This window comes from Vidua chalybeata, chromosome 22 (genome assembly GCF_026979565.1).
Source record: "Vidua chalybeata isolate OUT-0048 chromosome 22, bVidCha1 merged haplotype, whole genome shotgun sequence".
In the NCBI taxonomy this organism is placed as follows: domain Eukaryota; kingdom Metazoa; phylum Chordata; class Aves; order Passeriformes; family Viduidae; genus Vidua; species Vidua chalybeata.
In genome coordinates, this window is record NC_071551.1 from 2,597,681 (window position 1) to 2,878,470 (window position 280,790).

General features: G+C 46.3%; 12 protein-coding genes across 21 annotated transcripts; 7 read left to right on the top strand and 5 right to left on the bottom strand.

Annotated features, from left to right (window-relative positions):
* The first annotated feature begins 10,991 nt into the window (after positions 1-10,991).
* SLC2A1 (solute carrier family 2 member 1) lies at positions 10,992-23,846 on the top strand. Of its 2 annotated transcripts, XM_053963060.1 has the most exons (11): positions 10,992-11,073; positions 15,702-15,794; positions 19,019-19,179; positions 19,303-19,543; positions 19,873-20,035; positions 20,115-20,302; positions 20,394-20,498; positions 20,602-20,703; positions 20,932-21,135; positions 22,128-22,319; positions 23,042-23,846. In XM_053963060.1, exons 1-11 carry the CDS (start codon positions 11,056-11,058, stop codon positions 23,042-23,044), a joined length of 1,470 nt encoding a protein of 489 aa, XP_053819035.1. In that variant the 5' UTR covers positions 10,992-11,055; the 3' UTR covers positions 23,045-23,846. The 2 variants fall into 2 exon arrangements, with proteins under 2 accessions (XP_053819035.1, XP_053819034.1); XM_053963059.1 differs by having other exon boundaries at positions 22,128-23,846.
* A 2,064-nt stretch (positions 23,847-25,910) lies between these two features.
* On the bottom strand, positions 25,911-40,759 carry ZMYND12 (zinc finger MYND-type containing 12). The gene is made up of 8 exons (XM_053962843.1): positions 40,600-40,759; positions 39,431-39,572; positions 34,289-34,460; positions 32,756-32,925; positions 30,162-30,284; positions 29,231-29,351; positions 27,576-27,721; positions 25,911-26,196 (listed from the first exon to the last, which is right to left on the bottom strand). Exons 1-8 carry the CDS (start codon positions 40,680-40,682, stop codon positions 26,077-26,079), a joined length of 1,077 nt encoding a protein of 358 aa, XP_053818818.1. The 5' UTR covers positions 40,683-40,759; the 3' UTR covers positions 25,911-26,076.
* A 16-nt stretch (positions 40,760-40,775) lies between these two features.
* PPCS (phosphopantothenoylcysteine synthetase) lies at positions 40,776-44,229 on the top strand. Of its 2 annotated transcripts, none has more exons than XM_053962844.1 (3): positions 40,776-41,384; positions 41,991-42,094; positions 43,593-44,229. In XM_053962844.1, the coding sequence occupies exons 1-3, from the start codon at positions 40,850-40,852 to the stop codon at positions 43,914-43,916; spliced, it is 963 nt and encodes a 320-aa protein (XP_053818819.1). In that variant the 5' UTR covers positions 40,776-40,849; the 3' UTR covers positions 43,917-44,229. The 2 variants fall into 2 exon arrangements, with proteins under 2 accessions (XP_053818819.1, XP_053818821.1); XM_053962846.1 differs by having other exon boundaries at positions 40,868-40,945.
* Positions 44,230-46,976: 2,747 nt separating this feature from the next.
* CCDC30 (coiled-coil domain containing 30) lies at positions 46,977-82,043 on the top strand. Of its 2 annotated transcripts, none has more exons than XM_053962838.1 (24): positions 46,977-47,051; positions 47,259-47,426; positions 48,242-48,362; positions 54,754-54,929; positions 57,033-57,186; positions 59,882-59,997; positions 61,830-61,922; positions 62,618-62,706; positions 63,522-63,714; positions 67,417-67,515; positions 68,137-68,277; positions 69,691-69,828; positions 70,639-70,796; positions 72,107-72,347; positions 73,721-73,894; positions 74,511-74,720; positions 75,275-75,432; positions 75,877-76,015; positions 76,510-76,631; positions 78,088-78,229; positions 79,620-79,756; positions 80,042-80,153; positions 80,902-80,969; positions 81,558-82,043. In XM_053962838.1, exons 1-24 carry the CDS (start codon positions 47,028-47,030, stop codon positions 81,754-81,756), a joined length of 3,372 nt encoding a protein of 1,123 aa, XP_053818813.1. In that variant the 5' UTR covers positions 46,977-47,027; the 3' UTR covers positions 81,757-82,043. The 2 variants fall into 2 exon arrangements, with proteins under 2 accessions (XP_053818813.1, XP_053818814.1); XM_053962839.1 differs by having other exon boundaries at positions 47,024-47,073.
* Positions 82,044-83,444: 1,401 nt separating this feature from the next.
* LOC128799088 (uncharacterized) lies at positions 83,445-93,380 on the bottom strand. The gene is made up of 8 exons (XM_053963193.1): positions 93,372-93,380; positions 92,298-92,406; positions 92,005-92,135; positions 91,814-91,921; positions 90,604-90,847; positions 84,676-84,751; positions 83,997-84,133; positions 83,445-83,704 (listed from the first exon to the last, which is right to left on the bottom strand). Exons 1-8 carry the CDS (start codon positions 93,378-93,380, stop codon positions 83,604-83,606), a joined length of 915 nt encoding a protein of 304 aa, XP_053819168.1. The 3' UTR covers positions 83,445-83,603.
* LOC128798900 (coiled-coil domain-containing protein 81-like) lies at positions 85,604-90,439 on the top strand. The gene is made up of 11 exons (XM_053962840.1): positions 85,604-85,787; positions 85,960-86,021; positions 86,503-86,659; positions 87,048-87,304; positions 87,658-87,743; positions 88,267-88,370; positions 88,625-88,742; positions 88,972-89,080; positions 89,404-89,582; positions 89,859-89,977; positions 90,318-90,439. Exons 1-11 carry the CDS (start codon positions 85,676-85,678, stop codon positions 90,422-90,424), a joined length of 1,410 nt encoding a protein of 469 aa, XP_053818815.1. The 5' UTR covers positions 85,604-85,675; the 3' UTR covers positions 90,425-90,439.
* On the top strand, positions 92,225-99,978 carry LOC128799069 (guanylin-like). Of its 2 annotated transcripts, XM_053963175.1 has the most exons (4): positions 94,803-94,869; positions 95,156-95,207; positions 98,020-98,209; positions 99,069-99,978. In XM_053963175.1, exons 1-4 carry the CDS (start codon positions 94,862-94,864, stop codon positions 99,131-99,133), a joined length of 315 nt encoding a protein of 104 aa, XP_053819150.1. In that variant the 5' UTR covers positions 94,803-94,861; the 3' UTR covers positions 99,134-99,978. The 2 variants fall into 2 exon arrangements, with proteins under 2 accessions (XP_053819148.1, XP_053819150.1); XM_053963173.1 differs by lacking the exon at positions 95,156-95,207 and having other exon boundaries at positions 92,225-94,869.
* Positions 99,979-112,984: 13,006 nt separating this feature from the next.
* On the bottom strand, positions 112,985-120,100 carry SRM (spermidine synthase). The gene is made up of 8 exons (XM_053963058.1): positions 119,863-120,100; positions 119,605-119,725; positions 119,281-119,373; positions 117,672-117,825; positions 116,956-117,039; positions 116,506-116,651; positions 115,520-115,642; positions 112,985-114,941 (listed from the first exon to the last, which is right to left on the bottom strand). Exons 1-8 carry the CDS (start codon positions 120,006-120,008, stop codon positions 114,924-114,926), a joined length of 885 nt encoding a protein of 294 aa, XP_053819033.1. The 5' UTR covers positions 120,009-120,100; the 3' UTR covers positions 112,985-114,923.
* Positions 120,101-122,353: 2,253 nt separating this feature from the next.
* EXOSC10 (exosome component 10) lies at positions 122,354-136,634 on the bottom strand. Its single transcript, XM_053962941.1, has 25 exons — positions 136,468-136,634; positions 135,521-135,657; positions 134,969-135,092; positions 134,388-134,492; positions 133,835-134,000; positions 132,993-133,104; positions 132,642-132,717; positions 132,394-132,504; positions 131,829-131,972; positions 131,320-131,510; positions 130,461-130,617; positions 129,719-129,867; positions 129,388-129,438; positions 128,545-128,656; positions 127,858-127,908; positions 127,219-127,297; positions 126,930-127,051; positions 126,534-126,629; positions 125,851-125,925; positions 125,334-125,421; positions 125,133-125,206; positions 124,392-124,572; positions 123,860-123,921; positions 123,103-123,176; positions 122,354-122,544 (listed from the first exon to the last, which is right to left on the bottom strand). Exons 1-25 carry the CDS (start codon positions 136,594-136,596, stop codon positions 122,514-122,516), a joined length of 2,697 nt encoding a protein of 898 aa, XP_053818916.1. The 5' UTR covers positions 136,597-136,634; the 3' UTR covers positions 122,354-122,513.
* Positions 136,635-137,722: 1,088 nt separating this feature from the next.
* Positions 137,723-200,744, bottom strand: MTOR (mechanistic target of rapamycin kinase). 3 transcript variants are annotated; one of them, XM_053962660.1, is made up of 59 exons: positions 200,679-200,744; positions 199,428-199,591; positions 198,936-199,044; positions 197,407-197,639; positions 196,851-197,051; positions 195,999-196,133; positions 195,296-195,571; positions 194,862-194,970; positions 193,872-194,058; positions 193,560-193,688; positions 192,494-192,738; positions 192,099-192,314; positions 191,260-191,465; positions 190,631-190,753; positions 190,228-190,317; positions 190,048-190,140; positions 189,433-189,567; positions 188,970-189,099; positions 188,526-188,776; positions 187,634-187,675; positions 186,442-186,528; positions 185,706-185,873; positions 184,772-184,884; positions 184,252-184,414; positions 183,913-184,005; positions 183,085-183,231; positions 182,171-182,313; positions 181,408-181,570; positions 181,151-181,296; positions 165,550-165,625; positions 163,587-163,726; positions 161,107-161,207; positions 160,157-160,272; positions 158,718-158,795; positions 158,211-158,318; positions 156,084-156,209; positions 155,309-155,440; positions 152,114-152,229; positions 150,728-150,845; positions 149,764-149,970; positions 149,193-149,293; positions 148,766-148,862; positions 148,047-148,145; positions 147,367-147,489; positions 146,577-146,759; positions 145,838-145,972; positions 145,381-145,555; positions 145,021-145,156; positions 144,210-144,357; positions 143,418-143,540; positions 142,900-142,982; positions 141,879-141,951; positions 141,246-141,320; positions 140,613-140,748; positions 140,249-140,314; positions 140,026-140,106; positions 139,666-139,746; positions 139,136-139,241; positions 137,723-138,643 (listed from the first exon to the last, which is right to left on the bottom strand). In XM_053962660.1, the coding sequence occupies exons 2-59, from the start codon at positions 199,545-199,547 to the stop codon at positions 138,628-138,630; spliced, it is 7,608 nt and encodes a 2,535-aa protein (XP_053818635.1). In that variant the 5' UTR covers positions 199,548-199,591; positions 200,679-200,744; the 3' UTR covers positions 137,723-138,627. The 3 variants fall into 3 exon arrangements, with proteins under 3 accessions (XP_053818635.1, XP_053818636.1, XP_053818637.1); XM_053962661.1 differs by lacking the exon at positions 200,679-200,744 and adding an exon at positions 200,271-200,431; XM_053962662.1 differs by lacking the exons at positions 187,634-187,675; positions 200,679-200,744 and adding an exon at positions 200,271-200,431.
* Positions 173,949-180,357, top strand: ANGPTL7 (angiopoietin like 7). Of its 2 annotated transcripts, none has more exons than XM_053962663.1 (5): positions 173,949-174,685; positions 176,286-176,389; positions 176,709-176,903; positions 177,670-177,868; positions 178,836-180,357. In XM_053962663.1, the coding sequence occupies exons 1-5, from the start codon at positions 174,307-174,309 to the stop codon at positions 179,003-179,005; spliced, it is 1,047 nt and encodes a 348-aa protein (XP_053818638.1). In that variant the 5' UTR covers positions 173,949-174,306; the 3' UTR covers positions 179,006-180,357. The 2 variants fall into 2 exon arrangements, with proteins under 2 accessions (XP_053818638.1, XP_053818640.1); XM_053962665.1 differs by having other exon boundaries at positions 176,289-176,389.
* A 945-nt stretch (positions 200,745-201,689) lies between the features above and the next one.
* Positions 201,690-207,284, top strand: UBIAD1 (UbiA prenyltransferase domain containing 1). 3 transcript variants are annotated; one of them, XM_053962991.1, is made up of 3 exons: positions 201,690-201,898; positions 202,066-202,618; positions 203,554-207,284. In XM_053962991.1, the coding sequence occupies exons 2-3, from the start codon at positions 202,102-202,104 to the stop codon at positions 204,039-204,041; spliced, it is 1,005 nt and encodes a 334-aa protein (XP_053818966.1). In that variant the 5' UTR covers positions 201,690-201,898; positions 202,066-202,101; the 3' UTR covers positions 204,042-207,284. The 3 variants fall into 3 exon arrangements, with proteins under 3 accessions (XP_053818966.1, XP_053818967.1, XP_053818968.1); XM_053962992.1 differs by having other exon boundaries at positions 201,712-201,799; XM_053962993.1 differs by lacking the exon at positions 201,690-201,898 and adding an exon at positions 201,919-201,960.
* The last annotated feature ends 73,506 nt before the right edge of the window (positions 207,285-280,790 follow it).

Genomic DNA, 280,790 nt, shown 5'->3' on the forward strand with positions numbered 1-280,790 from the left:
GATGTTCTTCATCCCATGAATGTCCTTCATCCCCCCATGGACGTTCTTCACCCCATGGACGTCCTTCACCCCATGTGTGTCCTTCACCCCATGGGTGTCCTTCACCCTGCAATCTCCTTTGCCCCCCCTGGCCCCCATTCCCACTGGGAAATGGTGCCTATCCATGGCATGATCTTCCCTGGACTCAGACTTCCCTTGGATCCAGAGCAACACTTCCTAGGCCAGCCTCGACTCCTGCAACACGTGGCAACAAGCCCTGACCTGACCTCACCCCCCAAATTTTGGGGCTCTGGTGGCCAAGCAGGGCAGGTCCCAGCAGCTCTGGGCTGGAGATGTTTTGGGAGGGTGTTGCCAGGATTTGACCTTGGATGTAGGAAGGGAGAGTTTTTTTGGCTGACCCACATTTTTGGGAGGTCCATGGGAAATGGGGGTGAAGCCCTAAAAGGCTGATCCCCCTCAATGCACCAGGAGATGTGGAAAAGAGGGAAAAATCCATCTGAAATGCCAGGCTGGGGAACACAGAGTGAAATTCAAAAACCACAGGAATTTCAGAGACTGAAAAGTGCGGAAGGGATCAAAGTGGCTGCGTGGGAATGGGCAAGCCCCAACAAGATCCGGGGTGACCTCGCTTTGACATTCCCAAAAATTTGGATCCATCCCGCTGTCATTGCTCATCATCCCGGTGTGCATTGCTGAACCCCCTCACTCCCAAAATTGTGGCTTGGAGCACCCAAGGAACCCCGATGGGGGATGTTTCAGACATTATGGGATGTTCTGGGCATCCCCCAATCCCACTGGGCTGGTTGCAGCCGGGCCGGTTCCCCAGCGTGCTGGGACGTGCTGGGAAGCACTTTTCCAGCATTTTCCTATCTCCTTCTTATGCAAAGAATTCGGTGCTCGAAAGCAGCGCTGGGGGCTTTGCCCCGGCTCCAGCCCACCCTTCCCACAGGATGCTGCACAGCTGGGGGCTGGATTTTGGGGTTGCATGGGAAATGCACAGGAATAACACGGGATTTCGTGAGATGGCTGCGTGCAATTTCATCATTTTGCATGGGATTGCATGGATTACATGGGAATTGTATGGGATAATTGCAGGGGATGGCTGCAAGTTATTTAATGGGATCCCTTGTGGTGACTGTATGGGATCGCGTGGGATTCCATGGGATTGCATGGGGTGATTGAATGGGATTCCTTGGGATGACTGAATGGGATTATTGACGGGATTGCAGGGCATTTCATCAGGTGAATCCATGCATGGGATTGCATTAGATTCCACTGGGATTGCATGGAATTCTGTGGGATTGCACAGGATTGCGTGGGAAGGGAGGCTTGGGAACACGGCAGGAGACGCTTACACGGGTGCGTGGTGGGATCAGGGGGCAGGGGGATCGTGGGGATTTTTGAAGGAGTTCTGAATGAGTTAGAAATGGGACTTTTGAGTTGTTTTTGATGATGTGGTTTATTTTCTCATTTTTTTCCGTAGGTAGGAAGGGTGAGTTTGGTTTACGTTGTTACAGTATGGTTTAGAAGGTTACAAGACTTTTAGTTACAAGACTTTTAAGGAGTTATTGACTAATAAAACACTGTTAATAATGATATTTATGTTTTTGACTTAATCTTTAAATATTTTGTTTTATGGACTTACATTATAGTGTAAGTTTTCTTAGTTAATTATGTTATGACATATAAACTTACAGTACTGTATTTTAATCTCTCTGTTTACTTTTGTGGCTACTTTACTTTTTTTCCTATATTTTAAACTCTAAAACTTTAAACTGTCTTTTATTCAGCTTAACATATCTCTGCTTTGAACTATAAACCTACATTTTCCTATTTAGCACTTCAGTTTGGAAATATTTTCTAAGGTTTCAGATTAAATCTTGTGTTTAATTCTAAGTTTTGGTTTATAGGTTTAAAGTTCTGAGAGTTCTTTGCATTTTGGATTCTAACAGGGGATATTTGGGATAGAGCTGGCCACTCTTGGCCACCCTTTGGCACATCCTCAGGGCTTTTACCTCCTCCCATCCCATTTGCATCCCTGGGAACAGGGAAGGAAAATCCACCTGGAGCCAGTTTGGCCACCAGTGAATTCCAGACCCATTTGAGCCTCAAATTTGGGTTTAAAATCCTTAAACCTGTTGAACGCCAGGATATGGCACAAAAAGTCTCTTGGTGTCTCCCTTGGCCAAATCCAGCCAGGAAAAACCCCAGCTGTGGGAATTTCATGGCAAACAGCATTGATCCCTCCTTTTCCACAGCCAGACCCTCCCCACCATCCCCCTTTTCTGGGGGGTCTGAGCCCCCCACTCTGTTGTCTCCACTTCCATCTAATGAGTGGAGCCTTTCCCTTTTCCTAATTAAATCCTGCTCATTAACCCACGGGATTTAATTGCTCCCGACGAGGGGCAGCAGGAGCTGCATTTCCAATTTCCTTCCCTTAATTCTTTTAATTGGGAGAAGCAGGGGGATGGTGACCCAGCACCGCCAGAAAATCCACCCAGGGCAGAGTTTTTGGGAATATTTTCCATCACTTTCATCTAATGGCTTTGTATCACCCCCAAAAACAGGGAGAATATCTCCAAATCCACAAGGAAAGGGTTGTAAGAGCTGTGCTGTCACTCCCATTGATGCTGACAGCAACAACAGTGACAGCAACAACGAAACCAGTAATAATAATAATAATAATAATAATAATAATGATGTTGATCTAACCTTTTACTCCAGATTATTTATAAGATATTTTTAGGGAGGTTTGGAGATTTTTTGGAAGCAAGACATCGCCGTGGCTTTTCTTCTTCTCCCACTTGGAAGGGAGTTTGTCGTCTGCCTCCTGGGTTTTTTTGGGAGTTGCTGAATCATGAGTTTGGGGAATGGGGTCATGGAGAGGGCGGGTGAGGCTGTGGAAGGTGGAGGGGTGTTGGGAGAACCTCACAGAAATCGAGTTGCATTGCCTTGGGTGGGTGCTATTCCCAAAAAATCCGACTGCATCATCCTGGAACGCTGATAAACCCCCCCCCCCACCACCACCACTGAATTGAGCTGTATTGTCCTGGGACGGTGATGATCCCCAAAATATCCAATTGCAACATCCAGGGAGGATAATGATCCCCACAAAAGTGAATCATACTGTCCTGAGAATCCACTAGGTCCCCCAAAAATCAATTTTCACCATCGTGGGAGGGTGATAACCCCCCCAGAAGTCCCAATGGGTTGTCCTGGCTGGGCTATATCCCTGCAAAAATCGAAGTTCATCCCCCTGGGAGGTTAATGCTGCCTGCCCTGCACCCCCCAGATAAATCTGCATAGTCCTGGAATGATGATAACCCCCCAAAATTCGAATTTCATTATCCTGGATGGGTGGTGATCCCAAAATGGAACTGCATTATCCTGGGAGGATAATGATCCCCCCCAATCAAATTCTATAAGCCTGTCTGGGTGTTATCCCTCCAGATTTTCAAATTGTATTGTCCTGGGTGGGTTATGACCCACTCAGAGTTCAAATTGTCTGGTGCTGGGAGAGTGACACTCCCCAAAAATTCATATTGCCCACACAAATTTAAATTACATCACATTGGGAGGGCAATATTCCTCAAAAAAAACCCAAAGTTGTTTCATTCTGGGAGGATGGGAAGCCCCACAAAAATCAAATCTAGTCATCCTGGGAGAGTGATATCCCCCCAAAAAAAAAAAAAAAAAAGGAATTTAATTTTCCTGGAATTACAATATCCCCCAAATAAAACCGCACCATCCTAGAAGGACAATGATCCCAAAAAGTTGAGCTGCAGCATCCTGGAGGACGGAGCCCCCGGCCCCACCCCCGGGGCTGCTCCCTGCCCGGGAAAATGGGGATCAGGGGAATTTTTAGCTCCTGGATTTGCTGAGCCGCGTTCGCTGTCTCCGACATGTCCCTGCAGCCGAGGGCTGATGACACACAAATACCTGACTCATTATTATTCAGGCAGTTAATTAGGTAATGGGGATTAATCCTCCTTCCTGCGGGGCGGGAATTGCCCATGGAGCCTGCTCCGACCCATTCCCAGCGCTCAAACCTGGGCACTTCTCAGTCAGCAGGGATGGGGAGGCAAAGCCCATCTTGTCTGGAGCCCCAGGGACTTTTAATGGAAGAAATTAGGATTTTGGGGCTTTTCTTTCCCTTCCTAATGTTTCCCAGCTTGGGATGCCAAAGCCACCCGCACCCACATGCTATTGGTGGGCCCAGGGGGTAAAATGTACCTAGTGCAGGAAGAGGAAAATCGTTGTTAAATTAATTAATTGAAAATGGAGCATCCCAAAACATGGGGTCTCCTTCTCCATCCACAGTGGGATGTGTGGAACACCTCAGCTGTGCCCTCGGGCAGCACCTGGCTCACAGCCCGACAAACCCAACATTTATGCACCCTCTGACTCCAAATCCCCTAAAATCCATCCCCAAATTCCGCCTCCAGCCCTTCTCCAGGCTCCCCATGAACGATCGGGCATTCCAGGGATGCCGAGGCGCGGAAGGAGGATCCCTCCGTGGCGGCAGCTCCAGGGTTGTCAGAATGCTTAACGTTTGGCAAATCGGGCTGTTTTGAGTGAAAAAAATCAGGATTTAGGGGTTTTCCAAGGCTGGCAGGGAATATGGGATGGGAAGACCAAAATCTGCCTGTAAAGAAATTCATCACTCTGGCAGCAAACGCTGGATTTCTCTCTGGGATGCTCTGACTGGGTGCTGTAAAATCCCCCCTGCACCTGGAGAATTCCTAAATCTGAGCAGGTATGGGTGGATTCCCGCCGGGATGGTGGTGCCGGAGCGGGCAGATGCTCCTGTGGGGTACCGGGGGTGCTGGCACACCCCACCCCCCTTGCAGGATTCCCACAGCCCCGAGCGTTCCGACCTCGGGCCAGGGCTGGGACCTTGGGAATGTGCCGGGAGTGGCAGAAACAGGGGAAAACGGCCTAATTCCGCCTTTTTTTTTTTTTTTTTTTTTGCTAATCCACTAATTTTCCCCGCCGTGTTCCACCTTTTTTCTTTCCTTCCAACCTATTTTCACCGTGTTACACCCATTTTCTCCCTATTACACCTTTTTTTTCCCTCCTTATTCTACCTTTATTCTCTCTGATCCAAACTTTTTTCTCAGTCCCACCCTTTTTTAAACACTGTTCCACCATTTTTTGTCTCTAATCTTCCCATTTTTCTCCCGATTCCACCCTTTTTTCACTCTATTCCACCCATTTTCTCCCTTTTCCACTTTTTTCTCCCTATTCCACTTATTTTCTTCATTCCACGCTTATTTTCCTTCCACTCTAACCTTTTTTTGTGTTCCAGTTCTTCTCCCTTTTCCACATTTTTTTGTCCCTGTCCCCTTTTTTTTCTCACAATTCCATCCTTTTCCTCCCTTTTCTTCTGTGTTTTCTCCTTTTTCCACCAATTTTATCTTTGTTTCCCCCTTTTTCTTGTAATCTGTCTATTTTTTCCTCCCCATTCCACCTTTTTTTTCTCCCTGTCACCTTTCACCTTTTTTTTTCACCCTTTTCCTCCCCAGGTGGAGAAAATCCCAGTGACTGCATCCCAAAACCTCAGCAACTCTCCCAAAGAAGCTCCCCCATGGCATCCTGTACATCACGGCAATGGGATGAAATAAAATCGAATAATTAATCCAAAATGAAAAAAAAAAAAAAAGGAACATCCCTGTAAATGAAGCCACAGGAGTGGCCATTATCCACTTATTATCATTAATGATTAATTATTGCCATTAAGAGCCTTTGACTTCAGAAATAGCTCCCCAAGGGGAAAATCATAGGCAAATCAGAATGAATTAATCATAATATCATGGAGGGGGGGGGGAATCCCCTTTTTCTGCTGTTTTGGTTGTTTTAGGGGTTCTTTGGGAAATCCAAGGCAGTTTTATGGAAAGGGAAAAGTGGGATTAAAAAAAAAAACAAACAAATAAACCCCACATATCTCCCTTTTTCTTTCCTCTTGGAGAAGGACTAGGAATCCTCATGCATGAACGTGTGAAGCCGAAGGGAACGTGGATTTTTCCCTCCTCTCCTCTCATGGGTTTCAGCTCTGGCACAACGCTCTTCGTGCCGGCCGTGACTCACACGGTTATTTTTAGCCCCGACCTCTTTTCTCCCCATGTTTTCATCCACGTTGTGGTGCCCTAAAAATGGAAAATAAGGGATGAAATGGAAAACCAGCCTTTGGAAGAGCCAGAACTGGGGGGTAACTTGCCCCTTTTCATGGATAAACCAGAAATTCCCTTTGTTTTCACACCTTTACTGTGTTTGTTGAGTGAAAAGCCAACAAAACCAGGTCAGTTTAGGACAACAAAGTCGCTGCCTGGGCTGGAAAACTTTTTATTAATTGATTGGAATACATTAAATTATAATAATTGGTTTTATTTGGATCAGCGTTCCTGCTTTTTCAGACACGGAACTTTTCTCCATTCCACTCTAACCCTAGGACTGGAGGGTTTAATGCACTTTCATCCCAGCTTTACTAATCCTGGGGTTTAACTAATGCAGGTTTAAGGATAAAAAGTGAAATCCAAGGAGCTTCAGCTGTTAAGTCCAAACACTAAGGATATTCAGGAGCTGTGTCGCATCCCCAGAGCTGGACCAGGATGCTCCAGGAGCATCCCCCAGATAAGGAGCCAAAAATCTTATGGGAGCAGCTCAAAATCCCAATGGAAAAGCCAAGCCAGGGCATTTAAAATAAGGCTGAAATAAATCCCTTTGGAAGTTGTGTCGATGTTACCCAACCCAACTTTATGACAAATCCTATTTCCGGACGGACTTTATCCTCAGTTTGATCACCTGGGCTGAGGCTTTCCAGGTGACCCAAGCCCGGCTCAACCCATCCCTTCAAAGAGCCTCGTGCCAGGAGAAGCACCTAATTCCTGGAATGCTGGCAGGATCACCAGGATGTGGTGCTGGGCAGATGTTGGCAGCTGCTCCAGCTGTTGGGGGCTGGGGTTGTTGTACCAGAATTATGCACTCCTGCATATTTTTTTTTCTGTAATTTTTTGGGATTTGGAGGAATTGGGATGGTGGAGGTCTGGAAATCCCTTTTTTTTTGAGATTTTTGGCTGGGCTTTAAAAGGATAAACCCCATTTTTTTGGCTCAAGGAAATAGTTTAAAGTTTCTTGAGGCTCAAACATGCTGGAGGACACTGGGAATATTGAGATAAATTCCCCCCTGGAGCAGATTAACTCCATCCCAAGGATGTTCATTGCTGGGGGACAAATTCTTTGGTTTCCCGTATCCTAAGGGATAATCCAGGACTTTCGGCTTATGGCATCAAGTCCCAGCAAAACCAAATTCTCTCCCATGATCCATCCTGCGAGGGCAGCTTTATTTCCCCAAAAAACATCCCTGGAAAGGTGATTCCAGCCTGAACTTCTCCTGAAAAAATGGGAGCTGTGTCCAAATCCCCTCCCCAAATCCCGTGTGTCACCAGGATTTGCGCGTCCCTGATGCTCCGGAGCGTGGCCCTGGCTCGGGATGGGAGAGGCCGTGGGATAAGGACTCGATGTGAGGAGGGGATGGCAGGGATGGGAGCCGGGATTTCCTCCTCTGCTGGGAGTGGGAGTTCATGGGGCACGGCCCCGGGGTGGGCGTGGGGGCTGTGCTGGGGGCGCCAAAGCCAAAATCTCTGGTGGGGAAGGAGGCGAGGATGGAGAGCTGAGCCCATCCCTTTGCTCCTGTTCTCCACACAGCCCGGATCCATGGAAAAGCTGATCCCGTCCTCCACGACCCCTTGTCCTCAACAGAACCCCGGTCCCTTGGGAAGGCTGATCCCATCCCTTTGTCCCTGTCCCGGCACCGCATCCCATCCCTGTGGGTCTCCAGCAGCATTCCAGGCCCACGGAGCGGCGGATCCCACCCTCGTGACCTGTCCTGGGCACAGGTGGACCCCCCGAGCCCACCCTTGTGCCCTTGATCCCCAGCAAAACCCCGATCCTTGGAACGGCTGAGCCCTCCGGCCTCCCTCCCGCCCTCCCCCCGCTGTTATTTTAACCCTTTTCCCGGGAGCAAATCCCCCTAAATCCCCTCCAGCCCCTCGGCCCCGCCGGGATTATCCCGCTCCGGCCCTTTCCCTCCATCAGCATTCCCGCGGCGCCGGGAGGGTCCCGCCGGCAGCGCCGAGTCGGCAAAACCCCAGCGGAGCCTCGGGATGGGCACAAAGGGACAAAGGGGGCTGGGCTGGGTCCCGCGGGGATCCGCTGGAATTCACAGGTGAGGAATTGCCTGCAATGGCCAAAGCTGGGGCAAAAGCCGGCAGCTTTAGGAAAGAAAATTCATATTTATGTTGGTTTTTCTGGTTTTTTTTTTTAAGCGCGATTTCCGGTTTTGCTTTTCTGGTGCTCTTGGGATTTACTCTTTTGGTGTCTTTTCTTTGCATTTTTCCCCAGGCATTTTTTTTTTTTTTTTTATTCTTTTTTGGTAGATTTCTGTTCTTTATTTTTCCTTTTTTTTTCTTTCTTTTTTTTTTTTTTTTTTTAAGGTTTTTTCTCCATTTTCTTCAATTTTTCTGTACTTTTGGTGCATTTTTTTTCATTTTGGGGACTTTTTTTTTTTCATCTTTTTGGTCGCTTTCCCCAGCATTTTTGCAATACTTTTCTTTTGTTTACAGGAACAACAAGGCGAATTGCATTTTCCACCCACTTTTTAGGATTTTAGTGGTTTTTAAAAGATTGTTTAATACAAATTTGAGGGGGAAATGGGAGTTTTGGGTGGAGGTGGCAGAGCCGGCCACATGCGGGTGCGCACTCACTCGTGCACGCGTGTACAGCCACGCATCCCTTGCACGCTCGTGTGCACACAGACACGCCCATTGCACACTCAGCAGGTGTGCAAACCCTGCACCGCGCACAGAGCCCCTTGCACACTCACACACGTGGGCAGGAGCCGCGCCCTGCACACTCACACGTGCACACACACGGCACACACACGGCACACACACGGCACACACACGGCACTCGCACGCTGTGCACACACAGCGACACAAAAACATCGGCACAGTCACACACGCAGGGCTGTGCACGCTCACACTCACACTCACAGAGCTGTGCACGCTCACACTCACACTCACAGAGCTGTGCACGCTCACACTCGCACCCTGCACTCACACTCACAGAGCTGTGCACGCTCACACTCACACTCACAGAGCTGTGCATGCTCACACTCACACCCTGCACTCACACTCACAGAGCTGTGCACGCTCACACTCACACCCTGCACTCACACTCACAGAGCTGTGCACGCTCACACTCACACTCACAGAGCTGTGCACGCTCACACTCACACCCTGCACTCACACTCACAGAGCTGTGCACGCTCACACTCACACTCTGCACTCACACTCACAGAGCTGTGCACGCTCACACTCACACCCTGCACTCACACTCACAGAGCTGTGCACGCTCACACTCACACCCTGCACTCACACTCACACACACAGAGCTGTGCACGCTCACACTCACACCCTGCACTCACACTCACAGAGCTGTGCACGCTCACACTCACACTCACAGAGCTGTGCACGCTCACACTCACACCCTGCACTCACACTCACACTCACAGAGCTGTGCACGCTCACACTCACACCCTGCACTCACACTCACAGAGCTGTGCACGCTCACACTCACACCCTGCACTCACACTCACAGAGCTCTGCACGCTCACACTCACACTCACAGAGCTGTGCACGCTCACACTCACACCCTGCACTCACACTCACACAGCTGTGCACGCTCACACTCACACCCTGCACTCACACTCACACATACCCCCTGCACAAACTCACACTCACACACACACAGCCGTGCACACTCACACACACCTGCACTGACACACACCCTGCAGTCACACTCACACACCCTGCACTGATGCTCACATACACCTGCACTCACACACACCTGCACTGACACTCACCTGCACTCACACTCACCTGCACTCACACTCACACTCACCTGCACTCACACTCACCTGCACTGACACTCACCTGCACTCACACACACCTGCACTCACACTCACCTGCACTCACATTCTCACACTCACCTGCACTCACACTCACCTGCACTCACACTCACCTGCACTCACACTCACCTGCACTCACATTCTCACACTCACCTGCACTCACACTCACCTGCACTCACACTCACCTGCACTCACATTCTCACACTCACCTGCACTCACACTCACCTGCACTCACACTCACCTGCACTCACACTCACCTGCACTCACACTCTCACGGTGACACCCACCCCCCATACCCCCCATAAGTGCAGCTGCACGTGGGCCTGTGCTTGCACACACACTCACACGTGTGTGCACGGTGACACACACACACTGACACACACACACACACACACACACGTGTGTGCACGGTGACACACACACACTCTTACACACACAGACACAGACAGACAGACACAGACACATGGACACTCTCACACAGACACACGGACACACGGACACGGACAGACACACGGACACTCTCTCTCACACGGACACATGGACATTCTCTCACACGGACAGACACACGGACTCTCTCTCTCACACGGACACACGGACAGACACACGGACACAGACACACGGACACTGTCACACGGACAGACACACGGACAGACACACGGACACTCTCACACGGACAGACACACGGACAGACACACGGACACTCTCTCTCACACGGACACACGGACAGACACACGGACAGACACACGGATACACGGACAGACACACGGACACTCACTCACACTCACACTCACACTCACACTCACACTCACTCTCTCTCTCTCTCTCTCCCCCCCTCCCCCGCCGCCCACGTGCAGCCCCGCACGCGCCGCCGCCCCCCGCGCGCCCCTTCCCACGCCGCCCCATTCGCGGCCCCCTCGGCCCCGCCCCCTCCCGGCGCGGCCCCGCCCCCCGCGCCGCCCGCCGCCCAATGGGCGCGCGCGGCCTCGCGCCGCCCCCGCCCGCCCCTTTAAGCGCCGCTCCGGCCCCGCGCCCCGCGCAGCGCCCCGGCCCCGCCGCCCTCACGGCCCCGCCGCCCGCACGGCCCCGCCATGGACACCGGCAGCAAGGTGAGCCCGCGGCCCCCGGCCCCGCGATACACAACCGCGGGCCGCCCCCACACACACACACACACACACACACACACGCGCGGCGGCTGCTGCTGCTGCTGCCGCCGCCGCCGGCCGCGATCACCGTTTCGCTTTATTTTGCGCCCGAAGCCCGAGCGGAGCCCTCCCCGGAGAGCGGCCGATGCCGGCTCTGCCGCTCGCAGCGCGCCCGGCGGCCGCTTTTGGGCTCCTGAAAGGCGGAGCCGCGATGGACCGACCCGGTGCTGTCCCTTTTGACCCCGTTTGGGTGGCCCTGGAGCCCAGCAAGGGCCGAGGCGGCTTTTGGGGGGTGCGAGGTCGGGGGAGCCCCCCCGGATCTCCGCAGTGTTTGGGTTCGGTCCGGCACATCCCGCCTGGAGCTTCTGACCCAATTCCTACCGATTTATGGCAGACTGTGAGCTATTGAATGCTCCGAGCTCTCCCGGCCGCTCGGCAGCAGCCGGGATCCCCCAGCACCCTCCCCATCCCAAATTAATTAATTTAGATTTAATCTGGGGGGTAAAAGCCCGGAACGATCCTGGTGGTTAATTCTAACAGGTCACTGACATCAACCCCCATTTGCTTCATCCCAGCCACCAAAATATTCCCGTCCCTCCAGATAACTCCCATCTGGAAAAGGTTGGGATAAATACAACTGGTTTTGGATTTTTTTTTTTTTTTTTTGCGGGGGGGGGGGGGGAATGTGTTAGGAAATTGGCTGCGTGGCGGCACGAAGTGTAATTAACCCCAAAATCGTGATTTTATCCGAATTAAAGATGCGACGAGAACGATCCCTCTTGGTATTTTCCCCCCTGGAAAACTCTCCTCTCACCTCCTCCCCATTTTGAGCACGAAATGCACATTTTTCTGGAATGTAGGGATCTATATCTATACCCCCTGTCTCTTTTGCGATTCCCCCGGGGGCCGCAGCGCCTGTTTTCCAGGATGAGTGGTGGGATTGGGGGTGGGAGCGGGAACGTGCCGGCCGGCAGCGCGGTGATGGGGGCAGGAATTAAACGCAAATTTGGTCTCGTACCCAAGAAATCCGACGCACTTAACTCCCGGCTTCCCGAATGGAGCCGGAGTCGCGTTCCCGCTGCTTTTCCAGCTCTGTAACCCGCCCGCCTTGGATGGATTTGGGTTAGAAATGATTAATTTTTGTGAAGGTAATTAATTGTAAGGTTGATTTGCTGAGTGCTGATGGGTGACGCTTCCATCCAGAGTGTGTTTTGCATGGAAAAAAAAAAGGTATTTTTCATGGAATCAGCTGGCGGTTGGGAGGTGGGGGACAAACTCCCCTTCCCAACCCCCTTTAGATTTAATAATTAATATTATTAACCCAGGACGTGTGTCTGTGCGTGGGGGGACGTTGCACATTCCCTGTGTTTTTCCCAGCTCATTCCATGCAAAAACGCCTCCCGTGCTGGTCGCAGTTGCAAAACTCGCCGGGATTGTGTCGTCGTCCCTGGATGACCTTTGAGTAGGGAAGCAAAATAAACAAAAAACCAAATTCCGCCACTCCGGTGCTCCTTCTCTTCTCTCGCCCAGCCCAGATCCCACCCGGTCCCCACAGCGTGACCCCCAGACGCTCTGCCTTTAAATCCCCTCCTGTGGGTTTGCAGTGGACCTTTCCTGGTTTTCGGTGGGGGTGTGAGCTTTTCCCGGGTTGGGAGGTAGCTGCAGCCGTGTTATCCATGTGCCCTTGCTCCCGGGATTGTGCAAATGAGTGTGCAAGGGGCCGCACCGACTGCCCACAGCCCCTCTTCCATCCCCGGATGGGGCCACCCGGGAGCAGCCGCTGGGCTGCTCCTTAAACCCTCATGGGTCATTTTAGTGGTGTCTTTGTCATGTGGATTTTCCCCAGATTCCCTCCCGAGACCCACTTCGTAACTATCATTTGGATTTTTAAGGAATTACTAAATTTTCTTGCTCCACGGGACAGACAGCATCCCAAAATCCTCCACGATGGAGTGAAAAAAAACCCCGGGATGTCCTCCTGGGACCTTTGGTTTTTTTTTCATGTTATTGCTAATTTGCTTTTAGAGAAATTATTAATACACTGGATCCATGAAACAATCAGCGTCCCAAAAGTGCCCAAATCCTCCTGCACTGGAGTAAAAGAAGTTGAAATTCCCTCCTGGGACACTCTTTAAAATATTATTTAGAAGGAATGATGAATTCCTTGTTTTTCATGAGGCAGCAACATCCCAAAATCCTCTGTGCTGGAGTGAAAAAAGTTGGAATTCCTTGCTGGGCCACTCTTTCAATATCTTTATATTAATATTTTAATATTATTGTTTTGCTTTTAAAGGGATTATTCATTCCCTTGATCCATGAAGTCCTTCCAGGCTGGAGCATAAAAAATAAAGGGTTAAATATAAAGTTGTAGAGCCGAAGGCAGCGGGTTTGGGGGGCCCCTGTCGCGCCCCCTGGATCCTCCTCAGAGCGTCCTGGCTTCCGTGTTGGAGCTGGGGAGGAAGCAGGAAGCAGCTAAAAAGAAAACAAATAGTATAAATTTATTTAAAACCTGTCTTTCCTATAACATAGAGGAATTTATTAGGGATAAAACCAGGAGTTTGGGGTCTAGCCAGGCTTAAATAAGTTTATTTTATGGAAATAAGAGGGAATTTGTCCCAAAATTCCTGATAAAGATGCTTTTTCCTGCAAGGAGTTAAAAAATCTCACAGCCCCACGTGGGATTTGGCAGGAGCTGCCTGGGCAAAGCTGCCCTTAAAAATCGACTTTTCCCTTTATTTAATTATTTCCCCCCCCCCATTAAACTTGCCTTTAATGGCGAAGTTGAAGTTCAAGCCGAAAGGCTCCCGGATCGGAGCCGGGGCAGCGTGTTTGGACTGGGAAGGGAGCGAGGAGCTGACTCACCCTGACCCTGCTAATGACGAGGAGCCTCCAAAAAGCAAACTCCCTGCCAGTTTTACCGTTTCATATCTTCAAACTGCTGGAATTTAATGAAAATACAAGGGGTTTTTCTGCTGGAATTTAATTTTTTTTTTTTTGTAGCTATGAAATGTTCCCTTCTTCCAAATGTTAAAATAGAAAAATGAGTTTTCTTTTTTTTTTCTTTTTTTTTTTTATTTTTTTTTTTTATTTTTTTTGGTAGTGGCTGGTGTGGGTGCATCAAGCTGTTGTTACCTCTCACCTTCCTGGAGCAAAGTTCATCTGGCTGCCGCATCCCCATCCCTGGGGGCATGACTCACCTGTGCCTGCCCTACCTAGGGGAGCGCCTGGCAGTTCCTGGGGTGCCCTTTAGCCAGGAAAAGGCAAAATCGGGACACAAACATGTCAGGGTGATCCCCCAAAACCAAAGGAAATTCACTCCATCCCCCAAACCTCCCAGTTCCCTCCAAACTCACTTAAATCCCCCAAATCCCTCATTTTAAAATAAGGTTTCCCCAAGCAACAGGTGCTTTTAGCATTCCCATCCCAGGTTTTTGGGGGATGGATAAGGTCCCAGTTAGAATTGTGGGATTTTTGGGGCTTTTTCTGTGTTTTCTTTTTTTGGGACACCACCAACTTCCCAGCCTGTTTGTGCCCTCCCAAACACAGAGGAGGTGTTTTCTCCTCGGGGTGGATTTACTCTGAAGCACCAACCAAATCCAAGTGCCAAAACCTCCCTGATTAGTTGTGGTGGGGCCAAGCCTAATTAATGAGCTTCATTAACGGGCCTGGCTTCATTCCCTCTGCTTTTCCCCTGGGAACTTTCACGCGGAGGGAGGTGGTGGCCGGAGTGGCAAGGTCAGGGAGCAGCGTTAAATCCATTATTTATTAAAAGAAAGAGGAGAATGGTTCTTAAACATAAAACATATCCTTTTTGTGGGGGGAGTTGGAGTCACCTCCCCTCATTTAGACGGGATCTGAGGCATTGATGCCTTGGGAATATTAATCCAAGACACCCTGGGAGCATCCTTGGGGTGACATGTTGGTGCTTAGGGAGAAACCCCTCCCACCCCCCTCAAATTAAGGAGTTTATAAATTTCACGTGGCTCATCCCAAAGCTGATTAAGCGGGAATGTCGGATCCTGGTTCTAGTGCCGGGAAAATCTCCTGCCTGGGATAATTGGGCCGCTAACGAAGGTGGCCCAAGCGCTGGCCTGCCCTGACCCTGCTCCCAAACAAGGCTCTGATTGTTGCTCTGGCTCAGGCGGGAGGAAGAGGAGGCCTGGGAAGGCTTTGCCAGCTAACCAGGGTTTTGCTCAGCGACTCTTAATGAGGCTCTGATGGCTTCCCAGAGCATCCTCGGCCTCCAGCACGGGGGCTCCTCCGTGCCCGGGAGTGGCTGGTGCTGGCCCGGAGCCTGATGGTCACGTAGAGCCTCTGAGGGGACCCTTGGAGCCCTGATAAAACCCCTGGCCCCCTCCAGGGCTGAAATTCCTGGAATCCCCCAAACCATGGGGTTTTTTTAACCCCCAAAATGACATTTTTGTCATTATTTTTCCCCCTTGGCACCAAAACCAGTGGGTTTTCTCTTTTATTCTGAATATTTGTACTCGCCGCCTTCCCAGTGTCCCGTGCAGCACCCTGGTGTCGCTGTGGTGGGAGAGACGGGGCCGTGGGGATCACAGATTGAACCCCTTTTCCCTGTTTTCTGGCAGATGACGGCTCGCCTGATGCTGGCTGTGGGAGGAGCGGTGCTGGGCTCCCTCCAGTTCGGATACAACACCGGCGTCATCAACGCCCCGCAGAAGGTGAGTGCTCCCAGAACCCTCCGCAGGGAAATTCCAGCCCCTCTGTCGCAAAATTCCACCCCCCTCACCCCGTGTCCGAAAACAAACCAGCCTCTGCTGCCAGCCTGGCTAAAATAGTACATCCCACTAGGCAGCTTAGGGCCGTAATGGGATTTGAGAGGGAGTTATTTAGCTCCAGCCTTCCCAGGAGAATTTGTTTCCTCCTTGCTTGGCGCTTTTGTTGGGAAAAATCCCAGCAGTGCCTGCAGGATGCTCTCTGGGTGTGGCCGGTGGAACTTTTCACCTCGGCTCTTAGTGAAGGTCTGGGAGTTAATTAAAGTTTGAGTCATCCCGAGTGGCTGCTCTGACCAAGAGCTCTGGGTTTTGCATCCCTGGCACGATGTCTTGGGAGGAGGGAGAGTCGGCTGGGAAGAGCTCTAAGTGGGATGGAGTGCAGGAGGTGTTGGGTCCTCCCCTCATGTACTGCCAGGACCCTCCTGCTGCTGGTAGATACCGGTGGTCCATGGAAAACATGACTTTTCCCAGATTTGGTGGCTGTTTGAGGTGTTAAGCACTTGGAAAATAAGCTCAGAATTCCAGTGTGGTGCTTGCAGTGTTCCCTGGGCACAGCTCTTGTGCTGGGATAAGGTGTGGAGGGACAGCTTGAGCTCTGTGGGAGCAAAGCTGTCCTCAAGTGTCATCACCCCAAAGAATGCAACCCACTGAGGCAGGATCCAGCTGCCAGAGTTTAATCCCGTCCCAGTGAGTGCTTCTGGAATGTCACCACGAGCATTGAGAAAACTCCTCGTGGGATAGAAGACCCTGTGGAAAAACTCCCCAGGCCCCCTCAGTACGGGTAGAGGAAAAAAGCCAGGGATTTGTTCAAGGTGTTGCATTACATAGTATTGAATCCTACGTTCAGTTCCTGGGGCTCAAGGCTGCAGCTCCCCCCCAGAGCCTGCAGGATGCTGCTGAAGGCCTCCTGAAATATCCCAATGCCTCCTTGCCTTCACGTGCACTGGTCCCACATGGGGGATGGCCCTGAGCACACTGCCTGGGAGATGGAGCAGTGTTGGAGCTGCTGGAGCTGGGAATCCCTGGGATTGCACTGAGGAACTGCTCCCTGGCATCTGCCCTCGCTTTCCCGAGCTCTGGCACCGTGGCAAGAGGGAATGCTGTGATCACTACCTTGGTCAGAGCCACATCCCAGGAGGAGCTTTGGTTCCCTGGACTGAAGGATTTCTCTCCATCCTCTCCCAGCTGGCTGCTCTGGGTGACATGGATGGTCAGGGATTAGCCGTGCGCTTCCCGTGGGACTCGCTCCGGTGCCTGCAGCCCCCAGCAAATCCAGACACTCATGATGGGTGTTGCCACAGTTTTCCTCATGATTTTGGGGATGAATCCCTTGGGCTCAGGCCAGGAGGAGTCACATGGTGCAGGACAAGTTACCAGTGTTGAGGGGAAGGATTTGGGATGCTCCGTGTGGGAGCATGAGGGGAGGTGGGATGATGAGGGTTTTCCTGGGCAGCAGGATGTGCTGGACACAGGGGGTCATCCCAGCTTTAAGGATCTGGACACATAAAGTGTGGTGTTGGGATAGGGACATGTGACTGTGCAAGATGGAATGCGCTGGACTTGGAGTGGGGGTGCATTGGGATAAACTGGGGCACGGTTGGGATGCAGGATGGGCATGCATGGAGGTGCAGGACTGGGACAGGAATGCCTCAGGATGCATTGAGGCACAGGATGGGGATGCAGTGGGATAAACTGGAGTGAAGGGTCGGGATGAGAAGGCCCAGAGATGCAGAGTTGGGATGGGGATGCATTGGGCACAGGTTTGGGATGCACTGGTATTGAGATTCAGGGAGCTGCAGGGTGGGGATGCATCACAACACTCAGCTGAAAAGGGGGAGAAAAGCCCCAGTTTTGGGGAAAACAATTTTTTTTTCTTTGCCTTTCTCCCTTTAAACCCATTTTTTCACTTCTTCCTCTCCCAAAAAACCATTGTGTTCTCCAAAGCATCTTCCCTTTTTTTCAGGAGGAAGGGGCAGGAGGGGCTGTAATTTTCAGGTAACCCCTGGGCCTACTGAGAGCCTGAGCCAGCCCAGACTTCTCCAATAATCCAAACATTATTTTGGAATTATTTTGGGAATACTGGTAAAAGGGGGAAAAGCATCCAAACCCCTGGGTGAAAGAGAAGGGAACAAAATCACTTAAATATGAAACTTCTAATGGTTTACATGCTTTGGAAGAGGAACGACTTGGCAAAATAATGATATTATTGGGACCTGTACCCAGCCCAATGTATATTTCTTGTGCTGTCTCTGCCAGGGCTCCTGTTTGGGCTTGGATTGATGGGAAAAGTGGAAAGTGAAGCACAGTGGTGTAAATAGTGAACTGGGAGAGAAGCCATTCAGAGCAGCAAAATCTTGGAGTCACCTGAGGCCCAGCAAAGCAGGGAATCTCTGGAATTTCTGCTCCTTCCAGCTGGGCTTGGTGGGGTGTTATGGAGCCCTTTGCTGTGGTGGTCTGGGGATGGGTGTCCCTTAAATCCTGGTATTACGAAGGATTTGGGTTGGAAGGAACCTTAAGGGGGTCATTTAAGCCACTTTCCCAGCCATGGGCAGGAACAGGAACTTGGTGAAGCTACCAGTGATGGGCTAGCTTTAAAAATACCTCAAAAGTATACAAAAAGTATATATTTTGTATATAAAAAGATGCAAAATTTGTATAAAACCACCTAAAATTCACAAACCAGGCTGTCCTTGGTGTTTCAAACCGAGGCCTGTGCTGGGTGTTGGCATCATGGTCCTGCAGAACCACGGCAGAGATCTCGTGTTATGGAATTCATGGGGGAAAAACGTGGAAATGCAACTCCACGAGTACCCAAGGGGATGGGAGCTGCCCTGTGTTCCTCCCCTTCCTCTGCAGGGCCAGTGCATCTCTGGCTCCTGCCCTGCCCTGGGGAGCAGCGTGACCTCCCCATGCCTGCCCAGCGAGTTTGGCGCCTCTCCCGCCGTCTCTCTCTGGGCAGGGCGAGCCCAGAACCCGTCCGGCTGCATTTCCCCCACGTATCCCAGCAGGTTCCCTCCCTTGGGCTGGAGCCGAGCCCTGGCCAGCAGCTCCGGCTCCGGTGACGCATTGTCTTGTGAGCCGCGGTGGCCGCGGAGACTCGTCCCTCCGGTGGCACGGCTGGAGCGGGGGCGGGCTTGACGCGGGGTTGGGTTTCTCTCCTTGTTCTCCAGGTGATTGAGGACTTCTACAACCGCACGTGGCTGTACCGATACGAGGAGCCCATCAGCCCCGCCACCCTCACCACGCTCTGGTCCCTCTCCGTTGCCATCTTCTCTGTCGGGGGCATGATCGGCTCCTTCTCTGTGGGGCTCTTTGTCAATCGCTTTGGAAGGTGAGCTCCGAGCCTGGTGGGGAGATTGTGCTGCCTCACCCCGCCCTGGCGTTCCAGGACTGCTAAGGGCTGACCTTGGTGTTCTCCTGGTGCTCCTCACCTCTCTCCTCCATCCCTCTCCAGACGCAATTCCATGCTGATGTCCAACATCCTTGCCTTCGTGTCAGCTGTCCTCATGGGCTTCTCCAAGATGGCTTTCTCCTTTGAGATGCTCATCCTCGGCCGCTTCATCATCGGCCTCTACTCTGGCCTCACCACGGGTTTTGTGCCCATGTACGTGGGTGAGGTGTCCCCTACTGCCCTGCGGGGAGCCTTGGGGACCTTCCACCAGCTTGGCATCGTCCTGGGCATCCTCATTGCACAGGTGAGCACTGGAGAATTTTTGGAAGGGTTCCCCCTTTCTTTGATCCTGACACTCCTTGGGATGCAAGGTGCTGTGGATCTGAAAACCTGTCACGTGGAGCTGGGGTGGGAGGGGTGAAGCTGGAGCTCAGTGGGAGTAGCGATGCTGTGGGATCTGAAGGTTTGGGATGGGTAGCATTGTGATATTAACATCTCTTGGCCGCCTGGAAGTAGCACAGCAGTCCCTCCAATGGCTGTTCCAGCTTGGAGCACACCATGAGTTGCAGAGTTGTGTCTAACCAGGACTTTTCCAGCTGGGAATGGTGGCTCAATCCCTCTACTCCTCCTCAGGTGTTTGGTTTGGACTTGATCATGGGAAACGACTCTCTCTGGCCGCTGCTGCTGGGCTTCATCTTCGTTCCTGCCCTGCTGCAGTGCATCATCCTGCCCTTCGCCCCTGAGAGCCCCCGGTTCCTGCTCATCAACCGCAACGAGGAGAACAAAGCCAAGAGTGGTGAGTGACCCCTCTGCAGGGCCCACCCTGGCACTCTGGAGGGTCCTCGACATCTCCTGACCCCACCTCTCCCTCTCAGTCCTCAAGAAGCTGCGAGGCACGACAGACGTGAGCAGTGACCTGCAGGAGATGAAGGAGGAGAGCCGGCAGATGATGAGGGAGAAGAAGGTCACCATCATGGAGCTGTTCCGCTCGCCCATGTACCGCCAGCCCATCCTCATCGCCATCGTCCTGCAGCTCTCCCAGCAGCTCTCAGGGATCAACGCGGTCAGTCTGGGTGGGGTCTGAATGCCAGGGGTCAGCTCGGTTCACCTACAGCTCCAGGGCCTGACTTGGGGCACCTCCCTGCCCTTTGCAGGTCTTCTACTACTCCACCAGCATCTTTGAGAAGTCGGGGGTGGAGCAGCCTGTCTATGCCACCATTGGCTCTGGCGTGGTGAACACAGCTTTCACGGTGGTCTCGGTGAGTTTTGGCTCCCCTAGAGTGGGGGGTGGGAAGGGAAAGTGGGAGAAGGGGCCTTTCCTGCAGGCTGGGGAGGTGCTGATGGATCATGTCCATCCCACAGCTCTTCGTGGTGGAGAGAGCCGGACGCAGGACCCTGCACCTCATTGGGCTGGCAGGGATGGCCGGATGTGCCATTCTCATGACCATCGCCCTCACGCTGCTGGTGAGTGCTGGGGAGGCTGGGAGGAGGAGGAGGAGGGATGGTTGGGGAGGAGGAAGGACTTATTCCTCCTTGAAGCGATGGCTGAGCACTCAGTCCCCATTGTCACATCTCTCCTGAGCTCCTAGAATTCCAGTTTCCAGCTCATGGCTCCTGTGCCAGCACCAGCTGAGGTGTCCAGGTGCCATGTCCCCTTCATGGCACCAACCTTCTCCCTCTCCCTTGGCCTAGGACCAAATGCCCTGGATGTCCTACCTCAGCATTGTGGCCATCTTTGGGTTTGTGGCCTTCTTTGAGATCGGCCCAGGCCCCATCCCGTGGTTCATCGTGGCGGAGCTGTTCAGCCAAGGCCCCCGTCCCGCTGCTTTCGCCGTGGCTGGGCTCTCCAACTGGACCTCCAACTTCATTGTGGGAATGGGCTTCCAGTACATTGCGGTAATAATGGCTGGGGTACTGGGGGCGTGGGGGATGTGGCTGGGGACACGGGGATCTGGGAGTCCCAGAGGAACCCCAGCAATCCAGGGGAATCTCAGTCCCAGCCTGTCAGACTGTGTTGGTTCAGGGTGGATCCAGATCCCAGTTCTGGATCGGGGATGGAAACAGTGTCCAGCTACATCCTGATGCTGGATCCCTGTGCGGGATCCCATTGCTGGATCCTCCTGCCAAATCCCGGATCTGGCTGCTGGTTCCTGGTGCTGGATCTCAGGTGTGGAGCCCTGGTGTCAGATCTTGGTGCCAAATCCTGCTGCTGGATCCAGTGTTGAATTCCAGGGCCACGTTCTTGAGCCCTAAAACCTAGGCTGAGGTGGTTTGGTTGGGTTAAGATCCCTTGGGAAGAAGGACTTGGGGCTGGAGGAGGATCTCGACTCAGTGTTTCTTATGCAACTCGAGATGTTCCTTGAAAGGAGGACCTGGGTTTTGCATGGTCATGGCAAATGTGGGCAGGGTGGTACCAGCTGGTCCTTCAACTATGGCCCATCACTCTATGTCCAGAGATGGGAACAGAGCTGGGGAAGGGTTTGGAGCAGCAGGAGCTGCTGGGGAGGCTCAGCCTGGAGAAAAGGAGGCTCTGGGGGGACCTTCTGGCTCTGCACAGCTCCTGACAGGAGGAGGCAGCTGCGGGGGGTTGGGCTCTGCTCCCAGGGAACAGGGACAGGAAGAGAGGACCCAGCCCCAAGCTGTGCCAGGGGAGGTTAAGATTGAATATTGAGAAAATTTCTTCATGGAAAGGGTGGTCAGGGAGGTGAAATCACCATCCCTGGAAGTGCTCAAAAACATGTGGATGTGGCACCTGGGGGCATGGGTTAGGGGTGGACCTGGCAGTGCCGTGTTGGTGGTTGGGCTCAGTCTTGGAGGGCTCCTCAACAACTCCATGATCCTGTGACCTCCATCCATGTGCTCACCTCCCCTTTTCCCTTCAATCCCAGCAACTCTGTGGCTCCTACGTCTTCATCATCTTCACGGTGCTGCTCGTGCTCTTCTTCATCTTCACCTACTTCAAGGTGCCGGAGACCAAAGGCCGGACCTTTGACGAGATTGCCTCAGGCTTCCGGCAGAGCGGGGGTGGCCAGAGCGACAAGACCCCGGACGAGTTCCACAGCCTGGGCGCTGACTCGCAGGTGTAACCTGGACCCCCGGCGCCACCGCCCCCCGGACACGGGGGGACTTTTTAAAACACTTTGTACAGACCCCAGGCAGGAGGGAGTGGTGGGGGGGGTCTGGCTCCATCACCCCTTCTCCAGCCTCCCCCAGTGGTTTACTGGGGACAGACTGACCTATTTTATTATTATTATTATTATTTTTTTTTCTGCTAGGAACGAGTTTTATTTTATTTAATTTTTTAGTTGGTTTCGCGTCCAAGATTTCAAAGCCAATAGGTGTTTTAAAACCCAGCCACGCAGCCCCCACCAGCAGGAGGGCAATTCCCTGTTTTTTTTATTGATGACGCGATAGTTATTTAACGGAAAATCACGTAGAGGAAGTTTTTAAAAAGCTGGAAACTTATTATTTTTTAACATTCTAATCGTAGAGGGAAAAAAAAAAAAATCACATAAATTGACTAAATCTAATATTTTTAAAAAAAAAAAACCTGCCAAGAAAATGAGTCATTTTTTTAAAGTCTCCTTGATTTCAAGCCCTGCGGTGGGTTCGTGGACGGGGACCTCCCGCCCGGGGCAGCGCGGAGGACGGAGCCGTCCGGATGGATCGGTTGGAAAGGTCAATCCGTTGTCGCAGGCTCCTCTCCTTTCGCCTGAATTCCAGCTAGGAGGGGAAAACGGGAGAGGGGGGGATGTGTTCTTGTTGAATTTTGGGATTAATCTCGGCAATATTTGCCCGACAGTGAAGCGCCAGCGGCAGCCGCACACGACAACATCCCCCTCCATCACCACCCCCATCCCAGGACTCACCAAAATCCAGCACCGCATGGATACAGCTGTTTCCTGCTCTGTGTATAGACTGGAAGATATTTATATTATATATATTTTTGTTCAATGGTTGTTAATAGTAGACATTTAAGTTATAGCGTTTCTGATTTGACAAGCCAAGTACTGTAAATATTCTTGGAGTATATTCACACTGTATAATGCATACAAAAGGTACAGAAAAAGGTTATAGTTTCTATAGCAACTAAGAAAAAAAGCTTGTACATGGTTAGGATGACTTTTGTATAGTTCTGCACTGTAGTTGTATCTATTGCACTGAATTTCAGGCTGTAGTATATTAAAAAAAATACACATGAAAAAATACTGTCCTTTTCAAACAAAACTGAAAACACACACAAAAAAAAAGCATTTCCCTGAGTGCAGCTGGTGTGGGAGCTCCTGGCACATTCCCAAAGCCACAGGGAGGGTTGTTTTTTTGTGTTGTTTTTTTGTTTGTTGTTTTTTTAAAATAGTATCTTTTTTTAAAATGTATTTGTTTGGTTTGGAAGTGATGACACTTGACCACACATGAAAGAAAATAAAGGGGGTGGGGGGTGGGATAAAATAAATCTCTTTAAAAATGCCCATTCTCAGTTGGTTGTGGCACAGCCTCACCAAGCTGTGGGGGTGTGTGTGTGTGGTTTTTAAGCAAATCCCTGCAGTGAAGTGCCAAGGGGAAGGTGTGTGGTGTGAACAATAAAGGAGAATGTGAGCAGCCACCCAGCCCCAGTGTCCTGTGCCTTTATTTCTCCGAGCCAAACTTTCCCTGCCCTGCCAGGGGGTGGGGGGGGTGTCTGGGAGTGCGTGTCCCTGCAAGGCTTTTCCACCACAGGAACGACTCACCTGGTTGCAAAATACCTGCTCTGGGTGTACAACCAGATTTTAATTGCCTGGAGCAGCCTGGGCTGGGATCACGGGGGGGACCTGGCTGGAGCTGTCGTGCCCTGTGGATCCCAAACCTGCTCCTCTTACCCAGGACAGAGCCTTGGTCATGCTGTGAGCACCTGAGCAAGGGAAGGGAGGGAGGAGGTTGCTGCTGCTCCATGGATTTGGCTTTTTTCCCCTCCAGCTGAGAAGGGGCGAGAGCTGCAAGCCCGAACACTTTCAGGCAAAGAAATGCTGATCTTGGTCACTTCAGGCTTTTTTTCTATTTATTGAAGCAGCTTTTTGCCCTGCAGGGTATGGCTGTTGTAGGAATCACTCTTGTAGTGTCTTTAAGAGCTCCCCCAGAATGTTCTTTCTATGCCCAGGGCTCCTCTCCTCACTCTGCTGTTTCGTTCCTGGCTCCAGGAGATGCTCAGCCCTGCACAACCTTCATTTCCAGGCTGGGTTTGTTGTCGAACGTTCGGAGCAGCCGCACGGCCCTGCAGGCTCAGCCTGGGAGCACTGGAAGGATTACAGCCATGACCAAGCTCCAAATCCCTGGTGACCCAAATCCTTGTGCCCTGGGGCACTGTGCCAGCAGGCACAGCTCCCCAGCATCCCCCACCCCATGGCGGTGATCATTCCAGCCCCTTCCAGCACCCCCCACCCCTTGGAGATGATCGTTCCGGCCCCTTCCAGCATCTCCCACCCCATGGAGGTGGTTATTCCACACCTGATGAGGTGGAGAGACCACCAGCATCTCCCACAAGAGTGTTGGGAGGTCTCTAGCCCTTCCCCAGGCCTGTGCCGTGCACCCCGAGCAGCCTTATCCCACCCTCTGGAATGGAACGTGGCTGAACCTGCGGTTTTCCCTTCCCCAGCAGCAGCAATCCCTGCTAATTGCTCAGGCCCCAGCTTGACGAAGCGTTTACAAAGCGCACTTGACTCCAGCCCAACTCGGCAAGGCAATTAAACACCCTCATAAATCCTCCTGCAGTAAATGAGCCTTAATCGGAGCTCGGGGCTCAGCCCGGCACAGGCCGAGATTCCCTTCTCCCCTTTCCCAGCCCTGATGGATCACGAACACGGCGGCTGCACCGCGCTTCCCACCCTCCCCACGGCCTCTGGAGCCTTCTGGCGTCTGGCCCTGCTCTGGTGTCCCTGTCCCTTCCCCCAGCTGGTCACTCTCTTCCGAGGGGTCTCGCTGTTCCCTGGGGCAGGAGCCGGCTGGGAATGGGCCTCGGGGCTGGTGGCAGATCCAAGGGGATGTCAGCCCTCTGCCAGGAGGAAACTACATCTCCTTTAGGTTAGAATCCCCTTTTCATTCTTTCTCTCAAGACTGCTTAAGAGTCCCTCATGCCTCCCGTGGTCCCTCCTGGATGGAAGTTCTTCCCGTGAAACTTCTACCCGTGGAACTGGAACAAAGGAGTCTCTCAGTGCCCAGAGCTATGAGAAGCTCTGCAGAAAGAAAATTCTGAGCAGCTGCCATAGTGGAAGGTGTCCCCGCCCATGGCAAGGGGTGAAGTGGGATGAGCTCTAAACCAGGCTGGTTTTCCAAAGCAGGCTGGGATTTTCTGGAAATTGGAGATGGAGGGGCTCTGCAGGGAGCTGCAATGCCTTGTCAAGCCCAACCAGCTCCCCAGGCACAGGTGTCCACCACCCTAGCCCTTCCCTGTGTCCCTCTCCTATCCCTCCATGGGATCTCCCTCACCAAAATGGCAAAGCAAAGCCAGGAAACCAATAAGAAACACACCTGAGCTCGTCTTGGCTCCTGGATAACCACCATGAGACTGTGAGAGGCTGTTTGCTTATTCCCAGCCTGGCCAATAAATGATTTATTCAGTGTGTTCGTGGTGCTTTTGTTTCTAACCCTGGTGCTGTTACTCTCTCAGAGGTTACAGAAGTGGAGCAGCACATGAAGACTAACTCAGACCAAAATGTTTATTTTCCAAACAGTTTGGGACAGCCACGGACGCAGCTGGAAAGAGCCAGCAACAGGAAGGACCAAGGACTTGTGATGCTTGTGGTGTCCTGGAACCTAGATAAGAGAGAACCTGGCCAAACAAACTGGGTCTGGCAGAGCCAGTTTTTATGTGGTGTGGGAAAACTGGGCATTAATCAGCTCCAGCAGGTGACTGATGGTTTCTAGAGAGTCTTGCTGGGGCAGCTGCTTGGCCAGGTCGAAGGCTTTCATCCCCACCTCCCGGGCCTGGAATGGGACAGAAGAAACACCCAGGAATTGTCAGGAATCTGGTTTTTCTCATGGGATAGCTGAATACCTGCTGAGGCTCAGTGCAGGAGCAGCCTGGAGCAGATCCAGGCTCTCTTTCCGAGGTGACCTGTACAAGCTGCTTTACAGGAGAGCCTAAAGCTGCCAGCAGATCCCATATTTAGGATCCAGTGGTGCAGACAGGAGATTACTGACCCCAGCCCCCCGTGCTGGACATCACCTGTCTAACACAGGAGGTTCTCCTTTGGGAGAGGGAGAGGAGGTTCTCCTTTGGGAGAGAACAATCCTTTGGGTTCTCCTCTGAACAATCCCAAAGCCATGTCGGGGAATAAAACCAGCTGTACTGACTCTGAACTAAATCCTTCATTTCTCTTGATAAGGAACTCAAGAATTTCCCATGGTAGCTTTTCCAGGGATTAGACACTCTCAAAATTATAAAGCTGTATCTTTTTTTTTTCCAACAAATTCAAATTTGTTTGTGTCTCCCAAACACTCCCAACTTGTGGCTTTCTATAATACAATGAAGACACCATTAATATTTCAATACAGAATTTTTCACTACCTGTATTTTTATTCCTCAAAACCCAGGCTGAAGAAACTCAGGGTTTTGAGCTCTGATCCCAAACAGAAGGGGCTGATTTCCAGATGGTATCTGCTCAGCACTTCCTGAAAATCAGTTCTTGGTAAAGCACAGAAGTTACTAGTCACCTGAATTTTTAAGCCATAAAGACGCAGGAATGCAGATTCCAAACTGGAATTACAGACCCCAGTAGACTGAACCTTGAACTCAGGGGAGTCTGGCTCAAGGATAGGTCTGTGAGCCCCAGATCTTGCTCTGTGTAACCCCTGAGCTCAGGTCTAAAGGCAGCTACACTGCCAAGATAGTCCAGATAAAGGAAGAACCCAGAAAATGTGGATAACTGCAGGGTCTGCTGGCCCAGCAGAGACCAAAACACATCCCCCAGGATTGTCAGCCTTTACAGAGTGCAAGTCACAGAATCATGGAATAGTTTGGCTTGCAAGGGACTTTAAAGCTGATCTCATATCCCATGGCAGGGACATCTTCTACAAGACCAGGTTGCTCCAAGCCCCATCCAACCCAGCCTTGGACACTTCCAGGGATGGGGCAGCCACAGCTCCTCTGGGCACCCTGTGCCAGGGCCTCACCACCCTCACAGGGAAGGATTTCCTCCCACTATGCCACCTAAGCCCTTGGCCTGAGCAGTATGAGGCACTTTGTTCTTGGTCACCAGCGCTGTGGGCTCAGGAGAGGTGCTGGGGAACAAGAGGACCAGGAGATAGGAATGATCCCCAGAGCAGCTGGCCAATTCTCCTGAACCCTTTCAGACACAACCTACCTTGGCTAAATCCATGCCCAGGTAGTGGATCATGGCCAGGGCATGCAGGACTCGGGCTGTTTCCCCAGGGTGCTGCAGAGGTCCCTGCTCGCGGACCTTCAGCACCTCGCACAGCACCCGCGTTCCTTCCTCACGCCGGGCTTCGGCTGCACGGAGAAAGAAATGATCCTGATGGATGGATTTGTGCAAGAGAACAGATTCAAAACTGCCCAGCTGCCTCTTCTAGACAGCAAAGCATTTCTACTACAAACATCAACATGGTCTGAGGGTGGGGAGGCCCTGGCACAGGCTGCCCAGAGCAGCTGTGGCTGCCCCATCCCTGGAAGTGTCCAAGGGATGGGGCTTGGAGCAACCTGGGATAGTGGAAGGTGTCCCTGCCCGTGGCAGGGTGTGAAATTGAGTGAACTTAAAGGTCCTGCCCATCCAAACCAGTCTGGGTGTCTATGGTCCCAGCTTCATGCAAATTCCATGCCCATGAACAGGACTCCTTTAATCCAGTCTGTGCTTGTGTTGATCAGTCTTCAGAGAGGATGTGGAGTCACAAGAGCTGCAGGAAAAGAACTATTTTTCTACTCCTCTCACACCAAAGATGGTCTCCTGTAGCCCTGCCTTAGTGTTCTTCCTACTCTGGGAACTCCTGGTGGAGGCAGTGCCAGGAAATGGGATTTACAGAAATGTTTCTCTTAAAATCACAGAATCCCAGACTGCTTTGGTTTGGAAGGGATCTTAAAGACCATCTCATTCCAAACCCTGGCCATGGGCAGGGACACCTTCCACTAGACCAGGTTGCTCCAAGCCCTGTCCAACCTGGCCTTGAACATTTCAGGGAGAGAAATTTTTATTCCCTTTCCTGACAATGTCCTTGTTAGCACAGATGGTAGAAAGGAGCCGAGAACCAGGGTCCAGTCTGGTTGCAGGGAAGCCTGAGGTAGTACCAGGAGCACACTGATGCTTTCTGCACCTTTATGTGCCAGTGAGAGACTCCCCAGCCTTTCTCCCAAGAGTGCTCTCCTGATTAATACATCCAATTATCTGTCCAGGCTACTCCATCATGTCCTGCTGCTCCAGGAGGGAGCTGTACCCTCACCTAAGTGAGCTGAGATGTGACATCCATTATTAAAGGGAGACGAAGGAGCTGCAGAGAAATGTGAATGCTCAAGTATCAAATTGCACCAGGGGAGGTTTACCTGGAATATTAGAAAGAAATTTTTCATGGAAATGCATGTAAAGCATTGGAACAGGCTGCCTAGGGAGATGGTGGAGTCACCATGCCTGAAAGTGTTCAGAAAGCACATGGATATGGGTTAGTGGTGAACAGGACAGTGCTGGAGGAATGGCTGGACTTGATGATTTTAAAGGTCCTTTCTAACCCAAATGATTCCATGAGTCCATGAATCAGATTTTGCTTTGCTCCAGTCAGTGCCAAGGGAGCTGTGAAACGGAGAATGCAACCAGCAAAGGCAAAGCTGGGTTTCCATGGAACACCCTCATTCCTGAAGCAGCCTGTGGCAATCTGCCGAGCAGTGACATCAAGAGCACTTGGCATTGCCATTAAATTCAGCCTCTGGAAACACCATGCCAGCATAACCTGTAGGGTGCAGGGACTCTTTAACCCCCCCACTTCCCAAAGGTTTTGGAGCAATAGCAGCTCTTACTCATCCCATCCTCGATGCCTTCCTCCTCCTCGGAGAACGGCGATGCTTCTGCCTGGGCCTGGAGCGCTTGCTGGTGCCTGTGAAGGGAGCTCAGCAGCCAGTCATGCCAGAGGCTGCTCACCTGGCAGGAAGCATGGGAATTATTTCACTCCTGTGAATCCCTGGTATTCAGTTGTTCTCCGAACAATGTCCCTGCACGGCCCGTCCCCTCCGCGTGCCTGCGGGTCACTGAGCTGGGCTGGACGTTCCCAGAGGGATTGCACCGCTCCTTTCCCACACAGCCCCAGCTGGAATCGCCCACTTCTCCAGCTGATCAGGGATTTTCACCTAACTTGAGCAAATCTAACCAAAATGTTCACCAAAAGCTAGTAGAGTTGAAGTTTGGGACGGGAATGGGGGTGGATATTGCAGCTCCCAGCACCTTATTTCCACAAAAATTGACTTAAACAAATAAAAGTTCATTTTCTTCAGTTATTAAATCAATTAGATAACTATTACTTTCCTTGCTTGATCAATCAGTTTTGAAAATCTTTTATCAGTGTGACTTTTTACTGATTCCTAGTGTAAATTTTAGGTGGCTTGTTTGTATGCCACTCTTCCCTGGATTTAGGAACTCCTCAGAGACCCTCTGTACTGGTGGGACTCTAACCCCTGGCACAGGAAATTTTAGCAAAGCTGGTTTTTAACAAGGTTTGTCTGCTCAAACTGAAGACAGTTTATTAAGAATTTTAAACTGATTACAGGATTAATATCTCATGGTTTTAACTCAGATATTTATTTATGTACAAAAAGGGTTTCTGGGACAGATCCTAAAAGGCAACACTGACACTTGATATGGTCATCATCCCATTGAAAGGAAACGGAAAAAACCTTGGAAAGAGCACCAAAAAAAGTGAGAAAAACTCAGAGGATGATTTTTGGTTCTACCAACCTCAGTACAGAGTGAGTTTGCTGCCTCCATTTTATTCTGGTGAAAGAAAATATTGGCCATGTGGAAGTACCCTCCAGAGACCTCAACAGAATTTAGTCCAAACTCAGCAGTCGCCAGGTAAACCTAAAATCAATATTAAATAAAAAATAAGCCCCAAAGGGTTCATGTTCATGTCAAACCTGGGAAGTGTTTCACTGTGGATTAATATTGCAAATGCTGGGTTTTTTTAAAATTATGTAAATTATGCCTGACAGTGATTGGGAAATGTGATTGGAAAACTTAAAAGCTGTTTTTTGGGAGTTATGTAACGGAATAACGCGCTAAAAACTCTGTTTGGAGGTTATCCATAGGAATGAGACACTAACAAGCTGTTTTTTGGGGATTACCCATAAGAATGAGGTATTAAGCTGTATTTTAGGGATTTTGTAAAGGAATAAGGTTTAAAACCTCTATATTTTGTAGTTATCATGGGAATGAGGTACTAAGGAATTGTATTTTGGGGGTTATCCATAGGAATATACCTAGTTCACAGAGTTTATCCATAGGAACATACTAAAAAGCTGCATTTTGGGGTTGATCCATGGGAATGCAACACCCTAAATCCCCCCTGGCTGGGGCAGAGGCACCTGCTTGGTTCATTCACTGAAGGTTTCCCACCTCTCCCCCTCTCCCTGTGCCACCCATCCATCCCACCTCTCCCAAACCCCATCCTGCTGCTTTCCCAAAGCCCATCCTGCTGCTTTCCCAAAGCCCATCCTGCTGCTTTCCCAGCCCCCAGACTGTTATTTGTAAAGCCTGTTTATTGTAAAATGCAGGCAAACACAGTGGGAAGAAATGATGATGTCTAACTCTAGTTCAGAAGGCTGAGTGATTTCTTTATTATAACTATGCTATAATACATAAATATACTATATATAGGAAGATACTAAAATTACATACTTTTTCTACTTACTGTATCTAACTACTCACAACTTGTGACCTTTTCTGGAGAGTCTAGACAAAGGTGGATTTGATTTGCCACCAGGCTCAAACAATCCTCACCAGAATCTAATCAAGCAATCACCCCAGGTAAACAATTCTCTAAACACTTTCCACATAGGAAAAACAAGAAGCAGAAACAGAAATTGTTTTCTCTTTCTTTCCCTCTGTGCACCTCTATGAAAAATCCTGAGAGAGAGAGAACTGTGCTGCCACACCTGTTCTTCCCCCAGAGCCCTGGAGGAGCAGTGAAGGCAGTGTAGCATTCCAGCTATTCTGAGCTGGTGTGTGACTCTCAGCAGACCCCAGACATGCAGCCAAGGTCCAGGCAGGTCCTGAGCTTGCTAAGAGTTAAAGACTTCTTACCTGGTGCCCTTTCAGGCACCACATTTAGGGAATCTTAAAAAGAAAAAAAAAAAAAAAGGCAGGGGGGAGGGATTTTGGAAATCTCCAAAGACTTTTGGGAGATTCTTTTGTGGGATTCTCAAATGCCCAAAGGGCTTCTAGACTAAGCAGAGACATGGTTGTGTGTTATAATAGAAAGGGTCTAACTCTTCTCCCTTTATGTCATCATTTACACCCACACAAAGCCACTATCAAATTCCACAGGAGTGGGTATACATCACTCAGCACTGGATAAATTTAGTCTACATGGGACAGAAATAGGATGTGGAGAAGTTCATCTGGCTTTGGAGGATCAAATGACAGGCAAAGCATCCACAGGAACACAGGTGGCAATGACCACTTCCAATGTAACAAACTATTTTCATGGCTGAAGAGGTGGAATTGGAGAAAAATCATTGAACCAGATACTGAAATAGGGAAATAAGGCATTAATTAAATAATGGGTGACAGAGCTGGGAAAGTATTGAGGGAAATAACAGCCAAAATGTAAATTATCTGTGGAATAAAGGCAAATCCATCAGCTCGGGGCAGGAATGTCTGGGCATCTCTGCACTGAAATGAAGCTGATGGAGAAATTTATAGGGAGAAGCCATAAAGACAAGGAATGTGAGGAACATATGAGGAGTGTCTGAGGGAGGCTCAGCCTGGAGAAAAGGAGGCTCAGGGAGGACCCTCTGGCTCTGCACAGCTCCTATAGGAGGGAACAGCCAGGGGGGTCAGGCTCTGCTCCAGGGAACAGGGACAGGAGCAGAGGGAACGGCCTCAGGCTGGGCCAGGGAAGGTTTAGATTGGCTATTGGGAAAAATCCTTCATGGGAAGGGTGCTCAAGTATTGGAACAGACTGCACAGGACAGTGGTGGAATCACCATCCCTGGAGGTGTTCAAAAACATGTGGATGTGGCACTTGGGGACATGGGTTAGTGGTGGACCTGGCAGTGCTGGGGGAATGGTTTGACATGATGATCATGGAGGGCTTTTCCAACTGCAGTGATTCCACAATTCTGTCACTTTACAGGAATAGGGATAACTGGCAAAACACATCTTTAGCTCACTCATGGATCCACATGTGTCTCAGATCTATCCAGTTTGGGTGTCTGTGATGTGAACCCTCTCAAGATCCCAAATCTGCCTGTTGGCATTTCCATATTGATCTGGGAGGAGAGAAAGATTAAAGTGAAATGTTCCTTGTTCCTGTATTCCAAGGGACTTACGTCATTGGCCAGGTGATACAAAGCCTGGTCCAGGTTTCCTTCAGCAACAGAGAAAAGCCCCAGCCCACGGTGTAACTTAGACTGAAGAGCAGCACTGCAGTCTGGGGTTTGGAGGACGATCCACTGGGCTTGGGAGAGATATTTGGCTGCCTGTCGGAGACGGCCAGCACCTGGAACATGTAGGGATAATCAGGGAAATCAGGAGAATAGGGAGCATTTTTTATTCTGGAAAGTCAGAGAATACTACTGGCTGTCCCTTTGGGGTAGCTTGATATGGAGATGCATCTTGGGGATGCCCCGCTTCTTTCCCAAGTGCTTCTGAGTTACCCAGGTGTCTAAAGACTCATTTGCAGACAGGTGAATGTGTAGAGAGCTCCAAAAGGAGCCAGAAACCACAGAATTCCACACTTATTTGGATTGGAGGGGACCTTCAAGCTCGTCTAGTTCCAGCCCCTGCCACGGGCAGGGACACCTTCCACTATCCCAGGTTGCTCCAAGCCCCATCTAACCGAGCCTTGGACACTTCCAGGGATGGGACAGCCACAGCTGCTCTGGGGAAACTGTGCCAGGGCCTCCCCACCCTCACAGGGAAGGATTTCTTCCCAATATCCCATCTGACCCTGCCCTCTGGCAGTGAGTGGGAAGCTGTTCTCCCTTGTCCTGGCACTCCAGACCCTTGTCCCAGTTCCCTCTCCAGCTCTCTTGGAGTCCCTTTAGGCACTGAAAGGGGCTCTGAGCTCTCCCTGGAGCCTTCTCTTCTCCAGGTGAACACTCCCAGCTCTCCCAGCCCTCCCAGCCTGGCTCCAAGGCAGAGGATACATTGCACACAATCTCTCTGGAGCATGTGGCCTAAATAGGCTCACACCAGGCAGGCACTGATGACTCTCACCTTATCACACTGGAATTACTCACAGTATTTTTTCTCCCTGCTCTCACCACACCATTTACGACAACCCCCGAGCCAGCTCCGTTGTGCCAGCAGGGCATTGTGTGCACTCCTGGAATGGCAGTGATTTACAGGGTTCTCTCTTGCATGGAGAGCAGCTCCCATGCCCTCATTTGCCATGTTTTCCAAAGCACACAATGAGAAAAAGCTCTGCTCAGGCAGAGCAAGATTTGTGAATGAACCGGGAGTTCTTTGGGTGCAATGGCCTCTGAAATGTTTGCTGGTTCCCTGAGATAAGAGCACAACTAACCACCCTCTGGAATTTAATGCTTTGGAGAGTCATCCAAGGGCATGGAGGTAAAGAATAGACTTTCATACAGCTTCTCCTGTGGGAATTGGTGTAAAGGAAGAAAACATTTCATTTGATTTCATTGATCTCCTGAGTGCTGAGAGATTAGTTTCCCCGGAGCCACAGAAAAGGGGTGTGAGGGGGGTGTGTGCGTGTGGGACGGCTCGAATCTCTGCAATGCCCTTGAGGCAGAGCAGGGCCCAGAACTGCTCCTTTCCAGATAAATGGCAAAAGGAAACCAGAAACCTGAGCCGGGAGGCCTTGCCCTTGCCAGCATTCCCATGTTGACAATGCTCACCCGTGGAGGCCTCAGCCAGGAGCAGATAAATGGGCACGAGCTGCGCGGAGCCAGAGCCGAACACGCGGGAGCTGAAGCGCAGCGCCTGCAGTGCTGCAGGAATTGCTTCCAGGGGCTTCCCTGCCCACACAAACCCCTGGGCTGTGCTCAACGCCACGGCAATGAGAGATTCCTGCAGGGAAACAGAGCAGGGGCAGAGTGAGAAAAGAAATCACAGAACCCCACTCTCCAATTTGGGTTGGAGAGACCTTAAAGCCCATCTCATCACATCCCCTGCCGAGGGACACATTTCACTAGACCAGGTGGTTACAGATGCACAGGCTCTCTTCAAAATTGGGTTTTCAAACTATAAAGCAGCAATTGTAATGTAGTTTGTGGCTGTAATTAATAGACAGACATTAAAGCTGTCATATTAGAACGTATTAGAGTCTGGCTCCATTCCTGCTTTGAGTAGGAACAGCTTTGGACGTCCTCACAGGTCATGTGGTGTCTTCCCGGACGAAGAATCCTTTACGCCTCCTGACAAGGTCTCATAAGGCTGCAGCAGAAAAAGCTGTGAAGCACAGAAAATGATCATCACAAGACCAGAAAGGAGACTAGAGCCAGGGGCTCCGGTGTGACTCAGAGCCAGCCAAGCCTCGTGGTGCCAGCATGGCACAGCTCCAACTGCTGGAGACACGGCCAGGGAGCGAGGAGAGAGCTCCTCACAGGGAACTGCAGCTTCATCCCACCCTCTCCTAGCTGCTCCTGGACTGGGATTTTGTGTGCAGACTCTGAAAACTGGTGAAAATCAGAATGTATTACACTCAGCAAATCCATCCCCAGCCAGGGTTGGTGGTGCAGCAGCTTCTGCAGTGTTTGGGTTTGTCAGAATCCATAATTTATCCTGTATTCATCTCTTTTGCTGTTCCTACCAGTCCACACCATTTGGCCTCTCCAATGTTAGCAGCAGCTGATGTAATCCCCAGCTCCACAAACACATCTCCATCCCAATTCCTGCTCCCTGCCAGGAGCTCTGCATACTGTGCCCTTACAGGGATGGCAAGGAAAAAGCACCAGGATCCTTGTAGAATGACAGGATTCCAGAAAGGTTTGGGTTGGGAGGGGGCCTTAAAGCTCATCTTTTGCACCCTGTCATGGAAAGGGACACGTTCCACTAGACCAGGTTGCTCAGAGCCCCATCCAGCCAGCTACTAACACTTCTCCAGCAGCTTTTCCTAGCAGTGGTGCAGCAGGAAAGCTGCCTGGGAATCAGTGGTGCTGCTGGAGAGTGCAGCAGTGCTACTCTGGTTTTCTCAGTGAGACACTGAGGAAACACCAGTTCACCCCTTTACCACCCTCTGCCTCCAGCTGGGGCTGAGCTGGAGTAACCTCAGAGACAGTAATCTTAGAGCTCCTGGAGGCCAGGCTTTGGCATTTTGCTGAGCTTGAGCTGCCTGGAGTGAGGCAGGGTTGTGCCATGGGTGAAGGAGCTACTGTGGGACAGAGAGCTCCAGGACAGCCTGCAAGTGTTTCCTGGAGATGTTGGCTGAGGTAAAGAGACACCTTTTTGGATAAATGAGATCACCAAAGAACACAGCCTGGAGCAACAGCCCCTGCTCCAGTGAGGAGAGCCAAGAGCCAGAAAACACAGCGCCCATTCCTGAGCTGAGGATATGGAGAGGGGAAAGGCAGGTTTTCCAGAGAAGCTGTAGCATCCCTGGAAGTGTCCAAGGCCAGGTTGGATGGGGCTTGGAGCAGCCTGGGACAGTGGAAGGTGTCCCTGCCCTTGGCAAGGGGTGGAATGAAATGGACTTTGAGGTCTCTTCCATGCCAAACCAGTTTGGGATTCTGTGAAACACAAACTGTGTCCAGGGAGCAGGTGGTGCCCAGGAGAAAACCAGCACATGCTTGGGGCAGCAGCAGGAAAAGCTGGTATTTCTCAGGCTGCTTTTTCTGTCTGTGCCAGTCTGGTGCAAGCAGTGTGTGGGCTTTGCCCAGATTGGCATCTGGGAGGTGCTGGAGATTGGGATCATTCTTTTTTTACTCCTTGTCAATGGTATCATCGCTGCTTCCCATGGCCTGAAACATCTGCAGCGAGGACAAAGCTGGGGGTTGGACTCTGGCACAGCTTCCAGGAGCAGAAGGAAGGGCAGGAGGCAAGAGGAGCCCTGGAGCAGTGAATATTTCCAACCACAGTTCCAAGCCTTGGAGGATGGTTCCCTTTGGCCCTGAAGAGCCCTGGGGGAATGGTTCCCTTTGGCCCTGCCCTGGTTTCCCCCTTGCCCCTGGCCCTGTCACTTTGGGCTCTCTCCATGTGTGTTGCAATTTGAGGTTTCTCTGAAGATGCCCCCCACACAGATTTTGGCGTGTCAGGGGGCTGAGGACCCCAGCTCTGCTCCAGGTGAGAGCAGGGGTTGGGAACACGCTCAGGGCTCAGTGCCACATCCTTTATTCACTCTCAGGCACCAAAATCTATGGTGTGTCTGAAGAAATGAGGATTTCAGGAAGAGGGAAGGCTCCAGTGAGCTGGAGCTGAACCTGCAGCCAGAGCAGTGCTGGGGCTGGCTGGGCTGGATCTTTTCCCATGCCCAGGGGCTGTGGGGAGCTGACATCACGCAGGCAGGTGAGGCTCTTCTCCAAACAGAAACCTGGAGTTCTGTCGGTTTGGAGGTGCTGTCTGCAGGCACCCCCCTGGCTATGTTGACAGAAGCAGATTTCTATCAACAAAGCTTTGGAGCACAGACAAGGAATGAAACTCATAAAACCTCCTGGCTCCCAGCTCCCTGCTCCTTGAGCCACAGGGCATTTGGATGTGCCCAGGTTTCCCTGTGTCCTGACTGATGCTGGAGCTCTGTGTTTTCTAAACAAACACAGGGCAGGAGTGGGTGAAGTACAGCAGAAATGTTCAAAAAGCAGCAAACCCAAGGCAGGCTTTGGGCAGGGTTTTTCTCTAGTTATCATGAGACTGCAGAGCTTTTCCCTCGACTCCAAAGGCCTTTTTTGCATAGAATCCCAGGTTGGTTTGGGTTGAAGGAAGCCTAAGGCTCATCTCATTCTGCCCCCTGCCATAGGCAGGGACACTTCCCATTATCCCAGGCTGCCAAGCTCTGTCCAACCTGGCCTCAGACACTTCCAGGGATCCAGGGGCAGCCACAGCTGCACTGGGCAACCAGTCCAGGGCCTCCCCACCCTCACAGGGAAGAACCTTTTAAGAACTTTTGTTGGATCTGGAATAAGAGTGTGATGCAGCCAAGGCACTAAATAACCTCCCCCTCTCCCAACACCTCTGAGCCAGCCCAGGCCCAACTTGGCTGTTCCAAATCCTGCTGGACATAAAGGAACTTTCCCTCTTGCTGGGAAAGCCAGCAGGTAACTGAGGGATTTCCAGTGTCTCCCTCCTTTCTTTGGAGAGAAGGAAAGCAAAGTGTCCCAGCACAGACCATTCTCAAAATCTATTTTATTTAAACAGGCTGGAGACAAAGGTCAAAGAACAGATGATGTTAAGGGTTGTTAAGGAGCTTATAAAAATCTCCACTTCAGAAAAGCCCAGAGTCTTCTCTCCCTGCCTTGCCCACGGAGCCATTCCCAGCCCAGGCTCCAGCTCCATACTGCTGTTTGCTAACCCAGTGTGAACCCCAATAAAGAGTGACTTTCTCTCCACCAGCCCCATCTTCCTGCTGTCTAATTCCTTCACCTAATTAAACCAGCAGATTAACTTCCAGCTAATGAAGGAGCACTTCCCTCAGCTGGCAGCCACATGGCCTGTTGGAATGTATGGGGATAATTTTAGCTGCAATAAAGACAGTGATGTAATCAGTGTCAACATCAGTGTTCAATAGCAGGGGAGTTTCTTGGAACAGCTTCAAGCACTTCTGGATGCAAAATCCTGCCACACCCCCATGACACCCATTTTAACCTTCCTTGCAGGTTTTATAAAGAACAACTTGAACAGAACCTGGAATTAAGGAAGTTTTGCATTTTCCCTCTGGGACACAGTGGCCTGACACACCTTCTGTGGACTTTGCTCAACAGTCTCACCTGGGATTTTCAGCCAGACAGAAGTTTCCAAACCAGCCTGTGATGTCACTGCCCAGTTCCTGTAAAACCAAAAGGAATCTGCTGCCTAAAGCTGGTCACGAGCTCTCACCAAGCAGGACTTTTGCCTTTGGACTTCATCTTTCTGGAAGCTCTCAAGGAAGGTGACAGCAATGAGCTGGTCCCCAAAGCCCCAGAGCTGGGCCAGAAACACCTTAGAAATAATAATTCATGTAGAATTCTAAAGGTTAGGGATGTTCTCCTCAGTGGCACCATTGGATTGTTCCAAACCCACTGAGTGCTGCCCTATTATTCTGTGTCTGGGGGTTCTTAGAGAGGGAAAATTTATTTCCATAGGGAGAGTTTTCAGGAGCAGAGGCACTTGGGTGGGTTATTTTAGCAACAATGTAGAACAGCAGCTCCTGCCACTCCATAAACAGAAGGAGTTGCAAACCACTGAGGCTGGAAAAGGCTGCATGTCCCTGAGGCCTGATGGAGAAAAAAGGCTGCACTTAGTGGGAAAGGGAGTTCCAAGGTGGCTAGGAAAAGAAAGGGGGGGGGCTTGGTTTCTTTGCCCCTTTGCTCTGGGAAAGGGGATACCCTCCCCTCAAAGAGCCTGGAAGAAGCAAATCTCAGCTGGATCCCAGACTAGCCAAGGTGATGGACCAGCCCACTGGCAAGGTGGGAAATCCAGACTGCTGCTGCCTGAGGAAGCTCAGGATGTGAAGTAAACACTGTGGAAAAGGCTGGAGGCTCAGGAATGACAGAGAGGATGCTCCTACTCCCCTTATTTTTGAGGTTTTGTTTAAAAAAAAAACAACCCCCAAACCTCTGCAACCAAGTCCCAGATCAACCAAGGAGGTGCCACCCTCTTCCTTGGGAGCACCCAGAGGGAGGAATTCTAAAGGGGTGGATCCTGTGAAGGCAAAAGCTTTGCTTGGTTTTAGGCAAGAAACTCCTTTCTGTTTTATAGGGATTGGGCAGTGACAGCCAAGGCTGCTTTGGAGACTCCTGTGTGCTTGAAAATTCCAGGTGAGCCCATGTGTCCCACCATGGGTAGGGAGAGAAGCTGGAATTCCTTCCCTGGAAGCACTTTGGAGTTGTGCTTGCTCCTCCTGCACCCACCTGCCTCCTCAGCAGCTGCTCCTTGCCACGTTTCCTGTCTTTTTCGGAATGGAAGCAGGGCTGGGGCCCAAGGACTGGGATGAGCAGGTGGCAGATGTGGCTGTGGATGCTGATCCAGTCGGTTCTCTGGTGGGAGACATCACTGGCAAAAGGGGGGGAGAAAGATACTGGTATTTGCTGGGATATTATGGAAGGGAAGCTTATTCCCTGCTGTCTTGCAGGACTTTCTCCACAACAATTACCCAGAGCCCATGGGCTGCCTACAGGGTACCCAGTAAATGATATTTCCAAATGTCTCCATTTCACAGCACCGTCCTGCCACATCCCCACAGTTCTCTGTGCTAAAATCCTTATTTAAATCACTCCCTGAACTCCTGTACAGCTAACTTTGAACAAATCCCTGGATTCCAACACCGGAAAAACAAAAACCAGTTCAAACAAACCAACCCATCCCAGGTCACTGTGGGAACGGGGAATGTTCTGGAACTCAGTGACTGCTCTGAGGGCGTGTGAGGGATCTTTGTGTGACACTCCAGAGCTCTGCTCCCTGCCTGATGCAGGAGCTGCTGGAAGGCAGCAGGAGCATCCCAGGTGAGTGTGCCTGCTCCAGTTCCTGCTGCCCTGCTGGCTGAGCTCCAGCCTGGGCCCTCTCCAGGCTCCCAGGCTCCATGCTGGGTCTGGCCCCTGCCTCCTGAGCCCATCCCTGCCTGCTGAGCTTTGTCCCAGGTCTCATCCCTGTGTGCTGGGCTTTGTGAGGCTCGTCTGTGTGTACTGAGCCCCGTGCAGGGATAATCCTGCCTCTTGCTCGTGTCCCAGACCACACCTCAGGCTTTGTCCCTGTCTCTCTGTCCTTGTTCTGGGCCTGTTCCTGCCTCCTACGTTTCATCCTGGGCCGTCTCCACGTGTCCTAAGCCTCGTCCTGTGGCTGGTTCCTGCTTCCCGGGCCTCTCCCTGGGCCTTCTTCCCATGCCCTGTGCCTCATCCCAGGCCTCGTGTCCCGAGCCTTTTCGTGGGGCAAGCCCTGCCTCTCGCCCTGTCCCAGGTCTGTTCCTGGGCCTCATCCTGAGCACCGAGCCTTATCCTAAGCTTTTTGCCTGCGCCTCGAGCCTCGCGCTGGAGCTGATCGCTGCCTCCCGCCCTGTCCCTGTCCCTGAGCCGGGATCTCTCACCAGTAGTAGGTGAGGCGGCAGCCGGGGCAGCGCAGCGGGGCCGCTCGGGCCCCGCACAGTTCGCAACGCGGAGGCCCCGCCATGGCCGGCCCGGAACCCCCGCCGCGTCCCCGGTTGCCGGGGTGACACTTCCGCTGAGGCGGGAGGCGTCACTTCCGACAGGCGCGGCCGGCGTTCTGTTGCCGAGGCAACACTTCCGCTACGGGGAAGGTGACGCACGTGACTTCCGGCGGGCCGCGCCGTCCCGGTCATGGCGGCGGCGGCGGCGGCGGCGGCGGCGAAGGAGGAGAAGGACAAGGACAAGGACGAGGACAACGACGTGGATGCGGCGGCGACCGAGGGCCGGGTGCGGGCTTGGGCGGCGGCGCAGGCGGCCCGCGGGCGGCGCGTGGCGCTGGTGACGTCGGGCGGGACGCAGGTGCCGCTGGAGGCGCGCGCCGTGCGCTTCCTGGAGAACTTCAGCAGCGGCCGGCGCGGGGCCGCCTCGGCCGAGCGGCTCGTGCGGGCGGGCTACGGCGTGTGCTTCCTGCACCGCGCCCGCTCCGCCTTCCCCTGGGCCCGCGCCCTGCCGCCGCACGGGCCCGCGCTGCTCGACGCGCTCCGCCTCACCCCGGGGCCGCCGCCTGGCGTGGCCGCCGCCCCCGCCGCGCTGCCCGCGCTGCTGCCCGCGCTCCGCGAGTACCAACGCGCCACCGAGGCGGGCGCGCTGCTCGCCATCGAGTTCACCGGGCTCGTGGAGTACCTGGCGCTGCTGCGCGCCGCCGCCCGAGCCCTGGCGCCCCTCGGTAGGCGGCGAGCCCCGGCGTGAGGGGACGGCGGGAGCCGGGGGGACGCAGGAACGGGGGACGGGGTGGCCACCGGTTCGGAGGGCGCAAGGCGAGAGAGGATGAAGCCCCCCCGGGGGTGTCTCCAGTGTGAGGGAGCAGGATGGTCCGGTGCCAAGGTTGAGGATGAGGAGGGGTGAGGCTCTCATGGGGGTCTCCAGTGTGAGGGGACGGGCGGACCGGGGACGAGGGGGGGTGATGGTTATGCGAGAAAGGTCGAGGGGTTCTCGGCATGGGGTAGATGGTAGAAGCCCCTCACGGTGGCCTCAGGGCTCAGGTATGAGGTGATCCCGGCACCTGTGGGGCTCTGGCGTGAGGGGACAGGGGGGCCCCCTTGCTTGGAGGGCTCCTGCACCCCGGCGTGAGGGTCTGGGCTGTCCCCGGAGGCTGTTGGGGCTTGGGAGGAGGGGACAAGACAGACCCCAGGGTGGGCTCAGTGCTGCCCTGCTCAGGATTGTGCTGGGGGGATCCCTGGGCTCCCCGGTCTGGTGTGGGTGGCAGCTCAGCTGGCTCTGGGGTGACAGGGACAGGCCGTGGCAGTGGGGGACAGCAGTCGTGTTCCCACAGGCTCCAGTGTCATGTTCTACCTGGCGGCCGCCGTGTCGGATTTCTACATCCCGGTCTCCGAGATGCCGGAGCACAAGATCCAGTCCTCGGAGGGGCCCTTGCAGGTGAGGCCCCCCTGGGCATGGCCCCCTCTGCCACCCCCTCCTTGCTTCCAGGGTCCTTCTCCCGAGAGCTGGCTGTGGATAAAACCTGGGAAAGCTGCAAAGCAGCAGCAGCAGTGTGTGTTGTCAGAGGGAACGGGAGGGTGAGATCCCACAGGGACAGAACCCTGTGGAAATCCTGAAGTTGCATTGTTTTATTATCTTGCACTGAGGGGCCCAGATAAGAGGGCAGGGCAGGATCAGCCCTGCTCTCCTTTGATCCGGGTTTATTTTTAGGTGGGATGAAGGGGTGAGGGGTCCCATGGGTTATCTGCAGGGAGGTCAGCGCTGCTCTGTCTGATTGGAGCAGCTTCAACACGGCTGCAGTTGTGGTGTGGCACATGAAGAGGGCCCCCTGAGGTTCCTCCTGCTTTTCTGGCTTTGTCCTTTAAAGCTGCCCCTGCTTCCATGGAGATGAGGAGAGGGTGGGTCTCAGAGAGCTGAAGTGCTCCAAGAATAGCTGCTGGAGTACTTGAGTTGTTGCCTTTTGTCTGGAGAGAGGCTTTGGAGAAGGGCCTGGAGTGCTACGACTAGGGGGGGATGGTTTCAAACTGCCAGAATGGATTTAGATTGGATATTGGGAAGAAATTCTTCCCTGGGAGGGTGGTGAGGCCCTGGCACAGGTTGCCCAGAGCAGCTGTGGCTGCCCCATCCGTGGGAGTGTCCAGGACCAGCTTGGATGGGGCTTGGAGCAGCCTGGGGTGGTGGAAGGTGTCCCTGCCCATGGCAGGGGCTGGAATGAGTTGGGATTTAAGGTCCCCCCCAGCCCCAAACCATTCCATGCCTCTGGGATCAATCTTGCTTGTACAAATGACAGAACAACACTGCAGCACTGAGGTCCCTCTCAGCAATGGGAGCAGGTGGCTGTGGAATTCTTTATATAACAAATACCAAATCTATTTAATTAATTACTTTCTAAGAGGTTGCTGGAAGTCATTCTTTAATGTTAGCACTGGAAAGATGAGACCTGGCCTGATTCCCAGTGGTGGATCCAGAGGCTGGGAAGCTGGAGAACAGTCTCCTACTGTTTTTCTCCATGCTTTAGCACTTCTATGCCTCATGCTTGTTAAGGAGTTGATAGAAGGAAAGGTGAAGATGGGATGAGCTACCCAAACTCTGGAGAGGTGAAAACTCAGATTCATGCAGTTACAATGCTGTTTTTAATCTGCTCTCCTCATGTTTATATCCCCCCAGTGTGGTTAAGCTCTGGGAATGCAGAGTTCCTGTGGCCTGGCCTCAGAACCCCCTGACTGTGAGCACAACGTGGATCATTTAATTTAAATTTAGTGTCATTTGAACCTTGTTTGGTGAGAGCTGCTCAAACACTGCCTTGAAAAACTTCCTGGTGCAAATGGAATATGAAACAAAGCTAGATTTTCCCTCTTTCCCATCCCATCTCCTATTAAAACTCCCTGTAATGTTTTTATTGATTTTTTTTTCTTTTTATCTTTCCCCACTGCAGATCACAATGAAGATGGTGCCAAAAATGCTGTCACCCCTGGTCAGAGAGTGGGCCCCTGAGGCCTTTGTGATTTCCTTCAAACTGGAGACAGATCCCCAGATCCTCCTGGATAAATCTCGGCAGGCTCTGGAGAAATACCGGCACCAGGTGGTGGTGGCCAACGTGCTGGAATCCCGGAGAACCTCCGTCATCATCGTCACCAGGGACTCGCAGACTCCCTTATCCCTGTCCGACGAGGAAATCGCACGAGGCGTGGAAATAGAGGAGAAGATTGTGAGTTACCTCCAGGGCCAGCACACGGCCTTTATAGAGAGAAAAGGCTGAGGGGCAGCTCGGAGGAAGAAAGGGAATGGTGCTGCAGAGGGAGTGGGACTGGAGCAATCCCCACGGAGCGCTCAGCGCGGCCGTCCAGCGCTCCGTCACCTCTGTACAGCTCGGCCACGGCTGCTGCGGCTTCGTCAAAGAGAAACACACAAAGGGAAACCATCCCAGAAACACACAAAGGGAAACCATCCCAGAGGATCTTTGTCCTGCTGTCCAAACGAGGAAGGAAGCTTGTTTCTGTCCCGTGGGCTGGGAGAACTGGGAGGACGAGAAATGGTGAAGGTCTCTGTATATAAAGAATTTCTTGAATCTCCCTCTTTGAATTTTCTTTTAGAATGGCAGGAGGAAGGAATGGGGCTTCACAGGAAAGATGTGCTGGTTTTATGACTGGAGTGGGGAACCTCTGGTGTTGAGAGTGGATGGTGAAACCAGGGTAGCAAAAAGGAAAATGAGGGGACAGCAACTTTGGGGAAGCAGCTCTTGTGCCAGGAGACATCCTGGGAGACATCCCATGTTCCTGCATTTCAGGTGCTGCAGCAGCATCCCTAAAGGATCTGTTTCAAAGGTTTTCCTTCCATCCCAGGTATTTGAAGGTTGCTTTGCTTCATATTCCATTTACACCAGAAGGTTTTCCAAGGTAGTGTTTGGGCAGCTCTCACCAAACAAGGCTCAGGGGTCACTGCAGAGCTCTGTAAACAAAGGCAAGGCCACATTTGGCACAGACCACAGAGGGTGGGTCCAAGCTTGAGGCCAAGGTTGGAGAAGGGGGAGTGGGCTCTGAGGGGGGTGGTGTCCTGGGAAGGGAATGGAGCTGGGGAAGGAAGGGTTTGGAGCACCAGGAGAAGCTGAGGGAGCTGGAAAGGGGCTCAGCCTGGAGCAAAGGAGGCTCAAGGGGGACCTTGTGGCTCTGCACAACTCCTGACAGGAGGGGACAGCCGGGGGGGATTGGGGTTTGCTCTCAGGGAGCAAGGGAGAGGATGAGGAAACAGCCTCAGGCTGTGCCAGGAGAGGTTCAAGGTTGGATATTGGGAAAATTGTTCATGGAAAGATTTTCAAGTATTAGCACAGGCTGTGCAGGATAGGTGGAGTCCCTATCCCTTGAAGTGTTTGAAAACAAGTGTGGATGTGGCACTTGGGGACAGGGTTTAGGGTAAACATGGCAGTGCTGGGGGAATGGTTGGACTCAATGATCTTGGAGGGCTTTTCCAGGCTTAGTGATTCCATGATTCTCTGACAGCAGAAGGGGTGGCAGGGATTGACCCTGGCAGGGGAAGCTTCCTCTTGGCTGTGTGGATTTAGAACTGGAATGTTCCTGGTTTTATCTAAACCCTCTTTGAACAGTTACCAACTTCAAAGTGTGTGTTTCTCATGCCTGCAAGAAACTGAAGGGCAGCTCTCCTGCTGTCCACTGTGTGTCTGCTCATGGGCTGTCCTCAAAATAAATTCACTGGGGTCCAGGAAAGGACAGCAGCACGTGGGAATGCTGGAAACCTTTCCAGAGGCAAGACCATGGAGTGTTCAGGAGGCAGCAGTGAATTTGTAATAGCACCAATCCTCTGAAAGTGAGGGGTGCTCAGCAAAGAAGGAAAATAAACCAGAAGAGCAAGGAAAGAGCATGAGGATGGGATCAGTGGATGCCATCAGTGATGGGAGAAGTCCAGGTTGGTCAGGAGGGGAGAGGTCCAGCTGGTAACTCAGTCAGGAGAAGGAATGCACAACCTACCTGTGGCCAGGACTAATAAAGAAGGTGAATAAGCTCCAAGAATTGCCTGTCTTCATCTCCCAGTATGGAATTGGTGGGAATGTCGAGTCTGGGATTTCTCTTGTGTTAGTTTGGAGTCTCTGTAGACAGCATGGATGGGCCAGCAGGGATGAGAATATAAAAACTTGTGTAAGGTGAAAATGCCCTTGCAGGAGTGTTGGGACAAAGGTTGGGAGAAATGCCACCAACAGTCTTCAGAGTGTCCTGGAATTCCTCGGAGGTGGTTGGGAAGGTGAGGAATAATCAGAGCTTTTTGAGGAGCAGACTGGGGCAGCAGGCCCAGAGACTCTTGGGGTTTCATTGGACTTGAGAACACACTGTGGGCTTCCAGCGTTGTACCTGCCCCTATTTGTGAAGTGCTGGCTGGGAAGATTCCCTAGGCTCAAACTGAGCCCAGCCATCCCCATCCCACGTCAGGGATGCACCTGGTCCATGTGGGAGGTTAAACCAAGCCCAGGAGTGCTCCCACCCTGGCAGTGTTTGGGCACCAGCACTCTGGGAATGCTGGTTGTGGTACCTAAGTTGGAAGTGGCTCCTGCAAGTCCAGGATCTGTCCGTGGCTTTCAGAGGATCTCGGAGGGCTCAAAGGAAGGTCCTCACTGGACTCTGCCGTGTACCTCTTCTCCTCTCTCTACTATCCCCTTGTGAAGTGTCTGCAGGCAGTGAGTTGCTTCTGCAGGGTGGACCTACTTAGCTCTTCAGTTCCTCAGTCTCCTGGGGTCATCTTTGGGTTTCAAGGGGCTTTAAAGCTCATCTCATGCCACCTTCCACTGGCTGAGGTTGCTCCAAGTCCCATCCAACCTGTCCTGGAACACTTCCAGGGATGAGGTAGCCACAGCTTCTCTGGGCAGCCCATGCCAGGGCCTCCCACCTCCCAGGGAAGAATTTCTTCCCAATATCCCATCTAACCCTGCCCCTGGCAGTGGGAAACCGTCCCATCTTGTCCTGGCCCTCCATGTCCTCATCCAAAGTCCATCTCCAGCTCTCTTGGAGTCCCTTGTAGGAACTGGCATTGTTTCTGAGGTCTCCCTAAAGACTTCTGTTCTCTAGGCTTGGTTCCGTGTACTTGCCCTCTTCCCCCTCAGCTCCAGCAGATTCACTTGGGGTTTAGAAGAAAATCGGGAAAACTTGGTGACCCCGGCGTGACCCCGGGGGCGCGGCGCTGCGCCCCTCTCGGCCGCCAGGGGGCGGCACTGAGCGAGGAGGGGGCGTGGCGGGGGCGCGGCCTCCCCTGCCGTGACGCAACAGGGGGCGTGGCCTCACACGGCCAATTCACGGCAGCGCTGTGGGGGCGCGGCCGCGGCAGGGGGCGTGGCCTGTTGCCATGGCGCCGGGGTCCGTCCCGCCGCATGGACGCGGCCGCCGCCGCCCCGGTGGGTGTCCGGGGCCGGCCCGGTGGGTGTCCGGGGCCGGTTGTACCCCCGGGACCAGCCCAGGGGGGCTCGGGGCATTGGCTGTGGCACCGGCCGGCCCGGGGGGATTTCGGGGGGTCGGGCCGGTGGTAGCCCAGGGTCGGCCCGAGGGGATCGGGGTACCCGCGGCCCCCCCGGTCCCTCACGGCTCCTCTGGCTGCCCCGCAGGCGGAGTCCCCGGTGCCGGCGGACACCATCCAGCGCTGGCTGCGGGCGGAGGGCGCCGACCCCGCCGCCCCGCCCGAGGAGCAGCTGGGTCTGGCCTGGCGGCTTCTGCGGCGAGCGGAGACCCGGCTGGGCGAGCTGGAGCGGCGGCGAGCCCAGGACATGAGAGACGTAAGGGCCGGAGAGCGGGCCCGGCTGCGGCCTGTCCTGGGAAGGGAACGGAGCTGGGAAGGGGCTGGAGCGCCAGGAGCAGCTGAGGGAGCAGAAAAGGGGCTCAGCCTGGAGCAAAGGAGGCTCAGGGGGGACCTTGTGGCTCTGCACAGCTCCTGACAGGAGGGGACAGCCGGGGGGGTCGGGCTCTGCTCCCAGGGAACAGGGACAGGAGCAGAGGGAATGGGCTCAAGTTGTGCCCGGGGCGATTCAGGTTGGACACGAGGAGAAATTTCTTCACTGAAAAAGTTGTCAGGCATTGGTAGGGGCTGAGCAGGGCAGTGATGGTGTCCCCATCCCTGGAGGTGTCCAAAGACCAACTGGACGTGACACTCAGTGCTCTGGTCTGGTGACAAGATAGAGTTTTGTCACAGGCTGGACACTGGGGAGCCTTTTCCAACCTCAGTGGTTCTGGAATCCCCCCGGGGTTAACCCACCCTGTATCCCCTGATCCCCCCTCTGTGCTGCAGCAGCTCCAGGTGTGTCACTGCCATGCTGCTGCCCTTGGGAACTTGGGGTTTATATCCCCATTCCTCATATGGGGCATCCAAAAGCCCCTGGTGAGCCCAGCAGCTCCCACATCCCAGCGCCCCCATAGCTGCACCACCTCCCAGTCAAGCTTCTACCATTCCCAGGTGTCCCAAAGGCATAAGACATATTATCCTGCAAATGTTTGAGGTTATCCTGTAAACGTGATGGGGTGGAGAACTTTTTGTGCTGCTGGCTCGCCGGAAGCACCAGCAGGCATGGGAATAGCAGGTTTTTCTTTATTCCAGGTGGAAAGCTACGTGGGCCATGTCCGTACCCTGACGGAGGAGCGGGATGCCATTGCCTCTGAGTATGAGAAGGAGAATGAGCAGCTCAGGTTGGAGCTGGCCCAGCTACAGCTGCAGCAGGGTAATTCCTTCCCTCTGGAGTGTGGGCCCTGGGAATGCACTGGCAGGTGTTTGGAGCTTCATGGAGAGCTGAGCAGCATTTTGTTGTTTTTTTTTTTTTAGAGTTCTCAGTGGTTGCTTGAGAAGTTTCTTAAAGTGTTAATGAGCTGTTCAAACAGATTTGTAATTGATTTAGAGGTTCTTGCCTGCTTTTACTGCCTTTATTCAGGGAGTTTGGCAGCTTCTCCATGTAGCTCTGTTGTTGCACAAAGCATCTTCCAGAGGCTGTTTGAAGACCAGAATTGATGGTGCTCTTTGGTTTCCAGCTCTAAGTTATCTCTTGCTCCCACCAAGTCAGTGAATTTGCTCTTGGCTTTGATTTACACAAACCCCACATTTTTTAAAACAATGAGGGGGACAGGAATTGTTTGTTCTGATGATTCAAAACTTGGGTGTTCATTGTCACGGAATTCCAGGATGGTTTTGGTTGGAAGAGATGCTGAAGCTCATCCAATTCCACCCCCAGCCATGGGCAGGGAGATCTTCCACTAGAGCAAGTTGCTCAGGGCCCCTCAGAGCTTCAGTAATTTTGTTTAAACAAATGATTTCCCTTACTTAACTTGAAATAATTTATTTTCAAACTCTAGGGTCACTTTTACTAGGTTAATTCTTGATTTTCTTCAGTCTTCTGTTGCACTTTCAGTGGTGCTCATAGTCCATGTCACCATTAACTCCTTTAGTGTGCTGTGTTGTTCTGGTCTTAAGATAAAATTTGGGGTGATGGCACAACTTAAAGAGTTTCTTTGTGATTCAGGCTTTGGGGCAGCAAATGCAGAAGTTTGGGGGAAATTTTGAGCATTGGTTGGGTTTTCAGGGAGCACATCTGGTGGTGTCACTTTCCAAAGATGGATTTACCTAAAAATTTGATGTCTCTGGGCACTTTAAAGCCGTGGTTTGTGGTGAAAAGGCTGCTTACAAAAGTTGAAATGAATAATGAGCTCTTGGGAGCCTGGCTGTGGCAGAAAACTCCGTTCCTGGTTCTCTCCCTTTCCACAAGGTGGCAGGACACAGACAGAATGTCCCCAAAGCTGGAATGCAGTAATTTCATCCTGCTGGATCTGCTCCTCTGGCCTTTCTCCATTTCTTAGGGGTTCCTGAGGCTGCTGAGCAATGATTACCCCTGGAATGGAAGCTGGGAACCTTGTCCATGGATCTCGGTGTGTCCGGGAGGGATTGCTGGTTGCCATCCAGTTGTTCCCAGTGTGTTGTCCCTGAGGGGGTTGTGTGCCTTTGGTGCTGTAGAGTGTTTCTGGAGGGTTTTTTTTTTTGGGATATCACTCAGATTTTGAGGTTCAGGACTTGTTGTTGACTCACTGCTGGCATTGGCTGCTATCCTGGGATGTGTGTGGATAATTTAAGAATCTGGAAGCCCTGCTCACTCTGGGCTGTCACCTGCAGGGAGAGGTGCCAGCACTGAGATGTTTTGGGTCCTTGTAGAGCACTTCATTGAGTGACTGGTCCTTTTAGCCAGGTTTGTTCAGCTGGAGCAGGGGAGGCTGAGGGCTGAGCTCATCCCAGGCTGCAGCTCCTCTGGAGGAGGATTTTATCTCTGCTCTCTGGGACCAGGGAAAAGACATGAGGGAATGGCTGGAGCTGTTCCAGGGGAGGGTTAGGCTGGGTGTCAGGAAAGGTTCTTCCCCCTGAGGGTGCTGGGCACTGCCCAGGCTCCCCAGGGAATGGTCCTGGCCCCGAGGCTGCCAGAGCTCCAGGAGCCTTTGGACAACGCTCCCAGGGATGCACAGGGTGGGATTGTTGGGGTGTCTGTGCAGGGCCAGGGGTTGGACTGGATGATCCTTGTGGGTCTTTTTCAGCTCAGGATATTCTGTGGTTCCATGGTTCTAGATCATAAAAAAGTCCCCCTGGCCATCTCCAGTTCAGAGTGGCTGGATGTGCTTGTGCTGGAGATGCTGCAGAACCCCTGAGGCCTCTGTTGGGCTGCTCCAGGTCTCTCATGTGTCCCTGCTGCAGGGTTCTATGCTGCATCCCTGTGTCTGTTCCCCAGGCCCCTGCTTTTCATCAGAGTTCTTGGAGCCATGGGAATGTTTAGGTTGGAAAAGCCCTCTAGGATCATCAAATCCAACCATTCCCCCACCCCAAGTGCCACATCCACACGTTTTTTGAACAATGCCAGGAATGGTAACTCTACTGCTTCTCTGGGCAGCTGTGCCAGTGCCTGACCAGCCTTTCAATGAATGTCCAACCTGAACCTCCCCTGGCACATCGTGAGGCCATTTCTTCTTGTCCTGTCCCTGTTCCCTGGGAGCAGAGCCTGATCCCAGCTGGCTGCCCCCTCCTGTCAGGGAGTTGTGCAGAGCCACAAGGTCCCCCCTGAGCCTCCTTTTCTCCAGGCTGAGGCCCCCCAGCTCCCTCAGCTGCTCTCCATAGGGTTTGTGCTCCATGTCTTGCTCCCCCTGTTATTTTTGCAGGACACCCAGGTGTCTCAGCAGGCATGGGAGAAGGGGCTTGTGGAAAGACAGACGGTGGTCTGCTGGGATTGTTAAAAATGTGGGCAAGGCAAGAGGACAGGATGGTGGTTGGTAGCTTTTGGAAGCACTGAAAAGAGAATGGGAAGGGGCAGCTGGGGACAGTGGCTGGTTCAAGCCAGTGATACAAAGGAGGAGGCTGAGCTGTGAATGATGCAGGGTGAAGGACAGGATCTGTGCTGATACACCTGAGCTGAGAGCTGGGGAAAGGAGCCCGGAGCCCCCCGTGTGGGCACACACCCTCTTCCAACAGCAGGCAAACAAATCAGAAACTCTGCTTGGTCTGGGATCACTTAGAGCAACTTGATCTGTTAAAAGCTGTTTCATAAAATCGTGTAATTATGGAATGGGTTGGGTTGGAAGGGATCTTAAGCTCATCCCATTCCACACCCTACCATGGGCAGGAACACTTTCCAGTGTCCCAGGTTGCTCCAAGTCCCATCCAACCTGGCCTTGACACTTCCAGGGATGGTGCAGCCACAGCTGCTCTGAGCACCCTGTGCCAGGGCCTGCCCACCCTCACAGCCAAGAAATTCTTCCCAGCATCCCATCTAACCCTACCCTATGTCAGTGGGAAGCCATTCCCCCTTGTCCTGGCACTCCAGGCCCTTGGTCAAAGTCTCTCTCCAGCCCTCCTTTAGACCCTGAGGATGGTTACTGCTGGTGACTGACACTGAGCAGTTTTTGAAGATGAAGAGTAAATCTGTGCTTGCACATTTGCTTCCTGCCCGTGCCAGGCTCAGAGGTTCCTACAGGGAGCAGCCAAGGCTGGTTGATGCTGGGCCATCGAGCTGAGCGTCACCTCATCTGATACCTCTGTCCAGAGTGACATTTTTCCTTCCCTCCAGGCAGTTCCTGATCCGCTTCTGATGCTCTCGCTGAATGCACTGGGTGTTGTTGGAGGGCAGATCGATGGCGCTCCCAAAAGCCTTCCTGAGAAACAACTGGAATGGCACTGGAACACAGCACTGGGGGAGCTGCCTGGATTTATTTAAAAGTGGAATAAAAAGAAGACACAGTCATGGTCTGAGCTTGTTTGTTGTAACAGCTGGGCAGGTTAAACACACCCAGCAGGGCTGGAGGATGTAGGGCTGTGGTGAGGTGAGGTGGCTGCTGTTTCTCAGAGTATTCCTGGGGTAGGAAAATACAAATATTAATGTAAAATTTGCTTCCAAACAAGCATGGACAGAGGTGGGAGATGCCAGTGGAGCTGTTGTGTGACAGTGCCTGGGGCAGGGGTTGGCTTTTCCCAAACACTGGATGAGGGAGGGAAGGGGTTTGTAAGGAGTCAGTGGGGTTTACTCATAGGTAACCTGTGTTGTGTGGGCAGACCCCCCTCATCCTCACAAATCCTTTTTCCTCTCCAGCCTCTGGAATATGTCTGGGATCTAAAATGATGCCACTTCACCCTGCATTGCAAGCTGGGGACAAGGAGGACACTGGCAGGTGAAGGTGGCTCAGGGCACAGGGGGTCCCATCCTGGGCATAAACCAGAGCAGTTTCTGTTCATTTCAGCTGGGATTTGGCAAAACCGTGGGAGGGAGCTGCCAGGCAGGTTGGGGTTCAGTTTAGTGTGATCCATGGGCTCTTCCCGAGGCACCAGGAGCAGTTTTGATCCTGCAAACTGCCTTGTGAGCTGTGCTGCAGCAGGAAGCTGCTGGGGAGCCCTGTTTGACCCTGTATTGAGCAGGCTGTGCTTTGTCTCCCTGGGGAAGACGCCTGGGAAACCGCAGGGTGTTTTCCATCCACTGGACTGGATGGAGCCGGCTGCGAAGCGCGGAGTGGAAACATGGGATCGATCGGGGCCTCGGGACGTGGTTGTGCTGGGTCCTGTGTTAAATCAGTGCATGAGAGTGAGGGACACGCTTGTCCAGGGCTCTGCATGTCCTGTGTCTGAGGAATATTTGCTCTGCTGAACCTCTGCTGTCCAACTCCAGATCCCTGAGCAGGGAAAGAGTGTGAATATCCCTCCTACCTCTATGCAGCTCCCTGCACTTCCCATCTTACAACACTTGGAAGCCTTTACAATCTGGTTTGGGCTAGAAATTTGGTCAGTTGGCTTTGGTTTTAATATGAATTACACAGGGAGTGTTTGAAAAGCCCTTCCCTAGCTCCACAAGCTGCTGGATCCAATGCAGGAGTTGCTGCCCTCATCATGCCAGACACCAAAGGTTCCTCATTTTCTCCTGGCAGGTAAATTCCAACCACACCAACCAGGGGGTATTTTTAACAACTGTTGTTTGCACAAACACAACGGTGCCCAGCCATAAACTGACTCCTGCAAGTCTTCTTGTCACCTTTCTGCCTTAGAGATCCTTGAGTCTGGAAGTTTTTCCCAGTACAGAGTCTTCCTGGCTAGAATTTTTGGATAAATATTGCAGCACTGGCAGTTTAATTCTTAAAGGGGTTCAGATCTGCCTTCTTCCTAGACGTTCCTTGGGAAAATAGTGACACTCTCTAGGAATGATCTGGTGGTTTGTGTGTCTCCTGCCAAAGAAAACATCTTTGTTTCCGTGTCAGTCTGTTTGGTTTTTCTCCAAGGCTGGAATTGATGATCTGAGGGTCAGAACTGATGATCTTGGAAGTCTTTTCAACCTTAATGATTCTCTGGTTCTCTGTTTAATCTGGTGTTTAGTTTCTACCAAGCTGTACTTGGGGTTGAAGGGGCTGAGGATAAACCAGCTTGGGAGAACTCTGCCTGGGGGGAGCAGGTGCTGTCACATGCTTAGCAGGCAGGGAAGGGTATGTGAAGAGAAACCTTGGGAGAGAGGGAATAAGGCTGAGATAATGGATAGCAGGGAATGGGAGTGTCACGATCTGCCCGCAGGGACAAAGGAATCGTGATGGTTCTTTTCACCAACCCCAAAAGTGCAAAAAGGCAAACAGCAGGGGACCATCAGTTAATCACAACAAATGCACCTTTATTAGGGGCCAAAACAGTAAATGTGAGAGTGGGGGATCGGAAAGGAGATAAAAGGAGAGAGAGAGAGAGAAGAGGGGTATGGGAATAGCTACCAACACAGGCGAGATCCTCAGTGGTCCGGACGATGGGGATCCGTCTGTCGTGTCAGGGGAGTCTCCGAAGTTCTGGTCAACTCAGGGGTCCAGTTATAGTCCACAGAGGAAAGGGGGGAACATGCAGGACAATGAGAGTCTGTTGTGATTGCTGAGGGGGGAACAGGTGAGTCCACTGAAACCACCAAGGCAGGACGAACACAATGGAGAATAAGTCCATTGGAGCTACTGAAAGAGAACAGGTCATGTCATTAGTGGTCACACCATCCTCTTCCCCACTCCCTGTGGCAAGGGTCTCAGTCTCAGTCCTTGGGAGCAGGGTTTTCCATCTCCATCTGTCACAGTGGTAATGAGGCAGGTGAGGGGTCTTCAGTGAGAGACCACTAGAGTCACCCCAAAAGTTCATTCGGCTTAAGGGTGGAGAGTGGGCAAATATGCAGTGGGCCGTTCTTTGCTGGGTCCATGCCAGGTCCTTGCCAACTCCTTGCCAACTCCTTGCCAACTCCTTGCCAACTCCTTGCCAACTCCTTGCCAATTCCATGTCAGGCCTGGTTTGGAACAGCCAGCGTGACGGTACAACAGTTGCACCTGCACTCCCTCCAAGCCAGAACTGCAGAGGGGGAAGGGGTTTCTCCTCGTGGCAATTGGAAGGCATAAGGAGAGTAAGGGGGGCTTCAGACGGCCTCTTACAGGGAGGCAGTGAGGGAAGTGGGAGGCAGGAGAGATGTGAGGAGTTGTTGGGCTCCAGGAGAAACGGGACTGTTGTGGTGAGAAATGTTCAGAGGAACTGGGACAGATCTCCGGGAAACCCTGCCCTTTGTTTCTCCTCTGCTGACACCAAGGCTTGCCTTGCAGAAACCCAGCTGAAGGAGGTGGAGGAGATGCTGGAGCAGGAAGGTTTATCCCAGATCTCCTGCAGTGCTGCCAGTGAACAAGTGGCGTATTTCCTGGTGGAGCGGGCGGCGCTGCTGGGAAAGCTGGAAGTGGCAGCCCGGCAGCTGGAATCCCACAGCAGCATTGATGGGCTCCAGGTACCTCCTGCTCCGTGGCAGGCTGCGGGAAAGGAATATTTTGGGGATATTTCTGTAATGAAAATTGTTTCTCCTGTCTCTGAGGCCACTGTGGAGTCTTGGGTCTGAAATACTTGAAAGAATTACAAGAAAGATGGAGTATTTGTGAGAGTCTGGAATGCCAGGACAAGGGGAATGGTTTCAAACTGACAGAATATGTCTAGATTGGATATTGGGAAGGAATTCCTGGCTGTGAGGGTGGTGAGGCCCTGGCACAGCTGTCCAGCTCTCATGGGCAGGCCAGGAAATCAGAGGTCTTTAAAAAATAGTGAACCCACAGAGCTCCCAGGAGGAGCTGGGAGAACTGATGGATTTTCACAAGGGTTTGGGATAACTCTGGTGGAAACATTCCTGCCAAGTATAAGGCATGGTAACCCTAACCCTTCTAAATCAAGATATGTTGGAACTGAAAATCCCCCTCATGATCCTGAGGGACACATGGCAGTGCCAAGGGACACATGGCAGTACTGAGGGACACATGGCAGTACCGAGGGACACATGGCAGTGCCAAGGGACACATGGCAGTACTCAGGGACACATGGCAGTACTGAGGGACACATGGCAGTGCCAAGGGACACATGGCAGTACTGAGGGACACATGGCAGTACTGAGGGACACATGGCAGTACTGAGGGACACATGGCAGTACTGAGGGACACATGGCAGTACTGAGGGACACATGGCAGTACTGAGGGACACATGGCAGTGCCAAGGGACACATGGCAGTACCGAGGGACACATGGCAGTACTGAGGGACACATGGCAGTGCCGAGGGACACATGGCAGTGCCAAGGGACACATGGCAGTACTGAGGGACACATGGCAGTGCCAAGGGACACATGGCAGTACTGAGGGACACATGGCAGTGCCAAGGGACACATGGCAGTACTGAGGGACACATGGCAGTGCCAAGGGACACATGGCAGTGCCAAGGGACACATGGCAGTGCCAAGGGACACATGGCAGTGCCAAGGGACACATGGCAGTGCCAAGGGGCACATGGCAGTGCCAAGGGACACATGGCAGTGCCAAGGGACACATGGCACTGCCAAGGGACACATGGCAGTGCCAAGGGACACATGGCAGTACTGAGGGACACATGGCAGTGCCAAGGGACACATGGCAGTACTCAGGGACACATGGCCCTGGGCTGGTGGTGCTTTGATTCAGGAGCATCTCTGTGTGCAAGGCTGGCTCTGCTCACACCTGTCAGGCACTGGGAGCTGAATTCCCACAGCAGCAGGAATGCACACAGCTTCCTGGGGAGACAGAAAGAAGGAAATACACATTTTCCTGCTGGCTCCATAGTTGGGATTTCATAGAATCACCGAGGTGATTGCCAATGCCCTCCAAGATCACTGAGTTCAACCATTCCCCCAGCACTGCTAGGGCCACCACTAACCCATGTTCCCCTAGTGCCACATCCAGAGGGTTTTAGAACACTTCCAAGGGATGGTGACTCCACCACTGCCCTGGGCAGCCCATTCCAACGTCTGACCACCCTTTCTATGAGGAAATGATCCCTAATATCTGATCCTAACCTCCCCTGGCATAGCTTGACACCATTCCCTCTTGTCCCATCCTTGTTTCCTGGGAGCAGAACCTGAGCCCCTCCTGGCTGTCCCCTCCTGTCAGGAGCTGTGCAGAGCCACAAGGTCCCCCCTGAGCCTCCTTTTCTCCAGGCTGAGCCCCTTTCCCAGCCCCCTTAGCTGTTCTTCATCACACTTCTGCTCTCCCTCATTTCAAGTTTGTCCTCAAGCAGATTGGGAGGGTTTTTACTGGGTTTAGAGTAAAAAACCCAGAGTCCAAACAGTGTCACAGCCTCATCCTTACGCTGTGTCCAGCCTGGGCAGGAAATAATCCCTTCTTCTGAGACCCAGGGAACACCTCACATTTCGGGGCAGGGCATCTCCTGCCTTTGCTTTGTCCCAGAACTGGCACTGGAGATGAGGAAATACACATTTTCCAATGGGACCAGCATGGAGGGGGTGACAAACAGCTCTGCCTTGGTCACATCTCCACAGAGTTCCTCATTTCCATTGGCACATTAACCCTTGTGCTTCAGTTCTGCAGGGAAGAGCTGGAGAGGGAACAAGCTTTGCCTGCAGGAGTTGTGGGAGATGTGGATGAGGCCCCACAGAGGCTGGTGGTATCCCAGGAAGATATCCAGAGGCTGGCAGAAGGGCTGGATACACAAAGCAGAGAGAAGAGTGGAGCAGGTAAGTGCTGCTCTGGTGGCCACTCCTGGCATGCTCTTAGCCCTGGGGAGGCAGGGGCAGTCTGTCCTCTGTCCTCTCTGTTTGGAATGTGGGAAAACCAGTGCCAGGAGTCAGCCTGCTCCGTAGGAGGTGGGAATGCTGTCGTTAACAGTCACAAATCCATTAATTCTGAGACTGGGCTTCTCTGATCTGTGATGCAGCTGCACAGTCTGGACGAATTTCCTGTCCCTGGGAATTTCCTATCTCCTCTCCAGGGAGAGCTTTCTGCCCTGGGAGGGGATGGGGAGGGAATGATGACTTGGCCTGGAAGCAGAGTAGCTGAATTACCATGTGCACAGGGTTAGTTAGCAGAGCTGGACCTCTTATCCCAGGGCTCTCCAGGTACAGTTTGGGATGTTGCCTCCATAGGATCCTTACTAAGTGCAGCAGTGGGGAAGTGATTGGATACATTGTCCTTGCTGAGAATATTCCCTTTTACCTCCTTCTTGAAATAACTGTTGACCAGCCCTGAAGTGTTATTTATTAGTAGGATTTTTTAATAAATTCTCACTGTAGAAATAAACAGTTTTCTGGAGGGACACGTGGTAAAGCTGCTCTTGGAGTGAAATGTCCATGGAAAATGTCCTTAGTGACACACAGGTCTGGATGCTGTTTTGGGGGATTCCTTGCATTGTCCCCAAATCTGTGATGCAGAATTTCATTGGAGAGCAGCAACTGGAATGAGGTGACTCATCCCAGCCCCGTGTGCCTTTGCAGGGACCAGCTACCTTCAGGAGATTGGCACTATCTGGGGCAGGTTTAGAGCAGAATTGCACATCCTGGGGCTCCCCTTGGTGCTCACACACAGCACAAGGACCTGAGAGTTTCTCTCCAGCCCTGCCAACTCCTCTCCAGCCTCCAGTCCCATCATTCCCAGCCTTTTCATCCCTGTACTGGGTGGGGATTGATCCATAGTCCCCAGGGATGGGATGAGTGATGTGGCAGTTTCAGTGCTGACTCTCTGGAGCACGGACAGCTCCAGCCTGGGACTCCCATGGATTGTAGCCTGCGCAGGGAAATCTGTGCTTTATGAGGTGCTAGATGAATACAAAGCTTTACAAAATGTGAGTAAGGGTTTAATGCTTGTTTTGGCTCTGGGGTTTGTCTCTGTGTGTGCAAAATGAGGGTGGCAATGTCCCAGTGGCTTCCCTGGCTCTGTGTCTCTGCACAGCTTCTCCTCCTGGCGAGCTCTGAGCCAGCTGCTCTGGGAATTAATTGATTTGCTACTAAAAACCTAGACTGGGGTCACTCATCTGTAGTAAAACCCCTTAAACAGAATATTTTTGTTCAGTGATAACTTGTGTGCATTGGAGGGAAGAATTCCTGACCAGTTTGAGCCCAGTTAGTGGGATTTTGGTGAGGAAAGGCTTTAAATGGTATTTTAAAAAGTGTATAAGGAATGTTGTGGGGTTTTTCCAAAGCAGAACTGGGCTGCCACATCCCAACACTGTTGTCCTTGTGGAATCACCCCTGTGGTCAGCCCCGAAGGCTGACCCTGAGGGGGAAAAACAGGAGAAGGAATGGGAAAATAGGGGGTGGTCAGAATTTTTGCAAGAGGAAAAGAGCTGGAATTTTATTATCCTTTCATCAACCTTTTAATCATAATTTTATCATAATTTTATAATAAATTTGTGTAGTGGTCAACAGGCTTTTGAGTAAAATTTCCATTCTGGTGGAAGATGGGGGTTGGAATGAGATAATCTTCAAGGTCCCCTTCCAACCCAACCCATTCTGTCATTCTGTGGAGGTGGAGAGGTTCTTTGCTTTTTATTTTAAATGGCACAACTGAAAATCCTTGTTTGAAAAAGGAATTTGTTGCTTTTTCCAAGGTAGAACCAAAAAAGTAGATTTTTTTTTTGCCTGAATAGAAGACAAATTTAAGTTTAAAATTTCCTGTGCCTAATGTTAAGCTGAAAAGGGAATAATGTTTCTTCCCTTTTCTTTAAGGAAAAATTGTCTCCCCAAGACAGGAGGATACCAGTGTGTCCTCAACATGTGCTAATAATGCAAACACCTCTTCCTATTTCTGCCCTGGAAGTATTGGGAATGTGCATTAATTGGTGTTGGGATTAATTTATTTATTGATCCATTGATCCATAGAAAAATTGGTGCACAATTTTTCCAGTTGTAGCCATTCCATTCCATTTTAATGTGTGGACAGCATGAATACATTGGCTGGGATTGTGTTCCTGCTTGTGGCAGTGATGGATTTTATGGTGAAAATGTTGAGGTTTCCCATAGAGAAAGTGAAACCTATATTGGATGAGGTGAGTGATTTAAATGAGGTTTTACCTCCATGATCCAGAGGTAAACTGAATCCCTGGAATAATGATGGAGAGACTGCTGTTGAACCTGGATCTCCAGGGACATCAACCTTTGCTGTGAGAGGGAGAGGGCATGGATGTGGGATGTGTTCCCACGTGGATGTGTCCCATGAGGATGTGTTACCACGTGGATGTGGGATGTGCTCCCACATGGATGCAGGATGTATTCCCAGTGGATGGAAGATGTATTCCCCTGTATTCCCAGTGGATGCAGGATGTGTTTCCAGTGGATGTGGGACATGTCCATGCTGCCTCCCACCTTCCCATGTGTGGGATCAGCCTAGAATCCATGCTTGGACCAGTGACCACGTTCCTGGTGCTGCTGTCTCCAGACAGGACTGAGCTCCAGAGGGCCATGGAGCACAACAAGCAGCTGGACAAGGAGATCCTGGCACTGCGGGCACGGGTCCAGACGCTCGACCTGGAGAGGAAAGCGTTCCTGGAGCTGGTGAGGATCCACCAAGCCAAGCCAACAATCCTGGGCTGGCTCCTGAAAGTCATCCCTGCTCCCAAACCTGCCCTGCCTTCCCCCTTCCCCTCCCTGTTCTATGCCCAGTCTTTCCAGAGGTGCAGTTTGGCTGTGTCATGGAGCAGTAGAATTTGGGAAGTAGGCAGAATGCAGCTCTGGGAACTTCCTTCAGTGCAGGAGGAGTTTGGGGGACTCCAACTGGGTGGTGGCTTGAAAACTTTGGGACACATTTTCCTGTGCCCATGGAGAGGGATCAGCTCCCTGCTATCAGTGTTTACCCCAACTCAAGTGTGTAAATAGAGTAAGGAACTTGTGCCTTTCCCTGGACTGGATTAAAGAGTTCAGTTTACCTAAGTTTAGCCTAAAACCCCCACCAGATGGTTAGAAATCCATTTGTAATTTATGGTAATTTTTGATTCCTCTCAGCCCCTTTGGTTTTTAACTCAGCCACATTGATTGATTTGCTTATTTTCTGAGGGTTCTCTAAATGGAGTTAATTACATTACTATTAGTTAAATGCTTGGTGTTATACAGCCAGGATTCTCTAAATGCCACCTAGAATTAAGGAGCAATTAAGGAACTATCAACCAGATAATTCCTTAATGAGGTTGCCAACAAGGAAGGGATAGAAGAGTCTGCTTCCTCTTAAAATGTATGATTGGGCACAAAATCTACTGCTGTTCTTATCTCCTGATTTCCTTACATCAGCCTCTGAGAGCCTGCCTCTGCCATCCCAGCACTGAGAGCTCTTGGCTGTCTCTGCAATTCTCTTGCAGTCCAATGAGTATTGCTAAATTAATAGAAGTATCTCTGAGAAGATACTTTTCAAATAATATTTATCAGATTATATCTTGAATGGGATTTATTCCCATTTGAGGTGTTCAAAATTTTACAGTATTTATTATAGTACAGATTGTTTCATAGTTTTGTTCCTTGCATTTAAAAAAATTGCTGGTTTTTCCATGTCTGTCACCTCAAGCCTTGTATTTACAGCACAGCCTCTTTCTGGAGCTGCAAAAAACCATAATTTAGTTCAAATTCCTCTGTTTACTATTTTTTATTCCAAATAATGTTTTCCTTGCTGTAGGACATTGCTCCTTTCAGTTATTCTGGATACAGAAGTGTATGAATAGCTTATAAAAAAGTAGAAATAAAATATTAAAAAAAATAATATATGTCTATATAGACAAAAACCATACAGATACGTGTAATATATTTTGGTCACTGAACAGGAAAAAATGTAGCCAGGTTGAGATCAGTTCCAGCCACATGTTAAGCTAAAAGGAAATTCCCTTTATTCTTTAGGATTGGGTTTTAACTGTTGGCACAGAAGTTGGGAACCCCCCAATTTTTAATTTACAGAAGTAGAAAATGTGCTTTATTACTGACTACAGCATCTTGGTGTCCTGAAAGGTGCTTTCTTGTCTGTGGGTTCTGAAGAGTAGGGGAGGAACAGGCTGGGCAGTTGGTCTGGGATGAGCTGTGACTGTGGGGTGAAGAGCTACTGCTGGTAATGGAATTCCATTGGTCCCATGGATGGAAGACACTGAAAGGTGTCCTCAGAAACAGCAGTTGGAATCTGACACAATGTGGGTGTGGTCAGGAAATGAAATAAATTCAGAAAAATCATCCCTTAATGGATTGGAGCAGCAGCATTCCCACTTTTGCTGCTCCTTATCTGAGGCCACTCAGCAGCTGGAGCATCCACAGGATCTCAACCAATCCCTCAGGATGAGGAATAGTAATGCATAAGTAATAAAGATGAAAATGGAATGTTCACCAAAACTCAGTTCAGGTGCTTTGTGTTGCAGGTGGAGCAGCTCAAGGAGGAGATCTGTGAGTACCAGCGGAGTGAGAGGCCAGAGCCTGCAGCGGCAGAGGGAGTTGGAATGGCCTCACTGCAGGTGTTTCCAAGGGCTGTTTCTTTGTCATTCCAGAAAAACATGGTCCCCTCTGCATCCCAGACCCTAGCTGGCTGTAAGAACCTGGGTGTTCTGGGGTTGGAGGAGCTGGCTCCTAGGGCTGAGAGATGAAGCTGATGTGCTCTTGTGTTTTATTTCTGAGAGACGTGGGTGGCCTTGGACTCACTCAGTGCTCACATGGCAAAGATGTGGAGCTGCTGGAGCTGCATGAGGAGGCCAGGGAGATGCTCTGAGGGCTGGAGCTCTCTGCTCTGGAGCCAGGCTGGGAAAGCTGGGGGTTTCTCCTGGAGAAGGGAAGGCTGCAGGGAGACCTCAGAGCCCCTTGCAGGGCCTAAAGGAGCTCCAGGAGAGCTGGAGAGGGACTGGGGACAAGGGATGGAGTGCCAGGAGAAGGGGGAATGGCTTCCCACTGCCAGAGGGCAGGGATGGATGGGATATGGGGAAGGAATTCCTGGCTCTGGCAGTGGTGAGGCCCTGGCACAGTTTGCCCAGAGAAGCTGGATCTGGATCCCTGGAAGTGTCCAAGGCCAGGTTGGATGGGGCTTGGAGCAACGTGGGATAGAGGAAGGTGTCCCTGCCCATGGAACAGGATGAGCTTTAAGGTCCCTCCAACCCAATCCATCCTGGGATTCTGGGATCTCAATCCTATTTCTGTGCTAATGTTGATTTTCTCTCAGGCACAGGGCACCCAGGAAGAAGCAGGACCTGATGGAGGTGCCCCATATCAGGAACATGGAGATCAAGGAGTTGAAACTCTCCACAAAAGGTGAGAGGTGTAGAAATCCTTCACCCCTTGTACTTCCACTGGTTCCTGGTGCTGTGTCACTGATGCTCTCTCTTGAAGGATTATTTGATTATTGAATTGTTTTAAATACTCTTCAGGACTTTGTTCTTTTACTCCCAAATGGGAAAATTTGGAGGAGATGCAGTCCTGAGGAATCACTTCTTCCAGTTAAATGCTGATACTTCCTCCAGTTAGTTGATTTCCTAAAAAAAGAGAGTTGGACTTTTAGGGCTCTCCAGAGACAAAAAACCTGTTGTTTAAAAATCATGTTGTTTAAAAACCTTGATTTTAAACCTGTTTTAGTGCTGGGAAGTTTTCTTTGCATTTGGTTGCTTTCCAGGCATGCACCAAAACACCTGCCTTTCAACCATAAATAAGCAAACAGGGATTTCTAAGGGAATTCAAAGCTTTGTTCTCCCATTATCTGCTCAGCAGGTGCTGCACCTTGTCTGGCAGGTTCAGGGAGGAAAGGGGAGCTGATCCTCTTCAAAAAGCCCTCTGACCCTTTTCCCTTCAGATTCCCAAGCCTGTTCTCCACCTCAAGCAGCTGAATTTGCTGTTATCTCTTTGCTGTTGGCAGCCTCGTGCCTGACCTCTTTCCTGCCCAGACATTCATCATCCCTTGTGGAGATCCCATCACCCCTAATTCCCATCTAAATAAGGACAGGCACAGGCCATGCTGGATGTGAGACTGGAAATCAGCAGGAGAGTGTGAGGAACACCTTGGCTTTTCCTCGCTGGTGGGGAGCAGTTGGGATGCAGTTCCAGCCTTGGTGATGCTGGCTTTTGGTGTGCAGGTGCCGGGAAGCCATGGAGAGCATTGAGGGCAGGAATTCCCAGCTCCTTCACAAGCTGCAAAAACTGGAGCAGGAGCGCAAGGGTTTGGTTGAGCGCAATGAGGAGCTGGAATCAATTCTGGGAGAGACACAGATCCAAACCAAGCAAGAGAAGCAACAGCTGGAGAGCGAGGTGGAGGGACTGCACCAGAAAGTGAGTAAGGAATAGGAGAGACAAGGTTTGGGTTTCTTTCATTCCATCTACTTTTCTCTCTGATTGGAAAAATAGAATGATGTTTGACCTGGCCCTGCACTCTGCTGTGTTTAGTTTGACAACAAAAACAGCCAGAAAAATCTGCTAGTTTGGCAGAGAGGGGGAAGGAAAAAGTATCAGCAGGGAGTAAATGACTCTTGGTTGGAAGTGCAGATTCCTGTGTTATGGCAGTGTTGTATTTTCCATCTCCTGTTCCCCCTCACAGAATCCCAGCCTGGTTTGATTGGGAAGGGTCCCTAAAGCCCATCGAGTCCCACCCCTGCCATGGGCCTTGCTCTACCCCAGGGTGCTCCAAGCCCCGTCCAGCCTGGCCTTGGGCACTTCCAGGGATCCAGGGGCAGCCACAGCTTCTCTGGGCAGCCTATCCCAGGGCCTCACCACCTCACAGGGAACAATTCCTTCCCAGTATTGCATCTGACCCTACTGTCTGGGACACTGATGCTCCTTGATCCCAGGAAATATCACCAGTTAAGTGCCCTGGTGGCAGAAGATTGCACTTTGGCTTTTCCTGAGGGTCAGGATCTTGGAGATGTGTCAAATGGTGCTGAGTGTGAAGGCCCAGGATCTACAGTGCCTGGGAATATCCCTCTGAATGCACAAATGGAGGGACAGGGAATTTTTCCTATCTTGTGGTGCAGCAGCTGCTGTGAGTGGGGCTGGTCACCTCTCCTGGAAGAGCTCTGAGATCCATCTTGAGAAGCTTTGCTCAATCTTGATCAAAATGTGACCTCAGCAGCATCTTCCTAACCTGGGTCCTACTTGATTTTGGGTGCCCTCATCCCAGGGTTACCTGGATCTATTCCTGCTGATAGGACAAGTCCACTCAAATGTGAGGAGCACTGGCACTACAGGCTGGGTTGGCACTGCTTCCCCAGGGAAAATTCTGTGTGGAGCATCACTGCCAGGGCACCTGATCCCTTTCAGAAGGAGCAGCTGGGGAATTTTCAGCCAGAGAGAAAACAGACTTTGGTCTGGCCAGGTGGGTAGGTGGGATTCTCCCCACAAAGACTGGTCCTTCCCATGGACTGAGGCTCTGCTGCCTGGCCAGGAGCTCTTCCTTGCTGGGGCTCTTGCCATCTGTCTGTGCTGGAAATTCTCTCTGCAGCTGGCCTGGATTGATCCATCTTTCCTGACTGGCAGCTGCACCAGTCCAGAGTGTCCCTAGGGGATTTCTGATGTGAGGTTTTAGCCCCCCCCCAGTTTTCAGCAGGGAATGATGTGTCCTAACAGCTGGTGCTGGGTGTTGGAGTTGGTGGTGGCGTATCCCACATGGACACACGACTCCAAGCTGGATTGTTTAAGGAAGAGATGTGGAATTCCCAGCCAGTAGCCTCTGGAAAAGCCTCTAAAAACTGGCCAAAGGCAAGTTCAGATACCTTAATGAGGGTGCCAGTGGCACCACGTTTGTCTCCTGTCTTGGAGGAGCCACGGGCCAGCTCTGGGATGGGATGGTACAGGGTCTGTCTGTCCCCCATGGCAGTGCTTTGGTTTAACTTGGGGCTTGTTCAGCTCACACCAAACTCTTCCCCCTTGGCCAGAGTGAACACAGCCCTCCACAAATCAAGCACGATGTGTTTTCAGTTTGGACAAATCCCTGCTTTGCTCTGTGGGTTGTCACAGATCCCTGGGAATGCCATGCTTGGGAGCCAAGGAGATGTGAGGCATTTTGTCTGCAGAGGCTTGGCAGCTGCTGCAGCTGGGAAAGAACCATTTTGAGGGATGCAGGGCCAAGGAGCAGAGGCAGGATGGATGAAGAGGTGGGTTTTAACCCGTGGATAGATCCATCTACTTAGCTGGAGGTTGCTGTGTCCTGCATTCCCAGGGGGCTTTAAGAGCCCTGGAGATGAGGAGGGAAGGGGCTGGAGCCTGGGCATGGCAGTGCTGCTGGGTGTTTTCCAGTCCTGCCCTGGCTGGGAAGGATTTGGGAGGGTTTTTGGTCCTGGCACAGCTGCAGAAGCCTTGGCTGGTCAGACTGTGACACAGGACCAGCACAGTGGAATACAGAGTGAGGATTGTTCTGCTGCTGGCATGGGATTTGGGAGCACAAATTAAGTGCTTAAAAGTTAATGGCTTGGATGGAGACTAAAGAAATGCATTGCTGGATATCAACTTCTGACCAAAGGCTGACTGAGATGAGGAGGGGAGGTGTGTTTTGCATTTGAGATCCCTTTTGGATCTCCAAAGTCTTGCTGAACCCCAAATTATCACCCAGTAATGCAGAAGGAGAGGGGTTTGTTGACCTTTAGCTCTTCTGTGAGAGGTCTGGGTGTTTCACCCCACTTTTAATACCTTTTCACACATTGATGAGCTCGTATCTTTGATTTAAAAAGCAGTGTTGCAGCAGCTTTCCTGTTTGTTGGAGACTATTCCCTTCTGGGAGCCCCAGCAGACCCAGGTGGTGCCAGGAGCTCATCAGGGAGAGCAAAGCTCAGGGGCTTTGAGGTGCTGCTTTGGAAATGGACTGGGATTGGCAGGGACTTGGTACTTCTTTGGCTTTGAGATTACATATGAGGAAAAATTTCTTGTCTGTGAGGGTGGGGAGGCCCTGGACAGGTTGTCCAGAGAATCTGTGGCTGCCCCACCCCTGGCAGTGTCCAGGGCCAGGTTGAACAGGGCTTGGAGCAACCTGGGATAGTGGAAGGTGTCCCTGCCCGTGGCAGGGGTGGAACGGGATGGGCTTTAAGGTCCCTTCCAACCCAATCCATCCTGGGATTCTGGAATCTCCAGAACCAGTCTGGGGTTCTGTGGAGCTGGATTTCATCTCCCTCTAGTGTCCCAGCTCATTTCAGGAGAGCCAAGCTCAGGCAGTTAGACAGTCCAGCCGGGGATTTTAGAAATTAGCCCAAGCTGGATTTCAAGCCTAAGGAAAGGGAAGCTGTCCAGGCTCCTGCTGGCAGCAGAGCTGGGGGGCTGCCAGTGCCAAGACTTGGATTTTGGAAAAGGGTCTGTGGGATACCTAATGGGGAAGAGAAGCTGAGCTGCTCCTCTGGGATGATCCTTACCTGGACTGCTCAGAGCTCCTTTGAGGCCTTTATAACTTCAGGACCAATCACTTTCCCTTGGGGGGTGATCCAAATGCAGAGTGAGAACTTGTCCAGACTCCCACCTGCAAGGAGGTGCCAGGAGGAGCAAAAGTCAGTGGTTACAGAGATCAGTGCTCTGCTGTCCCAAATCCCAAGTCCTTGGAGCCTTTCAGGAGCGACTGACAGCTTCCTATGAGCAGTGAAAGGACCAGGATGGGTTCTGATGGACCAGGCTGAGCATCTTGGATAGGATCAGCACACTGAGCACAGGGAACAAGGATGACCCAGCACCTAAACTGGGGTGTCTTGGGGTCCTCTGTGTCAGGGGAGCACCACAATGTGGTGGAAGCTTTGAGTTTTCACCACGTGCCTTAGTTGTTCCACTCCTTTTGTGGAGCAGAATTCCATCTTCTTCTGGCTTGAGTCCAGATGGCTCCTTCCTCCTTGGAAGCAGCAGGATGAGGGATGAGCTGGAGCTGGCCATGCACATCCCCTCCTGTTCCTTGCTTCCAGCATGGGCCTTATCCCATAACAGCAGCACCAGGAGCACTCTAGGGTTAGTTGTGCATTTAATTGTGAGTCCTGGCTTGGTTTTAACTTGGGATTTGTCCATGTTCAGATCACCAGTTTGGAAACAGAGTTGTTTGAGGTGCAGAAGAACAAAAGTGAGATGAATGGGAACGAGCAGGTGACATCTGGAGCTCAGGAGATGCAGGAGGTGAGAGCTTTTCCTTGGGAAATGAACTGTTCTGTTTAGAAATGTTTTAAATGAGCATCTGAAGTGTCTCTTTCCTGGGGATGCTCTTTGTCACCCTCTCCTGAGGATTTTTAGCTCCTCAGCTCATGCAGGTGGGTGGATTATTGGAGGAAAGCAGCCAACATGATCTCCATGAAAACTCTCCCCTTAGGAAGTTGTCTTGCCTTCAGCTCTGCCAGCTGAGGAGTTTGTTGTCTCCCCATGAGCGTGAAGTTTTTACCTGTGTGAAGGTGCTCAATTCTTGTTTAGGGTTTAGTGAAACCAGGGGATGTGTAGGTACATTTAAAGCTGATACCCTTCAGGTTCTGGGTTAACTTTCCTGTCCGTTTGTTCCTTGCCAGCCCAACAATTGGATCTGCCTGGTGTGTCAGGCAGACAGAGATGGGAGAGGAGCTTCCCAAGGTGTTTTGGGTCAGTGGAGGTTCTGTGAGCCCTGGATAAGAGGTGTAGGAATTCCATTGGAAACATTGGAGAACTGTTTTTCTCCTCTCCTTGTTTCCTAGAAGACAAATACCCTGCAATCTGCTTCTCTCTGAGTAGAAAAAATGTTGTGGAAGTGACTCTGAACATTTCTTGTTGCAGATGTTGGAAAGCTGTCAGGAAACGATAGACAAGTTCGGAAGTCAGCTTGGAGAGAGGAGAGAACGGAGAAAGCAACTGGCATCTGAGCTGGAGCTGCTGCGGGAAGATTTGAAGGCTGAGAAGGTGGTGCTGGGCAGCCAGGTATGTCCAGCCCCTGTGGGGGGGCTCCCTGCAGGAGCCAGATGCCTTTGGATGCTCCATGAAAACATCCCCAGGTGCTCCCCACACTCATTGCCTGGCACCTCTTGATGCATTTCTGCAGCCCAGCCACGTTCAGACCTTTGGTGGAGGGTTTTCAATCCAGCTGCTCTCGTGGCATCACCTCTAGCTCCAGAATTTACTTTCCTTTCAGTGAATCTAATACTGAATCAGTAATTCCGACTTTGTAGCCAAACCCTGATTCTCCAGAGGGCAGAGTGGGAGTTTTCAGACTCAGGCATTAATTTCAGGAATCGAACACCCCAGAGCAAAGTGAGCATCCTGCTGGGATCCCAGCACTTCTGGGATTTCCCCAAGGGCCTTGGCACACTTGGCTTGAACCAATTTAGGTGCTAAATCAACTCCTGGGGGTTTCCCTGCTGGGAATGTTGCTGGAACTCTTGTGTTCCAGCTGGGCCACAGAGGAGAGACAGTGAGTGGTGCCAGCAAAATTGTCCAAGGGCTGCCAGGACAAATGCTGAAAATTAGGCTAAATATTTAGGAGACTGACAGATCTGTGGCCTGGACAAAGGGACCTGGCAATGGGAGACTGGCAATGTGGGGGGGGGGGGTTACAGCCATGACAAATCCCATTTTTTATCACTCTGAGAGGCCTTAGATCAGTTTGTGAGTCCTGTCACTTCCTTGAATCCAAGTGAAAATCCATAGAAGTCCTGAGCTGTTGGCAGAACTCCGCAGACTCAGGCGCTGCTGGAGGAACAGTGGCATCTAGAGGCCAGGGCTTGGTCGTGCTGCAGCAAATCCACACTGAAACTCGGGATCAAAGCTTGGGATGAGCACAGCCTGGCTGGGAGGAAGAGGCTGGGTCAGTCTATCAGTACACACATGGGAAGGAATTGTCTGATCTGGGGAATGGTGGGCAGAATGGGAAGAGTCCTTTTTGAACTCTTGCCTCCCAGTACTTCAGCCTACTTGTGATCCAGGGATCTTTGAATCCAAATCATCCATCCCTAAAAGTCTGGCTGGAATTCAGCCACCCACTGGCCAGTGGTCTCCCTGAAGGAGGGACTGTTTTCTCATCAGAGGGATCAGGAGGAATGGACCCAGAGCCCTTTGTTAGACTGAAACAGCCTTTAGCATAGAGACCTTTGCATGTATTTGGTGAATTCCTGGCTCCCCACATGGGCTCATTCCTTTTGGATGGAGCAGCTGTTCTGCAATGAACCATTTCCCAACGGTGCTGGAAACAAGATTTGCATGAAATCATTGGGTTCTGTCACCTGGAAATCTCTCCTTGTTTTTAAGAGATTTTTGGACACTTAAGAGGAGAAATCTTTTCCTGAGCTTGCCCTTTGGGGTATGTTTCATCCACTGACTCTCTTGTTACCTCTCCAGGGTTTGCCTGACTCCCACTCAGAGCTCACAAGCCACATAAACACCTTCCCAAGTCTCCAGAGAACACCAGCCAGCAGGGATCTTGTGGATGTATCCCATGAGAAGCTACACAAAGACAGTGCTTTGCTAGACCCAGAGGTGAGACATGGAAAGAATTCCCAGTTCTTGTGGTACCTGGTGCAGGCAGGAGCTGCTGGGGTGTGTTGCTCAAATATGAGCAAATTTGTCCTGGTGTAGATAAGATGCCTTGGAATTGAAATACCAGGAGATAACCTGGGATTGAAAGCTCAGGAAGAGCTGTTGATTAAAAAGCTTTAGCAGTCAAAGTTGGTGTTTAGTGAGGATAATGGTGTTTGTGCCTGAAGGATTTGGGTCCATCACAGGTGAGCAGCAGATCTGACACTGGGCAGACTCCAGCTGTGATTCAGCTGCGAGTTCTTCTGTCCTGATGCATTCCTCCTTTCCTGCCCCTTTTATTTTCTTGCCATCTTCTCCTCAAGTCTCCTGTTCGGGGTGTGCTGTTACCTGGTGTTACAGGGCTAGGTGACACTGGGAGTGGAGAAGCCATCCCTGGGAAGGTGTTTGGGGTGGAGCTGGAGCACCTCTGTGAGAGCCACCTGAACCCACGCTTTGTGCCCCTCCTGGATTGCCAAGAGCTGCTGCTTTTGTAAAGAGCTTTGGCATATGCTGTAAATCCCTGGGAGCTGCAGCTGTGCCACAGTAGGATGAAATCAAATAAAGAACCATGGCTTGGTGGTAGTTTAGACACAGCTACTTTCCATGCAGGAAAAAAGACTCACACGTGTCTTTGAGGGGGAAGAACTGCAATGATTTAGCCACAGAACCACAAGCCATGCCTTGCTGGAGTCCCCAGATTGCCCTGTATGGCTCCAAAGATTTCAATCAGAGCAAAGGAAATCCAAGTCATGGTGTTTTCTGACCTTACAGACCTCTGAAGTCCTGCAAGACAGAGAACAGAGTCCCAAAGTGGAGCAGAAACAGGAAGACCCCTCTGCAGATGCAAAGACCTATGAGGAACAGATGGCTAAAGTAGTGTTTTTGGAAGAACAGATCAAAAACCTGAGGAAAGAACAAGAACTGCTCTGGTAAACCTTAAGAAAGACTGTGGTATTTTCTGCTCCTGTCTTTGCTGAATTAAGTTTTGAGCCTTTTCCAACTCCCCGTGGGGCTGCTTCTGGCAAAAATGGGCCTGGCATCTTCATCTGGTCCTTGGGTCAGCATTTCTCATTTTGGTGACTTTCCTTAGTCAGGATCAGCCAGGATTAAAGATTTTTTCTGCAGCTCTTCCAGATTCTGAGCAGCCTAAATGGGAGCTGTCCTTAGGAAGGAGGATTCTTCCCTTGAAGTTGAACTAAGGGGGTCTCAAAAATCTCCTGTTGTGGGTTTGGGCTCCTCAGGGCTCACTGCTGGCAGCAGCTGGTAGTCCAAGTCCCACTGGAGATAGGGATAGCCCTTGGAATTTGGGTGTCTTTGGAGAGGAGGTGTCAGCAGGTGTTGGTCCAACCCCCTTTTGAGTAGAGCAGGAGAAATTTGGAGCTGGAGCATCTGGGCTCAGGTGCTCATCTGTCCTTAGTAAATAAAAGCTTGGATTAAATCCAGTATGGTTATAGTGACCTGTGTAACTGGTACTGGGATAAAATACCACCAGGAGAAGGCAGCAGGGAACTGCTAAGGAGTCATGGAATCATTCAGGCTGGAAAAGCCCTCCAAGATCATTGAGTCCAGCTGTTTCCCAACACTGCCATGTTCACTCTTAACACATGTCCCCAAGTGCCACATCCACAGTGTTTTGAACACTTCCAGGGATGGTGATTCCAGCCTGGACAACCTGTGCCAGTGCCTGGACATCCAGGACATAGAATCACAGAATTCCAGACTGTTCTGGGGAGGGAGGGATCTTCAAGCTCATCCCATTCCACCCCCTGCCATGGGCAGGGACAGCTTCCACTATCCCAGGTTGCTCCAAACCCCGTTCAACCTGGCCTTGGACACTTCCAGGGATGGGGGAGCCACAGCTTTGATCTTGGATGGAGAAAATGGAGTTTGGGTGAAGATAAGTCAGGCAGCTGGACTGGGACACCTGAGCCCCCATTCCAGTGCTTCCCTGTGACTTTAAGTCCAGGGCAGCTCCTGTGCCTGTGTGAGGATTCCTTAGCCAGCCTGTAACCTCTTCCTGGGGAGAGCTGAGCCTTTGGACACACGTGGTTTTGTGGGAAGTGTCCCAGGGAGACTGACCCTTGCCCAGAACTGCTGCACCCAGGACTGAATCCCCTTTGGAGCCTCCCGAAGCGCTTGAGTGTTTCACTGGACTATGATCTCCCAAGTTTTTCCCCTTTAAGGGTGTTTTCCCTGGATTTGTGTAGTTATCTCTCTCCTTTACTATTTCTCCTTCAAGCTCTGAATTACTAGAGAGCAACAAGAAGAAGGAGGAGCTGGAAAAGCAGCTCAAAGAGAGCAGTGAAGAGAAACGGATGTTGCTTGAAGAAATTGCCCAGCTCAAATGTGACATCCGGAGTGCCTGGGAGCAGGGCCCCAGTGGAGACACGAGGAGGATGACCCCAGGCTTGGAGCAGAGGGAGAACAGATTTCTCCCATGGCAGAGCTCGGCAGGCAGTTTAGAGGGGAGCCTTAAACAGGTATGGGCAGCTTTGCCATCTTCACCCTGCTTTTTGTTATTAATTGAGTGGCAAAACGTAATTAAAGTGGGCTGGAAGCCAGCCCTGTCGATTGTTAGAAATTAGGGATGTGTTAATTGCCTTATGTTGTGCTTTTGGGTGTGGTGGGGACTTGGATAAACTGAACTGATTACACATGGCAGAAATAAGTTATTTAAGTGGAATTTGTTCACCTTTCTCACCTTGCGAGCTGAAAGAGAAAGGGAGGTGCAGGTGTCCCTGCCAAACAGGGAGGAAATGATGGAAGAACTTGGGATGGGGGGACTGAGGAGGAGCTCAGCTTCTGGGCAAAGATTTGGGAGAGAAAAGAGGATAGGGTGGTCTGTATGGCCAGGGTGGGAATGAGAAGTAGAGGATCAGAGTCCAGCTGTATCCAAGAAGCAGCAAATCATCCGAGCAGAGCAGGACACAAGGAGTGCACTGGATGTGGGAAGGGATCCTGATAGGAGGAGGTGGGGAAAACCCCACAAAACCAATGGAGCCAATGGACCTCCAGGATGACTGACTGCCAGATCCCACAGTGCTGGATCAAGACTTTTTCCAGCTTGGGAAACTTACCTGGGGATTATCTGAGAAGGCAGATTTGGTCTCCAGTGAATTCCGTCTGGTTCCAAGAGCAGAAGGTGAAGATGCAAACTGGGAATGCAGATCAAGAGATGAAAGTGATGCTGGAAAGAAAGGCTTTGGTCCAACCCAGGCTTTGGTGTGTGTGCTGGGAAGGTGAGTGAGCTAAGGAGATCAATTACCTCCCAAGAGCCATCGCAGACCGTCGGTGACACCTCCCAGTGTCCAGGCTTTGTCCTGTTGTGTTCCTGTCCCGCTGCCAGGACTCACCTTTCTCCTGTTCCTGATCCCTCTGGGAGCTGGGCTGGCTGTGTCACTCCTGCTTGGATGCCTGAGTGAGACTGGTACAAGAATCCAAAGTGACCCAGTGGCTTTGCTTTGACTGGACGGATTTGTTTCAACAGGGATTTGTTCCCTCACCCGGGTTATCACCTCTTCCCCCTCAGCCTCAGGAGCTGTATTGGTTTCTCTGAGGTGATGGAGAGAATGATTGAATCACTGAGCTTGGAAAAGGCCTCTGAGATCATCAAGTCCAACTATTAACCCAGCAATACATGTTCACCACAAACCATGTCCCCAAGAGCCACATCCACAAGGCTTTTAAAGCCCTGCAGGAGCAGAGAAGGGAACAGGACATAGTGCAGGGACACAGAAATGCCAGCATCATCTTCCTGCCCAAATGCCCTTAAATCTTACTGGCTTCTGCCTTCCTTAATCACCTTTATCCTGCCTTAAAGTTAATTTCTGTGTCACTTCTGCTGTTCCTGCAGGGTCTGTCTGAGGAGAGGTTCCAGCAGCAGGAGGAGAAGCTGCAGCAGCTGCGCCAAGACCTGCGGCGGGTGCAGAACTTGTGCAGCTCCGCTGAGAGGGAGCTCAGGTATGAGAGGGAGAAGAACGCCGACCTCCAGAGGCAAAATCTGCTGCTCCAGCAGGAATGCACCAAGGTAGGCACAGAGCCAGGCTCCCCAGTGTGCTCTGCCTCAGCTCCATGGCAATTATGGCCACGAGGGCTGAAGCCCATCTCCCCCCAGGCTGGGAGAGCTGGGGGTGTCCACCTGGAGAAGAGAAGGCTCAGAGCCCTTTCCAGGGCCTAAAGGGGCTCCAGGAGAGCTGGAGAGGGACTTTGGACAAGGATCTGGAGTGCCAGGACAAGGGGAAATGACTTCCCACTGCCAGAGGGCAGTGTTACACAGGCTATTGGGAGGAAATCCTTCCCTGTGAGGGTGGTGAGGCCCTGGCGCAGGTTGCTCAGAGCAGCTGTGGCTGCCTCATCCTCAGAAATGTTCCTGGCCAAGTTGGATGGGGCTTGGAGCAACGTGGGATAGTGGAATGTGTCCCTGCCCATGTTGGGGGGCTGGAACCACGTGATCCTTAAGGCCCCTTCCTACCAAAAGTGCTCTGGGATTCTGTGACAAATTTCAATGCATCCAAATAAACCATGCTTTACTTCCTCTGTGGAACAGGATTCCTCTTTCTGGAACCCTGTTCCCCTTCCCTAGCCAAGCCATTCCAGCTGATTTATGCTGAAGTATAAATCTGATTTCTTCTCTGGGATCTCAGGTCAAAACTGAGCTGAAGCAGGCCCGGGCCAAACTCTTGGACACCACAGAAACATGTTCCTCCCTCTCAGCACAGTGGGACAGGAGCCAGCAGAAGGTCAAGGAGCTGGAACTGGAGCTCTCCAAGTGCTCCCAGGCTGACAAGCTCCAGAGCAGCCTCCAGGAGAGGCTGGCCCAGGAGAAATCCAGAGCAGGAGAAGCACAAAAGAAGGTGAGTGTAAGCTGGGGTATGTTTGACACTTCTGTGCAGCTCTAGTGCAGAAAGCAAGCAGGTTTGCTTCCCCAAATTCCTTTTTGTGATCCCTTGGCTTAATATTGTAGGAAGAAAGCCAGGAGCATAATCAAGGCAATGGGTTATCCCAGCCATGTCTGGTAACCCAATATCTCTGAAATTCTGATAGTGGGGCTGACAGGCACAGGGAACCCCGATCTTGTTCTTGCTGAGAAGATTTCCTACTGTTTACTGGCTGAAAAGTTCCAAAACCTTATGTTTTCCATGGCACTGATACTGCCATGCTCCTGCAGGAATCACTGGGTTCTCTTTTGATGTGTGCAGGATCAAATTGGATGGAAAAAAGAGTGTTGGGAGTTCATGACATAGTGTTGGTCCAAAATCTAGTAGCCAGTCCAAAAGCTTTTCCTTTTAATAGACTTAGAGTCAAAACAAGGACATCTTTCCTTCCCATGCCTCAGACACTGGGGAATCAGAGGGATCTGATTCAGACACTGGCCCGTACATTCAGAAAGTTTAATCTATGTCCCAAGGTTTCAAAACTCCAGCAAAAGCTGAAGGATTCCCAGCACCAGCTGCTGCTGGCAGAGGCTCGTGTTTCTGATAAGAAGCTTCTGGAGGAGGAGCTGAAGGAAGCTCGGGAAAATGAAGCTCGAGTGCAGCAGGAACTTCACGAGGAGCAGCTGAAAAGGTCTCTGTGCTGTGCAGGGGCTGTGCCAGCCCTCCAGCAGCTCCTGTCTGCCCTGGGAGGGTTCAGGGAGACCCAAACTACTGCTTTCACCTCTTGTCTTCCCTTTGGACCTGCCTTATCCCTGGAGTTCTCCAGGGATTCCCCCTTCCTGAGATTTAAAAGATGATTGGAGGCTTCATCTGCCTTGGAAGGGCCGTGGCCTCTCCTGTCAGTGCAGTGATGCCAACAGCCCCTTCCCTGTGCAGCTGGGAATGATCCCAGTACATCATCCCCCCTTCCTGTGTCACTGGGACATGGCACAACTGGGATGTGCTGATCCCTTTGTCCCCTCCGTGTCAGCCGGGGCAAGAGGAGCAAGGGGCTGTTTTGGGTGACAGACAGACACCTTGGGGGCAGGAGGCACATCCCCCTCTAGCTCTCACTGCCACCCCATCATGTTTCCAGGAGGCTCCTGGAGCAGCAGGTGGAGGAGCTCCGGCAGCAGCTCCGGCATTCCCGGGAGACCGAGGCGTCACTGGCCAAGATGCACGTGGAGCTCCAGGCCAAGACCCTGGAGGATGAGAAGAAGCTGGATGCTGGTGAGGTGAGTGACAGTGAGGGGGTTCCTCATCATACAAGGGACAACAGGACCATCAGGAGCTGGGATCTGCTCCTGGGAGCTGCTGGAATTGGGAACATCTGATCAGGGGCTGAGCCCTTGCAGATCTCACTGATTTCAACAGGAGTGGAGGAAAAGCAGCGTCCCGTTGCCAGTTGGTTTCCTGGGATGCAGCTCTGAGGGCACAGGAAGGGTTGATGGTTTTTTCCTTCCATTTATCTTGCAGAACTTGGCGTTTTTGCTTGGAAATTCTGGCAGAGTCCATTGTCTGGGAGGGTTCATTGCCTCTCTCTGCAACAAAATCCCACTAATTAGGGGGAGAAGGGAGTGGTCTGGGGGGCTGGCTGGCTGGCTGGATATTGGCTGTAGTGGGAATCACTGGGATTGATGAGAGAGAAGCTTTGGAGACCAGGCAGATGGGAGGCAGAGGGGCCCCTCCAGCTGGGGCCACACACAAGTTAAAACCAGCCCTTTTCCAGCATGTGCAGTGCCACAAGGAGAATCAGAAGCTCTCAGAGCAGCTGGCACTGCTGAAGGAGGAGAACAAAGCCCTGTATGAGGAAGGTGTCCGACTCTTGAACCAGAAGGATCTCTATGTCAGGTAATGCCCAAAAACCTGCCTGGGCCTGCTATTGGATTTGGCTCTGGTGTGAACTTTCCTGCCCAATATTCAGGCTTTTAGCACTAAATCCACTAGGCCTGTGTGCAGTGAGCTCGCCCCCCATGTCTGCTGTCAGGGAATTCCAGCCTGGTTTGAGTGGGAAGGGACCTTAAAGCCCATCCCATCCCACCCCCTGCCATGGCAGGGACACCTTCCACTGTCCCAGGCTGCTCCCAGCCCTGTCCAACCTGGCCTTGGGCACTGCCAGGGATCCAGGGGCAGCCACAACTGCTCTGGGCACCCTGTGCCAGGGCACCACCCTCAGAGGGAAGGATTTTCTTCCAGTGTCCCATCTGACCCTGCCCTCTGGCAGTGGGAAGCCATTTCTCTTTGTCCTGGCACTCCAGGCCCTTGTCCCCAGTGCCTCTCAGCTCTCTTGGAGTCCCTTTAGGACCTAGAAGGGGCTCTGAGGTCTCCCTGGCACCTCTTCTTCTCCAGGTGGACACTCCAAGCTCTCCCAGCCTTCCTGCTCTCCTTGGTGGCTGAAGGCTGCACAGGAGGATGGTCTGGGTGTTGGTTTGGCTCTGGTGTCAGCAAAGACTCTCCCTGGAGCTGCTCCCTTCTCCCCAGAGCCCTTTTGGTTAATTTGAAGCAGAGTAGCTTTTTTATCATGAATTTTGAGCAAACATGGGCAAATATCCCTTATATGGTAGAAATGTGTCTTCTTTTTTGGTATTATTTTCCCTTCTATCCCAAATGGATAAAAATAAACAAGAACTTTACCCAAATTGACAAGAGGGAAAGAACAAAAATCAGAAGTGTCAGGAAGGAAAAATATTTGTCCCCAGTGTCCTAACTCAAAGAAGCTCCCACTGAAGTGGCTCTTCTTGCTCCTCTTGACCTGTCCACTGCTGTTTATAATTCTTAATTTTCCAACCAATGTGTGGATGTGGCACTTGGGGATTGATGGGTGGGTGGCCCAGGCTGTGCTGGAGGAGGAATGGTGGGACTTGGTGATCTTAGAGGGTTTTCCTAAATTTTCTTCCCATTCAAACGTCATTCCCTTAACCATCCACATCCTCACCCACAAAACCAACTTATCTTTGCCTTGGAACTTCCAGTTTTGGTGCCCTGTTTGTTTTAAAGAGCTGGGAGGGATGAGCACAAGGATTTGTAAAGCTGGGAGTCACTTTTGGAAGTGCTTTGGGTCCTTTTCCTTTATCAATTTCCATTTGGTTGACATTAAATTTTCCAACAAAACCACCCCCAAACTGCTCAGTGAAAGCATCCAGACAGTCCATGTGCTCATTCTGGGCAGGAAGGAGAAGCTGGGGCATGGCTGAGCCTCTGAGTTTGGACTTGGAGGAGCCTGAATAAACCTGGGACATTCTTGCCTGGATGGTGGCCCCGAGCACAAGTGCCTTTCACAGCCTGCTGGTCGTCCCTGTTTTCCCAGGAAATACAACGAGATGCAGCTCCGGCACAAGGACAGGATTCGCAGGGCCAAGGAGACCTTCATCCATGAGGTGAAACAGAGGGACAGCAGGATCAAACAGCTGGAAAATGAGCTCAGCGAGTCGAAACTCCAAGTGGAAAAGGTGAGAGGACACATCCAGGGCTTCTCCTGCAAGGGGAGGCTGCAGGGGCATCGCTGCTTCCAAAAGTATTCCCTGGTGGCCAAGAAGGCCAACGGCATCCTGGCCTGTATGAGGAGCAGTGTGGCCAGCAGGAGCAGGGAGATCATTCTCCCCCTGTACTTGGCACCTTGAGTGCTGTGTCCAGCTCTGGCCCCTCAGTTTGATGTTGAGATGCTTGAGCACGTCCAGAGAAGGGCAATGAGGCTGGTGAGGGGCTTGGAACACAAACCCTGTGAGGAACGACTGAGGGAGCTGGGGGTGTTTAGCCTGGAGAAAAGGAGACTCAGGGGTGACCTCATCACTCTCTCCAGCTCCTGAAAGGTGGCTGTGGCCAGGCAGGGTTGGGCTCTTTCTCCAGGCAGCGCTGACAGAACAGAGAGGACACAGCCTTAAGCTGTGCCAAGGGAAATACAGGTTGGATATGAGGAAAAGTTTTTTACAGAAAGAGTGATAAAGTACTGGAATGGTCTCTCCAGGGAGGTGGTGTTTAACACAGACTGGATGTGGCACTTGGTGCCATGGTTTAGTTGAGGTGTTGGGTTAACTCGATGATTTTAAGGTCTCTTCCAACCTGGTGATTCTGTGATTGGTCATGGATTCAGGGAATGGTGTGAGTTGGAAGGGACATTAAAGCTCATCCCATCCCACCCCCTGCCATGGGCAGGGACACCTTCCACTGTCCCAGGTTGCTCCAAGCCCTGTCCAACCTGGCCTTGGACACTGCCAGGGATCCAGGGGCAGCCACAGCTGCTCTGGGCAACCTTAGCCAGGGCCTTCCCACCCTCACAGGGAACAATTCCTTCCCAATATCCCATCCATCCCTGCCCCCTGGCAGTAGGAAGCCATCCCCCTTTTCCTGGCACTCCAGGCCCTTGTCCAAAGTCCCTCCTTGCAGGAAGGGACCAGGGGCACCAACCTGCAGTAACAAAAAGCCAAAAGGAAATTCCTGGCTCTGGAATGCCCTTGGGGGAAGCCACATCCTCAAATCCCAGTCTGACACTGGCTGGGCTCCATGTCCCTTTGCCTCAGCAATTCCTGCTGGGAAGTGACCCCAGAGCCTCTTTTTGGGGTATTTTACCTCGAACAGGGTATTGCATTGCAGAGTCACTGAGGCTGGAGAAGACCTTTAAGGTGAGGATCTTCATCAAGTGCAACCATCCACCCACCATCACTAAACCATGTCCCCAAGTGCCATCTCCACACGGTTCTTGGGCACTTGCAGGGGTGGTGACTCCAAGCTTTTAGGAGCTGGCACCCTTGATGGTGGTCCCTTGGGAAAGCCCTGAGGTTTGAGAGCACAGAAGAGTCAAGAGTAACTGGTGGTTGTTCTTTCCTTCTCCACCACCCTAAGGGGAAGATGCTGATTGCCCAGATCACTGCTGAGAATGAGAAATTACTCCAGGAGAGGCGACGGCTCCTCCAAAAAATATCAGACCAGGAGGAGTCCCCTTGGAGCCTCCGGTCTGGGATTCCCTCCCTGCAGAGCAGGTAGGCCCTTGCTGATGTCCATCCCCTGGGATTCTCCCTTTTCCTGGTTTTGTGCCTCTTTCTCGTAAGAATTCCAGAGGAAAGTCTAGACTGTGCCCCAGCCATTGGTGCAGTGCTTTCATGGCTGTAATTAGAGATGTAATGACCCCGTTTTCCCATCCAAGACCTCGCCACTGAGCTGGAGGCTGTGGAGAAGCAACAGCTCTGAGGTTGGAAGAGAAAATTCCCATTTGAAAATGGAACATGGCTGGAAGGCAAATAACTTGTGCTTTGTGCCATGCCCAGAGGGAAGATCCTGGAGGAGGAGAATGCCCGGCTGCAGGACAAGCTCCAGCTCTCCAGCCACGTGGCCTCCTCCCAGCGCCTTGCCAGGAGCAGCCCCACTCCCAACACTGAGGTGAGACCCCAGGAGGGCTAGGATCAGCAGGAATCACAGAACCTGATGAATGAGGGGCTGAGGAAGAGCTGGATCCATCCCTTGAGATGGAAAAGGTGGTGACAGATATGGTGAGGAGGGGCTTTGTGAGGAGCTGAACTCAGCCTCTGCTCATCCCTGAGCTGCTGGCCATGGGAATCCCCTTCCACAGGGACAGGAATCTCACCTGGCACATTTAGAGCTGTTCAAAGGCCTCAGTTGTAAAGTTGGCTCTAGGAAAGGAGAACCAGCCCTACGAGTGAGATTGAGAATGTTCCTCCTGCCAGGAGGAATGTTCCCTCCTCAGGCCAAGCTGAGCAATAACTCCTGAGCTGAGTGGAAGTTGGCCATGTTAATGAAGAGCTTTGGCAGGAGAAATGGAGAAAATCTAGGAAATCAAAGAGTTTTCAAATCAACCAGGTGGATTTAGGAGTTAATTGGGACTTTTAATTTGGAGAGATTTTTAATTTCCAGGTAGGCTGGAAATGAGCTGTTGAGGGGGAAAAGGCTGTTTGGGGCTCACCTGGCCTTGGTGGGGCTTGGTTTGGATTTTTTAGTATAAATTTACACCCAAAGGACAACCAAATCCCTGATTAGCACCTCTGTGGGGCTGCAGTTGGGGGAGAGGACTCTCAGTGAAGCTGGGGGAGAGCTTGGAAGACCAGGAATTGTTGGAATTCAGCACCTGACCTGTACCTCCTCCTTTCAAAGTCTCTGTTCCTCCTTCCAGGACTCGAAGATCATTCCTGGCTCTGAACGCCAACCACAGAGTAAGGTGTTGCCACCTCCTTGTGCCAGGTACCGTGGGGGGGAGGGGGAGCCAGGGATGAGCCACTTGAGCATTTTGGCTGCTCCACCCTGTGCTTTCACCTCCCAGAGGCCTTTCTTGTTATTTTTTGGTCAAATTTTAGGGAAAATAGTACTAAAATGGCATTCAAATGGTATTGAAACCTGTCAGCTGATGGGATGGAGAAGTCCAATTGTCAGAATATTTTGGGGAACACTCTGGGATTTAGGAATCTTGGTGCTCAGGGGCTTTGGAGGAGTCTTTATACAAGAGGTGGTGAGACTTGGAGTCCTAGTCTGGCCAGAGCCTCTGGGATGTGTTCCTCCATTCCAATCCGTGCCAAACCAGATGAGGGGAAGGCAGAGGGACCCTGCAGCTCTGGAGATGCAGCTCCGGGGGTTTGGTCACAGCCCCAGGCACTGCTGGGGTGAGGGATGGTCCAGGCAGGTTCTGGGCTGGCTGAAGGTGTCCCTTCCTTGCCTGGAGGAGGAGCCTCGGTCCAAGAGAAGAGCATCAACGTCATTCTGTGCTGCTCAGAGGTGTTGGGTGAGGCTTACTCAGACTCCACAGAATGACAGAAAATGGAAATTTATTTCCAGCTTCCCACCCCGAGATCTCCCCGAGCCCCTCGGCGCCCTGAAGGCCCCGCAGAGCACAAAGCCTGAGGGAGAGGCTGAGAGCCAGGATTCTTCCTTCTGCCTGTCCCCCTGGCAGCCGTCGGAGCTGGGGTACCTGAACGTGGCCTCTCCCGGGGAGAGCGCGGCCCCCGCGGCCCCGCGGAGCCGCGACGGCTTCTGAGCCGCGACGGCTTCTGAGCCGCAGGGCCACGGGACACAGCCTGCAAAGAGCATTGCCAAAGGGACTGACCCCGCCATTTCTGGGGTATTTCCAACTCAGTGATTCCACAGCTTTTTTTTTTTTTTTTTTTTTACTTGTCCACCTGTGAATGTGTGTGTGATTCCAGGTCCACCGGAGGCTGGAATTTGTAGATAAACTCATTACAGTGGTAGAGGGGGTCTTCCCTCAACCCTGTCCAGTCCAAATGTATAAATTTTATAAATAAAACTTAGAGAAGTTCCCTTTTACCCTGTGCCCACAATCCATGCCCACACACTGTCATTGCCCTTTTTCCACGCTCTCAGCATTCCCTTTGCTTTGTGCAGAGGTGAAATGGATATCTGAGCACTGGGGAGAGGATGGGAATGTGTAGGGAAGGAAGATGGGAGGAAAGAGAAGCTCTGGGGGCAGGATGTGATGGGCAGAGGGGTCAGAAAAGAGATTGAGGGAGATGGAAGGGCAAAGGGACATGGAATAGGGGCAGAAGAGAGGAGGGATATGAGCATCCAGGAGAGGAAAGGAGAGACATTTGGAATTGATGGTCTCTGAGGATGCTGGGGTGGGAGTGAGAGAGATCAGGCCATGCAAAACAGGGAGTGGAGGGAGCCTGAGGATGCCAGCAGCAGGATCAGAACTGCAGATCAGGTGGGAACAGAGCGTGGCTGTGCATCTCCATGGGCCTTTCTGTGCTTCCTGGGCTCTCCCTGTGTGTTTTAGGGAGCTCTGGACCCCTCAGTGTGCCCCCTCTGCACCCTGGCTGTCCCTTAGAGAGTACCCCAAGCCCTGGTGTCCATTTTGGGGGGTATCCCCAGCCCTTGGTTTGTTTTGTTGGCACTGCCTTTGGGTGTCCCCGGCCCCTGGCTGTGCCTGTTTGGGCTCCCCACAGCCCTCAAGGAGCCTTTTGGGGTGCACAGAACCTGTCCATGGGATTTTCTGTGTCACAGAGCCCTGGGCTGTGCACACCACAGTGCGTGTGAGCATTGCCTGGGGGAGTTTAGTGCATCCTCATCCCTCTGCCTGTGCCCTGGGCTACCCCAGAGCCCCCCACCGAGCCTGTGGCTACCCCAGACCCCAGGGCAGGTATCAGGAACACTCCCATGGGGGGGCTGTGGGGTTTCACCCCTTCTGATGGGGCAGAACTGCCTCAGCCACACTCAGGGAGAGGCAGAGTCAGGGCTTAGAAGGGCACAAACCATCAGAGACCCCGAAGGGACCACAGACTCATTTCTAGGCCTTCCACCCGAGGACTGGGCATGACCCCAGTGTTACACTGGACAATGTAAAACTGCTGACACAGGGAACACCTGGCTGTTCCCACTGAGCCTGAGCCTGTATTGACCCACTGAACTTTGTATTTTTGGAGCTTCCACCCCTGATGGAACCAGACTGTGACCATCACTTTGACTGTGGACACTGAAATTGCAATAACCAAGTCTTGTCACTGCACCCATGGGTGGTGAGACCTTTCCTCTCCACTCTCTACTCTGATCCTTTCTTTTTTCCTTTCCTTTCCTTGTGTATTTTCTAAAGTGTTATTTTTATACTTTTATATTGGAATATTTCTAAAGGAAATAACCAAAATGGCTACATAGGTGACTTCCATTGCAACCAAAGTGTTAAAATAAATGTGACAGATATATAAAAATATGTATGTATGTATGTATGTGTTTAAACACCAATCATTCAGTGTCCTTTCATCCATTCCAAGGGATGTATTAACCCAAGAGCCTGAGTTATCCCACCTCAGAGATGCCTTGGAACAGCTGCATCAGTTCTCCCTCACCTCACAGCAGCTCTGTGCCCACACATCAGGATGGGCAATTTTCCACAGCCCTCCAGTGCCTCGAGCTCTGTCTTGTAGTGAGGGGCCCAAAACAACCACAGTACTTGAGGTGGGACCTCCCCAGCGCTGGAAGCATAAAACAGGGAAGAAAATGCAAAGCTCCAAATGTGACAGGGCCCAGAAATGGTGCAGATGCAGAACCAGAGGGAAGTCCCTTGGTTTGTGTGGATGTGGCATTGGGAGGAACATGGAGCAGGGCATGGCCTCGTTCTTCTGCTTGATGCCCAACAACTCCTACCAAGGAATATTCTGTGCACTGGGACCACAGAGAACAGGAGGTTTGACCACGATCCTTCCCACAGCACTTTGCACAGTCGTGGTTATGAAGGTATGGAATATACCCCGATTTTGTACCTACCTAGGGGATGAGAGTTCAACCTGCAGTTTGGAGGGGACAGATTGATGGGCTTGTCCCCTTCATCCTGCCCAGAAGGGATGTCCCTGGGTAAATCCCTGCGTGAGGCCATGTGGAGTGGTTTGACACAGGAAATGAATCTGTGATTGTAATGGCACCGTTGGAGCTCTCTGGGGCTGTGCTGCAGGTTTGTGCTCCTTGAGCCCAGCCTAGGAATGGATCTGGTATGGGGTAACTGGGATCCCTGTAGCTGGTAACAGCAGATCCAGGTAAGTGGGATCAGTTCCACTGTACATCACACTCAGTGCACCCTGCTCTGGGTGAACCCCACCAGAAGTACACTTCACAGACTGTTTGTGCATCCAGCATCAGCCCTATGGCTGTTTCTGCAATAACCTATTGTGGTGCATCCTCCTCCCCCTGCTCTACAGGAGCTCCTGATAAGCACCTGGTAAAGTGAGGTGTCCCCTGACCGTACCAGGAGCTCCTGAGTGTAACAGGAACAGCAGCTGCCTGTCCAAGGTGAGGAACAAAGGATAATCAGTCATTCCCTGATGACAGCCTTGGAACACCCCCTGCCTGAGTCAGAGCCTCAGTGGAATGGCACCATTGTTGCTGGAGTTTTGAAAACTATTTCCAAATGTTTCGGATAACTTGGATTCTGGCCAGGATGGAAACTTACTGATGACTGAAGCCTGTCATCTCCTGACGCTGCAAACACCAGTGCCTTGGAGGTGTCCTGTGCTGCAGTTCTGTGCCTGTGTAGGAATGAAGCCCACAGTGTGAGACAAGGGATTTCCATGGGATATGTGCTGATGGGAGTAGCTGGGTGTGATCACCTGCTGAGAGGGTGATGGGCCATCAGGCAGAGGTTAGATAATCCCTATCCTTGGAATCTGCCAGGGGGAAGAGGGAGTGCTGCTCAGGTGCCACATTCTCTTCTGCCCTTGCCAAGACCCAGACCTTTGTAATCTTTCTCGTTATGGCTCTTGATATCCCTCATTTCCAGATAAATTGGATGTTCCTCCCTCCTCCCCAAAGCATGGACACCCCTTAGTGAAGATTTGTGCCTCCAGATGCATCAGAGAATTCCTGGGAATGTTCATCCTACACAGCTTTTGTGGGCCCAGTGCATTTATCACTCTCAGTCTAACAAGAGTCTGTAACCTGCTCCAATAAACTGCACTGCTGGCGAATTTCTGTTTGTGAAAGTTCCCACTGGATGTGACCAGACCTGCCAAGTGGAACTGGCTCCTATCAGGAATTCAGCCCTGCTGCTCCCAGCCCCTCTGATCCCTCAGGACGAGCTGGGAAACTAGGTTTGTTTTCTGCCAAATTCCTAACTCGTAACACAGCAGTTATCAGTGTAACAGTATCTGTGTAAAGCATTCTAAATCCATTTCCATCCGATTTTCCAGCTGCTTCAGCAGTGGCTGTGGGAGACTCCTCGGAAAGGGCAGTGGCTGGGTGGGGGCAGCCCCTCAAAACGAGGAGTGCAGCCTCCTTCCCCTGTAGGGTGAAGCCTGGGGGCAGGGGGGTGTCTGTGTGGGGCTCTGCAGCCCCTTGATGACACATGTGAGGTCACAATGGGACATTCTGCCTCCATGGAACCATAACACCACTTCCCTGAGAGCCAGAGACCAGCACAGCTGTGGTGCCTCCCATCCCAAGGCCATGGTGGGATGGACAGGAGGAGAGAAAGAGGTCGGGCAGGAGGAGCTGCAGCCATGTCAGAGCTTTTCTCTAGCTTCTTCCTCGCACTGTCTCCGGATCTTGTGTACTTCAACAAGGATGGTAAAGCCTGGAGATCGCCGGGGGCCTGGCATCCTCCTGCCCCTGGGGGTGGGAATGTGTTGGTGGCTTTGCCCAGGGAGAGGGTCCCTTTGGAGAAGGGGATCTGACATTAGGGAAAGTGAAGGGAGGATGATGAACTTCATAACTTCAGCACGGCTCTTTCTCCTGACAGAAATCACTAAAGTTTGGGACTGTGTGTCTGAGTGCTATCACCAAGACCTGCTGCTGAAGAAGGTGGGGCTGGTTTCCTCATGGTCCTCCCTCAGACCATGGGGGTTTCCTGATCCTTCCCCATCCTGTCTGGCCCTCAGCCAGCCTAGAGGGCAGAATTGTCCCAGGCAGACCCTGCATTTTAGTCAGAGACCCATTGTGAGCACAGGCAAGAAGTCAAGCGACGCTTGAGTAGAAGAACATTGGATTTCCTCTTTGGGCTCTTCCCCAGGACGGCTGGAAAGGAGGGACATCCTCATTTCCAGCCATTCTGGGCCTTCTGCACTCCTTGGGCCTTCCCAGGCTCCAGGAGTTTCTCCACATGTCTTGCACCCTGAAGATCCTGGAGAGGAGGCAGTGAGGAACCATTTGGAGTGAAAGGCTCTTCTCCAAAGCTTTCGTGGGGACTCCATCTCAGGCTTTGGAGCTGCAGGGATGGAAAGGCCACAGATCACCCTTTGCCTTCCCTCCTGTTTGCCCTCTGATTGCCTGCTTTTGCTTCCAGAGAGTTGGGCTGATGGGCCTGGGTACCATCCACATTATGAAAAGACCCATCTGGCACGGAGAAGGGGAAGGTTTCATGGCAGACAGTCCAGAGTTTGATCTGAACAAGCTGTTTCTGGTGGGGAAGAAGCTCCTCCATGGGAAAAGCCCCATGCCTGGTAAGACGAGCCCTTCAGCCCTGTGCTCCCTTCGGACACCTCCAGCAGCCCCTCCAGGGCTCTCTGGGTGCCCGCCGTGTGCTGGCTGCTGCTGGAGAGCTCCTGGACGTGTTTCTGAGAATCTCCTGGCACCGAAGGGACTGTTGATCCCCACCAGCTTCGGAAGGCAGGAACCAGCATTCCTGCTGGCTCCTGCAGCCCCCTGAGAGGTTCTGTGGAGCTGGAGCGTGGTGGTTGAGCTGGCAGTGCAGGGACCGGGGCTCTTGGCACAAAAGCAGGACATTTGCTGCTGGGTGAAGAGTCACTGTGGTGGGAGGGGGTTGGTGGGCTCTCAGGGGGCCGCAGAAGGGCTGAGGGAGTGACTTCGTGTTGGGTGCTTTCTCCACAGGGCTCTCCAAAGCTGACGAGTTGGTCTGTGCTGAGGTGGCCTTGCGCCTGCACAAGCCCAAAGCCACCATCGTTATGTGCATCAAGGCCACGCTAAAGATCTGTGAGTGGGCCTTGTCAAGTGGCCAGAACTTTGAATTTGTGTTCAAGGACATCGGCGTCCTGGTCTGCCGGGGAAAGCATGTGGCCATGAGGTTCTTTGAAGACTTGGTCCGAGAGGTGGCTCAGTCACAGAGCGTGGCAGACAGTTTGCTCCAGGTGAGTCTGGCATGTATTTCATGTTCCCTCAAACTCCTGGGGACACAGCCGTGGCCTTGGGTGGCTTTCCATGGTCCTGGGAGCTGAGCCTGCCATCCTGCTCCCAGGGAATTAGCCCTGGGCTTTGTCTCCTGTGGAGATGCTGCTGGCGTGGCCTTGTTGTCCCAAAACGCTGAGGTGGTGGAGCTGTTCATGGATTTGGGACGACGTAGGGGCACAGGGTGGTGGAGAGAGAGCTGGGGCTGGGTGTTGAAGTGGGGCAGCTGGGGCAAGGAGTGGAAGAGGGGTTTTGTGCCTTGTGAACAGCAGGTAAGTTCCCTGTGGATCCTGCCATGTCTCTGTCCCTGTTGCAGTCACCAAATCTGAAGCCGTTATTCATAGCGCACACGGAAAAGGACATTTCCCAGATTCCTCCTGGAGGTGTCCTTGTGCTGCCGCAGTGAGTGCAATTGTTTCTGTACATGGCGGGGTGATGTACAGCAATACCTTTGGGTCCTGGCTTCTCCCATGTGGGAGGAATCCTTGGATGTATTTAATTGAAATTGTGCAAGGTCCATGGCCGTTCTGGCTTCTTTGGGGAGCTCTTCAGGTGTATTCCCTGGGAAGAGGGCCTGCTTTACCTTCCCACCTCAGTGGGAAAGACCACTGGAGGCACAGCTGGGGGCCATGGAGCACTCAGCTTCACCAGCTCCTTCCTTTTCTTTTGAGAAAAACTGGGAACCAACAGGCCCCAGAGCCTGGGATGTTCTCAGTCACTGCGGGTTTGTTTTCTCTGGAAAGCCTCTCTGACAAGTGGGATCCCAGACCTGGCTGAGAAGAGCCCTATGGAGGGAGACTCTTCTGCCCATGCTCCAGTGTTACATTTCCCTTGGAAAACTGGTAACCTGGGAACAGCTTCTTCCCAGAGGCTGCCATGGACTCCGCTGCCCTTATTCAAACTGGTGTCCCCACCTTCTTTGCAGCTTTGTGCAGGCAGATGGGAAGTCCCAGCCACATCCTATAACTGTTTACCTACAAGGCACTGGCACAACACACAAAACCAACACCAAGCACCAAACAACTCCGGGTACGTCCCCTCCTAGGAACTGACGTCCTCCATGCCAAAGGGAATTCTGTGTCCTGCCAGAAAATTGTCCCAGCACATCCCTCTTTTTCTGAATGGGGACCCAAGGAAGCAGTGGGACAGGCCCATGGAGCAGGACAGCCCTCAGGGAAGGAGACTGGGCTGGGACGGGAAGGCTGGGAGATCCCTCATGTCCAAAGCATTCTGGAGATGCAGTTGAGAGGAGCTTCCTCTTTTTCTTCTTCTCTTTTCTTCAGGGAACCTTCCCAGCCAACGCCTCCTTCTTCGTCCGAGTCTTTCTCCAAGTCGGATACGTGATGTGAAAGTGACAGGAAGAGAAAAGACAAAGGCTGATGGTGGAGTGCAGAGAGGGAGGTGAGAGTCTGGGAGAGCTGACTTTTGGTAATTCCATGCTCCTGGACAGGTGTGAGGAGCTGTCACCTTTGGCCATGCTGCCTGTACTTATGGAGAGCAGATATGGGCACGTGCCCTAGGCCTTGGCCCTTCCCATGGCGTGGGAAGTGGGCAGCAGTGTTTTGGAGAGGCCTGGAAAAAACACCGGGGAGGTGTTCTCAGAGAAAACACTTGTGTGGCGTCTTTGCAGTTTGCTGCCTCCAATTGAGAACTCTGTGAAGAAGGGCAGAGCCACCAAGGAGATGGAAGAGCCCAAAGCTGGGCTGGCAGCTCCCACCAGGCAGGGAAAACATGTCCAGGTACGTTACGTGGATGTAGGATCGTGTCCTGCAGCGCTGCAGGGAGGCTGTTGAAAGGATCCCTTTGGGTCTGTCCATTCTGGGATGTCTTTTGGGTCCTCCATTCAGTCCTGGGAACAACTTCATCATTCTGTACTGTGTTGCCAGGAATCTTTCGCTGACCCAAACCTCTATGGTGTCCAGACTTCTTCAGGAAGCAGAGGGTCACTGCCAAAAACTCTGGGGGACAGAGGAGGGATCCAAACTGTCCCTTGGGTCTGCAGGATGAGACTCTTATTGTTGCCAAAATGTCTGAGCTGCCTTCCCTTTGCTTCATGTAACAGCTTCCACCCCTGGCAGAGGAGAGGAGCCTGGAGAAGGCTGCTGCATTCTCTCCTGGAGGATTTGAAAAGCTAAGGAAGGAGAGAGCGGCTGCTGTGGCAGGAGTGGCTGCTGCTTTGTCCCCAGAAGGGACAAAGGAGAAGAAGACACTGTCCCCTTGGAGAATAAGACCACAGCCAAGGTAGGAGTGTGGAAGTTAGGGTCAGGGGGGTTGAGCAGCTAGGAGGGACCCCTTTAGGATCAAGGAAGTGGAGCCCTGAGCTCTGGGCTGGATATGGTCCCTTGGACATCCCCTGACACGGGCATGCCCTGGGGTAGCCCCTGACCCTGGTGTGCCACGTGCCCATGCTGAAGGGGGTGGTGGGGCCAAGGGGAATGTGGACACAAGAGCAGCAGGAGCTGGGCCAGGCAGGATCCCAGCCAGGGAGTGAGAGGGGAATCTGTCCCTGCCTTGCAGGACCCCGCGAGCCAAGCAGGTCCTGCTAAATCTGCAGCCATACAAAGTAGCCCGGGAGCAGTGCACGAAGGCCTTGCAGATGAACAAGTTACGGAAATGGTCCAACGACGATTCCCTCAGTAAGTATCTCCAAGCAATGGGTGCATTTTCCCGTGGCAGCACATTCCTCCCCTGCCTGGCAGCAGCCCTGGGAAGCAGTAGCACTGTCTGTGCTGCTGGCTGGGTGTGGGGGCTCCTGGAGCTGTCCCTGAACCAGCCCCAGGTGACAGCCGCAGGCAGGACGAGCCTGGGGACACGGGTGGGTTCCTCTGCTCTCTGGCCTGGCCTCTCCCAGGTCTTGGGCTGTCAGGGCTGGGTCTGCAGGGCAGGGGTGTCTGGGAGACTGCAGAACCTCCAGGAGCAGACCTGGTGAGCAGAAGGTCTCTGCCCTTCTCCCTGTACCTCCTGAATCCTGAACAGCTTCTGGATCTAACCTGAGCTTGGTGAAGAAGCTGGAGGTCCATGAAGAGGCAGCAACAGAACTGGGACATGGGAGCAGCCTCATGGCACCATGGAAAAAGGAATAAAGACCTAGAAATCCATCGCCTTAGTGTGTAAATTGCTGCTCCACACCAGGGATTGAGTCCCTGGTTGGGACAACAGTGTTTGGTGACCCAGATGGGACTGGTGGACATGAACAACTCCAGTCACAGAGTCCCAGGACGGGTGAGGTTGGAAGGGACCCCAGTGGCTCATCTGGTCCTACCTTCCTGCTCCTGCAGGGCCATCCCAGAGCACATGGTACAGGACTGTGTCTGGATGGGTCTGCAATATCCCCAGAGAGGGAGACTCCAGCCCCTCTCTGGACCACCTGCTCCGGGCTCGATCACTGCACAGCAAAGGAGTTCTGCCACATTCAGCTGGAACTTCTGGGCATCAGTTCCTGCCCGTTCCCCTTGTCCATCGCTGGGCCTCCTGCAGCAGAGCCTGGTCCCTGCTCTGAGCCCTCCCTGCAGACAGGGACAAACAGGGGTGAGGGCCTCTCTCATCTGTGTCTCCTCTGAGGCTGAACAGCCCCAGGTCCCTCGGCCTTTCCTTGGCAGGGAGATGCAGGCCCTTCATCATCTCTGCAGCCTCCACTGGCCCTACTCCAGGAGCTCCATGTCTCTCCTGTCCTGAGGAGTCCAGAAGTGCACACAGCACTCCAGATTTGCCTCCCAGGACTGACCAGAGTGGCAGCAGCACTCCCTGACCTGCTGACAATGCTCTTCCTGATGCCCCCTGGATCCCATTAGTCTCCTTGCCCCCCCAGGACACTCTGCTGGCTCAGGGACAGCTCATTGTCTCCTGGACCCTCAGGTCCTTCTCTGCAGAGCTCCTCCAGCAGGTCACCCTCACCCTCAGCCTGTGCTGGTGCCTGGGGTTGTTCCTCCACAGATGCAGACCCTGCATTTCCCTTGTTGAACTTCAGAAGGTTCTTCCCTGCCCACCTCCCCAGCCTGTTCAGGTCCCTATGAGGGCTGCACAGCCCTCAGGGCTGTTGAGGCTCGGCCTAAGGAGGGACAAACAGGGCCAGGTCATCAGTCCAAGGTGCTCACTCTGTGAAAGGTGATTTTGGCAGGAGGGGATCATGACAACCAAGTCACGGCCACTGACTCCAGAATCCCACTGACTCCAGAGATGGACACGACTGGTGGACCAATTAGTGTGAGAAGGGAGACAGCCATTTAACCAATAGAAGATAGAATATTAATTAGAGAGCTCTGTAACATGCAGCCAATGAATGTTGAGGCCTTTGTTTGCTAAAATGTATAAATAACGTAAAACTTCGCTGAACGGGGAGCCAATGTCCCTGGGAACCACCCAGGTCCTGCTGTGCACAAACTGGAATGAAGGCACAGAGGCCTCTCACCTCGGGGTGGGAACTGGCTCCACACAGCAGGGAATGAGCCTGGGACTGGGACAACCAGACCCACCTTCCATCCCCAGCATGGCCACAGGCAGGACGGGGCAGTGGGGACACGGGAAGGTTCCTCTGGTGTTGGCCTTGGCCTCTCCCAAGTCTTGGGCTGGCAGGGCTGGGTCTGCAGGGCAGGGGTGTCTCAGAGAGCACAGAACCTCCAGGAGCAGACCTGGTGAGCAGAAGGTCTCTGCTGTCCTCCTGTACCTCCAGCTGAACAGTTCCTGGTGCCCCCAAGCTTGGTGAGGCAGCTGGAGCTTCACAACCCCGGAGAGAAGTGGAACAGGGACGTGGATGTGGTGTGGGGTGGTGGCCCCACCCACACCTCCATTGTGACACTGAGGAGCAAAGGGGCACAGCAAAGCCACAACACCCTTCTGTCTGAATTGGAATCATTCAAATTGCATGGACGGATTGCTCGGTGGATGGCAACACACGGGGTAGTGGTGAAGGGCTTGGATGGAGCCCAGAGACAAAGGGGTCTCCCTCGGGATCTCTACTGGGACCAGTGCTTTCAATGTCTCCGTCAACGACACAGACAGTGGGGTCGAGGGCATCCTCAGCACACTGGCAGATGACCCTGAGCTGAGCAGTGCAAGTGTGAGACACCTGGGAGACAGGATGCAATTCAGGGGTACCTGGACAAGTTCCAGAAGTAGGCCCATGGGAGCCTCAGGAGGACCAAGGCGGCCAAATACAAGGTCCTGAACATGGGCTGTGGTAATTTCAGTATCAGTCCAGAAGTGAGCTTGTCCCGCTCTTGTCTTTCTGCTCCCAAGTCTTGCTATCAAGCCCTTCACTCCCAGCCTGTATTGAGACTGGGGGTTTTCCCAGCTCATGTGTAGGAACTCCTGAGATTCCCATGGACCCACTTCTCAAGCGTGGCCAGGTCCTCCAGGATGGCCCCATCCTTTAGGTGTGTCACCAGTCCTGCTCAGCTTCCTGCCACCTGCCAAGGGGCTGAGGGTGTGCTCCACCTCACCGTGCCCTTGCTAAGGTGTCAAGGAGCACTGGTCCAAGGCAGGGCCTGAGGTACACCACGCCTCACTGGACACAGAACCACTGACTACAGCTCTGTCTGTGTCTGTTGGTTCAGTGTTCCTGTGACACCTCTCCAAAACTGCCTCTTTGGGTTCTCTCCAAGGCTGGATTTGATAATCTTGTTTAGTTTCAATCTTACCAATTCTCTGGTTCCCTCAATGCCTCTTTAATCTGTTGTTCAGTTTCCACCAAGCTGTACTCAGGACTTAACAGGTTGAAGATAAACCAGGTTTTGGAGAAGAAAATGGTTGTGAAAATTCCCAAGCATGTGGGAAATGAAATGTTCTCAGAGGAGATTTTTGCTCTGCCCTTTGCTGTTCCACCCTTGACCCACATTAAAGTAATTAAGGGCAGAGGCCTGAGCTGCTGTGGGGTTGCAAATGCTGTTGGCTGCTGGCCACAGCAGCAGAAAGCAGAGAAATCATTACAGGAGAGGAAACAGACTTGTTTTGTTGGAATAAAGATCATTCCAGGGGTTCAGATTTTGTGTATGAGGCTGGTGGAGAGGAGAGAAGCAAAGTCTGTCAGCTCACACTCTGCATTGTCAGCTCAGCTTCAACTCTACAGTAATTTTTGGGTTATACTGAATCAGAAAAGTCCCATTCCCTTCCTCCAAGCCCCCTGACTAGGGACATGGCTGCTTTGGATTCTGGAATTTTACTCCAAGCAGAGAGATGATTTTCACTGCAACTTGAACAATAATTTGGGTTACAGCAAGAACTGGAGCCTTTGGGGCATAAAACACTGCTGGGGTTTGAGGAAGGTGCTTAGTGGGTGACTGTTGCCCTCTTCTGTTCTGCTGGGATCAGGAATGCTGTTCTCCTGGTGTCTGTGTTAATCCAAACCCACAAAATTCCAGAAATCATTTACAGATTTGAGGACCTGAGCTTGATGTCACAACCGAGCTGGGGCACGTTGGTCCTTCTCCATCTCTGTGACATCCGTGTGTGTTTCCATATAAGCAAGGAAGTCATGGAGAAATGGATTTGATTCCTGGCAGCTTTTGCCATTAATGACACCCCCCGTGCCTTTCAACACACGCCTCTTAATTAGAACTGCAAAAAGCAGAGATGACATTTCATAGCTGGGCATGTGCAGGTGCAGCCCAGGGTTCTCTGCCTTGGTCCTTAGCTCTCTCCAAAGCCCTGACAGGAGTGGGATCACAAGGGACAGGACCAGGGGAAAGGGCCTCAAGCTGTGCCAATGGAGCTTTAGGTTGGATGTTGGGAACGTCTCTTTGTGCAAAGGGTGGTCAGGCACTGAAAGGGACTGCCCAGGCCAGTGGTGAAGTCACTGTCCCTGGAAATGTTCAAAAAAGGTGTGGATGTGGCATCTGGGGACAAGGTTAATGGTGAACAGCCTACCACCAGATCCTGGGTTGATGGTTGGACTCAATGATCTTAGAGGGCTTCTCCAACTTTAACAATTCCATGATTATGTGATTACACTCCGCGTTCCTGGCACTCCCAGAATAAGCAACTGTCTGGGACAGTTTTGTTTTTTTTTTTTTTTCTATCTTCTTCCAAACTTCTTTTTTTACTTCCAGTTCTGCAGGAAGTGGTCAGAATTATGGGGACTTTCAGGTGTTGCCTGAGCTCAGTCTCCACCATTTATTTATTGCAGTTTGGAACATTTTGCCCGCCTGTGTCACAGCCAGTGTCTCAAAGTGGGAGCAGTCATAAATCCCAGGATCTGCCTGGGTGTGACTGGCCAGCTGTACTACTGAGCAGATAAGTGAGAGTCCCCTCAGGGTTTATGATATGTCAATAGAAAGTCTGGATTAATGGATTACCAGCATGATGCTGTATGAAGTCTTTATAAAGCTCTGACTGCTGGGCAGTCTGAGACCTCAGGAGAAGAGGGAAAGTCTGAGAGACACAAAAAAGGCAGAGAAAGGCCAAAGGCAGAGGAAATAAGATCTGTCCAGGTCAGGAGAGGCTTGACTTTGCAGGCACTATGAAAAGCTTTCTTTCCTGGACAGTCCTGGCAGTCCTTGTCCTGGTGCACATCTCCCAGGCAGTCTATGTTCAGGTAAGTTTTTTCTCTTTCATTTGCTGTTATTACAAATTCAACAAAATGCTGATATATTTTAAACTTCTGGTTGCAACAGAAATCTTGAACTCAATTAATAGACCTGAATTTTTGCTTTGCTCTGCCTTGATTTCCACCTGTATCTCCCTGTACTCTGGGTCTTCCTTCTGTAAAACACTTCAGGTATCACTAAATGCTGCTGCTGTTTATTTACCTTCTCCAGCCATAGCTCTGCTCTGAAATCCCTTAAGGACTGAGGTGTTTCATGCCCGTAATTTTCTCCTAGACCTAAAGCCACATGTGGTGAAGGTGCTGATTTAGAGAGTGATGCAAACAAGGTATGATAAAGGATAAATTGTCTTGTGTTACCTGGTTCTAGGCAGGAAGTTCCTTTTGGAAATGATCTGTGAGTTTATGGGATGGAGCCTGTAAAAAAAGGGCAAAGAAGAGCTTAGCTGGATCCAATTAAATATTAATAGGCAGAGAAGTGATTAAAGGAGCCTCTGTGAAATTTTCCAAGTACACAGTGCCTATTGCTGATACTCCATGCAATGTGGAAGGGGTCAAGAAGGTGCTTCAGGGCCCTGGTCTGTTTTTGGGAAAGCTTTGGATCTTTCTGCACTCCTCCTGAGAGACAATGTGGAGATTTCAGTCTGATTGCAATGCAAACAACTTCCTCTGGGGACCAGGAAAATGAGTATTTGTTAAACAATTATTGACTCTCTCTGTGTGTGGACAGCAGGTTTCCAGGGATAAGGTGTCTTTGTGTCCTGGACTAGCCTCTTTTTTTGTCCTTTGGATGACAGAGATATCCAGAGGTAGCAGGTTTAAGCTATTCCTTTCTCTCAAACCATTCTTCAACATTTACAGTCTCCAGAGGAGCAAACAGCTTCCTACCCAGTGAAAAACATCCCTGTTTTCCACTTGTAGCCATAAAAAAATATTAATAAACGAGAATGGATGCTTCTAGGTTGTGTAAAAGAGTAGGAAGTGCATCTCTGGAGTTTGGGCTGGAATTCTTCTCTCATTAATCATTACATTTATGTTTTCCCCACTGTACTTGCAGCGAACTCTGAGTGCATTGCACTCCTTTCACCTGAAGTCTTTGAGGTCTGACTGATTCTTTGATTCTTCACTGCACTCTTGGCTTGCACTCTTCTTCCCTGAAATTGTTCCCGAGACTTCCCTTCCCTGTCCCATAGTACATCAAATTTAGCTCTCTCTAATACATCTTTCTTACTTGAGGTGGTTGAGTTTTGTCTCTATTTTGCTGTTCCTTTGTTCTTTTTTGTCCCCAGGACCTGCAGATCTCAGGGTTTCTTCCCAGTTCCTGATTTCTCTGAAACTGTGCCTGCAGGATTTTTTTTTTAGTTCTATGGATTTTGCTTCTCAGTTGTGTGACCAACAGCTGAATCTAGAGCTGCCTTTATAGGAAAAGTGAATTTTTCATAGGCAGCCAGGGCTGATCACAGAATGAGAAAGTTGTTTAGGTTGGAAAAGCCCTTTAAGACTATTAAATCCATCTGTTCCTCCAGCACAGAGAGATCCACCATTTCCCCTGGTGCCACATCCACATGTTTCTGGAACACTTCCAGGGATGGTGACTCCACCACTCCCATGGGCAGCTGATGCCAGTGCCTGATTAACTTTTATAGATCATTAAGATCAGAAAAGATCTCTAAGATCATTGAGTTCCACTGATAAATTAACCTAAGATCATAAACTGATTGCAAAAGAAAAGATTTTGACTAAGTAAATGCATATCCAAAGTCTATCTGATTGGGTTTTTAAAACCTTTAACACCAAAATAATGTGATACTGTAAAAACCCCTCCAAAACCCCAGCCAGAATCAAATTCCCTCCCCACTTATCTCACACCATTCCTCACTGGACTCATGGGGATGTGAAACAAATGCTAATATTTGGTCTTCTGCAGTATCAGAGTCACTGCATTTTATTTCTTTGGATGAAGAGCTTGATTCTTGATTGATGTTACTTGATTCCAGAGTCCCAGGATGGTTTGGGTTGGAAGGGACATTAAAGTTCATCTCGTTCCAAACACTGCCATGGGGTTGGAACCTCCCACATCCCCTGACTACATGAAACCATGAAACCATGTTAAAACAGCAGATATAAATCTGTTTGAAAATGCTTATTTGTTTCCCAGGCCAAACTCTGATTATCTGCAGATGGGCACAGACTTTGTGCACTTGGTTAAACAGCTGCAACACCTGCAACTTAAATTTATGACCTCAAAAAGGGGAAATCCCTTGAAATTGAGGGTATGACCATTAACCAATGAATAGGGAGAAGCAACTAAAACATAGAGTAATATTTCTCAGAGTCCTGTCCCAGCTTCCTTAAGTTTCTGGTGTGAACTTTGAGTCAGAAGTGTTATATTTATGCTTCCAAAAACTTGTTCTTCATGGATTGTGTGAGCAAGTTTTAAATGGGCAGAGGGTGGGATTGGTGGGCATCTGTGCAGGGCCAGGAGCTGGAGTCAATCATCCCTGTGGGTCCCTTCCAACTCAAGAGATTCTGTGATTCTAAATGAATGGAAACTTTCCACAAAGTCTTGGGGTGAAGGGTTTAAGCCCTCAGCAATGTGTGGTGTGAAAGAGGAGCTGCTTTTGTGTGGCCACACCCTGCCAGGTCACAGCCCACACTTGACACTTCCACTGCTGTGTTAGGAGAAACAGTGAGCCAAATAAATTCCCATTTATCCCCATTCAAGTCACGATTTTGTAGATTTCTACCAGCATATCCCTGGAAGTGCTGGATGGAGCTTGCAGCAACCTGGTCTAGTGGAAGGTGTCCCTGCCCATGGCAGGGGGTGGAATGAGGAGAGCTTTAAGGTCCCTTCCAACCCAACCCATTCCAGGATTCTGTGATATTTCCCAGTCCTCTCTTTTCAGGCTAAAGATTCCCAGCCTGGATCTTCCTATCCCAGATTTTATGGGTCTGTCTCATGGGGATGAGCCAGGACCGAATTCTCCCTCTGTTCTTTATTCAACACAGGTTTTATCTTGGCTTTCTTTCAACACCATCTTTTCCCTCTGCTATATTTTTTTGGGAGAGCTCTTGGTTGAAATGGAATGGATTTGCAAAAGGCCTGACTTCCTGACACTTCTTTTTTCTGGTTCTTCACAGGATGGAGACTTGAGATTCCCCCTGGAGTCCGTGAAGAAGCTGAAGGAGCTCATGGATGGCAACAGACGCATCAACCCTCGCATGATGGTTCCCATGGCCAGCTATTCCCCCTGCCAAGAAAAACACCTCCCTGAGGAATTCCGGCCTGTGTGCAAGAGGGAAGATGCGCTCATGATTTTTAGGAGGCTGAGTATGTCGTTCATATTTCACAGTTTTAATTCTTACCACAATTTTCAACCTCAAACATTTCCACAGCAGGAGGCAAAGCCACGGAATTACTTCTGTGTCACTTCTAGGGCAGCTGGGAGGGTTTGTGCTGCCTTTGTGCTGCCCTTTCTCCCACAAAGGTCAGGCTCCGTGAACCACCTAAGGAAAATTCCTGCAGTGCTGAGCTGAGCTGTTCCCTGGGCACATCCCACTGCTGTGACCAGGGAAAAGTTCATCCAGAGTAGAATAATGGAATCACTGAATAGTTTGGTTGGGAGGACATTAAAGCTCATCCCATTCCACCCCCTACCATGGCAGGGACACCTTCCACTGTCCCAGGCTGCTCCAAGCCCTGTCCAGCCTGGCCTTGGGCACTGCCAGGGATCCAGGGGCAGCCACAGCTGCTCTGGGCACCCTGTGCCAGGGCCTGCCCACCTTCACAGGGAGGATTTTCCTCCCAATATCTCATCTAAATCTACCCTTCTCTAAGCCATTCCTCCTTGTCCAAAGTCCCTCTGCCATGGGCTGCTGCTGCAGTGTTTGCTTTTTTAAGTTATTATATTGCAGTTATCTACTGTCCAGTACAAGGGACACTTTAGGATAAAATGCTGCCATGTCCTGTTGTCCTCTTGCTTCCACATGTTCCCATGGCTTCGCAAGGAATTCAGGTTTGATTTCGTTCCTTCAGCCAGATTTTAGCATGAGCTAATTTTACTTAGAGCAGTTCTACCTACAAGGGTCTTTCAAATGATAAAGCAGGAATGCAAATGAGTCTCCAAATGCTTTGACAGGTGGCTCTGCCCTCCTGGCATCTGACTGAACCCCTCCTTTCTCCTGGACAGGCCTGGCTGCTGAGGATGACCTCTGTGAGATCTGTGCCAATGCTGCCTGCGCTGGCTGCTTCTGAGAAGGTGGAAAAACCCACAAAAGACACGTCCAGCTGGGAAGTTTGTGCATTCCTGTGGCAAGATCATGTACTTTCACCAATCAATATTCCTGGGCTTCATCTCCCACTCCAGCCAAGCTGGAGCTGCCTGCTCGTGAGGACATCCCTGCAGTCTTGCAGCACCTGGATCAGGTGCCACCAGCAGAGCAGATCTGCCAGCACAGAGGCTGGGACTCCTCTGAGAGGTTCCAGTGCTGCAGGAGTTGGGTGGCACTGGAATGGAAATGCCCTGGGTTTCATTTCCCACTATTTTGCCTGGATTTGAACAAGCTGTGTGAAACTCAGCATCCCCTGCAGCCTTTTTAATGGCTAATATCTAATATTTAATGTCCAATAAGTAGTATCTAATCATTAATATCTGCCCGTGATTTGGCCTCCCCTACACACAACATCACTGGGTTATTCCCTTTCCCAGTCCCTCCTTCCCAGTGTGTTGGATCCCTTTCCCTTCCACCTGTCTGCAGGTGACACCTCTGAGTTTGTAGCAGAACTGCAACAAGTAACTCGAGCTGAATTCCTGGTGTTTAGGAACACTCTGACAGCCAGAAATCAGCCTGTTCCTTGTACTGATTGCTGTTGATTTAGGGAATGGGTGTAGAGCAGCACAGGAACATTTCTTCACTGGCTGGAATATCAAGGTTCTTTAAACTCTCTTTGAGAGAAAGGAATTCCAAAGTGCAGTGCTAGAATCACACTGAAATGAAAGCATTGCCTGTTGTTTTATTTATTGGTGGCAACATTGTGAAGAAATTATCTGTCCATGTTTATATGCTGTATAGGCAATAAAAAACTAGTAATAATTTGGATTTTTTGGTTTATTTTGTTTCGTTTTGTTTGTTTTTGCTGGGTTTTGGGGTGGATTTTGTTTTAGGATACTCTCCTTGCCTCCTTGCTTTTTCCCCATATAAGGCATTTCATGTCTGCGGCTTCCCTGAATAAAAGATATATTTTAACAATGTCCTGAACTTAAAACCAATTTGTAGTCACAGAATCACAGAACTATTTGGGTTGGAAAAGCCCTCCAGGGTCATTGAGTCCAACCTTTGCCTGGTCCCTGTCTTGTCACCCAGCCCAGAGTGTCCTGCCCAGCCCTTCCTTGGACACCTCCAGGGATGGGGACTCCACCACTGCCCTGGGGAGCCCCTTTGTATTCCTGACCACGCTTTCCATGAAGAAATTTCTCTTGATGTCCAGCCTAACCCTCCCCTGGCACAACTTGAGGCCCTTCCCTCTCATCCTTTCCCTGCTCCCTGGGAGCAGAGCCCTTGGCTGCACTCCCCAGGGAGCTGTGGAGAGGCAGAAGGTCTCCCCTGAGCCCCCTTTTCTCCAGGCTGAGTACCCCCACTTGTCATGTCCAAGTCCATATCAGAGATTTTACATTTTTCCCTCCTATTTGTAACTGTTTAATTTTTTTTTCCCCATTTTTATATATGGAGCCCTCAACTCAGCAAGTTCCACCAAGACTCTCAGTGCACCAAATCTGTATCTTTAGCCCTGGAATTTGGAGCCTTAATCCAGAATTGATGTTAGAAAATTATCATGAGGTGCATAAATTCCTACTTCATTTGACAGGAAATCTGTGAGGGTGTAGAAGAGGATTCCTTACACCCACTATTTTGACTACTTCAGGACAAAATGCACCCAGAGCAAATTCCAAATAGAGAGTCCCTCACTGAGGCTCTTCCTGCTGCCTTGAAGTCGGGAAATGGGATTTCCTGACTTAAACACTGCAGGGGCTTCTTTTAAACCTGAAGTTATTTCTCCAAATAGAGGAGAGACTTCCTATTTTCCTTTAAAACTAATGTGACAAATCCTCAGATCCCAGCACAGCAGCTTGGACCAGCTCCTGCAGAGAAGGAGGTTATGGATTTTGTTGGAAACAGGATTAGAACCTGGCTGTCAGGGAGCTGAGAGCAGGTGAGAGTAGATAACACATATGTCTGATCTTGGTCCTTGCAGATCCAGGTGCCAGGACCCCCCCAGTTCTGCAGGTCTTCATCTGAGCAGGGAGGAGCAGAACTGGGAACACCTAAAAGACATTTCCTCCCAAATTTTCCTCCCAGTGCTTCACTCCACTGAAATGTACAGTGTCTGTACATGTCTCTGTTCTTGCTCTGAAATAAGTAACTCAGAGCAGCAGAGCTTTTCCCCCTCAACCCTGGCTGCCCTTCCCTACAGGACTGTTAGGGCTGGAAAGCTCTGCTGGCATTCCCTGTGGGGATATTGAGGGTTTGGAGGTCAATCAGAGAAATACTGTTCCACACAGAGCTGTTATCTGCAGTTATCTGTTATCTGCCAGGGCAGCTCTGCAGGAGTAGCTGTGATTAACAGAGTCACAGAATCACACCACCAAGCCAGCAGCACCACCAGGTTGGCACGGGCTGCTCCTGGCCTCAAAGAGCAGCCTCTGATGGTGCTCCCCACAGCCCAGACTCTGCACTGCATTTTTAAGGTTTTTTGGTGATCAGCTTTGAGGGTACTGAGGGAGCTCTAATGGACCTGAGGTCATCTGAGCCCTGCACCTGCACTGGGCTGTGTTGGAGGGTGCAGCTCTCCACCACAGCCAGGTACTGCAAGGGTCCTGGTCCCCACTATGGGCCTGCCCATAGGCCAGAGAGCAGGACCCCAGTCCACATACCACCCCTCTGGCTTGAGCTGGCATCATGGACCTGCCCGGTGGTCACAGGTGATCTGATCCTCTTTACTGTCCCTGCACCCCAGCTGGTCCCTGACTTGCACATTGGCTTCCCAAATTAACTTCAGATCTGCCTCACCCAGTGAATCCTTAAAATTTGAACTCTTGGCTGAACGTGATGACAGTGTTTGTCTGCCCTGCTCAGCTCACCCAAGTGCTGGGATAGGATTGCTCTCAGCTCCCAGCCCCCATCCCACAGGGAGCAGATGGATCTCACTGCTTTGACAGCACCTCGTGATGTTTATAACCCAAATGCTGATTTGAGTGAAATCCCACATCAGAAAGAACTGATTTTGGCACACCTGAATTCTGAACATCAGGGAACAGTGCAAAGTCTTTCCTGAGAGGTCCAGGAGGAGATGTCCCTGCCAGGGGATGGAACTAAATGATCTTTGGGGTCCCTTCCAACCCAAACCATTCTGTGGTTCTATGATTCTTCAACACCTCAGTCCCTGAAAAAATGAGCTACAATAAATTGTCTCACTGGCAATTCAATTGGGTAATTTGTATTATGAGAAAAGATCATGTTGATTCCCTTATTTTTCACCAAACCATCAGGCTTGTGTTACCTCACACACCCTTGTTATTTCTAAATCCATTATTTTCCCCATTCCACTTATTATTTTCTTCACTTGTGTTTTATAAGTGACGCCTGAATCCCAGAGTTTTGTGGGGATGGGGAGCCAAGATCAGGTTGGATGGGGCTTGGAGCAACCTTGGAGTGGAAAGAGTCCCTGCCCACAGCAGGGAGGGGATGGGATGGGCTTCAAGGTCCCTCCCAAGCCAGACCAGTCTGGGATTCTCTGATATGATTGATTCTCTGATTTGCTATTAATGTTTAATCACTAATGAGAGGACAGACGTCAGCCTGGTGCTGATATCTTTATCCTCTCCTCATATGAGATTTCACTCACCCTAACACTCCTTTATTGCCAGCTCCCAGCAGCGGAGCTTTTTTGCAGCTGTTGAGCACTGAGATGACAAATTCCATCAGTTCTGTAATTCCAAGAGCTCCTTGGAACGCTGGTCAATCCAGAGACTGGCAGATCTTCCCTGTGTCCAGCACCTGCCACTCCCAGCCCCTGATTCCCCTCATCCCTTTGTCACTGTGAAATTCTGTGTTATGATGTCCACAGTTATCAGAAAGGTGGGGTTTTCCCCTTTCTCACCATTATTGGATGCACAGACTTCTGTGCCTGTTCTTCCTTAAATTTGCCTCACATTTCCCCCTAAATTTCTCTTACCTTTCTCCTCACTTTGCTTGGCTCTTCCACATTTCCACATTTAAATTTATCCAGGTCTTGGCTGATACATCCATTTATTCTATTTATTGGCTGCCAGTTCTGGTCCTTCCTACTGTCACAATCTCTAGTCTCTTAGCTCTAACTTTTGGAGTGCAAGTTGTTTGTTTTCTCCTTGATTCTACAATGTGGCTCTTTACCCAGCTTTCATTATTCCTTCCCTTCCATTCCTCCCCCATGACTGTCTTGGTCCTTATGGGATTTCCTTGCCCGTTTCTCCCTCTATTCTGCTGAAGCTCAAAATTCCCTGGACTGATAATTTTTTTTCTTAGTTTAAAATATATAATTTCTACGTATTGCTCATATTTTTACTCTCTTCTCCAGTTCTAGCCACCAGTGTTCTCAGACAACCAGCTTTAGATCCTATTAAAATACTAATCCCATCACCTCTTTCAAATTCCTGCCCTGTATCCCTTCTATCCAGAAATGTTGTGTTTATCTGCTTCTATTCCCATTAACCACTGGCTTCCAACCCATCTGGCAATTATCATGTCCTAGTTTGCCCATTTTCTTCCTGCATGTCAGAATGTTTCTTAACCCTTACTTCTTTCCTCATCCCCCCGTCGTTATTTATTTATTTATCTATTTATGTACTTATTTTAATTTTCCATAAAGGGATAAATCCAGACAGCATTTGAGGCAAGCAGGAAAAGAAGTGTTTTTAACAGCAAAAAAACTTTCTTCCTTTCAAATGTACAAAAATATGAAGGCTGAAAACCATTTCTTCACAGAATCCTGGAGTAGTTGAGGTGGGAAGGGACACTGGGGGTCATCCAGGCTTATCTCCCTGGGACCTGAGTGCCCAGGATGGTTTCCAGATGACTTTTGGATGTCTCCAAGGATGGAGAGTCCACAGCCTCTCTGAGCAGCCCATTCCAGTGCTCAGTCACCCATCTTTTTGTCTTTTTGTTTAATATCAGTGAAATTCTGACCTGCCCCCACCTAGGAAGCAGAAGAACACAAGTATTTGCTAATTTCAAATGAAGCACTTTTTTGAGAAAATTTCAATACTTTTCATGGAAAAAATGCAGAATAATTGCAGGAAGTGTTGATGGGACTGGTCTTACCCCTGCGTGGGCCTCTGCTCCCACCCCACGCAAATCCAAGGATCCTGGAGTGCTCAGCAAACACTGGGCACACAAAGATGTGATTGTCCTTGGGGTAACATTTTAACTAAAGGGTCAGAGAAAGTACCAGTGATGACGTGATTTGGTTTATAAGCAATAAAAAGTCCATAAAAGCAATGGCACACCCAAGGAGAATTTGCATTAAATATTGTGCATGTTCTGATAAAAAATATCAGGGTGGAGATAGAAGCACTCTTAAATCTTTCCAGGAGCTTAACTTGTTATGCTTTTCCAAGAATCTGAAAGACAAATGCCATGTTCTCCTCTGCCTGGGATATTTGCACTGTCAGGCGCTGGAATCAGAATTTCTGATAAAGTTATTTTATTGTTGTTTTCATTCCTGTCATGGTGAGACACTTTATGACCAGATCAGTATATGTTCTGCTTTGCTGTTCCACAGGATGAGGTGACACAGTGAATCCCAATATCCCTGTTAGCATTCAGCTGCTTTAAATAGCAAATGCCCCACAGTTTGGTGTCTGGGAATCGTCAGTTGTCCCAGGCATCTTTGACTTTCTGATATCTGGTAGATGTCCAACCTCTCTCCTGGGACATACCTGTGAAAAAAAAACCTGGAAAATCCTATGCAAGGTGACCAAGGTGGTGAGGGGTCTGTGGCACATCAGGTCAGGGGGGAGATGAACTTTAATCTGGGGCAACTGTGAGGGACAGGTTAATCATGGAAGGGTCTCTTATTTCCAGATCCTTCAGAAAAGCACATCCAGTAACACTTCTATGACACTTCCAAGGATTCATGTCTCAGTTTGCTCATGAGCCACACTGACTTGTTATAGCTCTGGAAGAACTTTTAATTTTTATTATTTTGGAAGCTTGTACCAAGTGTGGTGCATATTTGGTGCATAAAAAAGAAATATTTATGATTATTCTGAACCCACTGCCCGATCATTTAGCTAAATTCCCCTTGTCTGGTATCATTTGGCTTTTTTGTGCTCTAAAGCTGCATCTTTAATCTCTTGTTGACTCAGACCTTCAGCAGAGCTCTTGTGGTGGCTCTGAATGAAGTTGGCAGATGTGGCTGAGTGAGCACACAAAGGCACAGAGAACAGCATGGAACTTGCAGGAATAACAAAGGTGCCACTCCAGCAATCCAGCTGTTGAACAGATTGTTTTTGGGGAGGGCGGAAGATCTGAACCCTGATAAGTCAGCAGCAGAGATAACTGATCACCAGAGAGCGGGGAATTCACAGAACATCACACAGAGAATTCTCTTCCTGTTGCATTCCAGGAGCAAAACAGGTTGTGCCAAGGGAGTGTACTGTGGTAACTCTGGACATCTCATGCACATTGGAGATGTGACCAAAACCTTGCCATTGCCAGTCAAAAGTCCCTAAGGCACATGGAGATGCTTCACAGGCTGGAGCTCTCTGCTCTGGAGCCAGGCTGGGAGAGCTGGGGGCGGACATCTGGAGAAGAGGAGGCTGCAGGGAGACCTCAGAGCCCCTTCCAGGGCCTAAAGGGGCTCCAGAAGTGCTGGAGAAGGACTTTGGACAAGGCCTGGAGTGCCAGGACAAGGAGGAATGGCTTCCCATTGCCAGAGGGCAGGGATGGATGGGATATGGGGAAGGAATTCCTCCCTGTGAGGGTGGGCAGGCCCTGGCACAGGGTGCCCAGAGCAGCTGGGGCTGCCCCTGGATCCCTGGAGATTTCCAAGGCCAGGCTGGACAGGGCTTGGAGCAGCCTGGGATGGTGGAAGGTGTGGAAGGGGGTGGGACTGGATGAGGTTTAAGGTCCCTCCAGACAACCTCTCTCTTCTGCCTTTCTCTCTGCACAGGAATATAGGGAATATTATGAATGCAGGGGAAGGGAAGTACAGGATCCTATTAGATTTACTGTAGGAAGCTGAGGAGGAGAACCAAAGGTGGGGAAATGGAGGAGTTGATGAAATTTGAAGAGAAACAAACACAGAACAAAAATAAGGCTCAGGGGACAAGAGTGGCCAGTGCTAAGAGCTTACTGGGTAGTGTGATCCTGATCCTGACCAGCACACCGTGACCTGCCTTCTCATCAACCTCCATTCCTAAATCCTTTCCTGGGTCAGGGACTGTTTATTCCCTCTGCAGGGAGGTCTGAGAGCCCCCCTTTGGATGGGACTGTGGCTGGAGGGCTGGTGTGCCAGGGGCTGGAGCTGTGTGGGGCTGTGGGGATGTGATCCCAGGGAGCGTCCAGGCAGAGGAGCTGACCAGCTGGGTGAGAGCCTTGGGAGCCAGGAGTCTGCAGGCGTGTGAGGGTGTGAGAACCAGAGGATTTGGCTACCAGAGCTCAGAGGGCCCTGGCCAATTGCTGGAGAGGTCTTGGAGCCTGAAGGAGGCAATGGGGAAGATCCAGGAGCAGCTACTGGGTTGATGTGCAGCTACTGGAGATACACAGTCAGTGCTGCTGAGCCTGGTGGGCCTGTGGCAGCCTTGCCTCTGTTGGGGTCCCAGATTCTGCACCTCCCCATGAGAAGCAGCATCAAAAACCAGAATATTCTGCCCCAGCTAGCTACAATTCCTCTCTGAGTTTAGATTAGTAACGTTGAGTTCAACTGAAGTATTTTTGGGAATGGCAACTTCTAAAATTCCATTTCCACAGCTTGTTTGGGCTGCAGACTGACTGTTCCCAATGGATGTTAGTGATTAAATTTGATAGGAATGGGAATTGAGAAGTCCAGAACAAGCTGTGGTAAGCCCTGAGCTGGCACTCAGAGGGAAGCAGGGTTTTGTGCTCTTAGGAGCATGTATCCTTTGGAAATGTCGGAATGTCTGACAGTGGTGTTTTTCTTTGTGGCCTCCCATAGAAAACAGAGCGCGAGTGGATCCTCAGATTTCTTGGGGAAGGGCTGTGTGACAAACATTGCCATGAGCTTTATGTCTACCAGAGAATTTTCCAGGTCATTCTTTCCTTTTTCAACAGTCCTTTGTGTGATGAGGGCTCCCAGGTAAGAATTTAAGAAGTACCAAAAAACCCCAAACCACAAAAGCTTGTATGGCTTTGAGATCTCAAGTACAAAACAGAAAGGATCAGCTGTCTCTGCCTTGGTCCTCTTGAAAATCTGTTGCTTGTTGGTTTTGTGGATGTGTGGAGGGGGAAATAATTTTGCTTGTGTCTAAACCGGTCCCATCCTTATCCCCTGAAACTGGGACCGGTTCCTGCCGTCGTGGAGCCTCACGTGGGTGCCGTGGTTTTGCTCCTGCAGTCGGGGCCTTTTCTTTTTTTGGGGTCTCTATTCCCCAGCCAGCACATTTGTTACCTGAGCAGTGCTTCAGCAGGAGGGAAAGTCATGTGCCAGGAGCTCTCAGGTTTGGGAGCATCCACCCTGAGGATTTCAAGTATCAAAACCTTGGACAAAAAGAGAAAATTGTCTTGCTACCTGAATACTTCTTGTAAGAGCAGCACCTGTGGTGTGAAGCATTGAAGGGAGAATGTCTTTCCTTCTCTGGAGTTGCTGAGAACAGGCGGTGTTCATTTTAGCTGGAAGTTGATCGGGTACCAGCCAAATTGCTCATTTTATTTTAGATAATCAGATCTTGGCTGTAAAAGAACAAGTTGCATTGTCTGTTTCAGAGTCCTATTCTGGAGATACGACAGAGTGCTGCCCGTGTCACCTCTAGAGCTGCCCATGAGCGCTGATAGAGGATCACAGCCTCCTCTCGTGGGTCCTGCACGGCTTAGAGAAAAGGTAACCAGCCAAGTACGGGAGACATGGGGACAATTTCCTGTCCACGGCTGAAGAATGACGTGGCTGAGGATGAAAGCAAGGGGGACAGACCTGGAGACGGGGGCACCGAGGGCTGCACTGGCAGAACTTGCTGAACGCTGAGGTGTCCCTTGTGTTTTTGAGAAGAGAATCAAGAGGCTTTCAGGTGGTGGTGGGAGGGACGATGGTGGGGGGGCTGTGTGATTTGGGAATCACTTCCTTGACAAAGCAAAAGGACACCTTGTGCTGTGTCTTAACTTTTAAATTTCAAGCAGCCTCAGTTCCCATCCTGTCACAGGACCTGCTGCACAGGAAGTGGCACAGTAATGGACTTGAGCTGTCTAGAACATTATTTCTCCTCCCCTTGCTTCTCCCTCACAAAAAAAAATCTCTTCTGCAAGCACAGAGTGCCCTGACAGGTTCAGGCAAGTGTACCAAAGTGCACTAGAATATGGTCCCCTGTAGGAGATGGACCAGCTGCTGGTGAGGATCTGCCTTCAAACGTGATTTTCTTTTTTTTTCTTCTTATTTTTGTTTTGTTTTGTTTTGTTTTTCAGGTTTCTGGAGAACAAGGTGATAAATAAAATTATTTACTCTGTACTCTATGGCTAACAAATTTAGGAGACAAGAGAGAAAACAAGAATCAATCCCAGGAGAACAGGAAACTTCTTCCTATTCAGCTTGTAAATGAATTTCTGCATGTTTTGGTCACATTAATCAAACATATTTGGTAAGTCTTTTGTTTTGTTTTTTGTTTTGGTTGGTTTGCATTTCATCCTCTGTCCAGTTTGAACTTTATTGAGGCCAGGAGGCTTTCTTTATCTCTGCTAGATGGATGGCTTTTGTCATCTTCAGTTTGTGTTGAGTAGTGAATTTGGATGAGATTTCTTTGACAGGAAGATTTAGGATTTTTTGAATACATGGGGAATAAAGTAAAATGTGATGCAGAGTTGCTGTCAAGACCTTTGTCCCTAATTCCTGGCCATTCTGACAGTAGGGATTAAGAGCTGTAGTGATGAATTTGCATGCATGGCACTTGTGTTTCCTTTGACAGGACTCATGTAGATCTGGCCAAGCTGAGTGAGTTGTTGGCACCCTCAGCTCTGGAACACCGTGCTGTTGTTGTGGAGGCTTTTAGGGAGATGAGGCATTTCACAACGACAGTGTCCTCTGCAGCAGGGAGCTGCTGCTGCTGCTGCTGCACAAGTGGAGCCTTGTCAGCAAAGACCTGCAGCTGCAGGAGGACCTGCAGGCCCTGGCTCAGCAGTACCAAAACAAAGAATTGCTCAGTAAGTGCTGAAATACTTCAAGGAAGGCGTATTTTGTTGTAGCTGTTACAGACCAGCAGTTCAAGTGAGGCAAACCTCTGTGGAAGTAGTACTAATACCTTCTGTCAGACTGATGACCTTGAGGGAGGAGGAAAGGAAATGGAAAGGCATTTTTCAGATCTTCCTTGTGGTGATTTTGAACCTTAACAGCTTTGGAAGAAGCTTTGGAGAAACACAGTTTATGAAGGGAAAGAGCTTTAAAATGAAACTTAGCTGCAAATCTCGAGTCAGGCTTTGAAAAAGTGTATTCTTTAATGAAATCTTAAAAGAAAAAGCAGTGCCTGGAGGCTTTGTTCTCAAAGGTGTGAATCATTCTGAGTGTGGATGGGGATCTAAAAGCGCTGTGTAAGTAAAAACAATAAATAAATAAAGCAAGCAAAAGCTTGAACACCGGCCCCTTTCCCTGTGAAAGAAAACTCCCCAGCCCAGGTTCCTGGTGTCAGTTTGCAGGGTGCCCTTGGGACTGCCAGGGCAGACCGAGTTTGAGTTGGTGGCAGATTATGTCTGGGAGCATCTTGTGCCCTATGGGTTTTTTGGAGGCAGACACCGACTCAGGGCCACAGGCCCCTGGGCACAAACACCGGCCCCTTTCCCTGGGAAAGAAAACTCCCCAGCCCAGGTTCCTGGTGTCAGTTTGTAGGGCTCCCTTGGGACTGCCAGGGCAGCACAGGTTTGAGGTGGGGGCAGCTTGGCTCTGGGACACATCCTTTGCTGTTCGGATTTTTTGGAGGCGCTGCCCACTCAGGGCCACAGGCCGGTTGCGGTGTGATTTCATGGTTCACCCCTGAGCCCTGGTTCCTCCCCTCAAGGTGCCCTCCCAGGTGTGTCAATCACTGCTCCTTTCCCCACCCCGACCCCTGCCAGCACTGTCTGTCACTCCGGGCATTCCAGAAGTGGTCGAGTGATTGGCAGAGTCAAAGGATGCCCTCCACCCCCGGGGGGCATTGGGCCATCCAGGTGTCCTCTGTCCCCTGACACCTCCTCTCCCGTACCTGGTTGGTGGGGTCTGATCCCTTGCCCCCTCCCCCAGGTAAAAGAGCGAGCAGCCACGCGGTCCGGGAGTTCTGATGGAGCTGTGACCAAATTCAGAGGCCTGCAGGGAGTTCTGATGGAGCTGTGACCAAATTCAGAGGCCTGCAGGGAGTTCTGATGGAGCAGTGACCAAATTCAGAGGCCTGCAGGGAGTTCTGATGGAGCAGTGACAGGATTCAGAGGCCTGCAGGGAGTTCTGATGGAGCTGTGACCAAATTCAGAGGCCTGCAGGGAGTTCTGATGGAGCAGTGACTGAATTCAGAGGTCTGCAGGGAGTTCTGATGGAGCTGTGACAGGATTCAGAGGCCTGCAGGGAGTTCTGATGGAGCAGTGACCAAATTCAGAGGCCTGCAGGGAGTTCTGATGGAGCTGTGACCAAATTCAGAGGCCTGCAGGGAGTTCTGATGGAGCTGTGACCAAATTCAGAGGCCTGCAGGGAGTTCTGATGGAGCTGTGACAGGATTCAGTGGCCTGCGGGCCAGAATAAAAGCTCTGGATTAAACCCTCCATCAGAACTGACTCCTTTCCTTCACCATCGCCTTAAAGGATTCCCTGGCAGTGGGAAGCCTGAGGAGCAGACCCTCTGTGAGGGAAGCTCCATCCCACCCCACCTGAGCTCCAGCATGCCTGGACTTGTCTCCACGCGCCCAGCTGTGACATCCAGCTAGCCAAAGGTGTCTCTGGGGTGAAACACCACAGTCCCCACCATTTGGTCCAGCAGCAGGGGCCAGAGAAGCCAGGGCACGTCCCATTCACAATATTGGAGCCCTCCAATACCTGTGGATCTCCTGCCTCAGCAGCCCTTCAAGCCCCATTAGCCATGGAGCTGTTGTCCTTGAAAGGCCTGCAGACACCCCAAACATTTGTAATAACACTTCCATCTGTGTCTGCTTCACACATCACTGTGCTATAACTGCAATTCCCTGGCTCCCGTTCCCCATCTTTTGCATATTTTAAAAGCAGAAAAGTCCATCCAACAGATGACTAGGAAAGAACATTTCCCAGACTTCTTGGTATTTATCTTGGTTTGATTTCTCATCTTACTTTTTAACAGGCTTTCTCTAGCTCTTCTGCTAGACCTGAACTGTCGTTTCCTGTTGTCCACACTTTTCCCTCTTCTTCCCCCATCATTTTGACAAGGGAACTTTCCTCTACCTGAACCTGGTGGCACTTTTTAATACTTTTTTGACTGCTTGCTTACTGAGACTGCGGTTCTGATGAATGTTATTCTTCAGCAGCCTCCTGCTCCAGCCAAGCTCCATCAATAATTCAGCCAGGCCTCAATAGCATTAGCTCTGGGTGAATATGACACTCAATTAACTGTCTGAAAGGGCTCAAGAGATACAGGCAAGAGGTTTCTCTCAATTTTTTGAAACTCTCTTCTGAGCTTCTAAAAACTGAGTTAGTTCAATGAATAAAGCTCAGAGCAGTTTGACACAGTTCAAAAGGTGCCAAGCAACTTAAGCAATGATGTGCTAAAGGCTCCATTCCCTTGCTTGTCTCCACCTGCTCTGACACTACATTTTATGTTACCTGGGACAAAGCCTATCCCTGTTCATATACTCCTGGCTTAACGATGCTGGAACATGACTGCAGCATGTCTAGGCAAACATCATCGTTGTGACTCTTTGCTTATGAACAGTCTTGCTTAACTGGCCTTAGGCAAAAGGCAGCTAAAACTCTGAAAAAGGTTAGTATTTTAGTTGCCCACCTAGAGACACTGCAAAAGTGGTCAGTGCTCAGTTCTACATGAGACCCCACAGTTTCCTCCTGCTGACCATTACCCAAATTTCCAGTCTCTCTTCAACCCCCAGCATCCCTTGGCCAGCACACCCTGCAGCATAACAGCTCAGACAGAAATTTGTGGAAGGGATGATCCATCTGTAGACACAACTGCCTTGCAGGTGCCAAACACCATCCCAGCAGCTCACAGGGCACGTAGACCTGTGGCAGTGCTCAGCACAGGGGTGTTTTTTAAGTCCTGAAACTCACAGCTGCTCAGGTGGAATCAGCTATAGCTGCACAAGCCCCTGCTCCCTCTCCTGCTGCTTTCATTCGAGTGTTTGATTAAGGCACTGATCTCTGCCTTCTCACACTGAAGTGTTTGGAACTGTCTGTGGGGAACAGTGACTTGGAATCACTCAGGAACTCTATCTAGGGCTTTGTGGACAGAGTATGTGTGACTTGGATGGGAAACAGTCTGGTCTTCTGTTCTCATCACTGGCCACTCACTGAACCCACATATTTGGAGGAAGCTCAAATGCCCAGAAGGAATAATTAGCTGTGTGGAGTCCAACAACAGGTTTGAGGAAGCTCTTTCCCTCCTGGGCATTGTTGTACTCACCAAGGATGGGTGAAAGGCTTGAACTTGTTATTAGTTGGCTGCTGCTCTGAGGCCTTCCCGGACTATAATCCTGGTCTTGGTTCCCATTCTAGGGGAAAGTGCCAGAGCTACTGTTCTGTCAAGGATGAAGGGTTAAGTGAGGTTCAGGTCCCACAGGAATTTAAACAGGAGGAGCTAGAAGTAGGCTCCATTACTGATCTGCTCCTTATAGAACACAGGAGTTGAGCAATGAAAATGCTTCATTAACCCAAACTATTTGTGTGAGAAAGAAGACAGTCACCCAGACAATTAAGAGAAAAATAGGTGTTATCTTCTCAACACAAGAATACAGAGATCTAGACTCAGCTCTGCAGCTCAGCAATGCTTTGCAAACCCTTGTGACCACAAGGAAACTGTACCAATACTGGTGGTAGAAGGAGACACTGGGAAAGAAGTGCTAAGTCATAAGAAACAGGAGAAAGCAGGAGGGTACTGACCCCACAAATCCGTTGCTGTGGGCACATAGTGGCTGGACCACCTACACTGTTTGTAGGGTCACTATTATGGCAAAGCTCAACCCCAACCCTTGCTAAAGTCTGCTTCTTCCAGTTCTCTCTTACCAAGCCAAAAAGCCTCTCAGAAGGAGCATTTTTGTCTTTTCCTGATGCCACCTAGTGCCTTTCCCCTGCATGCTCAGCTGGAGCTCAGTGGTTCAGCCCTCAGAGCCACCACCGTTTCTGCAGAGGAAAAGAGGGTGCAGCTCAGTGGGGCCAGGACTGACAGGAACTACCTGATAGCAACAGGGAGATGGGCAGCTGGAAAAACACCTGGAAAACTGTAACAGAGGCAGCATTTGGACTGCAGGATAGCTTGGACAGCAGGTACCGAGTCTGCAGCACAGAGGATGACAGAAGCTGGAGGAGCTATTGGGCAGCTACACTACAATACAAAATATGCAATGGGATCTTCAGTGCTTAATTTTGATAAGAACTTATCATCCCTAAAGATAAGTGAGAGAGGAAGCCAGACCAACTAGAGGAAGCACAGCAAACCTTCAGGATCTCTGTTTTCTCCCCTCCATTCTCTCCCCAAAAACACTGACCCACACTGATGTCACCTTAACCCGAGCCAAGTGTTTAATTGAGTGCAAGGGAGTGACAGTGGCACAGTGGTTGTGCTGGGAGGGTGATTCCCACGCTGCAGGGGTACAGAATCTTCAGAACAGAAGAGGTGAAGGCAGATCCATCTTACAGTGTACAATGGAAAACAACTTATGCATCTGGGGGCAGCATTGGAAATCATGATGCCTCCTAAGGACTTGCAAATACCCAGACCTGAGGCATCTCAGCATGACTGAGATGAGAGATTTGTCAGCACAACCGACTCCCCAACATCAGTACTGAACATCAGGCAATGGAGCTAAGGTTTGCTTTTTATATATATATATATAGTGCCAGTCACCATATTGATAAACATTCTTTGGAACCTCTCTGAGGGCAGAGATAAGAACAGCAGTCAGCCTGTTGGCACCTCAGCACTTCTGTTTCTAACCAATTTAAAAAATTAACAACCTTAACAAAAAAAGCCACAAGACTGCTGCCAGCATGCCTGGCTGGTGTTTAATACTGCTACTCCATCAAGGTTGGAGGGAGACCTATTGTGAATGGCAACAGTTTGCACTGTGACTTCTCCAGCTGTGCTGCAGAGCAGTGCAGGAGTCACAGGAGGGCAGTGGGATGCAAAAGCTCAGACCCGTTACCAGTCAAAATGTGTCAGCAGCAGGGAGCTCCCACAAGGAGAGAGTGAGCTGACTGTGCACAAAGCTCTCTCTCTCTTTCTCTCTCTCTGTGCTTAAGGCTGAGTCAGGGACCCTTTGGACTCTTCCAGACCACCAGACAGAAATATGTGTCAGTTTTAAATACAGCACGCCAGCTGGGGGGGTGTGGGGTGTGGTTGGGATGGGAGAATTTAGAATGGGTGCAGGGAGGAGAGAAAGGAAAAAGACATCTTACATTTCCAGTACTGGAAAGAACAGTTTTGACTTCACACAATAAGTCACTGGACCTTTGCAATAGTCTTATCAGGCTTATGCCCCATCATCCTTAACACATCAGAGGGAATGTTGGCTGGCCAAGGGTTAAACAATCCCACACAGTGGAGAGCAAATCTGCAGTCTGCTGAGAAGATCCCAGCCACATCACTGATGATCTCAGAGTCCAACTTGAAGGAAGGAAGCAGCGCCTCGGTCTCACACATCGCTCAGGGCCTGTCGAGAGCCAAAGACAAACTGTCAGGATGGACCTGCCACAGCTCCACCAGTCTGCAGTGGAAATATCAATCACCACCCCTGCAATACAGTTATGGTATTTGCTTTCATCCCTACGACGCTCTAAGGGTTTTTTTTCTGGAACCTGCAGCTACAGCCCAGTGGGCATATGATGGAATCATGTGGAAATACAGACTATCCTTCAAGAAGCAAGGCTGAACTGTGCTGGAGCATCCCTTCTTTACCCTCTCGTTTGTGCTAGAAATCACAAGCACATTTTATCCAAGACTTTTGGAGCTTTCCAGAGGGAAACACCAGCTCTGCAGGCTCTCGGACCTGGCTTTGCTAGGTGAAGTAGGAGTGATTGTCATCAAGGCACGACACATCAGCCCAAAGAACAGCTCCTAAAATGAACTCTTGTCTTCCCTGACTGACTCATACTCTGCTCTGTCATACAAAATGCTGTCCTGCTCTGACTTGCCCACAGAAGTCCTTGGGACTGCAAGAAATCCTCAGTCCTGTCTCTTCCCACTCCTACCTCATCCTGGAGGGAGGTGTTGTGGCACAGTCTGGCTTACCTTCCGTGCAAACTCTGGCAGGATGAATGCTGCCCGGTGAATATCAGAGTTGTAGTATTTCAGACTCCTCTCCTCTACCTGCTGCTGCGAGAGCTGCTGCACAGGCTCCCGGAAATTTGTGTTCTGCAAAAACAAAGTCGGTAGCTCTGACTATTTGGATAAGGAGCCAAAGGCTGCGAGACAGGCACCCTGAAGCATGGCAGGGAGCTGAGATGACTCACAAGAAAACAAATAACTTTCTGTTCTAGTATGAGGTCAAAGGTTCTGCGCAGCCCCAGTACCAAGGGCTGGGGTTTGTGCTCTGTAACTCCTGTGACCAGCACTTATGCACAGATGTCAGTGCATGAGGTCGGACTGCATGAGCCACGTGCCAGATGAAGCTGTGAGAGTGCCTGAGCATCCAACAAGGCTTTGCTCTTCAGAGGAGAATCCATGTTTGTGTTAAGTTTGGCACAGTGCATGCTGCCAGCATCCCAGATTAATTGTGTGCAGCAGCAGCAATGCTGGCACCCCAAACCCATCTGACAGTCACACTGAAGCAGACTGGGAGAAGAGTAAACTTCAGTGGTCTGACAGAGTTACCAGCCGAATCCTGACACCAACTCTCACTTGGAGGCCTCTGTGAGCAGATGACCAGTCACAGGCTGATTCTCAGAAGGTGCCTACTTCGTAACAGTCAGCACCAAATAAGCCAAACCCTTAACATGCTCTGGAAATTGGTAGTGACTTCCTCCCTTCCAAGTTTGTTGTACTAGACAGAAAATTATGAACATTTCTAAAGCAACCAGTCGATTCTGCACTTCATTCAGCACTGAGCAGGCTGCATTGCAGCTCTGGAGCTCTGGGCTGGCAGAACCAGGCCCCATCAAGAATCTTGAGGCCCCACAGCTGGGAGAGTTCAGTGCCATAGCTCAAGTTCTGCAAGGGACAGCCTCAGGCAGGCTTCCAGGGAATGGAAAAGGGCACTTGAGGTGCCTGATACTCACTGGGTTCTTGCTGCAGAGCATGAAGCCAATCTGCCCGCTGGGATATGTGGGGATGGTGCAATAGGCATATTCCACAACTGGGAACAGAGACTTGCAGAACTGACGCATCTCCTTAATGAGATCCAGGTGCAGCCACTGGCACTCACCTACAGGGAGAAAGTCAATATGTAAGGTGAGAGCTGCCCTTCTTCTCTGCACAGAACTGTGCCAGGTTAACAGTGGTTCCAAGTCTCAACCTGTACAGCTCACGTCGTTTCAAAGACGAGACAAGACCCTTATGCCAGTTTTGCTAAGCCCAGTCCGATAATTAATGAGCTGACATAGACAGATCAAAACCTGGGAGATGTTTCACTCCCTGCATCACATCTCCCCAAGCAGAGTCCCCTCTGTGCCTCACACTTGGTATGTAAAGGTCTGGCATCAGCCTCTGCCCAGGGACAGCATCCTCACCTTGGCAGCAGAGAATCCCATCTTCTCGCAGGGCTGTCTTCATCAGCTGGTAATAAGATTCTTTGAACAAACTTTCTGCAGGACCTGGGAGAAGGGTGAATAAAGAAAAGTTTTGAGCCTAGCCTGCACCTAGCAGGGCAAAACAGTCAGTACTTTAGCTTTGCTAAATAGCAAGCCCAGGTCCCCCATTAAACAAAGTCTTAGCAGCTGCTTCTTGCTTCACTGAGCATTTTTTAAGCAGAACTCCTGCTCCAAACTGCCTTTTAGAGATGCCTCTCTCTGTGTTAAGACTGAAGGTGACTCAGACTTGTTGATGGGTTCCTAAAATAAGGTACCATGTCTACATTTAGGTTAGGGGTTGCACCAACAGTGTGTGAGCCACTGCTTTATCAGCAGGCACGTTTGCAAAGCTGCCCTTGCCAGCATGGTGCTGTATCCCCCATGGGATTGCTGGACTCAGGGAACAACTCTGCCAGAAGAAATAGTTGCTGGAGCTGAATTTTGAGGAGAGAAATGTAACAGCTGGCTTGAAGGCCTGCTAATACAATTTTATGGTTTCCATCCTTCCCTTTCCTACTAAAAGAACCAAGTCAGTAACAGTCTTTTCACTCGAAAGGATCCTCAGCAGACTGGCATAGCTTCCAAGAAGTAGGCAGAAGGAAAAAAATGAAGGAGGTATGTGGAAAACAGTGCCCTTTTATGGCTAGAATTCTTACCCATGGGGTCAGACGAGTCTGTGATAATCACATCAAAGGCTTCTTGATTTTGTTTCATGAACTCAAAACCATCTCCCACATGCAGTGTCAGCTTAGCACTGGAATACCCCACTGCCATCCCTGGGAGGTATTTTTTAGATACCTGGATCACATCCTGCAATACAGAGAGCACAAGTGGGTCAGAGGCTTACACGAATTTGCTTCTCAGACTACTGTGCAGTTGTGACTGAAGAACAGCACAATGAGTCATTTCCTTCCGTACCTTCAGCTCACGTCTGACTCGCCAGTGAAATCCACAAAAGCTGCCAGCATCTTCAGCCAGCAAGCTACTCTCAGCCTTTTCCTACAGCCTCAGGGTTCAGTGACATTGTTGGTCTGTCTATGCCAAACTCAACAAAAACCTGGAGCTTCAAAATCTCCCTGAGGAACTGAGCAAATATGATTACAGGTCAGACTGCTCTGTGCTCCTTTTTCCTACAGAACATCACTTGCATAGGTGACCTCAGCTAAATCAATTTATTTTTCTTTCTAAGTAAAACCATGCCAGCAGGTCTCTGAATGCAAGATGAGAAATATCCCCATCTCTGCACTACAGCCATTATATCAATCCCCCTGTAAGATAAAGTTTTCTCTCTAAAATCGTTAGACAGCCTCTGCCCTGGGCCCAGCAATTGTACTGAACACTAGCAGCTTCTCACAGCTGGCAAAAACAAAATATGCTGGTGTCAGGCAGTGCTTGCTAAAACCAGGGACGTTTGCCTACTTAGCTGGCAGACAGAGCACATAATCTCATATAGCATATTTCCTGTTCTTAATAGACCTTTACTCTGAGCAAAACTTTCTGAGAAAGTAAAATATCAGGCTGACTACAGTAAAGTAAAATAAAACTGGCTGAGAGAAGGACTGGGAAAAGAGTAAACTTCAGTGGTCTGACAGAGTTACCAGCCCACGTCCTAACACCGACCCTCACTTGGAGGCCTCTGTAAGCAGACAGGTTACCAGTCACAGGCTGATTCTTAGCAGATGCCCACTTCGTAACAGTCAGCATCAATAAGCCAAAGCCTCAATATGCTCTAATTGGTAGTGACTTCCTCCCTTCCAAGTTTGTTGTACTAGACAGAAAATTATGACCATTTCTAAAGCACTTGGCCCATCTAACACAGAAGCAAATCCCTGCTGCTTATTTCCTGATTTTGGTTGCAAGAGACTGCTCAACAAAGCAACCCCCCATCCTCCTCTCCCAGGAGCCAGGAGTTCTCTGTTTGGCAGCAAAGGAGAGGGAAAAGCAGCACCTCCGCAAAGCCAGGGCACCCCTCCAGATCCTGTGCTTGGCCCACGTCTGCCTGGAAGGGCCTCAATCGTATGTGTGTGAAAGAAATCACATGGAAGAGGCAGCCAGCTGCCACGTAGATGACTTGTAAGGCAAAGAGAGGTGGCGCTGTCATTGTCACGCCAGCAGAACCAGCAGCAAACGCGCCCGGTGCTGACGAGAGACAGCAGGTGAAACCGCAGCTCCCGTGGATGCTGAGAAGTCGGGCTCGCTTTGCCGGGCAGCCCGCCCGCCCCGAGGTCCCGGGGCTCCTGCACGCTGCCGGAAGCCCAAACGCACCTCATCGATTTCGCACTGCACCACGGACTCCACGGTCGGGTGTTTGACCACCTCTCGCAACACTCCCCCATCGCCGCCGCCGATGATCAGCACCTGGCAGAGAAGAGGGCAGAACGCAGGCTGTCAGCGGGGTCGGCTCGGGGGAACTTTCGCTGTACGGCCAAAGGAGAACGGCGTGAAATCCCCGCGGGCCCACGCTGCCCGGAGACGAACTGCGGGGCCCAGGAGCCTGGCGGCCCCCCTCGCCCGAGTGGCCCACGACAGGCCCCGGCAGCCCTGCAGGGGGCTGCGGGAACCCCGAGGCGGGGACCGGGGACCACTCACCTTGCGGGGGTCGGGGTGGCTGCAGAGGGGCAGGTTGGCGATCATTTCCTGGTAGGAGAATTCGTCCCGCTCCGTGCACTGGATCACCCCATCCAGGACCAGGACGTTGCCGTACGTGGTGCTGGGCAGAGCGGGGAAGCGGGGTTGGAGCCGGCCTGGGGCCGCGCTCCCCCGCCCCCTCTCCGCGCCGCCAGGCCCCACCGCATGGCGCTGACCGGCCCCGCCATCCACCCACCGCCCCGGCCGGCCCTCCCGCACCTGCGGAAGACGAGGATCTCCTGGTAGCGGGAGCGCTGGTGGTGCAGGAGCTCCTCCACCTGCAGCGACATGGCCTGGCCAGGCCACAGCCGGCACGTCTCGCGGAACCAGCCCTCGCGGATCAGCGCCGCCGCGCCGCGCTCCATCCCGCACAGGAGCGGAGCAGCCGCCCCCGGGGCCACCTGCGCTCGGCCGCCGCCGCCGCCCGACCGCACCGGCGCGGGAGCCGCGCGCAGGGCCCCGCGCCGCCCCCGCCTGCGCGCGCCGCCATTGGCCCGGGGCCCGTGACGGCCGCGCCACGTCGGGCGGAGCGGGCGGAGCGGGCGGAGCGGGCGGAGCGGGCGGAGCGGGCGGAGCGGGCGGAGCGGGCGGAGCGGGCGGAGCGGGCGGAGCGGGCGGAGCGGGCGGAGCGGGGCCGCCCCCGCCGCTACGGGGAAGGGCGCGCCCGAGCCGCGCCGCCGCGGCCTCCGCTCCGCCGGCACCGAGCGCTCGGCACGGCTCCGCCCCGCCGGCGGAACCGCGCGCCACCGGTTCTCGGGAAAGCGAAAAGTCCGATTTGGGTGTTTTAAGGGTTGGACGTAATGAGCACGCGTTGTGCTGCATTTCACGAGGACGATTGGTGAGAGCATCTCTCAGGAAGAAAGGCTGAGGCAGTTGGGCCTGTTTAGCCTCGAGAAGAGACGGGTGAGAGGGCACTCATTAATGTGTAAATATCTAAAGGGAAAATGCCGAGAAGAGGGAACGAAGGCTCTGCTTAGTGGTGCCAAGCACTGCGACACAAGGCAACAGGCAGAAACTGATGCACATGAAGTCCCAGCTGAATGTTAGGAAGAACTTTCCCATGTGGGTGACCAAGGACAGCAATGGATTGCCCATAGAGGGTGTGGAGACTTTTTCACTGGACATATTCCACCTGGAGACAATCGTGTGCCACGAGCTCTAAGATGACCCTGCTTGGGCAGGGAGATTGGACCAGATGACTTGCTGTGGTGCCTACCAACTTCATCCATCCTGTGATTCTGTGGATATTCCAAAAGCAGATTCAGTTCTAGTGCTGGTGAGGGCTCAGTGGCCTTACAGAATGTGGCGTGTTCTGTGAGAAGCAGACTTTGGGAGAAATGCACCAAGGTTCTACCGAGAGTAGTTCAACAACTAGGTTACACAAAGACCTCCAACAACTGCTGCACAAGAGAAAAGGGGACTCACAGTAGGGGACTCCAGTGCTACAAATTCACAGGCACAACCAAGTTAATAAAGCATGTATGTAGTTGCTAGTCACTCCCATTAAAGACATTTTTAAAACCTTTTGCAGTTCATAAAGGGAAAACAGAAAAAGACTAAAATTAGGATCATCCTTGAAATGTCACTTTCCTTGGAATTTAAAGTAGAGGATTTAAACCACGGAGATTTTAATATCTCCTGGGCCAATGGGGCTTTTGCTAACACTTACTTGTTCTTCAAGTTAAAGAAATAACAAGAACTGGTAAAGCTGACAAGGAAGGAATTGGCAGCCCCTGCAAATGTACTTTGGAAACAATTGCTATTTAACTGCCTCTTTACAAAAACATTCTCCAATATTCAGCCATGCAAGCGGATTTTATAAGAAAGAGACTCTGTCCTACCATTACAATGCTTAGTCAGCACTAAGATACCTAAGGAGGAAAACCCCTTCTCTGTTCCTTCCACTCCCTATTTCCCAGAAACAGGGAAGAAGATTGAAAACAAACTAAATCTCAAGCCTCTTCACAGTCTTTGTAAAATAAAGCCCTGTTAAAATGTCATGCTCCCTACCTCTCCACAGCTGTCAGAGGTCTGCATTAGAATAAACTCTGTCACTGACCCATCCAATACTGATGATATTGTTTCTGATACTCTTTCTACAAAGACTTAAAGATAACTTGCTGTAGGTATTTAAAACTTGGACATGTTAGTTTAGCTGTAGAGATTCAGCTGCAGCACAGAACTCTCTACCTTTTTCCCACAACAGTGCCAATCCATGTTCTTCCCTTCTGCCTAATGCTCTATGTTCTTTCACTCTGGAACTTCATGGTGAAACCATTGGTCTCCTGTACCTCTTTTTTGTTTTTTTCCTTAAAATACAATCTTTCCATTAAAATACACCAACACTGTGAGGTAAACACTCTCTTTTTCTGTATTACCTTGTATTATAAGAGATGAGCTGTGCAGTTCAATTTGTAAGCAAGGTCTATCATGAAAGACACTCTTGCTTCATTTTCTTCTCTGAACTGCTGGTGTTTGAGTCACGTCTACTGCATCTCTATTATTTCTGTGCTACCTACAGAGATGCCAAGAGATTCCTCCTGTGCTCCAATGCTGGTTCTGCACTTCAGGCAGCACCAAGAAGGGACAAGTTTAGCCTAATTGTGTTTGAGGAGACAGGATAAACTTTCAAAATTATAAAGAAAGCAACACTGTGAGTATAATTAGAAAAAAAAAAAAGGCAATGTGAATATAACAAAAGTGACATCAATTAAGATTTTTTTCCTTTTGGAAAAAAAGGATTTTAATGGTTTTAAAAACTTTCCTGTACAAAAACTGCTCAATGACTGGCATTTGCTTTCCCATGGTGGCAACACTTCTAACACTTCTGTTTCATTCAGCAGCAACTCCCACAGGTACTGTAACAAAGATTATCTCTTTGGCCAGTGGTGTGTCGAAGCCCTGCAAAAGAGTTTAACAAACACTTTAATTCTTGCCGTAAATTCACTCAAGATTGAAAACTGTGACCATGTTACAATGATTCTATCAAGGCATTCCTGAGGCAGAGAGCACCCTTCTCCCTCCAATGCTGCCCTTAGGTAATGTTGCTCTTTTATGACTAAGTAACACACAATAATCACACCTGTAAGTTAAACACTTAGTATCTATTCAGAACAAGAATGTTCATACTTGGCAGTACTCTTATTCCTCCCAAGCTAGGCAGATGCTCTTTACTTCCACCTATCTCTGATCAAAGAAAGCAACTCCCACACCCTTTAAACACAAACTTTTACCTCAGCATTTCAAACCTTCCACCCAGACTTGTCTTTGATTGCATTAATCCTAAATTGTTGAGGTTTTTTTCTTTTTAAACTGATGTCAGGGTGTGATGCAACCTCTTCCATTAAACATATGCTAAAGCTCCCACAGCAGGAGAGGACAATAGCTAAGGTCTGCCCATGGTTCTGGGGCAGGGGTGTGCAAACACTCCAGATGGATGACAGCAGGCTAAAACCACACCTTTCAGCTTTCCCCACCAGGTAGGACATGCTCCGGTTTCCAGACTGTTGAAGTTTGTTAGCTCCAGCAAATTTCTGCACAAAGAAAGAAACAAACAAATAAAACACCACCACAGCAAGGTTCCTCCCAAGTATACTCCATGACATTTATGTGCTGCCAGATCTTTCCAGTTTCACAGAAATCTGCTTATTGACTTCCCTGTGCTGGTCACAGACTTCCCGAAGTGTGCATAAAAAGGCAGCACAAAACATTGTGTCTGTTCCTCAGCAAGCCATGGTTTGATTGTTTATGGGTTTTTTCTTCTTTTCAATCTCAATTAGCAATAAGTTAAGTAAAAAATTTCTGAGTTGAGACTGTTCCTAATGTACTTGGAGGGGTACATGAGCAACACGCAAAGCTGATGTGTCCTGGAACCACTGGAATGCCTGTGATTTTGAGAATTTAATTTGGAACTGGAATTTGTGGTGGTTTGCTGTGGTCCAAATGTCATGCTTGTGATGTATAGAGGCATAGGTGTGAGCAATGTATGAATAGGAGGGAAACAACAAGAGAATCTGAGGGATTCCAAGGAAGCTCCTCCTGAATGAGAAGAAATAATAACACAAAGCATGAACTTGGGATTAGAAGCTGCATCTCAGCAGTTGTTAGGGAACATTCTGCAGATGCACAAAATATCATGTGCCCTTCCCAGAGAGGCCGTGGCTGGGTACATACAGTCTCCCACATTTCTGTTCCTCTTTGCATGACAGGTCCATACCTTGCCTGTGTAAGCTTGCTTGGCAGGATCAAATTGTGGCGACTGTTTTGATTTGCTGCCTCCTAACAGAGAGAGGAGAGAAGCTGTTACTAAAATTTTCTATGAAGAACAATGCATTCCACAGTGTTCCTCTGATGATATGGAGGTTTCAGTACAGTCTCCCACACATTAAAATCCAGAACAATCTTTTAAGGGCAGGAGATGTTTTTGAATAGCTGCTTTTTTTACAAAGGAGTCAAATCTCCTTTGCCTCTTAGTTCCCAGCTCCAATTAAACAGATAAGAGAAAAGAAACAAAATCCAAATCCACAACCCACTTGGCCAATTGTTTCAGGATTTTGTTTCCAAATCAGAAAAGGACTACTAAAGTGTACATTCCTCAAGTCAATTTCTTGAACTATTTCCCCACTATAAGGTGAGCACGTTGTAACAGTCTGTACTGCATTGGCACCCACACTCTCACAGCCTTCTCAAGGCTCAGCTGGTAACATTTTCCACACTGTGCAGCACTCTAGCAAGGGATCAGATCTTACCTGCAAACACTTTGAAGCTGGAATTGCTGTAATCAAAGGGGGTAAACTGCCTTAGTGCTTCAGGCTCCTCTGGTTGCTGGGTTTTTTTCTGCCGTTTCTTTTCTTGCGTTGGCAACTCTGCTCCTGTTTCTGCTCCCATTTCACTTGTGCCTCTCTCCCTCTTCCTATTAGCTTGCTCCTGCTATGAAAACAACCCACAGAACAGAAAAAAGGATAAGCTGAAGAAAGAAGAATGAAACATCTAATTGGGCAAATTAAGTGCCCCATGGAGCCAGGCTCCAGTGACTGCTCTTGCCTTTGGCAATAATAGCATGGGGAGAAATCTCTCTTTGCTCTTTATGGGGCCTAAACTGCTTTTTTTTTTTTTTTTTTGTTTTTTTACCTCACAGGAGGGACTTCTATAAAAAGCTGAATTGTTATTTCACAGGATATGAGAAGCTGAGGTCTGCTGTGGCCCCACTGGCATATCTGGGGGAACCTATGCAGAACAACTGAGGAACCTTAAAGGAAGTGAGGAGTAGAGGTGCATCAGTGGAAAACATCCCCTACTGGACACATGGGGGGATGTGATGATGTGCACAGCACAATTAGCAGGGGCCTGTTGTTACACCCAGGGCAGCACCACTGAAAGACTATCAAAACACTGGCATTCAGGTATTTCAGTTACAGGGCTCAGAGTTCCATTCTGAATTATAACAGTCAAGATGAGCAATGGCTGGAAGGAGGAATTCTGTGACATACCATGGCTTGCTGACGAACAGATACAACGTTTTCTGCTGCCTTTTTATGCAACTTCTGCGTCTGGACATGGGCAGCTATGGAGACAAACAAGCATTACTGTAAAAAGCAGGAGTAAGTTAGCCAGGGGCTTAAAAAAAAGCAAGCAAAGCAGCTTGTATCAAGTCTCAAGACTTGATACAAGGAAGGGAAGAATGGCTGTACCTGACTGCTGGGCTGCTTTTTTATTGGTTTCATTCTTGGACTTCTTCTGTACTGGTGCCTGACTCATCAACTTCCATCGATTGCTGATCTGCAGTGAAAAAATATTACCTGGAAACACTTTCTTTTATGGCAAGAATTTGTTTATAAACTTGCTAACACATGCTGGTGCTCATTAAGAATACAAAAGATCAAATTCAACTGTAAAAGAGACTAAGATCTGCTGCACTATGTGAAGTAAAAGCAAATGTTTTAGAAGTTCAAAGCTACAAACAAGCATCAAAAACAAATGCACATACTTTCAGTAGAGTTTTCAGCTTTGACAGACAGGGACTATACAGCAGAATGTCTCCAATCCCTGGTTCTTCAAAGGGTATGAATGTCACAGAAACATGTTAAGTTTCTCAAAAAGTATCCAAGGAGAAAAAAAACCCTATATTGCTGAGGTTCCCAATGGAAAAGAAACTACTTATTTGTTTCTTTTGTACTACTTGGCAGGAAATTTTAGCACAGGTCTTACTTCATAAATTTTTGATGATGGGTCAAACTTTGCAGATTGTGAGACATAGGCAGAATTCTCCTCTGGAGGTAGATACTGTAGAGAGGAAAAAGATTTTGCTTTAAATAGCTAAATGCTCATTGCTAAAATGCTACTTGTTGTAAATCAGTGAGTTCATTTGATTAAATATTCTACAGATAGAACACCTTGTGGAAAAAAAGTAGTCACCACAGCTACTGCCAAGAGAAATACTACAGAAAAGAACAACTAAAAACCCCTCCCCACAAAACCAAAACACCCCCAACAGACCAACTGTCAACTGCACACCAGAAAAAAATTGGGTATTGTTTTCTGATAATTTACCACTCCAAATGTATAACAGCATTCTATTGTCCTTCTGATTCATTACAAGAGTAGAATTAGCTTACTAATCCTAGCCATAAAAGACAGATGAAAAACCTGAAAAACCTAAAACTAGCTTTGAAAAACATGGTGAATGGTCTGTTTACTATGTAGAAAGACTTGTATCCAAGAGGTATTTAAATGTATTTTGAAAACAAGTCCACACAAGTGTCTTTGCAAGGACAATCCCTTGATTCCAGTCAGAGAGCAGCAGCTGATGCTCTGTCAAGCCCTTCTGATATGTCTGGAAAATTAGATCCTCTGCACTGGGTAATGTGAATCCCACTGTTGGGAGCTTTTACCATTTTAAATGGATTTTCAAAGGACTCCATTATTAGCTGAGCTTTCCGCTGTGCAGTGGTTAAAGTCCTCTTATTTCCTTCATTTTCATCACATTCCTTAAAAGAAAAGAAAAAAAGGAAGGAATATTAACATGAGTATTCTTTTGGTTTGGCTACTGCCATTTCATGCCATGCTGCTTCTCACTCTGAAATCCTACTGACAGCAGTGACCCTCCAGAGACATGGAAGTAACCTTGCTGGCCTCCTAACCCAGTAGGCCTTATGCCTGTCAAAAGTCAGTACCATTGCCACGCATTCCCATTTTATTTCTTTCAACACTTCCACACAGTTTTATCAGATTATTAAGTCTGTTTTCTAGTATTTCAACACTGACACTGTCACAAACATACTGCTTACACTGAATATGCTGACAGTGGTAGTAGCAACAAGACATGTTGACTCTGGCTGACTATCTTGAATATCCATTGTCCTCTCATTGTCTGAAAAGAGACAAGCATCTTCCAAAACCAGTGCAGGGTCTGCATGAAAAGGAGACAAAAGGAGACAAAATAAGAGTCTTGTGTATTTTACTGCTCTTTTGTGTCATGAGGTTTCCCTGAAAGTTTTTTCAGGACTGCTTATTTTCCCCATGTTAAAGCTCCATCACTGCATTATTAGCATGGCTTTTAGGTTAACTCTAAATTACCCAAGGCAGAGTTATTCTGAAAGTCATCCGTAGGAATCCGTGAACTGTCATGTGGTCCAAAGAGGGCATTCTCCAGCTTCTGCAGAGAGATTCAAATTATAAACACCATTGATATTCTATCTATGATATATCTATGAATCTATTATTTTCACATACTGCAGAGACACTTTAATGAAAATTCAGAAAAAAGTGATGAAATTCAGAGATGGAATATTCTCAGTGTAGCTCATGTGCTAGAGCACATTGCACCTGGCACCAAAAGGCTACCTGTGCAAACACCCATGAGCTAATGAGATACTGTACTTCATGCACATGACAAGAGAGAACGAGTCAGCCTTAGAAACTTATCTGAAACCTCTCTTCTTACAGCTCAGTCAATATATCCCAACATACATGAAACTGTCCAGCAGCCACAGTGTTTGCTGATGAAACCTTAAGTGCTGTTTTACGGTGGTTTGTAAAATATCAGTTAACAACTGGTAATATTATGAGCCTGGCACAGATAAGTACCATTAAGCTAAAGCAGAGAAACTTGTAAAATGGATGAGAGAAGAAATTTACTAGCAGGTAGAATTTTTATACATTTCTTTCCAAGTTTAAGGCTTAAGTCACTAGGTAAAAATACAATGCAAACAATACCTCAGGGCTGGGGAGAGGTGCTCTCTTTCTGACTGCCAAAGTAGTCTCTGACTAGAATGGGAGAGAAAGATAAGTCACTTAAAAGCCCTGTTTCTTCTAGGCTGGCCAACTTATCAATGTTTTCATCATATTACAAGCTAGCAGGTTAATAAAATTACTTTCTTCTTCTCCTGCAGTCTTTGCACTTGGCTATACATTCAAACACCTCACACAAGAGAGGGCACATTCTTGCTCACATATGTTTTTTTCACTACAGATGAAAGCTGTATTAATATCAACACATTGCTGATATATTTTAACTAATTAACTTCTTACACCTAGGTTGGTTTTTTTGCGTCACCATAGCTGTAAAACATTTATGACTCCATTTACATGGCCAGCAAATTCCACAAGGTGCAGTTCTTCCTCACACAGGCAAATGTGATGTACAGTGCAAGACAAATTGCATTCTGTTCAAGGAGTGTCTGATCATTTACTGCTCCAGTTTTCCAGGAAACTACACTGTATGTAAGCCACTACACAGCAGACAGGCAAGAGGTTACAACACATCTTTGTGCTCTACTACAAAATTCAGTGTTCAAAAAGCAAACTTCAGTGTACACATCATCACAGGTCACCATTCAGCTCCAGGGCCTGGTTTAGGGAATGCCAGTGATTAGTCTCCTGTGTGGTACAAGCTACTCCTACCTTGACAAGAGGCATCTCTCGGGCCTGCTGAATGAGCAGATGCAATTCATTAATCTGCTGGCGAACAAGTGGTGGGACAGGGTTACAGCAAGCAATGATACCCTGGGATTCTCTGGAGAGAGAGGAGGAAAATTCAGTGTGCTGTATTTATGGCTGGTATGTTGGGCATTTGCATTCAAAGGATGTGCAATTCAAAGGATATAACCACTATCCTGACTGTGACAGAGCAAGACAAGTCAGATTAATCTCTGTGATGAAATTCTGCACCAGCTTTGTGCAGATGAGAAGCCATCAAGTCAGCTCTCCTCTCACTTCTGTGGTCTGTCCTCATCATCATATCATTCAGTATTCACCTATGAAAGCTGAGCTAGGCAGCAGAGCTGCCTTTAAAGATGTATTATTTTTATTCTCAAGTACGGCTGTTAGGTGATGAGTGCCAAATGTTTGAGGAAAATATTGTATAAATTGGGTGTTTTAATGCACCTGTCCCTTGCCCTCCCCACTCCTTTAGGAACTGCAATACAAATCCAAATAAGTTTTGGGGGCACTCACCCCTCTCTTGGCCTGTAAGAGTGAAGGAATGTCAGAGGGAATGTGTGACACAGAGCAATGCAAAGGAATGTGGTTTATTAGTGCAATACAATCCAAGTGATGTATCCCAGACGTCTGGAGCCTTCTGAAGGAGTACTGCTATTTATTTATCTTCCAAACTGAACAACTATAGAGAAAAGCAGTATTGACAGGTGGAAGGAAGGGACCAACTGCAGAAGTAATTACATACTTGGAAGTGACTTGATGGATATTAAGATCAAGTAAGACTCCTTCAGTGTGAACAAAACTTACTTGGGTAGCTCCTCTGCAATCTTCAACAGCATATGATTTGGTAGCACATACCTACAACACAAAGAGGTGGTATGAATGTAACAGAATGTTAAAAATAATTAAGAACACCTTCAAAGTACACAACTCTGCCCCCATTACAAGGTTTGAGACAATGAAATAATTTAAAAAGAAAAGAAACATAACAGAACTTCTGTGTAACAAGCAGCTTGATGCAGTACAGTCATTTCTACAGGTAACAAAATAGTCCCATGTCAGGGGTGGAAGGGGCTGAGAGAGATCCAAGAGATTTACTAAAGCATTAAGCCAGTGTCCATAACAAAAGACTTCCTACCCTGTGCTCTCATCCTGTTGTCGTGCTATCTTGTCTCTCCATGCAAACAGCAGCCTAAATGCTGCCAGCTGTTGGGTATCAAGGTGTTTTTTCTGCCTCCTGTAGAGATCAAGGTAGGATTCATCTGTAAAGAGGGGCTTGATGTATTTCTGGACAGGAAAAAAGAAGCACTCATGAGCTTTCTGTTCTGCCTCTCTCAGACACAGAATCTCACACGGACATCAGGGGACTAAATTCACTCTGGTACAATGTGTCTTTGAACTTTTTATCCTAAACTATTGGTAGGAGCCTATTCCTGAAAATCACACATCTCATCCATTGTTAGGGGAAATCCACCCTCATCAAATCCAGGAGCAGCTTTACTATCTTCAAGCTTTACTACATCACACAAAGCCTACTTTCATAGGCAGTGTTTTCCACAGGCACAATATAGTTGTCTATGAATGCAACTCCAGTGAGGCTTTGAACTTCTAGGAACATGCAGCAGAACCAGAAATGTAACATCTCTTAGAAAAGACACACCTGAATGCATTGTGAGGCCAAGGAATACTAGCATTCAAAAAAGAGCAGGAAGGCATCTGAATCCAAGGACCATAGCTAGTGAAAGTGAGTGCACGTGACTGAGTCAGAGTACATACAGATGTTTTCAGACACACACACACAAAAGACATAGAATAGGCAAAGGACCTTTTCTCCTAATCCCATGCTCTGATCCAGGTGATCAAACCAGGTGAAGCTTTACCTTCAGGCAGATATCCCTGCTGCGCTGCCACACAACCTGCAGCTGTGTGGGCTGCTCCTTCCCTCTCTCCCACAGCAACTCCCTCACTTTATCATAGACGTAGAGCAAGTAGTGAGTGTCATCACGGGCATACCGGATCATTTCTTCTGGCAAAGGGCTAGAAAAAGAGCCACAATTACACCAACACGTTTCAGTTGTCCTGCCAAACTGTTACTTTTCTCTTAAAAGGCATATTAGGGCAAAATGCATATGAGACATGCCAAGAACTAACATGGAAAATCTGTTTTCTTACTGAAGGATTGGTGAGGGAACAGCAGTAAAATGCTGTGCACTCTCCAATTCATATTCTTGTTTGTGTGCTGGAGAGCAGGACTGCTGTGTAACTAAGTCATGTGGCAGAACTGCTTGCTATGGTATTTGTCATTGCTCTCTTCTCTCTGCAGAGCCTACAAAAGTAGACTTGAGATCTCTGTGGTGTGCAGGGTGCACCTGCCCAGTCAAGATCACTGCTCCAACACCATCTGCTCTGCCTTGCACAGGTGATTAAATGTTTTTGTGGGGGCACTAGAGGAGCAAATACTATCTCTAACACTGCAGTGATTAAGAACTGCTCCTAAGAAATGGGCTTCCAGATTTTCATTACTTCATCTTTGCAGATCTTTCCAAAAAGAACTCATTTTCTAAAAAAAACATGGGAAAATGTAACACTCAAAAGCGTTGGGCACAGCCAGGTAAATGCTGTGCTCATTCACTTTGAGACTAACTCATAACTGTGAGTCCTGCAAGTAGAAGCTCTAGCAATGCAAACAAGGAGAAGTGCTACCTTGCAGCTCCAGCCCATTTAAGGGTCAGTTTTTACCGTATTCTCCAGTCAGCCAGCTGGTACTTCTTGTCAGCATCTACACTGCAATACAGCTTTAGCAAGTGATCCAAAGAATGTCTGCCAAGATTGAGGAGACGAGCAGCTTGGTGAGTATCAAACACATTCACCAAGTACAGACCAAAGTCTCTTTGCAGCCATTCCACGTCTGAATCAGCACCGTGAAGGACCTTGAAAAGTATAAAAATTTGGGAATGAGATGAAGAACATTTCTACTCCAGGCTGGTAGTGCTGTGCTTTCAAACTCATGTGTCTAGGACCAGATTTCTTTTCTCTATTTTTTACTGTTAAGTATAGAACTACTAAATAAGTGCATCTGGCAAGCAATTCACTACTAACATCAAGGAAAAAGGCTCCTGAACAAATTATAATGAAAGCAGAATTAAGTGATCAAGACCAAGCACACAGTGTGATTTTAACTATAAGAAAGCTGAAACTAAAAAAAACAATAATAATTTTTTAAAAATCTGGTGAATTTCGCAGCTGACCTTCACAATTGCAGGGTCTGTGAAGGTTTCATTGAGGATGTTCATGTCACTGCGCAGTTCCAATGTATCAATAATGAAGTCTTCTGTTCGGGTGGAAATCTGCATCAGACATGTCAAGCCCAGGAAGCTCCTGTAGGAGTGGTGCTGAAAACAGGGAAGAGAGATGTAAGCTAGGATTCATTACAGAAACAATACTATAAAACAAACAGCATTCTAAATGAGGGAACAAAGAGCAACAAGGACTTCTTTGAGGAAAAAGGACACTGGATGAGCAAACTTTCTCTTTGCAGTGACTAAGATGACATTAAAAAAAAAGACTAATTGAAAGAAGATCAAATTCACTAAGAAGTGTGCAGCCAGCCCTGCCATTGGAAAACATCTAATACTGACACAGTTTAATTCAACCTTATAGATAGTATCAGACAGATCAGGGGTCAGGAACTGTCTTTTCATGTCAGGGAGTACAAAAACCAGGAGAAAACCACCCCCACCAGAAGAATATAATGGTTTCCTAGCTCCTAAAAGTACATGTGTAATTTCTAAATATAAAAGGCAATTGGATTACCTCTAAGTCCAAGGCAAATTCTTTACAAGTCATAAGCTTTTCATTTAGTTCTACCAGCTCATCCAGTGTGGTGATAAAATGACAGGGCGTTTCCTCAATGGGCCTGTACATCTGGCAGAGCAAATGAATTAGGCATGATATGTTCACTGTCAACTCCTAATCCCAGCCTCCACCCTCAAACCTGAAATTTGTCAAGTATGGCTTTAAATGTACTGCATCTATAGTTTAAAATTAAAGTGGGCACCAACCTGGAGTTCAGGTTTCTTGAGAACTTCATCTGGTGGAGAAAAATGCTCCAGTTCATACTGGTAAGGGTGAGCAAACCTGTGGAAATTAGGAAGAGACAAGCACAGACTAAATTCCAGTCCTCTTTTTGAGGACAGGGCACAGAGGCTTTGAGAGCTATGGTAGTTTCCCTATTCTGTCTCTTTTTAAGCAGAGGTTCAGTGTAACTGCAGAGGTCTCAAGCAAATCACATACAACGTAGTGTGGACACAAACACATGCAGAACTGTTATACATGATGAGCATCAGCACAATCCGACCACACAGGTTCACCCAGGGGACTCCAAGCATCTTGCTGTCAGGTTCATTTCTTACATGTCTTGCTCAGTTTTCTGCGTCCTCTGCTGATGTATGAAGTCTGCCAAAGCAGCTGGCACATCCAAGTCCTCAGGGCGCTCCTTTCTCTGCCGTCCACTTTTTGTGAGGGCTGAACAACCAATATATATAACTGGACTAGGTCCCCCACATAACATGTTCTCAGCCTACTACTATCTCCCCCTCCACCCACCACAAGAGTTTACAAAGTATCAAAAATCATAACGATTTAGTGCTGCTGCTTTTGCTGTGATTTTGTACCTGAAATAACAACTCAGTTACTTGGCTGTTTTTAGGCAAGACACAAGGTGTCTTTGGCTCAAAAGCTTGGATGGAAATTGAAAAATCTTCAGAAAAACTTTTCAATCATTCCTGGTTACTGAAAGTACAACTGCATCAGTGCAGAATACAGATGAACTGGCAGCAGCAGAATGTGTTACTGAGACAGGATGTTACCAGCAGCTTTGATAAAGCACCAAAACCAAAGGTAGGTCTCCCCACACACCTACTGCAGCTCACTCATCTGAAGAATATCTGTAAAGCCAACTAGACTAGTCCAGACTTCTCATACAAAAGTGACTCTCACGTATGTTCAAGGTGGTAAAAAGCAGCAGCACATTATCTGTTTGGAACAGATTACTTGCTGTGTACCAGCAAAAAGATGCTGTTTGCTGACCTGCCCTGACATCCCACATATGGAAACAACAGTGTCACCAAGAACACTACACCCAAAAGTTCAACATCTCCTGCTATTTGTTTTTATAAAGTCCGTGATTTCTCCTCTAGACTGTGAGGACAGGTTTGTGTCAACAAATTATGCCCCCAAAAAATAAACCCCTTACCTTCAGGCAAAGGCTTCAAAGCATTTGGTTTGATAAAAAGTTTAGGTACAAAGGGAGTGTTGGAATTGTCAATCTTTTCACGAAACTTAAGCTGTGGTCGAGAAATATTCTTGGCATGAAGCAGTCGAAATGTTTCAGACTGAGTTCTCTTGTGGAATTCTCCTGCCTATTTAAAAAAACAAAGGTAAAACTAACATGACTTACCAGACATTCTTTTCCTCAGTCTGATCCAACATTCAGAGGAGGAGTTATACCCCACACTTAAAATTGAGTAACTTTTTTTCAGTAAGGAAAAAAAGTTGGGACTCAAGATCCTGAATTCATAAGCACAGGAAAGGCTGTTGAGCATGTGAAACTGAAATGGCAATTGAAAGCACAAAGATTTCAGAACCAAGTTTGAATGAACAGGAAAAAGAGAAAAAGAGAAAGGTACTTAGAATGTGTGACAAAACACAAGGGAACATTTAACTACTCAACTCCACTGGAGAACTGGTAGTGCAATGGCTGGGAGAACAGCTGAGCTAACACAGCAAACTGAGCGTGGGGGCCTCACCTTACGGTTCCAGCTGGAAACAATCATCTGTGGGGGCTGTAACCCAGCTGGCAGGACTGGCTGCTGGTTTCTGTTCACTCCTGATGCTTCATCTAATAAAATACTCTAAAATCCAGAAAAACAATGTGAAACACCTGTTAAATCACCACACCCAGACACTCTAGTCAAACTGAGTAAAGAAAGTCAGGTAGGTAGGTACCTCCACAGCCATCTCCCCCACATTTTGTGCAACACAAAGACAGACAAACATGGGAGGAGTATGTTGAAGATCAGGGGTGGGAAAAGTTTCTTCAGAGAAGCACTCTAAAATGTACAGACATGTTCTCAGGCTGTGAGTATTTTATGTCAAACTCTGTTTAGTTTCCTCACACATCCCATATTACCTTCCCCACCTACCTTAGCTGCTGCGATCTCTGGCCTAGCATTTGGAAGGGTTTTTAAAATAAAAAGGGAATACATCAAATTGAGGAAATAGTGACTAATTGTGGGAGCTGTGCCACTAAAGTTCTTGCAACAAAAGAAAGAAAACTTGTGGCAACTAAAGACTTTATAAGAACCACATCCAGAAATAATTTGCTTACCACTCTTTCAAGAATGACATCATTGGAGTCAACCAGCATATCAAATTTATCTTCCAGCCCTGTCACTTTGCTGGAATCTTTCATGAGGCTCCGGCAGCCATGGTACTGCATCACCTGGCTCATGCTTGCAAGAGAACAGCACAGCTGTCAGCAATCTGAAAGCAGGCTATCTAAACACTAAAACATCCAATTCTCTTACACTTTCTACCCTTAAAAGTCTGAAAAGAAATCAAGTTATAGATACCATCACATGAGCAGTAAATAGAAAAAGCAACTATACAGTATTAAAGTGTTAGAATTAGTTTCTCACAAACATGACTTTTAAAATGTGTTCAGTATCAGTTGCTCCTCTCTGCACAGCTCTTCATGGCAATCATTTCTTTAAGCTTGCCACTTCAGCTGCCAAGTGCCAGAGAAGCAGCTGCAATTAGACGTATGAAATAAACCACCTCTTTACCCGTGGCAAGCATGAAGCTGTCAAAGAAGGGGGCTACCTTCTGGTTTGGATTGACAGCTGTTAGCAACAGCCCAGAGAGGCAAAAGGGCCCTTACCAGCGGAGCAGGCGGTCGCTCTGCGTGTTGCAGAACGCGCGGAACCCAGGGAAGCTGCAGTAGAAATCATACTCGTCACCAGGCTGGGGGAGCCCATTAGATGCCTTTGTTGCAGCCACCACGGTGCCGAGAGCGTACTGTGCAAGAACACCGTTATCAGCATTTTGTTTCTGTGTACTCAGGATACTCTGTGATAGAAAAGTGCTTTGCCTGGCCCGGAACCGCATGGTTCTAATGTGTGGTGTTGTGGGGCTTTTCACCAGGAGTAACTTCATATAGTTATTTAGACAGCTTTAAATAATGAAAGTCTAAAAACTAGCGATCAGGAACTGAATCTCCCCAGGGAATAGTCACAGCCCCAAGAACATTAGGACAATGCTCTCAGGCACGAGGTGGGATTGTAGGGGTGTCTGTGCAGGGCCAGGAGCTGGACTCGATGATCCTTGTGGGAGCCTTCCAACTCAGAATATTCTACAGCTCAGCAGGAACGCAGATAATTACTTTATTACTCTAACAAAACACCCCAAATCCCTGCAACGCTTCCTATTTGGGATGTGGCAGCCATTCCCTCTCCGGAAGCAGCATCGTGCATAGGTAAAACATACGGGGGCTGACGCTCCCATTTATAAGGCATGGGGCAATTCTCACCACAAGCCCTCATGAGGGTCCTGATTCCTTGGCATTTCCAGGAATCCCCGGTGGCTGACAGGGCCCGACCCAGGCCGGTAACAGGTCCCGATACACCTCTCTGGGCCCCGCACCCGCCGGCCCGGCCCACACCCTCCTTCCCGCACTGGGGGACACCCTAGGGGTGTCTCCCGCTCAGGCTGGGATCCCCACGCGGCCCCCGAGGGACAGAACTACAGCTCCCGGCATGGCCCGAGCGCACACGGCACGCCGGGAGCGGTAGTGCCTCGCCCGCTCTCCCTGCCCCCCTCCGACCGCACCTTGACGAAGGCGTCGGGGCTGTCGAACCCGGGCAAGGCCGACATCGTGCTGCTTCCCTCAGTGTCCGCGGGCGTCGCGGAGCTGCCCGCCCGCCCCAGCGGGCTCCCCTCAGGGGCGGCAGCCGCCATGTTGGCGCGCGGCGCTGTCGCGAGCCGCGGGCGCTGTGGCGAGGGCGCAGCACTGCGGGCCGGAAGCGGGAGAGGAGAACCGCGCGGACCGCGGGCGCCCCCAGCGGCAGGGCGGGGCAGGACAAGCCCCGTGTGGGCGGGAAGGCCGTGAGGGGAGCCGGGAGCGCCGCGCGGCTGGGCTGCTGCGCGGCACACTCGGCCTCCTTCCCCCCACAAACACCCACCGGCGGGACCCAGGACCAGCAGCTCCCGAGTGGGAAGGGAGCCGGAGGGATCGTCAGCTCTCGTCCCAACACCCCCACCCCCACCTTGTACCTGAGAACGTTGTCCAAATGCCCCTGGAGCTCTGGCGGCCTTGGGCAGTGACCATTCCCTGGCGAGCCTGTTCAGTGCCCCAGCACCCTCCGGGGGAAGAACCTTTTCCTGACATCCAGCCTAAAACTCCCCTGACACAACTCCAGCCGTTCCCTGGGGTCCTGTCCCTGGTCACCACAGAGCAAAGATCAATGTGTGCCCATCCTCTTCCCCTCAAGAGAAGTTGTAGACTACCATCAGTTTCCCCTCAGTCTCCTCCGGGCTGAACAGACCAAGTACTCTCAGCGGCTCCTCCTCCCCTCCAGGCTCTTCACCATCTTCGTGTCCCTCCTTTGTACACTCTAGGGGTTTAATAATCTTTCTTGTATCGTGGTGCCCAGTCCCCTTGATAGCCACACCAATGCCCAGAAAAGGGCAAGGGCCAATACCCAAATTTGTGACTGCCACCTCCCCATTTCCCGTTTTTGGAGGGCAGCATTTGCACAAGCAGCTGGGGAAACCCAGGGAATCCTGTTCATGCTGTGCCTGGAGCTGTGGCCGTGACCCTCAGCCCAAGGAAGCTGACGTTCTTATCACACAGATGATATCACAGCTCCAGGAAACCAAAAATTTAGGGGTTGCATGGTCACAGTTTGTTTATACAACTGACAGACTTCATTCAGCTGCTATCAGAAGGGAAATAAAGCCAATGACCTGAACTGATGCACAAAAAGACAAATCAATGGCAACAGGAACCTTAAAAAAATGGTAATCTGCTTCCTTGTCCCTGCCTAATTAAGACTTAGGAATAAACAAGAACACAGCTGAAGTGTTTATGTTTTGATGTAATTTATTGGCACAAAAATATGCAAATACAACATGGCATCTAAACATGGCTACTCTGTTGTATTTTGTGCATTGTTTTTAATATTTTTTAATTCATAAATCATAACTTCATCTTCAATCTCATGTTTAATAACCATTATTTTCTGTTTCAAGTTACAATCAGTTCTCCCCCCAGTCTGCCTCCTGTGCCAAACCCTAACTTTCCCCAGTTATTTCCCAACACTGCTTTTTAACCCAGACACTGCTGGAGGCTCCTAAGTGGTATTTATTTGTACCCTGCATCCCGTTTGCCACCGATCACTCTGCACAGAGGCACCCTGACTTTGCTCAGGCTCAAGTGTAATGAGCAGATAGACAATTTCCAATTCTGGGGCAAAAATCAAGTTTGAAAACAAGGTACAGGAGGAAACAATGGCAAAATTCTACTTATCTTTCTTTCCAGTTACGCAGCTCCCCCAAACCTAAATGAAGCCTCCTCCACAAGTGCATGTAGCTCACTGCACCCACATCAACAGGAATGACCAGGTTACTTAGTTACATTGCAAGTTACTTAGTTACATTGCAAAGTGAGTGAAACCCGTATAGTTATTTTCAATGGATCTCCAGTTCTCCAAAGACAAAGTGGAACCATAGATGTCTGTGGTACAATCAGTCTTCACTGTCCTGGAAACCCAAATCAAGTGTTTTGTTTCAGACAGCTTGTTTTTCCAACAGCAGCTATACATTGGCTTACACCAACTTTTAATATACAATAACTCTTTTCATTTACATTTAAAAATATTTGACAAAGGCTGTGTTTCAGTCCAACGTTCAATTTGTGTTTGTAGAAGAGCAAGTTTGGAGTGAAAAAGCCTCCAGAATAAAAGGCTGTGCATACTCTGGAATCTTCTGTTACCAGAAAGGACACCTAAAGAAAATAAAGATATTGTAATAATGTTGACTTGCATGTAGTTGCACAAAGACAACACTGAGAAGCACTGAGATTCCATACAGACTAGGCACCATTTGAGCACAGGCAAAGTTGCCAGGTGATCTTTAGCACTTTTAAACATTAGCAGGAAAGAGATCTATTTCCTTAAGCATAGCTCTAAGTTATCTAACTCTCAAAATGACACTAAATCATCTTTGCTTTATCCTTCAGTGTAGCTGAAAGCACTGACCACCACATTCCTTATTTCAAACATTTAAAATGTAAAATCCTTGTCACTACTTATAACTGCAAATTTCCTAGAGGACTGTGTTTGGCATTGCCATGGGTTTGCAGAATCTACCAGAACAGATGCAGTTCGTGGTACGGCTCCTACAAATAACAAACTCCTCAAGTGAGGTTCTCTTTAGCAGTTCCCTGCTCAGACTATTCCAGCAGAGTTTTGCCAGGTTAGCTGAGTGACAAACTCACCATCCAATGTAGCACTGGCACAGATTCTCATGAGAAGTTGCTTGTTTGATGAGCAGTTCTACTTGTGTGGGTACATCGAGAGTTTCGTCATGAGAGAAGTCTCGACCTTTGAAATTAAAGGATGAAAAAAACCACGAAAGGAGTCACAAATCCTGGTTCTAATCCCTTCAAGTACATTATCTGGCAAGTGGGGAGTAGTTTCTTATAAACTTTAAAAGAGTAAAATTTTGCAACTAAATGCTGCGAACTATGACACCAGGACAGTAGAAATTCAACTTCCACTAACAAGCTAAAACATGCAAAACATTAAGTCTTTGTAGCTACAAACACCTCTGTACTTTTCAAATCAGACTTATTTGTATCTAAATGCAGACACAGTACTTAGGTTTTGGACAAAACCAGGAAAATGGCCTCATCCACTTAAGCAGAATATGTTAAATTAAAGGTTTAATACAAAATACAAACACTAAGGATAGTGCTGATCCATCAGATTTTAAGTTTCCTTTATATAAACATAACTAAACACTCACCGGTGAGCTTATCTCGAACCCTGTTGATGATCTGAATTGCCTTCTTATTTAGGGCTTCTGGCTTCACCAGACCGTCTCCTACTAAAAGACAGAAGTAGGACACAGAATTAGCATTTCATCTGAACAATAAAGGCATTTGTACTGCTGTTAGATGTGCCCTTTCCAAATACCATTTTGAGAGCAAACCTAGATGCATTTTCTACAGATACAACTCTTTGTGGGATTTGAAAACACAGATAATTTTTATGCTGACAAGAGACTGTATCTGTCCCATCTCATTTAATTGCATTTGGATCATGATGAAATTTTCTGATCGAAGAACAGTTTCTGGATCAGTATAGAAACAACAATGAAACTCACTGAAGGAATGGATGGATTCAGGCACTGTGGTTCCAGTTTTTTTATGAGCTGTCTCACCCAATTCCACACTGTCCAACATTTCTATTGAAAACAACATGAAAACACAAAAGCATAAATGTGAAGCTGAAAAGCAGCTGAAATATTCTTCTGGAAACACTAGCAAGACTGCTAATCAGCTAATTTGAAAAGCATATTTGTGACATCTGCCATCTTTTCTACTCACCTACTGACTGACTGGTTGAGTAGGAGTCTGTTCTTGTTCGTGAGCGCTTATTGCCCTTTGTATTTGCTGCAAGAAAACAAGGAGTTGGAAAGGATGAACTGGAGTTTCAGTGTTTCAGAGCAAATTTGTCCACAAACAATACAGATCTGGTTGCCTTTCTCCTTCTCCAGATTTGATGTCACCTGAAAATAATTTCCATCTCCTGATCACTGCTGTAATTTCATATTAAAATCCCTAAAACTGTGTGCACACAGCAATAGCACATGCAAACTAACAGTTTGATCAGATTGTACTGGATTTCAGGCTTCTGGATTTCTTGGTATGCATATTCTCTTGCTGTCACTAATTTATCAGAATCACTTACTGTCCATCAATCTCCAATTCAATAAGGGATCATACACAAAGGCTTCCAGCACAGCCATGACGCTGTCCTTGTGTTCACGCAGCACTTCCATCACTGTATGACAGGTGATTCTATAGTTCCCATCAAGGCCTGTCACCTTTGCAAGAAAAAGAAGTGAATCAACTGCTTTGGTCACTCTGCAAGTACAACCCCAACACTCTGGGAGCAGGAAGTAGCTTTGAACTGTACTTCTCTATGCTTTTTTCATTAAGAGAACAAGACACACATTAATTACAAACTAAGAAGCTCTCTTCTCCATGAGGATGATCTTTGTAAAGTACCATGCACCCGACTGTGTCTGGTTGATACAAACAGCTATTTGAAATGGGGAAATTAAGGAAGGCCTAAGAAATTGGAGGAATTTCAGTGTAGTTTATTTTCTAACTAAAAAGTTGCTTTCCACTGGTAATGTACTGCAGATATCACAGGTGATATTTTAACTCACAGAAAATGAAGCTGAAATATTAACACCTCGGGTTCTTAAGGAGTGGTAAAAAACAAAAAATAGCCACAACAAAAAAATACAGGAGAAACTGAGAAATGGTTGTCATTTTCCCTGGGAACAGTCCCCTCCAAATCAGAGGGACTGCTTACCTCCATAGCATTTGTCAGCATCCTTGTTAATCTAAATGGAATCTTCTCAGGGAACTTTTCTCTTGTCATTGCAACCTAAACACATGATGATGGAGAACAAGTAAATTAATAGCTAACTTACTTTTTAAAAGTTATTAAGTACTGGGATTTTTTTGCTACAATCTTGAAGGTTTTATTCCAAATAGGAAATAAAGTCACAGCTTTATGTTCCTCAGTTTTCACAAATTACTGGGAGAAACCAGATGATTAACTTGACAACAAAGGGAAAACTCAAGCATGTGCCCAGCAACACAGATGATTAACTTGATAACAAAGGGAAAACTCAAGCATGTGCTCAACAACTATCAGCAGCTTAAATTGCTCCAAGCAATTGCTCCACTTTCATGGCAGTGATGTTAACACTTCTTTGCTTGTTCCAGTGGTCAGCTAATCCCCACAACATGTTTCCAAGATAAAGTGCCTACCATTTTCATCCTGCCTGTAGACAGATAAAGGGAGGCTCATAAGAGAGCCAAAGGATTTGTCCAGGATCAGACTCCAAGGTCAGTTTGTTCTGGCTTATAGATTAATTTCTGTTCCACCAGAAAATGTGAAATATTACTGAAAATGTCATGTCCAAATACAAAGACTTACCTCAAAACAGTCCCCAAAGTCGATATGCAGGATCTTTCCACTCAGTCTGTCTAACATCAAATTGGAAGGGTGTCTTTGGTGAAGGAGTGGGAGAAAAAACAGACCATCAGTGACAGATCATTACAGAAACCCAAAGTAAATCACAGCAGCTCCACTCTGAAAATATATTTATCTTCATGAACAAGAACAGCCAGTGGTAGCTTGCTTGTCTGAGATCTTCAATCTCAGGATGAACAGGAAACCTTCCTGACAGTGTGTTTTGTAATTACCTCTCACAAGTAAGAGATCTTTTCACCTTGGAAGTTAAATAACCTCCTGGACAAGAACGATCAATACATTTCTTGGATATAAATGTTTATTTTTCAGTTAGGATAAGTTTTTCCACTTGTTTTATGCTTTTTCATTTCATTTAGTGTAGAAAAATGTAATGCATTATGCTGCACTTGAAGCAACACAAATCTTTTTACCACCAATAGAGAAGAAAATCAATCCAGACTAGCAAAACTACAGTGCTGTATTCATGCTTACATGTTCCAGTTTTGTTTTAATTCAATTTTCAAAGTTTTATAACTTCATGTTAGAGACTTTAAAGTTCAGAAATAAGAGCTCTTGTTATTAAAACATTTAAGGGTTTAGCTGTTTTTGCATGACAGATTTTAAATCCTATACACATTGTCTTTTAAAAGTATTTTGGAAGTTACATTGTTCATAAAATGGATGGAGAAAGATTTCCCATTCTGTGAAAGGGCAAAATTAGAACTTGTGGTCCTTAATGTACTTCCATGTGTATTCATTTCAAAATGGAAAAAAGTCTTATTTGTACTCAAGATACACAAACTTTATCTCATACATGCAGTGCTGAAAATAACAGCAGCATAATTAAGACCTGAAAGATGGTATCACTACAACTCAGCAGTAACCACAATGGAAGATGTTATCACAAGAACAGATTCAGGAATGAACTGATAGGTCTTCACAGTCTGTGCTTTTAAATAAAAGAAACCTTTACAGCTGTACTCACCTGTCCCCGAGGCCCAAAATGTACCCAACCATTGACATCACAGCTAGTGAACGGGTGTAATTTGTTCTTCTGTCAAACCATACCTACAAGTGGAGACAAAACAGAAAAAGCCAGGCAGGTATGTTGCATGTTTCAGTTTATATTGTAATTGAGTCATTAACCATTTGCATTTTGCACAAAGCAGAACTGTGATATGCTTAGATTCAGTACTCTGTAACTGTTCAGAGGGTTCAAACACCCTGTGCCCTTGGATTAGATGTCTAAGTCATTAAGAGAATATATTCTGGGGCTTCTGCTTTTCTCTCCCCTGCAGAGTATATGGAGACTAAAATGTCCAGTCTTGTGCTTTGCACTTCACTTGTGCTCTGAGCCTTGTAAGGCCCCTCGTGTGGGGATACATGTGTGGATACATGTTCTGCAGTGATTCAGCTGGGGTTTAGGATAAATAAACTCCATCTCTCACTCAGTCTTGCAGAGAAGATAATTACACACTCTGCCAGTACTTGTGTTGAACTCACCTCTGAGCTTGGACTTTTCAACCACAGCAGTTTGGCAAGATCATCCCCAGCTGTGTTATTGACAGCATGTTCAAATACTTCTACTTTCTGCATCAGAGTCAGGTGGTCATAGTCTGGAGCCATCTATAATTCAGAAGTGACATTCAGCAAATTAAAAAGCCACCTTCAGTAGCTTCTGGTTGTACTGTGAGAAACACAGTAATCATAAATAATTTCTTATCAAGTTTATAGTTATTTGTAGACTGACCAGTATATTTCAAACACAGCGAGATAATCACACAACAGTGAAGAATTGTTTTTAAATGGGATAGCAAATGACTTAGTATCCACAAAGTCAGTAGTACACAGCCCTATTTAACTAAAAAACTGCACAGGTAAGTGTTTTTCAAAAACCATTATCCAAATAAGTCTTCTAGGCTGGCAAATGCCTTCCTTTTTGGCAGCAAATTTCAAATTTTCTAGTAGTGTTCAGTTTCTCCCATCTGTCCAATTTTGGTCCTGCTGCTTAGACACAATGTTTGTAATGCCAGCAGCACAGCACCTTGTATGAGACACATCAAAGTCATGCAAAATTCCAAACACATATCAGTTACCAAATGGCAAGAACTTGTGGTCACTGCTAAAACTGGAAAAGAGAAACAAATAAATGTATGGCAACCCTTATCTAATATTTTTTATTTATTGTAACAATCAGAAAAGGGGCAGAGGAAGAAGCCTTGCACCATGTTCCTTCACTAAGACACTGGTGTCCTAAAAGAAGGTACCAAAACCTCTGCCAGCTTTGCCCCTTACCCTCAGCATGATGCGATGCTCAATGTTGAGCAGGATCTTTTTCTTCTCTCTGTAGTCTCGGATGAGTGCGTGCAGCGTGTCACAGTGGGGCACCCAGCCAATTAAGCCTGAATTTGTAGACAGTGGAATAACAGCATATCTCTGGATGCTACGGGAAAAATGGAGAATCACAGCTCAAATTGTTGTATATTGTAACTTAATACTTGAGATGCTTAAAACAACTACTGTTAAATCTGATTCTGGTCCAAATTGTCAGTAGTTGCTCTGCTTGTTTTTTCAAACAGACTTCAAACGCTCATTTTGCACAGATTGTTGCCAGGTAATCTACAGACAAGCTCAAAGTTTATGTGGTTTTCACTGAAAGGCTGCTTTCAGACAGTACATGTTATGTCACCCACAATGATCTGTTATTTGCACATGATATTTGATGTGTTCTTGCTTGAAAGACACTGCAGAATTGCACTCAGTGACTCTTCACCAAGCTATTTAATGACTATAGTAAAAATCTTTGGCAAAAATCCATTCTCAGGCTTCTAAGGCAATGCTCAAGGTGTCTTGAAATAGGCATTGCTTCAAAGACCATAACAATTTACATGATAGGACTTCAATTAAACAAAACAAACAATCCCCTCTGATACATTTCCTCCATGTTTGAATTCTATGAATGCTGTTTTTCTTTTTAATTAACTTAGTTCCAAGATTTGCCATTTCTTCCCAAAACAACTGCTTGTGCCAAGCTTTACTTGCAAAGCTGCACCTGTAAGGAGTCACATATGCACAGGCATTTTCAGTGATCACACAGAGCACACACCTGAGGTTTTTACGAAGAGAAGTTGGGTCATTTGCTAACAGAGTGTTGACCAACCCAAAAAGCTGCATCACTCTTTCATCTTGGCGAAGGTCTTCGTGACCTTTCAGAAGGAATACAAACTCATGCCCATTGCTTCCTGCAAAAGAATTAGTGCACAAAAGTTTATTCTCATTGAATAAACAGACAAGAGTAAACACACATGCACCCAAAACTGGAAAGCGTGGCAGTCAGACCGATTAAGAAAAACCTCACCTGAAAGGAAAGGTTGTACAGGTTTTACCAGGTAAAATATTTAGTTGGAGCTAAGAGCAACAACTGTTTAAGTACTGGAATAGCAAAGTGAAAACTGCTCTCTCTTACCCATTAATGTCAACTTCCTGGGTCGCTGCTTGGAGGTGATGACCTGCAGTGAAGGTGCGATGGACTGAATCCGTATGATGGGCTGGTTGGGATCATACGTTCCTGGCACTGCCAATTCCAGATCCCGGCACATTAAGAGTTTTGGTGACACATACTGTAGCTCCAAAGAAGTGAGCTACCAAAACCAAAAGAAATACAACCCCTTAGAATTTCAGTTCAATCTCACAGAAGCAGCTGAAGAGTTCATGCTGTCAAGGGACCTACAACAGTTCAGGCCATGACCAATACTTCAGGTACTTGCAGGAAGTGCTGCATAAACACCAAACCTGCAGCAAACCCTATGCAGTTATTTCCACAATACTTAGTATGTTGTGAATAACCAGAAAACATAAAGCAAAGGTTTCTATTGACAACTTGCACTGTATGACCCACAAAAGATCTGAATCTCCCTCCTCACCTGTGGCAGCTGCTTTGAGATACGTCGGAACACGTGGTAATAGAGATCCCAAGCCTGAGTTAGGTCTTTGACATTTCCTGATTTCATATACTTCCTGCACCACTCTTGAGCTTCCATGAGATCTCTGCCATAGGCCTAGGGATTAAAGCAACAGAAAAATGAATTTCAACAGACTGTAGTGTAACAGGTGGAGACCACTTAACACCTACAAAGAGCATCAGAGTCTCTTTCCAAGTTTCACTACAAATACTCGATCTCACATTTTTATAGCAGATCAGAATTTTATAGCATTTTTATAGCAAATCCAGAAATTTCTGGATCCAAGATCTGCATTGAATTTATCAAACACCATTGCTCACAAGTAGACTTCACTATAGGAGGAGCTGAATGCTTAGAATCACCCTTTAACAGCAGGGTTACAAGCTCAGTTAATTCTCTGTTATCTGTGCTAGTGCTTACTGTGAACAAAGCAGAATAATTAACAGCAGAGCAATCATCATTTTATAGTCCCCATCAGACACCCTGCCAACACAAGACTCCAGGGCAGTTCAGACTACCATGGCCTCATATAGTCACCAAAAGTGACACAAATCTGAAGATAAACGTCAGTAATGAAATCTGCAACTAACAAAATGAGTCCCAAGAGATTCACTTTTTGTGTTAAATGGCAAAGGTTCTCGTAACACATCTGGGACAGGTGGCTGTCCTAAAGAACAGCCTCTTGGCCATTTGCTGATACCTGATTGAAGGATGTCTCCTTTAAAGTCTGAGGCCCTCTCTCCATCATTGCATGAAGTGGTTCCAGCACCTCAAACATTCCCTTTACATTTCTTTCTCCAAAATACAGACGAGATGCTTCTTCCAACCCTTCATGCCACATCTCGTGCCATAGGATGGCCACACGAATTAGCTCTTCACTCACCTGTTTTAGGACAGAAAAAAAGATTAAACATCTGAAGAAATCCCTGGGACTGGGTCCTGACTTAAAATTGCAAAACTCCTTTCTTCCCTAATGTTACGAAATATTTGTTCCTGGCAGCCAGAGGGAGCCACAAGAACTACCACAGTGATGGCACATTTTTTTCTGGCTTTTCTCACCTTTCTCACCTTATTTGCTACCTTTGAAATTTTCTACATGCTTGTGCATCTTGGCCTGAAAGCATTATTTTTCATTTGTTCATAAAAACCTTTATCAAATTGGTTACATTACTCTTTCTATGCTATGCTCAGTATGTTTTGTTTCTACTTCCCATTAAGCAAAACCACCTCTTAAAGGAACAAAAGTTTTTCAGGTATTTCTTCTCTAAATTTATTCATAAGGAAACACAAAAACTTAGTGTGTGAATTACTGTAAAATGGAAGCATTCTCTGGAAATTACACTAATACTGTAACTTCTACCAGCGGTTGCAAATTATACCCCAAATTAATTATACTTGAACTGAATCAACATTGAATAGTCATTTTGTGTTACTATAACTGACATCCATCCATCCAACATAACATACTTAATGCTACACTGAGCACTCACCATCATTGCCTGCTGCACCAGAGTGTTGCTATGCTCACACATGTTTTTCAAGATCTTATTTGCAGCATTGTGCCGAGCAGTGGTCGTAGATTTAGAAGCCACAGTCAAAGGATAGATCAAAGCCTGCAAGGGACAGCAACCAATACTACTTTAGAACCCCACAGAAGAGCTACATAAACTTAAATAACTGGCAAAACATTAACAAACAGCAGCCTTAGGAATCAACAGGAGGAAGCAAGCTTGCTTCTGAAAAGCAGTGATAGGAATTTATTACTGAAAGTCTTCTGATCCAACAACAGGCTGTCAAGACTTTAATTCACTGAATAGCAGAACAACATGGAGAGTCTCTTTCAAACTGGAAGAGCAAAAATAGGTTTTAGGATTTTGTGATATTCCGCACTGTGGAAAGAAATTTAGATAAAACCTGTGATGTAGGTTCTTAGTAGTCACGTACAGACATTTACGGTGATTTGCACTGCCCAGTAGACATTAAATTACATTACACAAAGAGTTCTTCCCAGGCTGCATGGCTCATTCACCTCCTTCCATTTTTATGTGAAGTGCTGAGGTGAAAGCAGCAGCAGCAACGGAGATTGTCCCCATCCTCACTGTCATCATTTGCTGTGACTTCCTGTGCAGGCATCGGACAAGCACGAAAACTCCTCTCAGCTGACGCTTACCTGGGGATGGTACCGACCAATGTCCGTGAGCAGCTGGTGAATGAGACGTCCTACCAGGGGTCGAGGGGTGTCAATTCTGGCAATGAGCTGAGGGATAACCTAGTAGTAAGGATAAGGAAAAGAAACACTGCTGTCATCTCATGTGTTCAGTGCACCAGCTGTTCTGCCCTCTCCTAGAGACCTCACAGCCTCTAAAAGAGACAGGGAAGCCCACCACTCATTTTTGAATTGGTCAGAGGGTAACACAAGGTTCCAAACAGAAATGTACAACAGCTCAATGAGATCACAACTGTTCTGTGCAAAACTGATACAGGATCCTACTAAGGAAAGATGCTTCTTGATGTATAATGCTTAAATAGGAAATAAAGTATTTTTACATTTAATTACAAGAATCATTCTACAAGGCAATCCTGAAATAGATTGTGAACTACATCAGAGCAGGACAGTGGTGTTTTATACTTGATCACCACTGAATGCATGTCATCTCTAATTTAAGAATTTTCATTCTTTCTCATTAATATGCACTAATCTCCATATAAATACAGAAACATTTCTCGTTTTTCTGTTCAAGGTGCTGGTTAAATCAGTTACAGACTGCATTGCACACTGCTCTCAGCACTCACCTACAGAGTATTGTTTAGCAAGGGATCATAATGGATATCATGCAGCAAATACCCAAACTACCCCCCAGAACTGTGATTTCTCTTTGTGTTATTTACCTGCAGCCAAGTGTCTATTTGGATTGCCTTGACTCCTTCTACCAAAGCCTCATTCACATCAGGCCAATGACCATAGTCAAACCACAGAGTAAGGACTCTGCAAAAGAGAAATACTTCTGTTAGGAACAAACAAATGAACACACAACCAAAACAAAACAAAAAACACCAACCAACCAACAAATAAAACCCCACCACAAAAACCCCAAACAAACAAACAAAAATCCCCCAACCCAAAACCTATTTACAAGCAACTTTTCTTCCCAGAGCCCTCAGATAGCAGGGATAATCCATCCAACAAAAATTAGCCTGGACCAAAGCATTCACTTAATTCAACCATAACAAAAAAGAGCAGAAATGTGTTCTACCTAAACTGAAATAATGTGTTTTTATCAGCTGGATTTCATTTACTATGTGCTTTATTATGTACCTTAGAGTGTCTTGTAGGTTGTTTCCTCGAGACAGAGAAATGGATCGGAAGAAACCCTGGACAGCAGGGACTGTGTACATCAAGAGGGTCTTGGATAAATCCTTTTGGAATGAAATTGCTGCATTAGTTCTGTGCAAGCACATCAGCCCACATGAATCCTAAACTCAGGAAGGGGAAAGAGGAAGAAATACCCCATTGTAGCTGACTTCTGCTCCTACTCTTCACAGGACATGCTGCTCCTAGAATTTTATGTTTTGCTTGACTACACAAAGGTCTTTCAGCCTGGCAGGGAAAATGCTGTGAAGTGGTTTTATACTTCAGTTTGTTTGCAAAGCTATGGACAGCAAAGCAGCCTAAAAACTACCACCTTACTATAACTGGTAAATGAAAGAGATTCCTCAGAGTCTTCCATGAAGGGCCTAAACAGCAGAATTTGTTAATGCACTGTAAATCCCCTATGACAGTAGGTCACAGCTAATAATCTTTTGTGTTAATTTAGCCCATAATTTTTTTTCTGTGTCTAAGCAGTAAGTACCAATCTCTCAAGAAGAAGAGGGAGGAAGGAGGGTACCTCAGTGACTTTTTTCTGCACTGGGGATGGGATGGGACTGTTCTCAGTGCTCTCTGCATCACTCTCACTGTTGCTGCCCTCAGTGTTAGCGCTGGTGATGCTGGCTCCGCTCGCGTGACGGAGTTTCTTCTTCTCGTCTCTGGCCTGGTTTTGATGTTTATAGTGAAGCACTGCTTCAAAGTTCATCACTGCCCAGGCATGCCAGGCCTGCCAACAGGAGAGAACAGAAGTCAGACTCCTTTCTGCAACTGGCACTTCCGAATTGTTAGATATAACCCAACTTTCTGTGTCTGCAAACAACAGCAGTAAGTAATATCCTGCAGACAACGCAATGCTTTGATTTCTCCAATTGTTTGTAATTTGAACTGTCTTATTATCTTAAATAATATCATGTTGAGTTATTGGCCTGGAACTCCCTGTTGAATATTAAAGCAAATGAGCTCTGTACCAAAAATTAAATTATATTTGCCTATAGCTTAATTTTTCAAAGACTAAAATGAAAATTATTATGTTAGGACTCAGGGATGTGTAATGGGAAAAAATACAGGAGATGTCTGCCCCAAAGAAGATCTGGCACCAAATATTAATTGAAATATCACAACCATGATATCAAAGGCTCTTTGGAGAATTAAGAACAGGGCTACTTTCCTTGTTCAAGTATACTGACTGAGAACAAGTTAAATTTTTCCATTTTCTTTCTCCTTCATTGCTAACTGACAACAGGAGAGAGTCTCAAAAGCAAGAACAAAAACTGAATTGTGGCCTAGTTTTACCAACTAGATAAAATTCTAAACAAGAATCTCATAGTTGCCTTGGGCCACTTTCTCTGTTTTTTGGTTCTGTTTTGTTTTTTTTTAATCCTACTGGCAGTAACAAGGCATATGGTTATAGGAGATCTTCCAATGAACACCTTCCTTTCCTGTGGGATTTGATAAAATTTATCTGGAGACATTTCTGTAATGACCTTGTACCAGTTGCGATCATGCTCCGTTGCAGCACTGTAGTATTGCAAGACTTTGGGGATGGTGCTCTCATTGATGCCTTGCAGGTTCAGCTGCCACTCACCCAGTTTCAGGAAACACCTAGTTAAGCAAAGGGATTATTGATTCAAAATCTAAAATGAAAAGAAAGCCTCTGGATTAAAGGGCAAACTTGCTGTCTGGAGTCTAAAAGGCATTCCATGTGGTGAATCCAGTCAGGTAGCCTCTCCTGCAGGCTGGATGCAAGATTCAAATTATCTCCATCTTGCTTGTAGTTTGGAACTAACTAGCTGAAGGTTTAATTTAAGAGGAAAGGTGGGGATCAAACTTTTTTCCCTCATCTGTATAAGTTATAAAAGAAATGTAAGAAGTAGGTAACAGCAACATTGAAAGACTTCATCAGTGTGTGCTGATAAAATGCATACACACGTGCTGCTGAGCTGGACTGAGCACCATATGAATGAGCCTTCTGGGAGAACACTGACAAACAAACAATGGAAACACAGAGGAACTGTTCTTCCCCCCACCAGAACCCCATTAAGTCATTCCCTCCTAGAGGAAAGGAAAAACAACATATTTTTACTGCAGCAGGGTGGGGTTGTCAAGGTTTGCACAAAACTTAATACTTTGCTCCCTCAGCAGGCTTTAAATGCTGCAGTTAGGACATGGCTGTCCTTTCTGTACTTTGAGTTTTCCAGAAAGCATTGTGCAAGACAAATACTGTATGCAAATCATTACAAATTTGTTTTCCATTACTGAAAAATTAAGACAAGGGTTCCAATCCTCATAAAAGCAAATTGAGTGCACACCTCCCTTCAAAACAAGCAAGCCTTCAATAGAAAGCACTATGCAATTTTCAATTTAAACTGGAAAAAACTCAGATCTGGCACCTAGAGATCCACAGAGAAAAATGGAGAAAGGGTTTTTATGCAACAGGATTGTAAGAGACCATCACATGCTAGGCACCTACTGCCCAAAGCACTGCTGTTGTGCTTGGCAGCCTGTGTACTTAATACAGATATGCCAGGCGTGTGGGAAGTGTTTCTTTCCTAGTGACCGAATCTCCTGAAAAGCAAAGAAACAGACATGCTGAGAGCTCTGCCTTCTGCCAACGAGCCACAGTGCTGGAAAAATACAACCAGGCACCAGCAAGAAATATTAGCTTGTTTAGGCTGATGCGTGCCAGTAACATTTACTGAACATTACGTGGTAGATAAGAATGCAATACCAAAGCAGCTAAATGAGAAATCCCGTTCTTTTAATCAAAGCATGAGCTTTGTCTGAATGTGTCACCTCCAGGGACCCTGCACCTCAGGAAAGCCTTCAGTTTCAGTCTCTAGCTAAAGGGTGTCCCAGGACCGTGTGCTGACCGTGCCATGAGCTTATGGAGCTCCTGTTTGTGCTGCTGGTCCTCGGTGGCGATGGCATGCTGGGCCTGCTGCTGCATGGTCTGCACAAAGTGCTGCATGTGCTGGAACGCATCGATCTGCAAAGGCATGATGGAGGCAGTGAGCACCACAGGGCTTAAACACAATTTCTCAAGGGAGAAAGACAATGTAGAAATGATTTTCACAGAAATAAAAATATATGGTTTTGTTTTCTTTCTAAGCTTTTCAGTCACTAACATCCCTCTAAAGTCACTTCACACTTTAAATATGTCCAAATAAATGAAGAGGTTAGAGATTCTTATTGTCTCTGAAATTGCTAAACTGAGGAACAAATAACTGCATCCTTCTGATGCCAGGCACACCTTCACTGTCATGCAGACAGAGAGCCAAAGGTATGGCTGACCATAACACAAGTTAACACCGTGCTCTGATGTGCAAGAACCTCACCCTGACGAAGCAACAAGGTCACCTGTACAGGGAGAAAGCTACAACATCAGAGAATGTCCTGTTACTGAGATATCTCGTTTTCAGCTGAGCATGAAATTAGCAATTGCAACAATTCTAATTAGCAATTAGAAATTGGCAATTGCAACAATCAAATGTTTATAGCTTACAAACTGTATCTGACCAGGACAATACTGAACAGACAGGATCACAAATCCAGAGAAGCCTACCAATAATATGTTATGGGCAGACCAAAAAAACAACAACAACAAAAAAAAAACCAAACCCAAAACTACAAAAAAAAAAAAAAAAAAAACCAAACCAAAAAACCCCCCACAAAACCAAAACCAAACCAACCAACCCAACAAGCAAACAAAAAACAATCCCATGACAATTTGAGAAAATAATGCCTGAAGGAAAACTTGCAGCTTCTTGATCTTCTCTCCTAACCTTTCAGCTTTGGCTAGGCTTGAAGTACACAGCATGGAATATTAACTTTGAGTTGTTTCAACAAATTAAATTCTAGATGTCTCCTAAGGTTATTGAAGAAGTACAAATGTGCATTACTCCTTTGCCAGAATATTATACAGGCCAGTAGTACTAAAGCAACTTTCACTACCAAATTCTGAGGGAAAAAATATTTTTAAAATTCCTTGGAAAGTATTCTGGGGTAGGAAAACCCAAGAATAAATATTTAAGAAAGAAGTATGCATGCTTCACTGGAAAGAATTAAGAGTAAAGCTCCTGCAATCTACAAGGTCATTTCAGGTTAGGAACTGCAGAATATGCAGTTAGAAGCCTAATTTACATCTGTGTATCTATAGGAATGAGCCATGTTAGAAACAAAAACCACTTGAGCTCAAATGCCTCATCTATCTTGTTTAAATATCAGCATGCACAACTCAGTGGTGAGGAAAAAGGGCATTAGCCCAGGATGAAATAAAAGAAAGGATCATACTCATAACATTAATGTGGTGCATTCCACAGCTGGTAACCTAGACATAGAGGGGGGCATAAATAACAGTCTTATAAATAATTATGCTAGACATCCACTAAAAATAGACAAAATATATTGCCAAACAGAATTACTACAGAATCTTTTTATGTGCACCTCTCATATCTAGATACACCCAACAATCTGGTCTTCAGTTTCCACCAATATTGAAAACTGATGGCCATAAACTGACAGAGCATTTAAGACTGAACACAGAAAGTTTTCCACACCAACTGAATTGCTAAGTTTGTATGCATCCTTTCTATGGGATATGGCTCACAATACAGCTGCTGGTAAAGGTCTTTGTTAGAAGAAATGTAATAGGGTTTACATATCAATTTTTATCTGTTGTTTAAGAAGACTGTTGTGGAGCTCTGCAAGTGCCATATGGCTGGTTTCCCTCTAGATGCCAGCTTTCTTCCTGCTGGATTTGACAAATGCCAAAATGGCAGTACTGAAAACTGCCATTTTAGGTCAACAAAAGAACCCTGAACTGCTGAGCCAGAAAAAAATGGTCATTTCCCACCATACCAGGCCTACATCAGCAAATTATTACTTAGGATACCAAAGGAAGTGAACACACACAGTTACATAAATCTACACACATCACCAGGTGTAACTATGTATTATTTATCAGTTTTCCTCCATTTTCAAGGGCTCCACTTATTCTCCCATCAGTTAATTTTAGACGTGTTCTCCTACTACCCCTTTAATCTTCGTGCCTTCTCTCATTCTGCTTTCCACCACTGCACCAGTGTCCTGCACCATGTTCATCTACTTCTTGAGCACAAGTCAAACACCCCAAAACACAGTTTCCCTCACAGAGACAGGCAGAGACCCCCACAAACTTCTGGGGTCATTTACTGAAGATGGTAAGAGGCAATTTCACTGTTTTACAGAGCCAACAGAACAGGGCCTCAGCAACAGCTCCTTCTGCCTTTTTAATTCAAATGAAGAATAGTTAGTTGTGGCAATGTTCCCACAGCAATGGTTCTGCTCCAGTGCTGGCAATCCCAAGGCAGAAAAAATAAAGTAGATGTGGCAGAATATGAGGATAAATTGAGGCTTTAATGTATATTAAAAAAAAGATAACTTATCCAGTCTGAAGATTATTGGATTTGATTACGTAAATTCTCCCTGTGTTGCAATGTCAAAAACATTCACCCTGGGCTCTCTGGTGCCAAATTGTTCCCATGACAAAACTCTATGTACTTTTCAGCTGTCTTTCAGTTAGAAATTTCCAATAATCTCTTTAGTAAAAACCAGTTCTGCTCAGTAACTAAGTGCAAACTGTTCAGGACACTTCTAAAACTGGCAATAAATCCCCCTTTACTTCCCTCTTTCTGCATGCGACCCTGACCACAGCTACAGTGTAGAGACCTGGCAAGCAAAACAGTGGATGAAAGTCAAGCAGCAAACCTACACAGATCAAAAGAGCTACTAATGACCATGAATCCTGGCTGCATCCTTTGGGTACCAGCTACTGGTTTAGCAAAAATAATCTTTCCATATATGAAATAAAATTAGGGCCAGGTTTTCTCTGCATTAGAGAGTTTTAAAGGAAATAAAAAGCTTACAATCTGAATAACAATAAGGAAAGGAATCAGTTACTCTCTTTTAGGGGAGCAAAAGTAAAAACATCCAGCTTTGCCTTTGTTCTGTGGGGAAGATGAAGAGCTAACATGTGTGGCATTGCACAAAACCTGAGCAGTGAAACAAAGCAGTGTGTTCTCCTGTACCTTACGGGCGCTCTTCCACATGTGCTTCATGTAGGCGTAAGTCACTTGGGGATGGACTGTTGGCAGGGGGTGATCCAGCTGTCGAGATGGATCTACTCCCAAGAGCAGGACAAGGGTCTTATGGGCCAAAGCCTGGAGAAGTGGCAAAGACAAAAAGCAGGTTAAAACATAATTGTCATTGTTACCTCCAGCTCATATTGCTTCAGAATTGCCCAACACTAAAAAAGTACATCTGACTCCCCAGATACAACACAGACACAGCAGACTCCCTGGACTCATAAGAATGCCACATGATAAACCATATGTCTTCCTCTGGATCAGAGCATTAGATTCTCATTTCAGAAGCCAGTAGAAAGTGTAAAGTCTCAGTTTCAAGTATTTGCTGATAAATTTTGTGATGAATGTTAAAATAGGACTGTAATATTCAACAGTAACATCACATTCTAGATTTGACTCTCTGCTCTAGCAGAGAGAGCTATTATCAATAATCTCCAGTAGTGCATAAAAACTTCCAGTTACAGCATGCAATAAAAAATTGGCCCAGGGGCTCTCAGGTATAATATCAGTCCCACAAAAATAACCTTGGCTATAAGCATGAACTTTATGCTGGTTACAATTTCAGCATTTCAACAATTTCTGACTAGTTTCTTCCTCAGAGGAGAGCCCATCCCACTTGGGCAATGAAAGCATTTTAGGAATGCTCAAGGCTGAAGCAGCACAGCAAAGCCAAGCATCCAAAAACCTGCTGAAGAGGACAGAGCCTGACAATGCTCACCAGCCTCCCACTCTTGCCACATAGGCTGGCATACTTGAGCCAAGTTCTCATGTCCTCATGAGGATTCACAACAAGAGATCGGACCATCAGTATCCTTTGCCAGTCTTCCACGATTCGCTGACAGCCCTGACAGGAAAAAAGAGAACTTGTTAGTGTTTGTTCTCCATTGTACTGTGCAGAACCTTGATTCAGAATTTGAAGGGACTTCCATCACGATAGAGACTTCTGTGCCCATAATTCACAGCAGACTGCCATTAGGAACTGTCTATTTCTTTGACACTGCAGTGTGTGAAGAAGGTTCAGCTCCTGACTCTCACAATCTGCAGGCAGCTCAGTGCTTGCAATCTAATGATATCCTCTAATGGAAAGAGGAGAAAAGCTCCTAAAGCTGAAACGCATCCAAGAATCAGAAAAACTCTTCATACAATTCCAGAGTCAAAGTGCCTTCTCCACCTATTTTTGGTTTAAATCTCAACATGGAGATGGTAGAAAAGCAAATGGTTGCAAAGATATTTTTGTCATTGCCCTTTTTCTTTGCCTTGCATGTATTGCTTTTGGAGGCTGGCACCTCTTAACTGGTTTTCTGCCAGAAAGAGCAGCTTCAACTGCTGTGCTGTTTGTGCAAGCATTGTCTGGTTCTTGTCTGTCTGATGGGAGAGGCACAACACTGTCAGAGCAGGATGAGTCTGTATTTCAAACATTCAAGGATACTACAGAGAAGTAGAATTGTGGAAGGGACCATAACAACTAAATCCATGGTGCTTGATCTAGTGGCCAAGTACAGGGTAACAGTGATACTCCAAAGTTTCTATTCAGCCAGAAACTACTCGATTTTGAGGTAAACAAAAGATTTTCCAGTGACAGCAAGGACCTTAGCGCCAAAGAAGTTATTCTTTCCCTTTTTCTTTTCTCCCAAGTTGAGGACTGGGAAGTTAGGCAAAGCTTGTTCCCTAATACCCAAATAAACTTCTTCCAATAGGCATTTAAAAACTATTAAAAAACACCTATAAAACATTCAAGAACTGTTTGTACTGCTTTCAGGACTATAAAAAGCTGTATTCAGACATTACACTTCCTGCCTCTTCAGTTTCTCTACCCCAGTGGAATTCCAGACAGGAATGCAGATGGGAGACTAAAAGCTTTGTCACAGTTTCCCAAACAGCAAAAAAATATACAGCAGGCTTTCATAAGGTGGCAGATTATAGCATTGCCAGTGAAGAACTCTGCATAGGGAAAAGTTCTTCCTTCAGGCAGCATTTCATCTTAGTTATCCTCTTTTTTTCTTTTACCCCCTTCTCTTGCAGGAATCACCCACCTCTATTTAAACAGTATTCTTGTATGTACTGCTGCACCTGAGGATATTCACTTTCACTGTAGGGATGCCTCTTGTAAGGAAACAGTGTCAAATATTTGTCTGATTTAAATTTTCAGAGGTACTTTGGATTTTTGATGTTTAGTGTAAGAAAGGCACAAACTTCTCTTTCAATACTGGAAAATCAACATTGCTAAAGGTCTCTTCTGAAAGGTCAAAGTTAATCATAGCATCATTTAGGTTGGAAAAGACCTTTATGATTATCAAGTCCAACCATAAACCTAACACTTCCAATTCTACCCCTAATTAATGTCCCTAAATGTTACCAATCAGCTGGAAATGTTCTTGTAAGAGGTCCAAAAGGAACAGGATAATCTTTTATTTTACAAGCATGTGAATTCTCTGACCAGTTTTCCATCATTTGGAGAGAATTCACTTCTTAAAATCCAGCCAACCAGGTCAAACTAGCTTGATCTAAACCAGTATTTCCAGATGTAATCCAATACTGAGATAAGCAGCCTTGGGGATGTTACTAGTGTCTCTCTTCTGCACACATCTATTTCAAGGCTTAGTTCACCCTTTTAAAGTGTCATATGAGCTGAGACCTCAGGAACAGTAACCTGAAAAAAAAAAAAAAAGCCCAAAAAGCAACAGGACAAGCACAAAGGAGATGGAGCACACAGCCATGTGAGCATGGACGTTACTGGGATGGAAAGAGACATGGAAAGATTTGCTGAGCCACCACACTGACTCAAAAGGAAGCTGTTCATGCCAGCCCATCAGCATCTCCATCCTTGACCTTTCCATGGATGTACCTGCAGTCTTTCCCACCAGATCTGGCGGATGATCTCACGGCGTTCTGGTACAAGTTTATACTGGATAACCTCTTCCAGCTCTGACAGCATCTGGCAGGATACCATAGCCTGAAGGAAAAAAATCACATTCCATCCCAATCACTACAGAACAAATCTGTAATTAAGGAACAGTATTTTGGCATCAAAATCTTAAATACATAGGCTGCCCAACAGATGAAGGACCAACTGCTATATACTGGTACCTTGATGACCTGCTGATTCAAACTCCAACTTCCTACATGTCAATTCTTATTTCTTTTGAGGGGGTGGACCTCACTTCACTCACTTTTAGTTTGTCCCCAAGCTGCTCCTGCAAAGTTGTGCTTTTTATCTGACAAAAGACATTTAGCTTGTGGGCCTAAATAGGTGTTATGTTTGAGACAAGCACTACTCTGAAATTTTATGCAACTTTTAGAGACAGTCTGAAGCAGCAATGAAGGAAGGGAATGAAGGCTGAGCTACACTTACCCCGTAGGCTCGACTGTAACTCTCTCCTGCCATGGCAGTCAGCTCAGCATCCAGCAGGTCTCTGGCTTTGTCAATGCACTGAAATAGAACAAGATATTGGGGCAAAGGCAGTATGCTTTGTCTAGAGTCAACTGCTGAAGCTGCTGTTCAGCTCTTCCATCTCATGAACAAAGCTGGCATTGTTCTCACTTTCCTCTCTCTGGGAAAGGATCCTATAAATAGAAAGATTTGACAGGAAAGCAGTGTCCAGGGCATATATAAGGGAAGTCAAGGGAACTTCATTCATCACCTGCACAGTTTGAAGTTTGTCTTCCTAGAAAATCAAAGGTTGCAGTATTTCTAATCCTACTGTGATTGTAGAGATCATCATTAACAACACTTGTAGAGAAAAGGTTCACATTTTAGTGCATAAGAGTTGGTCACAAAAAAAGAGCCTAAAGAAATGTCTCTTGATACCAACAAAATGAAAGAAAATAGCTTTCACTGTTTTACATAACCCAACAGGATTTTATGAATTTTACAGGACAGCAAATTTAATTTCTCATCCTCATACTAAGACAGGCTCTTCAAGCATGAAATAAATCCTGCTCTAGTTCTAGTCATTATATAATCTCTCACCTATAGCTTTTCCTGTTCAAAATGTTAAAGGTTAATCACAAACTCTACCTTTTTGAATGCCTGGTTAATTTTACTGTGCACATCATCCAAAAATCCATTTACGGGTTTTGACAGCACAGATTGAATTACTCCTTTATCTAAGCTGGCAAGCCAGTACAGAATTCTGAGAAATGGGACTTGAGCTTCCTTGGAAAGTAAACAACACGTTTCACATCTACAGAGTCACTCTGCAAATCTCCTCTGTGACAAACAAGCATTACAAATACAATCATTACAAATACAAATTACAAGCTCTGTTTAAAAGACTCATTCCTTGCCTTGGTACCTCAATCTAAGATTTGAGATTTATCAGTGCTACCAGAAAAATGAAGATTATTGTATATGATATATATGAGCACTTCACTGAAAAAGCTGTAAGGGACAGAAGTGCACAAAAAATCCATTAGGAATCTTACAGGTGTCTCAGGCATTCCTGGAAATTTACAATCAGTGCCTTGTAGAACAGAACCTCTGCTGAGATAATCCTTGTGTCTTGCCTGTCTAGAAAAGAGTCACAGAAGTAAAAGAAGCCAAAAAATGACAAAGGCATTCTAATGTTCTACAGCACTGTACCACTACTATCTGTCAATACATTCACTGCTATGGTTCTGGAAGTACAAGGTAACATCTATCACCCAGGTCTAATGTATCCATGGAAAAACATTATTGGGCAATTCATAGGTTACATCCAACTGCTTTACTACAGCCTGTTTTCCCATGAAACTCTGTAGCCTAGAACATCTTAAACCAAATTTTGGGAAACCAACAAGGAGGATAATTACTTGCTGAGCCAGTGAGAAAAGGTCTTGATGCAGTGCCAGTACAGCCCTGTAGAAAGCACCATCATGGGTGTCCCTGGGGATCATGCAGGTATATTCTTCCATGCTGTCCCACTGACCTGCAGAGACACAGAAATCCTCAGGAACACAACAGCCTTCTCTGCAATGTGGGAACAGAACAGAACTCTGATGTAGTGCTTAGACATCAGTGCCTAGGCCTGAGTGCTGTGTGGTACTTCTGCATTTAAGTCAGCTCTCCAACAGCTTGTCTTTGGTAGGGACACTATTAGATACATAAACATACACATAGCTGCAGACAAGAAAAGCATAGGCACTTTTCTTCTAGACAAATTGTTATCCTTGTGGAAAAGGTTCTTTCATTGTTTGTGATGAAACAATTAAAATTCTGACACTTCCAGAACATTTGAATTAATTTAATGCCCTACAAAGCAAAAGATGATTTTTTCTCAGCAAAAGCTGGCAGAGAGCAAGTGATTAATCAGCTTCTCTAGTAAATATCTCGCTAACAACACAAATGGACATTTGGACCACCACAGATTTATTCACTTCAGACTGTCTACTCGGCACACACAACCTCTAAAATGTTCAACAGATACTTTTCTTGTTCTAAATAAGAGTCTGCCACAAATCTGAGAAAGTCTTTCTATCTTATTTCCTGCCTGAGCTCTGTTCAGTGTAAAGCCAAGCAAAAGCAAGCATTTAAGCAATCACCTGCTCAGACCCCTCTGTTACTGGAGACCACACTGGGAGACTTGATATAAATCCAGGTTTGCCAAAGGACTTCTATATGGAATGACACTTCATTTCCCAGTGCAAATAATGTAGTTACTTGATGTTGCTGTTTCCTGTATTCTGCAGCTCTGAAGTAAGTTAAAACTACCTGCACTTGCACCTCATGGGCTGCTGCACGCCAGCACAGGAGGATACCTTACCCAGGCCCCAAGCAGCAGCAGCAGCCATCCTGGCCATCTTCGCTTGAGTTTCATCATTCACCTGGGTCCACTTTTCACAGCATTGCTGGTGGAGTTGCCCCCTAAGAAGAATCCACAATTTCTGATCAGCAAAAAGGCTCTTCCAAGAATTCTGCCTCATTAAACAACCACTTCCCTCTGATAAGACAACAACCAGCCCCACTGTTCTTTTCATACTGAGTGGAGAATAGGATTTGACTCCTCTGGCCAACTCAACCATGCTAGTCTGATGACAAATATCCTATAATCAGAAAATCATTTTAAGGCACACCATGTTTTGAAAATACACATCCAAAGAGAAGTTTGCATTTGTTCCTCGGTGACTGTTAATGCCTACTTTAAAATTGGACTGATAATGCCAGTTTATAAATACAGGAAAAAAAATTCTCAAGAAAACAAACAAACTACCACCAAAAAAAGGATGCTTAAAATTTTTGCAAGTGTCAGTAGAAGAAACATATGATCTGGATAGCTTGGGCATGGCTCCTACTAGCAAACATTTTGAATTAACACATCAAGCCTGAAGACAAAGACTGAAGAATGAAGGTTGCTGTAACCTCATATGAAGACTTGTCATGGCAGGATCTCAGAGGGCATGTGAATCTTTAATCTCCAGTGGAGAGGAAGCATCAGGATTTTTTTATATTATTTCTTTCAAATCAACTGTGAATGCTGCACTAATAGAACCATTTACCCTGCGTGTTGCAGTTCCAGGATTTCTCAGGCTGGATACTCTGTAGCAGTGAAACAGCTGCCAACTGTGAGGGAGAACAACTTGCTCTCCCTAGTGTTATCCTCTCCCCTCCCAAAAGGGAAGATGAGTTAGTCAAACAGAACCAATGGGCTGCCACAGGCAAGATAGTAATTCTGACAGCTTAATGGCCCAGGAGGGGGAAAAAAAACCCCAAAGCAAATGTAAAAGCAAGCCAAACCTAGCAACAACAGTAAATCAGGACCTCATAGATGCTGATAAAACACTATGGGTCCTACAGGAATAATTATATGAGGAGACAAATGGCTAAGAATGTTTTGGCTGTACTCTAAAAATATCACAGCAGAGTACTGAAATAGTGATGCTGCACAATATAATTCTAGATTATCTGCCTCATCCCAGACTCCAGCAGCACAGTCAGTCAAGTTGAATGCCACTGAAGAGTATCAGCAGCCAAACTATGGAATCCTCAGCCTGACATGCCTAGAGTCAGCTGCAGGGCAGCAGACAGCACTTCACAAAAGCACTTCTGAATTGTAAAACACCTGCACAGAGTTGGAGTCCAGTCCCACTAGAGAACCTGGAGACTCTGACTGCTCTTGTCACTACAAACTATCAATAGATCCATAACCTCTAGCTCCAACAGAAGAAAACTGTCCTTTTGTTGTTCCATAGATTTGCTGCTGATATATGAATAAGTAGGAGGCTCAGAAAGGACACTTAACACAAATACACATCCTGCAGGAGAGAAAAATTCTCCAAATCCCTGGTGAGAACTGCCTACTTGTACTAAAGCTGATTGAGGAATGCCCAGTAAGAGGATCTATTTTCCCTGCTAGAAAAGCTACATCCTATATGTCTCACCCTTGTTTAGAAACAAAAAGGGCAGAAAAATGCTGCTAGAATTAGGTTTCTCAAGCAGTTCTGTTTCTAGCAGTCAAATGATTTTAGTGGAGAGGAATCTCCTTACTGTGGTGCCATCCCCTGGGTTCATGTCAGGACCCATCAGGAGAGAGCTTGTCATATGCAAAGCTCAGTAGAAAGGAGGAACGTGGACGAACCCACACCTGCCCCTGGGCAGAGCTGCACGCCACAGTGAACAGGGTGCCTTCTCCAATTATCTTCTTGGAATTGAACAGCGAGAAAAAACAGCAGCCCCCAGTTAAGTAGTAAGCTGTAAGCCACCAGCAGCTCACCCTGTCACAAACACTGATTTGAATCAGTTATGTGTTGACAACAGACATTTGACATGAAACTTGAATACTTAAATGTCCACAAAGACAAGGCTTAAGAAATGATGAAAAAGACTAATAAGGAAAACCTCATCCTTCCACAAGGTGTAGGTCTGACACTGAATAAACACAGAAATCTCTCATGTTTTAATCTGAGTTTAAAAAGGAGAGTCGCAATGAGCTCATTTTATGACTGTTTCTGACAAGTTCTGCTCAGTTAATGTTTCTTCTATCTACAATGTCTTTCTCTGCTATAAATGGGGTTGACCTGATTATAAGATTGCAGATTCTCTTCCAGAAAGACCTTAACTCACCAGATGGCCAGCCCCAAAAGGCTTAGATGTCATTATCAATTCAACAAAGTGAGGTGCCACACACAAATGCTCAAAGTAAGCAGGAGCAAATAGGAATTCAGGCAAAAAATTTGCACCTGAATGACAGCATCCAGAGAACAGAAAGACACAATTTTCCTTAGTCTTCAGGCAATCCCCTCTTACCATTCACCAAGTGCTTCCAAGCAACGCATCCGTCCCAGCATCAGCTCAGGATCATCTTTGTTTGTGTCCATCTTCTTGTCATAGGCCACCAGAGCATCTTCCCATTCATGAAGCTTTTCATACCAGGTAGCTTGAATTTCCTAAGGGAAGGGAGAAAAAAAGTAAAAATAAACAGCAGGGTTAACGTTGATCATTCTATACTAACTACCACAGCTTTTCCTAGAGAATTCTGTGTCTATTCTGTGTCTGGTCACTTCACCCTTTTATCATTCTAAATAACCTTCTGTGATACAGAGAAGAGCCTTGAGCTAGTGTGAAAACTGGAGAGCTGGCACTGCTCCACCTGCCCAGAAATGAACTCAGGTTTACCAGAGGGATTAATCCAACATCACCCCCTTACTAAGTGCCACTGAAATACCAGATCAGCAGCTGATGCTTTTCTTTTTGGAGAGGTAGAGTGGAACAAGAGAAAGGGTAAATCTGTAACATATTCCACTTCCCGTTGTTGCACATACCTGCATTCAAGCAAGAAAAACAGCCTTGCGTTCAGGAATGGAATGACTAACTAGAAAAAAAGGCCAAACTTTGCATCTGGCTACTGCTAGGCAATTACTTAATATAGCAGGCAGTATGAAGTTGGGCCCAATCACACCCTTCACAAGGGAAGGCAATGGTTTGTAACAAAGCCATTAAAAGTTACCCAAGCAGTGATCCCTATCAGCTAAACCCTTTTCTTCAGTCTTTCTTTCTAGATTTTGTTTCTCATTTTCAAGAAATAAAATACCTTAATATATTTCCATGCTTTTCTCTGCCAGTGTTTTTCTGCTCAGTCTTTGACATAGGCTGCAGAGCAGATTTTTTTCCCAGACCTGTGGGCAGGGTCACTATAAACCACGATTTGCATGCCAGGTCTTCCACTTAGCCCTTTAACTTCTCAGCTAAGTCATTAAGTCCCTGAAAGTAGAGCTCACAGCTCCTCTTAATTTCTTTTCATTGCCAATTCTGGCAAGCTCTGTGCTTTGACCTACATTTACTGCTAGACTGTTTTGCTGCTAAAGAGTGAAGTCAGAATTAGCTAATGCAGAACTTTGCTCAATCCACCCAAGGATTATAAGAAGCTGCAAAGATGTTCTGAAGTCTGTACTTCTCCCAGAAAGGACTTATTTTCCAGTCTAGGTCAAAACCACACATAATACTACAGCAGAGGATTTCCACCATTTTGTGCTTATACCTGGTTCCCACTTTCTAGTGGTTACTACTTAGAGAGGCTGGTCTACTGTGCTTCCATGGCTGCCTTCCTTTTCCTAATTATCCTAAAACACTGCAACAATTACCACTGCAATATCATCTTTTTTACCAGTAGAATTGTCAGGAGAGCATAGGTGGTTTGGTCCTTGAACACAAATTAGATGACTCATAAAATGAGAAGAAATAATAAAAGGTACATCATTCTGAGAAAGACACACAACAAATACATAATGGGATTACTTGATTTTGGTGAGCAGTCTAAATTGTAAGGGACTGGTTAACTTGCTATTCTAAATAAAACCTGGGAACACTTTTGGGAGAGACTAGAGGTTAACTTCCATTAAATCCTTATCTTGAGGGTTTTGATGCAGTTTCTCAAATCCTTTAAGCTTAGAACAAGAACTCACTCCCTCCCTTCCCAGCTTATCCTGAATGAAAGGACTTATGTCATGAAGTTGCTAGTTGCTCACAGCTGCATTTAGTATCAACAGTAGCTGCAAATTTCTCCTCCAAATCAGGTTCTTGAAACCCTCCCTATCCCCAGCATTTGCTCTGAAGTGCCCACTGAGCACCCCACTGAAAAATGAAATATTGTAAGCAGGGATAGAACCTCGATGTGATTGATTGAGAAAACACACCACACCCACCAAAAAACTAAGTACAGAAACCATAAAAACATAAGACACGAAGAAGTGGAGTATCCAGCAGGACTCACCAGCTCCCCAAAGTGCTTCATGGCATATTCCAGCACGCCAGCAGCTGCTTCTGGCTGTTGGAGTTTATTGTTAATGCTGGAAAGGGAGGAAAAGAAAGATGATTTAACACAACTGGCATATTAGGGGTTGGTAGAAGCTTCTACTTGATGATACCAAGCTCTATCATTTAGAAATACCAATGGAACATTCTTTTTGTTTAGATTTGCACGCAAACAATTAAACTACATAAAGCACACAATGACCATATATTTTCAAAACAGTAGGTGCACACATTCTGTGCACATAGGCTGAAGATTTGTTACACAAAACAGAGATAGTATATGATTATCAATTCTATGTAACAGCCTGCATAGTGAGAAGAATAGTTGCCAATAATTTTAAAGGCATGATTTTTCAAACATCTGTACTTAAGAGTTATACAGTACTAACTTTTTTCCTCCCCATTCTCTTAAACAGACCACCAACTCCTCTAGAAATCAAAGCAGAGAATTTAGCGATGCAGGAAACAGTCTGTATCATTAAAACAGCTGACAAATGTCACCAGGAAATAACAAAAGAGGTGTGTAACCCTAATTTCAATTTCACATTGCATACAAAGCCTCTGCATTGGTACTGACCAGCACGGGCACTTTTCTTTTGATGGTTTTCAAGAACATGCCAGAAACTGCTGCCACCACAACCAATCCTCAGTCTGTACCAGGGAGGCACTTGTTTTGCAAGGCCTGCTGAATTTTATGAAGCACAAGCAAATAGGCTACTCTTGAACCTGATTCTCTAGTTCATGATGTACAGCTATTCTCTGAAATAATTTCTATTTCACATTGGTTTTCTTATTTTACTATCAGAAATGGGGTACTCAGTGAGTAGCACTACTCTTAAACATCAATTTAATGAGGAAATGAACTTTTTATTAAGCTGCTGCTATTTTATAGAGCTTGTTTATTAACAGCCTCTGGTTCATTGCCTTTTTCTTTCCCTACTGACTCTGGAGAACCAGAAGTGCAAATTGTTCAAAGCAACATCACAACACTTGAGCACCTACAACACATCCTAGAGCCCAATATTAACATTAGTTAATGTTTGGAATGGAAACAGCATAATTAACAGAACAAAACATGGCAAGAGAGAGCAGTGCAAAGAGACTTTCAGTGGTCTTTGAATAGGACCACAGACACAGGCAGCTCTCAGAAATGCTCTTTCTTGCCTGCCATCATCAGAATGGCTACATGACTTCCCCCTTCTAAGAGGGCAGGGGATCAGTAAGAGAAGCAAATGTAAAGTATTAAATGGAGTAATACAGACAAAAAAAGGGGATTTTTTTTTCAAATGAATGCTACCTTTCTTACGTCTCTGGAAGCCTCCTTTCCTGACAAGTAAAGAATCAAGCTCCCAGACATACTCTGGATACCTGTGAAGGTTAAGTAAAATATTCCTGGATATTGGGCCTTCAGATTGGTGGAACTAAAATCAGATTTAGCCAGACTAAGAATACACCATAATCACAGTTCAAGATGACTGGCATCCAACAATAGGAAGCACTTAAAACGGACCCATGTCATTTCTTATAACAAAGTAGTCACAGACCATACTAACTCCAGCTAGCTTCTCAAGGGAAAGCTTGGCAGCAGCCTCATAACAGTGATAAATGGCTGTCACATTTCATGACCTGATGATTTAAAGAGCCATTGGCAGACACATTCCAGCATGTCAGACAGTTAATTTCTTCCAAGTTATCTTTCTTGACAACACTTCCTGACAAAATTGACCATTTTCTTTTATTATCTGATGATTAGCATTGCTCTTCTGCCACTTCCCGGTGCACTCAATTACTCCTTTTGTTTCTTACTTTCTTGACTGTCCAAAGCAGAATTAACTGTCTCAAATCTATTTATAGTTAGGTTTAAGCAAAGGGAAGGAAAAGATGGGGAGGGAAAGGAGAAAGTCTTTGATTTACAAGAATACACAGCAGTTGTTAATAATCATAAATTACTCTCCTGTAACAAATGGTCTACAACACAGTGAGCAGTGACAGGTAATTTTGTGGCTAGGATAAGCCTCTGGCTGGGATAAGCCTCTCCTGGCAGCTGCCCTTCCCTGTGCTTAGGACCATTTCTGTGAAAGCAGTAAATGCTGTGACTCCCTGCTCCCAGCCTGTTTTGTATACACTCTATTTTAACCTGGTACATTCAAAACACACATTAAGAAAACACAACATTCTGTGCTTTCCTTCTCTTTCACCTTCATTCCATGAAGGCACTGCTCCTCTCCCTGCAGACCTGAGGAGTCTGTGCTCAAACAGAATCTTCCTAAATGTTTTAACACCCTTAAAAGCACTACAGAGCTGGTTTCTAGCCACCACGCTGGAGACTGAACAGAAACAAAAACACTGCAGAAAAGCATCCAGGCATTCAGAAAAGGCCCTGAGGGCGAATATTCCAGCCAGGCAGAGTTGCCAGGAGTTTTTAGCCACAGTGCTGCTGCTGGAAATCAGGGCAGTTTACTGGATTAGAATCAAGGGGATGGGCTTTTCCTTCTATCTGGAAAAAGATAATTACAAAATCTCTCTGGAATAAAGGAGAAGGTGGGAAAACATCTCTCAAGATATGAGAGCCAATGCTGTTGGCTAAGCTGTTGGACAGTAACTTAAGTCTTTGTTTACTGGCAGATGTCCTTGCAATTATTCCTAGTTCAGAATAATGTTAAATTTAATATTAAAGCAAAAGATCAGTTGTTCTCCATATCCACTGAGAGAAGAACATATTCCACCCACTATCTCCTACTTGAAGACTTGGCAGGAGGGCAAAAAAGAACATTTTTAGGGCATTTAGAACATTTTAGAAGTTTTTAGGTATAGGTTTGATAGGTCACTGGCAATATCTCTCAGGAAATGCCCAAGTATTCAGCTCCACTGCCTGCTATGGCCTGGCAGAGCCTTCTAGTACTAATGCTCAAGGAAAAGATTTTAAAATTATGTGTTTTCAATGCTAACATACTTACTAAAATATTCTGAAGCTATTTCAAGACAGAGCTGTCCCATACTTGCAAGTGGGAGAAATAACAAGACTTCCTAAGTCATACCAACTAGACTTTTATATACTTTGAACTAACACACTGATTTCAGTGCTTAATACCCACAATTTCATTTCACATTTTATTCAAGAAACAAAGTGATTAGCAAAACCAATAAAATAACAGAAGACCCTTATATTTTCCCTCTAAATGAGCATAAATCAGTTGCAAAACTAATTCTTATCAATAAAGCTTGGAATGAGTTCAGCTCACCTGGGCTCACTGCATAATTAGATTATGCAGAACAATATAATTTAAATTTCCCTCCCCTGTTTATTAAACAGTATCTGTACTGTAGTCAGAATCATGTCCAACCCTGACCTATTTGGAGCACTTGATCATGATGAGTGGGATATTAAAATGTAAACAAGCCTTCTGATGAAAAACATTTTCCAATTGCTATGTCAGTCTTTCCCTACAAAAAAGTGACTACCCTTCACAAACTTCCTAATATAAAAATCTTGGTCAAAAATCTTAAATCTTCAAATGTTATTAGTAGTGAAAAGCTACATAAACATACTGCTTGATTATTAAGATATCAAAACTGTAGGTTTAACATGTACACTGAGCTAGAATCACAAAAAAAGAACAATACTTAAGAGAAATATACTCCTATTGCTTGTATATTTTAAAGGTTATTTAAACAGAAACCAGACATGAACTGGGAATCAAAATCCTACCTCACAGCAGGAAGTGAGTGCATTGGTGATTAACCAGCACCGAACCCACCACACTCATCAGTGCATTGGTTGGGAAATCTTAAAATTGGAGAAATCTTAAATTGGCAAACTAAAACCACTACACCAACGTTACTGTGTTCAGTGGGAAGAGAATGCAAATGATTGGCTTTTCTCCCCTACAAACCCAAGGCATAAATGTGTAATGTTTCCTAGAAATGTCCTCTTTTATACAATCCTGGGAGCCTTCCAGTCTTCCATTATCTTTCATATTGACAATATTCTCTGTCACTCAAAATATATTAAATTTTCAAGAACTCAGAAGCAACCAGACTTTTCCCATCTTCTCATAAAAATTTGAAGAAGAAACCCTTTATTTTAATAGAGCCTTTTCAAGCAGTCCCAAACTTATCCATAAGGGAACACACACATTTCCTATTGCCAGAATGCACCCCAAGCATAATAGAGAAACTTGATTTTTGCAATAAAGCAGCTTGTATGCCAAATCTAGACAAGATAAACTCTTATTTTTTTCAGTCTCTTCATGTTTGCTTAGAAAGATTCTGTATATGACAGATTTTACCAGCCTCAGCCAAGCTTGTTTTTCCTTCTGAAGAAGAGCTGAGAGTTGCTTCTAGGATTGGAAGGTGCTGCTGCTTTGTGGAGACTTGGGGGAACAGATAATCCACTGGCAAAAGGAATTGGCTTTGATGGCCATTTTCCCCAGGTCTATGATTTATTTGTCTTGAAGCATCCCCCAGTCCTTGACTCCAGAAATCTCAGAAAACCAATGCATGTCCATCATGTCACTAAAAAGTATTAGCATTCTGGGAACAAATATGTTTGAGAAACTGACAGCAGGAAAGAACTGTTTTCAATAAAGACTTGTGATGATTGAGTGCTTCCAGGGCAGAGCAGCCCCTTTGGCTTCCAACAAGAAGTCACCACATTGCTCACAGGCATCAAAACTGGCCAAATTCCCAATCTTGGTATAAATGCTTGCAAATCAAATAAAAACATTCATCAGTTTTGGAAGAAAAAAAATCAGTGAAAAACGTTACAATAAATTTCTTAGCTAACCCTGCTGCTTAGGCTGCAAAAGGTTTTGTATCACCTATTTTTTTATTAACCAGAAAGCAGAGAAGAAAAAAATTGCTAAGTAGGATATTTAGCAAAAAAAGTGAAACATAGAGCCAGTCTTTGTGTATTGCTTATGCAAAGAGGGGATGCCTGAAATAAAAAAGAAATCACAAATCACTAAAGAAAGCAGTAAGCAGCAGTGTTTTGTTTCTTATAGAGCCCTCTCCCCTGTTCCATATAATTTCAGAGATTAACAACACAATCCCAACCATACAGTAGAGTAAATGTTGGAGCATTGTGAACATCTCCAAAGCCAAAGGTGAACAGTTTCACACTTCCTGGGAGGGAAAAGCAGTATTTCAGAGCTCCAAAACAGTGTGGACTCCACAATGGGCCAGCTGAGAGCTGATGAGAGCCTTTGCCACCTCGGCAAGCAGCAGGAATTCCAGGTTCTAAGCATTTCCAGATGCATATTAAGGGGTTTGCAACGAATGGCTACCAAATAAATAGCCACAGGGCACTGAGCTTTTCTTCTTGCCTCAGCTTTGCATACACCTGCCAGAACAGCTTCCCAGAGAAGGCAATCATTTAAACTCACCTCTCATTTAATCTGCCCCTCCAGGGACAGGAGATAACTGGTTCTAATCAAGTAATAATGATATATTTGAATTTAGTAACATCAATCAACATTATAAATCTATGGCACATACAAATTGAAACCATGATTAGCCTCAGTTCTCCCAACCACTTCAGAACTATATAATGAATAAAGTCAAAAAGGATTTGTCTCATGTTCTTGACTTTATGATCTTGTCTTTTTAGCTAGTACCACAGTACTTCCACATACAAAAGATAAAGGAGGAAAACTAGGGTGATGGATTTCAGGGCAAATGATGCTCAATTTCTCCATCAGTATTGTGGAAAGGAAAGAACAGGACCCACTCAGTAATCATGGAACGCATTTCTCCACAGCTATACCCCAAACTTTACCTCTTTACAAAATGTACCAGGATCCTGAATTCAAATCATAAGTAGAACAGTACAGAACAGCAGAACAGCTTTTGTCAGCTCCAGCTCCTGACCTAACCTGGCAATGACTACCATCTGTAGCTACTGCCACCTCAGTGACCATATTCAGTTCTCCATGAAACTGGGAAAGACCCATTTTTCAAATACTCATAAAGAAGTCAAATTCCACTAAGGCTGATATCTCTGCCAAGGGATGTCTCTGCCCAAATCTCTTTTAATGCTTTCTCTAAAATAATGACAGATGGGAAGATTTGTGCTTTTCCATTCCTGCACAATAAGTCTGTTGTCACCCTCTTACACAGAACAAAGTATTCTCTCTTAAAACAGGTAAATCAAAGTACCTGGAAGAAAGATGGTTTGCATTTGGATATACAAATTAGAAGCTGAATCCAAAATAAAACCCTGGCTGTCTTATTTGCAATTAAATATTCCAGTTGAGAAAAGGGATTTGGAGGCCTTTTTGTGTGTTTTGTAACATGTGTGTTCAATTGAATCTTGGATCCTTTCAAATTTTATATAAAGAGGAAATGCATGGACCTACAAGTGGCTCCCCTCTTCCACATCTTATGGAGAGTTATGGTGAGTGGGAGCAGCAGCTGAATGGATTGAAGTCCTGTGTAACACAATGGGGGTGTTATCAGGGTGGCTTTTTGGGGCAGAGAAGCAGAGTCTGGCCTGTCCTATTTTCTGTTCCAACTTTGACAAAAACATGTTTCTCATCTCAGGAAGCCAGTGAAGAATTTGCCCCTGGGAATCACAGAAGCTCCAGCTGGAAGAGGGCTCAGACAGGATTAGAGGCAGAACAAAAAGGTCAGGCTTTCATCTGTGTGCAGTGGCACTTTCTTGTCTGAAGTATAAAGAGCAATTTTGCTATGGAAGGTTTCTGGAATGTTCATGACAAAAATTGACTGAAGCCTATGGTCTGCTATGGAGGTTCCCTCTGTGCTTTAAACAAATTGTACTTGCATATCTCTGGCAATATCTCAGCTCACCAATCCCACACAGTGGCCTCACTAGCTGACACAACAGACTCAGTTGTTTCTCTTGAGCACAGCACACAGGCAGTCAGTCACCCACAAGACAACTGCTTGTTTGGAGACTCTAACTCTGACTTCCTCATAAAGATACCCTTTTCCTTCTCTATGAAAATTCAGGCTTAAAAGACACCTGCATTCATATTCCACTCCTGCAGTGCTTTGATGACTTCATCTCCCAGCATCTTCACACTCTTGTGGGTCTGTTTTGGAGAAAAATTATTAGCCAGCCCCAGTGAAAATCAGAGGCAATAACAAAGCATCAAGCAACAAGTGTATCAGAGCTGAGGGGGAAGAGAAACTGCATCAACAAGCAATTGTGCTTTCTATTTCTTTAAAAGCAAGTGTCAGGTCAGCAAGGCTTTTCTAATGGTTCCTAATCAAGCAGAAATCCTGCAGCCACTTTGGATCAGCAAAAGAAGCCAAGATGGGATAGTGTGTGTCAGTTGGGTTGGTCCTAATGTCCTTTGTAAGAAGTGCAAGATGAGCTTTCTTTTGTTTCCTTGGACATCAAGAAGCTTTCACAGCACTTATGCAAAGAGCAGATACATGAGGCATTTAATCCTTTATTTCATCTTATTTCTGCCCATTATCATAATCAGAAATTTCGCAGGAAGATGCAAGAGCCCACATGCTAGGCAATTACAGAGCAGCTGGCCTGAGGAGCAAAACCTTATCCAGAAGGATCTAGAAGTAAGCCTGCAGACCTTTTGGAAAAGGCTGCACCTTTGCTGAGATGGTTTTATTTGGAGATCAAGCTGCTATAGTAAAATTCTGAACTGTTAAAGATATAAAAGAGATAGGGAAGTTGCCATCTCAGCCAGCTGAGACTGGACTAATACTCTGAACATCTAAAAATTTAAGATTTACTCTAAAATCTACTGTTTATGTAACTACGGGTATTTTAATTAACCATAGATTTTCCTCTCAAAATCCTATTAATAAACTGGCCTCCCTAACTGGAGTTAGATCACATTGCCTGTAAAAACAACCACCCTGTGTCAATTTTACAAAGATTCTCACCATTACTTAATGTCCTTTCACTTGCCCACTATGAATAAACAGAGGAGTGAGTTTTTACTTACACATTCTGCAGATTTCATTTCATCCCACCCTCAGACATCCCATTTCTGAAAGAACAGCAGTGGATTTTACAACATTAATAGTGCAGAGAAACCAGTATCCTGAGAGAAGATTATTAGATGCTTTACTAATTTTATTAAAACACTGTCTAAATTAAGAAATAATGCAATCATAGAGTTACCCCTACAACTTCTGGGGTTGTAGCAGGACTTGTAGCAGCCAGGGCTACCTTCCAAGGAGTTACCTTCCTTGAGCTTCTATAAACTCACACATTTTGAACAGCCCTTTCACATTCTGGCTCTCTAATGCTCTCATGTTATTTAAGTGCCAGAACTAGTCACCAAGAGGGCTCCAATCCAATAGGCAAGAATTGCTGGAAATTCTTCTCATTTCCTAGCCCTCTCCTACACCCCTTCAAGACAGAACTGAGGGAAGTCTCTCCTGCTCTCCTCAGCCTTTCCTGGCTGAAACCTGCTCCAATTTCACCCTGTAAATACCTGATATGAACAGATGAACTGGGAGGGGCCAGCAAGCTCTTCATAGTTTCAGGGGGGTGGAGGTAAACAGAAAAATAGTATATAAGATGCTTTGAGACAGACTTCTAAAGTGCATCGACTCTGACAGGAGGTGTCTGAAAAAAGCAGCTTCCTCAGGCTCCACCTTCAGAGACTCACTTCATTGGAAGCAAGGAAGGTACCAGGCTGCTGCAGGAAATTTTATACCTATCCCAGCTGCATTCAGACTACTGCAGTCAGCTGGAAGGTTTCTGTTGCTGTAAGCAAAAATGCCAGCAAGACCCACGGTTCAGCTGGCATGGCTCTGCATTGTCACTGTGTCTGTGACGATCTACCCAGCACTGCTGCAGAAACCTCCCAAGAGGAGAACCATCAATGGGAATGCACAGCTGAAGATGCCGGGCTGCTGTGAGGAGATCAAGGAGCTCAAGCTGCAGGTAGCCAACCTGAGCAGAATGCTGCAGGAGCTGAGCAGGAAGCAGGAGGGGGACTGGGTGAATGTGGTGATGCAGGTGATGGAGCTGGAAGGGAGCGCCAAGCAGATGGAGTCCCGCCTCATCGACGCTGAGAGCAAATACTCCGAAATGAACAACCAGATAGACATCATGCAACTCCAGGCTGCTCAGATGGTCACACAAACATCAGCTGGTAAGGAGGGAGTCACCAAGCTCCCAGATACACCTCTCAATGCACAACTAATGACAAGTTCCTAGTGCTAGCACGTCCTGCTAACGTGGTTAGCAAGCATGCACACTGAAAACTGCTGCTTAGGCAGTGACCCTGAGAAAACTAGCTTGAATTTCTTCAGCTGTATTTCTGTATCTATGTCTGTTTTTAAGAAGTGCAGAAACTGAACAGGTATTGCATTTCTATAGTGAGGAATTCAGTCTAATATTGCATTTTCTGAGCACTACACTACTAAAAGAATGGGAGCTGGCTTGGTAAGGGAATGGCTCTGGCAGTAATAACCTCGGAGCTCACAGTGCTGACAGGAGACTAGAAATTGTTAAAACAATTAGAAATGCTCTCCAGGAATTACTAAAGATTTGTAATTGTATCTTTATGACTATCTCTGAACCAGAGTAAAAAAAAGAGTGATCCATTATTTTTGAATGATAATTCTTAAAAATTCAAGGCTGTAGATTGAATACAAACTGTGATATAGGATACAAACTGTGATTCATACCTAGCCAGACCACAGTTAAATTCTTCAAAATTCTCTTCCCTGAGGGAAAATGTCATTGCACACAATGATTGCACAGGCCTGTACTCAGTGTGGAATGCAGGTGCATTTTTAGGTCAGCTACCTGTAAAGGCACTTCTAGAAGAAAGCATCCTCTTTGCTAACTTTTCTCTTCAAATGAAATTCACTGCAAAGAGCTTCAATTGTCTCAGTCTCAAGTGGATTTGCCAAAAGACTTCATTTGGATTTTTTTTAACATTAAGGAAAAACTTTTAATACTATTTACTTCTTCCTCTAAAATAGTTGCACCTGGTTAGTTTTGACACATCACTATTTACAAGAGGCCTTTAAAAAAAGTTACACCATAACAAGTCTCTTTGAAGCTGAAGAAACAGTTACACACAGCAGAAACTGGCCCAGAAGGTATTTAAGACAGATGTGTCTCACCTCACCAGGTAAGAGACATTTTTGAAAGCTGTCAGACATTATAAAGCCTTGCTTCAGCTCATTTATCCTCCTCAAAACAGCTATGCATTTTACCATCTTCGAGTCAGCTCCTGCACCAGGAGGAAAAGAGGCTTTCACAGACTGACTGACTGCAGTTAAAAGGCATCTTCTCTGTCACAGATGCCAGTGCAGAAAGGGCTGAACAAATATCCCTCATCCACAAACTTGGCCAACCTGTTCACTCACTCAAAACAGACACCTGGCAGCAGGCCTGGCCATTTCATTGGATGAGTCTTTATTACTTGGTAGGGGGTCAGCAAATATACTTTCCAGCACAGACACACAGTGGCAATGTGATGAGAAAGCAGAGATGTCTTTTTTGCAAAGCAGAGGTTAAAAAAAAATCAAATAAATTCATAGAAATCACAAAATCCCAGTTTTACAAGACCTTTTGCCAATGCATACACTACTCATAACAAAGCCATTTCAGGAAAACATTAGACTTGTGGAAAGCCTTCCTCATTACTCCTTGTACTACAAACTACACTTTGCAGAAAGCACCTTCACAGAAGAGGAGTTCTTGCTGCTCAGATTCTCACTTTCTGGTTCTGATTCAAGTAGATGCTGTTTATGACTGCTCATCACTTTACCAGAGGAACTACCGAATTTCTGGTGTTTACAAGCTACCTCCTGATGAATTTTTGGGAATTCCAGATCTGGAGGTAAGGCTATTCAATACACAATGTATATTACATGTCTTTTAAAATATAAACAAGAAACACCTCTCTACAGAGATGAAAAAAGCACACACAAGTTTTGGTACCCTGCACTTGCCATCAGCATCTTTATGTAAGCAAACTTAAAGGATGGAAAGAGTGTATGTACATTTAAGAGAGAAAATAGAAAAAGGGTTTATCTAATAATTTTTTGCCATAGAAGTTTCTTCAGGTGGTGAAATCTGGAACAATGTCTTGTGCTAAGAGAACTGAATCTTCCTAAGTCTACTGACAAGTAACCAGTGCCTTTTTTTCCCTGTTCCAGGTGTTCTGTGACATGGAGACAGATGGAGGTGGCTGGACTGTCATCCAAAGGCGTAAAGTTGGTTTGACATCATTCAATAGGGACTGGAAACAATACAGGGAAGGATTCGGCAATATTAAGGGAGATTTTTGGCTGGGAAATGAAAATATCTACCGACTTTCACGACGCCCCACTGTTCTGCGAGTGGAGTTGGAGGTAATTAATAAGCTCTTAATTTCAGCAGCAAAAGGCTTTTTTATTCCCCAGTACCAGATACCATCTCCTATCTCTACAGGAGGCCCAAAGAATTTGCATGCTTTAAGTACAAGAGAAGGAAGTAGGATCAACCTAGGAATACATTCAAACACAAGACAGAAGTGTGTTCTCCCTTGTGCAAAGTCTGTGGCACAACCTTCTGTCTGCACACACATTGTGTCTTTGGAACGTGTGGGGTTCTTTGCAGAAGCCACTGCAGGCAGAGATCAAACTGCTGATCATCTCAGATTTAAAAATTCAAAAAGAGATGTCCCATTAAGTTTTCAAGACTCTGAGTCTTTTCATTTTACAGCACTTCCTTCCAGCCTGGCTACAAGAGTTTGCATTGTATTATCCTCAATTTCTTCAGTCTGTTAAAGGCTTGGATTTGACTTAGACTAGTTTATAGTTGGTACAATAGCTTTGAGGGATGGGATATGTATAAACTGAAAGGCTTAGTATCTAAAGAGAGGAAAAAAATTACTTGAGGCAGCAAGCCGACACAAGGATATTGAATGCAAGAGCTGCACATCATGTTTCCCACATATTGTACAATACAGGGCAGATAAGACTTGGAAGTTTCATCTTTGCTCTGGAAAGTTCCTTTGCCTTAACAGAGCAGTTTTTGCAGTCTTGGGACAGTAAAAATGTATGTGCCTAATCATGGACGTTGGAGTCTTTTTCGTAACCGTTCTAACAGGACTGAGTTCTCCCCTGTTCCGTGCAGGACTGGGAAGGCAACACACGCTATGCCCAATACCGGCAATTCACCCTGAGCAATGAAATAAACAGCTACCGCCTGTTTGTGGGGAATTACACCGGGAACACCGGCCGCGATTCTCTGCGCTACCACAACAACACGGCCTTCAGCACAAAGGACAAGGACAACGACAAGTGTGTGGATGACTGTGCCCAGTTCCGTAAAGGTAAAGCACACAAGCCCCTTCCTGTCCCGAGAGAGCTGCTTGGGTCAGCTGTAGAGAGCCCAACACTCCCTCTTTCCATGCAACTAGGGACACCTGAATGGCAAATCAAGGGAGACGTGGCCAGTTCTGGAAAATACACTTATGTGGGAAATCTGGCAGTTAAAGCTGATTTACAAAGAGCCAGACTGTGTATTACAGACATCAGTACTCTTAAAATAACTGTGTGCTCTCCCCTACACACAGTTACCCAGTCCATTATAGTATCTGCCAGACTATTTCACATGTTTGTGAAATAAACATAATACATAAATACATAAAATACAGTGATACGGGAAGTTATTTCTTAATATCTATCAGGTTCTTATTTTTCTTATATTTTTGTAAGTTTTCAAATCCTAGTATTAGGCACCTGTAATTCTTCTCCTGTATTCACCTCCACATTCAGCTTAACCTGTGATTTTTATTACAACCCTAATACAAACCTCTAATGGGGTTACTCTCTTAATTTAATTTAGTATCTTTGAGTTCTGTCAAAAATAATTATAGTCACTACATCTTGCTCTTTAATTTCCCCATTGTGTCCCGCACAACATGCAAATAAAACTGTTGATATCAGTCTCAATAAATACTCAGAGAGTTCAGGAACTTTTTAAACACCTTAAGATGCTCTAGTGAATTACCCAGATTAATTTCCTATGCTAATTCACTGAGTCAGAAACACGCCAAGGAAATATTCTTAGAGGAATGAGCAACTAAATGAAAAGCTACTGGACTAATTTGACTATAGAGCTGTAATGCCTTTAAGTTCCTAAATATCTATGTTAAGTTTTAAATCTACCTGCAAACTCAACTATCAGAGCCACGGGCTCCAGGGATTAAATGCTGCATTCTGCTCACCGTCCTCTGGAACAAGTAGTAATTGTTAATATAAATGACTCACCAGGAATCTATTATGTTTCCTGACAAGGTGGATATTGGTACAACTGCTGCACAGATTCCAACCTGAACGGGGTTTACTACCGCAAAGGAGAGCACACCAAGAACATGGATGGCATCACCTGGTACGGATGGCACGGCTCCACCTATTCACTCAAGAGAGTGGAGATGAAGATCCGGCCAGAGGATTTCAAACCATAGGAGAAATCAACCTTTGATTGTACAGCTACATGACATCACCACGCAAAAGGTGGGCAATAAACAGCCAAATAGTGTTTCATTTCACCCAATACATGCAGCAGCTATGCACTGGTGATGTACACAAACACTGCAACACCAGTCACAGCCACCAGTATTATCAGGACTCGGGCTTGTTTCCTCCTCTTCAGGCTCTTTCCAAAGGGAAAAATATTGTGTTAGAGTAGCTTAGAACTGAATGCACTTATAGCACCTTCAGAAAACCTATGGCTGTGTTTTCACTAGCAGTGTGATTACTGGGTTGCCTTAGTACTATTAACCAGATAGGCAGGGACTGAAAAGCAAAAGCCTCTTGGCTTCCTTTCCTTCAGTGTCTGGAGCAAGCACTGCTAAGCAACTTCTTTCAAGAAGTACTCAAACCACAAAAGTTATAGACTCATTTCAAGCCAGAGGAATCAATCAGAAGTGTCCTCAATGCACCTTTCTTTAGTGTATAGTAAGTGGCTTACTTTCCCACAGAAGAAAGAACAAAGCTCAAAAGTGTTGTGTTAATTAGCATTGTCCAGATTCTCCCCTGAAGTTTTACTGCCACCTCCTGCTGCTGCCTCAAATAATCCCCACTGAAGGCTGCCCTAACAGATAGCAACACTGAAGGAGGATTTGTCCCATGGGCCCTCCAATGTTTATTTCTACCGACACAGATCACCTAAATGCTGATAAATTAGAAAAGCAACTTTCTAGGCTGTCCCTAAACTATGTTCAGGTTAGAATACAAACATGCTGTATGTCAGTAAGGCTGAGTGAGCAGCAGGTTAGCAAAAAAAGTCCAGATGTAGTCAAAGAACTCAGCTCCAACACTTAAAACCACTGTATTCATGAGCAGAACACTAGTACACACCAGAGAATCCTTAAGTGCCAAAAGTAAGGGAATGTTTGCTAGCACAGCAGACTGAGGAGTATCAAAATCTGTTTTGAAAACTACCCCAGCTGGAAGTTACCTAGAGATAGTCTGTCAAAAATAGTAAACTTCTCCCTCACATAACACAGTGTTAAAGATAACAGTTAAAAAAGAATGAGACTCCTCCTATAGCCCTACCATTGTTTGAATATGTTGGAAAAGATCATTATAATTAATATATCTATTTTTATTCACCTTGAAGAGAGTTTGAATCTAGATTAGGTTGTTCAGTCCTGTGTGAAATGGAAGATAAAGGTGTCTTGGGAATTTACATATGTTCATAATGCAATTTTCAACTGTGTGGAACTATAATTGGAACTATTTTAACTGTTGTCTATAATGGATTTTTAAAGGTTTCTAAAACTTTTTCATTTCTAATAAATTGTTTCATTTTTAAGTGTGCTTTACGTCAATTCTTTGCTCCTTAACTTGCTTTTTGATACACAAAAAAACAACTGTATGAGCAACTGAGACCAAGAAAAAAATACACTGAATTCTGTATTTTTCTCAATAACATGAGGCAAAACGAAGGGTGAAAAAATAATAGAGGAGAAAAAAAATTGGAAAACACAATTCCAAGGAAGTAGAAGGGTTGAAAAATTCACTGCATAAAGACAAAGTTAAGTTTTTGCTCAACCAAAATAAATTTGCTCATCTCAAATAGCTGAGCTAACATTTCTGTGATATAAATAGAGATTCACATTTAAAAATCAAATCCTCTGCAGGTATTTCAGGCTAACACCTGTGTCACTGACCAAGCTCAGAAACAACACATAATTTATAGTATCTTCTGTTTGACATCAGAGCAATGAGACCTATCTAAGCTAAATCAGCAGAATGTGATGAGAAATTTTAATTAAGAACTTCAACTTTTCTGACTTATTTATATGCAGGTGTAGAAAGCTGTCTCATTTAACCATTTCATGACACTCCATAGTGAACTGGAAGGGTGAGAGAGGGGAATCACAACTTTTTCCTGCACTTCTTCCTGCAAAACTTCCCTGGGCTTCTATCATAGTTTTAACCACACAGTCGAAGGACAGAACTCAGCAGTTAAAATTGCACATTTGCAAGTAGTTTAACAACATCTTGTGACAGAATGAAGTCCTAAGAACTGCCTAGATTAATTCTAGTGGTATCTTAAATTGTAGCTTCTGCAAGAGCAGAAATCTCACCAGTTGTGGTCCTACCTGATGAGAGACTCTAGAATAGCTGGGGTGGGACCTTTTTGAAATTCCAGCTCTTTGTAGTGAAGGGCCTTAGCATATGCTCGACATTTGGCAGCTCTTTCCCCCAGAAGGACAATGCCATTGTCATCTCTCAAAGGCAGTGGGCCCTGGGAAGTAGCACACACATCCAAAACAGGATGAGCATTACAAAGCAGTCATGAACTCCACACAGAATAGCCACAATAGCACTAGAAGGAGCTGCCCAACAGCATCTCTACCTTGTCACTGTGCTCCATGAATTCTGCCAAGTTCAGTAGAGTCTGAGTGACTTCTGCAATATCCTGAGAAGTCAAGGCCAACTCAATGCTTCGGATCAGCTCATCCTGCTGGTCTTCATTCAGTTCAGACCAGCATGAAACAAAAGCAGCATTGAAGAGGTCTCTGGGGAGGAACACAAAAGACAGTGTGAGGTGGGGGTTCATGAGAAAAAGTCTCTTTGACAGTAGGCTCACCTTCTTACCCAGAGAAAGAGAGCTAAAAAATACACTTATATGCCTACCTGCAATAAACAGTGATTAGTTTTGATAAAGCTAACTTCTGTGAAACCTTCATTTAAAAAATACAGAATAGGCTGGTATACTACAATAATAGAAATATTGTACTATCATATGCTACTCAAAGTTTCTCCAAACATGCTGGTTGTAAAAATGCACTGCAGTTTATTCCACTCAGAGGCATTTTTAATCCCCACAGTAAATACTCAATACAAATACTTCACACTCTGCTGTTTTTCCAGCTTCGCTTATGGGCATTATTTATTTCTGGACTAACATGCAGAATTTCAAGATGATTTTGTGCACATCATGGAGCAGCCAACTAGGAAGAGTGGAAATGAAATCAAGCTGTTGGCTCTTTGATTTGTGCCAAAGCAGGAACTATATTTATGAAACCTAAGAGCTTCTAAATAACTTTCTTTTTTCCTTATAATATCCGGCTTCCATCTGCCATTTCAAGTGAGATAAAAATCCAGAAATACTGTACCGAGCCATGGGATTATAGGCTTGAGCCAGGGCCCAACATGAGCGCAGGGATGGCGAGGAAGAATCTTTCAGCAGCTCCAAACTCAGTCTCCTTAACCATTCCAACCAGTCATCCTTGGAAACTCTTCTTGCTGCTCCCCAGGCCTGCAGTACAAAGGAAGACAATTCACCGACCAAACAAAGCACTATCCAAGAGCACAAGAAATCCTTCAGCAGGCAGCATTACTTCTTTACAGCTCCAAACCACATGCTGAGAATTCCTTTTCAATTTCCTGAAATCCATCACCTTTACCAGATAATCTCATGTCTAAGAAATCTTCCCTAAATGTATTCCTACCATTACATGGCAAGTATTTAACATGAACAATCCTTTTTCTACAAAAATATATGTAGAGCTGAAGACACTGTTGAAACACCAGCTTAAAAATGCATTTAGAATTACATTTTTAAGTCCAGTATTTTCAAACCAATCCATCCCATTACTGAACTGTGTGCTGCATGCATGTACTGTTCAAACTAGCCAGTGCTTAGCTATTAAGTTCTGCTTTCAAGAAAATATAAAACTAGGATATAAGAGAAGCAAAAGCAAAAATACAAAAAACGGCAGAGGCTCTGAAAAAGATGTGTCTATTGGTGAGAGATTATTCATTGTGATCTAGAAAGTCTTGTTCATACTTAACAAGCAAGTGTAAAGGTTACTTCACAACCATTCACTCCTGTCTTTACAGTTGCTCAGCACCTTCTAATTTTGAAGAGTCTCAGACACTACTTTGACCTCAGTTTTATACAGAATAGAAAAGCAACATAAAAGCAACAGAAATAAATGTAGTTCAGATGCATCAGACAAAACTCTTTCAGTGTGACACATTAGCTCCCTTCAGTAGCAAATTCACACTATGAAGGCTCTAGTCTTACCTTCTGCAGGTTGATGGTGCTCACGTGTAATTTCTTCATGGGACCTGTTTCCACAGGACCACTGGGCAAAGTTTCTCCCTGGTTGCTTCTCAACATTCGATGCTGATAAATCAGGGGATCCTCCTCTTCATCAGCAAGAGTATAACCCTACAACAATTGGTTTACAGTGAAGATCACACCCACACATACAGAAGCAATTCTTGACAAAAAAAAAGAGCACTTGCAGCAAAATCTTACAGCAAAATCTGTGAAGCAAATAACCATGTTTCATTATAAAGATTACACCTTATAAGCCAGAGAACTCTAAACAATATCTCTTTGCTACTCAAGGTAATTGTCAAGAACTCTTAGCTCCTAGTATAAAAAGCCAAAATAATGTACATTGAAACAAGCACTATTGCCTATTTGACTTGCTAGTTGCTTGTTCCACACAAATTGTAAACCAGTTACTAAATTTTTAAAATGTAAGACATTCCACAGAAAATACTGAGATAACAAGGTCTCCTCAAGTCCTGAAACCATGGGAAAAATAGGATAAATCCACATTTAAGAACTACCAAGAAAAAGAATAGTAATGACACTGGCTACAAGTCTAAGTTCTTCCCTAGAACTTGCCATGATTTTTCTGTAGGAAATATTTAATATTAGTAGACAAAAAATTTCCCATTGCAACCTCAAAGTTGGATTAAAAAGCTGCACTTTTTAACACAGAAACAGAGCAACACCACTCCTTATTTTATGAGTAGATCCAAGTGAAGGTTCCCGCTACATCCGTTTCAACATGACAACATCCCAAAAGTGCAAACAACTGTACATGTGTCAGCTTACCTTTACAATTCTGCAGATGAGAACATCATAGCGTTGATGGTTAATTCTGTGTCGCACCAGGACTTTGTTCACCATCGGGATAAAAATTTGGTACTGTAAAAGGGAATGCATCAAACTTGTTACTCAGTGGCACCAAGAGCAGTAAAATTCCATTACATTGTTTCATTGATGGGAAACCAATCCTGACAGTTTGATTTCAGTAACTCCCAGAAACAACTAAGAGAAGAAAAATCAGTTCTCTTGGAAATCCGTGAGTACATTACAAACTTCAAGTTTAAAGCCTTGATCTCTGGGACAGTCACACCTTCTGTGAGCTTTCAAGCCAAAGAACAACATTACCTTCTTTCCCAGCTGGAATACCAGAGAGGAGAGGGTGTCCATTGCGGTTGTTCGTAGCTCAGGGCTCTGATCTAGTGTTCGTACAATGGGATGAATAATCCGCGATGCATAATCCGTGAAATCCAGGGACTCTGTCAAGCGGTCCACTGTTTCTAGAGCAGCTCTTAAGTCAGAGCAAAAAGAGGGAAGAACTTATCTCTGAGTGTTATGAAAGAAGAAATAAGAAAAATTATTGAAGTGCTCAGTCCTCCTAGGATTAATAATAGTAGGAAAAATAGGCCACCAGAACTCTGTAAAATCAGCTAGTACTTGCAGGACAGTTAGCAAAACCCACCAACAAACCCAAACACCGAGTAACACTGCTGTAATGCCCCAACAAAAACAACCTTCCACAATGATTTACCACAGAAAAGCTGAAAAAGGGACCAAGTGGTATTTAATTGTAAACATTCAGCTACTGCAGAACTTGGATATCACAGGTAAAACTACAAAGAGAGAATGCAAAGTCACCAGCACTTACTTGCGAGCCACCACAGGGACATCTGGGGCATCAAATAGCTTTACAATGGGAGGTAGTAACAAATGAAGGTAGTCATCCAGGTTAGCTCCAAAGAGCTGGATCGCATTAAGTAGCTGGAGAGAAAAATCATAGAAGACTAGAATGTCAAGGGGTTTGAACAGATCTTAAAGATCATCTCGTCACAACCCCCCCTGCCATGGGCAGGGACACCTTCTACTAGACCAGGTTGCTCAAGGCCATAACCAACCTGACTCTGAACCCTGCCAATGCTGGGGCATCCACAACTTCCACATGCAACCTGTTCCAGTGTCTCACCACCCATGCAGTAAAGAATGTCTTCTTAATATCTAACTTAAATTTCCCCTCTTTCAATTTGTGCCTGTTGCTCCTTTTCCTGTCACTACAGCTCCTGACAAAGAGTCTCACTCTGGCTGCCTGATAGCTCCTTTCATATAGTGGGTCTCCATACAATCTTTTCTTCTCCAGGCTGAAGAGCCCCAACTTTCTCAGCCTGTCTTCACAGGGGATATGCTCTAGTCCTCTTATCAACTTTGTGGCTTCCTCTGGACCTGCTCCAACAAGTTTCATGTCCTTCTTACATTGAGGACACCAGAACTGTACATAATGCTCCAAGTGGGGTCTCACAAGAGTAGAATAGAAGGGGAGAATCAAATCCTTCAACCAAAAGGACCCAGTGTGACTCAAAGTCATGGATGAGATTCATTTTAAACAAGACAGTATCCAGCGAAAATTTTCTTCAACACTGCACTTTAAACAACTGTCTGCATCATTTCACACCAAGCCACTGCTGAACTGCACCTGTCCCATTTGATTGAGCAACACACAAGCAAGGAGCCCTGCTGAGCATGGCACACTGGGAACACACCTGCCTGGGCAGTGCCCAAAGCACAGCAGTTACTGCAGCCCCACTCACCTTCACAGAAACAATGCGACCCTGACTGTTGTCGTGCATGAAGACCCGTAACATGTGAGGAATGAGCTGAGGCAGGTAAAGTTTGAATTCACCTCCTAGAGCTACCACAATCTGCTCAATAAGTAGGATAATTGTGCTCTGTATGGAGTTGTTCATAACCCAGAAGTCCTACAGAAGAAAGAAAAAAAAGGGAAGAAATATCCAGCAGTTCTTCAGCTGAGCGGTACCAACTACAAGAAAAGCAAACTGTAGGAGACTGTCTGTACATAAATTCAAGATTGTAGGGAAGGACTATACTTTCTGTTTTTAAAACACTCTGCACTTCCAGTACATTGATAGTTGTTGAAAACAACCTCTGGAAAACTGATTTTTTTCCTAATCCTTCTAAAAGTTTGTAAACATTTAATGAAAATTATGCGGAATTACACCTATTTATGAACTCCAGATATCTCTTGCTAAAACTGTGTTTCTGAAAGTAGTAAGTGTATAAAATCCAAGAGCTGAAAAGAACTCGGTCACTATCAGAACCTGAAGCTACACTTACTTCAGTTACTACCAATAATGTATATTGTAACTTCAAACAAATGGTATTTCAAAATACAATTATTACTTCAAATATATGCAACTCTGCATTTCCTATGAACTTTTGAAGTAATTGATACTTTTAGTAAGTTATTTGAAAAAGACTGTCCACCTTTCTGTGACAGTAAAGTGCTGGCATAAAGATTACACTCACTCTCATCAGGGTGACAATTTCATCCATATAGGGCCGAATATGACTTCTCACAAAGGACACCAACATTCCTAGCTGCTGGAACAGGAACTGGAAGGAAGAAATGTGTAATAATCAGTGTAGCTTATCCAAATATCAAAGCCACTGGGTAAAGAGTTTCACAGGCAATTGCAAGCTCATTTACCAAACAAATAGCATGCATAGCTCCCATTTGCTCAAAATCTGGGGCTAAATTCTTGGCAGCTTTAGCTCAGCAGTTTGGGTTTTGTGGGTTTTCATGGGTTTTGGGTTTTTGATTAATTTTTATTGTTGTTGGTTTTTAAGAGGGCACTGGGGAAGAAAAGTGATTTTGGGTTTATTGGTTGGGTTTCCCCCCAGCTTGCATAAACAAAAGAACATTTGTGAGCTCAAAGCCTCAGACAGTCAAGCACACAAACAGGGGTTTATAAAGTGCCAGCAAATCTATAGTGTCAGAACAGACTTGCAAGCACAGACACCTCAATTACAGAGTACTGCAATTTATGTTTGAAGGATGCTTCCAAAAATTTAGCCCCTAGTCTTTTTCCCCCTGCCTGAAAACCAAAGTGACACACATTTTAAGATACTCCTTCTGTACTTTTTCCCATCCCCACCAAGATATATTGATGAAAAGTTACTGGGGAACGCAGTTAGGTCCTTGCCAGAAACACTGCATTTTTTAAAAAGATGGTTGATTATACCATTCATTCTTCACCACTAAGAAGAATTTTGACTTAGACAATTCTATTTGGATACACTATGACAGTTTTGCAATTCCTTCCACCACAATACAATCTTAAACATCCAATTGTGACAATGAATTTACTCTTTAAATTGGTATGAAATCACATGGGCTAAATTGCTTTGATGTAGATAGACTATTTTCTCTACAAAAAGTAGGAAAATGTAAGTTATCGTCTACTAAATTTCATTTCTTCATGCAGTTTTTGAAGATTACAGTCACAAAATACAACATGGAGCTCATAAAAAAAGATAACACTTTCATGAAAACTAAGGAAGAAATAATCTCAGCTTCTTTAGTGAGAACAGTACACATACATTTACCAAAGATGAACTCTGAGCTCCTGTACTGTGCCCATTTTTTGGCATAGTGAGAGGATGCTTACATACAGGACAAGGACCTTCCTCTTTTAGGCTTTATGTCACGCATACCCACCTCAGCTCTTCTCCCCAGTACACTTTCACCATCTTCTTTTACCTGAAAATTTTTAAACAGAGTGTGCACAAGTGCATAGCTTTCAAGCAAGTTAGATCAGTCAGGTCTAGAACCTCAGACAACCCAGACACAAGATGTTTTCCTTACAATCTGAGTAGTAGTTCAGGCTGGGAGAAAACAGCAATTCTATAGCAGAGCTGGGATTCTGCTAAGGGAGCACCTGCCCCACCTATAAAACACAGCAGCAATAACGAGTACAAACTGTCCTTCACACCCCAGAGCATTTGGCTGCCTGAAAAAGAGCCTTGGCAAACAGCAGCCATCTCTGGTTGAGTGAACCTTAAGCCCATCATCATCTTCACACAATTCTCATTTCCTTCTGTAACTGTAACTTAAGTGGGAAGGAAGAGAAAGCATTGCTGTGGAATCACCACCCTTGTTGCTCTAAATGTTAGCAGACTATATCAAATTGATTTTTCCTTCTCAGAGATGAGCCAAAGTACATGGTTGCACAGAAATTTGAAGAATACACCCCTATTATTTAATAATACTGTTTGCCAGAGTATTAACAGAGATCACTGAAAGATCTGGAAGCTGCACAGATGTTTTCCTGAACAAGAACAGCTTGGTGAAAACACAGAATCAAATACTGGCCTTCCAAGGATTATGCTCAGAAGCAGCCGTTTCAATAAAAAGCAGAGAATTTGTTTGCACTGGGCATTCCAGTAATTGCTCTCAGAAGGGAAAAAGCAAAGCTGAGCCTCACTTCTGCAATGTGCTTGGCATCGACACATAGCACAGCAATGCCCAAAGCCAGTCACAGACTCTTCAAGGAAATGGATTCTTCATTTCATAGAGTGGAAGAGGAAGGAGTGGTCCCTAGCACACTCACCTCTCGGATGGCACCGTCACACACCCGTATTACATTAAGGAACGTTGGCATGACCTGGGGCAGGAACTGCACACACTTCAATCCAAGAGATTTGAAAATAAAAGTGATGGCCTGAACTACCATAGTGTGGTGTTGGGACAAGGATTGGTCTCGGAAAATTCTCATCAGTGCCACCATAGAGACAGCTGGATAGAACTCATCCAGAGGGAGGTTGCCCATGTTCACCAACATCTCACTGGTGCTGTAGTCGGCTAGGAGAAAGAAGGCAGTGTCATGAGCTAGGTATTAAAAGGTCTTGAATATGAGTTCAGGAACACCTAAGTGTAAGTTGAAAACATGTACACTAACAATTCTTTAAGAAGAAGAGACAAACTGGTAACAAAACAGTCAAGATCTGTTTGTAAATCATAAAGCTATCTATCTGAAAGAAACCGAGCTGCTTACAAGAATCCTGGCTGGATTTGGACTCCGAGAGGCTAACAGCTGAAGCATCTCGTGACTGATCGATCATGCCAATGTTCACTTTGTGTTTGTAAGGGTCCAAAGCACCCAGCAGCCCTAACACACGGATAGCCTGAAAAAACACAAAGAAAATTCACCAGGACTTCATCACTAAGGCCAAAGACAACACTCAAACCCCCATATTTGAAAAGATCCTGATAATTTAAGAGGGAAGATCTGGAACTGAAGTGAGTGCCTGGGAAAAACAGTGCTTTTCATCCAGCTTCTGGAAGCCATTTCATTGACTTAACACATGCACTCTCTTACTTCTGCTTATTGCATTTTGCTCAGCCACAACAATGATGTCTCCCTCCCTGCCTCAAATCTATGCAGGCACATTTATTTGGCACCTCTCCCTTCCCAAAAAGCTTTGCTAAGTGGTTGTGTGATAGTTTGATGCTCATACCTCTCTGCGGGTGCCCTGGTTCTGCTCAGTCTTCAGGAAGTTCAGAAGCACCTCCAGCAAAGTTGGGTACTTCCTGTATGGTTCTACCACATAACCAGTGCTAGCCACAAGCTGCCCCAGTGTCCAAAGAGCCACCTACAAAGATGAAGCCCAAAGAAGATTAGTTTTGACCAGGGAATTTATTATGCCTTCTGATACATCAGTCATTCAACTTCTGTAAAGTTTCTTTGAGCATTTTAGATCACTGCAAATCACAGTCCATGGTTGGAAAGCCTCTATAAAGAGCATTTCTCTATAAGCAATAGTAAAGAAAGTAATAATCAACAATATCTTAGGCTGTCACAATTGCTCTCACTCTGAGGTACAATTCAAATAAACATTCAATTTAGTGAGTCCAAGCCTTCCAATAAAAGCAGTTTTCTTTTCCTTCTTGTTTTTCCTCTAACAGCTCTGAACTACAGGCACTGTAAAACCTCACCTGTATACCATGACTAACTCCACTAGAGACTTGAGTGATTTAAAGTTTCATTTTAGCAGCTACAATGGGATGTGTGGATATTTTGTTACAGCTATGGTCACAGCAGCTGTCAGTTTAGCACAGTTGTAAACACTTACTTGTCTTTTAGCCAGCAGGGAGGAGTCCTGTAGCATGTCCATAATTATAATGAAGAGCTCATCCACCCACTTCCTCATCTCCAGCCCACTGACCTATTGAAAGATAAAAATTCATCCTTCATCTAGCATTCCCAAAACCTTAACAAGCATAGCAAAGAGGTATCTGCAGTATATCCCTACCTGTGCAAGCTCCCCTATCGTAGCCAGGACATTGTTAATCACTCCTGGATTGGGATCTGGATCAGGATCTTTCAGTTTCACAATCAGTGCCTGGTGGGTGACAGTGGGACAAATTATAATGTGTTTAAAGAGTACTGAAAATTATCTTTCCACCTGAAATTGACCCCACAATCATAGTAAGAATTTCAACAGTAAAAAGAAACTTGGGTGTCTTAAACATTATGCAAATCTGGAATTAAATTGGGCTAAACTGTCACCCATGTGCATTCCTGTGAGTAACATCTACACCAAATTGTTTTCTTTCCTGCTATGATGAAGCAAAAGAACTGTAGCTCCTGAGGGCCAGGTAACCACTTGCTGTGTCACTTCATTCCAAAGTCACCAGGAAACATAGGGACTCTACCTTAAGGATAGGCTCCATATAGGGACGGATGAGGCGTGGAGCATTAGAAACCAGGTGACCCAACATCCTGGCACTTTGCTCTTTGATTCTGCCAACACCACTGTGTTCCAGCTCTGTTAGAATCTGCACAACAGACAATGGAAGCAAGCAAACCAGGAAAATAAAGGCAGGTAAAAATTCTTTGCATTTCCTTCTGTCACATCTCAGTACTTGTAAAGGCTGTTCTACATTTCACTCTGTTATCATTTATCCTAAATTAAGGTAAAATTAATTAGCATAAAAGTGACGGCTCCAAAATCCGTGTTTACAAAGAGGTACCATGCATTCACCTAAAAGCACCACACAACATTCTTCCTCAACAGAGATGGAAAGCACTCTGGTATGATGACTAGGGGTGAAATAACTGCTATCCTTCCTTTCCCTTCTGATACATCCAGAGAGCTTCAGTGCAACCACCTATCATGAGAAAGATCTGCTGAAACCCACTAAACTGGGCAAGAACTATTTTCCAAAAGAGATTGATTCCCCCACTCTCCATGTATTTACAGCTAGATAGCCCAGTTCTTTAACACCACCTTAGTCTCAATATCAATTACTCTGTTTTACCTGCAGGCATCCCTCCTCCTTACCTGGATTAACATCTTGCGAAGAAAAGGCATGACAAAGGCAGGGTTCATGCTGCTCAGGCGCCCCACAGTGCAAATGGCCAGCTCTCGGATTTCAAACACTTGATCATTCAGGGCCACAAAAAGAGCTTGCAAGTTTTCAGCCTGGGCAAGGTGAGCATCAAACCGCTCATCCAGAGAAGCCAACACACAGAAACGTATATCAGGGTCTGCAAGAACACATTTATTTCTCTTTAAATGCACTAAATTCCTGTCACCTTTTTTGCCTTTGTTCACAAAACAGCCTCAAAAATTCTTCACAAGAGCTTCCCCAGAGCAAGACACTATATCAGAGTTTCACACACAAAAAACACAATGGGTCAGCCCAGAAACCTCTGTGCTGCTCAACATGCCCCAGTAACCAAGTTAGTACAGTACCAATCTCTTGTACCTGCAAGTGTCACTTTTGGATGCTAAGTAGCAACCTGAGATGAGTTCAACTGAAAGAATGAAAGAAATCAAGTACAAAGCTTCAACAAGAAGGACCAATTCCTTTCCGAACTACAAATTTAAGGCTGTGACCCAGAACAGCAGCAAAAGGAGTCTCAGTGTTCTACTTAGTTCAAAGGATTACCAAGGGCACATCTGGAGCATTTTTCACTAGTGTTCTATTAATACCTCAAAAATCAAGATATGGAAAAAGAAATTGGGAGACTTTTTCTTTCTAATTTACTGAGAGTGACAGATTAAGTTAAGCGGCAAATATGTTCAAATTCTGTTACAAATTCTATTTCTGTTCATAACATCATCACCCGCTCACATGATAAAATTAACATAAAATTTCTTCTGAATCCCACACTAACCTGGGTCAGTTATTCCAACTACAAGCAGTTTGCTGAGGACATCAGCCACGACCTGCACTGCTGTCTGACTGACCACATGGGCATGACCACTGATCAAGTGGATGGAGGGTGTGAGCAAGCGAGAGCAAGTGCGGGCCGCTTCCATCCGGATCTCCTTGTGCTCGCTGTTCAGGAAGTGATCTGCGCAGTGCCGAACGAACTGAGTCAGGGAGTGGCCTGAAAAGAGGAAGATGGGTAGTTAAACACAGGTTTACACCTCAATTACCAGTTTTACCAGAGAACAAGAGTTTAAAGAACATGCCCCCAGAATTTTTCTGCTACTTGTACTCTACTCCAATGCCCCAGTTGTTTCTATCCCCTATGCCCTTGCCCCCTGCTTCGTTATTTCATCTCACCTTCAAACTCAAAGCTGCCAAGTGTACGCAGGGCAAGGGTGATGCTCCCCACATCACTGGCCTCTGGGATGTTGGTGAGACTGGGGGAGGCCAGCTGGTGAGCAAGGCCCTTTGGCATGCCTGGATGTCGCAGAGGCTTGTGCATCAGAACAAGAGAGAGCATTTTCAGCAGCCCATCCTGGATATCCTTCTTCAGCTGTGGGATCTGACGGCTCAAGTCGTACAGCACAGCTGTTAGAGCAGGGCTGAGGGCAAGAAGCAAGCAAAAGTCATTAGAAAAGAAACAACTTTGTGCATATTTCACCTTTTTGGTTATTTATGCCTTTGCCAATCAGAACATAATTGTGGGCATTCACACATGAGAGCAACACCTGCAAGCAGAGCACAGGGTCCTTGTGTTAACTGAGGTATGAGGTGACCTTCCTGTATGAACTGGGTGAGCAAAGTCCCAGGACTGCTGCACACATCACTACATTAGCCAGTGTTGCTGTAATACTGTTACAAATCTAAATGACTTCTTACACTTAGGTTTTTTTAAACAAAAAAAGCAACTAAATTCACTTCCAGATGACAATATAATTTAAACAGCCTTGTGCTACCTGAAAACTTTCTCCACACCTTTCCATAATAACAACTTAATTAATTCCTCCAATAAGAACTGTCATCTACAAAGGTGAAAGAAGCCAGGAGCAAATATTCAGCACTTCAGCTCTCCTTCTCTGCCAGTTTGATATGGCACAAGTTTGCTGGTTGTCAGATACTTTCAAAAATTTCGCAGGTTGCTGTCAAAGGTGTTTGAATAGTGGAAAATAAAGGAGACTGCTTTTGGACTAGCTGTTCTACAACAAGATTTCTTTAGTGAGATATGAATTCTCTTAAATAACAGACATATTAACGGTTAAAACATACCATTCTTCTGATACAGCTATAGTGATCTTCTGAAAGATCACTTTTATCAACTTAAAAGCAATAATCTTCCTTACCAATCTGAAAACTTTTTAAGATCTCACTCTGTATGGTTGACAATGCCATCCTGCAGCTAACAGCAAAACAGATTTATGCTTACCTCAGGCCCACAGCCAGCATAGGCTCCAAAAGCTCTTTGATGTCCTGCTGGATACTGGGTCCCATGGCTCGTGCCAGCATACTAATGCAGGTGAAGACTGTGGCATCAACCTGCACAGACTTCTGTCTCCTGGAAAAGGACCACAAAATTACTAGGAGCTGCTATTTTTCAAACATCTTTCCTCATCCTCCGTCTGTGTTATCAGTCTTACAGAAACACTTCTGATTTTACTACAAGAATTTGATCCCACATTACAAAAATGATATAAAGAGCAAGTGTTTCCATTTCTTCCTCTAACTTTCACATACTTACTTATGGGCAAAGTCCTTTGGGGGAAGAGCTGCTTTTATGATTTCAAGGACTTTTGGTAGGTAAGCTTGAAACTCAGACCTCACTGCCACAGAAAGCAAACCCAAGGCCTGGAAGGCTGCTGTTCGCTCCTTCTCCTTCTTCACACAACTGAGAACATGATTCATGGTGTCTGGAAGATACTGATCAGCTGCCCATAAGAGAAAACAATACAGATATTAGAATTCAATTAGGCTTATACACCTGCATAACATTTCCAACTAAACCTTTACAAGTGTAAAACTAGAAAAAAAACATAGTAATGTTAAATTTGCTGATGTGAGTGGCAAACATGTCACCATATAATAAACATTTCAAACTACAGAAGGCTTTGTTTTTAAAAAGAAAAATCACCAGAATAAAAGAGCTATAAAACACCCCCACTGCAACAGGTTTTATACACATATAAGATCCAAGCATCTTGGTTTCATGGTGATTGATTGGAAATCTGGAATAATTAACGCAAAAATTGTTACAACCCACTAAGAGCAGCTTGGTGATTTGCCTCCAACTCTGATACTCTCCTAAACTTGCTTGATAAATCAACTAATCTACTTTAAAGCTGGCAGGTATTTCCTAGCACACGCAACAGAAAAAAAAGAAGAGAACTCTAATAATATTTGGCATATACTGAGTCAGAGCATGAGAGAATTCTCCTCTAAGTCTGACATATTGAGGAGAAAACAAAAAAAGGAGGTGTTTATGTCTTATGGTATTGATCACCAAATTCTGACAATAGATTTCAATCTATTTTCTTCATCAGAGCAACATTTTGGCATCAGCTATCAAGTCACACTTATTAGAAAAAAAGACTGTCTTCCCACAGAGGAACATGCTCATCAGACAAGCACCACATTTGGTGTGCTGCACAAGTTCATCTGGACCAAAGAGAGCTGGATAACTTCCAGCCCAAATTCACCAGTATTTCTAACATCCAACCATCCATCTTGTCACCTGTGAATGCTGAAGGACGGAAAGCTGCCAGTCGTGGTAGCAGATTGAGAACCGTCATCTGGATCAAAGAATTTTTGCTGGTTCTGCACTTGAGAACCCACTGGCAGACCTGGAAGGAAATAGATTAGGCTTTAAAGGATGGCCACTGGCAGTAATGCACAAGTGTTTATTACCTGTGTGCTTTTAGGCATTCTACTGACATTTCGCTTCAGAGTCCATCAAAGAAAAGGATAATCAAGACTGCTTCCAAAGGAAATAAATCATTTGCCCCAAGACAGACAATGACAAAGCCATGATACATGTAAATATTGAGTTCTGAAGGCTCAGTTCAATACTAGCTGGTATTGCCTGCTAAGTAAAAACACAGAGGACAATTCTTCTGCAAGAACAGATGTTGAGAATGCTGGGAGACAAGGTGAAGAATAAATACATACTTGATCAAATTTCTCTTCCATTAGATCCCTGCAGCATCGACTTTCTACCAAAGTAGATTTTACTGGGACAGGTGAGGTTGCAAAACCCATAATTCCTTGGTGAGCACTGTACCCCAGGAGACCAGCCAAAGCATTTGACTGAGAGGGCTGAAGAGACTGAAAGCTTGTGAAGGGAGTGATGTGGCGAGGCTTGGTACTGAAGCCCATCAGGTCTTTGCAGTACTTGTCATGCACAAGCTGCTGCTGAGTGATCTCTTCCATCTCCTCTCTAAGGCGCTGGACAAAGTAGAGAAACATTAAAAAAAAACAAAAACGTAACTAAGGTACTCTCAGTACAGTGTTACCCAAATCTCCTGAATAGCATCCTGTATAATCAATAGTCAAACAGCTGTAAAACATCAATTGAGTAAAATCCAGCAAAAATATTTGAGTATCTAACACGCAAGAGAGTCCTCATTCCATAGAAAAAATATTTTTCACTGTATTTAATCAAGGTAATAGACTTTCCATCAGAGGTTATTACCTCCTCAGCCCAAACCTGCCCCTTTTATTTCTCTAACACACTTTAATGCTCAACGCCATGTTCAGAAGAGTTTTCCACTCAACAACCCCACTGCAACACTATGGGATATTTCCACAGACTGCAGAGTTGCTATACACTCTCAATCAATCCCCACAATTGCCACCTTGTTCCTTTGCTCACCTCTCCCTCCATACTGCTGATTCTCACTAGCTCATTGAGGATCAGTAAGGCACCGTGGATTCGGTCATCACGATTCATTCCTTTCTCTTTGGCCAAAGTCTCATCAAAGCCCTTCTCAGCCTCTTCATATGTATGCTTGGGGGAAAAGAAAAAAATCTCAATGACAAGGCAGAAACAAAGTCTGTGGAAATGAAGTAGTACTGTCAGTCAAGAGTTACTGACATTCTGAATTTTCCAAGAGTAGCCACAAACCACAATTCAGTAATAAAAGAAATATAAGGCAATAAAATTCTGATTCACCCAAAAGTTGTGGACACTGCTGTAGAGCATTTTCAGCAGCACTAATCAACAACAAGGTATGAGCTTCATCGCTACCTGCAGCACTTATTTGATTACAAGAAATTCAAATTCATAACATTTGACTGCACTGCCCAAAACTCACTTGATATCACCAAGTTTGAATTCATGTGACAATGTCAGCAAAGGTTCAGACATAAGAATTCCTACCTTTCGCACTTCTGTTTTATCTACACTAATAAAACCTTCTACTAGTAAGAGATGACACTGGATAATTGCATGGCTATAAAACCAGGTCAAGTTCAACAGCTGAAGATAAGGTGCAGATAGAACAATGTAATCTTGAAGGAGTTAAATCTTGCTTACTTTTGCAGCAGTAGACTAACGGAGCTACTCACTTTGGAAGCCATTATATTTTCAACCCTTTCAAGGAGAGGCAGTTTTTTACTGACAAAGGTGACAGGTTCTTATCTTAGCCAGCTCTTCTGAAAACTGACACTTCAACATCTGTATTGCATTATAAGGGGCTGCTTCAAAACAAAGTTATTTTCTTACTCTGTACCACTGGGGCTTCTGCATCTCTTTTGGCTCCCGTTGGGTGGTAAGGATAAGGCAGGCTCTTAAGGCAGAGACAGCTCCCTCTCGGATGGCCTGTTTGGGATCCCACACAGCCACAAATATATTGTCAAAGAACGGCTGCACTTGTTGGAAGAAGAAAGTAGGCACGCTGATTGCCAGCTCACGCAAGACAAGAACCTGGAGGTGGGGAGGGAAACAGTAACAATCTGAAAGATGAGACACACAGAGACAAACCTCATAACTTTTACAGTGTAGTACCATTTGTTTAGACCATCAGTGTCTGTGAGCTGTTTCCATCCCCACACTCTGACAATTCCTAGTATAACAATGTCTTGGTCTTCATTAGTCACTGAGCTAATGGAGAAGCAATGAAGCAGCACGCTGTCTGCCATGAGAGCATTACAGATTCTCAGACATGGACTGGCAACCATTCCCATCCTGACCAAAGCTTTTCTGCAGATTTCTGTGCATATTTCCTACCACTGTTCACTAATCCCAACTACTTCAGGAAAACAAAAAAGGCATCACTTACAGCTGCATGTCTACGACCTTCATTCCTATCAGCTCCCAGCCATTCCAGAGCTCGTTTCACCTCAAACTCCACATACTCAGCTGTGAAGGTGTCACCAGCCATTGCAAGCCGCCCGATAGCCTTGGAAGCCATCTCCATTACAACAGGGTCATTGGATGGCAAGAGGTTCCTCAGGTAGTTGGCAAACCTGCCAATACGGGTGGCATTACCTCCTTCAACACCGATAAGACTTGCTGCGGAGAAAGGGAGCAACGCTGTCGTTTTCATGTGCTGCAGTTCTCCCCAAGAGTCAGTGAGGCAGACAGTAGGTAATCCCTGGATGACAGCTAGTATTCCCTACACGTTCCTTAAAGATTCCCATTAAGTCCCCCTAAACTAAAAATCCACAGGGGGAAAAATAAAAAAATCAAGCACAGGGAAGGGCCACCATCCTTTTGAGCCTGAACTTTTTAAATTAGTGGAAAAATGCATCATAGATTTTCCCCATTTTTAGAAGAGAAAAAAAAAAATCACCCTGGGATCATAGACCTGTTCCTAATAGAAAGACATCCATCTGCAAGTAACTGCTATAGCTAGTCCACCTCACAAGAGAAGTCAAAGACTGAACGGACCAAGGAAATGCTCTCCTCCTCAGTCCTAGAGACAGTCTCTCCTGGCGAGGGTGGAGGCAATTAATCAGACACCAGCATGGCAGAAGCTCTTGTTGCCAGTGCCTGGGCTGTACTTGTTCTGTAGATAAAGAGGCCATCAGTGTCCAGGGTTGTCAAGCTGGCAGCTTTCAATGTCACTAAATTCACAAAACAATTTGAATGTGATACTGTAAGCTTAAGACCTGATGTTATCAATATAGATTTTTCTATGGGATTTACACTGCCTTCAAACACATTGGGACTGGATAATTATGTCTATGAGCCTAAACCATAAGCATCTCTTTGGCTATTTAAGAAGTAACTGCTACAATACAGGCTACTTGCCTGAAGGCAAAGTATTTATGCAAGCTGGCTTCCCAAAGAGCAGGGATTCGGGCAGCTCTGCAATCTCACAGAGAACACACAGCCAGAGCCACTAATGGAGAGGCTGATCAGAATCAAAGCAGAAGCTATGTGAGCCCCTCTTGGGGATGCAAGTTGCTGTGATGGAGCCAGGTAAATTTAAATAACAAGAATCAATCTCTCCAGATGGAAGAAAGTTGAGAAAGTCAGCCTACCCTGAAACACATAAAGGGGCAGTACAAAGTGTTCTCAGCTGAGCTCCAGAACAGACTTTTCATGTGCTCAGCATTCGCATTTGATGCTCAGCTCCCAGAAGAGCTCAGGGCCCATTAAGTACCAGGTTTTCAGCCACTCTCAGTAGCTCCCATGCTGACACTTCACACAGATTTTCAGAGCCAGCAACTAGAACACAGCCAGTACCCTGAGCTGTCAGACATCAGGCCCCGACTATAAAAGCTCATTCCTTTTGAAAATCTGTCCCTAAAGATAGTTGCATGAAGAGAAAACTCAGCAGAGGCATTATGCACTTTCACTTACCTATAGCCAGAATGCCACCCTTCCTTTCATTTGCATCAGAGCTAGAGACCAGCTCAAATATGTGATGGTTCAGCTGATCGTAAAACCTGGTAGATTCTTCCTGACTCATCTGTAAAAGCAAAAAGTTCAAATCAGCTTTCAGCATTCTCTCCCTCCCTCCTGCTCCAAAACCTCCATAAAGACAATGCTTCTTATGCTACTTAAACAGAAAGAAATTATATCAACCATATATTACAAGCTCAAAAAAGTTTCTCTTATTTGTGACCTATATGCAGCAAGTTTACTTATTCTGGTACTTGACGACCCATTTGTGTCACCAACTTGCTCACCTCTCCTACATGCCAGGGGGCAAAGATAAGCTCTCCTCTGTGCCCCATCTCCTCCCTAAGACCAGCTTCCATATTCCAAAAATCTCCATTGCCAAGGCACCCAGCCCATTACTCTACACTCACGTGATGCACAAGGATAAACAATGCCACTTGTAGCGCTCACCTCACGCAGCTCCATGGTGACATAATGCTGCAAGTCCTTGGCAGCTTTCGCCCTTGTCTCTTCGCTGCGACTCTTCAAGCCATTGGCAAATTGCTGGAGAATGGACACAGTGCCCGACATGGTGGCACTATGCTGGGGCTCAGGGGCATCAAGTCCTGTAAATTCTTCAGAGAGACACATTTTTTACTGCTTGAATTGAAATCTCCAAGCTTCTCTCCTAAGGCCGTCCCTCCTGACTGTTCCCAAAATACCCATAAAGATGCTGTGTTGGTAGACTATAAAATGACAAGTAATGACTATATTCCTTAGGCATTACACTCCATGATAAAACTCTATCACCACATATCATGACCCCCAGCCTATTTGCTCTCTAGTTCCTCAAATACCAAAATACATTGCAGTAGGCCAGGTCCCCTAGGGTGATCTAATCCTAAATCAAGGATAATGCAACAGCTGAAAAACAGCAGGATGAAACTAGAGTTTGCAATTACAAATAAACACAGCCATTCCCAGGATTATATCACTATTATATACAACTCCTTCCTGGACACTTTCATCCAAGTTTTCTTCACAGGAATCTCAGTGTTACACCAACACAAGGAAGACTCAGCAATGGCAAGTGTTACATCCTCCAACAGATATTTAGAGAAGGGAGGTCCAGTTATAGCAACACCAATCATTGCAACACGGGGTTTCCTAGCATAACACATAAACAAACTTTCTCAGTTTGTTTATGTCAAAAACATTTCAGATACTTTCTTTATGTCAAAAACATTTCAGATACTTGACGCCCCCTCCCCCGCCCCGATATTCAGATTACGTAAGACCAAACCAAGCACTAACACTAGAACTTCAACTGCTTCTCCCCAAATATTCCACACGCGGTCACAGACATCCAGCGGGACCATAGGGTGAGGTGGCTGCTGGCAGGAGCCCAGGAGAGGCTCCCCGGATCAAAGAGCAGCGGCGGGGGGTTGACACTGCCCATCAACCCAGCCCGGAGTCAGTTCCTGGGATTCCCTCAGGGCCACAGAGCCCAGCGGACGGGACCCGGCAGGCCCGGGCCCGGGGGGGAGCTCCGCAGGCCGAGAGTGAGGGAGGGCTGAGGCGGGGCAAGGCGAGCACGGCCGGCGGGGCCGCAGGCGGCAGCGCCGCGCGGCCGGGGGCTCGGGCAGGTCGGGCCGGGCAGGAAGCGGGAGGTCAGGGGAAGGGGAGCCGATGATGATGAGAGACACGGCCGCTCTCACTCACCCGCCGCCGCCTCCCCTACTCCGGGCCCCGGGCCCGTGCCTGCCCCGCCGCCGCGCCTGCAGCGCCGGCCAGCCGCTGCTGGCCAATAGGCTCCCAGGAACGCCGTGATGGGCATCACAGCTGACCAATAGGAAAAGAGAAACGGGGAAGACGCGCTCAAAGCTCCGCCCCTTCCCCGAGGAACCCCGAGGACAGCCGCCTTTTAACCAATCATCAAGGCAATAGCGTCTGAGTGGCAGTACATCTGACCAATAGAATGGCTGGGCTTACTCAGTAGGCCCGCCTTCCCGATGCCGGCTTCCGCCCTTCCGTGAGGTGCCGGCTATGGCCGGGCTACAGCATGGCTAGATGGGGTAGGACAACCGGCATCGTCTGCTTGAGCTTGTGTGAAGCGTTTGGCACTGTTCCGCATGACATCCTGGTCTCTCAGCTGGAGAGACGTGGATTTGATGATCAGACCACTCGTTGGATAAAGAACTAGCTGGATAGACGCGCGTAAAGAGTTGCGGTCAGCGGCTCTATTGTCCACATCGAGACCAAGGACGAGTGGTGTCCCTCAGGGGTGGTACTGGGGCTCATAGTATTCACCAACTTTGTCGGCGACATAGACAATGGGATTGAGGCACCCTCAGCAAGTGACACCGAGCTGTGTGGTGCTGTTGTGGAAGAAGAGAAGGTTGCGTGCAGATCTCAGAGCAGCCTTTCAGTATCAGGAAGGGCATACAAGGGGGAACGGGTTCAGACTAAAAGAGAGGAAATTTAGTTTAGCTGTTAGGAAAATGTCTGGGGAGGTCCTGGCATAGGTTGCCCAGAGAAGCTGTGGCTTCCCCATCCATGGAAGTGTCCAAGGCCATGTTGGACGGGTTCTGGAGCAGCCTGGGGCAGTGGAAGGTCCCTGCCCACGGCGGGGGCTCAAAGGAGAGGAGCTTTAAGGCCCTTCCCGGCGCACGCCACGCTCCGCGGGCAAGCCCCGAGCGCGCCTTGCGCATGCGTAAAGGGAGCAGGGCACCGCCGCGCCGTGCCCGGTGTGCTCCGCTGAAATGCGTCCGGCTGCCCGTGACAGCAGCACGGTGTCTGCGCCGGGCTTCGGCCGCTCCGTGCCGGCTATGACATGAGTCGTGGTGCTGGCGCGTGCTGCGGGGTGGCCCCCTCGCCGCCGCGCGTGACGCCGTGGGCCGCTTAATTTTCCCTTTAATTTCTACACCGGGAGTTGCCGGCAGGTGCGGAACTCTTCGCACAAGGCCGCGGGGGTGGCGAGGCCGGGCAGGTCGTAGTAGGGCGGGTAATGGCGGCGCCCTCGCATCTCCCGCAGGCCGCCATGGCGGCGGCGCCCCTCGCTCCCCCCGGGCCCCGCCGCCCCGCTAACGCGCGGCCCTTCCCCTTCTAGGTGCTGCTGCTGCTGCTGCGAGACGGCGGGGCGAGCATGGGACCGGCAGACCTGGTGCAGAAGATCAGTATCAGCGCCGAGAGCCCCCGCGGGAGCGAGAGCAGCGGCACGGCGGTGGCGGGCGTTGACGGGGCCGCCCCCGGCAGCTGGAGACACAAGTGCGCGGCCTACGTGCTGGCGCTCCGGCCCTGGAGCTTCAGTGCCTCGCTGACCCCTGTGGCGCTGGGCAGCGCGCTGGCGTACCGGGCCGAGGGAGCGCTCGACCCGGGGCTGCTGCTGGGAAGCGCCGTGACCGTCCTGGCTGTGCACGGGGCCGGCAACTTGGTGAATACCTATTATGACTTTTCCAAAGGCATCGATCACAAGAAGAGCGATGACAGGACATTGGTGGACCAGATTTTGGAGCCGCAGGATGTAGTCCGGTTTGGAGTCTTTCTCTACACCGTGGGCTGTATCTGCGCTGCCGGGCTCTACGCTATCTCGACGCTCAAGCTGGAGCACCTGGCTCTGATTTACTTTGGCGGACTCTCCAGCTCCTTCCTTTATACCGGCGGTAAGTGCTGCATCCCGTTACTTGTGAATCTGAATGCAGAAGTGATAGAATCAGCTGAGTTGTCAAGAGGTTTCTAGAAGACACACGTGATCTAGCCAGTGCACTGCCATAAAATATTTGTGGTATTTCCTGAAGTACTGGTACGTAAAGTTGTATTCTTTGCAATTGAATCTTGTGGGAAGAGTCATACTAGGATCTTCAGTTGAATAGAGGTGTTGAGGTGTTACTGACTACATATATGGCTTTAGATGCTTCTCAGAACTGTTGCTGAATCCTTTTGTGAAGTTTATCTCATATCCTTTAGCAGTGTAGCTAATGGCATATTTTCTTTCCTTTGGTGGGAATGTTACTTTGTTTTGGAATGTTTTGTTGTTATTCTTTAGATGGAGCTTCACTGTGAATGCTGTGCAGTTTGTGATTCTTAATAAGACAAGGATATTTTAGTGTCTTCCTGGGTTGGATAGACAGATACAAACATCATTAGTAGGAGAAGAAAAAACAGCTTAGTTTCTAACTGTCAGACTTTCAGTTATGTGGGTTTCCCTGAAAGTGTCTTGTCATTTTTTGCATTTTGTTTTGAGCATTTTCTGTATTTCTTTAGGATCAGGTTCTAGTATGCATGATCACACTGAAAAGTACCTTATTTCTATAGGTTTCTGCAGAGACAGGTGTTTCTAGATGGGTATTAAAACCTGGCCCTTAGTTTTTTTTTTACATTTTTTGTCTGGAGAAATTCTTATCTTTAAAAAGAAGGAGGAGATAATGTGTTTCTTGCCCATACCTGCATGTGCTTTGGTTGTTTTGTAATGTTTCTATGGGAAAGGCTGGATATATAGGAATAGGAATATTCCTATGGGAACTGTTATGTCATCCATTCTCTTCTGTCATTTGAATTATTTAATAATGCTTGATTTTATCCTTGTGTCTTGCCACAGGAATTGGATTTAAGTACGTTGCGCTTGGCGACGTGGTGATCCTGATCACCTTTGGGCCCCTGGCTGTCATGTTTGCCCATGCAGTGCAGGTTGGTTACCTGTCTCTGTCACCCCTGCTCTACGCTGTCCCTCTGGCCCTCAGTACTGAGGCCATCCTGCACAGCAACAACACACGGGACATGGAGTCGGACCGGCAGGCGGGAATTGTCACCTTGGCCATCCTCATTGGCCCCACCTTCTCCTATATTCTCTACGCTGTGCTGCTCTTCTTGCCCTACCTGATTTTCTGTGTGCTGGCCACACGCTATACCATCAGCATGGCACTGCCACTGCTCACCATCCCGATGGCATTTTCACTGGAAAGACAGTTCCGGAGTCAGAACTTCTGCAAAATTCCTCAGCGGACAGCCAAACTCAATCTGCTGCTGGGGCTTTTCTATGTTTTTGGCATTACATTGGCACCAGCTGGTGCTCTGCCCAAACTGTGAAAAGAGCTGTAGGGTCAAGCCTCATAATTCACTATTCATGCCAGTTAACAGTGGATGTTATGAATAAATGGCCCATTATGGACAGTGAGAAGAATGGAAAGACCACCTTGCACTGTTGATAGTGAATGTTATGATTTCTGATCTTGGATAGCTTATACAACACAGCTTATACTTTCAATAAAGTGATTTATCAGTTCTTCAGAAGGGAAGAACTGTGTGGCTTTGCTGTGAGGAACAAGGTGACGTAAGGTCGAGGAAATGTTTAAAGAATCTCATCCTTCTGCCACCTAATTTTTTCACTGTCAGTTCACTCTATGGAAGATAGAGCCTCAAATCACACTCTCCATTCACTTCACAAGCACAAAGATTTCTCTTATCACTTCTTTTCTTATAGTGGTGAAGGAGTCCAGTGGCTCCCGTGTGGGAATCAGAAAACACTGCCAAATGTTTAGTATCACTACATAGGTGTCATTAATTCACTGTCTTTTAAGTGTATTTCATCTTCATCTGTAGTATGTTTTATTTTTTGTTTTGCTTTTCCTAGCCAAATGTTGAGCTTTTATTTCCAAGCCCCCTGAAATGCACTAGATACTGATTCATGAACTATTGCTTCTGCTTCTCCCATATAGTCTAGAAATTTCAAAGTTATAAATCTCTGTGGATTGTAGTGCTAAAATGGGGCACAAATAGCCCACTGCACAAACTTCAGGCCAAAACCAGTAAATCTGTATTCTGCTACAAAAGCTGAAGCTGTAAGTGCAAACCATGCAGCTGGAAATCCCTTAATGGGTAGAAAAACAAACCGTTTCCATTTTTGTATTTGCTTAGAATTTACTCTCTGAAATGACACTTTTTGAGTTAGGGGGAGCTGACAGAGTGCCAAATTTCTCTGAAAAGCTATGGATTAATGGATACATAGGTGGAAAACAAATTCTTGATTTTAAAAAAGCTTTTATTTTTTCAATTTGTTTTTTTCTCTTTATTTAGAGTATTATTCACAGTATTATAGTGAAATATCTTATAAGAAGCCCAGTTCACCAAATAAGACAGTTCTAGTGCTACAAAAAACAAATCTGGATTATTGCATTAGCTCTGCATAGAAATTAGGACTGGAAATGGGAAGAAACCAATTTTGTTAACAAGATTTTTCCTAATGGAGTCCAGAGTTTGTGTCACAATTAAGTGATCTCTGAAGGGAAGTTCCCCACCTCTTTTCCCCACTCTCTACCTTACAGCATTGCTCTGTTTTCTCCTGCAGATCTTGCCACTTGCTGTTCACGTGGCCCTTTGGAGAGTTGATTGTTTCAGCAGCTATGTAGCTGTGTGAAAAACATGCCAAACATAATGGAGAAAATATGTGCCTTGCAGTGCAAAGATGGATTTGACCCATATGATCCATAACATAGTGGCAACTTAGTTCTTAGTATTACTTAGTAGCAACTGAATTCTCTTCTGTGTTATTTAGTACCTGTACACAGGTTTTTGTGAAAAGCTTCTTTGCAGGATCTCTGATAAGCTCAGAGGAATTAGCACAGGTGTTGGACTAGAGCTCCTGGTGCCAGGTCACAGCCTTGCTTTTGAACAAGTGTGTGTGTGTGACTGCAGGGTCAGGCTTTTACACACGAGCAACAAACTAGCAATAAACTCACATGGTGTTACCCTGCATCTGTCATAGGTGAGTTATGCCCTCGTGGTGCAAATCTGAAAGAGCCAAGTGTCCCTTTAGTGGGTTGTACTGACAGCAGTAAAGCTGAGTTGATGGTACCAGACTACAAGGTATTTAGAGACTACTTTCATGGCTTCATGTTTTCCAGCAGTTATATCTGAGCTGGAGTTAATGGGAAGGATCTTTGCAGGCCTATTTAAGGAGCCACAGTTTGATCTTTTTTTTAATTAAAATGGGCAAATGATCTCTCTAATCTGGCTAGGCACAGGACAAGAAGAGATGGACTTCAGTGGCTGCTTTCTACAGCAAAATACTTGTTAGGATTAAAAGCACAAGGAGAAAAGGCTAGAGTTCAGCTCCGAGGGAGGGGGATATCCAGACGGTTTTGGAAACTGTATTCAATGCAAATATACACAACAGAGTTTCTACTGTTGCTGCTTTGTGGACCTACAGAATGAAGAAGAGCTTAGCTCCAATACCCATTTCACATTTCTGCAAACCAAAAGCTTTTGTCGGGATAAGTAAGGGCTGAGCTGACAAATCTGTTAACCTTGCAACTGGGGATATGCAGGTTTATTGGTTAATCCTTCCCTTTGTAGCAGCTGTGTGCTTCATTTTAGGATAGCTTGGTTTTTAATAGCTTTCCGTTTCAAAGAATGGTTAGCTATCTTTTCTCTACTTTTTTTACAAAAACCAGAGTACTCCAGCTAAATTCCTTAAAGTAACTTGGCCTGTATCTTTGATAACTGTAATTGTAATAATGGGAAGATCATTGGTGCTGTGGAGTTTGTAACTCTTACTGTATCTTGACTACCCTTTCTTGGGTGGGATGTCTACTTAGGGCTGGAAAGGACCAGTGCTTTTTGTTACTAAGATGAAACAGCTCATTATTACAAAAATATATATGTGGAACACTTTCCAAGGTAGGGGGAATTAAAAGTATTTTAATAGTAAAACTGAGATGAAAATTTGGTAATTCCTTACTAGCAGATGCTGGTTGCCTCCAATTCCCTCTCTTTGAAAAACAGTATCATTCCAGGTTCTTAAGGATATAACTAACATATTCTTCACCATGGTTTTGAGGAAGTCATTTAACTTCTCTGTGTCTCAGAAAACATCCAAGTTTTGCCTAACTTAGAGAGTTGCTGAGCTGACATCATTGTTATAAAGAGCTTTGAAAGTAAAAAGTGCTTTATTTCTGTGCTTTCCAAAAAGCTTGTTAGTACTAGAAAACATTTTAGATATGAACTAACATAAAGGGTGAGTTAACCAATGTAATGAGGCCAAAATAATCTTCACATATAATCAGTGAGCGGTAAGAGAGGTTCATTTATTGGTTTGCTTTGTGATAAAGACACTGGGTCTCTTCCCCTACCCCACTTTTCCCTGTCCCATGCTACTTTCCCTGAATATAAACTTTAGAAACTTCTTTCAGGTCACTCTTGATGAGCTGTATTGCAGTGTGATGAGTGTGCACTGGTAGAGGAACTGATCTGTAGCCCATCTGTTAATGTGTTCTAAAGCACCTCCTGGCCTTTCTTCTTACCCAATAAACTGTCTGAATGTTACTCAGTTAATTATGCTGTGTTTGATTCTTTTATATTACTCAAGTTGTATTTTTGCACATGGATTAAAACATGGTCACAAAAGAAAGAAAGAAGGTCTTCATCTGCCTTGTTTATAGTGTAAGTGCCTGAGAAATCATACTCTTTTTTTTGTGTAGAAGTCCTTTTATGAATCACATAATCCTGTCCTTCCCTATCACAAGGCAAACAGTTCTGTAGCAGTGATCGTTTCCTACTAATGGCAGGCTTAGAATAGTTCTGGTGTATTAATCAATGTGCAGAATTTTCTCTGATGCAGTTTTCTGTGCCATGTACTGTTCAGTATTTGTAAGGAGGTTTCAGCTGAACTTTAATGCCTTTAATAAAGATGAACTTATAAATCCTCACTAATATGTTCTGCCAGTTTTCCAGTGCTGTGGTCACTGTTCCATACAACTGTGACAGCATAATGCCTCCCCCATGTGTGTCATAAATGAGCCTAAAGCAAGATTTGAAATTATCCTGCCTTGGCCAGTGGCACAGTGTGCTTCACAAATGCATTTAGAGATAGTTATAAAGGATAAAATGCAGGATGGCATGACATCAGTACATGGCTGATCTTTCCAAATAAGGACACTTCAATTCCGAGTGGCTGCAGATGGCAGCGTTGCTCTTCCACTGCTGCTGCAGCGCCTTTTCTCTAGAGGAACCTGTCTTGGTTTGGAAAGACAGGTGTCTGCTAAGGAAGGCAGGAGCCTCCCCTGAAATGGAAAAAATGTAGACCCCTCCCTCCAAATTGTTATAAATTTGAAATTAAGGGGGGATCTCAGGCAAAAATATGGGAGCAGGAATAGCAGTTCTTTATTAGGAAAGAAAATAAAAAGATAAAATAAACAATACAGTAAATCAAAACAACACTGACAGAGTCAGAATACAACCTGACACCCTGTGGGTCAGGGTGTTGGCAGCAGTCCAATTGGAATTGTGGCTGCAGTCCTGGAGTGTCAGTGTGGTTCTGTTGGAGCAGTGATCCTGTAGAAAAGGGTGCAGTCTTCCTCTGAAGAGGCAGTGGAAGAGGCAGCTGTTCCTCTGGGAAATGCAGTGCAGGAAAAGCCGTGCTGGTGTTCCAGAAACTCCAGATTATATCCAGGTAGGAATGCTTGGCTCCTCCCTCTGGGCTGAGCATCTCCCAGTGGGATGTTCCAGTTCTTATCAGCCATGCAGTGACATTCAATAGCCCGTTATCAGCAGATGTCTCCCCTGAGAGAGGACTGGTTGTGGAAGAGATAAGGAAAACTGCCCACTGAACAGAAGACAACTGCCATACAGATGGCAAATGGATACATCTTGCCTTTCCATTCCAAGGGAGGCTTCTGCCTTCCTTAGCAGACACCCGTTTTTCAAACCAAGACATGGTTGTTGTAAGATGGGCCTAGAGGTAAAGAGAGCAATTAGGGATTATTCTTTGCTGAAATACACTGAGAAATCTCTAAACCCAAGGTGTTTGCTGCTGCACTGTTCCTATTGCTTGGAATTCCTCACAAAGGAAGCAGCTGTCCAGAGTTGCTTTGAGCATCTGGCCAAGGTGCTTTGGATTTAAGGAAAGCATGTTGTATCCCCTTCTTGTAATGTAATTGAATTCAACCCTCACAATGCCAAATCTTTTTATTGGCCTCTGGTGCCCAATTTTAACAAGTTCTGATGGAAAGATTTGTGCTGACAGCAGAGGAAGCCCAAGTGCTTTGCTGCTACAGGTAATGAGAAATCAGTTTCCCTCTGGCTGCTCTGTCAGTGTGGTTCAAGCAAATCCACAAGATCCTCTCTGCAACAGCAGGAGATCAGCTCATTCTGTGTGTGACTGCTGAAAAGGCACTGCTCCAAAAGGACTAACTCCTGACAGATGTATCAGGAAGATGCATCTGTGGTAGGAGATGTGTGTCATTGCAGACAGTTGCCAGGACCTGTCTGGGATGGATATGGAGGCAGTTCTCTCTGAAGCTGCTGGGCCATGTTTTCCCACTTTCCTCTAGCCTTCTCCCCAGCTGACTGCACTGCCTGCACCACACAGCAGCTCTTGTAGTTACTGTTCTCTTTAAAGAAATTCCAGTAGGCAGGAAGGCTTTTTATCCTAGTGTTGTTTAATTCCAGATCCCTTGTGTCTAGCACAAAATACCTTGCATGCACTGTGAAGATTGGCTGGAGAGAAGGCTTCAGTTGCATCACCAGATGGAGCTCACAACATAAGAAATTCTTGACTTAGAAGAGCCAAATGCTGTTATTAACTAAACTGTCTGGTTTAGAAGGAGCTGCTGTGAGAGATGGCAAATTAATGTATGGGGTAAAGATGGAATGTGAAGCGAATGGAGTGGAGCATGGAGGGTACTGAAGAATGGGGGATGAGGAAGCACAGAGTTGAGAGCTGTTACTTTGTGGCTGCAATTCAGTGAGACACTGCCCTGAGGATCTGCTCTATCCCACATTTCTGGGCAGTTTGGGCACCTGTCTTAAGAGTATGTTGTGGAACAGGGAAAGACAGCTGCTACAGGACAATGACATCTTATCAAGCACAGGTTTATGTGAGCACATTGTCTCTTCAAGCACATGCCTGTCACAGAATAAACAGACAAATCTGTCTGCATCAGTTTATTTTGGCCTTTCTTCCACTCCAGGCAAGTTGTCTCACTGACATTACTGTGAGAAACATTCTTCATGAGGAAGGCATTCAGATTGATTCCTTTTTGTCTACTTTCTGTAACATTCATACCATCCAGTCATATGAGGCAGGATGAAAAAAGGTCTTACATTCAATTTCTGTCAGTATCAACATCAGAAACAATCAGAGATCTCATCATTTGTCAAGTAACAGAGCAAAAATAATTCCAAATGACAATTGTAACTAAGCAACCTAGCGTGACTAGTGGGCAGGAATGAAAATGAAATTAGTGAAAGATTTTAGTAACTGATTACAAGTAACAAATCTGCTAGAATCTGTTAGAAATCTCCCTCTCTCCAGAGACATTTTGCAAAAGAAGGAAGAGAAACTTACTGGAAGTTATTTGTTGTGATTTGGATGCTTAGTAAACTCTTTGTGGCAGGGACCATCAGGGGCCTCATTTTCTATGGTTGCATTGCATTGAGCACATAGACTGCCCTCTGACATTATGAGTATGCAAAAAAACACATTCAAACAAATATATTCAAACAAATAACATGTCTAGAGTCTCAGTATTATAGGTTAGGGTTTGGTGTAAGGCGCTTGCATAATGATAAATGTGTAGCAAAATCTCCCACTCACTTATTAATGGATAGATCTTTCATGCTTGGTAATCACATTATTAATGCACTTCCAATATAAATGGTGATGAAATGTTGATGTCAGCAGCATCAGGACAATTGTGCCAAAGCTCAGCATCCTGATGGACTCCATACAAAACCTAGCCCATGCCTGGGGAAATGGCACTGGAGTTGGCTTCACATTTGAATAATATTGTCTTTGCTAGGTATAAATCAAGATGGAAACCTCATGGACCAAAATAATTTTTGTCATGCTTGAAATGACTCAAGCAGAGTGATACAAAGGATGAATTTCTTCTTTCCTGCTGACTCTCAGCATTCCTGGGACTTTAAAGCCAACATGGGAGAGATGGTATCTCTTGCTTCCCTCATATCTCTTTTGAAGTTGCATCTTTCTTAAGCCTTGGGCATGAACATCCTCCTTCACAGCCAGACAGTGACAGCAAGCAGCACGTAGTGGCTGTAGTATCATTCTTTAGTTTCTTTAGCAGAATATAATCACTAGCTCTGTTACCATATCACTGACACAGAGCATTACTAATTATGATGATTAATGGGTTTAATTTACTTAGAAAGAATAATGTGCAATAATTCCATTGTCAAAGCTGAAAATCTGGAGTTCCAGCTTCAGATCCTGTCAGTACTGTTCTTACAAACCCTTTTGTGCTAGGCAAAAGTCATCCAGAGATGTTATTTCCCATATGTTTTAGAATATAAGCTGCCTTGGGAATTTTCCTTTCCACTGACAAGTCTGTTTTGCCATTAGAAACGCTTTTAGGAAAAATTCTGCCTTACTTTTTCTTTACTGTGCTTAAAATTTTCTGTAATTATGCTTCTATAAACAGTAAGAAATATTTATTATCTGTTGTGTGGAAGTAAAGGAGTCTGCTGGGTTTTTTTTTGTAGTGGTAGGTGAAGAGACAGCTCTTGGTGGCATAGAATATGAATGGTATTGGTTCATTTGAGGCTGGACAGGCCCTGCAATACTTTGTTTCCTGGCTCCCAGGCTACCTGGGACTGACTAATGCAGGTCTGCCTGTCTCCTAAGCTTGAAGGAGCAATATTGGAAGGAATTCTTACACCAGGAGAGTTTCATGCTATCCCTGTTGATGGGCAGTTTGGAAAAAACATTACAATTTCTTGCAGTATCAAAGTCTCTAAAGATGGTTTGGGCTCCAGTTGAGCTGTCTCAAAGGTGGTATAGTCCCTGTACACATCATATCTCTCTAAGACAACCTGGCTGCTTTTCCAGTTTCCTCTCACTACCTAGGTTTGGCTGGCTGTGATTTCCATGCACCAGTTAAGTTTCTTAGATCAGCAAGGTCAGTTCTTTGCTCAGTAAGCAAGGCAGAAGAGGTGAGATACAATGCAGCATTCTCTGTGATTCAGGAATATTTATGTCTTTGTTGATTTAATTATGTCTTCTTGTGAGCAAGAAACATTTGCCAGAGGTAAAATATTTTTTTAAAAATTTACATTTCCTTCCCCAGCTGTCATTCTGAGATCCAGGGACTCTGTGCTCAGAGCAGCTATAAATAAGCTGTACTTAAACCCGAGGGAATATTGTGATCTAGTGAGTCACAGAGTCAACACAGCTTAATCTGTGCATCTCTGCTTCTCCAGGATCACATTTTGTGATCTGTGCTCATGTCAGTGCTTTGTGTCAAGGTCTGGCAAACAAATAGCTCACCTGTCCACAGCTCTGTCTGGTAAGCCTTAGTGGTGCTGAAGCACCAACAAATCAATTGTTCCGTGATTGAGGGGAAATTAAGGCAGGGAAATGTTATCCAAGGCTTCCCAGCTGATTGTTGACAGGAATAGCAGCATGGCCCCTTTAGGCATTGAATGCAGCTTTCTAGCTTAAACCTTGTCTAATCTATGCTGCACATGACATAGGTGTTTGAGCTTTCTTCCAAACTCTCCTCATAAAATGCTGTCCAGAGCAGTTGCTGTTTAATACTGATGCACATGAAGGTCACAGTTGCTTGATCATGATCCTTGATAGGAAGATGGTATTTTTCAAGTACACTTGAGGAAGGAAAACAGAGACTCATTTAAAATATTTAACAAGGAGTTGTCAGAAATCTCTGAGTTTCCAGTGAAGTCTCACTGAAGCCCATACTTGGATTTTTCTGGCTTCAACAAGAGTTGTATGAGGTTGTTATGCTGCCAGCTGTGTTGTGGTGAGGTATGAGCTTAGAAGCCCACTGTAGTCCCCTGTATGGCTTGGCCAGGAGGAGCTGGCTAAATAAGAGGAACGGGAAATGATGGTCTAGCCCGGGAAATAAAAACTTTAATAATGAAAATAGCAAATCTGGAAACCACAGAGTACAGAGACTAGAACCAAAGAACCTTTGGGCAGGGCCAACACAGGTACAGGGGCACAATGCCCAAAAGGTGAACTCGGGTTATGACCTTATAAGAAAAAAGTCTTGACCAATGGTGAAGGGAAACTGGGAACTTGACCAAATACAGGAAGGTTCTATTAGCATGCTACTAACTCCCATGACCCCATGGTTCCCACTGTGGCCTGGTCAAGTGTCCCCTCCCCTCAGTGCTCTGCCTGTCATGGTTTGAGGTCAAAACCTTCTGTAAAAGCATCTGAGGTAAGGAATCCCAGCAGGACGAGATCCCACAGTGAGGTGCTTAATGCATTTAAATAGGTTATATTTCTCCCTGCTCCCTGCCTGTTGACAGACCAGTGCCAGAGGCTTGTTGAGGTGAAGGCTGTGTATCAGGTGCCTGATGTCCTCTGGAAGGCACCTCTACATTTTTTTCTTTGTTTTAAGGTAAAGTCTCTGAGGTGTTGATACAGAAGGAACACAGTGCAGCGGGGCCCTGGTTTAATTTGAGATCTTTAAGAATGCTGTAATATTCAAGGGGATATTTCATGGCAGAAAAGAGGGCACTGTTGAACTCTACGTGATCACCTACTGGCTCAGCTCTTATTCAAGTATCCATTAAATCTGTCACCCTTCAAATAAAGCAGAATCTTCATCCTTTCCCTCATGCTCCACTGAAAGAGTTAATAGATAATGCTTATGTTTATAGTCCTGCCAGGATGTTTTTCATTACGTGCATTGTTCTATTACATAACGGTGATATTTGCTCTGTTAGGCTATTGGCATCTTTGCAGGAAGCAAACAAACCTACTGGCATCCATCAGGCTGAGTAATTACAGGGAGTTTGTTTATTTTTTACAGGTTTCCTAATCAATACTGGCACTGTCTCTGCAGGCTGGGCTCCAAGCCTGGCTGCTCATGCAGCCAGCTTATCCTGCTGCCTTAGCAGTCAGCTATTTGGGAGATGATGAGGGTTTGATCATCCTGAAAAAACAGGAGTGGGAGAGGTAAATGCTATAGGATCATCCCCAAGAGCCTAGGTGCAGGCAATGAATACCCAGACTGTGCCCTGAACTCTTCCTGTAGGATTTTACAGCTCATGGAATCTAGTCTCTTGTACCACAGGGAGCTGGAAGGTGCCTTTGTCTGCTTGTGTTTATTGGTATCTGTGGGTATCTATTCAGTGAAGCCTCTTTGGTGTTGCATGTGAACATGTTTCAGGTGCGTCCTCCATTATAGGAAGCCAGGTCCCCTCACCCAGCTCTTGCCTTTCAGGTCTACGTTTAGAAAAAAAAACTTGAAAAATAAGAGCCCAAGTGTATTCCCCTTCATCTCCTCAGCTTCACATGCTCAATTATACTTGTCCAAATCGGGTGTCAAATGCTGCCTAGCAGAAGGGGAGCTTTTTGTATTGTAGTAGCAATAAGGTGCCAAGTGGGAACAGCCTAATCCAGGCATGGACACAATATCACTCTATTTTTCCATCCTTGCAGTGCATTGGTGGGGATTTGTGCCCGCCATCCATCTTTAGCTGTGAAATACTTCAATGACAGACCAAATGCATCCTTAGGAGTGGAAGAGATAGACATCATCCTGGTAGGAGTGGCATCTCGTGTGTGTGCACTCCTTTCATGGCTTGTTCATACACATGCTCCAGAGTGGTGACTACTGGCTTGTGGAGACTAGTAGAAGCAGAAGACCCTATTCAGGAGAAGGAATAGGCTAGGGCCAGCAGAAGGCTCTGACTCCCTTTCCAGTGAGTGTAGAAAGGGAAAGAAAGGACTAGATATTGAACTAAGTGGTTTCCATGGTAGAAATAAACAACTTCTGTGTGCAGAAACAGAACCTCTTCCATCTGTGTTAGAGTTTTTAACTGGCAGGTCTTGGACTGTGTAGCCTGACCCTCAACTAGAATGTGTTCATTACAGGACAGCACAGTGTCATCACTGTTGGAGCAGAGAGATGTGGTACAGCGTAATAACAGTGATTTCTTGGAGACAATGGAAGATGCAGTGACCTCCGAAAGGAGGTTGGGAGACTGAGCAAGGATGGCAAAGGAAGAGAATAATTCATATAAATGGCAGTGATTTAACCCTCCTCTCCAAGGTGTGATGAGGCTGATGCCCTGACACAGGAACACGTCTGTGGAAATAACTACAAAAAGTCATATATTCCCCCTCTCAGTGGCTGCCTCCTTTCCTTCCCACAATGAGAGCCTATGGAAAGGGGAACAAGGCCTTATGTGCTGACTTGCTGTTGATCTGAAAAGTGCTGTGTCTTGGAAAGTTAGAGCAAAGGTTCATAAATTAATCCAGAAGAGGCAGGAACCCAGCTTGAAGGCTGATTGGTATTCTGTTCTGGTGCAAAGTGCTTAAGAAAAAAACTTATTAATTTCTCTTTCCACAAAGAGCAGAAGTGCAACAGTAATCACAGTATCAAGTCATAAAAATAAAAAAACTCCATGAAAATAGATGTTAAGACTCTGGAGGGTTCAGCAGGGGAAGATTGTGTTAAGATAAAGTAGATTATAACACCAGTGGGCATTAAACGTTGTCACTGTATGGTAAATCATATCAGGAATAGCAGCTCTTTACACAGTCAGGGATAGAACACTCTGATATAGCACTTGATTTATTCTCTGTCCCTGTTACACCATCAGCAGCAAACACATAGGTAGAAAGAGGAGAGGAAGAAGGGAGAGACTTGCAAGCTAGACTGGATTTCTGAGCTGTGGTTTTGGGGAAGCTGGATGGGACTGGAGTGACGCCAGACAGATTCTTCCCTTCCCCTTCTGCCAGATGCTGGGGCTTTGCAAATGCCCTGCACTGCAGAAGCATGGATTGAAGCTTTCCCCAAAACACTTATCTCCTGTGGGGTAGCAGCAATAGCAGCAGTGATCTGAGTAGGATCCACATAGTTCTGAGCCGTATTTTCCACAGGGAGCAGCCTGCCAACTGGGCTCCTCCACTATGCATTGCCCCCACAAAGGCAGCATCCCAGCAGCAGCTGCCAGTCCCAAATATGTGCACGTGCAGCCTGGAACATTCCCCAGACCAATCCATAGCATCCCAAAAGAGTCCCAAGCACACCTACATACCTCTCAGCTGTCCGAACACTTTTAAAACTTGCCCTCTCCCTTCTCTGCCCAAAGTAAATTGCGGAAATCTCTTTATTCCTTGCTTAGAAGTTACAATCCAGGAACGAGGCAAGAACCTATTTAAATCTGGCAGAAATCTCCTGACGGGACTTTACACATTACACAGCCTGAGCAAGTCCTTTCACTGTTGTAAGTATGTTGGTAAATGGGCAAGACAAGGGTTGCTCTCCTCCCTGGCCAGTGCTTTATGTGCATCTTCCCAGGAGTGTGACCCAATTCTGTCTCAGATATGGATTAAACTAATGCCAAGAATCACCTCCATTCCCATTTTGCAGCTGAGTGCTTTCAAACTCCTGCCTATCATAGTTCTGTATTCTTGACAGATAGGCAGTTGAAAGTCACTTTGTATTCTGCCCCAGATCTAAATTGTCTACCAGATAGCTTTACCAGCAAGAGGTGGGAAAAATCATAGACAAGTCTTGTGGTTTTCTTTTGTACAGACACTACTGACACCTGCAAAAAGCTCTTTTTCTAGTGCAGCTTGTGTGGCTTTTGCAGGTGGTTTAACTGAATTCCTCCCAGTTATCAGAGAAGCACTGTACCTTCCAGGAGCCTTGGCAAAGGTTGGAGCACTGTTGTCTTCCTTGCACATGGACCGTGGCCTGCTCTGTCACCATCAAAAGTGTCCTGGACACACAAGGTGTTGTCCTTTTAAACTCTATGACTGACAGCAAGGTCTGTTAGAATCTCAGACTGATCCTCAAGTGAGGCAAGAGCATAACAGCCTTGGCCTTTTTGGGGTGCAGTTACATTAAAAACTTTCCCTAAAACACCTTTTTTTTTTTTTTTTTAATCTTGCTTTTTCAGATCAAGCAAATGTTTTCCCTCCAAACATTGTTTGGTGTGGAAGGCTGTATGGAAGCTGTGTCTCTCCATCTTTGCTAAATTTGCACAAATGTCTCTTGTATGAATGTGCTTCTAAAACTAAAATGTATGTTTTCTTCTGGTCTTGGCACCCTACTCTCTCTAGTTCCAGATGAAGAGTCAGGATGTGGTTTTCATTCATATTTCTGAGTATTACAATCCTGAGAAATTAAGGCAAAGACATATAAAGTATAATAGGCTTTTGCTGAGATGAAATGTTACCTTGTGTAGATTAACTAAGTTCTTTCACTAGCTAATATGCACATTTAGAAACAATTTTAGAGTGTGAAAGCATTTAAAATGAATGCTAATTTCAAGCTCAGAGAAGTATGTTTGTTTAGAGAATAAGAAAGCCAGGATTGACCAGGTAAGAAGTGAACTGAGTTAATTCTGATTCTTCTGGTTCAGCTACATTGCTTTGTTCATTAAAGTATTTCAGATCTTTTGCTCATTGCACTGCTTTATGAGCTCTCATGTGGTGGAGGGGTGTTATACATAGCTCACCAATAGTGTGAAAGGTTTTCCTTTGAGACCAATCATATTCCACCATTTTCAGCGAGTCAGACTATAAAAAGACACGCTACTTTCAATAAACTCTCTTTTTTGCCTTCTGTGACTTGGAGTCATTTTGTCCCGTCCGTCAACAGCGTCAGAGGGGGAAGAGAAATAAGTCTCAACTCTCCTAAAGGATGTTGGAGGACATAACGAGAAGAATGGAATAAAAGCTGAACAACAGCCAAAGAGCTGGAATGAGGATAGAATAGCAAGCTGCGTATTATAAACAAGCCACTGTGATTAAACTGCATGATTTCAGCTAACTTGCTAAGGTATGGTTTCCCAAAGAAAAACCTGGATTCACCCAAGTGCTGAGCTGTGTTCAGAATCTGAAGACTGTTGTGGGTACTGAGTCTGTTTGCATGTTCTGCCAAAATCATACTGCCTCTCCTGTTAGAAGCAGAAGGATGTTAGGGAAAACCTGACTCTCAGTTTGCCCCGATACTTATTTTCACAAATATTTAACTAGGTGCATTTTGCTGGTACAGAGGTTTCTTGAGGTAATTTGAAGCTTCATGCACAAGCACTCAGAGGAGTCAACATGAACAGCTACTCACTTCTGTGCCCTTAACTGAAACTGTTCTGTGACTTATGTGGCCAACAGCAAAGTAATAACTGCTCAAGCCTGTGAATTTTTATCAAAATTTTATGTCCAGTACAGATAAACTCAGTAAACAGCTCTGAATAATGACTCTATTTCTGGAAACTCTGTTTTCCATCATGGTAGGATCACAACTTGTGTATATTTATTCTTATACAACTCTGTGAAATGTGACAGTGCCAAGAAATTGCATCTTCCTTTATACAAAGGAAGCTAAAGAGGTGACCTGATCACAGTCTGTAAGTACAAGGAAAAGATTTCTGATAATAGAAAACTCATTAATCTAGCAGACAATGGCCACAGTGAGATCCAGTGCCTGGAAACTGAATAGCTGGAAGTGTACGTCTGACTCAGGCTGCGGATAAAACGTAAACAAGGAGATAATTAGGTACTGGAGCAATTTGCCTCAGATCGTGGTGGATTGTCTCTTATTAGGAGCTTTTGAATCAGGCTGGGGGCTGTTCCAAAAACTGTATGCGTGGCAAGCACATTTCTCTCTCTCTCAGGATTTTTTCTTGAGGTGCACAGAGAGAAATGAAAGAGAAAACAATTTCTATTTCTGCTCCTTGTTTTTCTCTTGGAAAATGTGTCTCTTGGAATGTGTTTGGAGAATTGTTTACCCAGAGTGAGTGCTTGGTTGGACCATGGTGGATTGTTTGGGCCTGACAGCCAGTCGGATCCACCTGTGTCTGGGCTCTGGAGAACAGGGTCACAAGTTGTGAGTTAGTTAGATATGATAGTTAGAGAAAGTAGCATGTAGTATTTAGTATCCTCTTTTATATAGCATATTAATGTATTATAACATAATTATAATAAAGCAATCATTCAGCCTTCTGAAATGGAGTTAGACATCATCATTCTTCCCATTGGGTTCGCCGACATCTACAACATGTATGATCCCTTAGGTGGCCTGGCTTGCTGAAGGAATGTGGTCATCTTCAGGCTGTAGTGGCTGGGAGCCTTGCTTTTGTTTCCACATCACCTCTGCCTTCTTCTGGCATTATACAGGGTGTTATAGAGGGACTGTGGGTAACACTCCACAACATCCTTAAAATCAGTGGTGGGTTGGTCATCAGCATCAAAGGGATCAGGATTTTACTCCTTGTTTTACTGGTGAATTTGGTTCTCCAGCCTTTGTCTATGGCACGATGGTGCTGACAGGAGAGCTGTGCCTTATGTCCTTGTACTCTTCTGCTGGCTGGGCAGGGACTGCTCTTCACCTGTGTGAAAAACATGTCTAAGCTTGCAGCTAATGAGACTCTTTCCATGCAACTCCAGTGTGTCCTTAACTGGACTCTGGTTATCCATTACAGTTCTGTTTCTCTATGAATATTTTTATTTGAAATAGCAGAGAAGCTTCAGGTCAAAATCTTAGGGTGAAAGAGAAAAGCGATAATCTAGAAAAAAATATCCAGAAATGTTTCTTTGAAGTTTCTCTGACAAAAGTGACCTCTTTATGCTTTCCTGACATTGGGAAGCTGAAGAAACTGTCTAGTCTAGGTTATCTCTATCTGCTTAATGTTAACTATTTTCCAGTTTTCTGAGCATTCTGTCTTGCTCCCTCAGGGGGATTCCTAAATGATTTTCATAGGAAATTTCCCTCTGAATCTTAGGCCAGACCTGTGTTCCTCACATGCTGGGAAGTATAGCATACCCAGCCTAAAACTGCATATGCAAATAAAATCGTGAGGCCTTAGTTCCACCATCCCCTGTTTCAGAAGCCTAATGAGCTGTGTTATTAAACAGCTCCAGATTGTTACCTTGTGCTGGTGATGAACATGGCCAGTGGACAAAGAGGAGCTAAGCTTCCCAGTGCTATTGATTTCTTCTCTGCTCACAAATCTGGATTGCATTGCTGACAGGGTGTTGGTTTAACACTTTAGTGACTGCCCAGAGCCCCGTCCCACCCAGGGAAGGCAAATGTGACTACAAGGGTTGCTACTGACTAGGCAAAGGAAGGAGCTCACCACATCTGCCTTAGAGACAGTGCATTCTGTGTGTTTTGAATCCAGTCTAAGAGCTCCCTAAGGTGGTGAGTTTCTCTGGAGATGCTCTCCTTGCTCAGGCCAGGTTCCTGCTCCCTTGGGCACTAAGAGACTTGCTTCCCAGAGTGTGTGGTTCAGGTAGGGAAGACAGGCAGTAGAGAGGGGTCACTATTGAGTCAGAAATGACACAGACTTGACCAGAAGGGTAAGTGGCATAAGCACCCCGACTTTACTGAAACCACTTCTTTTATACACTGGTGGATCTGATTCGTCATTTAATCAATACATTTCACCTGACTGGCTAATTAACAAGACACCCATTTGTAAACAATCTTATGAGAACAACAGGAAAACAGATATTAGAAAAACAACACCTGCAGGTTGTTTTTAGTAATTGGCTATCATTGTTTATCTCCAGCTCCCTCAAGATTCCCCGGCCAATTCTGGGAAAACTTATCTAGCTTTCTCTCTCTCTGATGTCACATCCACAGAGAGGTGGAGAAACAAAGCTGTACACTGACTTGTTTGTCCATTTTCTCTCACCTTGGGTGGCTGGAGGGTGGTTATTCCAGCTCAGCTGTCATTATATTCTTAAGCTGCAATTCATTACATGTCTGAATGCCAGGGTGTGCTGCGAGGCAGTGACTGGGAACCTGAGGCTGATGAGGTGCTCATAGTAACACCCAAGCACATATCTGATTATTGCAGCCCTCCTGAGAAGAACTAGCCATGAAAGGGACATGTCAGATCCTGCTCAGAGGGCAAAAGGTATGAATCAACACTTGGAAATAGAAAAATTAACAGAGTTGGCCTCATTACTGACTAGCAGGTCTTTGTTAACTCCCATTCCTGGTAGCTCTGAGGGAAGGAGGCAGTGTTCAAATATTTCCCTCTTCTATGGGCAGTTTTGATTTAGGAGAAAGGAGCAGGAAATAACAGTAGTGTGAGAGACAGGTAATGCCATTATGATGATATAAAACTAACAAGAGGCACATCCTGAGTGACAGAATCAGGCTCAGCTGTGTCTGGAGTGTGGCAGAATGGTACCTAACTTTCCATTTGCGTCCCTTGCCTCATAGTGGGATGTGCTCTAGGAAGCTGGAGCACCAGCAAGGGGGTGACAGGGCTGGGAAGGAAATAAATGTACCTGTACACAGTGCTGCCCTCGGGAATAGCTGGCTATTAATAACAGTAATAACATATGCCAGGATGTGGAAGAAGCATATTTTGTAAAGTGCTGATCACTGCCACTATCTGGGATAGAAACAAATTGGAAAAAAACCCAGCTTCATTATTTTATAATGCACAGTAAGGCCACTTTTTTTTTTAAATTGTTTTTATTGTTTCCTTGTGTTTACAATTTGTGTGTAGGGGAGCTGTTTGTTTTTAGTAGGCCATGCTGCAGATTGGCAGGTAAATTGGGGTGCTGTGTGTGGGAGGGTGCTCAGCAGCCCCGGGCAGCCCTCACTAGAGTTAGCCAGAACAGAAAGCTGTTAAAAAAGCAGAGAATGGGATGCCTTGTTTAACCCTGTAAAGCCTCTCTTACATGCTGAGTTGTACCACTCTGACATGTAGACTTTAAAATAATCCACTTTATTCAACTGTAAGACTCCAGTTTGAAGACATGGGAAGAGAAGCAAAGACAGTTGAAGAGATGTCCTCAAATATGAAATATGAAGAAATAGGTTGTGGATCACTGGAAGAGCCAGGGGCAGAATTCAGTAGCCCCAGCTCGCCTGCGTGTGCATGTTTAAAACACTGAGAGCACTGGCTATGCTCTCTGCAGTGGGGCAGTTGTCTTGGTGTATCTTTGCACCTTGTGTAGCCCAGAGGAGTCCTGGCTCGCTGGTTAATGCTGCTGCTGCTGCTCCCACAGTGTGAATAGCAGTATTTCACCAAGTCAGAGCTATTATTGTTTGTCTGAGCAGCATATTTCAGAGCAAACTTGGGTCTGAGGGAAGTGTAAGTGTCAGTGCTTCATTTCTCTTGACCCATCATTTAATCTTTCTGGTTATGACCCAGACATCCCCTTGTCCTTGCAGTGCAATTTTTAGAGGGAGAACAAGGCCATGCAGCCTTCAGTGCCTCTGTCTCATTCTATTTCTCTAAGCTGTGAGCAGCCTGAGACTTTATGTAAGGCCTTTATGGTGCCCAAGCAAAGGTTGACTTAAAAAATTCCTTTGTGATCTGTGCTGTAGATGGAGCAACAACTGGATAATAAAAGGGCTGGACACTGAAGGCAAATCCTCCCCTTAGGTTAAGGGAAATTAAATCCCTTGGGGTGATGTGTAATGTATGAGGCTTCATTATTCTTCTTGGGACAAGCAGTGTACAATCCCTTGGTTAGACAGATAAAAGGATCATAAACTGAAATGGCTCCACACAGTCTGTGTGACACAGATGGCACCAGAGAAAGTGCTGGCAGTAACTGGATGCAGCTCAGCCTGTCTTGTGCTGGGAAAACAGTTCCTGTTACACTGGTGTCTTGCTTTGAAAAGACAGGAAGGCAGGAGCCTCCCTTGAAACAAAAAATGCAAACCCCTCCCTCCAAATTATTATAATTTTGAAATTAAGGGGCTCTCAGGCAAAGATATGGGAGCAGGAATAACAGTTATTAAGAAAAAAATTAAAGAAAATATAAAAATAAAAATGCAGTAATACAAAGCAACACTGCCAGAGTCAGAGTAGAGCTGACACCCTGTGGGTCAGGGAGGCGGCAGCAGTCCCATTCCATGGTGGCTGCAGCCCTCCTGGAGTGACAAATGTGCTTCTGCTGGAGCAGTGATCCTGTAGAAGGGTGGAATTTTCCTCTGAAGGTCCAGTGGTGGTGTAGATGGGCCTGGGCTCCCTCTGGGAATGCAGTGGAGAAGAAAGCTGCTCCTCTGGGAATGCATGGGAAAGGCTGCTGTGGTGTTCCAAATCTCAGATTGTATCCAGGTAGGAATGCTTGGCTCCTCCTCGTGGGCAGAGCATCACCCAATGGATGATGGAATTTTATCAGCCATGCAGGGACACTCACTGGCCATTAACAGAAGATATTTCCCAGAGGGAGGATTGGCTGTGGAAGAGATAAAGAAAGCTGACCCATCTTGTTTTAACAGGTGGCCCAATTAACAGAGGATAACTACCCCACATCCAAGAGATGGCAATGGAACACACACCCCCAGCTACACCTTACATTTCCAATTTAAGACAACTGGTAATCATATTGTCCCCATACTGTCTCGTGTTCTCAGGGCAGGGAGGTACACTCTTGTGGCAGCAGCTCTCTGGGCACAGAAACACAACTTTCCCAGGCATCATTCTGGGAAAGGCTGTGAGAAGATCAGAGAAAAGAATGAGAAGCAATTCTTAACTTAACTTGCTGCACCTGGTGTTGTGAACATGTGGAATGGGTTAAGGAGATTTGTTTACCAAAGAGTGGTTTCTTAATTAGCCAATGGTGATGGTGTTTGGATTGAAGGACAAATTAGGTCCACCTGTATCGTAACTGTCTACAAAAGCAATGGGTTTCTTAATGAAAAGATAGAGATTGATCAGCCTTCTGTGAATCGTGGAGCCAATGCTAATTATTACCTGGCCTGGGGCCCATTGTGACGACACACTGCCTCTCCTGTCACTCTGTCATGGATGGCTTAGGTAGGGAGAGCGTCTTCTGAAGGCAAGTCAGGGGCTCCAGAAGAGACACATATCAGAAATAAACCTGAGTCAGGAGGTCTTTGACCTCTTCTTCCCAGTCTCAGGTACTCGCTCTTCTCCTGTGCAGTCATTCCAGCTGTTCCAGCTCATGCTTACCTCTGCTTTCTTCCCACAGATGCCCTGACCCTCACCATAGCTCTTGTACCTACTGAGTCTTATCCACCTTGTGATGTCCAAATACGTTTGTTGTCTCTATTTCCAGCTTCTGAATCCTTTTGTTCATTTGATATTATTTTTTTTGCCAAATTTTCTGCTGTTCTGAGGTGTCCCAACACACCCTCTATCTTTTCTGAGCTTTGGGAGCACATGCTTAATCTGAAATCAGCATGACTCAAAATAACAACAGTGTCTCTCCATAAAGCAAAGGAAATAATGTGCTTTCTTCTGCTGCTCTCAATTCAAAGATAAATTAATTTTCCTTCCTCTAAGAGCAGAATCTCACTTCTTTACTTTAGCACTCTCCCTAATGCTTAACACATATTTAGGACAAATCACATTCTCTGGTTTTTTTAGAGAGTTTGGGATGGAGAGAAGTTGTGTTACTGGGGAATCTGATGTATCTCCTACCACTGAGTTGCAGATCAAAGACAGACAGTGTACGCTTTTGTATTTGTACTGGCACTGCACAGATGAGTGTGTGTCTGCATCTTCTAGGTTTCTGCCAAGCCTGTAGATTCCAGACACTTAATCTCTGTGTTTACCCCTTCTCTTTGTGTATGCTGGCCTGTTGCACATGCAATTTTCTGAACTGGGGTGTCTCTGTAGGCTTTGTGTAAGGTCTTGTGTCCTTGCTGGTCTGGGGTACTTGTATCTATGTGCCTGTGTTTTTTGGACAAAGAATGACTCAGCTTGGCTCTTGCTGAAGTGTCAGGTTTAGGTCAGAGTACAAACTTCAATGCTGTATAGTGACATGCTGCAGCTTGTTTTATATTTCTTGAACTACAGGGCATCACCTTTCTCCTCTGTAGTGGAGCTAGGCTTGATTCCTTCTGCCAGTGGCAGCTTCTGAACAATAAAATATTCTTGCCTTCAAAACCATGCAGTTGTCCTACCTGGAGGTGAGTAACACCTACCACAAAGCTAGCCAGTGGGAAAGCAGTTCCTGAATACTGCTGACACTGACAAGCGCTGCGCAGCTGTGTGAGGCATTGTAACTTGTGGCTTTTAAACAGGACCAACTCCATCACTAAAGACCCAAAAAATGTCTCTCACCTTGCTTTACTTCCATGGCTTTGAAATTCTGAGAAATCCTGCGTGGATTGTCCAGTCCCTGCTCACTCTGTCTCCGTCTTTTTCCTTTGTTTCTCCTTCTGCCTCTGCAAAGATGTCACCATGATGAAGCTCTTGATGGATTCCTGAGTGATTCTCAGCTGGTGCTGATGGATTGCTGTGCTCTTTGCTGCATGCTCCAGTTGTCTCTGCAGTTCAGTCTGCTGGACTGACAGGGCCCATAAATCATTCTTGGAAGGAAAGGTGCTCCAAGAGCTCTGGCCCCATTTGGGATATGCTCAGGTGACACAGACTCACATGTGCCACTTGCACATGGACAGTAGAAGATCTGTGTGGATGGGGATCTCAGCTCTGGCTGCCAGGCTCTCATCTGCTACAACCTGGTTTTGAGACAGCTGGGTTAGAAGGGTTGGGAACTTGCTGTTTTTCCTTCTGCTGTTTCCTTTCTGTGCATAGAATTGAAAAAGAAGGAACTGTGATCTGAATAAATTGTAGAGGAGAATTGGGTCAGTTGGTTATGTGTCATGCAGGCAGCTGTGGAACCTTTTCACAGAAGATGTGGACAGCAAGCAGGGAAAGGGAAGAGTTTGGGTTTTTTTGGTTGTTGTTGCTGTTGTTTTTGTTTGTTTGTTTGGTTTGTTGTTTTTTTTTTTTTTTTTTTTTTTTTTTTTTTTTGTGTGTGTGTGTGTGGAATAGAAGGAGCTGAAAAGCATAAGAAGAAAGACCCTTGGGGGAAAGAACAAGGGAATCCTAGCAAGGCAAGCAGGTGAAGCTGCACATTTGACTATCCCAGCATGCAAGAGATGCTCGATCATTGCCTATGTCAAGAATTTGCCAAGGATGTCCTTCAAAGCATCTGCAGCAGAGGTACTTAATCCTCCTGGTACACCATGGGGATGGCACAGGTGCCACCAATTGTTCCTGTAAAGCATCCAAACATCTTCCATGCAAATCCTGAAGTTATTTAATGGTAATTCCCTGGTTTCTCTACCTCTGGGTCTCATCAGGCTAATGAAGGCCTCGTATACCTCTTTAACCACCACACCACCTGTGGTCTTGTGAACATTTGGAGTGGTCCCCAACAATTCAGGGCCACCATTTCCCACAGGGTGGCAGTAGCATGCTTTCAATTTCCATGCTGAGGGATCCCCCTTGGGTGCTTCTCTGTCAAGGTTCTGGCTGGGATTAAACCTGAAAAGAGAAATGTTTCTAGAAGGGAGAGAAGGAATTTGCACACACTCCATGCAGGCAGCATACATCCCCAGATGAAGCATCCTGGCAACGTTAAAAGACAGCAGGCAGAGCTACAGTGAAGGATGTTCCCACTTCTTTCCAATGCAGCATGAACTTGCCTTTCCTTATTAACCCTACTTTGTTCCACCCTGCACAGGAAGCCCTCAGGGCAGGAAGGAGATTTAGTTTCTCAGGGTTTGAACCTGTGAAATGACAGATGAAATTTTTATTTTTATGGCTGGATTTGAAATGATGGTGAACATTCTGAACAAAAATACCTCATGAATATTCAATTACAGTGCCAGCAACATTTTGCAGTAATGGATTATTTATATATGAAATAACCAAAGCTTCATAAATAATAGAGCAGCAGCAGTCTCCACTGTGTTTTATGTTCCCCATATCCAGCACGGGGGTGGGAAGGATGTGTCTTTGTAGCAGATTTACATGCTGTCTCAGCCCCTTGCAGGCTGGGTGCATTTGGGAGGACAGAGGCAGCAGAACAAAGTGTGCAGGTGAGGGCACTGGAGGTGTCCATGTGTACAAGGAAACCTTTCCTTTGCTCCAGTGCTTGTGAGTGCCCCTGGCTGCAGAGGATTTATGGTATAGCATGAAACATAACTGAGGGCATGGGTGGGAGCAAGTGCAGAGGGAGAAAAGTTTCATCCAGGACATGTTGCTTGTGGGCAAGAAGAGCAAGAATCTGTCTGCCTTTGGCTTGGTGTAGCTTGATTGCAGCTGTCTGCATGGCCATAAACATATGGGATATCTGTGAGGACTGCCTGACATGGACTCTGCTCAAGCCAGCAAAGCAAAGCCAGTTTATTACACAGTTAACCCATATTTATAGTCACTACGTTTGTACAAAATTTTCCATTCCAACCCCTTTGTCCCAGTCCCCTTAGAAACACAATCTTCTGCTTATTCTTCTTAAGCTAGAAATGTCCTTTGTTAACTCTTTCACCAGTAAAGTCCTTGTTGCATCTCCCCTCGTCAGAGCAATCAGCATCAAAGGGTCAGAGTGACCAGACACGATGTCTTCACTTCTGTCCTTGCCTTGAGTTTCTCTCTGCCTCAGCTTTCACTGTACCAGGGCCAAAAGGTCTGTGGTGCTACCCAGCTCAGCTTCTGTAGCTGTCTGATCTCTGGCAACATCTCCAAATTGGACTGCTAGCACTAGCAGGATATCAAGTGGTTTAAGGAAAGAAGCCCTCATTTCTTAGACTAGGCCCTAATTGATCCATGCTCAATGGTTTCAAATCAGCCCAAAAGCTCCTTTTGGCAGAGCTAATGATCTCCTCTTGGGAAAGGCTCGTGTTGTCCTAAGTGGGAATGGGTAAAGGACAGGGCATCCCTCTAGCCAGAGCAGCACCCACTTGCATGCTTGTCTCATTTAAGTAAAGCTGTGCTTTAATTCCCAGGACAAATCTCTCCCTCCCATTGTCCAGATGAACAATGGAATGCTGCACATTGTTCTGCACAGCTTGTTACTCCAGAAAGAAGCATGATTCTGGGTTCTGTACAACAGAGCTCCTCTTCTCCAGCCCAACCCCTCTGTTCAGTCAATAATAAAGCAGAATAACAATCATTTCATTTTCACCAAGCAGCAGCATGAGCACCTGATCTTTGCAGACTCCACTGCTCTCAGAAGAAAGGTTCTTCTGCCCAGACACTTTACTGGGTACTCCCCAATCCTATGGGAATGAAGAGAAGTGAGCCCTCCACTCCCCATGATCTTCTCTCCTTTCCTGAAGGTTTATGCTGAAGTCCTTCTTCCTCTTGCTCCCACTAGGAAGGACGAACTGCCAAATCACTGAGGGATGATTCATCACTCTCATTTGGTGGCAGCATATTTATTCCCCCACCAGCCCACCCAGCAAAAGAAAAGATAAATTCCTGTCATCTCTTTTTATGGGACATATAATCAGGTGGTAACGTGGAGCATTGCCTCAGCTGAAAGTAATTCAGCATGAATTATTCATTCCCTTAAAATTTTCCTAAAAGAAAGGGAAACTGTCTCCCTCTCACAGTGTCTCTTCCTGGCATTGCTGCAGCTGGGCTTTGGTTGAGGAGTCTGAAGCTTGGCATGGGGTATGGAGAGTTTCCCACCAGGTCCCAGGACCTTCTGCAGCTCTCTAATGGCTGACACAGCATTTCTGCACTGTTCCCAGGGAGGAAGATGAATCCCCCTGCTTGAAGTTTGGGAACAGGTTTAAATGTTTCTCAGCATCCTCCTGAGGGCTTGTTAAGGGGGTTTGGAGCGCATCTGGTCTGGATCTTTGCACATGGGAGAATTTTATCTCCTCTTTAGGGTCCTCGTTGATTATCTCCCTGGGAAGACTTGTCCCATGAAAGTTGTCCCCTCCACAAAGAAAACCTCCTACAGTAGCTCAAGAAGGCCATGGTTCTCTGAGAAAAAGGACTGGGGTGAGCTTTTCTGAGGTAGCCTGTTTTGGTTTTGCATGGCCTGTTTTCTGGTAGTGGAGGGCCACGGAGGTGGTTTCTGTGAGAAGCTGCTAGAAGCTTCCACCATGTCCAGCAGAGCCAATCCCTGATGGCTCTGAAGAGGGACATGCTCCTGGCCAAGGCTGAGCCAATTAGAGATGATGGGAATGCCTCTGTGATAACATATTTAAGAAGAAAATCAAAACAAAAACAGTGGCACAGTTTTAATTCTAGCTGGAGAAGAGGAAGAGGTGAGAACATGTGAGGGAAACAACATGGAGACACCAAGGTGAGTGGAGAAGGAGGGGGAGGAGGTGCTCCAGGTGCCAGTGCCAAGATTCCTCTGCTGGCTGCTGTGATGACCACGGTGAAGCAGCTGTGGCCCTGCAGCCCATGGGGATCCCCGGGGGATGCAGAGATCCACCCACAGCCTGTGGGGATCCATGGGGGATGCAGAGATCCACCCCCAGCCCATAGGGATCCCCGGGGGATGCAGAGATCCACCCCCAGCCCATGGGGATCCCTGGGGGATGCAGAGATCACCAGGGGATGCAGAGATCCACCCCCAGCCCCTGGGGATCCCCAGGGGATGCAGAGATCCACCCCCAGCCCGTGGGGATCCCCGAGGGATGCAGAGATCCACCCCCAGCCCGTGGGGATCCCCAGGGGATGCAGAGATCCACCCCCAGCCCGTGGGGATCCCCGGGGGATGCAGAGATCCACCCCCAGCCCATGGGGATCCCCAGGGGATGCAGAGATCCACCCCCAGCCCGTGGGGATCCCCAGGGGATGCAGAGATCCACCCCCAGCCCGTGGGGATCCCCAGGGGATGCAGAGATCCACCCCCAGCCCATGGGGATCCCCGGGGGATGCAGAGATCCACCCCCAGCCCGTGGCAGAGGTGCCCACACTGGAGTGGATGGATGCCTGGAGGAGGCTGTGTTCCCGTGGAAGACCCCGTGGGGAGAGAGCCCTGCTTCCAGGCTGGAGCAGCCTGACCTTGGAGGACTGCACCCCAGGGAAGAGTGACCCACGCTGCAGCAGTTTTGGGAGGACTGTGTGCCCACGGGAGGGACTCACATTGCAGCAATTTTGGGAGGATGCTGCTGGTGAGAGTGGAATCATGCTGGAGAAGTTAATGGAGAACTGTCTCCCCTGGGAAGGTGTAGCAGCAGCTCTTTGGCCACAGGGAAATGCAACTTCCCCAGGCATCACTCTGGGGAAAAGCTGTGAGAAGATCAGAGAAAAGAATGAGAAACAATTCTTAACTTAACTTGCTGCACCTGGTGTTTGAGAACATTTGGAAAGTGTTATGGAGATTTGTTTACCAAAGAGTGGTTTCTTAATTAGCCAATGGTGATGGTGTTTCAATTGTAGGACAATTAGGTCCACCTGTAGCAAACTAGGGTATAAAGGTATGAGTTTCTTGATACAGATTATTATCAGCCTTCTGTGGTGCATGGAGTCTGTGTCACTTAATACCCGTCTGAGAACCCTTTGCACTGACAGGAAGGGCCCCCATGGCCTCACAGGGGAACAACTTCTCTCCCTGATCCAACCAGGAGAAAACCTCGGGTGATGAACTGACCAAGACCCCCATGCCCTGTCTCCCTGTGCTGTCTGTGGGAAGGAGGGAGGGGCTGGGGGACAAAAAGATGTTTTTAAGGGCTTATTTTCCTTCTCATTATCTGATTTTGTTAGTGGTAAGCTCAGTCTGTATCTCTGAGTTGGGCCTGTTTTGCCCTTGGAGTGTTTTCTCCTGGTCTTAACTCATGAACCCTTTGTTAAATATTTCTCTCCTCTGCCCAGCTGTGGCTTTTGTGAGTGCTTGGTGTTTGGCCAGTGTCAAACCACGAGAGAGCCTCAGAAGCAATTGTTTAACCACGGCTGTGCCTCTGTACTGCAGGGACAGGGAATATTTTCAGGGATTGTCTTCTTGCTGCTTCCTTCTCTGTATATGAGGACAAGTCATAGCTTCTGATACCTTGAATTTTAATGTCCTTGTTTTGGGTTCCTCAGTGGGAACTAACCAAAGCTTTGACTATTTTTTTCCCTAAAGCATCTTATATAGTAAAAGGTTTCTTGAAGAAGGAAAGGTTTCTATAATATGGAAAAACAACGAGCAGCTTGGAAGCATGTCTGGTGCTGCTGAGTCACTGGAGAGGAATCATACACCTCCCATGGACCAGGTTTTCTACTGAGGTTTACTTGTTTTGCCAAAAATTTTACCCAAGACTTTCTCACTATTTTCAGCATTTTGCTGAAAAGTATGGGTTTTTTTTTACTCACTGGAAAATGGCTTTTAGTTAAAAACTTGCTAAAATATGTTGTTAATTGACAAATATGCACTTTTCATAATTCTCCATCTGGTTATCTGGAGTAATAACCAGCTTTTTATATTTACCAAAACAGAACTTTTCAGGGTAAAACATGGTTTTGTTTATTTGTGTATTGAAAAATATTGGTTGTGATTCTGTGCAAAATTTTGAAAGAACTGTAGATTAGCTTTTTCATTTTACCTTCTCAGCTAGCAAGGAAGAAGAAAAATGCTCCTTATAGAGAGAGAAATCCTCTGTATCCGCTTTCTCCATGTAACTGACTTGATATGCATCTTTTTCCAGAGGAATTATACTGGGAACCAGAAGTTGCTGGGAAGGAGAAAGATTCTGTATCATTATTACTTGGATCAGGAAGAGAAAAAGAATCTACATATATTCCAGTGGCTTTCAGGTAGGAGATACAGCACACAGCACAGGTGTTTCTGGGATTTCATCATGGTTTGGCTTGTGCTGTTCATTCTTTTGGGGGAGTAGCTATTTTTTTAATCTGCTTTCCACTCATTTATCCTCACTTTAAATCCAATAATAGAAAAAAAAATTCTTTCTGCTAAGAGAAAGGCCACGTGTCCGAGTTCCACTCAGCAGCCTGCAGAACTAGGGCAGTTCCCTTTTGCCACACAGGTAATTCAATTTATGAAGACTTTGTAAGGAAACGGTGAATGAAACATGAACTTTTTACATCCATGGAGAAATTAGTTCTCAAAAAATCATGGCTGAAAGAAGTAGGGAAGGGAAAATGAGCAAAGCAAAGTGAGAAATATTGTAAACATATTAAGCTGGGTTTCTCTATTTTGGTGTTTGGAGCTGTCTCTGCTATAAATGGTATTGATTCAGACACTTATTTGAGCTACCTGCTGCTATCAGCTACTTTTTGCTTACTGCTTTCTTTACCTGCTGGGCAGCTGATGGTCTGACAGACCTGAAACCCCAAGTCTTCTTAACCTAGAACTCATGAGAGTTGGAAACCAGAAAAAAGTAATTTCTACTACTGCTGTTTCCTACTGGAAAGACAAACAACCCACATGGCTCATATGGGTGGGCTTTTTCTAATGTCTTGAATTGGAATGGGAGAAGTCTGTAGCCTCCAATTCCTGACCCTTCCTTCAGGTGCTCTGATGAGGAAATTATTGGCTCATTTTGCTGATTCTTTATAATGATCTCTCTCTAGATATAAAGATGAAAAATAAAGTCTAGCTTCTTTTTTCCAAATTCAGATCTCCTGTATCAGAGCAGCCCACAGGATTTTCTTGGCTACAATCCAGTAAAATGAAAATGAACATTCAAGTTGTTGAAAAGGCTTTGAAAACCTCAGTCTAAGCCTTTAAACGTCCAATTACTTTCTCACTGCCCTGACTTCAGGTCAGCTTGGTCTCTTGACTTCACTAACTGCTTTAAAACTACCCTGAATTTTATTTCTCATCTCTTTTATTCTGTGGGAGTTCTCTTTCTCTACCTTTTTTCTCTGACCCTTTATGAATCCTTTTTTCCCAGTTCTTGCACAAAACCCGACAGGCAGAGATGCAGGGCAGGGGTAAGGCGAGCATGTAAGGCCTGGTTCAGTGTCCTGCAGCCACATCACCTCAAGCTGTTGTCAGTCCTTGTGTACTAAGCAAAATTGGGCTGGATGGTAGATGCTGAAAGAAACCTGATTTTACAGGAGACAGTTGGAAACCTGGGAGCTTTGTGCACAAGGCTCTTACGTGTGACACCAATTAGCTTGGTGTCAATGTTGCCATGTGGTATGGGAGATCAGTTGAGGAAGCAGTGATTTTGCTCAAAGGCTGCCCATTTCTATAGCATTTATTGTGAACTTTGCATGATTTCATCTTCTGGAGACCCCAGAGGAACAACATGCCACAAGCTATTTTGTTGTGCTCAGAAGTCAATTCCAGTCTCACAGTTGCTGTGAAAAGCTTGAACATTTGACCCAGGTATGCTTTAAAAAGTTTCTTGTTTTCTAAGCCAGTTTCATGAGTTATAAAGTGTTTGTCTTAGATTTGAATTCAAGAGACTTAAAGCAGCTCTAAAAATACCTGGCTGTCAACAATCCCTGTGCCTGTATGTATTGAGTGACCTTGGTGCCCAGACACTGATACCACAAAGAGGGAGATCTGAGTACTTTCTAGAAGTGAATCCCTCAAAGGCATTTGTCAGTAGGATCCTGAACTGCTGAGCATGTTTGAAAGATCAGGGTTTCTGCTGACTATACAAGTGCTAGTGTCAGTAGTATTTTGGAGGATGCTTCATGAGCTGGAAAATGTGGTATAATCAGTTGGGCCTGACTGAAGCAGTGCCCTGGCAGCCTCCTGGAATGTGCAGCTGGAGCACACTTAGCAGGGCTGTGCAACTTCATTCTTGGCCTGGCAGGCCAGACATCTCAGGGCATTTTTACTTTTGGGACACTGGTTTTAATTTCTTGTGTTGTGACCATAGTTCAATCTGGTGCGAAGGCACTAGCAGTCCTTCTGAAATCTTCTCCTTCTAGCTGAATATGTGGGTCTTGTCACATATAGGTAAAACCTTACAAAAGAAAGGCTTTGTAAAATCATGGTTCAAGCCTTGTTACTTTGGCTAAGTATAGCTAACAGCTAGCCTGATAAGTTCCTGTGAGAAAAGAATTGTAACAGTGAGAATCAGCTTGCATATCAATCTATTCCTGCAGGGAACTGATTGCTCCTGTGAGGAGAAAGACTCTTATCCATGAGAAATTGTTTTTTTACCTAGGAGACAAATGTGTAAACATCATTAGAGAGAAAAGTTTTGATGGACATGTACACTAGTCATTACTAACCAATGAACTTTACAATAAATTGCTGACAATTGGAATTAAACACGGTGCCTTCTGATAACCACATAACTATGAACTGTGTGCAATAAAGATTGAGCATGGTGCACCAAGAAACAGGTGTCTTTGTCCATCTCTATTATGACATTTACTTTTTTCCTGGTCTTTTGTACAAAGGGCTCTTGTGCTATTTTCTGCTGAAGAGACAGCTGCATTGTATTTACATGGACAAAAAGAGATTTTTTAACATAAAAAGCTTAAAATGACTTTATTTTGCAAAGGGATATTTGACATGGTAAAAGGAAGGCAGTCTTATGTCTGGAGTGATGGTAATTTATTTTCACTTGTTAAGAGTGCAATATGAACTTGTTAATTTGATAGTGTATATGAGTGCTATTTTAAATTGTGACAAATTCACCCCAGACATCTCACAGTTACTGCTCAACATCTTTTCATCTTAAAAAATCATTGTGGCAAAGGAGATTTGACTCAGATCTGTCTGGTGTAGAATTCATCTCTCTTGGTACATAATGTTAAAGGAATTTGCTGAGGTCCTTTATGAGCAAGGCACAGGTACAGACTGTGTCATTGATTAATGTTTCTGAATCTGCCTGTCAAGGAGCAATGAAATTCTCACGTGGAGCAGTACACTGGCACATGCACAGGTCTTCTGCCAGTTCATTTGCCTGGGGTGTGTATCTCCCAACTGCCACATTAGAATTGTAATGCCTTTAACAAGTCCTGAAATTACAACCATGGGCCATATTCTTTTTGTATTCTCAGTGTTCTGTTTGGATTCATTCCCTCTGCCAATGTAGCCAGGCAGCCAGAATGTAAATAAATGCTCCCTACCTGGCAGGTGCAGAAAGGTTACATTTGCATAAAGGGGCCAGTGTAAATTTCTCCTGTTTGTATTCACCTCTCCGACTGGGAATTTCAAGGCAGAGATAAATGTCAGCTGGAAATAGCACTTCAGTGTTAGCAGTTAATCTCCTCCTGCTCTGTCCCTGTGTGCTGCTCTTTACCACACAGATCAGCCAATCTCCTCTTGTGTGAGCCTCTCATTACTGGCTCTTCTGTTGTTGCTTTGCTTGCAATCTTGACTTTCCTTTTATGTTTTCTGTTCGTAAATTAAACTCTTCTCATCTGGTAAGTCACTCTACTGAAATGGTTGTGCTGAAACAGCCTGCTACTGGTTTTGTTCCGTGAATGGTTCAGTGTGTCTCTGCCCTCTGTTCCTGAGCCTACATGGGTGAAGAATCAGAGATTTGCTTTTGTGTGGTTCATCACACAGCAGTCTTGCTCAGGAGCTGCTGGCTAACTGGGGATGCTGCTGCTGAAAAGAAGAATGAGTGCCTCATGGGTGGATCAAGGTTTTCAAGTCTTTGATCTGGACACTCACTCAAGGATCTGCTGCTGGTGCATTCTGTTACATGTTAGGCTCTAATGGTGGAAAACACTGCAGTCAGTGAGAGCAGGGACTCCCTCCCCACTCCTGCTTCCCCACATCCTCTGCTTTAAGTCCCCCTGGCTGTTAGTGCCTGGTAGGAGGCAGAGGTCTCTTTAACGACTCTATTCTCCATTACCATCTCTTTGACATTTTTTTTCAAGTTTCCCCTGCTTATTCTGACTGTTCTTGATTATCTGCTCTGGCTCTGGTTATTTTTTCTTCATCTTCTTCCGCCTCTTCTCTTTCACAGACACACAGCCATCGGTCTACAGTAAAGCTGTATCACAGCTCAATTCAAATCAACCCTTGTCTTTCTTTGAGCAGCCTACATTGCTTTATTTGTACCAAACAAAGACACGTTTAAGTGCTCCTTGATTCAGCTTGACTCAGAGACAGCTGCTCTTCTCACTGCTTCCAATGAGATTTAAACCAGCCCATAACAATGAGGCCCATATTGCCATCTCCCTTCTGCTTTGCCCATGTGCCACAGGGATCCTGTCTTCCAAGCAGCCACTTGGCCCCTGTTTTTTTCAGCTGCCTCTGTCTGTTCTCAGTAGAGTCCCCAACTCCTCAACAGTTGTCTCCTGGCTGGTCTAAACCAGACTCTTCTGTACCCTTGGAATAAATTGTATTGTTCCAGCACTTCTCCAAGAACAGTTTAGCCCCTTCGTGTTGGCCTCTGGTGGGGGATGGCATTCTGCTATCTTTCTGCCCTTCTGTAATGTGTTAGAAGTATGCTGTTTCAGGCAGCCTCTCCTGGGCTGCTATTGCTACTTTCAGTAAGAGGGAGGAGATGAAAGAAATGTATCAGTAATTTGGTTCTAAATCACTTCCCCACAAAAGCCAGTGCTGAAGGTCACTTGTAATGAAGCTGTCATACAGGTAAGGCTCACAATCAGGCAGAGGAAAAGGAAAATGAGGCTGGAGATGAGTTCATGGCAATCTTGATTCAATTTCATTGAGGTGCAGGTGTTTGGATTGGAGTGTGGGATATTAGCAGGAAGGTCAGGACAGAGTAATTACTTGTGTGGAATATATCTGCAGTGCTAGGAAAGACTGCAGAGCCCTTTGGTGGTGCTCAGGCCAGACTGCATGGAAACCTGTGAGCTGGGTCACTCTTTGTGGGAAGGGTGAGATTGTGCCCTGCCTGCAAAGCATCTGGGCATAGATTCACATCCTCTGAGAATTGCAGGAGGGCTTGCATGGAGGTTTGAATCTCCAGCTTGGAGACTCCAGATCCCTTCCCATAGCAGTGTGCTAGTGTGCAGAAAAGGAGCCCTGATTTGCAGTAAAATGAGCAAATAAGATTTCTTAATAAAATCATTATAAATTGTTAAAAGTACTTTTTCTTTTCACATTTAGAATTTATGCTGTCATAAAAGAAATTCATTTACCCAAAAAAGTAAACACATTGTGTTGGTTTGAAAGTAAACCAGTGGGAGGAATTAACCCCACACAAATACCTTGCAAGAAATTTCAAGTTGGAGTTACAATCAATTAGAGAGATTATAATAAATGCAACAATACTGAAAAAAACTAGCTTAAAATCACAAAGAGTACAGCCTGACCCCTGTAGGTCAGGGTGGTATTCACAGTCCAATTAAGCAGTGGTCGCAGACTTGTTGAAAGTGGTGGTCCTGTTGAAGGTCTGGTGGTTCTGTGGAAGGTCTGGTCCTCCTCTGGATGTCCAGTGGTGCAGTTCTAGGAGCCAAAGTGCCTAGATTATGTACAGGCAGGAACGTTCAGTACCTCCCCCAGGGCAGGGAATTTCACAACAGAATGATATAATCCTATGATGTTGAGGAAGATGAAATAGGAAAGCCTTATAAATACGATTGCCTGGCAAGAGATTTAGAAAATACAGAAACTATAAGTGACATTGAGATGAGAACAAGCTTTGAGATTCCAAACCTTGGTCACTGAACAACTGGAAAACAACAGCACAGCTGTAGGCAATTAAACAATGCCCTGTACCTACAGACAGGTCCAGGGGTCAGAGGGAATGTTCTGCCTCACCCCGCAGTGTGCGGCTCATCCCACACCTGTAGCCCTCCCCTGAAGCATCAGGGGTCTGTGATCCCATTGGGCCAACTCTCGTTCCGTGCCCACTCTGAAGCCCTGATAAGGTGTGCCCGGGGGCCGGACGCTCTCTCGGAACCCTCTCTCGGAACCCTCTCTCGGAACCCTCTCTCGGAACCTCTCTCGGAACCCTCTCTCAGAACCCTCTCTCGGATCCCTCTCTCGGAACCCTCTCTCAGAACCCTCTCTTGGAACCCTCTCTCAGAACCCTCTCTCGGAACCCTCTCCCATCCCCACCACCCCTCTCTCTCTCCCTGTCTCTCCCTGCCCTCTCCCTGGGGCCAGCCACGAGCTGCGGCTGTCACCTCCGAGCAGGGCCCCACGCCCGTTACAATATTCCAAGACCTGACTTCAGAGATCTCTCGTCTCCATCCGTCCTGGCTGTCCAGGAGTCCAGCGCTCCCCACGCTGACTCATTGGACATTTTGGGAAGTCCTTGATGGCCTAGCTTGCTGTAGCTGCCCGTTGGAGCTGTTGAGCCATGTTGGCCCATTGACAGAGATGACCCCCTTAGGCTGGGTGTAGCTATCACATGAAGACAAGAAAATCCTACATCGAGCTCATAACACAGGGGGTGGGGTGTGCACTGGACAGCTGTTGCAAACAACCCACCATTAACAATTCATCTGGACTAATGCAGATGGGGGTAGAATACACAGTTTGGTTACACCCATATTGGCACTCTTTCTTCTGTAACCATGACACACATCTTTTAAAGCTTGACATCAAATGACCTGATTTACAATTATTGCAAAGAAACCTATTGATTGACCCAACTTGAATTATTTAGACTGGAAGTTTAGGTTCAGGAAGGTTTTTTGTGGCATTTTTATCTTGTTTCAGGATGGAAAATATTGTTTGTCAAGTTTAATATTCTCTAGCTTCCATCTCAGGGCTAGCACTGTTTCTGGCTGTGGGCTGCCCACAGCTTTGGTGTCCTGATTAAATTTGTTGCTTTTAAAAAAATTATTTCCCCTGGGGTTTCCCAGAAAATCAGTGGAGCAGAGAGGAGTGGGAGTGAGGAGAGGAAAATCAAACAATATACAGCCTTGAGAGTTCCAGTGATGCTCAAGAGAGTGTGATGGGATGATTTGTCTTTCTGGTGGCCCTGCAGGGTGTGTCATAATAACTGTTCATTGAAACCTATAGGAGGAGGTGTGAAATTTAGTGTGAAAGTATTTCCTGTTGGTGTCCCTGGACCAAATCCCCACTCCTTCTCACTTGCCATCACAGATTTCTTGTGATCTCTGGAGAAGCCAGATCCCCAGACCAGAGAGTCTTATTTTAACTTGGCATTTAGCCCTTAATTGAGGGTGTTGTTTATACTGGCAGTGGTGGGAAGAGAAAGAGAAATAGTGCACTTGCTGGGTCTACAGGGCCTGCTATGTTTGCCATAGTGGAAGTTCATTGGAAAGAGAAGCAGTAAGTAAATATCTTTCTTCTCTGGGGATGCCATTTGGATTGTGAGAGACTTCCACAGCTAAGCTCAGAAGGAACTTTTTGAACTGCCAGACAGGGAAATTTTCTAGCATAACCATGGATTTCAGGAGGCATCCTCAACAAACAGTAGTGTATCTTTTGTGTGCAGTGCCCTTTGGGGAGGGCTTGGGCCACCGATGATGAAAAGGCATCAGTCAATCTTTATAGCACTGTTTGACAATTGCTTAACTGTGGTGTCAGAAACTGCACAAGGAACCAGGCATGTTGAACTAGACTTCTAAATATCTTTCAGGGCTTCTGGAATGAAGCCTAAATAAAAAGTCTTGAGGGTGTTTTGTCATGGACTTTTGTAGGGGGATGTTATCATATGTCTGTGCTTTGGACATCACAAAGCCAGCATCTTTAGAGAGCTTATTATCACAATTTCTTGAACAACAGCCACTCCCAGAGGGCTGCATGTAGGATAATATAACAAAGAACTGCTTGCTAGAGCTTTTCTTCTATACCCCCTGCCTCTTTGTACAGCTCTGGACACGTGGCCTTTGCTTGGCTAATCAAGGTGTCTGGGACTTTAAAAGCTCAGGAAGCTCATGGTGGTCATTACCAGGTTCCTACAGCAGCAGCCTCACTTAAATATCTGATTTTTCATAAGAGGCAAAAGGGTCAGTGCAATTGGGAAAGTGAGCTTGGACATGCAAAGTAATTTCATGGGGGAAACAGCACAGGTAATTAGACTTGACAAAACCTTTTGATGAGTGACTACACTGTAATCTCCTTTCCCAAGCATTGTGTCTACACACTTGTGAAAAACACATTCATTCTCCTATGAAAATTTAAAAGTTTAATAAAGAACAATAGGAGACCAAGACCATAGAGCAAAGGTTAGTACAGCCTGGTGCATCTTGGCACTTAGCCAAGACCACACTTATCTACAGAGATACCCCTTAAATAACTTTTTCCTTACATCAGCCTGTTGCATATTCACAGACCCTTATGCATAGTAAACTTTTTTCCCAAGCTAGGTTACATATTCCAAGAACTGTTTAGCATGGTGCCTCCTCGGGTTGCCTTTTTAGAGCATGCAGATTCCTTGGTTGTGGTTTTAGTCCATTCTTTTCACCTCCAGTTTTTGGGCCCTGGCCCACACTGTCTTCAGATGGTGAATGCTGATGGTTGGCAGATCTGTACAGGTGTCCTCATCCCGTGCTCATTGGGTGTTATCCCATCCCAGCAGGCATTTTAACACAAGCATAACTATCTCACTACTATGTCTAAGCTTAATTAACAACAAAAATAAAAACTATATCAAAGTGGCTTTAACACTGACGGGGTCTGCTTTGCTTGGAATGACCCCAAAATTGTAAAAGTCCTTGTTCTCCGAGCCCGGCAGCTGAAGAAGGAGCCTGGAATGTGTCAGATTGCTTTTTCAAGGTTGTTTATTTCTTCTTATCTAAACATTCTTTCTCTGACCTGCCGAGCTCTGGCTAGCAAGGAGGCCATGGCAGTCTGCCTGAGCCTTGAGCATCTCCCACATTATGTACTCAAAACTATGTGTGCCACGTTTACAGTTCCCATACCAATACCTAAGATCTGTGTTGGACAGTGTGTCTCTACCTTAAACCAACAGAAAAGTGTCACCATCACAGCAAGACATGGAGAACAAGAAGAACAAGACGGTCAGGACACACCCAAATCCCTCCATCTTGTCCCCTGAACCCCTTATCTTAAAAACCCCAAAATTCTATTTTTCACCCTGTGTTAATTTCACTATCACATTACTCAAACCCTTGTGGCTTGTAATCCCTCATATAACATTGACAGCTTTTTCCACAGGCTGAAATTGAAGCCACAGATGTTTTTGACTTCGTGCCAGGGTCTCTGAGCCCCCTGACAGGGTCTTGAGACAGCCAGGGCAGCCAGAGAGATGTCCTGGACTCCCACATAACATGACGCACATAAATTCATTTTAATATTTGTGAAAATCCAATATTATAATATTTATATGTTTATATTTATAGTATTTGTAACACCCTGGTGAGTATCCCATGTGCATCTACAGACCCGGTGGCCCACACACATGCACATGTCTCATGGCAATGTATGTGCACTGTACACAGCTGATATGCAATATCGGGCAAGAAATATTGTTCTTGGTCATAATACACAAAACACTGCCCATCTGTGTAAGTGGTGATGTGGACACATAACAGAGGTTTAGAAATCTTAAATAGTTAGTTAATAACTCCTGTGCATTTTCTGCTTGTATTTGTAACTGTTTGTGTTTTCTGCAGATGCAAAAGATGTTGGTTTGTTTGCTGGAATTTTCCATCAGTGTTCCTCTGTCCTAAAGGCTTGTAAAAATTTTTATATTTATTTATTTGCATGTCACACCTGTGTCTGACAATGCCTTTGTCAGCATCCCAAAGAAGCCTTTCAATGTATTGGATGAACAAATAAACCTCTGAGATCTAACTTTGCATGTTCAGGTAAGTAGATGTCCCCAGAGCCTGCTTCTGAGTGATGTTGCCTGGTGTTGTCATGTGGCACAGCAGTGAAAATGGATCTCTTCCAATATTTTTTTTTAAACTTGAAATTTTCCTGCAGAGGTTTTGTATTAGAAACTCATGTCCTTGGTTGCAGGCTCATCTGTTAGCCAATACACCTTGTACTGTCTACAACACACCTAGACATCTCTGCTCAGCCAAGCTGTGGTCTGGTCATTTCCTACCAGGACATGTCCTGGCACATCCTACCAGACATAACTGGGTTGGGGAGCAAAGAGAAATTGTGGGATACAAAACCAACTCTCCATGGGACTCCTAACAAAGATTTTTCACAGTAAGAGCTGGTCACATTCCCCTGAGCTACACAGATGTTTAAAAAGGAGGCTTGAATTTCCATGGCAACAGGCTGCGTTCTGCTGACTCTGGTAGTCTGTCACTCTCCAGATCTGTTTGTCACCCCTGGTACTCCGAGTTTCAAGGCCAACAATGTGTGATGGACAGAGATTGTAGTGGGGTTTTGTTGGGGTCAGACATCCTGGTAGAGGGAGTGTTCCACAAATGCCCTGCAGGAGAGGCACTGAGGAGCTCAGATGATAGTCCAGCCTGGTTTATACATTGGTTACAACAGGATCTTTCTGGTTAAGCCACTGTCTGGTTACTAGGAAGCTCAAAGGCATCACGTCACAGTAGGACTGTGACCCTGTCTAGCTCCTCTTCTCTGAAAAGCTCAATTTTTTATGTACGTCAGATTATTAAATCTCACGGTGTCTCTGTGAGGCACTGTGGGGAAACAGAGGCAGCCCTAAGCTGTAGCTACTTTTACAGAAAATGCCAGTGCCAGAGCTAGGAGCAGGATCTAGAAGTTCTTGTTTCCTTTTTTTCCCCATTTCATCATGAGGAACTATCACCTCTCATGCAACTGAGAAAGTAGAAGGTTATTTCCTGAATCACTTCTTTGAAGAAAAAAACCTTTAATGTGCACATACACGATGGAATAGGCAATATATTATAGTGGAATAAAGGACAGTAGATATGGCCAAATCAGAGGGAAGGGAATTGTGTGCTCAGATATAAGGATGAGGTGGGCTGGGACATTTTGTGTTTCTGGGTGATTGAAACAGAGGAAGAGGGCAAATGCATCAACAGTGGTGTGAGGCTGAATATTAACCCAGAGGGAAAGAAAAAGTTCTGTTGTGGAGTTTATCCTGAGTTCAGTGTAGGCTCAAAGGCTGGCATGAAGTTTGTTTCCCGTGACCCTTGTATTTCCCATGTTCTGCAGGGAAAACATGGATCACAGTCTGCAGGAGAATATTTACTTAAAGGGCTGTGCATAGCTGTAGCCAGAACTGGGGAAGGGACCAGAGAGGCTCCTTAAGGGGCTCCTGTGATGATTTTGGAGATCTTTGCAAAGCTACGTGGAAATGTCTTCTTTTGTCATGTGTATGAGCAGCCTGTCTTTCTGTTGTCACAGAAGCCACTCCAGCACAAGCACTACACGTGGCAAGCTGGACTGGAGGAGGAGCTGAGGGAGAGGGATAGGGTGATGAATTTTCCAGTGTGTGGGAATATACTGGTGTGGCTGTGCTGCAAAATGAAAGGCTGGCAGGCAGAGCATTAGCCTCAATTAAGTGGAAAAAAACTGTCTTTGTCCTTCTTGGGACACCACACATACTGTGAATGAGATATCCAACGAAGATACCACTGCTGTGTGCAAATGGGAGGGGAGTGGGGTGGAGAAAGCTGCATCCCCTTGGATAATTGGGTTATCCTTGGTGAATGCAGGGAGGCTGAGCAGCTGGAGGCTGGCAGGCAGCATTTGCTTCTGCTGAGCAAGTGTGTTTATCTATAGAGCTCACAGAGATATTTATGGCTGAGGAAGGGTGTAAATCTCATTGGATTCAAGTCCTGGGTGGATAATTATTTCCTCCTTCTTCTGTCTCCTCTCCCCATGCCCTCCTGCCCTGTGTATGAGACAGGGTTCACAGACTATAAATGGATGCAATGCTGTGCTTAATGTGGAGAGACACCTTATAATCAGGTGAGGCAGAGAGTGGGAGGTGAGGCACAGGTGGGAGGCAGCTTGCCAATTCTGGCTCCTTCCCACTGTAGTCAGTCCCTGAGTCTCCTATCACACTTGTCTGTGGGAAGCTCATTTCTTCCATTTCCCCTTAAAATGACTTGTAGCCTATAAAGCCTGAAGCAGGACAGCTGCATGCTCAAAATCCTAAGGTGCTGTTCCTAAAAGGAGAGGGTGGCAGGATGCAGGGAGGGAGCCCATGCTACTGTAATTCCACATGACTCCAGTTTGGCTCTTACAGCTTATGAGGCTATCAAAGCTCTCAATTACCTAGCAATCAATCTTTCTTCCTGTTCCTTATGCTTCCAGCCAAGATTAGCAGTATTTTTATTCTTGAGGCCTCAGGAGAATTTCCAACTCATAAGAAATCACAACCAACCCACAGTAACTGGTACAGGTTGTGTGTGTAGGACTGCATTCCTGCTGCATGGTTGCAGGAAAAGTGTGGGGCACTAAAGCTGGAGACATCTGGCCTTACAAGGTTTTGTTTGGTTTTGCAGGATGAAGGTTCATTGAAACATCCCTGAGCCCAGAGAGGCAGATAGGGACCATGCATTGACTGACCACGACCAGCTGAGTTGACAGAGCTGAGCATAAACATACTGAGTCATGATGGCATTGTCTCTTCATTACCCACAAAGTGCTGTTGTAGGTGGGGAGGAGCACGGGAGAAAGACAGAGAGGAGGGAAATGGCTCATTAACTGCCCAAAGGAATCAAGCTGAGTACCTCATTCTCTTAGAAGAGGCTCTGTCAGCACCCAAAAAGGACATACACCTGCACCAACTAACACATATGCAATGCACATCTTGGATGCCCCCATAGTGCAAGAACAATCATCCTTCCTTCCATCACTGTCCACTTAAATTTAGAAACACATACAACCAAAACATGCTCTGTATCTGCAGACCAGTTCATCTGCTCTATAGGCACTGTTTGCAACCACATCCAACCCAGTCACATCTAACAATCCCACCCTCCTAGCAGAAAGCAGGCAGAGCAGTTGTACCAAGTTTGCTTCCAATAGCAAAGTAATCAAATTTTGCACAATTGCTATTCTGGATTAGGGGCTTTGGTTACCACCACTAACTGGCCAAGACTCTTTTGCTCCTCAGTAGTGCACATTATTGTTAGCTTTTTCTTTTTCCAGTGGGTTCCTTCTTTGATGAATAACTTAATTAAATACTCTTAGAGTCTGCTTATCCAGTGTCAAGTGTTTTGTTTCTAACTAGGTCATAATTTATACCAGGATTGAACATACCATACAGCCTGTACATATCCCATTATGTCCTAATAAATCTCTAGAATGTGGACTATATGGGCTAAATTTTCACATGGTCACAAGCTAAGAATAAAATATTTGAAAGAGATATGCACTCCCTTGCTACCACAAATGCTGTTGTTTGGGAATTCTGATCCATGCAGTGATGAGCTGCATCTCCCCACTACAGTGTCCCTTTGCTTCTGCCCTGCTCCTTCCTCAATCTGTGCTTTGGAGATCACAGACTCTTTGGTAAACATGCAACAAGACCAGTCCCCATGGCTCTAAAACATTCTTAACATTTTAATACAGCAACTGCTGCAGAAGAGGGAAGTGGCATTCACATAAAGCATTCACTGCCAGTCAAAGGCGGTGTGTGAAAGACAAAGCAAAGAACCCTTAAAAACAAAGGAAAAGAGGTGAAAAGGCCACATTGAGGGCAGTAGTTTCTTGTTTGGCCAAAAACTGGTTTTAGTGAAAAATGCTTTTATTTCCCCTGGTTCTCCTTATCATCTCCCACATGGTATCTCCCACTCTGATAAGGAACCTGCTCTGGGGTTTATTCTTTACTATGCAAGCTTGTCATGTCTGTGTTTAATGAAGTTTAATTATCTTCTGAGATTCAATGAATAATTATAAATCTCCTCAAGATGTAATCACAAGCACTTCATGGTTCATTAACAGTGGAAAATCCATTGTAATTCACCTAATTCCTCTCTCCTGACCAGCCATATGCTTGTCACTCCTGTGCACCTTGTTGTTTCTCCCTTATTTCAACACCAGGGAATACATTCATCTATTTTTCTATGAAACAAGGTATAGTTTAGGGTAGGGGAAAAAAATTGTGGAATATGGGAAGTGGGAGTTTAGACAGCAATGTTATATAAGTGTACCAGTGAGCTTTGTCCCATGCTGAGGGTGCTTTGGAGATGTCAAGAGCTCCAGTGTCCTCAGTTAGAGACACCTCTGAGAGTGTAGTGCCCCCCCAGTGGGAATCATCTGACTGCTTACATTTGGCTTTCCTCTCAATCTGGTCTTCAATTTGAACTCAAATTGCAGTTTTCCCTGTTGAAAGCCTCCTGAGATCTGTGAACCTTTGCACTGTTTGAAGAGTAAGGTGTGAAAGTTTATTTTTGTTGGGACTAAAAAAGCTGGAGATGTCAGCCCTGGCAGAGGAAGCTACTCAGTGCTATCTTAAACTTTCCAAACAGCAGGCAGCATATGAACCCAGCTGCACAATCATCCTGGAGTGACCTTTCTAATTGAAATCTTTAACCTTTCTGCACAGTTATAGATATAAATTTTACAGAATGCAGAAAAGGTGGTTGTTTAAAAAAATTAATAAAGGTTAAAAGATTGAAAAAGAAAAGAAAATGAGACAGAGAAAGAGGGATGGAAATTAATGCAGTTGAGTTGTAGTTTCCAGCAGCCCCAGGAGAGCTCTGCAATGAAGATGACATTTCCATACAACTGACATTTCCCAGCTGGAGCAGTCTTCTAATTTGCAGCTGCTCATGTGCAGAGACCACCATAAAGAGGATCATTAGTTTTTCATATTCATCAAATGGGATCTAATTTTCCTCCATCCCCACGTACCCCACATCTCCTTCCCAGAACTGGCACAAGCTCTGAACTCTGCCTTTTCTTCACCTTTTGTAGGGGTGATCTTTGCCACACCTCCTGATTTTTCATCTCTCTGTGGAGTTTAGTGGAAACAAGAACTTGCATTTTACTGGAAAGATGGATGGGAGCAATGGCTCTTGTGATTTCTGCTTCCAGTTTTGGGAGTGAGTTTTTTGTGTCTTTCCATTTATTTCTATTGTTTACTCTTTGTAAACTCTTCTTGGCAGAAACTCTTGCTCTTCTTGGCAGAAGCTGCTGTACAGCACTACAAGGACTCCTGGCAGAGCAAGGTTTTGTGGCTTTCAGGGTCTGCAGGCTCATAATTGGCTTCCAGCATCTTACACTCAAGTCCTTCATGGGTGATACTTCCTCCTCGTCACAGGTTGCTGTGGAACAGAGCAGCTTGTCTTCCAGATTGTAGAAATTTTTCCGAAGTGCATGTAAACTGGAGATGAATGCTCAATGACACTTCATCACTTTCAATCTGCTTGATTCAATTTAGATGAATGGAATATGCATCTTCAGCTGAATTATTCCTCTTTAATAAATATGTTGCTGCAGTAATCAATTGGCACATACTTAACAAACAATAACTATCTTATTAAATCAAAATGAAATGCAAATGCAAACCAGATTTGTTTAGATCTGCAGTGATGAGTTCTTTGCTTCCCCTTCAGCCATTGCTTCTCCAGAGCAAGAGCTGCTGCTGTGGCTGTCACTGGGTACAATTATTGATGTACTGCCCTCTAGGGTAGTGTTGAACCGATATTTCATGTGTGCCTTGAGCCTGCACTGCAAGTCACCATAGGCAGAGCTGGATCAATTCTGGCAGCAGCTGGTGGCCAAAAGGCACAAGTGCTTTTATTACCCTCTAATCCTGGAGCTTTACTACAGGAGCACTTCAGAGAACAGAGATCAAGGCCAGCCCTTTCTATTAACTTCTTGCCACCAACACTGTGTCTTCTGTCTTTGCCCGAGGCCATTCCCAGCCTTTGTCCCAGTCCATCTTCAGGCTGAGTTGGTGTTGCTGCATCACGTCCCTGGACAAAAGGCACAGCTGATCTGTGCAACTCTGTCCTGTCAGTGCACTGTCCTTCACTGCAGCTGTCCCTGGGACAGGAGTTCAGATGGCTGGATGGAAGTGAACTAGAAATGCCAGCAACTGGCTTTGCCAGCAGTTGGAAAATGTCATTGTCCTGTTCATTTGCACCGTGGAATAGGATACTGAATTAGACAACAGAGATTAGAGACAACATCTAAGTCACGGTTGTCCTGAATTGCCATGTAACATTGAGATGCAGTGATCAGTTTCAGCTGGGAAATGGTTGTGTTCAGCCGTGAATGAGCTGATCTTTACCTGGTGTCATCTGGGGCATCAAAGCAACACTTGAGGCACTTGAATTTCTTTCTGGCTTGGCCAGTAATCTTCTTGAACGCCTTTAGCAAGTCATTTAATCTCTCTGTACTTTCATTTTCCTGTTTCCTATAGCGACACACACTTTCTGCTTAAAAAGCTTCAACATCCTTTGCTAAAAGAGCTGTGCAAGACTAGATGTTTTCTTTAGTATTGTATCATTTGATGGCTTGCTAAAAAAAAAAAAAGACACTACAGAAGAGATTATTAGATACAAGTTTGACAGATAATTATTAGCAAAAGAGCCACTGGAAAGCATTGCTTACAGATTTTGACCATTGGGGTAAATTCATTCCTATAAATGTACCACCCAAATCTTACTTGAGCATGGGTTACCTTTTGACCCTGTTTACACTGAGAGACTTGATAACTGACATGGAATGTAATGATTTAAGAGGGAAGCTGCAGGTAGGAGTGGCATGCTGGTAGATATCTGTGCTTCAGTTACACAGAGTAACAGGAAGAATTTGATGAGCGGTCTTCCTGTCTCCTTAAATGTGTCTAGAAAAGAAGGCTACTCCTGTAAAACTAAATTGCCTCTGAATTTCCTTTAGAGCAGAGATAGACCTTCATAGGACAGCAGCCCCTGGACCCATTTCTTTATTACTTTTTACCTGCTTTCAGCATTTTTAGCAGGGTGAGGTAAGTGTGACACGGTCTCACTTCCAGTGGTGACAGTTCACACCTGCTTTGCACTGTTATAAAGTGGGATGTAGAAAGGTGAAAAGCTTACAAAAGCAGTGCCTGGTAGAAGTTTGCTGTACATCCTGAAATTTGCCTGTCCTGCAGGTTCCCATCCTGCTCTTCCGTGGGGAGTGGGGACAAGGGATAGCTTGTGTTACAAGGAGCTGCTGTTAGGGAATCGTCTCTATTACAAAGGACCTGAAATTGCAGCAGATCAATTTATTCTTAAGTAATTAATGCGTTCCCCTCTCTTTGGGCAACTTATAATCTATAGCTCAGGAATTAGCACAGCTCAGCTCTGTTCAGCTGAGAACACAGATATTTCTATTCCTTGTGGTACTGCACATACTATTGGGAGCATCATCTTCTACTGCAGAGACCTTCCTGTCTTGTGTTGGAATCCCTGGCAATTAACTTCTGTGTGAAATGGAGCATTTCCTTCTGTAGTTGTTGGAGAATTCTGGTTTGAGCTGTTTAAATGGATGAATCACCAGCATGCCCCCTCAAATACTGAAGCTGTCTTACCTTTTGCCAGGTACTGTCACACTCAGTGTGTTGCCTGTGCAGAGTGAGAGAACAAGAGAGGCTTCAGATCACCACCAGTGCCACTGAGATCAGAACTGGATCCTTTGCAGCGTTACAGCAAATGCTTTGCAGAACTTTCCAAGGTAACAAAGGCTGGTGTCTCCCTCTTTGGAGACCGAGGCACAGCATCAGAGGTGGGCTTGAGCTCTGTGTGGGTTTCTGTATCTTTCAGAGGAGCATCAGGACTCTCCAGATGTGCACCCAGAAACAACTTTTCCCAGGCTATAACACTTCTGGTATCAGAGTAAGGAAAAATGAAGTTTTCTTTTAATTTCTGATCATAAACAACCTGCTCATGGAAGTGGTCCTGATATGAGAACAGATGAGCCACATAAAACAGCAGCCCTGCTGTGTGGTCCAGTGGGTGGTGTAGTTCCTGGGAATTCCAGTGGTTTTCTCTCTGCTGCAAGGGACTGTTAGGTTAAAGGGATACAATAACATTAAAAAGACTTAGTCTGAGTTACTACAGCTTTCTGATCTTCTAATATCCTGAAATACTGTTTCAAACTATTTGGGCATGCAGTAGGGATTGAGCCTTGAGCATGAACTAGACAAAAAGGGACCAGATTCTTAAAATTTCTAAGGCCTAAAGGAATATTATTATTTTATTTATTGTTAGCAGTCACTTCAAACACTAATTAGCAGCCTCCAAGGGGAATCTGCTAGCTGTGCATCCTGCTGGGCTTGATATCTACTGCATTCATTTTAAGTTGATGTTTTAATTAAAATGCCCCCTAATTATTTTAATTAGCTTTTAAGTAATAACTTTCCACGGAACCACTCGGATCAGCAGCTAATTGGCTCCCTTCTGTTTACATAGGTCTGGCTGTCTCAGAAAAATGTGGCAATGGAATGGCAGGTAGGTTTGGGAAGGGACTCCACTCCCTTTCATAGCCTGTGCTTCTGCTGTTTGCCTTCAGGATAATGAGTCACCTGCCAGGGTGGGATGGAGACAGCTAATGCTGGCAAGTGCTTCACCATTTATTCATGTGCTGTGCAGGATGAGGGTACCCTATGCTCGTGTTTCAATTAGTTACTCCGTCTTCTGATCACTGGCCCAATGGCAAGCTATTCTGTTTCTGTGTTCATACAATTTGGACTAGTTCACAGCATACAGTCAATGGACCTTGACCCTGGCTGGGAGCAGGGTCAGTCCTTGGCACAGACAGTGGCATTATTAATGTATGCAGTGCCTGCTGCAAACTGTACAGGTCATCACACAAGCTCAATAGTTCAGGGCTTGCTGTGCCTTGTACTGAGTAGGACTGGAAGGAAAAGCAACACATCCATAATTCCAGGCATCCCTCATCATGCTGCTGTTCTGCCTCCCATCGGGCAGTATTGCCTGTGCTGGGAGAAGGCTGGTGTTCCCTGCAGCCCACAACACCCTTTCCAGAGATGTTCAGTGGTGCCAGTCACACTCCTCCTCACCTGCAGCTGAAGTGTGGACATGACACCTGATGCAGTGGTACAGCAAATGTGTCTTTGGTTGAAGCTGTGTGCTGGGGTTTGGGGCTGTCTGTGTGCTGTTGGATCACTGCCTGCAGGCCTTGGGGGGTGTGTGTGGGTTCACATTCAGTGAGTGTGTGCCTTGATGTGCTTGCACACAGACCTGTGTGCCTGCCTGCAAACAGCTGCATGTTCCTGCCAGCTGGTCATTCAGCCACACTGCTCAGCACATGGGCATTAGATTCAGATCTCTATGGTCATGTTATTTAAATGTTTCCTGCTGAAAAGCATTCCTGAGGTTCTGATCTGTATATTTTATCTCATGCAGTTTGTCAGTCTGATCTTTCCTTCTTGTTTTACTGTGTTTATTGAAAACCTCTACCACAAAACCCAAAAAACAAGATAAGAAGAAAAGTAGAGGTGAATGTGTATTATCCTTCATTACTTGTCACCAATGTGAAACCATCCTAGGTACCACCAGCTCCATTTGGAGATGTGTGCTAATTAGACTTTTATTACAATGTGTATTTGAAAACAATTAGAACTGCAGTGCCAGCATGTGGCTAATTCAATCTCACAATATTAATTTGGTTAAGTCAGCAGCTGCTGACTTAGTTTGATTGCCAGATTCTGTGTGTGTGTGTGTGTGCAGCCTTTGATCAGGTGCCACTGCAATTACCTGCCTTGAGAGAGTGACATGTACTCTCCAGTGCTCCTGGAGAACCACACATCTCTGTTACCTTTCTTTTGAGCCAAAACTCGAGAAGTGTTTTAGAAGGGACAGCCCTAAAATTACTGCCATGTGCTTGTTTCTGTGGTTTCCTGTACCTGGAATGAGAATGAGACAGGAGCAAGGCCAGCAATTTGTCTGCCCTCAGGCCATCAGCAAACCTCGGGCAGTGATCACTGTTGGGCAACTGGAACTGTCACCTGAAAGAGAAGGGCTTTCCCTTCACTGCCACTTGCCTGGTTCACCTGGCATTGCTCCAAAGATCCCCATTGCCAGAGGACGCCGGGTGGAAAATATTCCTGGAGATAAATGATTCTTCCCCCTCGAGGAATTTGCACTCAGCAATCCTCATCTACTATTAATTTCCATGTTATGAGGCAAAATAAAGGCCTCATTTCCAAACAGCAGAGTCTTGCCTGCCTTATAGGAGAAGCCTTGTTTTGCCATAAACACTATCTGTTTTCAAATTAATTGTCTGGAAGTCAGGCTTGGTTTTGGTTAAAAGGGAAGACTTGCTGTTTTTCTAGAAATCCTTTTCTCTGTGTAAAGGCAGCACTGTTTCACATCATAATTTTGACAGGTTTAACTTCTGCAGCTCTACTTTCATGCTTTACATCCTATGTGTATTTTTTCTGAAAAATTAAAATCTGAAGCTGTTAAAAATCTGTTCAATCTGGAGCTCTGGAAATGGGGGAGCAGGGAAACAGTAGCTAATGTAACTAGTGCTTATGTGCATGGTGTCCTTGGCCTCCTCTTTTGGGTGCACTGGCAGTGTCACCTCTGGCAGGCTCTGCCTGACTTCCAGGCTCAGTGTGGGTTCATGCAGTAGTAACGTGGCTTTTAAGCTCCTTGCATGCACATCAGTGGCTGTAGTTGTCAGTTAAAATTTGCTATTTTAATAGCAAATTAAAATAATAGAAAAAAACTTAAGTTGGAGATAAATTTTATATTGACTTTAATTCCAAGATTGGAAGAGGAACATCGTCTTTTGCCATTTGAGCAAAGTCTTTACGCACCAGAAAGGAGAAAAAGGCAGAGAGAGATACAAAGATCGATGGGTGAACCAGAGGAAAGTAAGAAGGATGCACAGAAAACAGAGTGGTGAAAGGGATGGTTTCAATTCTGTATTAACAGACATTAAGTTTCTTCTTCTAAGAGCACGTTCACAATTCCAGGGCAGGGCAGATGTGAGCACAGTGGCCCTTCAGCATTTTGCTGGCACCTACGGGGAGCCTGTGGGCCCTGTTTAACAACACACACAGATGTCTGATCTACCAATTGCTGCATGCAGGCAAGAAAATGAATGGGATGAGCTCTGTTCCCCCTTTATGCATTTTCAGCAGAGCAGAGTAAGACACGTCTTTTTCAATGAGGTTTTTTTTGTCAAGGATATGAGGAAACATGAGGCTTTGATCTGCTCAGTGCTCACCCTGTCCCTACTGATCCCATAGCACAGAATATAGCCCAGAGCTGGCTGGAAGTTGAGAGCTAGGGCAAATTGTTTTACTTAGAGTAAAACAAGACTCAAGTGTAAGCTTTGCACTGAAATGACTGAACATTTTGGCACCAGATTCAATACCATGGGGGTTTCACCTTAGCAGTCTCTCTGAAAGGCATACTTTAAGCTAACCAAAAGCTCTTGGACTCTGTGCAGCAATGTCTGGCTGAAATGCTGCACACTGCCCTACTCGTGTTAGATCACTGCAGGATTTTAGATCTGATAGCATCTCAAAATAGCCCAGTCCATACCATCTTCCTGTTTATCAAAATGCCACCTTACTATTGCAAGTATCCGTGCCAGTCCATTTGAATGTGCTGTTTGAATTATATTGCCACATCAGCTGGACCCCATGATTTCCTTCCCTCTCTCACCATCCCTGTCTATTTCACATCTTGGTGTGGCTGGAAGGCAGAACATGCTGAGAGCCTCATTTTTTTAAAGACAAAACCCTCACATTTCCCCTCCTTTTCCAGGGAGGCCAACAGAACTGAATTATACCATTCAACTTTCTTACCTTTATGTAAGACAAGCTGTCTTATTTTCTCTGTTGATCACTTTGAGCTACTAGCCACTAGTTTACCACAATATGGAAAATGTGGGACTTGGTGCCTGGACAGGAGTCAAATAATGACTGGAGCTATAACACAAACAAACCTTGCCATGAACACAAACCTTGTGAGAGGTCATGTGAGTGCCAGGTGTTATCTAATGCTCTGCTATCCTGGAATGGTTGATATAGAGAAGGCTCGCTGGATTTTGCTGTAATGGAGAAGTGGTTCTTTGGGAATCATTTGATCCCTTTACAGCTTTAATGTTAGCAGAATTTACTCATTTTGGCCTGTCTGTTACACTCCTTGTAAAACTCAGCTTTGCTGTTAAAATGTTTTAACTGGTGGAAAAAAGGGAGAAAGGAAAAGACTGGATTTTCTTGGTTACATATTTTTCTCTTAAAACAATCAAACCATTTTCCAGCTGGCAGGATTTATGGGGCTACTTAATCTGAAGTAAATCATAATCTCTAAAAGTGCAGCTTCGTGGGAGCTTATAGAATAAAGTGTATAATCAGTGCAGCCAGCCTGGGACTCAGAGAATCATATCACCCCAGTTCTTTCAGCTGAGAAAAGCAGCTTGTTTCCTTTTGTGACATTCTTCCACTCTTTCAACCTCTCTTGATTACTGTTTTCTTTAAGTTATCTCCTTAAAATTCTTACAGCCAATCTCCCAGATCTCCCAGCTGACACATCCATCTTATGATGCTCTTCTCCTCCTTCACAAAAATTCACACAGATCATGTGAAGTACTTCATGCTTTGTTTGCTAATAAAGACCATGAAGGGATGTTAAATGAATAGAAACCACCTTGCAAGAAGATGGGTTGAAAAAGATTATACAGTCATATCCCTTCTTTGAGTCATAAGCTCAACTCCCAGTCTGGCAATGGTTTAAATCTTGATGTTCCTGGGAAACTCAGGTATCAGAGCTGTGGTTTCATGGTGAACTTGGCACCAACACTGGCACCAGCTCAGCCTCAAACATGCAGTGTTTTCATTTTTCTGTGTGACACTGTCATACTGCTTTTTACTTCCTTCTCTCATGGTAATCCCTTCTCTCAAGTATTTGTGGTATTTTTATTCAGTGCACTTAGTAAAGCTGTAGCATGCAGACCTGTTTTAGAAGTTGAACTACAGTGGAGATGATTGGGTAATGTCTTGCTGTATTTTATCTTTTATTCAGGACTCCAGAGTGAAGCATCTTCTATTCTGCCATGCTCTGGTCTCTTCATTGGGTTTATTAATTAAATATTTATTTCTTTACTTTGCTATTCCAGATTTTTAGTTGTCTCTCACACAGAGGAAATGAGAAAAATATATAATTCATTGTCTCCTACATATGCTGTTTCTTGAGGAATTCCTTCTGAAAGTGCCAGGCTTCTTTGGTCCTTCATTGAGTTCCCATTTCTGAGGAGTTTTATATTTATTCTATGAACCAAAGGCAATTATTTATTCAACTGGAAGGAAAAAAAAAAAAAAAACAGCTGGGAAGCTTTATTTGTGCTTGGGTTTGGTTTTTTTTGTCTCAAATCTGCAGTTTTTAAAACCTGCTGTATGCATATTTAACAATAATTTTTTTCCCTCATGCATGCCTATTTATGAGAGGGAAAATAGACACTGATTGCACAGTGTAGCTGATTAGTCAAACAAATGCTCTTCAAGCCTCACCCATACTGGAGCTTTCCATATAGACCCTGTACACTATTTCTCTGCACATAACACATGTCAGAGTGGTCTATATTTGCAGTTGCTATAAATTGGCATAGCAAGTGTTGCTGATTTATGCCACCTAAAGATGTATTTACCCCGCTAATAACAATGGATCTTGTCAAAACTCCTGATGCTGGTAGCAGAGCAGATTGTAATGAGAACAAGATGGGCTGGGATCAATAGAATTTTGACTCCCTTAGGTCTACAGTCCTGTAGCAAGCACTTTTTTTTTTCCATTATTATTCTTTCAGAACTGTGGCCAACAGTCAGAGTGGTTCCATGAACTGCACTGAGACCTCTGAGGTATTCAGCTGTGTCTCTTGGTTACTGACAATGGCATGTGAGTCTCTGGTGGGACTGTACAAATTCACTGCAGGCCTGAAAATGGATAAAAGACTCCCTGAATACATTTTCCTACTTCAGAAATGCAATAGAGTCAGAAGCAACAACAGAAAACACATTCTGCTGAGTCCTAACAAAGTTTTGCCTTTCCCATATCCCTGGGGATGTGGTATTCTCGTTATCCCCAAAGTGGTGGTAGCAGGCACAGCATGACTGGGTGAGGGGTGTACTCATGTGTTTTTACAGTGGAGACAAATATGGAGTGAGCAGATGGGGGAGATGCAATGCTGCCATCCTCAGCTGCAGCTTCTAGATGCATCTTTAAAAGAAATTCCAAAGACACAGCTGGGGAGGTCATTAGATAATCCTGTCAAGAGCATCCTGGTAGCCAAGCATATTGCAAGGAGCTGAAGAAGTAATGTGCTTCTATCCGTGGCAGGAATGGGCCTGAAACCATCTGTTCTTCCTACCATTGAAACAATTTGTAAAGTCCAATTCCATAAGAATCGAAACAGAACTAAGGAGAATCATTTTGAAAGGGCTCTTCATACAAAGGACTTCAGGCAGGATAAAGGGCTTGTCAAATCTGAGTTCTTGGATTGCCATTATATCCCAGTGAACCTGGCACTTGCATCTTTCATTTAGCTTTCCTAGGTAACAACAGCAGGTGGGAGGCAATGGGGGGGCAGCCACAGGGAAGTGAAGTGCACTGGGGTGGATGTAAGCCCAAGTGGGCTGTACACACCTGGGACACCTGGGGAAGCTTGTGCAGCCCAGACTAAAACCTGTGCTTCTGTTGTGACTCTGAGGTTGTCTGAAGCTGGCTGAGGCACTCACTACAGGCAGACTCCAGCTGCATGGCAGGAGAAGGTAATGGGATAAATCAGTTGCTAGTACTAACTTTTATAGGATAAGGGAATGTGGAATCCTGCAATGATCACATCCAGTGGGAATAAGGTCAAGGCACTGGCAGGACTATTTCAGTTTTCTGGGTTACTTTTTTGTCAGGGGACCCGAACACTCTGAATTTGATGTAGTTACTTGACAATGTTAAATATCATTAAATGACTGATGTAAGGGAACTTGCAAATGACCATGTAGTTAGGCAGTATTTGCAGCATAAATACCAATTAACATTGTAGCTGTAGCTGTTTGTACTCAGAAGATTCTATCAGGGAATCCTACAGCGTAGGAAGGAGTGTCAAATGATTTAAGACAGGAGAGAATGGTGATAATATGAAACTTATAAGGAAAATCTTGGTCTTCCCTGTGATACATCTGCTAAAGCAATAGGGATGCCCAGGAGTCACAAGCAGAAACCTGAAAAGCAATATGTATGTGTCTACACTTCCATCCATCTGTTCCTACCAAATTAGGCAAGATTAAGGAATTGCTCTGGCAGTGTCTCAAGGAATTTTGCTTAAGCATTAGCTGCAGATGCTGTATTTTTGGACTGAAAGGCTTGGGACTCTGGATTTTACTCTGTGATTTACACAGAAAGTGCCTGCAGAATGCAGCAAATACATTTATTTCAGCAGGAATCTGCAATGTTCTCAGTGCAAAGATAATTCTGGACTCTCTCCAGAGCCCCCAGTAAAGACCAGTGATTCTGTCACAGTCACAAGCCCCTGTGCTCTGGGAGCTCCAAAATGATACACGGGCTCATCAATTTTAGCAGTATTTTCTCTGATGCATTTGTCATTACTGGAGTTTTGTCACTCTCGTGAAAAGAGAGAAAGCAGCCAGTCAGCCAGGGCTGGTTTCACAAGGAATCTTGGGAAGAAGAGTTTGTATTTCATTGTAGACAGAAATTACTGATGCTGTTTCTTTCCCCTTCCCTTGGCTATAAATGAGACCTGGAGAGAGAGACAGAGAGAACAAAGAAAAAGAATTGCTAAAATGCTCTACTGATCTTTGTTCAATAAAACTATTTCTAATGAGGAACTACAGCAGCAGCAGGTGCATGGTGGATGTGCTGCTGCAGGGTTCTCATCTTAACAGTGAGAAATGGCATTTTAATAATATTTGCATCAGCATGAATGTGAAGTAATCCCAGGGAAATTGTGGTGTTTATCCTGGATTTGTACCAGTATCAATGAAAGCAAAATATGTGTGATTTATGTCAAGAAGCTTCTTTACTGTAATGACTGAATCAGCCCTGTATTGCAGCTTCACTTTTTGCAGGCTTAAAGAAGCTCATCTTTTCTTTAGAACAAGATTTGGAGATTTCATTTCTTAGCCTAATGGCAAACACTCTCTCCTTCCCATCAGAGATGGTGTCCACTTTCCTAATTGGAATTCTTGATTTTATGTTCCATCATAGGAGTATAGGAGTAACTCCACCACAAGTGCTGGAGGCATCATCTTTTATACCTGGCCTGGTATCCCTATTTCCTGCTGGGGTTGGCAGTATTTAGCCACCTGTATTTGAAAGAAAGATGTTGTAAAATGAATAAACAAGTAAAAGTGTGGAGAGAGGGTTCGAAGTTGTATGGAAGAAGCAGAAAGAAGGACAGCAGAGAAATGCAATGAAAAATTGAAGTGGCAGGATGGGACATGAGGTGATGCAGGTGGGCATTCCATCCAGATCACATCAGAAAAGGCCCTGTCCCAGAAATCCCACCTCAGGGGCTGCTGCATTAAAAATATGTCTGGCTAATCATTCTCAAGTGAATGCTGTCAGCAAAAGGCACGTTGTAGGATAAAGTCAAAAGACCTATATTGATAGATGTGAATATCAAATGCACATAGGAGATGGAAAAAGGCTTTAAAGTGTGGGACTAGGACATGAGCATGGGAGAGCAGAACAAGAGAGAGAAGCACAGAAAGCACTGTGCTCTCTCAGTGTGTCACTCCCAGATGACAGTTGTCACGATAGGCGACAGCCTGATAGATTGTTACCTGCACTGATACCCAAATGAGCTCTGCTTATTATGTGAGATATTGTTTTAATGGTGTGCTGCTTTCTTCCTGTTTTCCAGAGTCAGAGAGAGCTGGTCTAGATTCTGATCTCTGTTAGATGCTGTTGGTGGTTTCCACTGAAATTGAAATTCCTCTTGCATCTCATCAGAAGAACAATTTGGCACTAACTCCACTGCTCTCACTGCAGCTGCTCCTCTCTGACTGGAGCTGGAAGAATTCTGTAGGCACAAATGCATGCAAGACCAGGGAATGCTCACAGAACCTGGGTATAGCACTCTGGGGCCTCAAGTTAGTGTAATATAATGGTTTGGAGAATCCATTAATTTTTCTTCTCTCTTTTATTCTTTCTTTGTGGAGTTGAGAAGAGGTTTAACTGCAATGCTGACCACTAATATAGAATACATTATCTATACCTCTGCTTTGTTAAAACATTCAGTTTTGCACAAGGATTAAAAAAAGTCTCCCTGCCAAAACATGCCTGACAGGCATGAACAAAGACCATTGGGAATGTCTCTGTCATTGCCAGACAGGCCAGGCAGTGAGACACCTCCTGTCCCCAGCAGATCATAGGGACATCAATGTCATGTTCATCTTGTGTCTTTTTTCCTTGCCAGAGAAATTAAAGCAAGGGAGGGAGGGCCTGGTGACTGTTTAGGTCTGTCCCAGTTAGGAAGGGATTGGAGCCACACTTCATTCTTGATTCATTATCTTAAGTTCACTCAGCTCGTTGTTCTAGTATGTTTCTTTTTGTGTGTGAATCTAGCCCTCAAGAAGTATCAGCAAATATTTCAGCACACCTGCAGAGTCAATTCACAATGAATAGCATCTTATCTAGGTTTTGGCTCTGTCCTGGAAAGATGTTCAGTAGCAGGAAGAATTTAGGATTTATACCTGGCCCGTTCCCCATGTAGCAAGCATCTCGAGGTATTATCTGCAGCTGTCATTCCACAAGCATTGTAAAAGATCAGTACATTCTTCTGGCAGGACAAATTTTATTTTTGCTCTCTGTAACAGATGGCTGCATTTCAGTTGGATTAGCCCGTGCCTGAAGCTCAGACTTTAAGCCAGTTTACACTTTTATGGCAGCTTACACACTGGCCAGGGGAGGACAAGCAATACCTAAAAATATAAAGTCAGAGCAGGGTAGATAGATAGAGTACACGTTCCTCAGGATGTTTTATCCAGGACTGTCCTCCCAGCTGGGATAATACAGAATTTGAACAGAAGAGACATTGTAGAAGATACTTGGAAAGGGAGAAGGAGACTAACTAAGTTTTAAAAAGGCAGAAAGAACTCGAGACAAAAAGTAAGCAGGACCTAATCCTGTACTTTACTGAGTTCTCTTTAAGAAGCAATAAATGCTCTGGGTGACAGCAGTATTTATATCACTTTTTATTATTTTCACTCCACAGTTACAGACAGAACTAGGATGGAGGCTGGAAATGCTCATTACCATGCTGGACCTGACTGTTGGTGTAAGGGTCTGTGAAGGTCTGCTCAATGTCTGTGAAGAGTCAGGATCTGCTGACAGACAGGAATTCTATTTATCAATAGATTTATCAATATTTATCAATCCTGTTCCTTGACCTCTTACCAAACATCAGTAAAAATACCTTCCTATCTCCAAAGAGCAGAAAGCCATTTTAAGGAAGTGGAAACAGAGACAGGGAGAGAAGAAGACTTTGTATTCCAAATGAGGCTATCCATTTTGGAATAATGTGTTTCCTCCTCGTCCTAGGGTGACGTTTTGATGCTCGTATCCCCAGCTGTGTGTTCTGTTTAAGCTGGATATTATATTGTGTGCCTTCAAGACGGGCTCTGAGAGCGAAGGTGGGGAGAAGAAGAAGCACAGAGTTTGTTATCAGCCTGCACTTGCTCCTCCACACTCTGCTGGAACACAGAACTCCACTGTGGTGTCAGGGCACGGACGGGGCAGGACAGGGCCCTCCTTTGCTTTTTAGTTAGTTCAGCTAGCTGAGGCAGTCCAAGTTTTCCCTGGACTGTTTTTTTTTTTTTCTTTCCCTTTTCTTGGAACTGTTCAAACCTGCTCCAGACTGGGACCCGTGGAGCACCAAGAGCACTTTGTGACCTACTCTGGGCAGCAGCCCTTCCCAGTGCCAGAGGGACTGAGAACAGAGTGAGCAGCCACAGGAGAGAATTTCTGATTTTGTCATCTCTTCAGAGCAGCAAATGAGCTTTGTCATCTGTCATCATTAAGTTTTTGTGCTGGGGAGTGCTTTGCCTGTTAAATAAACATGTTTTTTCCCACTTCTCTCTGAGGAAATTCTTCCTGAACCGATTGTGGGGAGGGGCTGTGTGGGTTGGTTTTCGGGGGGGGGGGGGGGGGAGGGCCCTTTTTGGAGGTTTTCTCCCAAATTTGCCCTAAACGGAGACACTCCTAAAACATGCACCAGGTTTCTGTGAGATCCTAAATGTTGCCAGAAGAAAGCCAGAAATGGAACCCAAGAGACCAAATTGCCTGAACATGGGTGCAGTGTCCCACCCCAAACCAGCTGAAGGTATGATCCCTCCACTGAAGGCAGAGAGAAACCAGCTGAAACAGTTAATGGAAGGAAAGATTCACCTAATCCTTAGTTATTTAGAACCAGAGTTAATTTTGCAGTTTCTCTGGCAGGTTTTTGGTCGTTAGGGCACTGGCAATGAGTCTTTTCCAGCAATTGATCAGTCTCTGAAGGCTGATATCACTAGGAGGCTGGAGATAGCTGTGTCTCAGGGCAGAAACTGAGCAAGGCAAAATTTAGCCAATGCTCTTGAACTTTACTTTTCTTTCTCTCTTCTCCCTTGTCTCAGAGAGATTCTAAAAATAAAGACATATAAACTCAAAAAGAAAGAATAATGGCTTCATCCTGCTGAGGGACTACATTTAGAGATTTTGGCTAGTTTTCCTCTTAAGTGCTGCTGACTTGAGGAAATTCTTTTGATCGTCTAAGCCTTGGCTAGAGTAAATTGCCAAATCCCTTTAGATTCCTTGGGATTTACAACAGATGTTGAATGAAAGATTTATCTGTGGCCCACAGGCCTCCGTGGCCATTCAGAGCTCTGCTTTCCCCAGAGGCAAAGGGCAGCATCAGAGGAATCATCTTTAATCTGTCATCTGTTGTGCTGAGGTCTGAGAAGGTATAGGGATCACCTGATCCTACCCAGGGCACAAGGATAATTTCTAATGAAAGGAGGTCTTGAACATTGTTTGGAGAGAGGTGTTCCCTGGAGGATCAGGGTAGCTGTGTATAGAAAAAAGGAATTGAGTCTAGATCACACTCAGTAAAATTTGTTTGCATTACTTTGTTTTTTCTCCTCCTGTCCACACTTTTGACATTACACAAAAGTTTGGGAGTAGTGGGAACAGCTTATATGTTATTAATACTTATAACAAGTGACCAGCCTTATGAAGTCAGCTCTGTTTCATGCCCTCTTTTCACTTTCTGTGCCTTGACTTTTCTGTTCTGTTTGTCTGAAATGAACAGATGTGAAGTGGAAGTGACTTACAGCCTCTTCCTGTTTCAAGCTCAAGACCTAGAGGGAGAGTAGAGTGTTACTGTGTTTTGCTCACAATTTGTAGCTCCACTGCAGTGCAGCCTTTCCCTTTCAAGTGCAAGCATGTCCAGAATCCTTCCCTCCCATTCCAAACCTAACAGGCATTCACCACCACCCAGCTTTCCTGCTCTCACTATCCCTATACTTTGTACACTCTTCTTCTACAAGTTCCAATCTGCCAGATGTTGAAAGTTCCCTGAGAATTCCAGCAGTGCACAAGACTTCACACAGGGAGCCCAAATGTGGTAAGTGAACTAAGTTATGTGCTTCCTCACTCATACCCAGAGGGATCTTGGGAACCCAGCAGGATCCTTGCTCAGCCTCCAGGGAATCAGCAGATAGGCTACAAAGAGAAAAGGACAGGGGCATTCAGTTTGACGAGGCTTTTTCCCCTGGGATGCAGCTGTAGCTTGCATTGCAATGGTGAAGTAGACACACAGCATCCCTGACCTCCCCTAAAAAGAGATTTTAGAGTGTTGCTGCTGTTGAGGCCTCTGCTGGTGAAGGAGGTAGGAGCTCTGCCTGGAGTCAGCCAGCAGTGGGAAGACACCACACACTGGGATTGCAGAAAGAATATCCACTAAGTGTGGGACCCTTCTGCTCTTTGCTGGTTGGGAATTGTTCTGGCTCTAAAAGCTTCCAACTGGTACAGCTCATTCTTCCTGCTTAGCTCAGTGTGTTTTCAAACACAAGCCTGAAAATTAGCGGATGGTAATTACACTTTGACATTAATATTTAAACCACAAACAGTTAGCACACTAATACCATCCCCAAAGGCTACTGCTCATTTAAGTTTCATCCTTATGAGACTTAATTATTGTCAGAGATGAATCCTAAAAGGCAAGAAACATTACAGCCCAAAGACAAAACATTCCCTTGGTTATTAGAGCTACAGATTTGGGCACAGACTATGCAAAGGGCCTTGGCCATAGTGGTAATACTAATACTGCTCCTAAAATCCACTGAGTTTTTAAATTCTAATTTTAAATAGCCACTGAGATTTATTTGCAATTCCAATTATACAGACATCTCAGCATTCAGTTAGTTTAGCCAAAGAATAAATTTACAAAACTGACCTGTCATTACCTGTTGTACAGATGGAGACAAAGCAATGTTTTGAAAGCCTGACCTAAGGCAGTGTCAGGGCTCCTCAGTCTGAGATGGTGGGAGTAGCAAGTGTCTGATGCTTCAAGCCTGTTGCTTAAATATTCTTTAGGCTATTTCTCCAAACTAACCTTTTTATAGGCCTTTTATGAGAAAGAATCCTGGGATTGCACATTTTCAAATCAATTTGTGCAAGTGCAGTGATGCTTCCAGGATATGAAGAGCTAGCCAGGCATTTCAAATGGTCTGTGGCATTCTGAAACACACTTTGTTGTGTGCAACATGATAGAAATATCTGTTACAGAAACAATAATAATAAAGTTAGCTTTTCTGCTGGTGTAACTCCAGAAGCATCAAGAAACTGAGTTGTGAAGGGAGTTTAGCTAAACACCACTGGTTTTGATTCTCAGTCAAAAACCCCAGTCTGTTCAATTACCCTCCTCTCTGAGGGCAACAGCTGCACCCTGGGAGAGAGAGCAGCGAGCTGGAGCAGGGAGGAAGAATCCTTTGTGTGCCCCTACATTGACAGGAATCCCTGGCAGACACCACCCAGCAGTGGATGCCAAGTTTTGTGGAGGAGCCAGGCTGCTGTTGCCAGGCTCATCACAGGGATATGAACTCAAGCAAGTTGTGTCCTGAAAGTCAGAGATTTTCAGAGGACTTTCTCAATCAACCATCAGGATTTCTTATCCTTAGCAGGTTTCAGATGAAGGCCAAAATCAGAGCCAAGTCAGGTGCAGATTAGAGGCTGCAATAAAGGGGCTGTCCTACTGCATTAAAGGAGTTGCTATGGTTGTACTGGTTCATGGTGGTAAGACTGGCTCACAGCTGGAGCGCATCAGGATCAGGCCATGTGTACAGAGGTGACTCTTGACTCTCCTTCAGTTTTCCTCCAGCCACACTTTGCTGAGGATCTCCTGATTTTTGAATGGAAACAGCTAATCAGCAAAAATCACCAATTCCACCTGGTTTAACAACAGCTGTTGCAAAATGGCTTTCTTCCAGTCTTCTGCGTGGCACTGGAGTCCCTGGGATGGTAGACAGGGATCTTCACCTCTCATGTTCCATGCTGGGCTGCAGAGCCCTCGCTGGTCAGGAGCTGGGCTGTGTGGAGATCAGACCAACCAGCAGCTGAGAGCCGGGAGTTTTCAATGCCCCATAAGAGACAGCTCTCAACAATAAAATACACTGTTTGTCACATGAAGCTTTGTTGTGTGTGTATTGTCCCTGTTTGAAACCACCGACCTCATGAAGCACGTGGATATTAAATGTAATATGTGGTGACCTCAGCGACGTGATACGACTCAGCCAGATCCCGTGGGCACGACGGGAGAAGACAGGCCCATGTGTGAGCAGAGCTGCTGGGAAAAAAAACAGAGGAAAAGCTGAAGAAATAATCAAAGACGTGCATGTAGAGCTGTCAGAACAAACCAGCAAAAAGCTGGATCTAACCAGAGGCGTGCGCAAAGAGCTGCCCAAATGATGCAGCGAGCAGAGCTGTTTTGCAGTGGAAAGCTGCTAAAAAATCCATATTTCCTTTGTATTTACCCCTTTTAAATAGAAAACTCATGTGAGAAACAACCGCTCACTTAAAAATTTTAAAACAATTTTTAACAAAAATTACAACAAAAGGACTAAATAAGGAAAAATTACAGTGCTGGGAGCTGCCCTCATGGCTGCCTACCACATGGCTGATTGTCTTCAAGATGGATGCTTCGCCTTTTATAGCCAGGGGGGTGGGAGGGTGGTTACATCAGGCAACCCTGGCCCCTCCCAGAGTCTGTCAGCCAGCTCTTCTTTGCTGCTTTTTTGGTGGAGATTAATTCTTGCAATTTGATGGGAGGGTCAGGGGTTGTCATGCCCCCCGCCCAGCAACAAGCTTTTCCATTCCCAGCTGCCCCATGGAAGGGACACGTGCACCTCTTCTTTCCATCTGTCCTAGACAATCCATTGTCTGATGGCAACAATACAGAAGGGGGGGAAAGGGAACTATGGGGAGAACAGAGGACATCTAAACTACAATAACATAATTATACATCAATAAAGCTTCTCTTAATATTCACACAATAATCATCTCTTAATTGCAAGAGCCAATCATCTCATTATCCATCTCTAACACTCCACTGGGAAACATGGGAGCATCTGTCCCCGTGGAGAAACATTCTGCGATGGACTTATGGTCTTACAGAATTTTCATTTTTACATTATAAAACCATGGAAGCTTATGGAACAAGCTTTAAAAGCCATTATAAGACATTACAAAATCACAAAGACTCCTTTCAGACTGGCTAAGGCAGCTAGAAGTGAAAGGAATGATGGATTTGTCTTTGCAAACCAGCTGTGGGTCTGCTGGCAGATAAAACTAGCATTGAGAGATAAAAGAAACAATGGGAAGGAGTCCACTGATTGATGAATGGAAAAAGATATTTGCTTTTACAAATAAACTGTAGGTTTGCTGATAAATGAAATTGGATATTGAAGGATGAATGAAACAATGGGGAAAAGCCCTAACATCTATCCCAAAGCATCCTGGGATGAGCTATCAGGAACGTTCTGCTTTTTGGCTGTTGCCAGTCAGGGAAGAGTGGTGAGTTTTCCTGTTGTGTTGTCTGGTGAAATGTTATGTTGTATGAAGTTGTTGAGCATCTGCTTCTTCGTACAGGGAGAAGGCTGAAACTGCTCCCTGGTGCCCTATCAATGCTGCCAAAAAGATAAGGAAGGAGTTGGGGTGAGATGGGTACTTGCTAAAATGAGAAATATACTAAGTGCTCATACTTTTTAGTGGTGGAGCTTTATGCATGGTGAGTGGAATGAAATTAAGAAGTGAGAGAAAGTGAGGTTCTGTTGTTGTTGCTGGAGCTGGTGTGGTCGTAGAGGGTGATACCAAGAACTAATGCAAAGAACTGCACAGCAGAGGCAACTTGCCCTGCACAATCTTTATTATCTTTGATACACAACTTTCTGAGCATGCTCTACTGGCCCATTATTTGCTAACCAACTGCATGTCAACAGATGTCTGGGTAGCATTTTGGTAATATTTGGGATGGTACTGTCCCAATGGTGGCTGGTGCAGGAGTCTCAACAATGACACAGCCTATAAAAATGAAAATTGGTTTTAAAGAATGGTTTTAAAGATTGATTTGTAAGAGACATGGCAAATTTCTCATAGGGAGAGATTAGTTTCTTCCCTCAGATGAGGGTGCCTAGTGCTTTAAAGAAAATATTGAGCATTTTCCAGGACTTATTTCTGGATGTGGGTGAGAGGTGTTCTGATGATCAGACCAGCTCAATGAAGGTCCCAGTTCTGTCATAGCATCTGACTCTATTTGAACAGTTAGATTTGTTGTGACATAAAGTCCTAGTGATGATTCTGAGACACTTGTTGAGATAATAAAGAATAGAAGTGGAAGAGCATTCATCTGCAATTATCTTAGGTGTTTTTAGTAACAAAAGAATAAATTTTGCATACCAGTGAAGCTACACAGGGATCAATTTGGCCTACAGCTATATTTTTTTGACAGTTCTCTGTACATTTTTCTTATTAAAGTCTACTTTTCTGCTCACTATTTGCAAAGAGACATTGACCATGACATAGAATAAGCATGGCAATTTTACAAGTAGCCTGACATGGCCTGTTTATCCTTTCATTTCAAAAGCACACCAGATAGATGTGTCTCACCCTCCTGTAATTCCGTCCTTTTCTTGTTTTTCTTCCCCTCTTCTTGAAAATTGTAATACCAAAATTGAATGGGAGCTGAGATCTTTTTGGCCAAATTGTAGCCCAGCAGTAAGCTTTCTGTGCAAAGTCTTGAAAAAGAAAACCTCAGAGGGAAGGGAATAGGGAGTTCAGATGGAAGTTCTAATACGACCTTAACTCGAGTGTCATCCACAGCAATGCTTTAATTTATTCAATCAATTGCAGGGTCCTTAGGCTGGGAAAGGATAACTCTGGGATATTAAATCTGTCCCTCTCTCCAATCTGTCACTGGTGTGTCAGAATACATTGATTCTTCTAGTCCTGCTTTTATTAACTGTCTCCTCAGCGTGGCCTCTCAGTCCATCACACATGAACCTGCAATTGCTCTCTGAGTGCAAGACCCCTGGAAAACCTCTGGATTCTCTGCTGACCCCATATTTTATCACTGTCAGTGCAGATGCAATGACCTGCTATTACTGTATGCTATTCATGCCCACATACCTGGGGACTGCCATTTAAGACTAGACTGGAATCTTATTTTGTCCTCTTGCCCTCTCACAGCCTATGTGCATCCAAAAGATGTACCATACCTGTGCTGGAAATCCTGTGGCATGGTAAAGGGTGGCCTGAGGGGTCCAGATCCTCCTGATCCCTGCTGATGATTGGTCTAACTGCACTTGCCATTCCTGCAGATGGCATTTCCATTTCCAGCTCAAAGCTGCCTTGGGCCCTGGGACAATCTCTGTCAGGCAAGTGGTTGCCCAGGGCAGAAGTAGGTTTCATAGTTGGTCACTGTGCAAACAGCTTAGAGCTGAAGGGCTGGCATTTCCCAGTTGGACTGAAGGGTCAAAGCACCTAAAGGCTGGCCTGACTCTCTCTAAACTAACTCTGGGCTTAACAGTATTGTAAAAAGGGCTAAACTCAACCCGCCTATAGTATTGGATTCAAGTCCTTTATAAAGACTAAGGTTACTTGTAAGCATCCTGTGGATCCAAAGTGGTTGGTGTCACTAGTTTTGTGGATGTCTACCTTGGTGGCCAAAGCTGGTGCACATTTATGGTTCTGCACAGCTTTGCTTCAGTGATTACTGACCCCAAATAGCACAGTGAAGCACACAGATATGAACATTAAAGCACACTCTGGCCTTCTGCCTTACCCAAGCTCAAGACTCTAAGCCAGGCCACCTGTCTCCTCAGTTCAGACAGACTTGTTAATTTTGGTTTTAGAAACTGTCAAAACTGGAAAATCTGTGTCTTTTGTAAAAGTTGAAATTAATCTGATTGTCAGAGAAATAAATTGCCCAGGAGCTCAGCAGAGTGTGGGACCTCCATGTGTTGCACACCCCTAGTCATAGCATGAGCGAGAGGCTGAGAAAATCCTGCCTACAATCCATTGCCACAATCCTTCATCTGGCTCTCATACCCCTGAAAGATTTGCAGAGAGAGGTTGTTTAAGGTTCCCATCATTGCCTTCCCAGCTGCAGCATACAAATCCTCTTGCAGCTTTGAAAATGTCAGCCTTTTGGCTATACCCTGATTATGTTATCTGCAGTCCCAGAGTACTTTAAAGACTTTCCCAGTGCTTTAACCACTGCAAAGCTGGGCACTGGCAGTGGGTGGCTTTGAAAACCAATGAATTTTTACCTTTACTGAGAAGTCTCTGTTGTAAAGAGAGGTACATTTCCCCTCTGTAGTCTGAGTAATTAAGACACCTCTCTTTCCTGATTTATTTGCCCATAAAATTCCAGGTGGTTTTGGCACTGCTTCTTTCCCTTGTAGCATGAGTAAATATTGAGCAGCAAGTCCTCACCTTAATTTCATTAATTATCTGCTAGGGCTGGGAGCCTCTGTAATAATGTCTGATTTTAATAGAGAAATCAAAAGCAAAATAAGCTTACAGTCCCTCCACTCCTTTCAAAGCTCTTTTTCTCCTTTTTCTTTGAATTTGATTTTAATTCACCTTCACCTTCCAAAGACTTCCAGGCTTCTTTGTTCTCATCCGAGATGGAGAAGAATAGGTAATTGTGTTTCATTACCATGGGCAATGCATTTGCAGTAAGTTTCTCACTCCCACAAGTAAATAATGAAGTAAAGTCCCTAATTCATCCCAGTGATTTTTCTTTTTAGTGCCTGCATGCATCGTTACTCACTGCATCTCTCAGGTTAGAAAGGAAGAAACCATCTTGCTGTTGTGTAGATATCCCAGCAGGAATAATACAGAGTATGGAAAGGAAGTGGAGAAGAAACAGCTGACAAAAGTCTTCTGAAATCCTGTTCAGGATGCAGACTGCTGTTAGCTGAAGTTCTGGCCAGGGACCCTAAAGCGGCTGAGAAATCAAGATTTCTTTTTTCCTGGAGAGGCCTCTACTGCCTGGGTTTCTTCTGAAGCTGAATCTCACTTTGATAATCTGGGCTAGCCCTGATGTGTTCTGCTACCCCTTACTTCCCTCCTGCAGCTGCAGCAGCATAGGGGCTGAGAAGAAATTGTCAAAATAAAAAGGCTCCCTGTTGTTTCATTAAAAATTAAGTATTTGTGGCCTGGAGGAAGGTGCTGAGTGTCTAGATCTCCTGTAGCTTACTGACAGAAACACCCACATACCCAACTAACAGGCACAGAGGTGAGCTGAGGTTTCTGCTGCTTTATTCCCCAGGCTGAGGAACAGTGCTCTGTATTTACAGGCATCTTTTGGGTAGGTATATGAGGCTGTTCAAGGCTCTGCCAGGTTTCCAGATATGGAAGTTGGTGGCTATCATAGCAAATCACTCTCTTGCACATAAAATATCACTATGAACAGGAAACACATTTCTCATCTCTCGGAGTCTGTATGTCAGGATGACCCCAAGAGTGTAAAAGTCCTTGTTCTCCCAGCCCGTGCAGCCAAAGAAGGAGTCGGAATGCGTAGGATCAGCTTCTCCAGGTTCTTTATTTTTCCTTATCTAGAACATTCTTTCTCTGACCTGCTGAGTTCTGTCCTGCAGGTTGGCCATGGCATTCTGCCCGCCGCCTTGGGCAGCGTTTACATTTTATATCAGAAATTACGTGTATTATATTTACAATAACGTGCCAATATCTATCATTTACGTTGGACAGTGTGTCTCTACCTTAAACCAATAGAAAAGTGTCACCATCACAGCAAGACATGGAGGACAAGAAGAAAGATAAGAAGGTCAGGACACACCCAAATTCCTCCATCTTGTCCCCCTGAACCCCATTCTAAAAAGCCCCAAAATTCCACTTTTTCACCCTGTGTCAATTCAACTACCACACTACTCAAACCCTTGTGGCTTGTAATTCCTCATACAAAGTTAGAAGTTTTTTCCACGGGCTAAAATCGAAGCCACAGGTGTTTTTGACTTCGTGCCAGGGTCTCAAGCCAGTCAGGGCAGCCAGAGGGATGTCCTGGACTCCAACACTCATCTAGTCACTTTTTCTTTTGGGACAAGCTGGCTGCTCACAAGTTCCAGAAAATTAAATACATCTTGCAGAGGATAGATCGGTGTGCATGTTTATGGGGAAGAGCAGAGTGTGCACTGTGTGCAGGTGTAAGGGACTGACAGCTGCTACCAAATGTTCTCCAAATCCTATTAAGGGAAGAGTTTCTGAGAAATTCTCTGTGAGAGGAGGGATAAGGGAACCAGAGAAAGGGAGGAAAGTAGGTTTCACTGAGCAAATTTTCTTATTATCACTTCTCAGAGCAGTGTGTGATATATATGAAGATGCCATAGATTGGTGTGCTAGTGAATTTTAAGTGGGAAGAATCACTTTTGTAGGAAATATTTTAAGATATGATTTCAGTCACTGTGAACATGAAGAGCACAACCATTTGCAGAGCACTTGTAACCTGTTAAATATGCAGAGGAAGGAAAGTTGGTCAGGATGGTAATCCCAGAAATGGAAGCACTCAATTTAACATGCCATGGAAAAATCACTTAGAAGACCCCCAGAACAATTAGGTGCTGTCTCTCATCTTCATTCCTAAATATATTTGTTGGCTTGACTTTTTAATATGAATTTCATTTCCCATACATTTAAAAGGGGGTATTAGCAGAGAACCTTTGGAGACTAAATCTATCAGGCATCTACCAAGTCCACAAACATCCTGACAGGAAGGGCTGACAGCACTGGGTGAACAAATAGGTAAGTAGGTAGCATTAACTAGATGGGTAGATAAATAGAGACAAGCAGCCAGGCAAACAAATGACTCTGTGCTGCCTGGTTTGCTTCTGTAGCTTATCTGAGACTCTCTGTGGCAAGTGTAATTTCTTGATTTTTGTTCTCTTTGGGCAATGAGCCTGTGGTTTGGGACCAAGACATCATCACGCTGACATTTAAAGGCAGCAATGAAACTGGGTATTTGCCTGTTTGTGCTTCCTTCCAAGCTTGGCAACTCTTCTCAAGAGGAGAATTGCAGCAATTGTTGCAATCAGCTGATAGTAGCATAGATTTCTGAAGAAGTTCATTGCAGAGGGGAGCAGCACACCTCAGGTGAGAAAAATAAAGGCTAACATCTTTTTGTAGGCCCCAAACTGAATTCCTAGTTAGGTCATCTTTGTGTCTCCTAATCATGTGTGACATTAAACACTTATTCAATGAAACTCTATTCTTTGCACTAATTATTAAGCATGAAAAATTGATATTGAGCGAGGCCATTGAGCCAAGACAGTTCAATAACTAGCAGGGAGGAGAGATTATTTCGATTAAATAAGTTTGCTTGAGCCAGATGGAGTTCCCAGGATGCACTGAGAGAATATGACACATGAAATTGTCCTCTGACTTGTGAGACAGCTCTAACTGTGCTATTAAAAAGCCATCAATAAGCTGGAGTGAGGTGATGGACAAGAAAGGACACAATGAGGGGGACTTGAGGGTGTTTTATTCAAAATGTAGGTAAATGGTGAGTATAAAAGGTAGCAAGGCATGGCTGGGAGTCTCGGAATACCTCTGTGATCCTCAGTGACTGAGATCAAAGAAAACTGCTGTATTCTTGCAGGATTCCCAGGTAGATGTTATGTGACCTGCCCCTGCCCAGTGGGACAGGCTTGTCCCCACAGGGAATTTCTAGCTAAAAGACCTGTGCAGCCCATTTCACAATTTAAAAAGAAAATGCTTTGTGTTTGCTGGAAAAAAAAAATCCTCAAATTAATCAGTTTTCCCTTCTTCTCCTCCTCCTTTTCTCTCCTCTTAGATTTGCTTATTTCCCTTCTATTTCTTCATCTCATTCTTGTTCTATATGCTCTTTCACCCTCTCCATTACTAACCTGACCCTGAGAGGTCCAGTTTGGAATGAGAACTTCTTGGATCCAGCTCCTCTGTGTCCTTACTTTTTCCTCTATGCTTCATGGAACCCATGCTTGTGCTGTCTGTCCTGGGATGCAGCTAACAGCATCGTTATGGAAGGAAATGCCATCCCATAACAGGTTGGGTGGTATATGACATCCAATTATCCAAACAGAATATAATGTAATTTCACCCATGGGCAGTGCTGAAAGGAATGAATTTCCTCTGAGCGTGATGTATGAGGCTGCCTCTGCTATCTCTGTTTGCTGAGCCTCTTGCTTCTTTCCCAGCTCCCCAGCAAATCTCTAAAGCTCAGAAAACACTGGAGCACAGCACGTTTCACAGCTGAGGAACCAAGATAAACCAGAGACACGGAGACTTGTTGTTTAAACCCCAGAACAAACAGAGGCAAATTAATGGGTCTATCTATATCCATCCCTTTCACTCTTCTGTTTGTCTTTTCCTTTATTGTTTTCTCTTCTCTTTCCCCTTTCCTTTGTTCTCTTCTTTCTTTGTTTCATATTATGGTAAACATGATTCATGGCACAAGGGCATTCAGCCTTTGAAGCTTTGCTTTACATCAGGGGAATGGCTAAGGGCAAGGCACCCCAGTTCAGGGGATTTAGCAACTTGTGTTTGACCTGTTTTTCCCAGGGATGAGGTGCTGGTCAGGAAGGAGAGCTGTGCCAAGATGGGTTAGTTAAATCCCAAAGGGAAGGGCCAGTAAAGGTGCTGGGCTTGTTCCAATCTTACATCTCACAGGTTATTAATATATTATTAACTTAATAACTACCCTCCAGTGAGAAATCTGTAGCATTCCTGACTAGCTCTGCTTTGGAACAAGTGTTCAAAGGTATGGAGATATCTGTAGAAAGAAAAACACATCCAGCAAGAAGGTCAAAGCACCCAAGCAGTTTGGTTAATTGACTGTGAATTGAATGGTCACGGAGCTCTTTGGATGCTTTTGGGGTCTTCCTGCCTGAGTGCCAGCATCATTAGGGCCAACAGCCCCCAGTAACCCTGGCATGTATTTTAGTTGTGGCAGGTGAATGCAGGAGCCTGTTGTGCTGCCAGAGTGCTTGTACCACGTATCTGCCTGCATTGAGCATTACATTATTGCTCCCAAGTTAAAAAACCAGAATGTACATTCCCCCAGGCAGCTTTGGGAGGGTAAACAGAGTCCTGGATGTTATTAATGGTACCCTGGCACTTAAAACTTCCCTCTTAGCAGAGAATGGGCCAGGTGTGATCAGCAGATCATGCCATGTCATCATAACGGGTCCCTGGCCAAGTAATAATTAGTATTGATTCTATCATTCACAGAAGGTTGATTAATCTATTTATTATATTATTATTAAGAAACCCATTGTTTTTATAGATAGTTATGATACAGTTGGACTTGATTGGTCCTTTAAATATAACCCATCACCATTGGTCAATTAAGAAACCACCCTTTGGTAAACAAATCTCCATAACACTTTCCACATGTTCACAACACCAGGTGCAGCAAGTGAAGGTAAGAATTGTTTCTCATTCTTTTCTCTGATCTTCTCACAGCCTTTCCCAGAAAGGCCTGGGAGAGTTGTCTGTTGCTCTCTGTGCCCAGAGAGCTGCTACCACAATGCCATCATTGATAAATCACAGGCGTGAGAAAAGGAAAACAGGAGGAAAGGAGAGAGGAGTTGGTGTGAAGGAGCATATTGGGTGTTTGGCTGATTCCTGGCCTCAACTCTGCTTCCCCTGGACAGCTGGGTGCTCCCCAGGGATTTCTGTGGGATTCCCCAGGCCAAAACTGGGCCAAGCTCTGACAGAGCTTTTGATCTCCCTTATGAAATGCCGTTTTTCAGAATGGAATTAATGGACTAAGGGTTCATAGTATTCATTTTGAGGCCTTATGCTCCAGGATAAGCTTTAGGACGTTGTGAGCTGAAGGTGGCATCATGCATGTCATTACCAAATTAGAACCACTCCAATCCAAGCAGAGGAGTTGGTTTGAATGTGCACTGGGGTGTCTGAGATGAGCTGTGGGAATACCAGGATGTAACAGGGTGATGTTTGTCCAGTCCAGGATGGTTCCACTAGATGAGGATATGTTCTTCAGTGGGAAACATAAACTGTCTACACTTCACAGCATTCATCTTATGAAGACATAGAAGTAGAATGCTGAGGACTGTTTGCAGAACACTCTCAGTGTGAAATTGCTTTGACTACTGCCTATGTCTCCTCTCAGGCATTCCCTAGACTGGAATTGTCTCTGTGCATGCCACTAACTGGCTGATAAACAGGCACAGATACACCTCTGCCCTGCAGCAGGTTATTGGTAGGGTTATTTAATTTTGAAGGTTTGGAAGGGGGTGAGAGTCTTCTCTTTGCAATATTGGTGAGAGATTTAAGAAAGACTGTGCAGGAGTGAAAGGAGTACCCAGCACTACCTTGCACAGGCAGGAAACATGAAAGGAAAAGTTGTGTTAAACCTTCTGGGCTGGACTGTGATGAGCCTTTAATTGCAGGATTGCACAGAACTTCTTGCATCATGTAGTACAACAAACAGCATGTCTTCAAACTCCAGCAGAATTCTCATGAGTTACTGCCTTCATATTTATTTAAAAGAACTGTCTGTGAAGCTTGTTTAAAAGTACATCCAGTGGAAAATGACAGCAAATGTGCTGAAAACAATTAGACCCAAAGGTCTAAATTTAGGAAACCCCTTTCCTATGGGAACAGCATGGAGAGGATTCAGGAGAACCAGGTTTGCCAGCCCTTTAGATGTTTCCCTTTTCCTCTCCTCCTCTGCCTTTCTCCTTGCTGTTCAAGGTAAACACACACAGGTTGCTGGAGGCATCCTTGGCCCTCTGAAGTGGCAATACCAATTTGATCTGCCATTTGAAAGTGCATTGTAGTGGTTTGGCATGTGAATATCTTTCCTGCTTCCTTGCTGTGTCTTTGTCAGGGGTATAATTTGAGACTAATTAGCTCTCATCTCTCAGGCCTCACAAAGGAGCATCAGCACCTGGTAGACTCTATTTGCTGAAGCCTTTATTAAATGGGAACATATTACTCTTTCATCTTATTGCACAAATAATTAGAATAACTTACCCAAAGTCCCCTGGGATGCAGTTAGTGTTAAAAACACTTCCCTGCAGTGACTGGCAGCCAGTATAGAAAAGCTGGAGGGGCTGAGACCTCTTGGCTCTGGACACTTCCAGCCTTTCATCTGTATCCCTGTGGACTCCAATCCTTCCTAATCCAATCCCTCTAATTCTTTCCTGTGTTTCAGAACTGTGTCTCTCCCAGAGATCAGCTGAAAAGAGGAGTGACATATAGGCCTGGAAGAGGTGAAATGGATGACATATTGAGTATATGAATGCAGTAGATCCTCTAATGATTCTTCCAGCTTGGTGGTCTGGTACATGGGGGACTGGTCTGGGGGACATGTCAGACCCTTCCCTGTGTGGTTCTGGGTCACCCCAACTGCTCTGCACAACAGAGAAGCTCACACACGTGTGCTCAGGGCACTCTCTTGAGCTCACTTGAGCCTTGACATCTTTAAAGTCAGTGGAGTTCAACAATAAAGGTAACACCCCCTCAGTAAAGTGATTCTGCATATTGCAAGGTTGAATTCCATTTATGTCCAGAAAGATCAAGATCTTTGAGATAGCTTCTTTTTTTTGGTGACATCTCACAAACAGACATGAAATGTTTCAGATCCATGGGATTTCAACCAGTAGCATAATTCCCTCACACGTACTCTATTGCTGTGTTGGGTGTTAATTTCCCTGCCTCTAATGTATGTGCATATTAAGGTTGAGTTACAGTTGCTGTGGGAACTCTAACTTCAAGTTTTATGATTCAAAATTAAAAAAAGAGTATATTTGTATACTTTATTTTGCTTATGGATCAGCATGGTAATATCAATATAATGGAAGAAGAAAGAGAAACTTCTAAATAGAAAGCATAACATGAAATACTGCTCTGTTTATTTTCCCTTCTGTAATGTTCCTCTAAAGGGCAAAATCCCCACTATGAAGAAAAAAAAAGTAAACTATGAAGCAGACAAAAGAGAAAAAAGAAAGCAACAGATAACTGAGATGTTAAATTAAGCTGTTCAGAGAGAAAATGTTTGCACTTACCAGATCCAGGTTGCCACATGCCAGGAACCTTAGTGTAAAACCAGGCAATAACTTGAGATACAGAGACTGGCAAGTCTAGGACTTAGAGTGAGCAATTCCAGTCACAGTGCTGCTTTTCAGGGAGTTGTGGTGATGTAGAAAAACAAAACAGACACTGAAAAGCACATGGGGGAGACCTAAAATCTGTTTATGGTGTCTCTCCCACTGCCCTGGGAGAGCTTACAGCTTTGTGAATTTAAAGCAGAAAGGTTCATTCTTCACAGGAACTCAGGAGAATTGGAAAATATTTGTGGGAAACTTGAGTAGAAGACTTCATTACACTCTTTTTCAGTGTCTCAGGATGAGGAATCTGGGTTTGGTCTCATACTGGTATTAAGTCAGAAGGAACCTTCTTCAAGTTAATGGTGTTAGATGGAATAAATCAGGAGCAATGGGGGAGAACCAGGCTGTGTAGTACACTACACAGGGAAACACTTCCCAGCAGTGGCCAATACTACTTTCTAGTCATGAGTTAATATGATGTAGGATCTAAAGTACAGTCTGCATTTACCCAGTGCCATGGCTACTTCTGATGAAGCCACAAAGTTATCTCTTTTCACTTTATCTCTAATTTAAAAAAATACAAACCCTTTTCCTTCTCACAGCATAGGGCCACTCTTCACTGGTCACACCGCATACTGTGGCTTAATTTGTTATTGATTTTTGCTGAGGTGGTGCTCATAACAGAAATGGAGCAACCCAAATCACAAATCACTAATGAAAATTGTGACCAGCCTCTTACCAGCCTGCAAAGATGATGATTAAAAATGACTGGAAAGGCAAAATTAATCAGGCCCCTTCAGAAAGTTGTTTGTGAAGGGGCCTGATTGATATATAAAAACAAAAAGCAAAGATTAGTAATATTAAAACCAGATTCTTTCAAAAGCTTCAGATGGTCGTTTGTGTGACAGAAATAGCTTTGTTTCCTGAACACAGAACAGGGATTTATTTCCTCAGCAGTGGTGGCTGAGGAGGAGCCACTCTAGTGTGTCAGATAAATAATGTGAGTTTCTAACATTGTTTTCCATTCGAAAGTTCACAAAATCTTAATGGCCTTCAGGAGAATAAATCTAGAGAGCAGGTTATGGATTTAACATTTTAGATCCCAGATGGCTGCTGTGGAGAGATATTAACTCTGGTGCATCAGTGGATTCCTGAGAAATGCAGGTCCCTGCTTGGCTGGGCTCTGAGCCTGCTGTGCTCAAGGCACTCAGAACACTTCATGCAGCTCCCTGCAGCTCCATGCACCCATCCCAGCACCAGCTCCACTCCTGTTGGGACAGGAGCATGGTTTCAGTGATGCTGAAACAGGGCTGCTATTTTCCTAGGAGCACAGCACATAGATATTGGTAGGTGTAACCTCAGGAAAACCTTGGGAAGCAGTGAAGAATCACCACACATGGGTGTTAAGTGCCATAGCTGGTGCAGCCTTGTGTCTCACTCAGAACTTACTGCCGAGGTCCTCAGTGGGGATAAACTGGTCTAAATCCATCAGATTCACTGCCACTACAGTGACTCATCCACACCATGAGAGCTGGTCTCAGATGGAGTTGGGGGGGTTCTAGACCATGAGAAATATCTCTCAGTCAGCTCATCTGGATGATGGGGTCTGTTGACTGAGCAAGTGGCTGCAGGGGAAGAAGGCCAGCAAGATCTCGGCATCTTTTCCTTGAAGGCATGAGTGAGCTTTGGGAAGGCCTTTTCTGTTCTTCCCTGTCAAATGTGCTAGTTCTGCATTTCCATTACATCAGTTATGTAAACTGCAAATATTTGATTTCAGGGAAATGTGAAAGGAAAGGAAACTACTTCTCCCTGTCTCAGAGTGGACTGGATGTGCATCAGAGTAAAGGAGATGGGCAGAGAGCTGGGAAAGCAGCTTTTATGGCTTGTGGGTGAAATGGCATGAATATGTACGAGACTGTAATTGGCTCCCACAGAGTAACCAAGCTGCCAGAAGACCCAGGTGTCCCAGCTAATTGTTATAGACAATTAATAACTCAGATTCTACTAATTCCATATCGAGCTGGGCAGCTCATTACAGGACCAGAGAGTGAGAGTCTCTGCTAAAGCTGCTTGGAGATAGGGAGCGTTGGGGGATCCAGGCTTAGGGGCAGAGAAGATCCCAACTGGGCTGGCACTACTGTTGGCTCAAACAGCACAGCAGGAGACAGGGACAGTCTGTCAGCCTTTGGCTGAGATCTGGAGTCACATCAGGGAGAGCTCTCACCCACTTGCTCCTCCCTGGAAACAGGAGCTGGGTAATGAGTCTGTGGGTTTAGTAAAGCCTAACAAACCACATCTTTGTCCTGTGACCCAGCTTACAGATAGACTTTTCTTTGTGGTAACATGAATCCCATAAGTCAAAAATATAATTTGACCCATTGTGTCCCATCCACAGATATATCCTGCAAACTGGATAACTAGTGGTGGTGAGAAGCAACTTCCTGAAGCCCATTTGAGGCTTTCATGACAACCTGCCACTAACCACAGGTCTCCTTGAGAGGAAACACTAGTAATTTTAAGGAGGGGATGTGGCAGCTGCAGAGTTTGCTCTGTGTTGCAGGGCCTTGAATAGATAGGGACAGAGTTTGTGGGAGGACTCGTGCTGCCATCAGCCATGCGCTGCGTGCTGTGGGAATGCTGGCATCTGCCTCGAGCCAGACTGCTTTATAAGTATTCTGAGAAGTGATGGGCCCTGCTTTCCAGAGCCTCATACAGCTCCCTTCTGCTGGGTTTAATGCACTTGTCACAGCAGCATCCATCAGAAGCGAACAGCACCTGAGAGAGTACAGCTCCCTGGTACTTGAGCACCCAAAAAATGGATGGTGCTCCAAGCGGAGATTTTGAAAGCAGCATGGATCACATTTCATCTAGAAGCAACTGATTTTTTAATGGATTCCCACAAGATCTTCTATTAGCTACCTGTCCCTTCCCCTTCCTCCAGTACGCAGGTACTTGTGCTTGCAAGGGTTGCAACTGCACAACTTCAGGGACTGTTTCCTATTACTATTTTAACTTTCTCCTTTTTCTTTCTATTAATACTTTTCCTGGTCTTTAACATTAAATGTTAGGAAGTTCCTTCTCTGCAACTTTTCTATCCATCTTGCAGAAGTTCTGTAGCACAGATTATAGGTACCAGTCCTATGCTGTGGAACTGGTTTTCTAAAACTTCTGTCAAAAATAGCTTAGAAACTGGTATAAAATAGTTAATAATTGTTAAGCATGTACTGTTTAAAGGTTGGCTTATTATATTGTAAAAGGGGTTAAAAGGGTAGTTATAAGAAATACAGTACTCAACTTACTGTATTACACCTAAGTGAAGTAAAGTGCACCCCCCAAGCAAAATGAGCCAGCCTGGACTGGGTGTAAGATCCAATCAGCACCTTAACCTTCATGCAAGTGAAGGATCCCAACAGGAACCAATCCAAAGGAACAAAAAACTGTATAAAAGGGGGCATCCAAGTCAGTGAGAGCGTGCTGCTCCACCTGGAATATCAGGTATAGTAAAAAAAAATGCTGTGAACCCCAACTCAGGGAAGAAATGATGATGTCTGGCTCCAGATCAGAGGCTGAAGGATAGCTTTATTAAAACTGTACTATAATACATTAATATACTATTTAAAGAGATACTATGCTATTGTACATACTTACTTCTTACTTACCTAACTAACACGTGACTCTGCTGAGCGCCCGAGCCACAGCTGGATCCCATTGGTCACTGACCCCAAACAACCTTCACCAGAATCCAACCCAGCAATCACTGCAGGTGAACAATCTCCACACCACATTCCACATGGGGAAAACAGAGGAGCAGAGACAAAGATTGTTTTCTCTTCTCCTCTCTGTGCTTCTCCTGAGAGACAGAATTATGTCTCTCTGTGCAGAGAATGGGAATGTTACAATGGGGAACATCCCTGCTCAAAGGGAAGAAGATCCAGCGCCGGCGCTGCAGCATCCTCGCTCGTCGTTGACCGGGAACGCTCCTGCTCGACCCACGGACCCCCTGTGCCTTGGGCCTTATAACAAAAGCTGATATCACTTTAGTCCAGAAGCGTGTTCCCATTTATGACACTTCTGTTGTACTATTTTTAATTCCCTCACCTGTCTCCTTCACACTTTTTCTCTTCTGAGTATTCTCCTTCCTATACCCACATATTTCCTTGCTTTCTCACTTTCCTACCTGTTCTTTTAGACAGCCTGATCATGGCAGAAGAGGTTCTGCAATACCAAAGTCCTGTCTCTGGCTGCAAGGGGTTCAGTGTCCCAGAGCCTGATGCCTGGGCTTGGATTACAAGGAAAACCCTGGAAGGGATTTTGAATGCCCTACTTTGAGTCAGTGTCATGTGAGCTACATTGGATTCTTACAGATATCTAAATAATGACAATTCTAAAATATAAGTGCAGAGAAAAATAGGAAATAATTATAAATAAATGAATGTAGCAGAATGCTGATGGGCACTTTAATCTCAGGGCATATTAGAGTAAACAAATCCATGCCACCCACCAGCTCTGGCCATTCTCACTGCTTTGCCATCTGTTGCAGGATGGCTGGATGAATAAAATTTACATAATTTGCACTATGTCCTCATGTGAAGCACAGTAGGAAGGCTGCTGGTAGTTTCTCATCTTATTTGAGGCTTTGAGGAAAGCTGGACTTTCACTATAGGAAAGAGGCCAGACCACTTCCCATGTAACTCTTTTTCTTTGGAGTTTCAGAACTTGAAGAAGTTTTCCAGAATTTTGTGAAATAGTCCTCATTTTTTCCCAGGGACAATGAATTTCCAAAACATCCCGTGGACTGCAACTTCAGCAAAACAATTCTCTGCCAGCACCTGAGGCAGTCAGGGAAGCAAAACAAACAAGTAAAACCCAAGCCACACACTGCTTG

What these genes read in the sequence shown, in the direction of transcription:
- ANGPTL7 (XM_053962663.1), top strand. Translation starts at nt 174,307, where the DNA reads ATGCCAGCAAGACCCACGGTTCAGCTGGCATGGCTCTGCATTGTCACT. An exon ending in TGGGAATTCCAGATCTGGAG is followed by an intron (nt 176,390 to 176,708) that starts GTAAGGCTATTC and finishes TCCCTGTTCCAG; the next exon opens with GTGTTCTGTGACATGGAGAC. An exon ending in CTGTGCCCAGTTCCGTAAAG is followed by an intron (nt 177,869 to 178,835) that starts GTAAAGCACACA and finishes TTTCCTGACAAG; the next exon opens with GTGGATATTGGTACAACTGC.
- LOC128798900 (XM_053962840.1), top strand. Translation starts at nt 85,676, where the DNA reads ATGGACAGGAGGAGAGAAAGAGGTCGGGCAGGAGGAGCTGCAGCCATG. An exon ending in AAGACCTGCTGCTGAAGAAG is followed by an intron (nt 86,022 to 86,502) that starts GTGGGGCTGGTT and finishes TTTTGCTTCCAG; the next exon opens with AGAGTTGGGCTGATGGGCCT. An exon ending in CAAGCACCAAACAACTCCGG is followed by an intron (nt 88,371 to 88,624) that starts GTACGTCCCCTC and finishes TCTTTTCTTCAG; the next exon opens with GGAACCTTCCCAGCCAACGC.
- PPCS (XM_053962844.1), top strand. Translation starts at nt 40,850, where the DNA reads ATGGCGGCGGCGGCGGCGGCGGCGGCGGCGAAGGAGGAGAAGGACAAG. An exon ending in CCGAGCCCTGGCGCCCCTCG is followed by an intron (nt 41,385 to 41,990) that starts GTAGGCGGCGAG and finishes GTGTTCCCACAG; the next exon opens with GCTCCAGTGTCATGTTCTAC. An exon ending in CCTCGGAGGGGCCCTTGCAG is followed by an intron (nt 42,095 to 43,592) that starts GTGAGGCCCCCC and finishes TCCCCACTGCAG; the next exon opens with ATCACAATGAAGATGGTGCC.
- SRM (XM_053963058.1), bottom strand. Translation starts at nt 120,008, where the DNA reads ATGGAGCGCGGCGCGGCGGCGCTGATCCGCGAGGGCTGGTTCCGCGAG. An exon ending in AGACTCGTCTGACCCCATGG is followed by an intron (nt 117,040 to 117,671) that starts GTAAGAATTCTA and finishes CCCTTCTCCCAG; the next exon opens with GTCCTGCAGAAAGTTTGTTC. An exon ending in TGCTCTGCAGCAAGAACCCA is followed by an intron (nt 115,643 to 116,505) that starts GTGAGTATCAGG and finishes TTGTTTTTGCAG; the next exon opens with AACACAAATTTCCGGGAGCC.
- SLC2A1 (XM_053963059.1), top strand. An exon ending in AGCTCTCAGGGATCAACGCG is followed by an intron (nt 20,303 to 20,393) that starts GTCAGTCTGGGT and finishes TGCCCTTTGCAG; the next exon opens with GTCTTCTACTACTCCACCAG. An exon ending in TGGGCTTCCAGTACATTGCG is followed by an intron (nt 21,136 to 22,127) that starts GTAATAATGGCT and finishes CTTCAATCCCAG; the next exon opens with CAACTCTGTGGCTCCTACGT.
- MTOR (XM_053962660.1), bottom strand. Translation starts at nt 199,547, where the DNA reads ATGTCGGGCACTGTGTCCATTCTCCAGCAATTTGCCAATGGCTTGAAG. An exon ending in TGGCAGCTTTGAGTTTGAAG is followed by an intron (nt 192,315 to 192,493) that starts GTGAGATGAAAT and finishes TCCTCTTTTCAG; the next exon opens with GCCACTCCCTGACTCAGTTC. An exon ending in GGTTCGAGATAAGCTCACCG is followed by an intron (nt 139,242 to 139,665) that starts GTGAGTGTTTAG and finishes TTAATTTCAAAG; the next exon opens with GTCGAGACTTCTCTCATGAC.
- CCDC30 (XM_053962838.1), top strand. Translation starts at nt 47,028, where the DNA reads ATGGACGCGGCCGCCGCCGCCCCG. An exon ending in TAGAGGGGAGCCTTAAACAG is followed by an intron (nt 72,348 to 73,720) that starts GTATGGGCAGCT and finishes CTGTTCCTGCAG; the next exon opens with GGTCTGTCTGAGGAGAGGTT. An exon ending in CACGAGGAGCAGCTGAAAAG is followed by an intron (nt 75,433 to 75,876) that starts GTCTCTGTGCTG and finishes TCATGTTTCCAG; the next exon opens with GAGGCTCCTGGAGCAGCAGG.
- EXOSC10 (XM_053962941.1), bottom strand. Translation starts at nt 136,596, where the DNA reads ATGGCGGCTGCCGCCCCTGAGGGGAGCCCGCTGGGGCGGGCGGGCAGC. An exon ending in CAGAAAACTGAGCAAGACAT is followed by an intron (nt 132,718 to 132,992) that starts GTAAGAAATGAA and finishes TAATTTCCACAG; the next exon opens with GTTTGCTCACCCTTACCAGT. An exon ending in CCACTGTCAGCATATTCAGT is followed by an intron (nt 126,630 to 126,929) that starts GTAAGCAGTATG and finishes TTTTCTTTTAAG; the next exon opens with GAATGTGATGAAAATGAAGG.
- LOC128799088 (XM_053963193.1), bottom strand. An exon ending in CATTGAAAGCACTGGTCCCA is followed by an intron (nt 92,136 to 92,297) that starts GTAGAGATCCCG and finishes TTTGCTCCTCAG; the next exon opens with TGTCACAATGGAGGTGTGGG. An exon ending in ATGACAGGCTTCAGTCATCA is followed by an intron (nt 84,134 to 84,675) that starts GTAAGTTTCCAT and finishes TTACAATCACAG; the next exon opens with ATTCATTTCCTGTGTCAAAC.
- LOC128799069 (XM_053963173.1), top strand. Translation starts at nt 94,795, where the DNA reads ATGAAAAGCTTTCTTTCCTGGACAGTCCTGGCAGTCCTTGTCCTGGTG. An exon ending in CCCAGGCAGTCTATGTTCAG is followed by an intron (nt 94,870 to 98,019) that starts GTAAGTTTTTTC and finishes GGTTCTTCACAG; the next exon opens with GATGGAGACTTGAGATTCCC. An exon ending in CATGATTTTTAGGAGGCTGA is followed by an intron (nt 98,210 to 99,068) that starts GTATGTCGTTCA and finishes TCTCCTGGACAG; the next exon opens with GCCTGGCTGCTGAGGATGAC.
- UBIAD1 (XM_053962991.1), top strand. Translation starts at nt 202,102, where the DNA reads ATGGGACCGGCAGACCTGGTGCAGAAGATCAGTATCAGCGCCGAGAGC. An exon ending in CTCCTTCCTTTATACCGGCG is followed by an intron (nt 202,619 to 203,553) that starts GTAAGTGCTGCA and finishes GTCTTGCCACAG; the next exon opens with GAATTGGATTTAAGTACGTT.
- ZMYND12 (XM_053962843.1), bottom strand. Translation starts at nt 40,682, where the DNA reads ATGGCGGGGCCTCCGCGTTGCGAACTGTGCGGGGCCCGAGCGGCCCCG. An exon ending in TGCCGCCTCACCTACTACTG is followed by an intron (nt 39,573 to 40,599) that starts GTGAGAGATCCC and finishes CCCTTTTGCCAG; the next exon opens with TGATGTCTCCCACCAGAGAA. An exon ending in TGTATCACCTGGCCAATGAC is followed by an intron (nt 30,285 to 32,755) that starts GTAAGTCCCTTG and finishes TATTGATTTTAG; the next exon opens with GTTTACCTGGCGACTGCTGA.